Consider the following 261,556-nt stretch of genomic DNA (forward strand, 5'->3'; position numbering starts at 1 on the left):
GTCAGTGGGCGGTTTGTTCCTGCCAATGTCCGGTCTTACCGACCGGATGTGGGAGGGGTGCCAGCCGCCTATATATACGGACGCCAGCATGGCGCTGGCGTGCTTTCACCCTGATACCTCGGACAATTGATGTGGATGGATTTGAGCATGTTTATTGGGATCTTTTTTCTCTGGTATTTCCGACAATATTTTTACTTTATTATATTATCTAATTTCATTACTGATTATTTGCCATACTGAATATGAATAATGGATTTCCTAACTTATGTCACCTTCTTTGTGCACCAATCCTCACTTTTATAGCACTCCTTCTTGGGCACTCTCTTTTAGGGGCTGTTCTTCCTGATTTACACTTTTAAACCACTCGTTCACTTTGGTTTGTACTTTTGTCAGCTTTCCACACATACTTTTCATTTGGACCTTATTACTCTTATATATATATTATCACTCCTTTCTGTATATCTCACTTTTGGCGATTTATTTACACACTCTTTTGCTAGGACACTGTTTTGACTATATGCATATTTTCATATCATATATTTGTTGGTGGTTATTCCCCAACATGCACTTAAATATCTTTTGTGCACCCTTCACTGTCGGGGGTTTATTTAATTCACACATCTTCTTGGACTCTTGCTTTGATTATATGCACTTTATTATTCTGTCCAGCTGGCTACTTAACCACTTTACCACCGGAGGATTTTGCTGTCTTCCGTCCAGGCCACTTTTTGCGATTCGGCGCTGTGCGACTTCAACTGACAATTGCGCGGTCGTGCGACGCCGTACCCAAACGAAATTTACGTCCTTTTTTTCCCACAAACAGAGCTTTCTTTTGGTGGTATTTGATCACCTGTGCGATTTTTACTTTTTGCGCTATAAACAAAAAAAGTGCTTTTATTTTGAAAAAATAACAATATTTTTAACATTTTTTTTATATGAAATTCCCCCCAAAAAAGATGTAAAAACCAATTTTTTAAAAAATTTTTGGCCAATTTGTTTTCTGCTACCTATGTTTGGTAAAAAAAAATCGCAATAAGCGTATTTTGATTGGTTTGCGCAAAAGTTATTGCGTTTACTAACAAAGGGAAAGATTTCTGTCATTTTTGGTGTTTTTTTTTTAACGCGTAATGGCGGCGATCTGCGATTTTTTTGCGGGACTGCGACATTGCGGCGGACAGATCGGACCCTTGACTGACATTTTTGACACTTTTGGGGGTACCAGTGACATTACTGCAGTAATCAGTGCACTGTTACTGTAAAAATGACACTGGCAGGGAAGGGGTTAATTTTATTGGAGAGGGAGGGGTTAATGTATGCCTGGTGCTTACTGACGTGTGGGGGGGGGAGGTGACTGAGTGAGTCATGGACAGATCGGATGTCCAGCTATGCTGAACAGTCCGATCTGTCACTCCCTGTCACTATGGAGATCCGCCCGCTGTGTTTACACACAGCGGGCGGATCTCCAGACTCGATCCCCGACTGTCTGGAGATGCTCCTCCCCTGGCCCGACTCCCGCTGTGAATGAAAACAGCGGGAGCGAGCCACCGGCGGCGCGCAAGCGCCGCCCAGAAGGGGGAGTGTCTGATGACGTAGTACTACGTCGTAAGACGATAACGAGCCACTCTGCCGCAGTAATATTACTGTGAGCAGTCGTAAAGTGGTTAAAGGCACTCTTTTTGGGTTTAACTGTCTGATTTATACATCTTATTTTTTATAGAGATGTGGAGATTGATTTTCTCAGTATATACATTTTTTATACTTATTTAGTTTTATATATATATATTTTCAGACTACATTTGCTCCCAATACGTCTTTACCATCATTTTGTGGAGTGACGCTCCTCAAGCCTTTTTACTTGCTTATTTATTTTTACTTCATCTGAGATCCTCTCCTCTCTGTTGCCCGTGTTTTTTGGTGGTGATCCATGCCTCAGGTTTAGACGTTTCCTGGATCAGCTTTGGTCTTTCTGTCCCAGGCTGGATTGCTCTTGGATTTATGACACTGCTCAAGGTAGTGTTCATTCCATGATATATTTTTTACTTTAGCCTACTATCCATATTAGTACATCAACATAACCCATATTCTCATAATTTCTAGACAAACATTCAAAGCTCCTGATGAATGGACGGAGGTCCATGAAACGCGTCGAGCCTACATTTACTCATATGTTCTATCTAACTGTAATATATTGAAAGACTAAGTTAATTATTACCCATATGTTTTATTTTTCTGTAATATATTGAAAGATTATGCGCACACAGAATATGTATGCTATATTGTATCCATTTTATTCTTGAGTGACCAATTTTTGGTTCTAGAAAAATATTGTATTTATTGTGTATTCTATATGTATTGCTGTACTTACTGTGTGCGCTATCTCTGTATGTATTTATGCTACAATATTTTCTTGTTATTACTATATGATTCATGTCATCAAAAAATAATAATAAAGATAATACTTTTTGTCCAATTGACCTCAATTAAAGTCCCAAATCTTTTTTGCCTGTATACATAGGGATGGAGGCAACTGGACATCTGTGGCAAATCATTAACATTTTTTCCTAGTTTTGTTACAAGCAGTGTCAGGAGAATTATAACTCCACAGAGGGGTGGGTGCTGTGTCCGTCAACAAACATCAGAAAAATGGATTTTACAGTAATTTAAAAATCCCATTATCTCTTTCGTTGACGGACACAGCTCCTGATATTCATAACCATTGGGAAGTCTCAAAGCAATGTTAAACATAAGGGGTGGGAACAACAAAAAAATTCCCAAGGCTAAACATTAGCCATCCAGGCAACAGGGGCTCAACCAAACAACTGGAGCCCACCTGAAAAAAATAAATACACCCTTAAAGAGGATCAGGTTCTCTTAAACAGCAGCCCGTAAAACCATACGCAGATGCCAACACATCCACTTTATAAAAAGGTGCACCGATGATTAGGCGGCCGCCTTGCAAACCTGCATCACTGACAGCTGATGACGGAAGGCCCAGGAGGCACTAGGGGCTCTAGTAGAGTGCACCTTGACAGGGAAATGAAGAACCTGACCCCTGATGGAATAGGTCTGAACCACCATCTCTCGGATCCATCTAGAAATGGTCACAGAGGAAGTGAACAACCCCTTAAGAGGTCCATCCATAAGAACAGAGAGTCTGACTTCCTGAAAGACGCCGTAGCTGCCAGGTACACCCTAAATGCCCGGACCACATCCAAGGCATGCAAGACAATTTTCTTTGGATCTTTAAACCTGGGACACAGGGAAGGCAACATAATGGCTTCATTCAAATGAAAATCAGAGACCACCTTAGGAAGGAATGACGAACAGGGGCGAAGCATCACCATATCCCTGTGAATCACCGGATAAGGTGAACGACAGGATGACGCCACCAGGTCCGACACCCTGCACACAGAAGTGATAGCCACCAAAAAGGCCATCTTCTGGGACAGCGTAAGCAGGGGAAACTCCAGAAGATTCTCAAAGGGAGAGTAAAAGTACCAAATTGCGGTCCCAAGGCAACCACACTGGAGGGACCAAGTGCCGAACACCCTGAAGAGAGGTACGCACCAGAGCTGTAGCCAAGGGTAGTTGGAAGAAGGCCGACACCTGGCCCTTGATAGTACTTAAGGCTAACTTCTGCTCAAGATCTGAGCCACTGAAAAAAAGCGAGGAGGAATTCCAAGGTATTTACCCTACGCAATGTACATCTTTTCCACATACGATGGTAGATCTCCCAAGAAGTAGATTTCCTAGCTTTTAACAGCGTAGGAATCATGGATTCAGACAATTCCCTATCCTTCAGCACCTGGCTTTCAACAGCCAAGCCATCAAAACCAGCAACTGTAAAGCAGGCTGGAAGATTGACCCTTGGGACAGCAGATCCTCCCTGACGGGAAACCTCCAAGGAAACGTCAGCAACCGGACCAGTGCAATGGTGAACACTGGCCTCAATGCAGAGCCAGCCAGTGTGAACATATTGTGGGCCACAGCCTCGGCCTTTGTTGTCAGCCAGGTCCTTAAAGGCAAGAGGACTCTTCAACCAGAAACCATGGTTGCTTTGTTTAACCTGGAAGCCGGAGGGTCCACAACCGGTGAAAGAGACCACTTTTTGAAAAGGAACTTTTCATAGGGGTATTGCCTAGCAAACTGCTTAGGTACTCCAAGGAGACGCTTCGGTCTTCCTCACTCTTTTGCGACAATTCTGTCAAAATATGCGGAGAAAGGGAACACCTTTTGCTGCTCTGGGTGGTTTGTGAGTGCCAAAGGGAACCTACGCCCCTGTCGCAGCTGCACCCCCCATCTTTAGAGGCTCACGCACAAATACAATCAGTGCATCCACCGGTGCCCTTTTGTGCGCGGTTGCAGACGTGGAGGAATCATCCTCACTATCTGAGTATTCTCTATTAGCCACCAGGGGGAAACCCACAGTTAAGTGTAAAAAAACACTGCCAAGGGACATCCCCGCTGCTCTGGCAGCACCACATGGTCGCCATCTACCTCCCAATGAAGGGGCACCATAGTGACCACCGAAAATTTAGAGGAGCTGGGAGGGGGAACCCGGGGTCCCACCGTCCCCAGGGAGGGACCCACGTCCACCACAAAACCCTCCAGCGGAAGAGGGAGGACAGCTACTTACCATACCATGGAAACAGGGTGGGCACCGCTCCAGACAGACCACCTGACCATTGGAATGGGGGGCTGTCGGCCAGGAGGAACGCTGCGACTCAGGCCGAGACCAGGTTGTATGTGTCCTTGCGAGATGTTAAACTTGCAGGCCAGCCCCCGTTCAGTGGGGCTATGTCACGGCCAACCTAGCGCGGATCTGAGGCCTGCATGCGCTCGCTAGCCAGACTGAGGTGTCCACTGGATCTAGATTATCCAGCCCATTGCCAGGTCCAGCAGTTGATTGAAAATTCTCACAGGAACAAAATAACAAAGTACTGACAAAATTACATTTAAAAAGAAAAAAATTGCAAGAACCGAAGATCACAGCAAGGAACTAGGTCCTTACTCCTGACTAGGCAAAAAAAACTGAGTGGCTGTAGCAAGGAGAGGGGGTATACCCCCTGACACTGCCCATGGGTGTAGCCAGAATTTTTTTCTGCCTAGTGTCCTACTCCTGTAGGGGGCAGTATAACCCAACAGTTAAGAATACCAGAAGCTGTGTCCGTCAATGAACGAAAGAAATACAGATTTTTTTACATGTAGGAGAGAAATGTCAGAATTGGCCTGGGTGGGAAATGGTTAATATTGGAGCTTACATATTGAAGTGGGAGTCATTCCTTTACAGGAATAACACGAGACAATTCGGATTCCAACTCTCATTTTTCAAAGTGGACTGCTGTGGCTGGTTAAGCTCCCCTAACTTGCAAAGTATCCATAATAATAAAACTCCCCCTAACAATTATCTGATTCAAATAAACTGATTGGCAGCAGCTTCCAAAAAACAGCGTTGGTCGTTTATTTGTAAAACTATGTATTGCATATAAAAGCATTTGCATGGTAAAAACAAGCACATGAATTGTGTACTAAACAATTTTAAAACCATCTTGAGGGCTGTCATGTGAAATTTGTGTGACATCTACAGTACAGTGCATGCTCCCTGACCAGACATTCAGGGAAGTGGCACTCATTAACCACTTGCCGACTGCCTAACGCCGATCTACGTCGGCAGTCAGCCCCTCACAGGCAAAGTGACGTAGGGCTACGTCACTAGCTTGTGAGGGTCTAGGGAGCGAGCGCGCGCCCCCGGAGGCGCGCTCCCGCTCCCGCGTGGTCACGGATCCCCCCGCGCGTGTGACCGGCGGACCCGATGTCCGCCGGTCACTCGGCGATCGGCGGGGGAGAAGGAGAATGTCAGGCAGCTTGTGTAAACAAGCCACCTGTCATTCTCCTTGCTGTTAGGATACTGATCACTCGGATCTAGTATGTAGATCCGTTGATCAGTGTCCATACAGCTCAAGCCCCAGCCAATCACAGTAGAAAGCACGCCCCTAGGGATACACACAGCCCCTCCCTCCCAAATAAAGTTAACCCCTTCACTACCAGTGTATTTTTACAGTAACAGTGCATATATATAGCACTGATTACTGTAGAAATGTCACTGGTAACCCCAAAAGTGTCAAAAATGTCAGTCAAGGGTCCGATCTGTCCGCCCCAATGTCGCAGTACCGCAAAAAAAAATCGCAGATCGCCGCCATTACACGTTAAAAAAAAAAACAACAAAAATGACAGAAATCTTTCCCTTTGTTAGTAAACGCGATAACTTTTGCGCAAACCAATCAAAATACGCTTTTTGCGATTTTTTTTACCAAACATAGGTAGCATAAAACAAATTGGCCGAAAAAGTAAAAAAATTTTGATTTTTAAATTTTTTTTTGGGGAATTTCATGTAAAAAAATGTGAAAAATATTGCTATTTTTGCAAAATTGACGCTCTTTTTTTGTTTATAGCGCGTGATCAAAAAATCGCACAGGTGATCAAATACCACCAAAAGAAAGCTCTGTTTGTGGGAAAAAAAGGACGCCAAATTCGTTTAGGTACAGCATCGCACGACCGCGCAATTGTCCGTTAAAGTCACGCAGTGCCGAATCGCAAAATACCCCCTGGTCGGAATGGGGGTAAAATCTTCCGGGGCTTAAGTGGTTAAGGAGGCGTGGAATTTACAACATATTGAAAGTAATCAGGGCATATTTACAAAAAAAATTAAAAATACAGATAGTGCACATTTGTGTTGGATATTAAGACTTTAATGGAAAAATGTTTAGATCTAGTTATAGGGTTGAAGAAAAAAAAGAAAAAAAAAAAGTCCATCTAGGTGTATGAGATTTTTATATATGTTGAAGAGATTAGTACGATGCAAGTCCTACCAATGTGTGTTGTTTTAACATCTTGTATAGATAATTTAGTTTTGTATGTACCACTGGGAAGGTGTCAATACAAACACGGTCAGATCTGCTTCCTTCTTTGCAGTACAACATATTGGCTGTGTTTTACTGCTCTACCTAAGCACAATTTTGACATGTGTGGTTAAAACAGTACATATTATCACAACTACTTTGTGCATCCAGGTGGATTATACCTTTTTTTCCAGGACAAAGCGGGCTTTCATTTGGTAGTAAATAGTTATGGATATCTCCTATTTTTTTCTTTTTTTTTATTATCAAAGGAAAACTGGCCCAACCTAGTTGTGACGGTACTCACCGTCACTGGGAGTGAAAGACAGATACTTAATGGAATTGCTTCAAGTGGGAAAGTAATATTTGTCAGCCATGTATCTCGAGAAATATGTGAGGACTATTCCTGTTTGATTCTGAACATGTTCATTGAAAGAGTTAATCACATTGCCTTCTGTTCCATGTCCTTCAATGTCAGAGACAGGCTTTCCCTATTTTTGTGTATTAAGATAATGTGTATTCCATGTACTTCAATGTAGGAGATGGACAGACTGTCATTGGCAGTCTTATCCTATGGTCTATCTATTGAGGTGTGATGTGTATTGTGTTAAGTCTGTCTGTTTCATTGTTAAATGTTAATGACCTCACATTGTAATGTCCAGATGGCTAGATAATTAGTTCAGGTTAATTCTGTTTCTGTATACAATGTCATCTGCATATGATAATGTAATCAGAGGGGAGGGATTGTGTACACTGTATGGGAGTGACTAAGTGTAAAACTCTGTTTTTATTGGATTGTGAATTTCATGTCCTGTTCCCCACAAGGTCCACCTGGGGGAAAACTGTATAAAAGAGCAGCTGCACCATTAAACCTAGAGTTCTACTTCACCCCTACACCCTCAATCTAGAGTCCTGTCTCTTATTGGGGGAATCTGCTATAAGGGATTGCTATGCTCTTCCTTCTCCCTTGGATAATCACTAAGCTCTTGTAAGAGCTTGTTCCTGTTCCTGCTTCACTCTCTGTGGAAAGAGGGGTTCACCCACTGGAACCTGGAGCCTTGTCGTAGGTCCAGGGTGGGTAGGAGATGGCGAGACCCAACCAAGCATCTGCGGTTCGTGGGGTCTGCGGTGGTTATGGTGTCTGGTGGAGTGCTTGGAGTCCTCAGGAAGCACTAGGAGCATCCATCAACGGAGGTACCCAGTCGGGGTGCCAGTTGATCCGTTACAATAGTATTATATATATATATATATATTCTTTTTTTTAATTTAGCTGTATTTCTTGTTACTGCCATCACCTACCATCAGAGAATAACTCAAATAAATTCTGCAGTACAGAAACAATAGTGCACATTTTGCTTCTTTTTTTTTTCTTTTTGTCCTACCTAAAACAGACCGACACAGATGCTAGTTAAAAAAAAAAAATCCTGTCCAATATACACTGACCCTGACCTTTGACCCTTACTGAACCCAATCACTAACCCTGGCACTGACCTAAATCAAACCTTGATCTAGATATTTTTCTTTATTATTAAATGTTTTTTGTTTCTTTATGCAAGGAACGAAAAGATACAATGTATCCTCCCTCCTCCATTCACCGAAAAAAAAAAAAAAAAAAAACAGGGACGGGCTTTGCAGTAACTGATCACTGTGGTAGCCAATTTGAGGCTACCACAGCGATCAGGCGACCTGGAATTAGGCAATCCAGGTCCCGATCCTTACATAGTGAGGTTGAAAAAAGACACCAGTCAATCCAGTTCAGCCTATTATGTGTGTATGATTGTTTGCTGTTAACTGTAAATTGTATACCCCTGTATGTTGTGGTCTTTAAAATGCCCATCTAATCATTTTTTGAAGCTATTGATGCTCCCTGCTGATACCACTACTTGTGGAAGTGAATTCCACATCCTTACTGCTCCGACAGTAAAGAAGCCCTTACGCAGTTTAAGGTTAAACCACTTTTCTTCTAGTTTTAGGGAGTTGCCCCGTGTCTTATTGAATTCCCTTTCTCTGAAAAGTTTGTTCCCTATGCTATAGGTCAATAATACGGTATTTGTACATTGATATAATTTCCCCTCTCAAGCGTCTCTTCTCCAGAGAGAATAAGTTCCATGTTTGTAGTCTTTCCTCATTGCGGATGTCCTCCCATTTCCCGTATTATATTTGTTGCCTTTCTCTGGACTCTCTCTCTCTCTAGTTCCAGAACATCCTTTCTGAGGACCGGTGCTCAGAACTGGACGGCATATTCAAGATGTGGCTGGACCAGTCTTGAAGAGTGGTAAAATAATTGCTTTATCCCTGGAGTGAATCCCCTTTTTTATTCATACCAGTATTCTGTTGGCTTTGCTTGCAGCGGCTTGGCATTGCCAAGCCTGTTGTCCACTAGGGCCCTTAGGTCCTTTTCCATCACAGATTCACGCAGAGGATCACCGCCTAGCGAGTAATTTGCGTTCGTATTTCTGACGCCCAAGTGCATTACCTTACATTTTTTAACAATAAACCTCATCTACCATGTAGTTGCCCACCCCAATATTTTGTTCAGGTCTGCTTATAAGGTTACCACGTCCTGCATAGAAGATATTGGCCTGCTTAGCTTAGTATCGTCCGCTAATACCGAGATTGTGCTGGATATCCCATCCTCTAAGTCGTTTATTAAGAAATTAAACAGGATTGGTCACAGGACAGATCCTTAGGGGACCCCACTTTCCACACCCGACCAATCCGAGTACCCCCCATTTATCACCACCCTCTGGACTCGCCCCTGGAGCCAGTTTTCTATCCAGGTACACACCCTATGGTCCATACCTACGTACCTTAGTTTGTACAGTAAGCGTTTGTGGGGAATTGTGTCAAATACCTTTGCAAAGTCCAGATAACACAACCACAGGCCTTCCTTTATCTAGAAGTAACTCACTTAAGAAGGTTAATAGATTGGTCTGGCAAGAACGATTTTTCATGAATCTATGCTGATTACTACAAATAATACCGTTTTCATTACTTAAGTCTTGTATATAGTACCTTAACATCCCCTCCAAAATCTTGCAGACTACTGATGTTAGGCTAACCGGCCTGTAGTTCCCGGGGATATATCTCCACCCCTGTTTAATAATTGGTACCACGTTGGCTTTTTTTTCCAATCAGCTGGCACCATAGTCGTCAGTAGACTATCCAAAAAGATCAAGAACAATGGTCTGGCTATCACCTGGCTGAGTTCTTTAACCACTTCCATACCGCGCCATTGGAAAATGACGGCGGCAGGAAGTGTTTCTCGATCCGGGCGGCCGTCATATGACGTCCGCCCGCTCTTGCAGCTACTGCGCTCCCCCAGGGCTAGGTACGGCTTAAAACTTAACAAGCTATGCGAAAGTAAAACTGGGTATGTGCACACCTTTCGCGTGTACGAAGGCAGAGACTCCGAGCTCCAGCTCCCGCCCCCTGAGTGCCCAACTTACATGGGAATAAGTGGGAAGATTGTCTGGGAACTAGCCTTCCCACTGTTGCAAAAGGGGTACCACATTTATATGGACAACTACTACACCAGTTTGCCCCTTTTCCACCACCTGTACCTGAAAAAAACCTTGGCCTGTGGTACAGTAAGAAAAAACCGGAAGGGCTTCCCGCAGCATCTTGTCACCACTCCATTACAAAAAACGGGGAATCCGCAAGCCTAAGGAACGAGGAAGAAATGGCTTTGAAGTGGAGGGATAGTAAGGACGTTTACATCATGTCCACCATCCATGATGATACCTCAGTAGAAATTCGAAGACGACGCGGTCCCGTTTGAATGCCTGGTTGTATCCACAAGCACAATAAGTACATGGGGGGGTGGATTTAAATGATCAAATGCTGCAGCCCTATCCCCCGACACGAAAGTCCCTCTTTTGGTACAAAAAAGTTGCAGTTTACTTTTTCTATTTGGCCATGTACAACGCATTTGTCACCTATCAAAAATCAACAATATCATCAATCCCCTTCCTCCAGTTTATTGAAGATATTGCCACTGCCCTGATTTACCAGCAAGGATCCCCCCAGAAAGCATTCGTTCCGATTGTGTCAGCAGACTTCATGAGCGCCATTTCCCTTACCATATCCCCACCATCAGAAACCGGAAGAAGACGCCAAAAAAAGTGTCGGGTGTGTAGCAAAAGAGGAATTAGGAAAGACCAGTTTTCATTGTCCCCAATGTCCCTCCCAACCTGGCCTATGCATCGGAGATTGCTTCAAACTCTATCACACTGCCCTAAACTTTTAGCCCATATTTCAATCAGACTGCCATTTCCCCTTTTTTAATTTTTGTGCTGAATATTTTCCTGCTGCCTCAACCAACCATATCACTGCCTTCCATGTGAACCGACCCTGGCCTGTATATCGACTATGCCTCTGCCTGCCGTCTGCATTGTTTATCCGCAACGTTTCTTGCTTTCACGCAAACTGACCCTGGACTGTTTATTGATTATGCCTTAGCCTACCGTCTATTTCTGCCTTTTACCTACACTGACCTCGACCTGTTACGACCATGTTTTTTGCCTTCCACTTAGACTGATCTTTCGCCCTGCTACTGTAGTAGTGGGATTCAAAATGACACAGGGGTCTCACTTTTGTGATGGGCTTCAGAATATAGTGTTCTGATATAAGAAAAACAAGTTTTTGGTTTTCTCTGGGTTTGTAATGTCGGAACAGGTTCTGGAGTCCGGAGGCTTCAAAGCGATTTGGGTGGGAGAAGCCTCTACCCCTGTCCCCATTCTTTCCCGACCGAGGCCCCAAGCATGATGGTCCTACCTGGACTAATACTTTGGCTGTGCTGATAATATCCCTTCCTGCACTGACCCAGGACTTTTTATGGAACATGTGCCTGTTGCCTGGACCAATACATGGGCTGTACTGACCATATCTCTGCCTGCTGCCTATACTAATTATGGACAGTATTCCTGCCTGCTGCATGGACAATCCTTTTTTTGCTGCTGACCATATCCCTGCCTACTACCTGGATCAATGCTTTGGCTGTGCTGACAATATCTCTGCCTGTACTGACTATGGACAGTATTCCTGCCTGCTGCCTGGACAATCCTTTCACTGTCGCTGTCTAAGTTCCTCCCTGCTGCCTGGACCACTGCACTGCTAAAACCACAGGTAAACTTTTGTTTATCCTTTGCTCAGCAGAATGTATTTTGGTATGTGTTAGGGGCCTTCAACAATGTGATAGGTTGTCAGAAATTTATGTGTGCGATTTATGTCCCTAGGATGCATGATGGTGCTCCTTGGATGTTGGGCCCCTCTATATGGCAAGGCTGTGAAAAAGTCTCACACATGTGGTATTGCCATACTCAGGAGTGGCAGAATGTATTTTGGGGTGTAATTTTTGCTGTGTACATGCTATGTGTTAGGAATATCCTATAAATTGACAACTTTGTGTAAAAAAAAAAAAAAGTTTTCATTTTTTCCCCACATTTTCCAAAAACGTGTGGAAAAAAATGACACGTTCAAAAGAGCCATAATGCCTCATAGAATATACGTTGGAGTGTTTGCTTTCCAAAATAGGGTCATTTTGTGGGCATTTCCATTGTCTTGCTGCTCTAATGCCTTCAAAAGTGTGATAGGTAGTCCGACAACGATGTGTGTAATTTATGCTCCTAGAACACCTGAAGGCGCTACTTGGATGTGGAGTCTCTTTATGTGGCCAGGCTGTGTAAAAGTCTTACACATGTGGTATTGCCATACTCAGGAGTGGCAGAATGTATTTTGGGGCATCATTTTTGCTATTTACATGCTATGTGTTCGAAATATCCTATAAACTGACAACTTTGTGTAAAAAAAAAAAAAAAGTTTTAATTTTTTTTCCCACATTTTCCAAAAACTTGTGGAAATAAAATGACACGTTCAAAAGACCCATAATGCCTCATAGAATATACGTTGGAGTGTTTGCTTTCCAAAATGGGGTCATTTTGTGGGCGTTTCTATTGTCTTGGTGCTCTAGGGCCTTCAAAAGTGTGATAGGTAGTAAGAAAGTTTTATGTGTATTTATGCTCCTAGAACGCCAGAAGGTGCTACTTGGATGTGGAGTCTCTTTTTGTGGCCAGGGTGTGTAAAAGTCTCACACATGTGGTATCACCATACTCAAGAGGAGTAGCAGAATGTATTTTGGGGTGTCATTTTTGCTGTGTACATGCTATGTGTTAGAAATAGCTTATAAATTGACAACTTTGTGAAAAAAAAAATGTATTTCTTCATTTTCCCAAGAATTGTGGGAAAAAATAACCAAAAAACTCACCATGCCTCTTACTAAATACCTTGGACTATCTACTTTACAAAAAGGGGTCATTTGGGGGGTATTTGTATTGTCCTGACATTTCAGGGCTTCAAGAAAGGAGATAGGCCGTCAGTACATCTGGTGTGATCAATTTTCAGTAATTGGTACCATAGCTTATAGACTCAATAACTTTCACACAGACTAAATAATATACACTAATTTGGTTTAATTTTACCAGAGATATGTAGCAGTATAAATTTTGGCCCAAATGTATGAAGAAAAATTAATTTTGCGCAAAATTTTATAATAGAAACCAAAAAAAGTGTTTTTTTTTCCAAAACTTTTGCTCTTTTTTTGCTTATATCACAAAAAAAAAAAAAAAAAAAAAAACCCCAGTTGTGATCAAATACCACCAAAAGAAAGCTCTATTTGTGTGAAAAAAAATGATAAAAATTTTGTTTGGTTACAGTATAGCATTTGAGAGTGCTGAAAGCTGAAAATTGGTCTGGGCAGGAAGGGGGTCTAACTGCTCTGTATGGAATTGGTTAAGGACCCTCGGGTGCAAGCAATCTGGTTCCGGTGATTTATGTTAAATTTTTCAAGTTTAGTTCTTTCGGAGTCTGTCTTCTGTTAACCATGAGGGTGCTTCCTGAGGTGTATTATTTATTTTAACATTACAAGCTGGGTTAGTGTAGCCCCCAAATAGTTTGTGAAGACTGAAGAATTTATTTAGCACTTTCGCCTTCGCTCTGTCCTCTGTGGCCAGATTACCTTTGTCGTCTTTTATGGGGCCAATGTGTTCTAGGCTCGCTTTCTTACCATTTATAAACTTAAAGAATTTCTTGGGTTTTTTTTTCTCTTTTCCCCTATGTGCCTTTCGTTTTCTAATTTAGCCGCCTTGATTTTGCCTTTACATTTCTTATTGCACTCTTTGTAATGTTGGAATGCTACCAATGACCCCTAGTATGGGGCTCTCGGTGTGACCCCGGTTTTTGTGCTGGGGACGAAGTGCAGTGCGCTCCCAGTACAAAAGGAGAAACATATGCAGCCCCACATAAAAAAGCCCAGTGCAGTAAGGCCGCATATCTGTGTTACGTCAGCGTGATTTTAAAATATTGAAAATTACTTGAAACTACATCTTTACTCTTAACAACTCATTTAATTTGCTAAAGTACTGTGTCATAAACTGCAATAGGTTTTTTTTTTTTTTTTTACAGAATACAGTTACCGTTTTTTTCTTCCAGTCCCTTTCTGTCTACATGCACTCACTACAGTCAGTTGAGCATTGAGACTGGTTTCCCAACAGTGACCACAGTGGAAAATGCCTGCCAGTTTGTCGGCACAGCCTGTGGCCATCATCAAAGGCACATGTGATAGGCTGACAATGCAGAACCCACAGCAGAAGCAAAATGTAAAAAAGTTACTGAATGGACACAAGTGACAGGGTAATGTTCCTCCTGGAAACAGACAGTTATGCCCGGTAACAGGAAGTGTCTGCTAATCCCGCCATGAAGATCGTTGTTCAGATATTGTTTTAATGAAAGCTGCAGTTTTAAAAACTCTTAAACAGTTTTTGGAATCTCAAGAACGTATTAAAACATACAGATTTTCATGATTGGATTTACATACACTTTCAAGCGATCTACCATCTTTTTAAAGTATATTCTGTTGAAGGTGCGGATATATATATATATATATATATATATATATTTTTTTTTTTTAACTAATGTAGTATTTAGCTAATAGATGTTGCAGTGATTGGCAGAAAAGACAGAGAAGGAATACTGTGTTGCTTACACTTTTATTTCTTTAGAACAGGAAATCATAACACATCCGGTTATTTCAAGCAAGCCCTTTAATACACCCGCCAAACATCTATAAATCTGTATCAAAAGTGCAACGTTTTATAATTTATAGGTTGTTTAATACATCTAGTATGTTAACAAATAACATACATTATTTAATAAAATTCTTGTTTCCAATATACAAAATAATGAACTGCTGTTCAAATCAACAATTATAGTTACACAGCAATCAGTTCCACTATTTACAACTGACAAAGTCCCCATTTTGACTACCCCTAAAAAATATTTATATAATGCTTCATATGTTGGTCATTTTGGTTGGTTAATATAATTGATTTGTTTTTTTTAATAAATTGCTAAATTCTGACAATTCAAGAATTTTATTATTTTCAGCTGCACTAGAAGTAAAAATTAACTTATTCAGAACCATCACCTCATATTCATACAAAAAAAATACACATTTATGAAATGGATTGCAAATGTGAAGTAAAAAAAAAAAAAACCTATGGACACATAATTCACACACTTAGCAAAAATAAATGTGTACTTTCACTGTTGACTAGAACCATGTTCAATAACAAACCTTGGCTTTTTTTCCCCCTAAAAAAAAAAAAAAGTTATAAATAAAACCACAAAACAAATATTGTCAGTTAACATATATGAGCAGGGTTAGGTTGAACATTAACATTATTGGTTCAAGCGGCTATTTTGAGAAAGACAACTGCATTTCATGATGGGTATAATTATAATAATGTTCATCATAGGAGTAAAACTAGCATTCAGAAATTTAGGTTATTTGAATTAACCTTTCCAAACATGACAGTAGACATGTGCAAAAGGAAAATAATACAGAACCAATATATGAATAGAAAAAAAAATGAGTTCTTCATACTTATTCAAAGGTGCTTGGACATAAATGCATGATGATGTCCAGGGACTGGCTTCCACATATTTTGTATAAATATCCAATCAGAGAACAAGTACAATGAGCGTTGATTGCATCAGGGAAAACGCTGTCCAAAGACAACTTGGCCTTTTTAAAAGTCCAATTAGACTTTCAGTTTAAATATATTTCAGATCCATCAAAACAAAAGGAGTATAAGGCCTTACAATTTTGTTTTCGTTTAGAGAAGATCTTGTCCAATGTCAGCAGGCTGCAAAGAAGGATTCATGTCCTTCTCTGCAGCATGCTGGCACTGGACAGGCTTATCTACATAGACTGTGGATGCTTTCTGAGAAAAAGTAACTGTAAGGCCGGTGTGCTGACGAGGGAATTAAGCAATTTTCTTTCCTGCTACCGAAAACCAGTCAGTATTGATGGGGAATCGCTCCCGTGGGAGAACACAGTGAATATTGCTTGCGGCTATAACAGCACATAGCAATAATTGCATGAAAATATGGCAGGCTGGTTGTACCCATGTTGGTCGATCTTTCAACTTGAGTAAATTAAGTCTGCCCATATACAGTTCGAATGTCAGCTGGTTCCCACTAAACTGGCTGAGATTGGAATTCTCTATAGCCAGCTTTAAGCCTAGTACACATGGGCCAAATGTCGGACGGCATCGGCCGGTTCAATAAAAACCGTCGCGTGTATGGCAGCCGGTCTGACAGAAGTTTGCTGTTCGGCTGACTTCTGTCGAAGGGTTATGACTGAAAAGGTCTGCTGACCAGCTCCTAATCAGTGCTCTCAGCCAATGTCAGAACAGAATAGCACAGAAGGGAGATCGCTCTACTAACATCAGATTGTCAGTACAATAGCACAGAAGGGAGATCACTCTAATAACATCAGATTGTTAGTACAGATGCTCCGGCCTGAGCTGTCTGTTTTTACCCTGTTTAACCCTACTGGGTTAAATGAAAAAAAAAAAAAAACTAGTATGGTGTACAAGGCTTAAGACTTCGAGTACCTTTTGTTTTGATGCTCCTAGAATGTGTTTAAAGGATTTAAAAAGGAATTGAATGTTAACTAGTACTGTTCTGCTAGAAGCTGTGTCTGACTTGCAAGCGTCATAAGTTCCAAGACAATTCACTTGATTGCAGTGATGCTAAACAGGAGCTTCACCAACAAGGAATTGTTATGTAGTTTGAGAATCAGACAAAGGCAGTCTCCATCAGAAAGGTGCCCATTCTAGGCAATGTGACAGTCTCTTTAAAGCCCACCCACAGATCCACTTATACTCACATTCTACATGCCCCCTCTTGGTTGCTCCAATGAAGCCCTCACACAATGTCTGGTGCTTCTGGAAATGGGGGGGGGGGGGGGGGGATATGTGACATCTACTCAGGAGGCAGTGCTCTGGCCCGAGCAGTTAGATGACAGAGCCAAATGATCACATGAGGACGACTAAATCAGCACCTGCCCTGTGTATGTCCTGACACAGATCTTAAGCAGGGTGTACATGCAGCTTTTTCTCGTTTAACCTGTAGGTTATACAAAAACAACTGACAGATGCATGGATCAATACAAGTGATGTGGGTGGAGGATCTCCCCCGCTACGCTATTGTAGTCTGACAGTGGGGACTTCTCTGCCTTCAGAATACACTGATCAGTGAGTGCTGATCGCATGTTGGGACCGTACGACAGAGGCAGGTCGTTAGACCGGCTTCTGTTGAACAGACCGATGATGTATACAAGTAAACTAAATTTAGCTTCCTGCGGAACACGCCAAATTTTGATACATGTATACCCAGTTTTACACAAGGTGGTTTGACTCTTGGCTTTGATGAAAGAACACTGAGGTCATGGAGTATGGCAAAGGGGAGTATAGGTGGGTCAGAAGGTGGGCTTTTAACAGATTGGCACTTTGAGTAGGCGAAGTTACCTATGTTTGATGTCATATTCTCCTTAGACACAACTTTAAATATGAAAACATTGCAATTTGCTGCAGAAACCTTTAGTGTACCTGCTATGAGAATTAATTTATCCATAGTGCCTGCCGCTACAAAGTGTAGGATTTAAAGCTTATTTACTACTTTTTAAGAATATATAAATACTTGAAGGTCTCGAGTCGGCCCACAGGTTCACTTCAAACAGCAAACACCTGATTGACAGAATGGAAGTCACCCGGCTTAGAGGCCCATCTTGCATTCACTCTGTAGTGAGCTCAAAGCTGGCTACACACTAAGCAATTTGTATACAATTTTCTTGTATAAATTTTCTTTAGATTTTACCAAAGCCGTATAATATGAGGTCAAGCCTAAACACTTTCAAATTGTATGCAATAGCTGAAGGTAAATATAAAGGAAATTGAACAAAAATCGGATTTTTGTAAGATCTTACCGTAAAATCCTTTTCTCTTAGCTCATTGACAGACGTAGTCGTCTTGATTCACAAGAACTGGGTTATGTTGTCTCCGCAGGAGTAGGACTAGGCAGAAAAGAAAAAACGTTCTGGCTCCACCCTAGGGGCAGTCCCAGAGGGTATATCCTCCCTCTCTCTGCTACAAGGCATCAGTTCTGTCACAAAGCAGCAACAGAGAATTTAACCCAACCCAACTCAATGATAGAGGGGCGGGTACTACGTCTGTCAATGAGCTAATAGAAAAAGATTTTACGGTAAGATCTTACAAAAATCCGATTTTCTCTGTCGCTCATTGACAGACGTAGTCTTCTTGATTCACAAGAACTGGGACATCCAGAAGCAGTGCCACAAATGAGGGGTGGGATTGACAGAAATCAAAATCCAATCTAGAAGGCCCAACCGGTGCCAAACTAGAAGTTTTAAAGGCTCATTATAAACAAAGAATGAGACTCAAATAAAAATTCCAACGGAAAAAAACCCTTGAGATAGACCACTGGTCTCCTCAAATGGCGTCCTGCAAAACCTTGCGGCCAAACGAGGCATCAGACGATGCCATTACATCAACTTTATAATGTTTTGTAAAGGTATGCACCGACGACCAGGTAGCCGCCTTGCACACCTGGACCACTGACGCCTGATGGCGAAAGGCCCATGACGCACTAAGTGCCCGAGTGGAGTGCGCCTTAACAGGGAACGGGGGCTCCCGACCCTTAATAGAATAAGCCTGTACCACCGTCTGTCTGATCCATTTGGAAATAGTCGCGGCAGATGCAGGCAACCCCTTTTTGGGTCCATCCGGGATCACAAAAAGTGAACCCGTCTTGCGAAACGAGTCTGACGTTTTCAAGTATACCCTGATCGCCCGGACCACATCCAAGGAGTGTAAATCAAACTCCCGAGGATGACTGGGCTTAGGACACAGGGAAGGTAATACAATTTCTTCATTCAGATGAAATTCTGAAACCACTTTTGGTAGGAAGGATGGATTCGGACGAAGAACCACCTTATCTCTATGAACCACCAGATATGGGGAACGACAAGATAATGCGGCCAGTTCTGACTAGACAGAAAAAAACTGATGCCTTGTAGCAGAGAGAGGGAGGATATACCCTCTGGGACTGCCCCTAGGGTGGAGCCAGAATGTTTTTTCTTTTCTGCCTAGTCCTACTCCTGCGGAGACAACATAACCCAGTTCTTGTGAATCAAGAAGACTACGTCTGTCAATGAGCGACAGAGAAAATTGTATAATGTGTATCCAGCTTAAGGCTATATTCAGTCTGCTGAATAGCAGCAGACAGTTTGCTCCATTTAGAAGTGACTAAATGTCACCCCCGGACACAGCAGCACTCTGTCCAATGGCTGCATACAAATTGGCCAATTAGCTGTGACCAGTTTGTATGCGGCCAAAACTACAGAAATGCTGAGCCTGGACACACACTGGTTGTGCCTGGGGTTGGCTGTAGCTGTCTGTAAACACTCAAGTGAATACATGCAGGCAGCTGCAATGCTGGACAATGTACAAATCTGACATCTGTCGCTGTTCACACACAGTGTTTACAAGGCAGCGTTTACAACTGCTGGCAAGAATGTTCTGATCCTTACTGGTGGCCACCCCTGGCTGCTGCTATGCAGCCTTCTGAATGTAACCCAACTCACAAGAGGAACACATTTACAACTCCAAAAGGTAGGCTTGCAGAATCACACATTTTTGAATTGGAGGGGGGGTTCCTCCTTTAAAATAAAAATTCAGAGAAAGACAGCAGTAAAGCCAAGGTTGTACATGTTTGCACAGATTAATAGACTATATCACTATTTTATACATGACAGATTGTCTCAGTCTTAACAGGACTGCAATCAGCGAGTTGATACCCTATTAAGCATTAATGCGGCCAAATGCCACATGAAATCTATGTGAATTATTGGACCAGATATCTACAAGGCTGTGTCCTGAGCCAATAGAAGTGTTCCATGGTTATAAAGCATGAGATTAGCAGCAGTGACCTATACTTACTATCCAGTCATATCGACTAAATAACAGCAAACTGACTTGACTGTACCTTACTACAGAAAAGTTTTCTTTAGTAAATACAGTCTTTTAGTTTCCAACAGGCCAGCTAAATAAGTATTTACAAAACAATCTTTAAACGGTATGTGCTAAATAAAAACTCTAGTTAATGGCTTGAGTGGAAGGTTAAGATGTGAATCTAGCTTTGTAATATTGTTCACCTGCATGCTCCCACACAAATCAATATCTTGGACTAGCAACAATGATATTAGCCAATCAGAACAGGGGTACAGACTTAATATTTACTCCTTACAATTCACATCAACACTGAAAGCTCAGTCTTTACAGTACACTACAGCCAAACATAAAAACATGCTGTAGGGATCCGGGCTACCTGTAATTTGTCTCATTTTCATTCCAGCTTAGGTTCTATGTGCCAGGCTGGTCTGTTCTAAACATGACTCAGGTAATCCAGCCTTCAGAAATTCCATGTACCCCGTCTGAAATTTTGCAACATTCCAACACATTCTATCAAAAAAGAACTCCGTGTTGCAATTGTGGAGTGTATTAAGCAAAAATAAAAGGCGTTATCAAGTATTTCTGTATTGAATGCATGTCAATCATTCAACACTGCATAAATATGCACCATACAGTCATAATGTGTCATGTAGAGCACTCAAAATGCTGCCTGGATTCGATACTAGAGCCACAATTTTGCACTCCTAGTGGCCTTTGGTGTGCTTGAGTTCGCAAGAGAGTGATTGTAGATCTTTATTTACTGGTTGGTTCTTGACGTAGTACAATCAGTCACCAGTACAGCAAAGACTGATACAACAGAGTTTGCCGATAGGTTTCTCTATTTGTGGGGCTGAGGCTCTTCTGATCATTGTGATTTATTTCACAAAAATGCATAAAATGCTACCTGAAGTTATTTTTTATCAAGCACCTCCAGATAACAAGTGAAGCCAGTCAGTGAACTAATAATGCATTCCAGCATGCTGCAGATGTGCCTAAAAATAAATTCCCTAAAATAACTTTAATCCGTAAACCAATACAGACACAGAACACACAGATTATCTCACACGGGCTAAACCTCCTGAAGAATGTGCTGTGTAACATCCTCTCTCCCTTTCACTCACTGTGTTCAAATATCCAAGGTAGGTTTCAATCTAATAGGTGGCTGTCAGAAACATCTGTCATGTTTTTTTTTTTTTTTTCCAGACACGGTGCAGCAAGAAGGGTGTTTGAATATCACAAGATAACTAGGAACTAGGGTGTCATTACAGCAATGCCTGGATGAAAAACAAAGTTATGGAGCAAGTAGGCTGTATGCACCTTAAAACAAACTTCCTAAAATCCTTCAGCCCTGGTTCACACTTATGTGATGCAGGAAACACAGAGAATCCTGCATCATATTGCAATCGCACGGCGCCCATGCGATCTGCTGCTGCTGGTGTCAATGTTATCTTAAGGACACCACAAAACAGATTGCAAAACAGTGTGATTGCCAGAATCACATGAAATGGGTGTGTACACCCATGCTATGCAATTCAGGTGTGAGAGGGAAAGGTCCTGCATTATTTTGATGCAGATGTGATGCATTTTCAGCCAAAAAAAAGGAATGGCTGAAATCACACTGCACACGCCGCATGTGATTTTCACAGGAATGCGTTGTGATTCTTGTGCGTATCACATGCTTGTCTGCATCGCACTAGTATGAACCCAGCCTCAACAATAAGAAATACAGGTTGCCAAATAAACATTCTAAAGAGCATACTCGGACTTAAAAAATAGTAATGATCTACACCTGACTCACCTAATCCCCTTCCACTCAAACTCACCATGTAGAGTTCTCCCTTAAAGTCTTATCACACCCTGATTAAAAAAAAGGAATGGTAAGCAGTACATCAAAGCTTAATAGATACACATTCACCCACTTTTCAGGCAAGTTACATTCAGACACGGCTAGACGATACACAAGGGTCATGATTTGACAAATGGATGATCACCAAAAAAAAAAAGAAGAAAAAATGTGTTACCATTGTAAAGTGGATTCTAAATGTTGCAGCCATTCTCATTACTATAATATCTCTTATTTAAACGAAAATAAAAATCTGGAAATTCTGTTTAAGCTATTCTTCATAATCTGTAATAAGGAAACAATAGTAGGAAAATAATAACACATGCACTGCATAAAGGCGCCTGGCAGTCACAAATTGCGGATATCATTCCCAGCATGCTCCAGACTTATGTATGCTCTGGAGATGCAGAGATGACAGGTAGGAGGTTCACACGCTGCAGCAAAACCAGACCACAAAGTCCCATCTTTCACTCCCACCAGTGTCTGACATTTAGTAATTACATTAGTACATTGTTAAACTATCCACTATGCAGCACACATTTATGAACCTAATAGTGATGATCATAAGTGGCGTAACATTTTTTATCCATGTGACAGATTTACAAAAGAAGCTGAAAATCTTTGTAGAATCCCTCAGGGAACCCAGTGTGCATGCATGGCTTTTGGCCCCTTTAAGATCAATGCATTAAATAAAAATATATATCTTTTTCTATCAGTGCTGTGCTGTAGCTGCACCCCAGGCTGACATCCAATTTCTGGGCATTCCTATGTGGAGGATACAGCACAGCACACCACTAAGCCCATTACCCTACCTCTAAGCTGACTGATGGTTTACCATTATGAAAGTGTGATAGAGGCTGCCAGTAAAAATGCACGGCACTGGTTGATCTTCTGCTTGATAGTAATCACCCACTGAGCCAGCAGATCGCACACACAGCCCTAACTGGTCTTTAATTTGTGGATGAACAGAGTTTTATGAGAATGTATGTAAATAGTGAATATCCCGCCAACGCATGTACTAAATGGTGGCACTCATCTCCAGGGCCAAGTGCTGTCAATCACCCTTCATTATACAGTATATTTATCTCCTTGCTGGCAGTGTGGGGATGGAGGGGGGGGGGGGGATAAGGTGTCTGACCATGCTGCTTTGCAACCACGGTCACTTGGTCCTCTGTGGGATTTTACAAAGAGTTTAAGAATGAAGTGATACTTCAAGAGTAGCTTAGCAAATAACTGTACCAGTCTTACCAGTAAGTATTAGCACCTGAGCCATGTCACTTTTGTATCATAAGCTGTGTGTGTTTACCAGGTGTTGGAATAACAGTCAAGAAGGGAGTACCTATCACAGGTTTCATAACAGAGGCCTTTCTGTGCAATTAGAAAGACGTTTGTGGTGTGACCCAGACAGGAGAGTAACCGCTAGTGAGCAGTGGAATAATAATGTAAGCAAACACAACATGATCCAGGTACTAATAATTATAGTGAATTAGTGCCAAGGTTTTGTGGAGCTTTACTTTGAGAACCAGCTATAACTAGGCTTATATCAAAATTTGAATACTCAGCCTTCAAATATTAGAACTGTGCATGCATATTTTGAAAAAAGAATATGTAATTCCTTTACTAGTCAGGTGAAGCAAATAAAATAAAATAGAAAGAAAGCAGAAAGTAGACTGTTAGAGCTTTGAAATGTAATAAAAAACAATCCACATGAATAGGCATATTCTAATTTTCTTGATCCATGTTCTGGTTTATGATGAGGAAAACCCCAACTCTAGTTGGGAATCAGATTTCTCATAACCTATGGGCGAAATGCACAAATGCTTATTAAATTGGTGAAGCCCGATTCGTCTGCGCAGTTAGATCTGACAAATGGGAGATTGATTTGCTAACTTCTAGTAAGGAACTCAGCTTTGCTTAAACTGCCACTCAGAATTTAAGATGAAGACCACACATTGGGAAATCTGTCACATTGGTTTAAATGTTGTCTGTGTATGACCAACTGTAAGAAATGTATTTTTGTCTTTGTTACATTCTATACAATATCCACATAGAAACTTCCATATATATATATATAATTCTATATATTCTAATTTGTGTTGCACATGACAGTTTATTCTGTTTCTTTGTTGTCACAACGGCTCCCATTTTCTGACTAATAAATTAACAATATCAAAATATATTTAGTTAACAACGAATTTGTGCTAAATGTAAAAGGTATGGGATCTAATAACAGAAACACCTTAGGGTTTCCAGACTGCAACACTAAAACTACTATATATTATTATACGATCCCTGCCTTAACCTACCTGCCCTTTTTGAATCTGCAATTTAGTAGTTTTCCAAACACCAATGGAGAAATTCCTTGGGGAGCGTATATGTAGAAGTGATTTACAAAGACAGGAACAGGGTAACTTGGTACAAGATAAGCACTGTGTGATTAGTTGTAGCAAATTTAACATAAGCTTCTTTTTGGGGATCACTCCCACCCTAAAGTTTAGAAATAGCTTTGCTTCAATCTAACTCATACCGCTGACCAAGTCTAAGACATGTAGGAAGTGCAGATAATATTGCAAAACAATAGAATTTATTACAAATCATGACGAAATGCTGTGGATGGATTTCCAGGCATACAAACGCAGAAAATCAATGCAAATCCTTAAGGTAACTGTCAGATTTGCTCTGTAGAAGCCCCTGGCTAACTCCAGTTTTATAAATGCTTCCCTATGTGTATTACATTTTTACAGAAATTTTTTCATGTTACAGAATTTTCTATGTAACGGACTGAATGAAAGATTCCATACCTCATCTAATTCTGTAGCAAAAATAGGCGTGGCTACTACAAACATTTTAAAGAATTTTCCACAGTTAAGCTGCCATCTCCCCAAAATAACAGGGGGCATAACAAACTTCGTGCATTGTTCCCAATCTGGTCATCAATGACTGTAAGCTTCTCCAGGCATCCAATCGACTGAAAGCTTCAAATAGGTCTTCTTAGTCACTCCAAGAAAGGCAATTGCGGTTGCTGGGCAAAAATATATAAATATATATATACTTTTTTATTTTAGTATTTTTACAGCGACTTCGGTTTTTAGATTTTCAAACATTTTTCTTTTTAGGTCTGCTTAGCTGTGTAGGGTGGTCAGTGTGAAAAAATGACAGAAGAGGATTCTGTCATTGAATCCGATGCATTTCAAGAATGGCTGTAATAGCTAGCTAAAAGAGGATTAGAATAGCAATAACTGTAAAATGTGATCCAACAATAGGAATGACCATTTCTGTTCATGGTTAGCTGTAGTAGTAGCAGTAGTGATGGGACTGTAATGGTGAGCGTGATACCTGAGAGCAAATAAATCAATTTTCATGATATGAGTATCTGTCTGCTCGATCCGTGTTCTTTGCTTCGGCGTGTGCAAACTGCGCTAATGCCCCCCTGAGCTCTCAAGTCTTTTTTTGTTTGTTTTTTTTATCTTTTTTCCCCCCTTTCTGTAGTTTTTTTTATATTTATATCTATATATATATATATATATATATATCTATATAATTAAAATTATATATATAGACATATATCTATCAGTGCTTTCTCCTTGCTCCACTTGTCCAGAGAAGAAATGAGGCAGAATGTATGTCTTTGTGACAGTTCTCGCTCAGTCTCGAGACTGGTAGAAGAGAATATAACCAGATTCAGAGTTCTTTGAGATGTCTGATGTTAACCCGTAGAATTCTTCAATAGCTTGTGCATCAATTTTCTGCATAGAAAGGAGAAATATACAGACGTAAAAAAAAAAAATGTGGGTAACTCTTCAGACTAGCCAGCACAGACCCACACCACCTCATACTAGCTGCTACAGACCCACACCACCTCATACTAGCTGCTACAGACCCACACCACCTCATACTAGCTGCTACAGACCCACACCACCTCATACTAGCTGCTACAGACCTACCACTTCTAATAATTCTCAAAACTGACCCATCCTGCCTCATCCCCAGCCTGCACTGTTCTACCACACCTTGTATTAGCCAGCACAGACCCACCACGTCTGATACCTCCCTACACTGACCCACCAAGCCTTTTACCTGCCTGCTCCAGCCCACTGCATCTCTTAACAGCCATTGCAGACTCACAGGGCTCACATACTCACAGTTCACACACCCCTCCAAACCATGAAGAAGCTCCCTTGTAAGGGACCCAACTTAACGAGGTATTCCACCATGCATCTCTGTCATTCCAGTTTTTAACCCCCATAACGTTTCCAGCCTGTATTCACATTGTGTATTGTAATGTGTAACCACATATAGTAAATAACTTACCTCTACAATGTCATCATCAAACAACAGCCAAAAATCATGACTTTTCACTATTGCAATATAATGTCCTCTGTTGGGACCACTGTATAAAAAGGAAAACAAAAAACAGGTTACTATGACATAGAAAAGAAGAAGATTAAAATATTGTTTTTCAGGGAAATGCTTTTGTGTATTCCTCCCTCATCCTGGATCAGCCTGGAGTATAGCATGAAACCACACGTAATGACTCAGCTGTCTACTGTGGCTTGTAAGTGACAGACTGGTTTTACAGAACTTACAGAAAGGAATGCCACAGAGCAATCTGTACAGGTGCATGGCAGGGTACTTCCTAAACTTAATATATTTATAGATTGCTCTCTAAACTGTGGGACACAACCTTTTCTGGGTAACGAAACACATTTGTCAAAAGACCTTTCGTCTCTAACACAGGGGTAGGGAACCTATGGCTCGCGAGCCAGACGTGGCTCTTTTGATGGCTGCATCTGGCTCGCAGACAAATAGGGTCTCCTGCTATGAGTATATCATTATTAGCCCCGAGTCGAGTCCATGCATGCGCGCTGCGGCCACACTGGTTGCTAGTATGCCGCTTGGCGTCTAGCAACCAGTGATGTCACGTGACCTCAGCGTCGTCACGTGACAGCGGAAGAGCAAGGGCAATGGTTAAATTCCTCCTCCGCTCCTAAATTTACTCCACCCACCATCAGCCACCTCCCTCTTCTCCAGGCGGCAGCACGGGTTTAACGTAGAGCCGAGGGAGGTCCTGAGGACTCGTCAGTGTAAATATTTTGCGTTCTGTGCTTCCCCTGTCTCAAGTAATTGCAAATACTCTTTCAGAAAGAGTAATTTGCAATTACTAAGTTGAGACAGGGAAGCACAGAAAGCAAAAAATTATAGGCTAGCCTGCACCTTCTTTTTTATCTTTTATTCACAGTTTACAGAGGCTCTCAATACCCTCACTGAAGAAGTGCTGCAGGCCTGCAGCCATATATACAGTGGAATTTTTTAATAAAATTTCCCCAGACATTGACATTTTGGCACATATGGGCTACACATCCACTTTGTTTGCGCTAAGGTTATTTCTCCTTTCCATTGTCGTGCCCTGCAAATCGCACTAGTGTGAACAGGGGAAGTCAACTTTAATATTTCAGCTCCTTTAACCACTTCAGCCCTGGAAGGTTTTACCCCCATAATGACCAGGCCATTTTTTGCAATTCGTCACTGCATTACTTAAAGGTTCCCGACCCCTGAAATATAGTGTATGGCTCTCACGGAATTACATTTGAAAATATGTGGTGTTCGTGGCTCTCTCAGCCAAAAAGGTTCCTTACCCCTGCTCTAACAAAGCAGCCTACATTGGAGAATATGGACAGAGCTGTTCACATTTGAAAAACATGTAGCATTGTGTCACTTCACTGTGTGGCAAAAATAAAACGACATGTCGTGTCTAGGAGGAATTGAAGCTTGTCAACTCCTTCCATTCAAGTCTATGGTAACATGTTGTTAACAGGCATAGATTTATCAAATATCAGTAAGTTGGTTAAAAAAAAAAATCACTTGGAGCAACTCAGGTGAATTTTTAAAGAGCTGTAAAGGCGTTAAAAAGTGCGTTAATGCTATAGGCGCATTGGCTTGTGTTAGTGTCAGCGTTAGAACTTCATGCAGGTGTAAACTTAGCCTTTGAGATTTTCTGAAAAAAACTATTTAGCTATCAGGCACTGTGTACAATGTATACGGAAAGTGATATTAACCTCTTTACGACCGCCCACCGCAGATATACTGCGGCAGGCAGCCGCTCTTAGGTGAATCGCCGTACATGTACGGCGCTCGCTGTCAGGAGGCGAGAGGGCATGCTCGCGCCTACGCTCATCAGCGGGGAAGACGATGCAGCGGGCAGGCGGCTCCGATTCCCGCCTGAAACCTACGATCGTGCCCGGCTGAGAGAGAACGGTCAGCTGTTGTAAACACAGCTGACCGTTCTTCTCCCTGGAATGATCATAGAGCCCATGTGATCCTTCTATATAGGATCACATGTCTCTAAGGTAATTTCAGAAGCCACGCCCCTCCACAGTTAGAATCACTCCCCTAGGCTCACATTTAACCCCTTGATCACCCATAGTGTTACCCCTTAACCTGCCAGTGTCATTATTACAGTAACAGTGCATATTTTTAGCACAGATTACTGTCACTTATCCCCCCAAAAAGGTCAAAAATGTCAGTCAGGGGTCCGATCTGTCCGCCGCAATGTCGCAGTCCCACAAAAAAAAAAAAAAAAAAAAATCGCAGATTGCTGTCATTACTAGTGAAAAAAAAAACAATAAAAATTTCAAATCTTTCCCGTTGTTAGTAGACGCGATAATTTTTGCGCAAACCAATCAAAATACGCCTATTGCGGGTTTTTTTTACCAAAAATATGTAGCAGAAAACAAATTGGCGTAAAATGTTAAGATTTTGATTTTTACATTTTTTTTGAGAATGTCATATAGCAGAATGTGAAAAATGTTTTTTTTCAAAATTGTAGCTCTTTTTTTGTTTATTGTGCAAAAATAAAAATCGCACCGGTGATCAAATACCACCAAAAGAAAGCTCCATTTGTGGGAAAAAAGGACATCAATTTTATTTGGGTACAACTTTGCACGATTGCGCAATTGTCTGTTAAAGTAACGCAGTGCTGAATCGCAAAATAGGGTCTAGTCATTAAGGGGGCAAATCCTTCCGGTCTTAAAGTGGTTAAACCCTCACTTTTTTTTTTAAGGACTTTCAACAGCTGAATCAATCACTGAGTATGCAGCGTCAATCTTTTAAAGCGGAAGTAAACCCTCCTCTGACACTTGTACCTATAGGTAAGCCTATGATAAGGCTTACCTATAGGTACTGTAAATATCTCCTAAACATGCACCGTTTAGGAGATATTTACCTTACATGCAGCCAGTGACGTCACTGGCACATGCGCTCTGAAGGAACAGCCGCTCGTGCCGTTCCTTCAGAGCCCCGTGCCGTGACAGTCGGCTCCCGCGCGCGTGCGCGGGAGTGACGTCACCGCGGCTCCGGCCAATAAGATGGCCGGATGCAGCGATCCCGGAAGACGGGCGACTGGACATGTCGCCCGTCATAGTGGTAAGCGGATGGCACGGCGGGGGCTCGTTCTAAGGTAAGTATTTCATAATGAGCTAGTATGCGATGCATACTAGCTCATTATGTGTTTCTCTTACAGGTTCCAAAAAGAAGAGAATTTTTTTTTTCAGGTTTACAACCTCTTTAATCCTTGCCTATGTTCCAGTTTAAGTTGGTGCCGTGACCACTGCCCCAGATTTTAGTTTTTTTTGTTTTAGGATTGCTTTCTTTTGCAACACCTCTGAATGCACAAACTAGAGTTGTGTCTCCTTTTACTGTGTGCATCAACAAACACACAGCCCCATAGCTTAGGGTGGCAAGCCATTCCTTTACTCCTCCCCCCTCTAAGCTAACAGAGTGACTGGAGACTGCACTGTCCACTGTTAACGCTTTCCTGTGAAGACCAGAAGTTAAGGGAAGCAACACCGAGAGATCAGGCGCCAGCAGCATAGAAAGTTGTAAACTGCAAGTAATAGGGTAAGAATTTTAAAAAATACCGTATTTATCGGCGTATAACACGCACTTTTTCCTCCTAAAAAAGGCCAGGAAGCATTGCCGAGAGCAGAAGGGGTGGGCCGGGCCGAGGAGAAGGAAGGACGAACTGTCATAAGAGCAGAAGGGGGCGGGCCGAGGAGAAGAGAGAACGAGCGAGCGCAGTCATCGGAAGTCCCACCTATGACCGACGTCACACGTCTCGGCAGAGGAGGCGGGACTTCCGATGACTGCGCTCGCTCGTTCTTCCTTCTCCTCGGCCCGGCCCGCCCCCTTCTGCTCTTATGACAGACAGCTAGTCCTTCCTTCTCCTCGGCCCGGCCCGCCCCTTCTGCTTTCGGCACTCCTTCCCGGCCTTTTTTTAAAACAAATATGGTCAGTTTCAATGGCGCTTGCGAGGCTGCATATTTGGACATTGCGCTTGCGAGGCTACATGGACACTGCTGGTGGGCTGCATACATGGACACTGCTGGTGGGCTGCATACATGGACACTGCTGGTGGGCTGCATACATGGACACTGCTGGTGGGCTGCATACATGGACACTGCTGGTGGGCTGCATACATGGACACTGCTGGTGGGCTGCATACATGGACACTGCTGGTGGGCTGCATACATGGACACTGCTGGTGGGCTGCATACATGGACACTGCTGGTGGGCTGCATACATGGACACTGCTGATGAGGATGCATTGTTGGACTGCTGATGAGGCTGCATTCATGGGCACTGGTGAAATATCCTTTGATTTAAAAAAAAAAAAAAAAAAATGTTCTGAGTTCAAAGCTGTTTATTTTAAATTTAAGCTTTTTTCCTGAAATTTCTCTCCAAATATTGGGGTGCGTGTTATACCCCGGCGCGTGTTATACGCCGATAAATACGGTTTACTGAGAAATTATTATATTGTGCTCAATGCATTAAGCTAAAAATTGCTGGGGGTTTATTACTATAATTAAAACAGACCTAAACCCTAACTGGATAACATGTAGTTTGCTGCTAAAGCACTGTGTAAGAACAGCTGCCAGGGCATTTATTAACGTACACAATTTTTACCCTTTTCCGCTGATCTCTTTCAGCCTCTTTCATTCATTTTTTATCTACATGCATTTGCTCCAGTACCATCTGCACATAATTGTTCCTGACCATTAACCTGCTAGTGACCACACCGTAGCATGTCTGTGCAATATGTGTTGGCACGGCCGCTTGTAGTCACCCCTTTAGGAAAGAGTACAGAATGGTGGAAGTTATGGGGTGATAACTGGAATCAGTTGTCAACCCATAACAGGAAGTGCCTGAACAAGGACTTTAATCACCTTAATCAGCAGGTATTATCGTAATAAAAGCTGCAGATTTTAAATACAACATTTGAAATCACAACAGCATGTTAAAGCAATAAACGTGGGGGGGGTTGAGGGTGGTGTCAATGGACAACTTTCTCCCTGCAAGGTAAGGGCATAATGCACTAGTATGTATTGCATACTAGCACATTAAAAAAGTCTTACCTTAAATATGCGCAAGAGTCACAGCCACGGCACAGAGCTCTGAAGGAAAGGCACAGGTATGCAGTTCCTTCAGTGTGCATGCATTGGACACCGGCTGCTGCTCACTAGAATATCTCCTTAACAGTGAACACTTCGATATTTAACCACTTTACCACCGGAGGATTTTCCTGCTTTACGTCCAGGCCACTTTTGCAACTTGGCACTGCGCGACTTTAAGTGACAATTGCGCGGTCATGCAAAACCGTACCCAAACAAAATGTACGTCTTTTTTTCCCACAAACAGAGCTTCCTTTTGGTGGTATTTGATCACCTCTGCGCTTTTCATTTTTTGCAATATTAATAAAAAAAGAGTGAAAATTTTGCGAAAAAATTGGCATTTTCTACTTTGACAGTTAAAAAATATCCAATTTTTGTCATAGATTTAGGCCAAAATGTATTTAGCTACATGTCTTTGACAAAAAAAATCCTCAATGAGCGCATTTTAACCGCTTTAAGACCGGAAGATTTTACCCCATTCCTGACCAGGCTATATTTTGCGATTCGGCACTGCGTTACTTTAACGGACAATTGCGCCGTCATGCGACGCTGTACCCAAATTAAATTTATGTCCTTTTTTCCCCCACAAATAGAGCTTTCTTTTAGTGGTATTTGATCACCTGTGTGATTTTTAATTTTTGAAAAAAAAGAGCAACACTTTTAAAATAAATATATATATATATATTTTTTACATTCCGATATAGAACATTCCCAAAAAAAATTGAAAAATCAATTTTTTAACATTTTAGGCCAATTTTGTTTTCTGCTACATGTTTTTGGTAAAAAAAGAAAAAAAAAAAAAAAATCACAATAAGCGTATTTTGATTGGTTTGCGCAAAAGTTATCGCGTTTACTAACTACGGGAAATATTTGTCATTTTTATTGTTTATTTTTTTACTAGTAATTGCGGCGATCTGCGATTTCTTTTGCGGGACTGCGACATTGCGGCGGACAGATCGGACCACTAACTGACATTTTTGACACTTTTGGGGGTACCAGTGACATTACTACAGTAATCAGTGCTATAAATATGCACTGTTATTGTAATGACACTGGCAGGGAAGGGGTTAACTTTATTGGTGATCAAGGGGTTAAATGTATGCCTCATGCTTACTGCTGTGTGTGGGGGGAGGGGATTGTGTGACAGATCGCAGGTTCAGCTATGCTGAATCCTGTAATCTGTCACTGTCTGTCACATAGGAGATCCGCCCACTTTGTTTACACAAGTGGGCGGATTTCCACACTCGATCCCAGACGATCGAGGAAGAGCGGCGGTGATCACCGCCTCTCCTCCCCTGGCCCTACTCCCACTGTGTCTGGGCGTTGTCCAGCGACGTATACCTACGTCGCTGGACGATAACTAACCACTTTGCCGCAGTACCCTCAACGTGAGCGGTCGGCAAGAGGTTAACATACAGGTAAGCTTTACTATAATATGGGTAGGGCAGTGTAGGGAAATAGCTCAGATGCAATAAATATCAGCTCGTTTTAGTGCAATGGGTTTTAAAAAAAAATTATACTCCGTGCATCTTTGGTGCTTTTTCCAACACGTACATCTTGCATAGAGGAGTAAAAACGGATAAAAAATGCACTGCAGCAATTGAAAAACTGACCAAATGCTCAGACCACAGCAAGATAATGTATGACCGGTGTAGCACAATCTTAAGATGCAGCCATGCTTTGAGTGTACCTACCTTCCACAATGGACCACCACAGCTACCAAGTCGTACATTCTGTCTGGGTTTGTGGCATCTCCTGAAGTGTTAAATAGCCGAAGCTCTAATGGAAAGACTACTCTGTATGAGAGCTTTGTATATCGATGCAGCTGATCCATGTATTTAAATCTCTTTAAGTGGAGAGCTAAAATCATAGGCAGCTTTTTTACTTTCATCCTGAAATCAAAGAAAAAAGTAAATTAAATAAAGGGGAAGACCACTTAACAATAGTTACATAGTTTGTGAGGCTGAAAAAAGACATCAGTCCATCCAGTTCAACCTATGATGTGTGTGTTTGCTGTTAACCGTACATTGTATATCCCTGTATGTTGTGGTCTCTAATGCCTCGTTTCCACTGAGTGGTACGGTACGGTTCGGTATGGTACACATTGCGTTTCCACTGCCAATAGTACCCTTTCATGATAGGCGTGGTGTAGCAGGAAAGCTGTGATAGAGAATTCTCTGTCAACCAATCAAAGTTCTGCAGAGTGTAGCTCCACCCAGTTGGTACGGTACTAATGTGCTTGGTACCCCAACGAAAGGGTACCAAAAAAGTGGTACGGTACGGTTCGGAATTAGGGTACCATTCATAATGGAAACGGCATAAATAGCGTACCGTACCGAACCGTACCAGAAAGCTCAGTGGAAACGAGCCATAAGGTGCCAATCTAATAGTTTTTTGAAAATAGTTAAATAGTAAGACAGTCAGAAACCTCCTTAGGAAGGAGTGACAGGTGACAGACATACGCAAAACACCACCTTATCCTTGTGAATCACCATAAGACAGGATAATGCAGTTAGATCTGACACCCTGCATGCAGAGGTGATAGCCACCAAGGTCACCTTCTGGAGCAGGGTAAGCAGGGAAACCTGAATATTTTCAAGGAGATGCTTCAGTAGAGCTGAAAGCAACACATTAGGATTTCAGGGCAGCAAAGGAGGCCGCACTGAAGGAACCAAATGTCAGACATCCTGAAGAAAAGGTACACACCAGGGGGGAGCGTTGGAAAAAGACAGCCAAAACCCAATACCTGGCCCTTGATGGTACGTAAGGCCAATATCTGTTCAACCCCGTTGAAGGAAGGTTAAGATCCAATCCACTGAGAAGGAGCGAGGATGAACCCCCCCCCCCCCCCCCCAAGAGATTCACATCACACAATCTTTGTCTTCCATGTACGATGGTAGATCTTCCTAGAGGCAAATTTCCTAGCTTTTAACAGCGTAGGAATCACTGATTCAAACAAACCTCCATCCTTCAGCACCTGGCTTTCAACAGCCAAGCCGTTAAAGCCTTCGACTGTAGGCAGGATGGAAGATTGGTCCTTGGGACAGCAGATCTTCCCAGAAAGGAAGTCCCCAAGGAGCATCGGCGACCAGCCCTACCAGATCAGGATATCAAGATCGGCGAGGCCAGTCTGGAGCCACTAGAATAACCGCAATCCCTTCTGCCTGAATCCTGCACAGGAGTGGTGGCAGAAGTTTTAGAGGGCTGGAACAAATCAGTCAGCCCACCTTAGAATGCCGGGTACTTACCAAGCCACCAGGACACTCTTCTTGTGCCACCTTGGGGATTGACATAGACCACGGCCATGGCATTGTCCGAATTAATTTTTACCGGACACCCCTGAAGACGATTGTCCAATGAGCTAGACAAAGTCTGATCGCTCGGAGTTCCAGTGCACTAATCGACAGTCTGGGCTCTGCCAGAATCCAGACCCCCTGAGCAGGTCTGTGCTAAGGACGCCTCCCCACTCGGACAGGCTGGCTTCCGTGGAGACAACCCTCCAGTACAGGGGGAGAAGGATTTTCCCTGTTGAAGAGCCGGAGAGCGAATCCACCTCTAGAGACCGTGGACCTTTGATTAATTTCACTAGAAACTCTTTAGCAGAGATCTTGTGTGGAACTGTGCAAACAGACCGCCTCGAAGATTGACACCATCAGGCCCAGCATGCGCATGCAAGCCCGGAGGGATGACTGTTTGCTGAAAAACAGCAGCTGAATTGCCTCCTGCAATGTCTGGAGTTTTTCCAGAGGAAGAAACACTCTGGCTGAGGCCGAGTCCAGAGTCAGACCCAGATACTCCAGTTTTTGTAGACAGAACCCAAGCAGACTCCTGAACGTTCAGGATCTAACCGAACTCCCCCAGAGTTCACAGTAGTCTATCAGAGCAGTTGGAGACTCTGCTCGCAGAAGATCTTCCAGGTACCCCAGTAACGTGATCCCCCACTGACTCAAACAATGCCAGCACCGGGGTCAACACTCCTGTGAAGACCCGAGGTGTGGAGGTGAGACCAAAGCTGACAATGCTCCTCGTCCATGACAAAACGCAGGACGTGTTGGTGACCGGCACATATTAGAATGCGCAGGTAGGCATCCTTGATGTCGATAGAAGCGAGAATAAATCCCCCTAATGTAGGGACACCACTACCATGTGAATGGACTCCATGTCGAACTTCTGTACTCGCACATAGCAGCTTAGCGCCCTGAGGTTCAGAATTGGACGTATCTTGCCTTCCTTCCTGAGGACTTTAAAAAGGTTTGAGTGAAAAAAATTTAAAATGTTCTGAAGTCGGAACCGGAACAATCACCCCTTAAAGTAACAAGTCTTGCACTGCCTCAAAAAGAGCCCGTAAGCAATCTGGAGACAAGTGCAGGTTGGAAGGGAAGAAAAACTTTCCGGGGGACAATACCGAACTCAATCTCGTAGGCTGACCGGATAACTTGGTGGACCCACTTGTCTGTACCAGGGAGGTCCATGGATCTGGAAACCAGCAAAGACGTCCCCCCACCAAGATAAGGGTGAGGGCACCCCTTCATGCAGAGGCAGCCTTGTCCACAGGTCTGGAAGAGCCTGCTCGTGGCTTAACAGACCAGGTCCTCTTGGAACCTCTGGAGGCCTTGACTCGAGACCCTGAAAGACGAAGAGGCCGCTTAGGAGCCGAGGAGAATTGCCCACGTCTACAATGGGGCTCCTTGCCCTTGGTAGCCTGTGGAAGAACAGCACTCGTTCCCCCATGAACCCCTTAACTAGGTCATCCAAGGAAGCTCCAAACAGGCGATCCCCCTACAACAGGGAGCTCAGGAGGAGGCCTTCTTAGAAGTCTAGTCCGCAGACCAGCATTTCAGCCAGACAATACGCCAAAGGACCACTGCTGATACAGCCTAGAAATCAAAGGAGCCACATCCAAAGAGGCTTCACAGAAACGGTAGACCCTGGACCAACCAGTCCCGCCAGCTTCACAAAGACAGGGGGGCAGCTATTCACCCTCCAGGTCCCGGCGAAAAAGCTTAGTGCGCTCAGTCAGTTTTTGTGTTGGACAACCCCACTGTTTTGTGACAATGTTGTCAAGGTAAGTGGAAAGAGGAACACCCTCGCCGCTTTGGAGGGCGCCTGTGGGTGCCAAAAAGAACCAATGTCTCAGACGCAGCGTTAGCCGCAACCTCCATTTTTAAAGTTTCACGCACTGACACAAACCGTGCATCCAGCAGTGCCTATTTAAGCACAGCTAGAGGAGCAAAGGAATCATCTGCACTATCTGAGCACTCAAGGTGCGTGGACACAGACCCAGTAGGATGGCTATATACTGAACTCACCCTGAAAACATAATCAGGGGAGGCCGCCGGCGGCAAAGGGGATGCCTGCCATGGGTCCACAAATGGACCACCTATTAGACCCCGCAAAAAACAAGAGAGTTACCCCCTGAGTCCTCTATAGAGGACATAATAGGACAAAGCCCCCTTCAGGCAGGGTACCGTCGCTAAAACGAGGCAGGTGACCCACACAATGGGGGCAAAACTGTCATTAAAAATGAAGCGCCCCCACAGCGCCATCTGGTGCAACAGCAGTGCCCAGCAGGCCATGGCCTAAATTTTAGTTGGGGCCCAGGCGCAATTGCACGGATCCTATGCCCAGCAGATGCCCAAAGGAAGAGTGGGGGGCTTCAGCTACATGCACTGGGGCCACTCCGCAATTAAAAGCGCCCGACTTGGCTGCATGACCTAGTAGGCCACAGACCACGGCCTAAATTTTTAATGAGTGCCCAGCCATCAGGATGCCAGCCCCAGCAGAGCCGACCACCCAGGATCAGGCAATGGCTTCAGCCATGCTCACAGGGGCTGCCTGACGTAGTTTCCGCGTAGTAGGCCGCAAGGTCGCGGCCTAATCTTTCGGCCAAATCCGGCCATGTGAGGCCCACGGATGCTAAACTATCCGCTCTCCCAGCCCAAAAACCACTGCAAGGAGTCCAGAGGACATCCCTGCTCTAGTCACCAATCCCCAGGATGGAAGGGAACCCTGCTCAACCCCCCCGCACCAGGGAGACCTAGTCAGCAGCAACTCCAACCAGCCCCCCTAAGAGCATGTGGCAACAGTCAGCTCATAACCTCATCCAGGAAGGAGGGGGCGTAAGACCCAAAGTGACCGAAAGGAGGGGAACCCGGGGGTCCAATCATCACCAGGAAAAAGGATGGGCACCGCTCCGGACAGGACACCACTCCATACAAATGTGGGTGCTGTTGGCCAGGAGGAAACGCTGCGACTCAGGCCGAAGCCAGTCCGTATGCATCCTCGTGAGACGTTTAACTCGCAGGCTAGCCCCCCGTCCAGGGGGCTATGTGGCAGCTGACCTAGTGCGGAGCTGCAGTCTGCACATGCTTGCTGGCTGGACTGGGGGGACCCTAAGGATATATATTATCCAGTTCGTCACCCAGTCTGGCACTTGATGTAGTTTTTTTAAGATCTTACTGTAAAATCGTTTTAAAAAACCCTAAGCTAGAGAGAACAAGCGAGGGCGCAGCTGCAGCAATTCACACCGTGAAATGTACGATTTCCACGTACGATGATCTTTCTAGATGTCGACTTCCTGGCCTTCAAAAGGGTAGGAATCACCGAATCAGAGAGACCTCTATCCCTCGACACCTTGCTTTCAACAGCCACGCCTTTAAGGCCAGCGACCGTAAAGCAGGATGGAAGATCGGTCCTTGAGATAGAAGGTCTTCTCGCAGAGGAAGACGCCATAGAGGATTCACAATCATTTTTACCAGTTCTGTCTACCAAAACCGCCAAGGCCAGTCTGGTGCCACCAGAACGACCGGAATGCCTTCCATCGCCACCCTGCGAAGAAACCTCGGTAGGAGAACGAGCGGAGGGAAGGTATATATCAGGTCTGTGGCGTCGGCCAGAGGATCCGGAGACCTGGCCACAAACCTCTGAACTTTCCTGGTGAGGCGAGATGCGAACAGATCCACCTCCGGGGTCCCCCACTGGGCACACAGGAGATGAAACAAAGATGCAGGGACCACTTCACCCAGGATGTGGACTGCGTAAAGAGCCAGAACATTGTATTCCACCCACATTCGAATTTTGGCCACTTCTTTGGTCGCCAAGGCACTTCTGGGGCCCCCTTGATGATTGATGTAAGCCACAACCGTGGCATTGTCCGAGTGGACCCAAACCAGAGAGCCGCGTAACCGACTCGTCCAGGGAAGCAGGCAGAGCTTGATCGCTCTCAGCTCCTGAATTTTGATCGGTAAGGAAGATCTTCCATCACCCAATTCCCCTGGGCACAGAACTTCCCCAGCACTCCACTCCAGCCTGGCAGGCTAGCGTCTGTGGTGACGCCTATCCAAAACACCGGCAGGAAGGACTTGCCTTGGCACAGGACAGGTGACTAGAGCTAAGAGAGAGCTGACTTCGTGGGATGGCTCAATCGAATCTTCTGGTCCAGTGACCGTGGATCTCTGTTGCATTTTGACAGAATCTCTTTCTGCAAGTGTCTTGTATGAGCCTGAGCAAACGGGACCGCTTCGAAGGTCGAGACCATCAAACCCAGGGCCCTCATGCAAGCCCGCAAGGAGGACTGATCGGCCTCCATCAGCAACCGGACCACCCTTTACAACTTCTGAAGCTTGTCTATGGGAAGGAAGCCAGAGCAAATTCAAGGATCAGCCCCAGATAAGTGACCTGCACGGACAGAGTCAGGGAAGATTTAGTGACATTGATCGCCCACCCGAATTCTTGAAGGGTCTGAATGGTGATAGAAACATTGTCCAGCAGATACGAATGGGAGATCGCAACAGGAGATCCCACAATGGAGATACCTCGCCGACGTAACAAGGCCTAAACGGGGGTTAGGACCTTGGTAAAAACTCTGGGAGCCGAGGCGAGACCAAATGGTAATGCCACAAATTGATAGCGCTCTTCTGCCACCGCAAAGCGGAGAAATCGTTGATGTCCCTCGAATATGGGGATGTGGAGAAACGCATCTTTGAGATCAATGGAAGCAAGAATATCCCCCTGATTTAAAGATGCCACCACCGACTGAATGGACTCCATTCTAAACTTCTGCACCCACACAAAGCAGTTCAGAACCTTGAGGTCCAGGATTGGATGCACTTTGCTCTCCTTTCGGGGCACAGTGAACACAGGGGGGCGTCCGAGGCGACCCCATCAGCCTCTGAATCAGAGGACACCTCCATAGAAGGAGAAGGCAGTGGCCGTTTTCAGCTATCAACCTTTTTCTTGACTAAATCAACTTCAGTCACCAGGCTTTCCAGGGCTGCTGAAATCGCGGCCAGCGCCTGCGATCCGGACTGTATGGGAGTCGCACGGAAGTGGGTCTGAGGGCGATTTCACAGTTTGGGACTCCATAATGAAATTTTCAAAAAACGATGTACTGTCGCTTTAAGAGCGCCGATCGCGGTATTCACCACCGATCGCCGCGGTCTGCAGGGAACCCCTGTAAACCAAACTGACAGCAGAAAGTGCAAGGATATGCCCGCAGGGACCCCAAGTACAGTACCACCTCAGACAAACCGGCCTCCTGGACCTTCCACAGAATGGAGAGAAAGGCAGGAAGTGACCCCGGCTCAGCAGAAGGAAATGACTGCGCAGGAAGTGATGTCGCCTGAATAAGGTTACACTGCTGAGCATAGCACCAGGGATACACAAAGATGGATGCCCATACAAAACAATAGGAAGCTACAACGAAAAAGTCTACCCCATACAAGTCTATGGGGGGGGGGGGGGAAATCACATTGCCCACACTTAAGATGGCGGCGCCCACGGCAAACCATGCGGCCTGCATTCAACACATTAAGGTACCATGTCACCCCCCCCCCTCCCTCCCCAAAGCACCCCAGACACAGCCAGCGCAGGGACAGGGAAGGGGGGAGGGAAGGACACACAAACAGGGCACCGGGCAGGCCAGGGGAATCTTTTGGGAGGCACAAATCCCATTATCCCCCAGAGAGGGCCCACATCCCCCCAAGGCCAGCAGGGGCAAAGGTGGTACATTTAGTCACCATACCATGGACCGGGTGGACTCCGCTCCGGGCAGGCTGCCTCCTGCCCAAAGTGGAGATTCTGCCAGCAGAGGGGTACGCTGCGACTTAGGGCATTCCAGGTCGTCGTGTCCCGGCGAGGCATCCGCTTGCAGGCTCACCCCCTCCAGAAAAGGGGGACCATCTTTGCTATGCCTAGGTCAAACTATAACCTGCTCACGCTCGTAGGCCAGACTGGGGGGACCATAAGGATCTAGATTATCCAGTGCGAAGCCCCAGCCGGCATCATTGCTTGTAGATCACCAGGAAAATACTTCCCTGAACACTAGCTAACGAGTAAAGAGAAATAAAAGGAAAATATTCTCAAAAGAAATAAAAATGAGACCGGAGTCCCAGCAGGAAACCTAGGTCCTACTCCTCCTCTAGGAAAAAAAAAAGTGTGCTGGGCTGTGACAGTGGGGGTTATGCATGGAGGGACAGCCCCGTGGACGTGTATAGGTTAAAAGCTTTGTACTAACATACTGCCTAGACTACTACTGCAGGTGGCAGCATAACCCACTCAGGTCGTGAAGATGAGGCTGCATCTGTCAATGGACGATAGAAAAAATTCAATTTTAAATAAAAAAAATGCCAGAACCAGATTTCCCAGTAAGGAACTAGGTCCCTACTCCTGACTAGGCAGGAAAAAAAAAACAGAGTACCTATAGCAGGAAGTGGGAGTATACCCCCTGGGACTGCCCCATAGTCAAGTTATTTCCCTGCTTAGTGTCCTACTCCTGTAGGGGGCAGTATAATCCAATGGTTAAGAATCAAGAGCTGTGTCCGCCAATGATCAAAAGAGAATAGTATTTGATCCCCTGCTGATTTTGTACGTTTGCCCACTTATCAGTCTAATTTTAATGGTAGGTTCATTTTAACAGTGAGAGTCAGAACAACAAAAATATGCAGAAAAACGCATTTCAAAAAAGTTACGTGATTTTAATGAGTGAAATAAGTATTTGATCCTCCATCAATCCGCAAGATTTATGGCTCCCAGGTGTCTTCTATACAGGTAACAAGCAGAGGTTAGGAGCACTCTCTTAAAGGGAGTGCTCTTATTCTAAGCTTGTTACCTGTATAAAAGACGCCTGTCAAAAGAAGCAATTATTCAATCAGATCCCCATCTCTCCACCATGGCCAAGACCGAAGAGCTGTCCAAGGATGTCAGGGACAAGATTGTAGACCTACACAAGGCTGGAATGGGCTACAAGACCATTGCCAAGCAGCTTGGTGAGAGGGTGACAACAGTTGGTGCGAATTTTTGCAAATGGAAGAAACACGAAATAACTGTCAATGTCCCGTGGTTGGGGGCTCAATGCAAGATTTCACATCATGGAGTTTCAATAATCATGAGAACAGTGAGGAATCAGCCCATAACTACACGGAAGAATCTGGTTAATCAACTCAAGGCAGCTGGGACCATAGTCACCAAGAAAACAATTGGTAACACACTACACCATAAAGGACTTAAATCCTGCAGCACCCGCAAGGTCCACCTGCTCAAGAAAGCACATGTACAGGCCCGTCGGAAGTTTGCTAATGAACATCTGAATGATTCAGAGGAGAACTGGGTGAAAGTGTTTTGGTCAGATGAGACCAAAAACAAGCTCTTTGGCATCAACTCACCGTGTTTGGAGGAGGAGGAATGCTGCCTATGACCACAAGAACACCATCCCCGCTGTCAAACAAAGGTGAAAACATTATGCTTTGGGGGTGTTTTTCTGCTAAGGGGAAAGGACAACTTCACTGCATGAAAAGGGACATTGGACTGGGTCATGTACTATCAAATCTTCGGTGAGAACCTCCTAGGGCATTGAAAATGCGTCGTGGATGGGTATTCCAGCATGACAATAACCCAAAACACACGACCAAGGCAACAAAGCAGTGGCTGAAGAAGAAGAACATTAAGGTCCTGGAGTGGCCTAGCTACTCTCCAGACCTTAATCCCACAGAAAATGTGTGGAAGGAAATGAAGTTTTCAGTTACCAACATCAGCTTTGAAACCTAATGACTTGGAGGGGATCTGCAAAGAGGAGTGGGACAAAATCCCTCCTGAGATGTGTTCAAACCTGATAGCCAACTACAAGAAACATCTGACCTCTGTGATTGCCAGCAAGAGTTTTGCCACCAAGTACTAAATCAGGTTTTCCAAAGAGGTCAAATACTTATTCCACTCATTAAAATGCAAATCAATTTATTTGAAACTTTTTTGAAATGCGTTTTTCTGGATATTTATTGTTGTTATTCTGTCTCTCACTGTTAAAATAAATCTACCATTAAAATTATAGTCTAATCATTTGTCAGTCCCGGTTCAGACTTCTGCGATGCGGGAACGCTGCGAATATGCAGCGTGTTCCCGCATCGCATCCGCACTCCTGGCATTTCACACTGCCATTTGCGATTCACAAGGGGTGTCAATTAAAAGTTAACGACACCCCCAGTTGAGATCGCATATCACAGTGCGATCTGCAAGTTCGCACAGAATCGGATCGCACTAGTGTGAACCACCGTGCGGTCCGATTCTGCTGCGGATAAAAAAAGGGTCATGTGCGTGTTTAGTGCGATTGCGGTGCGAATTCAGCCATACAAACTGTATGGCTGAAATTTTCACCGCACAGAGATCGCATGTAATTTAGGAGCAGTGCGCTCCGAATTACATGCGATCTCTGTGATCGCACTAATGTGAACCGGCTCTTAGTGGGCAAACGTACAAAATCAGCAGGGGATCAATTACTTTTTTCCCTCACTGTAGTTTATATCAGCTAAATACATTCCAAGTGCATTAAAACAAAAGGTGTTCAATGTTCTTTCTAACGAGGCAAATCATGAGAAAGATTGTCTGCTACCAACATGCTGCACAGGGGGGACCCAGCTCTGTGTGGAAGCAGTTGTCTCCCTACAGAGTTTCCTCATATCCCAGACTGAGTCAGACTCATAGCTCTGCAATCACCAAAGCTTATGTTTGCTGCCAAATGCTCCTATTTTAATAAGGGGGTGTGTCAAACCTCTGCAAAGTGACCACTGTTTCACAACACAGAGCAAGAGTTCCACTCTGCAGCATTCTGGATAGGGAAATGCTTTTCTACTCAGGCCGTGGCTGGTTTTTGAGGAAAACAAAATGTAAAACTGTGCTCATCTTTTGTTTGATGCTCCTGGAATTTAAACTGAAAGTTCAGTTGGACTTTAACGAATAGCTGTCACTCTAAATACAACATATATGTAGCTGTCAATACATTACCGTTTATGTGCTTCCTGTTTACTGCGACATTCTTCACAGTAATATTTGTATTCGCTACAAAGGGTTTCCGTGTTGCTAAATCCCCTAAAATGATCAAACAGCAAATGGTGATTTATGATATACAAGCTAGGGATACCATTACATAAAGCTTAATATTTATTTTTTTCCATAGAATTACTACACAGCAAAGGATTAGCCCCCCCAAATTTCTGCAATTGAATTGCAATATTGTGAAAGAAACAAACCGACAACTTTAAATTAAAAATGTCAACTTGGTTCGAAGGTAATTTAAAATATTTGTGCAGATGAAACATTATTATAATTTAATGAAACAAATTTTTTTATTTTTAAATAAATACCTTAAACAATGTGTAATTGATGTATTTTGTTCTACATCAACAGAAAGGTCTAGAAAATCCTCATCTTTACTGCTTATCTGTAGGAGAACAGAAAGGTAGTTAAACCCTGAAATGTTAAATTTCTTACGACTTGACTGTGGATACAGAAAGATAAAATTAGTCAGCAGGCACTTGGTCCTTGGGTGCCTTACATGTGCAGTGTTATTAATATTTTATGTGACTTTCACATTTTTATATATTTGTGCATCTATAGTATCGTTTTTAAATATAAAGGTTTAAATGTTGGCCACTAGAGAGATATGTATTTCCCTGCAGTCAATGTCTTCCTGTTTACCCGCCATGGAATACGTTGTAGGGATATACACATTGTGTGAAGGAGCAGAAAAGTAAAACTACTATGTTTGTGTCTGCATATAGCCTATATCCCCCATCCCCCGCACAGGAACATATAATTACCCAGACATTATGCCTTGTTGGTTTTATGTCACAGTGCTCAGACCAAAGCACCCAATCTCCAGGCTTAAACACTGGTGGGGGGTATAGGTAAATATAATGTTAAAAAAACATCTATGCAAATCTATCTTATTAGCTTCTCATAATTAACTGCACGCAAGAAATTTGGATGTCACTAGCAATGCCAATACAGGGAGTCAACCAAACTAATTTTTATTGGACAATGCAATACTTCCAACATGTTTCACCAGGTTTTAGGCAATTAAACAAGACGAGGAGAGCACAGGAAAGAACTCTGCAATAGGGAGATGGTAATTCATAATGCAATGAGTAGAATAAAGGAACAGAGGTAAAGCAAGTAGCTGCAGGTTGTAAATTAGGTGGTGTCAAGCCCATGGCTGTACAGTATAGCAAAGATGTGCAAATTAAAAAAGGCTAAACAAAATATTTTAGCAGGTGTTGCCTATAATAAAATACTTTTATATGTAAATGACAATTGTATATATCTTTTTTTAGCGAACGTCAAGTGGTATTATTACCACTTGCCGCCCGCCTGCGGCAGGCTGGCTCGGTTGCGCGAAACGACGTAGCCCTACGTCTGTCGCACGCATGGTGCTGGGGGAAGTCTAGGAAGTGGGGATGCCGATCCACAGGACCAGCGGCCGTGATTGCTCCCTGCTGAGAGGGGAGGACGGTCAGCTGTTGTAAACACAGCAGACCGTTGTTCTCTCTGAAATTATCAGAGCGCCTGTGATCCTTGTATATAGGATCACAGGTTTCTGTGGTCATTTCACAAGCCCATCTCCCCCACAGTTAAAAAACACTCCCCTAGGCTAACGTTTAACCCTTTGATCACCACTGTGTTAACCCCCTTCCCTGCCAATGTAATTATTACAGTAACAGAGCATATTGTTAGCACTGATTACTGTAGTAATGTCACTGGTCCCCCCAAAAGAGTCAAAAATGTCAGTTAGGTGTCCGATCTGTCCGCCGCAACATCACAGTCTCGCTAAAAATCGCAGAAATTCCTTTTCCTGAGTCCTCCGACAGTCGCCGTCCCTCATATAGTCTTCACCAATGTATTGACTTCCTCTCCACAGGAGTAGCTAGGCATAAGACTTGTTAAAACAAAAGCATTTAACAGACACACCCATGGGGGCTGTCCCACTGGTCAATACCCCCCTGCAGTAGCCATCCCAACTCAGTTTGGTAGCATAGCAGTAAGTGTACAAGGAAAGAACCCCAAAAGAGGGGCGGGGCGGCGACTGTCGGGGGACTCGGAGAAAGGAATTTTACGGTAAGATTTTACAAAAATTCAGTTTTCTCTTACGTCCGACAGTCGCCGCCCCTCATATAGTCTTCACCAATGGGATGTCCCAAAGCATTGTAGACATGAGGGGTGGGAGACGCAACCGTATAAAAGGCAACGCAGTACCCACATCAGAGAAAGGAACCTTACACGCACAGTAAGAGAACCCTCTGGGCAACAGAAAGAGGCTCAACAGAAGCAACAGCCCAGGAAAGCAAATAACCCAGGGAATAAACAACCCCAGCAACCAAGGACCCACAAAAACAAGGGTCCCCTATGGCACTGCCGCACAGAGAACTTTGCGGCCAAAGGAGGCATCAGCCGATGCCAGAATATCAATTTTATAAAATTTGGAAAAGGTGTGCACCGACGACCAAGTCGCAGCCTTGCACACCTGGGCCACCGAAGCCTGATGCCGGTAGGCCCAGGACGTACTCATAGATCTGGTAGAGTGCGCCTTAACAGGGAAGGGCAGAACTTGTTCCTTCAAAGCATAGGCCTGGACAATCGTCTGTCTGATCCATTTGGCAATGGTCACTACAGACGCAGCTATGCCCTTCCGAGGTCCTTCAGGAAGGACAAAGAGGGAATCCGATTTCCAAAAGGATTCAGTGGACGACAGGTAAACCTTGATCGCCCGGACAACATCCAAGGAATGCAAGGCAACCTCCTTAGGATGCTTAGGCTTCGCACAGAGCGAAGGCAAAACAATGTCCTCATTAAGGTGAAAGTCACACACAACCTTGGGGAGAAATGACGAGTTAGGTCGCAAGACCACCTTATCTTTATGAACCACCAGGTAAAGAGAGCGGCAAGACAACGCCACCAACTCCGACACCCTGCGAGCCGAAGTGATCGCCACTAAAAAGGCAACCTTAGACAGCAGAGGCAACGAAATCTCCCGGATGTTTTCAAAGGGAGAACGCTGTAACACGGACAAAACCAAGTTCAAGTCCCACGGAGGTAAAGGCTCCCTCCGGGGAGGGGTCAAATGTCGCACACCTTGAATGAAGGTGCGAATTAAGGAATGAGACACCACAGGGCGTTGAAAAAGAACAGCTAGTGCAGATACCTGGCCCTTTATCGTGGCCAGCGCCAGGCGCTGGTCCACACCAGACTGGAGGAAAGCCAACACTCTCGTCACTGAGTATGAGCGAGGAGAAAACCCCCTGGACTCACACCAGGCAAAATAAGCTTTCCAGGTACGGTAATAAATTTTTTCTAGCCTTGATTAAGGTAGGAATGACCTCTGGGGAGAGACCCCTGTCTCTCAGGACCGAGGTCGCGGTGCGAGCAGCGCGCCGCGACCTCGGAGCGGCCGGCACGGACTTAATAACATTGAAGTCTATGCAGGTCGCTCCGGGTCGCCCCAAAGAAGCTCCGGACCCTTTTTCTAAGTCAGAGCGACTTGTGTTGCTCCTATTAGAACGGGTCCGCAGCTTCTCTATGGAAGGCGACCTACGGCGACCTGTGAGGCGACCAGGTCGCCTCACAGGTCGCCCCAGTGTGAACGGGGACTAAAACAGGCCAACGTCAACATGCAGACAACCCAAAGAAGTATCCCCAAGCGTGGTGGACTGGAGGGAGACGTAAGAGCCAATAAGCCAGCACAGAGTGTGCCCCTGTACACCAGGGACAGAGGTGTGATGATCCACCTCCTTCGTCAGGCTGGCCCGCCCCTCCACATGACAGGAGAATACAATAACGAATAATGAAATGAATGCAAGCGAAATTAACTCATTGGAGGAGGGAAATTGATTAAAGAACCACAGGCATGAAAAAAGGTCATGATAATAGACCTATAACAGTGCAAAAATTATATATAAATTAAAAAATATACATAAAAATATATTTATGTATATTTTTAAATATAAATATATATATATATATATATATATACACATTTGCACAGTTATAGGTTTATTATCATGACCTTTCTATTTTCATGCCTGTGGTTCTTTAATCAATTTTCCTCCTCCAATAAGTTGATTTTGCTTGTATTCATTTCATTATTCATTATTGTATTCTCCGGTCGTGTTCAGAATAGGACTACAAATAGTCCTTGTGGAGGGGCAGGCCAGCCTGACGAAGGAGGTGGATCCTCGGAAAGGACGTGGCGGCCAGCCCTCTCCACTGCTTGTTTTGTCCTCTGCTGGGTTCCGTGGACAAACTGGCAGTGCTGAGCGACATCATTGCTGGCTTCCAGAGTTGCGCTGCTGATGCCCTGGCGGAGGCGCGTTCGGACCCTGCCCTGCATCATCACACCTCTGTCCCTGGTCTACAGCGGCACACTCAGTGCTGGCTTATTGGCTCCCGCGTCTCCCTCCAGTCCACCACGCTTGGGGATACTTCTTTGGGTTGTCTGCATGTTGACGTTGGCCTGTTTTAATGTAAGTGTTCATGAATAAATGCTGTTTACAATTTTCAACTTCTGACCTGGCACCCTTGTTTTTTCTTATCTACAGTACATGCCTGGAGGGATCCTTCACCTCATCTAGGAGCTGCCGGTCTTCGTACCCACATGTCCCTTGGACTTCCTTCATCCTTTTTACCAAAGGCCATTATATTTTAACCCATCCTGGATGCTTCACAACGGAGTTAGACCTCCATGGACAGGTTTTTGGATTTTAGATCTATCCATTGATAATGTGTGGTAATTTTTTCATGTTGCTGCAGTGAGCGCTGACCCATCGATTTAGGTCGGTGTCGTTTTTATGTTTGAATTCAAAACAAAAAAGTTGAGTTGGGCTTTAAGCACTATATATATATATATATATATATATATATATAGTCTGCTGAGAAAAAAAAGTGACAATTATGTTGTCAGTAAGAGGTTCTTGAATGAATGCACAAAACAGAAAGGACCTCTACAACAACATGGTAATGCATATTTAAAGCCAAAACATTTGGCTGAATGTAGGTAGAAATAGGGCATGATTATTTTTTTTTTTTTTTTGGCTGTGTTATATTGGGGAGATTGCTCTACGGTGAGAGGTGCGAGTGGATTAAAAATAATACAGACATTAATGAATAATATCAATATCGTTTGTGTAATCACCCCCATTTCCTTACACCTTCATGGGACAAGAAGTGAAAGGAAACTTCTTTGAGGAAAAATAACAAAAGCAAATGTACAAAAAAAAAAAAAGGGGGCAAACCCCTTTTTAGGCAGCTGTCCTTGGAAGAGGCGTTCCCGCTAGATCCTGTTCTGAAATCTTGGATTTCCCTTACTTTCTGTCCCTCACACTCACCAGTACTAATAGAGACAACTTTAGATACTGCACTATCTGCATTATCAAAGCAGCTATTAAGGCAAAAGGTTTGCCACAAAGATCTTTACAAAAAAATCTTACCGTTTCACAAGTAAGACACCTTGTTTCGTTAGTTAACGTTCCCTGAAAGATCTCATGAACCCAGGTGGGGTCTGGTGTGCTGTTATTGTTCTCATTGTCGATGCTACCATTTGGTATTCGACCGTTTTGTTTCTCCTGCTTTCTCTCTTCCTGCAAAATGTCAGCTATTGTGTTGAGCAGGTAGTTTAGGAACTCATGGGCATCCTGCTGCATGTAGTTGTCGAAGAGTTCTGAAATGAAAGTAACAAAGTTCCATCAGTACCAAAACATACATTTCTATAGGAAGTGTTCTTATGAACACTCTTCAAAGCTTGCTATATTAGGATAAAAATGTACTGTGATGATCTATAGGTACCTCTAATAAAGACAGGCAGGTTTATACGGAGGTTCAACAACGGAGGATGGCATTTTTTGGGTGGCTCGCTTCTAAAGGGATTTCAGGTTTGGATATACAGGTATAAAGGTCATCAACACTAATGCCTCAATCAATATCAAGGTTTTCTTAAAATAAATAAATATATGAGTACGGTGTGTATCAATGGATAAATAAATAAATAAATATCAGAGTGCTACTTCTTTACCAGTGATATCAATAAATAAATTATATAAATCCAGTGTTGGTCTTCAATCTGATTCATAAACAGTAAAACACATATATATTGTGCTCAAAATAAAGTGCTACATGCAATTTTCTATTAAAACGGTGCTAGAAAAGATGTCTGTGAATAATTCAATTGTAATTCTTCAGATATAAATATTTAAATGAAATAGTCCAAAAGAAAAAAATTATATAGAGAACATCCAAAATAGCTTGTGTGAATACGTTCCTCGCTTATATCCGTGCTTCACTCATGCAATTAAGTGACTAAGATCTCCTTCACCTTGTGTGTCACCTCTGAGTGCTCTAGCCTCTCACCTTATAGGCAAGATCAATTTGCCTTTGGTATCTATCCAAGCTCAACGATAGACTCAATTTCTCTCAATCCAGGTCCTTTCTTACTTAGTGGAGCTGCTTTCTTGGATCCCTCTAAATGTTTGTCTTGATCGTTTTTTGTACTATCCTCTTTGTCCGATCTTTAGTGTGCCAGCAACTTTGTTTTTATAAGTCCTCCAGGACAGCCTGATTGCCACCCTTGTTTTATGATGTTTTGTTTAGAGTTTGTCCTTTGGTTCTTGTTTTAAAACAAGAACCAAAGGACAAACTCTAAACAAAACATCATAAAACAAGGGTGGCAATCAGGCTGTCCTGGAGGACTTATAAAAACAAAGTTGCTGGCACACTAAAGATCGGACAAAGAGGATAGTACAAAAAACGATCAAGACAAACATTTAGAGGGATCCAAGAAAGCAGCTCCACTAAGTAAGAAAGGACCTGGATTGAGAGAAATTGAGTCTATCGTTGAGCTTGGATAGATACCAAAGGCAAATTGATCTTGCCTATAAGGTGAGAGGCTAGAGCACTCAGAGGTGACACACAAGGTGAAGGAGATCTTAGTCACTTAATTGCATGAGTGAAGCACGGATATAAGCGAGGAACGTATTCACACAAGCTATTTTGGATGTTCTCTATATAATTTTTTTCTTTTGGACTATTTCATTTAAATATTTATATCTGAAGAATTACAATTGAATTATTCACAGACATCTTTTCTAGCACCGTTTTAATAGAAAATTGCATGTAGCACTTTATTTTGAGCACAATATATATGTGTTTTACTGTTTATGAATCAGATTGAAGACCAACACTGGATTTATATAATTTATTTATTGATATCACTGGTAAAGAAGTAGCACTCTGATATTTATTTATTTATTTATCCATTGATACACACCGTACTCATATATTTATTTATTTTAAGAAAACCTTGATATTGACTGATTTGATTAATACACCTGCACTTTCATCACCTAAAAACATAAATATTATATTTATCACGCGGAGCACCTTTAAAGCAAGAATTGTACACATCACTGCCACCAACCCAAATAGAGATCCATTAGAGCCAATCCCTGAAGCGCACCACTACCCTTTGAATTATATCATTTACTGCTTTAGTATCAGTCCCAGTGGCGCTGCAGCAGGGAGTCTCTGGCCACCTCAGACAGCGCAGGGATCACACACACCCCCTGTTTGATTGAACACTAATGCCTCGTTTCCACTAATGCCTCTTTACGCAATTGTCGTCGTCTCCATTGTCAAAAGTTGTGAATGGTACCCTAATCCTGATTGGAACGTACCACTTTTTTGGGACCCTTTCGTTGGGGTTCCAAGCACATTAGTACCGTACCAACAGGGTTGAGCTACACTGTTGAGATACTGTTTTTGCTGAGGTACTGTTGGCAGTGGAAACGCAAGCCTGATCAAGGTGTACCGTTCCGAACCATACTGAACTGTACCGAACCATACCGCTCAGTTGAAACGAGGCATTCGTTTTGAATAAAAACGGAAGGGTCGGGTTAAGCCAGGTTTTTTTTTTTTTTTTTTTTTTTATAGTTGTGTATGTTCTCATACAAAAAATTTCAGATGGAAAATGGGTCACTGAGACAGGAAGACAATGGCAGCAATAGAAAATATGAATGGTTCAATTCTTTCCACACCCCACTACAAAAAAAAAATTAAAAATTTAATTAAAATGAATTCCCATTTGTTTATGCCTGTCTGACATCTTGTCACTGGGACAGTAAGTATTAGGAAATCTATCTAGTGAGACATGGGAGAAAAAAAAAACTGATATGATGCTTTACTATTTCCCATACTTACTATTTCCCATTACTATTTCCCATACTTACTATTTCCCAAACTTTGATTTGAGCTTCCAGTAATGCCCTTTGCTGATCTCTATTGAGTTAAGTGGACATATTAAAGCCTTCTGAAAATTATCATTGGTCTTGGAGCAAATAGGAAAACTTTTAATTTTGTACTGACCGCAATAAAAGTATCTATATATGTTGGGAGCCAAATGGGTTTCGGCTTTGGGATTTACCAGCTCTGATGCAAGACTGATCAAAGAGCAAATTAGAAATCCGTGTATGCCCTATACCAGTGGTTGCCAACCTTTTGGACCTCACCCACCAACTAAACCCATCATTTTCAATCCCACGGACCACTAACATGAATTTTACATGGCATATACACACAATGCTCTGGCTCTCTGGTCCCCTCTGCCCCCCATGGCATTCTGCATTACACTGCTGCCTTACACAGGCTCATCGTTGGATCTCACCACCTTTCCTTATCCAGCCATGTACTCAAGCTCCTTGCTCCCTACCGCAGTCTGTAATCAGCACTGCCATTGGAAGTCCCCTCCTCCTTCACATTCTGCTCACTGCACTGCTCCCTGCACCTCCCTCTGAATTCACAGGAGCCAAAATTACAAAGGAGGCATCGGGTATCCATGAGCGCCTACAGTATTGACTATCAGCACACATTGAGAACAACATTGGGTGGTATACATTGTCACAATGTTGATTTGCAGCCGAACCCCTAAGGGCCACCAAAATTTTCTTGTGGACTATCAGTGGCCCACAGACCACCGGTTGGTGACCACTGCCCTATACCAGTGATTATCAACCTTAGGAAGACAAGGGCCCAATAAATTCTTACAAAACCTTTGATGGCCCAATATGGACATGATAGAAGGGTAGATTTTGACTGATCTGTTGCCAACCCCCATTCTAAATCTTTTCTTCTCCATCTATAACGAAAACAAATACAGGTTATAGATACACTTTGAATCCATAACTAACTGATCCATTAAAACTGAAGCGGAAGATTGGAGTTGTACCCTACGGCAATCAATATAATTTTTGCTTAAGGTTACCCTAAATATAAACGGTGAAACCGGATGGGTTCCTATTACATAACAACGGCAGCTCCTCTTTTATTGTAAGTCCCTGAAGCACAGCGACACATCACATGCTCGTCAGAATGGATACAATCTTCCAAAAAACAATTTCAAACTGAGTATTAATGAAAGAAGATTAATTACTGGGGCAGAACTGCGCCTGCCAGACAGAAGAGAAAAGTTTTCAGGTGCGCAACTAAAGACCGAAATTAAAATCCCAGGAGGAGAATGCAAAAGTGAGTGCATACCCCAAGCTAGCCACCCCTCAGAGCAGCACACACACATCATCTTAGCAGTAGATTGCACGCTTTCCCTGCCAACCTACCATATGTGCTGCAGTTTACCTGGACCCGGCAGCTGCAGGAGAATTCTTAGTATTTTTTGGCACATCTCTGTGCTGATCAAAAAGATCACAAACCTGTGATGTCACCTGCCAGCTAACATTGTCTGTGCTCCATCCCATCAGCTGCAGCAGTCACTCACTGAGTGGAGCTGAAGCTTTGCGATCTCATGAATGCACCGAAGGGAAAAAAAAAAAAAGGATCTTTACACTGAGCCATTTTACAACAGCATGCAGTGTGTGTATAAGCAGGAGGTAAACATTTAAACATGGGTTATTTTAGCCTTTAATTCGACTTTAACATATAACCTCAGCCCCAACAGTGACTGCAATACTTAGGCTGGCCATACGCAGTGAAAATGTCTTTACCGCTGGGAGAAGACGGCGATTATTGTTAGTGGCAACAGCAGCAGCTATTGATAATCGCAAGAGAATCTGGCAGTCTGGCTGTACTCAAGTTGATCAATTGATCAACTTGAGTACATTCAGCCCAGCCATTAAAGGTTCCTGCTGAACTGGCCGAGATTCGACCTGTGCATGGAAAGCCTTAACCCTAAATCTAACACTTAAAGCCTCCCAACGCTAAGGGCCTACCTCTAATCTTAACCTAACACTAAACTTTAGCTAATGGAATCTTGACACCAACATTAAACTTTTCTACTCTTAAAGCTGAATATATATGGCTTGAATTTCAGCCAATTCCTTCTGAATCAGCCGAAACTTGAGCTGTAGGAGGCTCAGCAAGCACCGCCTGGCTCATCAAAATCAGTCAGGTGGCAATCTACTGGTTGAACAGACTCTGCATCCTATTAAGCTGGGCACATATGGATCCATTTTTTATCAGCCAGTTGGCTGATCAAAAAACAAAACAAAAGGATGCCTCCACCCACACAAGCAGGGTGGATAGGGGAATCCACTCGCTATTTATTTTTATAATCTTAAAGCAGGGGCACTTCTGCTGTCAGAATACACCGATCAGCACTGCAACGGATCAGTTGCAGCACTGATCAAATAAAAATTCCCCAACAAGCCCATTCGTTTGGAGTCAATCATTAAATAGACTTCGCACAAACTGGAACGCCCATAAATGAATCAAAATACAGCTGGTCTCTGTTGAACCGGGAAAATTTTGATGCTTCCATGGCCAGCTTGAGATGCAGTCACTGCTTGGATATGCAGGTATCGAGGCTGTCTGAATAGAATAGCCAGCAGTGGAGATATCTCTATCCACAGTTAAGGTGGACAGCGGAATCAACAATTTTTTCTCCTTCATCCCTGCCCAAAATCAAGCTGCATAGGGTCAGTCTTAGGCAGGCCATGCATGGTGCAAATTTCTGTCCAGCAACCACGGAAATTTGCATGATTCCCCCATCAACATAGACAGTGGTGGCAAGGGAATCCCTTCTGTCGAGCAATTGTCTGCATCTGGCGTGGGGAGGTCGGGGAAAGCCGTCCCACTGAAAGAAGACACCGATTATCGCAAGAGAATGCAACAGGCTAGTTGTACCCAAGTTCATCGATCGATCAACTTGGTACATTCAGACTGCCCTTTAAGGGTTCGAATACTGGCCGGTTCAGCAGGATTAGAACCGTGTATGGCTGGCCTTACATGCTGTATCAAGAGCTGCAATTGTTAGCGCTGAAAGAGAAAAAAATCCAAGCCAAAGAGCAAAAGCACCAACATCCCATGCTGAGAGCTCAAGATCCACAATGAAGAAAAGGGGGCAGAATAATTTTTAGACTTTATTAAGATCCAGACCCAAATTACTTCCCATAACACATTTTCATCTGTGCTGGAGACAGCGCCATTCAAGTCCTTTATAGATGTGAACAGATGTGCGCAGAAGAGAGGCACAGCAAGCTTTGATTATTGCAGTAATAACCTTTCTGTTGCCGCTTCAGCCATAAAAATATCACAAACTTCATGTTTGCAGCTTAGATTTATAAATATGCATCAGACTGAGCCTTGGAGTTTAAGATTCTACATGAAAGCCTGCTTAAATACATTTCATATGCTAAAATAGAACACATATACAGTATTACACTTGAAGAGGAACGATAGACTTTTTTTCTACAAATGTGAAAGGAAAAAAAAAAAAGATCAAAGAAAATGTGTAATTTTAATTTTGAAAAAAAAAAAAAAAAAAAAACACTGTCCCTAACTGAAAATCTAAACACAAGTTCATTCCTCAGACAAAAAAAATAAAAAAATAAAAAGTTTCAACATGTGACCTGCAGCAATTACCTGTAGCCTTCAGAGCAATGTTTTGAATGAGCTAAACAAAAGGACAGTCTGAATTTTCAATGAAAGTTCCATGTTCTAAGGAAGGCGCTGCCAACATAAGATCACTCAACCCAGGAGGCTGAATGAAAAAAAAAACTGAAGAGTTTAGGAAGAAATCCTGTACTAACAATCCAATGTTAGTACAGCGATCTCCCCCTGCTGAGCAATTGTGTTCCGACAGGGACAGGCCCACAATGCACACTGGTTTCTTGTAAATGCTATTTATCCTGACAGCAGAATATCAGCATTATAAACTCACATAAGCTGCATTATTTCAAACCAGTTTAAGTGAGTTTGCCGTGTTTGGAGTTTGGGTGTTTAATTGGCCAAATAAGTTTAACAGTGGTTACATGTGTTTAAACAGCACTCAGCGTTTTTTTTTGTGTTCGAAATTCCCTCACCTGAATGCGATTTTAGGGCAATCAAAAAACATCCTCTAAACTCCTCTGCTATTAAACTGCTAAATAAGTCCATGTGTGCATAGGCACATAGGATAACTAGAGGGGAGTTCAAGAGCAGAAAAAAAAAATGGGATTTTTGACTTGCCATTAAAAAATCTATTTCTCTTATGTTCATTGACGGACAGAGCTCCTTATCTTCATGACTATATGCGTTATACTGCCCTCTACAGAAGTAGGACACTAAGCAGAATAAAACTTGGACTACGTCTATGGAGGCAGTCCCAAGGGGTATACTCCCACTCTCTGCTATAGGTATTCAGTTTTGTTACAAGCAGTATCAGAAGAAAAAAAAAAACAACTCCATAGAGGGGCAGGTGCTGTGTCCATCAATGAACATTAGAGAAATTGATTTTACGGTAAGTCGAAAATCCAATTTTTTCTTTCATTCATTGACGGACACAGCTCCTCATCTTCATGACTATATGGGAATTCCCAAAGCAGTGTCAAACACGAGAGGAGGGAACAGTAAAAAAAAAAAAACCTTCCTCAAGGCTAAACATAGCCAACCGGGAAAAATGGAGCTCAACTATCAACAACTGGAGCTCACCTGAAAAAATATAAAAACACCCTCAAAGAGGACAAGTCCTCTAAACAGCAGCCTGCAAAACCATGCGGCCGAAGGAAGCATCTGCAGATGCCAACACATCCACCTTCTAAAACTTTGTGAACGTGTACACGACCAGGTAGCCGCCTTGCAAACCTGTAGCACTGACGCCTGAGGATGGAAGGCCCAGGAGGCACTAAGCGCCCGAGTAGATTGCGCCCTAACAGGGAAAGGAGGAACCTGACCCTTAATGGAATAAGCCTGAACCACAGTCTGTCTAATCCATCTGGAAATGGTCACAGCAGAAGCAGCCAGCCCTTTACGAGGGACCATCCGTGAGGACAAAAAGTGAGTCTGACTTTCTAAAAGACTCCGTTGCTGCCATGTACACCGCTATTGCCTGAACCACATCCAGGGAATGCAAAGCAACTTAGGATGATCAGGTCTGAGACACAGGGAAGGCAACACAATGTCTTCATTCAAATGAAAATCAGAGACGACCTTCGGAAGGAACGATGGACATAGACAAAGAACCAGCTTATCCTTGTGAACCACCAGGTAAGGTGAACAACAAGATAGCACCGCCAGCTGCGCGCAGAAGTGATAGCCACCAAAAAGGCCATCTTCTGGGATAACATAAGCAGGGGAACCTCCCGAATATCTTCAAAGGGAGGCTTATGGAGAACGAACACCAAATTAAGGTCCCACGGCTGCACCGGAGACCACACTGGAGGAACCAAGTGTCTCATTCCCTGGAAAAAGGTACCCGCAAAGGAATGTATGGCCAACGGACGTTGAAAGAAAACCCCTCAAGGCCGAGACCTGGCCCTTGATGGTACTGAAGGCAAGGCGCTGCTTAACCGCTCGCTGGAGGAAAGCCAAGACCTGAGTCACCGAAAAAGAACGAGGGATACACACCACGCAATGTACGTCTTCCAAGTACGATAGTAAATCTTCCTAGAAGTAGATTTTCTAGCTTTTAACAGCATAGGAATCACTGACTCAGACAAACCTCAATCCTTCAGCACCTGGCTTTCCACAGCCAAGCCATCAAAGCCAGGGACTGTAAAGCAGGTTGGAAGATTGGCCCTTGGGACAGCAGATCTTCCCTGAGAGGAAGTTTCCAAGGGGCATCAGCGACTAGCCATACCAGTTCGCATACTAAGACCGGCAAGGCCAGTCTAAGGCCACTAGGCTGACCGGATACCCTTCTGCCTCGATCCTGCGCAGGAGTCTCGGCAGAAGCTTGAGAGGAGGAAAGGAGTAAATCAGACGATACTGATTCCAAGGAGCCACTAAGGTGTCTGTGGCATCAGACAGAGGATTCCGAGACTGTGCCACAAACGTCCTCACTTTCCTGTTGCGCCAAGAGGCCAACAGATCCACCTCGGGAGTACCCCAAGGGAGATGCCCCCTTGGTGATTGACATAGGCCATGGCTGTGGCATGGTCTGACTGAATCCGTACCGGACACCCCTGGAGACGACTTGTCCAATGAGCCAAACAAAGTCTGATCGCTCAGAGCTCCAGTATATTGATCAGTAAGTCTGGACTCTTCCAGAGTCCAGATCCCCAGAGCACACTCTGTGCCGAGGATCCTCCCCACTCTGACAGGCTGGCGTCTGTGGTGACGACCATCCAGTACAGGTGAAGAAATTATTTTCCCTATCAAAATGCCGGAGAACGAAGCCACCAAACCAGGGACCCCCCTTGTACTCCGGCTTAACAGGATCAGATAGTCTAGAGACTGAGGATCCTTGTTACATTTCACCAGAATCTCCTTTTGCAGAGATCTCGTGTGGAACTGTGCAAACGGAACTGCCTTGACGGTAGATACCATAAGGCTCAGCACCAACATGCAAGTCCATCTGCTGGACAGCAGGAGATGAATTGCAGTGTGCAACTTCTGGCATTTGTCCAGAGGAAGAAAGACTCTGGCTAGAGCCGAGTCCAGAGTCAGACCCAGATAATCCAAATTTCTGGAAGTAATCGGAGCAGACTTCTAGTAATACAGAAGTCAGCCAAAACTCCCTCAGGGTCTGTATAGTGATCTCCAAGTCGTCCATCAGAAGCGCAGAGGACGCGGCTCGCAAGATGAGGTCGTGCAGGTAACCCAGTATTGCAATTCCCCGCTCACACAGCAATGCTAGAAGCGGAGCCAAAACTTTTGTGAAGACCCAAGGAGCAGAGACAAGACCAAAGGGTAAAGCCACAAAACGATAATGCTCCTTTCCTACAGCAAAGCGGAGGAAGTGCTGGTGACAGGCACAGATTGGAATGTGCCAGTAAGCATCCTTGATGTCAATAGAGGCAAGAAAACCCCCCTGACGTAGGCATGCCACTACTGTGCAAATGGATTCCCATCCTCAAGTTCTGTACTACACAAACATGGCCGCCAACCACAGACTAGAACAAAAACGGCCGCCCACACAGGTACAGCCCCCCCCCCCACTTCCTGCATACAGCATTATGCCCCAGCCCTAGACACAGCCCAGACCACCACACTACCCCAGATGGTGGGGAGGATGGGTGGCTGGATGACCCACAGGGACCACAAGACAAGGGGGTCTAAGAGGAAGGGGAGGAAGGAGGGGGACCTGGGGGTCTGACCGTCCCAGGGACCCACATCCACCCCAAAACCCTCCAGGGGGAGAGAGCTACCCTACCAGGAACCAGGCAGGCACCACTCCAGACAGACATCCTCGTTATCAAAATGGGGTGCTGTAGGTCAGGAGGAGCGCTGCGACTTGCAGGCCAGCCCCGATCCAGTGGGGCTATGTCGCAACCAACCTAGTGCGGAGCTGCGCATGCTTGTTAGCAAGACTGGGGTGACCACTGGACCTAGATTATCCAGCCCGACGCCCAGTCCGGCAGTTGATTAAAGAGATCGCAGGAAAAAACCTGGAGAAAAATAAACTGGATTTTTGTCTTACCGTAAAATCCAGTGTCAGAAGAATATATAACCCAACTCCACAGAGGGGTGGGTGCTGTGTCCGTCAATGATCAGAGAAAAGGATTTTACAGTAAGACAAATATCCAGTTTTTGCTTTCATTCATTCACAGACACAGCTTCATATATTCATTGACCGTTGGGCCGTCCCAAAGCAGTATCATAAGGGGTGGGAAACACAGCAAAAATAACGGAATAGCTTCTGCAACAGCAGCCTGCAAAACTTTACGGCCAAAAGCAGCATCCGCAGATGCCAGGACATCCACCTTGTAGAATTTGGTGAATGTGTGCACAACCAGGTGGTAGCCTTGCAAACCTGGACCACTGATGCCTGATGACGGAAAGCCCAGGAGGCACTAGGCGCCCTCCTGGGCACTTGGAATGTGGCCTGCACCACGGTCCCCCTGATACATCAGGAAATGGTCCCAGCAGATGCGGGCTGCCCCTTACGGGAACCATCAGTAAGGGCAAATAAGGAATCTGATTTGCGAATCAATTCAGACGCTGCAAGATACACCCTGATGGCTCAAACCAAATCCAGGGAGTGCAAGTCAATCTCTTTTGGATGTTTGGGCTTAGGACACAGCAAAGGCAACACAATGTCCTCATTCAAGTGGAAGCCCGAGACGACCTTAAGAAGGAACATCATGGCGAACCCCCTGCACGAAGATGTGCACCAAGGAATTTGTGGCTAACGGGTGTTGGAAAAAATTGCCAAGGCTAAAATCTGGCCCTTGATGGTGCCCAGGGCCAAACGTTTATCTATACCACTTTGTAGAAACTCCAGCAGACGCTATAACGAAAAGTATTGCACTTACATTTCAATAGAAGACAAAGGCATAAAAGATTGTTTGAAAGCCGCGGCATAAAAGCGTGCTAGGAAATTTTTGTATGCCTTTGTCTTCTATTGAAATGTAAGTGCAATACTTTGATTAAATTAGTTCCTGTGCAATCTACACTATTGTCTGTCCATTTGCTCTGAGGTTAAGCTGGGGAACTGAGGAACGGAGGATGCACACATTTGGAATGATTCAGCCTTAGGAATATAGGATTGTCTCTGTGATCGGTTTTGGAGGTGGTGTTCTTATCCTTCCGGATGATCCTTGGGTCCTGATTATTCTATTTGCCTGTTTTGACCTCTCTATCATGAGGGTCAAATGCTTCTGGTAAGCATTCCTATTGGCTGTCACAATTGGGTGCATATCCATCTTACACTGATTTACCGGTGCTTGGGGACCCTGTTCTGGCTTTCTCCTTCCCTTTCCTCTCAAGGATTTTGGACTGCTTGTATATAGACTATTGGGACTTTTATCACTATATTTTTATATAGATTTCTATATCATACAGATTGGCGCTGCTTTTATTTGCCTTACAATTTTCCACCTCTGGAATGTGCACAACAGAGAGGGCTGGAACATATCGTTTTGCCCACTTTAGAATGCTGACCACTTGTTGGGCCGCTAGAGCACTCTTTGTGCCCCCTTGATGATTGACATATGCCACAGCCATGGCGTTGTCCAATTGAATCCTTACCGGACACCCCTGTAGATGATCCGTCCACTTGGCAGGCAAAGCCCGATCGCCCAAATTTCCAGGATGTTGATCGGCAGACCGCACTCCTCCCGAGTCCAAACACTCTGGGCCGATTTCGTGCCCAAGGTACCTTTCCCACCCGGACAAGCTGGCATCCGTGTAGATCACCTTCTAGTACTGGGGAAGAAAAGATTGGCCCTGTCGAAGCGCAGAGAAGCAGAACCACCACAGCAAGTCGCTCCTTGTACTCCAGTTCAATCAGATCGTCAAGGGACCGAGGATTTCTGTCCCATTTGGCCAGAATCTCCCACTGCAGAGGTCTGGTGTGAAACTGAGCAAACAGAACCGCTTCAAAAGGTGGAGACCCGTCAACCCTAGCACTTGCATGCAAGTACTGAGATATGACCGGTGGTTGGACAACAGGAGCCGAATCGCATGCTGCAATTTTTGCAGTTTCGCCTCCGGAAGAAACACTCAAGCCAAGGCTGAATCCAAAGTCAGACCCAGGTAATCCAATTTGTTGGATGGAGTCAGAGCGGATTTCTCTTGTTAACTTTGCACAGTGATGTCAAAGTTGTCCTGTAAGATGGATCGAGTCTCTGCCCACAGAAGATCATCCAGGTACCCCAGAACCGCAAACCCATCTCTGTCTGAGCAAGGCAAGCACCGGTGCAAACACAAGGAGCTGAAGCGAGACCGAAGGTTAATGCTACAAATTGTTGAAAAAATAGGTGCGTTAAACAATATAAATAAATTACCAAAGTGACACAAGTGTACACAGAGGATAGGATAGCGGAGGCTAGGATAGAGGTGTCTGTGTTTTTTACCTCATGTTTGATAGCAGTGAGAGTTAGATGTGAGGGGAAAGGCCTGACCTGTGCTCCTCCTCAGTGCTATAACACTGTGTGACACCACCTGATACCTTGGGGAGTCAATAAGAACACGGACGTACATTGGTAGCGGAAGAACGTTATCCGATCAACAGAAAGGACATCCATATAGGAGAATCTCCTGTGCTTTGATTAATATGCCATCCGGTAAAAGGCTAATTTGCATCATACCACAGGGTGGAATTGCAGTGGAAGTTTCCTCCTTTCCAACCGATTGATTTGAGTTTTACTCTGCGCCTAACCTTATCCTATCTGGTAAGGAGGAAAGCCTGTTGGTGGGAATCTTCATTTCACAGCACTGGAAATATCACTCTAAGTTCTTTCACAACCTTATGTATCACTTGGTGAAGATTTTTGGACTTTGTGGACTTTTATCAGTTGTTGCACTCATTTGAGTTTTGCAGTATCACTGGATCACCATCACCTTGATATACTACCGTATTTGCCGGCGTATAAGACAACTTTTTACCCCAGGAAAATCTTCTCAAAAGTCGGGGGTCGTCTTATACGCCGAGTATATCATTTTCAAGGTACCTTCAAGAGAGGAGATTGGAGCAATGCAGGGACTTTTTCTATTTCGGGCGCATGTACATTATCGGCGCCGCGTCGCATGTTCAGAAAGTTCTGTCTGGCGGCGGAGTGATCTGACTGTCATGCACTCGGTATACTCGGACTACGGTATGTGAGGTGACTCGCAGGGAGCGGGAGATTTAAAACTAATCCCGATGGCGGCGGGTAGCATGGCACTGGCAGCACACAGTGAGTAGGGACTAAATGGATATTGTAATGTCTAATGTCTTAAGTACCGCACTGTAGAATCCTCAAAGTGCCTTACGATGATTAGCATTAGGACACAGAGCACTAGCTGTTGCATTACTCTGTCACAGTGTGCTACACGGCTTTTGGGTGCTAACTTTGTTAATTTATAGCTGTACTGAATGATAGACTATAACACAGTTTAGCAATAACAAAATTGTTTCCCAAAAGCTATGTGGCACACTGTGACAGAGCCATGCAGCACCTAGTGTGCTGTTTGAATGGTTATCTCACTTTCTTACAGTACCTTGGAGACATACAAGAGATCTGAGAAAATGTTTTTCAATGGTGTTGCCTTGCTTCGGAAGGGGGGTAGCCTTATATGGCGAGTATATCCCAAAAGCAATATTTTAACTTGAAAAGTTGGGGGTCGTCTTATACGCCCAGTCGTCTTACACGCCGGCAAATACGGTATATATGTTTATTATTGCATATGTTCATTTATTTACATTGTGCACTTGTGTCACTTTGGTAATTTATTTATATTGTTTAGCGCACCTATTTTTTCAACATTTATTTAGTAGGTATAGTTCAGGTAGCAGCTTCACTTCTATCAGCGCACCCACATTTTACACAATGCTACAAATTGATAGTGCTTCCCGCCCACGGCGAAGCGAAGAAAACACGGATGCCCAACATAGATTGGGATATTAAGGTAAGCGTCCTTGATATCTATAGAGGCAAGAAAATCCCCTTGATGAAGGGAAGTCACTGCCATGCGAATGGACTCCATTCTGAATTTCTGAACCCGCAAAAAGCGGTTCAGGGCCTTGAGATCCAAGATTGGACAAACCTTGCCCTCCTTCCTGTGGGCAGTAAATAGGTTTGAGTAAAACCCCTGAAAACATTCCAACCCCGGAACTGGTACAATGACCCCTTGTGAGAGCAAATCTTGTACCACCCTGAAAAGGCCCTGCAGCCAATGCGGGGACAAGTGCAAGTTGGAAGGAAAGAACCTTATCAGGGGGCCAGGACCGAAACTCGATATTGTAACCGGACCAATTCCTGGACCCTTTTGCCTTGAATGAAAGAGGTCCACGGGAAGCATCACAGATATACTGCAACCCCTGTATCAACTGGTCCGCCAATTCCGCCAGCTCAGGGGGATGTTGACTCCCTTCCAAACCCTGGCGCAAAATTTTTGCCCATTCCATTAAGGTCTGAGAGACCAAGGTAATGGTGAACACCCGTCTCGAAATAGAACCTGCCACAGTGAGAAGATGGCGGACCAGAGACTCAGACTTCCTGTCTACAGGGTCTTTAAAGGACAAAGCGTCCTCCACTGGTAGTAGAGTGGCCTTATTTAGCCTGGAAAAGTGAAAATCCACCACCAGTGGGACTGCCAGTTTCTTGAAGAGGAACTCCTCAAAGGAATACCTCCTAGCAAAACGCTTGGGTATCCCAACCATGCATTTCGGGGAACCCCACTGACTAGAGACAATCTTGTCAAAATAGGCGGGAAAGGGGAACACCCTTAGTCCCCTTGTAAGGTCTGCAGGTTCCAAATTGCACCGGCACGGCCGACAAAGCATTAGCTGTGTCCTCCATTTTTAAAGTATCCTGCACAAATACAATCAGTGCCTACACAAGCGCCTTTTCTTGCACACATGTAGTGGAAGAGGACTCATCCTCGCTGTCTGAGCACTCAAAGTGCGTGGACACAGACCCTGTGGGGTGACTCGCATCTGCGGTGGCCAAATCCGCCTCAGAATCTGGAGGAGGCAGAAGAAGCAGGTGAAGGCGGAGGGCGCTTTTTACCATATCTCTTCCGAAGGGCCATATTTACAGTGACTGCAGGACCGCCGCCATGGCCGCCAGGGCAGACGGAGATTCAGAGGGTTCCGCAGACTCTTGAGAGTGGGTTAGGTGGTGACACTTGCTCTGGGGGCTTCATAGAAACCTGGGGTCCACTAGTAGCATTTGCACAAAAAAAAATAGTTAAAACACTGTAAAAATCAACCACCGATGTATGGATGGCACTACAGGTCCCAGCGCATGCTGCTAAAGCAGGAGGCGAAAAGAAATACAGCCCCAGGGAGTCACTAGCACCGCTTGTGAAGGGAGAGAAAAGCACCAAACCACTTGATCCATGGCATTCATAAATTAAGGGGAAAACGGCTGTACCGCCGCTAGAGGCCCACTGTCAAAAACCAATCCTGTGGCTACAAGAAAATGGCCGCCCATAGACTTCAATGGGAAACTACAAAAACATGGCTGTCGAGATCCCTTGCCATCAGCAAGGGGAAAATGGCGGTGCCACGCAGCGGAAACACAGCTCACTGGACCCCAGGACCTATTACAGGTACTTCAGCCAGCATGAGGGGCCTAACTAAGGACCTCCCCACCAGGACAATATGCACACAGCATCGCAAAAGGAGCCACCGCAGTGCTCTCCCAAATAGTGAGTCTGACTTCCTGAAAGACTCCGTAGCTGCCAGGTACACCCTAATTGCCCGGACCACATCTAAGGCATGCAAGGCAATAGCCATTGGATGTTTAGGCCTCGGACACAGGGAAGGCAACACAAGGTCTTCATTCAAACGAAAATCAGAGACAACCTTTGGGAGGAATGACGGACAGGGGCAAAGAACGACCCTATCTCTGAATCACCAGGTAAGGTGAACGACAGGATAACGCCGCCAGTTCCGACACCCTGCATGCAGAGGTAATAGCCACCGAAAAAACCACCTTTTTCTTAAGGAAATATGTAATCTCCACATTAATAAAGTGGCTCACTGCATTCTAAGCCTCTAAGTCCTGGTCAAGAAGCCATATAAGGTCATATGTATAGCTTATACCTTTCTGATGTAAGGCTTGAGGAATGCAGTATGACCAAGCCCACTCTTCCCCCTTAAAAGGTGAAGTCACTGTCCAAACAATGGATAAGCGAGCCCTTTTCTCCTCAGGAATGTGAGGAGAAAAGGGTGTTGACTTGTGGGATGGTATATTCCTTATACACAAGTCTAAATACCACTGCCCAAGCAGTCTCACCCAGAACATCCATGAAGCAAGTGTCTGGTCCTGATTACCTGTGCCATGTTGCATAATAGCAAACGGGACTCCATGACGAGAAACATCTTTAGTTAAGTATTCTTGTTATATTTCCTTTATCTGCCAGTCTTGTATTATGTTCCGAATCTGATTGTCCAGAGACTGTGGAGTCTTGTCCCATTTGGCCAAAATTTCCCTTTGCAGGGACCTCGTATGGAACTGTGCAAACGAAACCACCTTGAAGGTAGAACCCATCGGGACCAGCACCGGCATGCAAGTTTGGAGGGATGACGATCTGCTGGACAGCAGGAGACGAACTGTAGCCTGCAATTTCTGGAGTTTGTCCACAGGAAGGAGCACTCTGGCTAAGGCCGAGTCCAGAGTCAGACCCAGATAGTCCAGCTTCGTGGATAGATCAGAGCAGACTTCCGAAAATTCAGAAACCAGCCGAACTCCCGCAGAGTTTGTACGGTGATCTCCGGGTTTTCCACCAGAGCAGTAGGAGATTCCGCTCGTAGGAGGAGGTCATCCAAGTAGCCCAGTACCACAATCTCCCATTGGCATAACAAAGCTTGCACCGGTGCTAACACCTTTGTAAAGACCCAAAGAGCAGAGGCGAGACCAAAGGGTAATGCCACAAACTGATCATGCTCCACTCCCACAGCAAAGTGGAGGAAGCACTGGTGTCGGTACATATTGGAATGTGAAGGTAAGCATCCTTGATGTCGATAGAGGCAGGAAAATGCCTGATGCAGAGATGCCACCACTGTGAGAATAGACTCCATTCTGAGCTTCTGCCCTAGCACAAAGCAGTTCAGCGCCTTGAGGTCCAGGATTGGATGCACATTGCCTTCCTTCCTGGGAACTGTAAACAGGTTTGAGTAAAAATCCTGAAAGCGTTCCAAAGTCGGAACCGGGGCAATCACCCCTTAAAGTAACAGGTCTTGTACTTCCCCAAACAGACCCTGTAAGCGGTCTGGGGACAGTCGCAAGTTGGAAGGAAAGAACTTTGGAGGAGGACAAGAGCGAAACTCGATCTTGTAGCCGGACCAAATGGCTTTGTGGACCCACTTGTCTTGTACCAGGGAAGTCCACGGACCGGAAACCAGCGAAGACATCCCGCCACCCCCGATACAGGTGAGGGCAAACCTTCATGCTAAAGGAACCTTGTCCGCGGGTCTGGGGAAGCCCGCTCTTGGCTTGCAAGACCAGACCCCTGTAGGTGTGTCTATACAAAGTTTTTGTGAATATTCTAATAAAATCTTCTGCCTAGCTTACTCCTGTGGAGAAGGCCAATACCCAGACATGCAGATTGTATCAGTGGGCGGCGACTGTCAGAGGACGTAAGAGAAAACGGAGTACCTATAGCAGAGAGGGGGAGTATACCTCCTGGGACTGCCCATAGGTGTAGTCAAGTTATTTTTTTCTACCTAGTGTCCTGCTCCTGTATAACCCAATAGTCAAGAATCCTAGGGAGCTGTGTCCATCAATACACGAAAGAGGAAAAAAATGCCTAAACTCACAAAAACTGGATTTTCGTCTTACATTAACCACTTCCATACCGAGTCATGTAAAATGACGTCGGCAAAGTGGTTTTCTAGATCCGGGCCGCCGTCATATGACGTCGGCCCGTTCTAGCTGCTACTGCGCGCCCCCGGCGGCGCGCAGCGGCGCGGTCAGGGATGAGGCTCGTCCCTCGGACATAGCCCATCCCTGATCAAGGTAAACAGCCAATAGAAATTGGCTGTTTACCACGTGATCGGCTGTGTCAATCACAGCCGATCACATGAGCGGCTCCAGCACGAGCCGCTCGTTCTCTCTGCAATGCGCGCCCCCGGGGGCGCGCAGAGCAGCGATCGGGGACGAGGCTCGTCCCTCGGACAGAGTCGATCCCCGATCTAGGTAAAGAGCCAATGAAATTGGCTCTTTACCACGTGACCGGCTGTGTCCAATCACAGCCGGTCACAAATGTCAACAGAGAACACGGTAACTAGCTGTCACCGTGTTCTCCTCCTCACACACTGATCCTGTGTGAGGAAGAGAGAGTGTGGTAACAGCTAGTTACCAATCATAGTGCACCCAAACACACTGATTGCCCCCCCCCCCAATAAAGAGCACCTGTCACTAGCCCATCAAAGTACCCGAGTACCTGTCACCAGCCCATCAGGTACTCAGATGACAGGTACTTGGGTACTCTGATGGGCTGGTGAGAGGTATTCGGGTACTCTGATGACAGGTACTCTGATGACGGATACTCTGATGACAGGTACTCGGGTACTCTGACGGGTACTCGGGTACTCTGATGACAGGTACTCGGGTACTCTGATGACGGGTACTCGGGTACTCTGATGACAGGTACTCGGGTACTCTGATGACGGGTACTCGGGTACTCTGATGACGGGTACTCGGGTACTCTGATGACGGGTACTCGGGTACTCTGATGACGGGTACTCGGGTACTCTGATGACGGGTACTCGGGTACTCTGATGACGGGTACTCGGGTACTCTGATGACGGGTACTCGGGTACTCTGATGACGGGTACTCGGGTACTCTGATGACGGGTACTCGGGTACTCTGATGACGGGTACTCGGGTACTCTGATGACGGGTACTCGGGTACTCTGATGACGGGTACTCGAGTACTCTGATGACGGGTACTCGGGTACTCTGACAGGTACTCGGGTACTCTGATGACAGGTACTCGAGTACTCTGACGGGTACTCGGGTACTCTGATGACAGGTACTCGGGTACTCTGATGACAGGTACTCGGGTACTTTGAGTACCTGTCAACGGAGTACCCGTCATCAGAGTACCTGAGTACCTGTCACCTACCCATCAGAGTACCCGAGTACCTTCCACCTGCTCATCAGAGTACCTGACACCTGAAGTACCCGAGTACTTGCCGTCTGCTCATCAGTACCCATCACTACTCATCAGTACTCATCAGTACTCATCAGTACTCATCAGTACCTATCACGTATCAGTACTGATCATCAGTACCCATCAGTACAGTATCACCTATCACCTATCAGTCAGTGAGTACTACTCATCAGTACCTATCACCTGCCCATCAGAGTACCCGAGTACCTGTCACCTGCCTATCGGAGTACCCGAGTACCTGCCACCTGCTCATCAGTACCAGAGTACCTGTCACCTGCCCAACAAAGTACCCGAGTACCTGTCACCCTTCATACAGCCACCATGTCCAAGTCCAAAAAGGTTTATATACGTCCTCCGTTTAAACCTAAATACCGGTGTTATGGCAGCAGATAGCTGCCATAACCCTGGTATTTTTTTAAACGGTGGACGGTTGGCTTTCCGATAAGGGTGGTCCCAGCGGCGGATTCGCCGTGGGATCACCCTTCCGGGATGGCGGTAGAGTCGCCCCCCCCCCCCCTCCCGACGCGTTCCGGTCCTTTTCCCCGCTTACCGGACCCGCCGGCAGCGGGGAAAACGATCCGGTCCCGAATCCTCACAGACAGGATGTCGAGTGAGGGCAAGCTTGCCCTCACTTGACTCTATGGTCTTGGAGGACCGGAGCTACGGAAAATGTTGTTGCCTAGCAACCGGTTTAAAGGTCCTTTTTTTTTTTTTTTTTTCATTTTATATTATAATTATCTTTTTTTTTTTTTCTATCTTTTAGTGTACTTGTGAGATCTGAGGACCTTTTGACCCCAGATCTCACAAAAAAGAGGTCCTGTCGTGCCTATTTCTATTACGAGGAATATTTACATTTCTTTTAATAGAAATAAAAATGATCAATTTTTTTTTTTTTTAAACGGTGTAAAAATAAAAAATAATGAATAAAATAAATAGTAAAAAAAAAAAAAAAAAAAAAAAAATTAAAGCGCCCTGTCCCCGTTAGCTCGCGCGCAGAAGCGAATGCATACAGAAACCCTGCCCACATATGTAAACGGTGTTCAAACCACACATGTGAGGTATCGCCGCGATCGTTAGAGCAAGGGGAATAATTTGAGCCCTAGACCTCCTCTGTAACTCAAAGATGGCAACCTGTAGATATTTTTAAATTGTCGCCTATGGGGATTTTTAAGTACCAAAGTTTGTCACCATTCCGTGAGCGTGCGCAATTTTGAAACATGACATGTTGGGTATCTATTTACTCGGCGTAACATTATCTTTCACATTATGGAAAAAAATTGGGCTAACTTTACTGGTTTCTTATTTTTTAATTAAAAAAAGTGAATTTTTTCCAAAAAAATTGCGTTTGGAAGACCGCTACGCAAATACGGTGTGATAAAAAATATTGCAATAATCTCCATTTTATTCTCTAGGGTCTCTGCTAAAAAAAAATATATAATGTTTGGGGGTTCTAAGCAGTTTTCTAGCAAAACAACTGATTTTAGCTTGTAAACACCAAATGTCAAAAATAGGCCTAGGCAAGTGGCTAGGATGCATGATGGTGCGCCTTGGATGTTAGGCCCCTCTATATGGCTAGGCTGTGAAAAAGTCTCACACATGTGGTATTGCCATACTCAGGAGGAGTGGCAGAATGTATTTTGGGGTGTCATTTTTGCTGTGTACATGCTATGTGTTAGGAATATCCTATAAATTGACAACTTTGTGTAAAAAAAAAAAAGTTTTCATTTTTTTCCCACATTTTCCAAAAACCTGTGGAAAAAAATGATATGTTCAAACGACCCATAATGCCTCATAGAATATACGTTGGAGTGTTTGCTTTCCAAAATGGGGTCATTTTGTGGACTTTTCCATTGTATTGGTGCTCTAGGGCCTTGAAAAGTGTGATAGGTAGTAAGAAAGTTTTATGTGTATTTATGCTCCTAGAACGCCTGAATGTGCTTCTTGGACGTGGAGTCTCTTTTTGTGGCCAGGCTGTGTAAAAGTCTCACACATGTGGTATCGCCATACTCGGAAGGAGTAGCAGAATGTATTTTTGGGTGTAATTTTTGCTGTGTACATGCTATGTGTTAGAAATAGCTTATAAATTGACAACTTTGAGGGAAAAAAAAGAAAAAAAAATTTTTTTCTTCATTTTCCCAAGAATTGTGGGAAAAAATTACAACTTCAAAAAACTCACCATGCCTCTTACTAAATACATTGGACTGTCTACTTTACAAAAAGGGGTCATTTGGTCGGTATTTGTACTGTCCTGACATTTCAGGGCCTCAAGAAAGGAGATAGGCAGTCAGTACATCTGGTGTGATCAATTTTCAGTAATTGGTACCATAGCTTCTAGACTCAATAACTTTCACACAGACTAAATAATATACACTAATTTGGGTTAATTTTACCAGAGACATGTAGCAGTATACATTTTGGCCCAAATGTATGAAGAAAAATTTATTTTTTGCAAAATTTCATAATTGAAACTAAAAAAAAGTGTTTTTTTTTCCAAAATTTTTGCTCTTTTTTTCCATATATCACGAAAAAAAAAAACCCCAGTTGTGATCAAATACCACCAAAAGAAAGCTCTATTTGTGTGAAAAAAATGATAAAAATTTTGTTTGGTTACAGTGTAGCATGACTGAGCAATTGTCATTCAAAGTGTGAGAGTGCTGAAAGCTGAAAATTGGTCTGGGCAGGAAGGGTGTCTAACTGCTCTGTATGGAAGCGGTTAAAATACTTTTCTCTGATGTTCATTGATGGACACAGCTCCATATCTTCTGGACTGATGGGTTTATTGCTGCTCATTATAGGAGTAGGACACTACGCAGGAAAAAATTTGACCACGCCTATAGGGAAGTCCCAGGGGGTATACTCCAACTATCTGCTTTAGGACTTAAGTTTTGTAACAAGCAGTGTCAGAAGAACATAAAACTCACCTAAATAGAGAGGGGGGTGCCGTGTCTCAACGAACATCAGAGAAAAGGAATTTACAGTAAGACAAAAATCCAGTTTTCTCTTTCTTTCATTGACGAACACAGCTCCATATCTTCTTTACCGTTGGGACGTCCCAAAGCAATGTCAATATGAGGGTGGGAATAACAGAGCAAGAAAACACGCACCTCCCAAAGGCTAATCATTGCCAAACAGGCAAAACAAGAGCTCAACCAGGAACTGGAGCTCACCTGACAAAAATAACAAATACACCCTAAAAGAAGACTAAACCTCTCCAACAGCCACCTGCAAAACTTAGCGGCCAAAGGAAGCATCCGAAGATGCAACACATACACCTTATAAAATTTTGTGAAAGTGTGCACAGACGACTATTTGGCCGCATTGCATACCTGCATCACTGACGCCTGATGACGGAATGCCCAGGAGGCACTAAGCACCCTCAAAGAATGGGCCTTAATAGGGAAAGGAGGATCCTGACCCTTAATGGAATAGGCCTGCACCACCGTCTGCCTGATCCATCTGGAAAATGGTTGCAGCAGACGCAGACATCCCCTTATGGGGACCATCCATAAAGACAAACAGAGAATCAGATTTCTGGAACGACTCAGTCGCCGGCAGATACACCCTGATTGCCCGAACCACATCCAAAGAATGTAAGACAATCTCTTTAGGATGCTTAGGCTTACAACACAGAGAAGGCAACACAATGTCTTCAGTTAAATGGAAACCAGAGACGACTTTAGGAAGGAACGACTGACAGGTACGAAGCACCACCTTGTCTCTGGGAACCACCAGGTAAGGTGGACAAGACAACGCAGCCAGCTCCGACACGCTGCGCGCAGAAGTAATAGCCCCCACAAAAATCAGGCATGGGCGGCCCAGGGGGTGTGGGGGGGGGGTTGTGATATAGGTGAATGGGGGGTGGTCCACAGAGGGACCTCGATATTAAGGGGGAGCGTAAAGTGGAAAGAAAGGGCGATCGGGGTCCGAACCCAGGGTGGGGCCCACATCCACCCCAAGGGGCCATCAGTGGGGCAGGGGGACACTACATACCGCACCATAGGACCAGGTTGGCACCACTGCAGACCACCTACCAACTTGGCATGAGGGTGCTGCGGGCTAGAGGTATGCTGCGACTCAGGTCATGGCTAGGATCTTGACCAGGGCTATGCATCCTCGCGAGACGTTGAACTCGTCGGCCCCTGTCTAGTGGAGCCATGTTGCTGCCAACCCAGGCCAGAGCTAAGATCGGGACACACTCGCTGGCCAGACTAGGAAGACCGTAAGGATCTAGGATATCCAGTCCGTCTCCGAGTCCGGCAGTTGACTGTAGTTCTCACAGGAACAGAAGATTGTAAACAGAAAAAAATCAGTTTAAAAAGGAATAAATGCTAGGACCAGAGATCCCAGCAAGGATCTAGGTCCTTACTCTTGACTAGGAAGAAAAAAACTGCAGTCCTATAGCAGCAACTGGGAGCATACCCCCTGGGACTGCCCTATAGGCGTGGTCACATTTTTTTCCACCTAGTGTCCTACTTCTATGGAGAGCAGCATAAACCCATCGGTCAAGAAGATATGGAGCTGTGTCAGTTAATGAACAAAAGAGAAATCGAGAGTTTAACAGCAGCAGGGTGCATGAGGCCTTAGTGTGATAGAGTTGGTAAAAATAATTCTGCTCTCTTCCTCATCAGTCCTGCTCTTCTGGTGCTGATCATTATCTATTTGCAGGAGTCCATCCTACGTTGCTAGAAAGGTGACCAGGAACATGGGCGCCAAAAAGAGGACAAGTGCTCCCTACTGCTGCAGCTCTGAATTAAGTCTTTTCAATGAGAAAAGGAAGGTGTTAAAACTGTGCATGCACTGCTAAAGTTTCTTGGCCATACAAAAAAATCAGCAGCCGGCCTCGGTACCACAGAAGATAAGTGGGTGTATCCATGCATCACAGTTCTCAAGGACAAGCCTGCCTGTGGTTAGCCTGTCTAAAAAAAAAAAAAAAATGGATAATGTCATTTTGGTAATAACATTAATGAAAATAAAGCCCAAATGCAAAATCTGCAACAACCTCGAAAGAAAAGGGAAGACATTAGTCACAAAAAACTAAAATTACCATAAAAGCCACAAACCATAAGGCAGTTTCTACTATACACGAGATGTGATATCATCATAAACTTGCATCATCTAATGATACAGACAAGACCTTATAATGCCTACACAGCCTTGTCACAAGAGCACAAAAATGTAGGAGTTGTCATTGACAATGTCTGACAGAGGACAATACGCCAGGTGGGCGGAATGTAGATGAAACATTGAGCATAATAAACTTCCTCAACCTGCTCAGCTTATGAACATTCATGAACACAGTTTACTGCCTTTTAAGTGTATGCATTCAGTATGAATTGAAATAAACCCTGTAATATATAAAACCCCAATTCAAAGAAAGTTGGGATGCTGTGTAAAATACACATAAAAACAGAATGCAATGACTTGCAAATTTCATATACCCATACTTTATTCACAATAGAAATCATATCAAATGTTTAAACTGGGAAAATACTTACTTATTGGATACATAAAAAACATGTTAAAAAATGAAGAAGAAAAACAGAAACAGGAAGGTCATACCTTAACAAATTTCAATTTTTTTGGAATTTACTAGATCATGCATATTAGGGACCTGTAATAATTGCAATTTTCTGGTAATCTTTACCTGGCCCCAAATGTTAAAAGCAGAGTTCCACCTAAAAATGGAAAAACATCAGTTTAAAGGACTCCTTACCCCCTGACATGCTACATTTGACATGTCTTTTTTTTTTGGGGGGGGGGGGGTTATTATCTTTGCCGCTCTGGATGGCTTGTGGGTGCCAAAGGGTACCTGCGCCTCCGTCCCAGCTTCAGCTGCGTCCTCCATCTTCAGGGTCTCGCGCACAGATACAATCAGTGCATCAACCAGCGCCTTTTCATGCGCGATTGCAGATGTGGGGGAATCATACTCACTATCAGAGGATTCCAGGAGTGTAGTCGCACACCCAGCAAGTTGACCCATGTCCCCGGAGGCCAAATCAGGTTCAGGATCTGATGAGATAGATGAAGCAGGGGAAGGCAGGAGGCACTTTTTGCTAGCCCATCACCCGCAAGCTGCCGCCATCCGGGACACAAGTGACGGATGGATGGTTGGGACCCAGAGGGCTCCACAGCTTTAGAGAGGAAATCAGGTGGGGAAACGTGCTTTAAGGACTCCATGAGTCATCAGGGGGATCCCACAAAAAGGTGTAACACAATGCTAAGGGACAACCCCCACCGCGCTGGCAGCACCACCCAGTCGCCAAGCACAAGGCACAGAGTAATCCTTAGCAGAGAGGGAGAGGACCCCACCAGACTCTCACCACCCGCCTGCACAGGCACCTGCAAGCACCAGGAAAATCTGCACTACACGTGCGGCGATCAGGAAGCTAAATGATCCAGGAGTCAGCACTCAGGGATAAGGAGCTGTTCCCACCACCGAAATCGCTGCGCACAGGACTTCACTGTCAAGGCCACCACTATTTGCAAATTTGCAAATGTCGGCACCAAGAGGCATACAGGGACCCAGAATGGGGAGACACGGTCTCAGGACAAATCCAGACCCCCACCAGGTAAAAACCCCCCGCATAATCGATCATCCGGTCGCCAGCGGAACACCCCCCCATTAGCGTCCTGCCCCCACCCCAGGAAAGTGGCCAGACCCCAAAAAAATACATCCCCAGCGTATGTGGAAGGGGAGGGGGCAGGATGAGGGACTTGACAAGGGGGGAGGTGCCATGCGGGAAGGAGGGGAACCTGAGGGTCCGACTGTCCCAAAGAGGGGCCCATGTCCACCCCAAAACCCTACAGATGAGAGGGGGGACAGCTACTCACCATATCAGGAAACAGGTGGGCACCGCTCCAGACAGATCCTCCTCTCCATCCAAATGGGGGGCTGTCGACAAGAAGCAACTCTGCGATCCATAAGCGACCTCGCTAGACGTTTAACTCGCAGGCCAGCCCCCGTCCAAAGGGGCTATGTGGCTGCCAACCTAGCACGGAGCTGAGACCCGCGCGAGCTCGATGGCCAGACTGGGGTGACCACTGGAACTAGATTATCCAGCCTGTCGCCCAGTCCGGCAGTTGACAGTAGATCTACGTCCTTACTCCTGACTAGGCCGAAAAAAAAACTGAGTGGCTATAGCAGCGAGAGGGAATATACCCCCTGGGACTGCCCATGGGTGTAGCCAGAATTTTTCTGCCTAGTGTCCTACTCCTGTAGGGAGCAGTATAACCCAATGGTCAAGAATGAGAGGAGCTGTGTCCGTCAATGAACCACAGAGAATATTTTTAGTTTTGGGTTTAAGAATGCTTGAACAAAAGAAGCAAAAACCCCTTTGATTATTAGGACCATCTGCTCTGTGTAGTATGCTATGTCAGTAACAGATACAGCACAGCTAAAGTTCTATTCTCCAATCCCTCTGCCTTTCCCTGCTTAGATAAGATCAGGAGAGGGCCATCCAGGCTCAGCTTGTGCAGTGTAGTCACTGTACAAGCAGAGAAAGGTCAACAGCTCACATCCCGTATCCCATCTCCAACCTGGTGGGGATCTGCGGTAGTTTTCTATACTGAAAACTGCTGCACCCTGTTGGTCGCAGAACCCGCATCAGTTTCTATTTCACTCTGATGCACACCACTCCAGACAGTTTCTTGAAGCAGTTTTCTGGTGCAAGAAGCTTAGTTGAGACCCAGGTACATTTTTGTTTATAACTCTTTGTGAGCTATGCTAAATGTGGGATTCAAAATAAACAATTTAACATAAAAATCACAAAAATAAATTATGCAATAAACTAAACTACACTTCTGTAAGCTATATTTTATGATGTACCTGTATAATGCCTGTGCGTACACTTTATACAGCAAGAATTTATAGTTATACACACTTCTCTTTTGGTAAATAATGCAAAAAAAAAAAAAAAAAGTTATGCATCATAGGTGTGTTTTATTACAAGGTGTGCTTTTGCATGAATTTTCGTTTCCTGCGCAGTTTCTGGTCTATGGCAAAGTTTTATAGCAGACAGTGGCCTTGTAGCAGCTTCTCTGGGACTTGAGCAGTGGCTGGCCAGGCTTCAAATCTCAGGTGTGTGGGAACACTCAACTTGTGCCATAAACCAGATTAACAAGAGACTTATTACTACAACTAACACCGACCAGTTTCCTGTCTCCATTGCTGCCCCTGGTCACTATGACAACAGAGGTGCTTACTGAATGGGAAGCTTGAGAATCTCAGTCCTTTGTTTGTCCAAGGAGAGAATGAACGGGCGATGCATAAAGAAAAACATGAAGCATAGAGGCAAAAGTAGGTGGAATAATACAGAGTTGGAGAAGAAATTATGAACCATGGTAAACTTAAATACACTGGTATCCAGGAGCTTCACATAGCCTAGACAAATTAGGAACAAGGCTTACTAACCTGCACTATTAAACATTTATCCAAATGGCTAGATTGACAATTGGGAAAAAAACAAAAAAAAAAGTAATTATAAATAAAGCAATACTGTGTTCAGACCTGACGACACCCAAAAGTGCTGCACATACAAGTGTCTCCTCTCAAGATAAGAATACCCAAAAGCTGTCCACATAATTAAACAAGCGATTGGGCTTTTAAATAAAATTTGTAATCAAAAGTTGCAAAGCAAAGACAAAGAGGCGATGCAAACAGGGTGTCTTAGACACCATTTAGAATTATATTGGCTGCCGCAACAAATTTGTTGGTGCCTGTGGCAAATTCAAGTACTTTCAATAGGTAAAAACAAATTGTTACCCCAGCTCTACTGCTACTGTGGAAGTCCATGAACTGTAATCCGGTACTCTAGCCAGGGTGTTCAGGTCCCCCATAGGTAAAATTATTGAATCAGGAAGGCTGGCAACTTGGATGCTCTACACTAAAGTACTTTGTTACATGGGTACACAGGTACAGGCTATATGCTGACACGTTTCGGGTATGGAGCCTTCATCAAAAAAAAAAAAAAAAAAACTGAATTTTTGTAAAATCTTACCGTAAAATTCGTTTCTCTGAGTCCTCCGACAGTCGCCACCCACTCATACAGTCTTCACCAATGGGTATTGACCTCTTATCCATAGGAGCAAGCTAGGCATAAGACTTGTTAAAAACAAAGCATTTACATAGACAAACCTATGGGGGCTGTCCCACTGGTCCAATAGCCCCCTGCAATCAGCCATCCCAACTCAGTTTGGTAGCTAGCAGTTAAGAGTCCAAGAACCCCAGAAAGAGGGGCGGCGACTGTCGGAGGACCCAGAGAAAGGAATTTTACGCTAAGATTTTAGAAAAATTCCGTTTTCTCTTACGTCCTCCGACAGTCGCCGCCCACTCATACAGTCTTCACCAATGGGGTGTCCCAAAGCAGTGTAGACATGAGGGGTGGGAACACAACCATCAGAAAGGCAACGCAGTACCCACAACAGAGAAAGGAACCTTACATGAACAGAAAGGTAACCCTCTGGATAACAAAAAAGCTCAACAGGAGCAAACAACTCAGGAAAGCAAATAACCAAGGGGATAAACAACCCCAACAGCCAGGGACCCGCAATAAAACCAGGGTCCCCTTACGGTACTGCCGCACAGAGAACCTTGCGGCCAAAGGAGGCATCAGCTGATGCCAGGACATCAATTTTGTAGAATTTAGAAAAGGTGTGCACTGACGACCTTTTCCACCTGGGCCACCGAAGCCTGATGCCAGAAGGCCAAGGACGCACTCACCGCTCTGGTAGAGTGCGCCTTGACAGGGAAGGGCAGTACCCGTTCCTTCAACGAATAGGCCTGTACAATTGTCTGTCTGATCCATTTTGAAATGGTCGCCGCCGACGCAGCCATACCCTTCCGAGGTCCCTCAGGAAGGACAAAGAGAGAATCCGATATCCGAAAGGATTCAGTCGACGACAGGTAAACCCTGATCGCCCCGACAACATCCAAGGAATGCAAAGCAACCTCCTAAGGATGCTTAGGATTCGCACAAAGCGAAGGCAAAACAATGTCCTCATTAAGGTGAAAATCAGAAACCACCTTTGGAAGAAAGGACGGATTAGGTTGCAAGACCACCTTATCCCTATGAACCACCAGGTAAGGGGAGCGGCAAGACAAGGCCGCTAACTCCGACACTCTGCGAACAGAAGTGATCGCCACAAGAAATCTTTTTAGACAGCAGAGTTAACTAGATTTCCCTGATGTTTTCAAACGGGGAACGTTGTAACATGGACAGAACCAAGTTCAAGTCCCATGGAGGTAAGGGCACCCTTCGAAGAGGGGCCAAGTGACGCACACCTTGAATGAATGTGCGAATCAAAGAATCAGACGCCACGGGGTGCTGGAAAAGGACAGCCAGTGCAGATACCTGGCCCTTAATCGTGGCCAACGCAAGGCGCTGGTCCACACCAGACTGAAGGAAAGCCAACACTCTCGCCACCGAGTATGAACGAAGGGAGAAGCCCCTGGAATCACACCAGGCAAAATAAGCTTTCCATGTACGGTAATAAATCTTACCAGACAAGGCTTTCCTAGCCTTGAGTAAGGTAGGAATGACCTCTGAGGAGAGACCCCTGTCTCTCAGGACCTGGCTTTCAACAGCCATGCCGTTAAAGCCAGCGACTGTAAAGCAGGATGGAAGATTGGTCCCTGAGACAGTAGATCTTCTCGCATTGGAAGCCGCCATGGAGGCTCGACGGCCAGTGAACGATGTCCGCGTACCAGGACCGGCGTGGCCAGTCCGACGCCACCAGAATCACCAATGTTGGTTTCCGAGGCTACTCTCCGAAGGAACCTGGACAACTGAATCGGAGGAAAGGCATATATCAGATGATACTGATGCCAAGGCACCACCAGCGCATCCAAGGCATCTGCCAGAGGATCGCGCGTTCTTGCCACGAACCTTTCCACCTTGTGGTTTAGCCGAGACGCGAACAGATCCACATCCTGGGATCCCCATTTCGCACACAGCATTTGAAATACCTCCGGGTGCAGGGACCATTCCCCCTTGTCCAGGGTCTGACGGCTCAGATAATCGGCCTGCCAATTCTCTACACCCAGCATGTTAACTGCCAATATTGCCGGGACATGAGTCTCGGCCCAAGACAGAATACTGGTCACTTCCTGGGCCGCCCAGGCACTCCTGGTGCCCCCTTGGTGATTGATGTAAGCCACCGCAGTGGCATTGTCCGTCTGCACCCATACAGGGCGGCCTTGAAGACGATCCGACCAATGGAGCAGGCATAGCCTGATCGCTCTCAATTCCAATATGTTTATAGGAAGTGAGGATTCCTCCACCGACCAAGTGCCCTGGGCAGACAGGTTGCCCAGGACTCCACCCCAGCCCGACAGGCTGGCATCCGTGGCAAGTACTGTCCACAGTAACGGCCGGAAGGATTTTCCGTTCGCCACAGCCGGGGACTGAAGCCACCACAGAAGATCCATTCTGGTTTGGTGACTCAGAGACACTCTCAGGTCCAAGGACTGAGAGAGCCTGTCCCATCTGGCCAGGATCTCCGCTTGGAGAGACCTCGTGTGAAACTGTGCAAAACGTATCGCCTCGAAGGCTGACACCATCAACCCCAGGGACCGCATACAGGTCCTGAGTAACGAGGATTCGTTTTCCCTGAGGGCCCTGACCTCGTTCTGTAGGGTCCAGAGCTTGTCCTCTGGCAGGAACCCCTTCGCCTGAGCAGAGTCCAGAACCATTCCCAAATATGGGAGACGAACTGAAGGAGACAAGGTCGACTTCTGCACGTTGATGGTCCATCCGAACTCCTGAAGCGCCTGAACTGTAGTGGACAGATCGCGCAGCAGGCTCTGGCTGCCACTCGATCTTAACAGGAGATCGTCCAGATATCCCAAGACCGCAATGCCCTGTGCCCGTAACAGGCCCAGAAGGGGAGTCAGCACTTTGGTAAACACCCTTGGAGCCGAAGCGAGACCGAAAGGTAATGCCACAAACTGATAATGTTCCTCCGCGATAGCGAATCGGAGGTACCTTTGATGCCCCTCGAAAATGGGGATGTGTAGATACGCATCCTTCAGATCGATAGAGGCCAGGAATTCGCCTGGACTCGGAGGCTACCACCAAGCGAAGCAATTCCATGCGGAACTTCCGAACACGTACAAAGCGGTTCAGAGCTTTTAAGTCCACAATAGGACACACCTTGCCCTCCTTTCTGGGCACAGTGAACAGATTCTAGTAAAACCCCCGAAACCTGTCCTGATGAGGCACCGGGACGATCACCCCCTGGGCGAGGAGATCTTGCACCGCCTGATGCAGATCCTGTAACCGCCCTGGGGTCAAATGAAGATTTGAGGGAAAGCATCTGTCCGCTGGCCGCAAAAGGAATTCGATCTTGTAACCTGATCTAATGATTTCCTGAACCCACCTGTCCGGAATTCAGAGCAGCCAAGGTTGGAGGAAACCGCGCAAACGTCCCCCCACCCCTGAAACGGGTGAGGGCGCCCCATCAGGCAGAGGCGGACTGGGCCGCAGCACCAGTTTGGCCGGATTTAGGTTTGCCCGCCCAGGGCCTTCTCTGGCCACCCTGGCACTTGAAGGGTTTCCCCTTGTTCTGTGCCTTGAAGGCACGAAAGGACCCCTGATTTGGTTTAAAGGAGGGGCCCCGCTTACCGCGGAAAAACTTGCCCTTAGGATTCTGGGGCAGCAGAGTGCTCTTGCCCCCAGTGACCCTTTCACAAATTCATTCAGGGATTCCCCAAACAGGCGAGACCCCGCATAGGGGATGTCAGCCACCGTTTTCCTTGAAGTCTGGTCACCCGACCAGCTTTTCAGCCATATCAGGCGATGGTTAATCACCGCGACACTGGACAGGCGCACAGCTAATGGGGCCTCATTCAAGGCCGCATCGCACAAATACATGACTCCTTGATAGATCTGGTCCACCATCAACACGGTAGTAGGGGGAGCAGAATCAGCCACGAGGGTGCGTCTTAGCACCTTGGTACAATCCGCCACAGCCTGAGCCGCCATGACAGAGGCGAAAATAGGCTTTAGCAGGGAACCCGCCACCATGTAGGCATGGCGGGCAAGGGATTCCATCCTCCTATCCGTAGGATCCCTAAACACCGGAGAATCTTCGGTGGGTACCAGAGCAGCCTTGTTTAATCTGGCCACAGTGTGATCCACCTGAGGGGCCACACACCAGCGCGAATCCGTAGGAGACGCAAAGGGATAAAAGGAGTTGAAACTTCTTAGGCACCACAAAAGGTGTGTTTTAAATGACACCATTAATCATTCACAGTAGCGTGAAACTCAGCGGTGCAAGGGAACACCTGCGCCGCCTTGCGGGTCCTGTGTGTACCAAAAGAGGACACAATGCCCGGAGGATTGGGCTCATCCTCTAAATGCAGTGTTTCCATAATGGCAAGAATTAGCGCATCCATAGCTGCGCGGTCCTCGGCCGTCCCAGGGGGGGAATCATCCACCCCTGCAACCTCCGCCTCCCCCTCAGACAGAGAAGAGCGAGACCCTTCAAGGGGCACGCCACCTACGGCAACCATATCAGATTCAGAAGACAAGGAAAAACTAGGCCTTTTTCTGTCAGCACGTTCAGTCATCAAAATATCCACTTTGGACACCAAAGTCACCACTGCAGCAGACAAAGTAGACAGAGCAGAAGATTCAGAGGAACCTGAATCCCCCACTAAGGCTGTGGGAAATTTGCTGTCCTGAGATTCCATAGTAAAAAGTTTTTTTTTTTTTTTTTTTAGGGAACTGGCCCTTTAAACGCGCCGTGGACCCCCGCAGCACACCGCTACAAGACTGTGACAAACAAACCCATGAGCAGGATAAACGGATAGCCAGAAGTATTTGCACACAAAAAAAGGACAGCAGACAGACCCACACAAGTGTTACCACCGCAGCCGATCTCTTCTGAGCCGAAGGAGGAAGTGATGTCACCACAAGAGACTGAACTGAGACTGCAGGCCAAGGAAAATTCAAGTTAGACTTACCGGTAACTTTTTTTCCAATAGTCTTTCACGACAGCACCTTAGAGAGATGGCTCCTCCCTCTCCTCATCAGGAAACACCCCATCCACCAGATTTTAAAAGGAGGCTTCTCCCACCATTCGTCAGTTTGTAGAAGAGTACCTCCGGCCCATGCTGGAACACAAACCGATATGGTTAATCACAGCAATAAATGTTATACAATAGGGCAGGATCCTCCTGCTGTCCTGAAAGACTATTGGAAAACAAGTTACCGGTAAGTCTAACTTTAATTTTCCCTAAAACGTCTTTCAGGACAGCACTTTAGAGAGGATTATCGAGACTTACTCAATTTAGGGAGGGACCACAGCTTGCAGGACCTTTCTGCCAAAAGCCTGATCTTCAGCTGCCAAAAGGTCCAACCTATAGTGTCTTGCAAATGTAAAGAAGCTTGACCACGTAGCCGCTTTGCAGATTTGATCTGGAGTGGCACCAGCTTTCTCTGCCCATGTAGTGGCTAGCGCTCTAGTAGAGTGAGCTCTGATCCCCTGTGGGGGAGATCATTTCATTTGGGAGTAAGCCTCTGAAATAGCGGATCTGAGCCATCTGGCTATTGATCCTTTTGATGCCTGGCAACCTTTTTTGTTGCCAGAGAAAAGAACAAAAAGAGAGTTTGATAATCTAATCTCTTTAGTAACCTCCAAGTAGTGTATAAGAACCCTTCTTACATCTAGGTAGTGAAAGCTTTCTTCCTTATCTCCTGATGGATTAGGACAGAAGGTAGGTAACAATTTCTTGTGATCGGTTTCTCATTGAAGCTACTTTTGGGAGAAACCCAGGATCCGTCTTGAGAATTATCCTATCTGGATATATGGACAAGAAAGGTTCGATAGCTGATAAAGCATGTAATTCACTGATTCTTCTTGCTGATGTTATTGCCACCAAGAAGACCGTCTTGAGGGTAAGGTTTTTTAGTGTAACCGTTTCTAGTGGTTCAAAAGGTTCCTTTGTGAAGGCCTGAAGGACCACCGACAAGTCCCATTTGGGGAAGCTTCTGACAGGTACTGGTCTGGAGCGGGTAAGGGCCCTGAAGAATCTGATGATTAGAGATTCTGAAGAAATGGGCCTTTCCAAGAATACCCCCAGGGCTGTTACTTGTACCTTGAGGGTACTTACTGCCAAACCTTTTCCTGCACCCTCCTGTAGGAACTCCAAAATTGAAACAATACTGTCCAATTTTTGATCTTTCGATTCACACCAGGTATTATAGGTTTTCCAAACCTTCGCATATATATTCCTTGTGACTTTTTTCCTACTGGAAAGTAGAGTAGCAATTAATGCATCTGAAAATCCTTTCCTTTTCAGCAGTTGCTCCTCAGATACCAGGCGGTGAGCTTTAGCTTTTTCACTTCTGGATGATAGACTGGACCTTGAAGCAGTAGGTCTTGACGAAGAGGGAGCTGAAAGGCAGGTTTGACTGATAGTTGAAGGACAGTCGAAAACCAAACCCTTTTGGGCCAATAAGGAGTGATCAGGATCACTGAGGCTCTTTCCATTTGTATTTTTCTCAACACCAACGGAATGAGCTGGAAGGGGTGGAAGGCATACCCCAACTTGATCTTCCAGGGATGTGCCAGGGAATCTACTCCCAGAGAGTTGTCGTTTCTGTGGAGTGAGAAGTAAAGTGGAAATTTTGCGTTTTCTTTCGTTGCAAACAGATCCACCTCTGGCTTTCCCCAAGTCTTGGTTATCAACATAAAGACTTCTGGGTTCAAGCTCCATTCTGCTTCTCGGATCTTCTGCCTGCTTAAATAATCCGCCACACTGTTTAGTGTACCTTTTAGGTGGATTGCTGACAAGGAAAGTAACTGACTTTCCGCCCATTGCAGAATTTCCGTTGCCAAAAGCTGTAGGGTTTTGCTTCTTGTGCCCCCTTGCTTGTTTAGATATGCCACTGTAGTGGCGTTGTCTGAAAGGACTTGAACATGAGTCCCCTGAAGATTTTGAGAGAAGGCAGCTAGGGCTAGGCCGACTGCCTTCAACTCCTTCCAATTTGAGGATTTCCTTGTCTCGGTGTGAGACCAAACCCCCTGTGCCAGGTTTTGGTTCCAGTGGGCTCCCCACCCCCATCTGCTGGCATCCGTTGTTAACCTCTGGTCTGCTGGGAAGGACCAGGCCAATCCCTGGGACAAGGTTATCTGATTTCTCCACCACCAAAGGGACCTCTTGACCTTGGTGGGGATTTTTACCTTTAAGTCCAAAGTCTCTGGATTGTGACCCCAGATTCTGAGGAGGAAATATTGGAGTGGTCGAAAATGAAGCCTTGCCCATTGGACGGCTGGAATTGATGCAGTTAGGTTTCCAAGGACTGACATGATCTCTCTGATCAACCACCACTGATTTGTTTGTGGCCTTGCTACCAAATTCTGTATTTTGACCGGTTTGTCTTCTGGTAGGAAGATTCTTTGTTCCACAGAGCATAACTGAAACCCTAGGAACTGAACCCGTTGAGCCGGTGTGAGATTCGACTTCTTGATGTTCACTATCCATCCCAGAGACTCTAGATGACCTCTTGCCTTGTGCAGGTCCTCTTGAAGTTTTTCCTTTGACGGGGCAAAGAAAAGCAGGTCGTCCAGGTAAGGCACCACAGCGATTCCTTGAAGGCTGAGGGGAGCTAAACACTCTGCCATTACCTTCGTAAAAATACGAGGGGAGGATGATAGCCCGAAAGGGAGTGCTTTGAATTGGATATGAAGCATTTCCTTTCCCAGATTTACTGCCAACCTTAGGAATCTCTGTGAGCGTGGGGCAATAGGGATATGTAGGTAAGCATCCTTTAAGTCGATTGATGCCATGAAGCATCCTTTTGTTAACAGGGTCCTGACTGTAAGAATTGAGTCTATTCGAAACTTTTTGTACAGAACTGACCTGTTTAGTGGTTTCAGATTCAATATAAGACAAAAATCCCCCGATGGTTTCTTTATCAAAAATATGTGGGAATAAAATCCCTGATGTTGTTCCTCCACTGGTACTGGACAGACAACTCCCTGTCGCCTCAGGTCCTTTAGCAGGTCCATCATAGCCAGGGCTTTTTCTGCATCTCTTGGGAGGCTTGTGACAAAGAACCTTTCGGGTGGCGTCTCTGAAAACTATGTTGTAGCCTTGTGACAGCATATCCAGAATGTATTGATTTTCTGTTATGGCTGCCCAATAGGGGAGGAATTCCCTCAATCTTCCTCCCACCGGCAATGTTTTGTCATTGTGTTTTGTTGGTTGACACAGGAGGATGGAAGAGAACACCTCCTTTCCCTTTGGGTTTTTGTGTCGACCAGTTTCTTCTTTTCTCCTGGGGTCTGCTATTTTGCTGAGCTTTTTGAGGTCGAAAAAGCTTTTTTGCTGCCTGTTTCTTCTTCACAGGAAAAGACTTCTTTTTGTCCGCTGTTCTATCTAGAACAGAGTCTAGCCCAGGCCCGAATAGTAGATCCCCTTGAAAAGGAAGTCCACATAGCTTATTTTTAGAAGCCGTATCCCCAGGCCATGTCTTTAACCAAAGAGCCCTTCTGGCTGAGTTGGTTAATGCTGCAGATCTTGCTGTCATCTTCATTGACTCTGCTGAAGCGTCAGCAATGAAGGCTATGGCCGTGGAGAGCGTGGAGAAGGAATCCAAAATTTCCGGTTTAGGTGAATCTGCTGTGATGTGTGCTTTTAGCTGGCTAAGCCAGTATTCCAGATTCCTGGACACACAGGTTACTGCCATGGCAGGTTTCAGATTCCCCATGATGGTTTGCCAGGATCTCTTAAGTTGCTGGTCCATCTTCTTATCCATGGGATCCCTCAGGACTCCCATGTCTTCAAATGCTAGGTCTGTTGACCTAGAAACCTGGGAGAAGGCTGCATCAATCTTTGGCATCTTATTCCAGGGAGCTCCTGGGTCCTCATCAAAAGGAAATCGCCTTTTAAAGGCTTTAGGGAAGAAGGTTTTCTTTTCCGGATCAGCCCACTCATGTTTTATTGCATCTGAGATGGTCTGATGCACTGGAAAGATACGGCCCTTAGGCTCTTCCAAGCCTGCATACATTTTATCATGTAGGGACAGTTCCTTCTTATCCTCTTGTAGACCCAGGGTGATGTAAACTGCTCTCAGGAGACCATCCACTTGCTCTAAGGATAGTTTGTATTTAGCGGGCCGACTTTGTGCCCCTCCCTCCTCTTCTTCCTCTGAATCCTCTTTGGAATGTGAGGGGGAATGATCTCCTTGGGTGGAAGGAACCCCTTCTGTCCCCACCGAAGGAACCAATTGTGAACCCTGAGAGGAAAGTGAGGCTGATGGCTGACTCAGGGCAGGATCCTGCAGGGATGACCGAAAGGATTGGATGGTAGCATCCAATTCCTTCCTCACAGATGCGACTAAGTCGCCACAAACTGCAGATGCTTCTTCTTTTACTAGTGCATCAATACACCCCTGGCAAAGTGTCTTTTTCCAGCTCTCGGACAACTTTGCTTTGCATGAAGGACACTTTCTCTTGAAAACAGTTTCAGAGCCTTTAGCCTGGAAGACATGAATGGGAAAACATACACATGCTTCTTAAGCGTCAGCCCGATTCTCAGGGCCACCAAGGTGCACAGAAAGACATTTTTATGGGAAGTCCCATGTGCCCTGACAGGCCCCCAGCCACCGGGGGGAAAGATAAAAAGGGATGGAGAGAGAGCCCACAGTAAGATAGGCCATAATAAAGACACCCCTTACCTGGGCCTTACTGGTGCCTGTGTCTGTCCCACTCGCTGATGAAGCTTCCATCGCTTGGCAGCGGTATCACCCGTGGCTTCGGTACCGGTTCCGGAGACCAAAGCGCACCTGCACTGGACCGGAACCGGAATAAGGCACCAGCTTGCTCCTCCCTTCTTCCTCTGCGTCCGGCGGAAATTACGCCATACGCCCCCTGCAGAACGCTGCCCTTTCCGGAACCTCATTTCCGGCCGGACGAGCGTCATTCGATCCGGGAAAATGGCGGCAAATTTGAAAAAGGCGGCAGAGGTCTAAGAAAAATCGTTCCGCTCACCGAAATGCCTTCCCAGGGCTGTGCTCTGCGGGGTCCTGGCTCAGCCTAGAGCACTGAAGAGGAAGAAGGAGCCCATGCACTGCATTCGGTCGCGTGAATGGGAGGAAGCAATCATCTCCAAAAAGGGTAGGTGGACGTAGGAAGCCCGGTCTCTCAGGATAGCACCTTGAGAGCCCAGGTCCCCACAGAGGTGTTCCTCGGCCGGAGGAAACACAAAAAACTGACGAATGGTGGGTGAAGCCTCCTTTTATAATCTGGTGGATGGGGTGTTTCCTGATGAGGAGAGGGAGGAGCCCATCTCTCTAAGGTGCTGTTCTGAAAGACGTTTTAGGGAAAAATGGTTGCCTATAGAAAGTAATGGGAGGCTTCGGGAAAATGGCCGCCGACATGGCGCCAAAACACACCACATACAATGCTGTATATGCACCCACAGTGAAGCCAGACATGCTGCCCACACCTAAAATGGCGGACCGGCGGTGTTTAACCCCGCAGCGGTCGCCGCACGTGTCTGTACCTCCAAAAAGCACCCTAAAGTGACACAGGAGAGGGACCCCTACAAACCCACACAGCGCACAGGCTGTGAGGGAGCCCAAAAATGCACAGACATGAGGGGATAACACAGACACACAGGACTGCCAGCCCCAGACAGAGGCCCCACACAGAATGTACTTACCTGTACCCGATGGCGTGGGGTGCCTCTCATCGACGGGAAACCGCCCACCCTCAGATGGCAGGGGTGCCGTCAGCCAAAAACGCAGGACGCTAACAGTGCACGGAGAACCGTGGGGAAACGTCCAGGTGAGGTAGCCACCTCGCAGGCTTGCATCCCTGAGGAAAGGGATGGGTCATTTGCGAGGCCAGGGCGAACACATAGCCTGCTAAACGCTCGATGGCGGGCTGAGATTCCATCAGGCCCTCTGTCCTGGATAAACCCAGGACGACCAGTCCGACTCCCAGCTCCACAACGCCGTCATCATCTTGAAGAAGTGACTAACTAAAAGCTGAGAAATAAACAGCTAGTAAATGTGAAAAAAAAAAAACACATTCCCTGAAATAAAATCATAAAGAAAAAAAGAAGAAGGCTGAGACTGTAGCCCCAGCACAGGGAGAGCCTATCTCACTCCTAACTAGGCAGAAGACAAACTGAGTTGGGATGGCTGATTGCAGGGGGGTATTGGACCAGTGGGACAGCCCCCATAGGTGTGTCTATGTAAATGCTTTGTTTTTAACAAGTATTATGCCTAGCTTGCTCCTATGGATAAGAGGTCAATACCCATTGGTGAAGACTGTATGAGTGGGCGGCGACTGTCGGAGGACGTAAGAGAAAAAAAAGATTAGATAGGTACAGGAGTCTGTCAATGCTGGGCATACTGGACATTCCTTCCTCAATGCTCTCTTCCTCCTTAGTTACTGAGCTCATTACACCAAAAGGTGCATGGCTAAGGCATTTTTGTATGGATGGGCATAGCCCGATGAAAACTAGTTTGACATCAGGTCTGCCTAGCTTTTGATCAACAGCGCATAGCCTTGGGCGGCTCTATGACTGCTATTTGGTTCAAGATCAGCTTTTTAATTTGCCCACTGCAATACGCTGTCATTTAAAAGTAAGGAAGACCAGATGGCCCTCCACCCATTCACTGACAAGTCATTGCCCAAATGAAGGCAAAGCCATATTTAGATAATATCACCACTATCCCCAGCCCCTTTATTCATAAAATTTGATAATGCTTGAGGAATCTCTCAGCCAACAACTGAAGTGGAGGGCTCAAGTGGTTAGCAAAAGATTCGTAATCATTCTAGATAATGTTACTAATAGTTTGGCTTAATTGTTTGCCATCATTGTTAAATCAACTACCAGGAGATGGGAGATTTTCCACTGGGTGTGTCTCCATCACACCCAGTGGAAAAAAACAAATTCTCAACAACACTGCAAATTTTTTAGTTTTGACTGATTTTTCAGTAATCTGTATTGAGATGGTCGACTGAACAGGTGATAGATTGAAAGTGGTTGCTTGAAACTATGCAATCATATTTTTGATTACCTATTAAAGTGTATGTTAACATTAAATCGATTTCAGATATGTGCTGGGTTTACATGCTCTTTGCTGTAAATGTAGCCTATAGTATTTGTTTCTTAGGTAGTAAATATCTGGTGATCCTGGCAGTCACTATTCTTTTCTGTTTTAAACTGACAACACCAAGGATGAAAGCAGATCTGTACTAGGGTGGTCAGTTTAAGTCTGTGCTTTCTACTTGGAAGCTACATGATCCTGCCAGCCCCCCTTCTTTTCTGTTTTAAACGAAAACACCAAAGGACAGAAGCAGATCCGTCATAGTGTGATCAGTTTGCATTCATGCCTTATACTAGACAACTACAGGATGCTGTGCCTACACATGGCATGCCTATACTTACATGGTCAGACTCCTACTGACACCTGTACAGACCAAGTAACATCAGTTGGGATGTGACATTGGCAGATGATGAACAAGGAGGCACCTGTGTGAATCTCTTCTACATTGTAGACAGAAATGCATGGTCAAGCTGCTGCAAATTTTAAGTGATAGCAGTTGGGGTATGGGACATCAGCAGAAGCTGCCAATTATCATAAGTAGTCCCCTCCCCCACCCCTTAGAGACAAGAATACAGTGCTACTCACCGGTCATGTGGCCCCTTGTTATCAATTTAAATAATATATTTACAATAGTTTTTATTTTTGTTTTAATAAAACTATCCAAGTTTACAGTTACACATGAGTGCTAGCTGGAAAACAAAAAGTAACTAGATGAAAAAGACAAGTGCATTCCTAGAGCTGCTGACACTGCAGCTTAATTTTGAGTCCATCTCTCCTGAGACATAGAGGTAAGTGAAAAAACTGAATTTTTGTAAAATTTTACCTGTAAAATTCCTTTCTCTCCGACAGTCGCCGCCTCTTCATATTCGTCACAATGGGGTAATTGACCTTTCTCCGTAGGAGTAGCTAGGCAACAGAATATGTCAATATTAAATCTTTTAACATATCCCACCCCCAGGGGGTGGTCCCCTCAGTCAATACCCTCTTGCTTCCTGTTCCATACCTCAGTTTCAGTAGAATAGCAGTAGAGTACATAAACAAACCCCAAAATAGGGGCGGGGGCGGCGACTGTCGGAGGACTCAGAGAAAGGAATTTTACAGGTAAGACTTTACAAAAATTCAGTTTTCTCTTACGTCCTCCCGACAGTCGCCGCCTCTTCATATTCGTCACAATGGGGACGTCCCAGAGCAGTGCAAACATGAGGGGTGGGAAACGCAGCCGCGCCTAAGGCAACGCAGTCTCCACATCAGAGAAAGTAACCTTACCAAAGGAAGGAAACCAGCTGGGCAGCATGAGAAAAACTTTGCTCAACAGGAGCAACAACCCAGGAAGAACAAATAACCTAGGGATAAAAACATCCCAAACAGCCAAGGGCCCAAAAACAATGGGCCTTAAGGTACTGCCGCACTAAGAACCTTGCGGCCAAAGGAAGCATCTGCCGATGCCTGAACATCCACTTTGTAGATGATGACAGGCCCAAGACGTACTCAGAGATCTAGTAGAGTGCGCCTTCACAGGCATAGGAGGAACTTTCCCCTTCAAAGCATATGCCTGCTCAATGGTCTGTCTGATCCATTTGGCGATGGTAGAAGCCGACGCCGCCATGCCCTTCCGAGGTCCCTCAGGAAGGACAAAGAGAGAATCCGTCTTGCGGAAGGATTTTGTCAAATTCAGGTAAACCCTGATCGCCCTAACAACATCCAAAGAATGTAAGGCCACCTCCTTCGGATGCTTAGGCTCCGCGCAAAGCGAAGGCAAGACAATGTCCTCATTGAGGTGAAATTCCGAAATCCTTTTCGGAAGAAAAGAAGGATTAGTTCGCAAGACCACCTTATCCAAGTGGAGTACCAGATACGGAGACCTGCAGGACAAAGCCGCCAGCTCCGAAACTCTGCGAGCCGAAGTGATCACCACCAAAAAAGCGACCTTCTTGGACAACAGAGGCAACGAGATCTCCCTGATTTTTTCAAAAGGAGCATGTTGTAACACGGACAGAACAAGGTTCAAGTCCCATGGAGGCAAAGGCTCCCTCCTAGGAGGGACCAGGTGTCGTACCCCTTGAACAAAGGTGCCAACCAGAGAATTAGACGCCACAGGGCGTTGAAAAAGAACGGCCAGAGCAGAAATCTGACCCTTAATCGTGGCCAACGCCAAACGCTGGTCCACGCCCGTTTGAAGAAAAGCCAACACTCTCGAAACCGAGTATGAGCGAGGGGAATACCCCCTGGACTCACACCAGGCAAAATAGGCCTTCCAAGTACGGTAGTATATTTTCCCCGAAGAGGCCTTTCTAGCATTGATCAAAGTATGAATGACCTACGGAGAGAGACCCCTATCCTTCAGGACCTCGGTCTCAACAGCCAGGCCGTCAAAGCCAGCGACTGTAAAGCAGGATGGAATATCGGTCCTTGAGACAGAAGATCTTCCCGAAGAGGCAGACGCCATGGAGCGTCGACCGCCAGATTCACGAGGTCTGCGTACCAAGACCAGCGAGGCCAGTCTGGCGCCACCAGAATCACCGTTTTTGGTTCAGAGGACAACCTGCGAAGGAACCGGGACAGCAACTGAATTGGTGGGAATGCATACACCAGCCGATACTGATGCCACTGAGCCACTAACGCGTCTGACGCGTCTGCCCGAGGATCGCGCGTCCTTGCCACGAACCTTCCCACCTTGTTGTTCAGACAAGACGCGAACAGGTCCACATCCGAAAGACCCCACTTCGCGCACAACATCTGGAAGACCTCCGGGTGGAGCGACCATTCGCCCTGGTCCAGAGTCTGGCGGCTCAGATAATCCGCCTGCCAGTTGTCCACCCCTGGAATGTGAACTGCCGTTATCGCCGGGACGTGCGTCTCGGCCCAAGACAGAATGTCGGCCACTTCCCGAGCCGCTCGAGCACTCCTGGTGCCCCCTTGGTGGTCGATGTAGGCCACCGCTGTGGCATTGTCCGTCTGAACCCGAACCGGACAGCCCTGAAGCCTGTCCGTCCAGCGTAGAAGGCAAAGATTTATCGCCCGCAATTCCAGAATGTTGATCGGAAGGGAAGATTCCTCCTCCGACCAAGTTCCCTGGGCGGATAGAACGCCCAGAACACCACCCCAGCCCGACAGGCTGGCATCTGTGGTGATCACCGTCCACGAAAGCGGACGAAAAGACTTGCCCCCCGACACCGCCGGGGACTGCAGCCACCACAGAAGAATGCTTCTCGTGCGAGGACTCAACGATATCTGAAGATCCAGAGATTGTGGTCGCCCGTCCCACCTGGGACAGGATCTCCGCCTGGAGATCCCTCGTGTGAAACTGGGCGAATGGAATCGCCTCGAAAGCCGAGACCATCAAACCTAAACACCTCATGCCCGTCCGAAGGGATGAGCACGGAAGTTCCCGAAGGGATCTGACTTCGTCCTGAAGCGTTTTGAGCTTGTCTTCCGGTAGGAAGACTCTTGCCTGAACCGAATCCAGAATCATACCCAGATAGGGAAGACGAACCGACGGGCACAGCGTCGATTTTGGGAAGTTTATCGTCCAACCAAACTCCTGCAGAGTTTGCATCGTGACGGACAGGTCCTTCACCAGACCCTGACTGGTCGCAGACCGAACCAGAATGTCGTCCAGATACCCCAGGATTGAGATACCCTGGGCTCTCAGTAAGGCCAGAACCGGTGCAAGCACCTTAGTGAAAACCCGCGGAGCCGAAGCGAGACCGAAGGGTAACGCCACAAATTGATAATGATCCTCCGCAATGGCAAAACGAAGGTACCTTTGGTGACCCTCGAAAATGGGGATGTGTAGGTACGCATCCTTCAAGTCGATGGAGGCCATGAATTCTCCTGGAACTAGAGCAGCCACCACCGAGCGCAGGGATTCCATGCGGAACTTGCGAACCCGCACAAAGCGGTTCAGAGCTTTCAAGTCCAGAATTGGACGTACCTTGCCCTCCTTTCTGGGCACAGTGAACAGATTTGAATAAAACCCCCGAAATCTGTCCCGATGAGGCACCGGTACCACCACTCCCTGAGCCCGCAGGTCCTGCACCGCCAGGTGCAGATCCCGCAAACGCTCCGGAGACAGTTGAAAGTTTGAGGGAAAAAACCTGTTCGCCGGCCGAGACAGGAACTCGATCTTGTACCCGGATCGAACGATCTCCTGAACCCACCTGTCCCGAACGCGGGCCAGCCAGGGTTGAAGAAAACCGAGCAAACGTCCCCCCACCCCAGAACTGGGTGAGGGCGTCCCTTCAGGCCGCGTTATGGGCAGCGGAACCGGACTGGCCGGACTTCTGCTTACCTGCCCACAGTTTCTTTTGGGAGCCTTGACCCTTGAAGGGTTTGACCTTATAGTGCGACCGAAAGGCACGAAAGGACCCCTGAGGGGGCCTAAACGAAGCGTGCTTCTTACCTTGAGCGCCCTTAGCCTTGTGAGATTGGGGCAAGAGCGTGCTCTTACCCCCAGAGATCCCCTTAATCAGCGTATCCAGTGAGTCGCCAAAAAGACGAGATCCCGAATAGGGCAAATTAGCCAAAGTATTGTGAGACGATTGGTCCACAGACCAACATTTTAGCCAAATCAAACAGCGTGTCAACACCACCACGCTGTGCACACGTGCAGCCAAAGGAATTACATCCAATTCCGCATCACACAAATACATGACCCCCTGATGGATCTGATCCACCATTGCCAAAGTCGTCGGCGGGGCAGAATCAGCCACCAGGACGCGCCTGAGTACTTGCGTCCAATCCGCGACAGCCTGAGCTGCCATAAGGGAAGCAAAAATAGCTTCTAGCATGGAACCGGTAACCGAGTAAGTATGACGGGCAAGAGACTCCAGTCTCCTGTCCGTAGGTTCCCGAAACACCGGGGTATCCTCTGCCGGAATCGCAGTAGATTTATTCAAAACCGCCACCGCGTGATCCACCGGAGGCGGCACACACCAACGTTCATCAGTGGCGGGTGTGAAGGGATAACGCAGCTTGAACCTACTCGGCACAGCAAAAGGTTTCTTTAGATTGCGCCATTGTTTACTAACAGCGCGCTGAAACTCCTCAGTACAAGGAAAAACCTGCAATGTTTTGCGCCTCCGCTGTGTCCCATAAGAAGCCAGAACGGCAGGTGGACACGGTTCATCCTGTAAATGCAGCGTTTGTTTGATAGAAGCAACCAATTCATCCATGATTGCAAGCTCTTCAGACGAGCCAGGGGGAGAATCATCAACCCCCTCAACCTCTGCATCCCCCTCCGACCCTGCAAAGTCCAGGGACGAACGGGACCCCGATAAGGGGACCCCAGCCATAGCAGCCCCATCACCTTCGCCCTCTGAATCGGAGGATATTGAAACTCTGGGCCGTTTAGTGGATTGAGCAGCCACAAGCATTTGCACCTGAGCAGCCAGGTTAGCCACAACTGTGGCCAAATCGCCCCCCTCAGGGGAAACAGCAGCAGCCCCTTGACCACCCAGTAAAGGGGGAGGAAATTTGCTTTCCTGAGAATCCATGCCCCCAGAAGTGTGTAGGAGAAAAAAAGGGTAACTGCCCCTTTAAAAGCGCGGCGAGCGCAGTCCACCGCTCACACACACCTGCACAAGTCGACCCCCACAGGGAAAACTACAAACTTAGGCAAGGACACAGGACTAAGGAGGATAAAAACCTGGAGAGATCACTGCTGCTGCTGTATCGATCGGTGTGCCCAGGGAAAAGGAAGTGATGTACCAGAAGCCGCTCCTATAAAGCCTATGGAAGGCTACAAGAAAATGGCCGCCGGGGGAGGAGGTAAATACAGTGCTACATGAGGCCGGAGCGATCGCCGCCAAAATGGCGGCGTTTGGCGCCAAAATGCCGCTCCCAGCTTATAGGAGAAGCCCTCATAAGCCTGTAGTTAACATTAAAATGGCGGACCGCAGCAGCGGCCGCCGCATGTTGCACAAAACATGTACCACAGCATGCCCTACAACATATAGCATGTCACACAGAGAAATCACACAGTTAGTAACACAGAACAGTGTATCACAGCCCCCCTCCTCGCAGCCCACAGCAGCATCCAGACAGGGAGTCCCACAGTGTGAACAGACATGCAGGGTTACACAGTCCCAGACTGACACCCACTAAACAGACAGGTCCCCACACAGAGTACACTTACCTTCTGAATGGCGTGGGGAACCTGCACAAGCGATCAAGCCACTGCACATGTGACAGGGAGAGTCGCAGCCAAGACGCAGAAGAACTGCGGTGCGAAACCGCATGGCGTCCAGTGAGGTAGCCACCTCACCACAGCATCCCTGCAGCGAACAGGGATGGGTCGTTCACCAATGCCAGGAAAAAATACCTGACTGAACGCTCGATGGCAGGCTGGGAAGCCACTGGCCCACAACCTGCGACCAGGGGGGCCAGCCCGAGACCCAGCCCGCATGATCCTCTTCATCAGAAGAACTAACTAATGCTGACAAAAGTAACAGCTAAGTAAAGAGAGAGAAAAAAACTCAAATATAATCAAAAAGAAGATAAAGGCTGAGACAAAATGCCCCAGCACAGAAACAGCCAGCTAACTCCTAACAGCTAGTCAATGAAACTGAGGTATGGAACAGGAAGCAGGAGGGTATTGACTGAGGGGACCACCCCCTGGGGGTGGGATATGTTAAAAGCTTTAATATTGACATATTCTGTTGCCTAGCTACTCCTACGGAGAAAGGTCAATTACCCCATTGTGACGAATATGAAGAGGCGGCGACTGTCGGAGGACGTAAGAGAAAAATACATTCATAGGGCTATTGATACTGTAGCTAGATTGCCAATCAGTCTGAACACTCTTTTCCAAAACAAAAAAGTGAATGAAACAAATGTATCCACAGAGCTGATGATGTTGCATCTTACCTGTCATCCCATGCATGATCTCCTCCAAGATTTCCACCACTGCCTGGAAATAGCTCACCCGATGGGTAGTTCTAGAAGCAACTACTAATGTCCACAACAGTATATAGGCTCACTTGCATGTCTTGGAAGAGTTTGTGCACAGAGGGAAAGGCAATCAAGCTATATTTCTTAAGACAGTTTCTGGCAGATGGACGTTTTTATCTATTTGAAAAGCAGTTTTTTTTTTCCACTTTCCATGTAAGTGCAATTGTCCCAATAAATCTATATTTTGTCACTGGTCTCCACTATTGAGAGTATTCTTTTCGTCCCTCATTTTGTGCTGTGATGTGCAAATGGTCTCAAGGTTTACATGTAAGGGCAAGTGCATTGGCGTGACAGATTGTTTGTGATGACATCCCATTGCACTCTGATTTCCTCTAAGTGTTGCAAGCATTGTGACTATGCTGGATATTTTACAAGTTCAGGTAAGCTCCCATCTGCTTTCACTGAGGTGGTGTGATGTGCTCACTATTTGGGAACTGAATGATTTCTATCCTCCACTAATGTGAAGGGGATTCCCCTCTCCCAATTGGGAACTTGCATGTCTTTGGACTCTTGATGGGTTTTCCTAAGGATATTTTTGTATTTGCTGTATTTGAAATGACACTTTGTATTCATTTACCGCACTTATTGATTGCACACTGAAGTATACATTTTGAGCACTTAAAGTGGAGTTTCAACCTCAAAATGAAAATTTGACATCCGCTTGCTCCAAGTAACCTGAAAAAGAATTGAATCATCACGATTTTATTTTTCGCTTTACTTACCTTGTTTTTGAAGAAAATATACTTACCTTCCTTCCACTTCCTCCCTCTTCAGCCGCGGCCCGCCCCGTTTCTTCCTGCTTGCAATGTCTCCTGGGAGCCGAACGGCATCGCTCCCAGGAGTCAATGCGTCTGCACCAGCCCTGCTAGTCACTTCCGATGCAGGCACATCATTCCCTGCTAAACAGCTTCTGGGCATGCCCAGAAGCTGTGCAGGGATGACGCGCCTGCACCGGAATTGACGAGCAGGGCCGATGCAGGGCATTCTGGGACTCCGTCACCAAAGAGGACACCGAAGAGGACACTCTAGCTTCAGCTGCCCACACCTGAGATGGCAGCGCTGGACAAGACATTTTTTAAGGTAAGTATTTCTTCTAAAAAGGTAAGTGAACCCGGGGACAGTTCAGAGGCTATCATTGCTGAAATGCACTAGCCCTGACTGTCCCGGGGTATTTTTATTAAAAGAAATTTTAGGCGGCCGGAACTCCGCTTTAAATTTATTAGCACCATTTATTGTATTATGTTGCATCATTTATTATAATACAAGGTATAGCGCTGCACTTTTTGGTTTGTAAACTTTTATAGAGCGGACAAGTTACACAGCACTTTACATTGTACATTCACATGTATCGCAGTTTCAAAATGTTCACCTAAGTGATCTAATTCATAAAATAGTGAGATATACTTACCATTTTCTTTGCGTAAGCGGGTAATGAACTTCTTTGGAGGAATCACTCCAACCTTCTTTTTCTGAGTGGCAATGCTGTGGAAGAGGTCCGCTAAGCACGTGAGAAGATTTTCTTTTTTTCTCGGTTGGCTTTTGTAGGCAAGGACTTTTTCCCGGAATGGGCGGCAGAAATAAAGTGCTTGAAGAACTGAGTTACAGTAGCAGGTGTTCCCAAACTGAATGTGCAGAAAACAGAAACACAGTCAGTTATGTATGAAAAGCCAAATCAAAAGACAAAGTAAAATACTCCCCCTCTCAAAACTGTGTAGGCAGTTTAAAAAAAAAAAAAAAAAAGATTGGAAAAAGAACAGAATTTGATTTGGTTGCTGTTGGCATTTTCACTTTAGTAATCTTTCAACCTGTAGGAATCTGCTACATTCATCTTCCAATCATTGGTCACAAAACAAACAATTAGACTGAGTTCACACTGGCATTAAAAGCAGGCATTTGTGGGGCGTGAAAAATGCCCCTTAAATGCCTATGCACAAGATACAATTGACAGCACACAGTTCTGTTCACATTTTAAAAACAAGGAGTAGGCCAGAAAGCCGGCCGCCGCGTCCTTAACAACCAATTTGCAATCAGCTGTTCCCCGCTGACAGAAAAACAAAAATTGCATAGGGTCGCGCCCCCCCCCCCCAGTCCATACCAGGCCCTTTGGTGTGATATGGATTTTAGGAAGGAAAAAACGGCGTTGGGTCCCCCTTCCCCCACAAAATCCACGCAAGACCCTTATTTTATTTGAGCATGCTGCCTGGCAGGTCAGGAAGGGGGGGGGGGGGGGGGGGGGGGGGATGAGTGAGCGCCCCCCTGTCCCTCTCCTGGACCATACTAGGCCATATGCCCTCAACATGGGGGGGGGTGCTTTAGGACAGGAGGGCTCTGTGCCCCAAAGCCCTATCCATTCACTCAAAAAAAAAAAAAAAAGTGTAGCGTTACAAAAAACAAAGATGGTTTTTGACAAGTCCTTTATTAACCACTTCCATACAGAGCAGTTTGACACCCTTCCTGCCCAGACCAATTTTCAGCTTTCAGCACTCTCACACTTTGAATGACAATTGCTCAGTCATGCTACACTGTAACCAAACAAAATTTTTATCATTTTTTTCACACAAATAGAGCTTTCTTTTGGTGGTATTTGATCACAACTGGGGGTTTTTTTTTTCGTGATATATGCAAAAAAAGAGCAAAAATTTTGAAAAAAAAACACTTTTTTAGTTTCAATTATGAAATTTTGCAAAAAATAAATTTTTCTTCATACATTTGGGCCAAAATGTATACTGCTACATGTCTCTGGTAAAATTAACCCAAATTAGTGTATATTATTTAGTCTGTGTGAAAGTTATTGAGTCTAGAAGCTATGGTACCAATTACTGAAAATTGATCACACCAGATGTACTGACTGCCTATCTCCTTTCTTGAGGCCCTGAAATGTCAGGACAGTACAAATACCGACCAAATGACCCCTTTTTGTAAAGTAGACAGTCCAAGGTATTTAGTAAGAGGCATGGTGAGTTTTTTGAAGTTGTAATTTTTTCCCACAATTCTTGGGAAAATGAAGAAAAAAATTTTTTTTCTTTTTTTTCCCACAAAGTTGTCAATTTATAAGCTATTTCTAACACATAGCATGTACACAGCAAAAATTACACCCAAAAATACATTCTGCTACTCCTTCCGAGTATGGCGATACCACATGTGTGAGACTTTTACACAGCCTGGCCACAAAAAGAGACTCCACGTTCAAGAAGCACCTTCAGGCGTTCTAGGAGCATAAATACACATAAAACTTTCTTACTACCTATCACACTTTCCAAGGCCCTAGAGCACCAATACAATGGAAAAGTCCACAAAATGACCCCATTTTGGAAAGCAAACACTCCAACGTATAGTCTATGAGGCATTATGGGTCGTTTGAACATATTTTTTTCCACAGGTTTTTGGAAAATGTGGGAAAAAAATGAAAACTTTTTTTTTTTTTTACACAAAGTTGTCAATTTATAGGATATTCCTAACACATAGCATGTACACAGCAAAAATGACACCCCAAAATACATTCTGCCACTCCTCCTGAGTATGGCAATACCACATGTGTGAGACTTTTTCACAGCCTAGCCATATAGAGGGGCCTAACATCCAAGGAGCATCATCATGCATCCTAGCCACTTGCCTAGGCCTATTTTTGACATTTGGTGTTTACAAGCTAAAATCAGTTGTTTTGCTAGAAAACTGCTTAGAACCCCCAAACATTATTTATTATTTTTTTTAGCAGAGACCCTAGAGAATAAAATGGAGATTATTGCAATATTTTTTTATCACACCGTATTTGCGTAGCGGTCTTCCAAACGCAATTTTTTGGGAAAAAATTCACTTTTTTTAATTAAAAAATAAGAAACCAGTAAAGTTAGCCCAATTTTTTTCCATAATGTGAAAGATAATGTTACGCCGAGTAAATAGATACCCAACATGTCATGTTTCAAAATTGCGCACGCTCACGGAATGGTGACAAACTTTGGTACTTAAAAATCCCCATAGGCGACAATTTAAAAATTTCTACAGGTTGCCATCTTTGAGTTACAGAGGAGGTCTAGGGCTCAAATTATTCCCCTTGCTCTAACGATCGCGGCGATACCTCACATGTGTGGTTTGAACACCGTTTACATATGTGGGCGGGGTTTCTGTATGCATTCGCTTCTGCGCGCGAGCTAACGGGGACAGGGCGCTTTAATTTTTTTTTTTTTTTACTATTTATTTTATTATTTTTTATTTTTACACCGTTTAAAAAAAAAAAAAAAATTGATCATTTTTATTTCTATTAAAAGAAATGTAAATATTCTTCGTAATAGAAATAGGCACGACAGGACCTCTTTTTTGTGAGATCTGGGGTCAAAAAGTCCTCAGATCTCACAAGTACACTAAAAGATAGAAAAAAAAAAAAAATAAATAAAATAATAATATAAAATGAAAAAAAAAAAAAAAAAAGGACCTTTAAACCGGTTGCTAGGCAACAACATTTTCCGTAGCTCCGGTCCTCCAAGACCATAGAGTCAAGTGAGGGCAAGCTTGCCCTCACTCGACATCCTGTCTGAGGATTCGGGACCGGATCGTTTTCCCCGCTGCCGGCGGGTCCGGTAAGCGGGGAAAAGGACCGGAACGCGTCGGGAGGGGGGGGGCGCCTCTTCCGCCATCCCGGAAGGGTGATCCCACGGCGAATCCGCCGCTGGGACCACCCTTATCGGAAAGCCAACCGTCCACCGTTTAAAAAAATACCAGGGTTATGGCAGCTATCTGCTGCCATAACACCGGTATTTAGGTTTAAACGGAGGACGTATATAAACCTTTTTGGACTTGGACATGGTGGCTGTATGAAGGGTGACAGGTACTCGGGTACTTTGTTGGGCAGGTGACAGGTACTCTGGTACTGATGAGCAGGTGGCAGGTACTCGGGTACTCCGATAGGCAGGTGACAGGTACTCGGGTACTCTGATGGGCAGGTGATAGGTACTGATGAGTAGTACTCACTGACTGATAGGTGATAGGTGATACTGTACTGCTGGGTACTGATGATCAGTACTGATACGTGATAGGTACTGATGAGTAGTACTTGGGTACTTCAGGCGTCAGGTACTCTGATGAGCAGGTGGAAGGTACTCGGGTACTCTGATGGGTAGGTGACAGGTACTCAGGTACTCTGATGACGGGTACTCCGTTGACAGGTACTCAAAGTACCCGAGTACCTGTCATCAGAGTACCCGAGTACCCGTCATCAGAGTACCCGAGTACCCGTCATCAGAGTACCCGAGTACCCGTCATCAGAGTACCCGAGTACCTGTCATCAGAGTACCCGAGTACCCGTCATCAGAGTACTCGAGTACCCGTCATCAGAGTACTCGAGTACCCGTCATCAGAGTACCCGAGTACCCGTCATCAGAGTACCAGAGTACCTGTCATCAGAGTACCCGAGTACCTGTCATCAGAGTACCCGAGTACCCGTCATCAGAGTACCCGAGTACCCGTCATCAGAGTACCCGAGTACCTGTCATCAGAGTACCCGTCAGAGTACCCGAGTACCTGTCATCAGAGTACCCGTCAGAGTACCCGAGTACCTGTCATCAGAGTACCTGAGTACCTGTCATCAGAGTACCTGAGTACCTGTCACCAGCCCATCAGAGTACCCAAGTACCTGTCATCTGAGTACCTGATGGGCTGGTGACAGGTACTCGGGTACTTTGATGGGCTAGTGACAGGTGCTCTTTATTGGGGGGGGGGGGGCAATCAGTGTGTTTAGGGTGCACTGTAGTTGGTAACTAGCTGTTACCACAATCTCCTCCTCACACAGGATCAGTGTGTGAGGAGAACACGGTGACAGCTAGTTACCGTGTTCTCTGTTGACATTTGTGACTGGCTGTGATTGGACACAGCCGGTCACGTGGTAAAGAGCCAATTTCATTGGCTCTTTACCTAGATCGGGGATCGACTCTGTCCGAGGGACGAGCCTCGTCCCCGATCGCTGCTCTGCGCGCCCGCGGGGGCGCGCATTGCAGAGAGAACGAGCGGCTCGTGCTGGAGCCGCTCATGTGATCGGCTGTGATTGACACAGCCGATCACGTGGTAAACAGCCAATTTCTATTGGCTGTTTACCTTGATCAGGGATGGGCTATGTCCGAGGGACGAGCCTCATCCCTGATCGCGCCGCTGCGCGCCGCCGGGGGCGCGCAGTAGCAGCTAGAACGGGCCGACGTCATATGACGGCGGCCCGGATCTAGACAACCACTTTGCCGACGTCATTTTACATGACTCGGTATGGAAGTGGTTAAAGAATGTCCCCCGTCGTAGTCCCAACGAGTCTTCTTTTTATGGTCTTCTGTCTCCGGTCTTCTCCCTCCGCTGTCATCTCCTTCCGGTGAGGTCTTCTCCTTCCTTCGATGTCATAATTTACTTCTGCCGCCGCCAACCCGCTCAAAATAAAAAAAAAATCAAGTCCTGCTCCGGTTATCGCTCCCGCTGTTATGCCAGCTAAGCCGGCTGACAGCTCTTATATACCTATGTGGCGTAGCCACCCGGAGACTCCACCCCTTGTGACGTCACGCTGTATTTTTTTTTTTTTTAAATTTGACGTGGGGGTTCTCTTTGGCCCTTTGGGTCTGGTATGGACTGGGGGGAGCCCACTGACAGCTAATGACTCATCAATAGTTAAGGACGCGGCAGCCGACTTTCCGGCCCGCTCCTTAGCAACCAGCTATTGTAGGCATTTGTGGTGCTGTTTTAACAAGCCAAAGCGTTTGTAAACTGCGCCACAAATGTACATAGGGCATTTAGGGGGAGCATTATTAACCGCACCTATTAACGTGCATTAACGCTATAGGAGCATTTGTCAAGCATCAGTTTGTTGATCGAGTGTGAATGAGCCCTTACGGCAGCTAATCTAGTCAAGAAAATAGTGGCAATATTAAGCAAGCCATGGACAAGATAAGTATGTGCAAAAGAACCTGTTAAATGCCCATATACAGTTAGGATCTGGTATTGCTAACAGAGAATCTGCTGTGATCTTAAATATCCGGGCTGAACCGGGATCTCAAGCATGGTAAACCAATGGATCGCTACATGTTTCGCTTACAGCTTCCTCAGGAGATCCTATTGGTACTGGGAGATACAGTATAATTACAAAATGCATACATCCGTTTCCACATCATAATCATTAATCTATCATGTTATATTTTTACACATTAAACATATTCAGTATCTCACGAAATTGAGTACACCCCTCACATTTTTGTAAATATTTTATTATATTCTTTTCATGTGACAACGTTGAAGAAATTACACTTTGCTACAATGTAAAGTAGTGAGTGTACAGCGTGTATAACAGTGTAAATTTGCTGTCTCCTCAAAATAACTCAACACACAGCCATTATTGTCTAAACCACAGGCAACAAAAGTGAGTACACCCCTAAGTGAAAATGTCCTAATTGGGCCCAATTAGCCATTTTCCCTCCCTGGTGTCATGTGACTCAGTGTTACAAGGTCTCGGGTGTGAAAGGGGAGCAGGTAGGTGTGTTAAATTTGGTGTTATCACTCTCACTCTCTCATACTGGTCACTGGAAGTTCAACATGGCACCTCAACCTCATGGCAAAGAACTCTGAGGATCTGAAAAAAAAAAATGCTGCTCTACATAAAGATGGCCTAGGCTATAAGAATATTGCCAAGACCCTGAAACTGAGCTGCAGCACGGTGGCCAAGACCACACAGCGGTTTAACAGGACAGGTTCCACTCAGAACACGCCTCACCATAGTCGACCAAAGAAGTTGAGTGCGCGTGCTCAGCGTCATATTCAGAGGTTTTCTTTGGGAAATAGACGTATGATTGCTGCCAGCATTGCTGCAGAGTTTAAAGGAGTGGGGGGTCAGCCTGTCAGTGCTAAGACCATACGCCGCACACTGCATCAAGTTGGTCTGCATGGCTGTCGTCCCAGAAGGAAGCCTCTTCTAAAGATGATGCACAAGAAAGCCCGCAAACAGTTTGCTGAAGACAAGCAGACTAAGGATATGGATTACTGGAACAATGTCCTGTGGTTTGATGAGACCTAGATAAACCTATTTGGTTCAGATGCTGTCAAGCATGTATGGTGGCAACCAGGTAAGGAGTACAAAGACAAGTATGTCTTGCCAACAGTCAACCATGGTGGTGGGAGTGTCATGGTCTGGAGTTGCATGACACTCCCACTTTGCTACAATACTTTTGTAGCAAAGTGTCATTTCTTCAGTGTAGTCAAATGAAAAGATATAATAAAATATTTACAAAAATGTAAGGGGTGTACTCACTTTTGTGAGATACTGTATAGTGTAGTATAGGTGTGAATAAGTATATATATATTTCTTATTTTCATTCCAAATGGAGGCGTTTATATACATGATACACAAAAATTGACAAAGGTCACACTTGTCAGTCATATAGATATGTTTCAATTTAAGATATCTAAAATTTTAGACTTCAGACTCACTTTCCAAAGTGGCCACCGATAGAGGAGTAAATTCTGGTCACAAATAGAGTAGTGTAGGTGTCGTCACAGCGATCCCAGGGGTCCCCCATATCACCGCTTCTATCTAGCGTGGTGGGCGTGGGGAGGGAGTTGCATCTTCCGCAGTTATTTTCTCCTCCCATACATATATGGGGGAGACACGGAGACAATCCCGAGTGGAGGTCTCTCGAATTCCCCATTTGGAGGGGCATCTCACGCTAGGGATCGGTACGCAATGAAGCAGCGGCTCCATATTCCAAAAGGTCAGTTTCTGCACTATGCCCAGGAGGTACACCAGATATGCTATGATAATTTTACACTACAGGGATTTACTGCTAGTGTTTTTTTGTCTATTATGTCTAGATAGAAGCAGTGATACGGGGGACCCTCGGGATCGCTGTGATGACACCTACACTACTCTCTATATTCGTGACCAGAATTTACCCTTCTATCAGTGGCCACTCAGAAAGTGAGTCTAAAATTTCAAAATTTTCATATTTTAGATTGAAACATATATGACTAATAAGAGTGTGACCTTTGGCATATTTGAGTATAATGTACATAAACATGAGCAACCACATTTTCCCTGTTCACTACTACGGGGGAATGCCTCCATTTGGAAGGAAAATAAGATATATACATACATATATATATATATATATACATACACACACACACACATATATATATATATATATATATATATATATATATATATATATATATATATATTTATTTATATTGATTCACACCTACACTATATACCGTATTACCGTATTTTTTGCTCCATAAGACACACTCCCTCCCCCCCCCCCCCCAAGAAAAAAAATTGGGGGAAATATCTGTGCGTCTTCTGGAGAGAATACCAACTAAATACCTACATGTTGGGTACCGGGTGGTCCGCGTATACTGATCCCGAGTCTGCCGGCTCAGCGGTCAGTTTCTAGAACGGAGCTGCTACTTCCTGTATAGGCTCGGCTCACAGGCTGAGTGATATCAGATGCACTCCGCCTGTGATAGGAAGAGCCATACACAGGAAGCAGCGGCTTTGCTTTATACTGTAGCCGCATGCTTCCTCCCGGGCTCAGCCACAGACCTAAAAGCAAATCTACCGTATACTGTGTTTACCCACACTGAGCATTATACTCACCACTGAGACCAGTATTACCTGGCTGTCAGCAGTACCCATCAGCAGTGCCAGTCAGGATTACCCGCCAGCAGTACCCACCACCAGAGAAATACCACCACCTCATTCTACATACTGTACAAGGATGATAAAGCGGAAAAGACTAGCATAAAAATTGAATTTTTGTAAAATCTTACCGTAAAATTCCATTCTTTCTCCGAGTCCTCCGACAGTCGTCGCCCACTCATACAGTCGTCACCAATGGGTATTGACTTCCGCTGCGCAGGAGTAGCTAGGCATAAGACTTGTTAGTATTAGTAACAAAAGCTTTTAGCATAGACACACCCATGGGGGCTGTCCCACTGGTCAATACCCCCCCTGCATTAAGCCATCCCAACTCAGTTCAGTAGCATAGCAGTAAGTGTACAAGAACCCCAAAAGAGGGGCGGGGGCTGCGACTGTCGGAGGACTCAGAGGAAGGAATTTTACGGTAAGATTTTACAAAAATTCCATTTTCTCTTACGTCCTTCGACAGTCGCCGCCCACTCATACAGTCGTCACCAATGGGATGTCCCAAAGCATTGTAGACATGAGGGGTGGGAGACGCAACCGTATAAAAGGCAACGCAGTACCCACATCAGAGAAAGGAACCTTACACGCACAGTAAGAGAACCCTCTGGGCAACAGAAAGAGGCTCAACAGGAGCAACAGCCCAGGAAAGCAAATAACCCAGGGGATAAACAACCCCAACAGCCAGGGACAAAAAACAAGGAGTGCACAGACGACCAAGTCGCAGCCTTGCACACCTGGGCCACCGAGGCTTGATGCCGGTCTACTCAAAAGACCTGGTAGAGTGCGCCTTAACAGGGAAGGGTGGAACCCGTTCCTTCAAAGCATAGGCCTGTACAATGGTCTGTCTGATCCATTTGGCAATGGTCGCTGCAGATGCAGCCATGCCCTTCCGAGGTCCCTCAGGAAGAACAAAGAGGGAATAAGACTTCCGAAAGGATTCAGTGGACGACAGGTAAACCCTGATCGCCCTGACAACATCCAAGGAATGCAATGCAACCTCCTTAGGATGCTTCGGCTTCGCACAGAGCGAAGGTAAAACAATGTCCTCATTAAGGTGAAAGTCAGAGACCAGCTTAGGGAGAAAAGATGGAGGTCGCAAGACCACCTTATCCCTGTGAACCACCAAATAAGGAGAGCGGCAAGACAACGCCGCCAGCTCAGACACACTGCGAGCCGAAGTGATCGCCACCAAAAAGGCAACCTTTTTTAGACAGCAGAGGCAATGAGATCTCCCGGATATTTTCAAAGGGAGCACGCTACAACACGGACAGAACCAAGTTAAAGTCCCATGGCGGCAAAGGCTCCCTCCGAGGAGGGGCCAAATGTTGCACACCTTGAATGAAGGTGCGAATTAAGGAATGAGACGCCACAGGGCGCTGAAAAAGAACAGCCAGTGCAGATACCTGGCCCTTTATCGTGGCCAGCGCCAGGCGCTGGTCCACACCAGTCTAAAGGAAAGCCAACACTCTCGTCACCGAGTATGAGCAAGGAGAACACCCCCTGGACTCACACCAGACAAAATAGGCTTTCCAGGTACGGTAATAAATTTTACCAGACAAGGCTTTCCTAGCCTTGATCAAAGTAGGAACAACCTCTGGGGAGAGACCCCTGTCTCTCAGGACGTGGCTTTCAACAGCCATGCCGTTAAAGCCAGCGACTGTAAAGCAGGATGGAAGATCGGTCCCTGAGACAGTAGATCTTTCCGCAGCGGCAGCCGCCAAGGAGGCCCGACAGCTAGGTGAACGATGTCCGCATACCAGGACCGGCGTGGCCAGTCCGGTGCCACCAGAATCACCAAGTTCAGTTCCGAGGCCAGCCTGCGAAGGAACCTGGACAACAACTGAATCGGAGGAAAGGCATACATCAGACGATACTGATGCCAAGGGGCCACCAACGCATCCGAGGCGTCCGCCCCGAGGATCGCCCGTTCTTGCCACAAACCTTTCCACCTTGTGATTTAGCCGAGACGCGAACAGATCCACATCTGGGGATCCCCACTTCGCACACAGCATTTGGAAGACCTCTGGGTGTAGGGACCATTCTCCCTGGTCCAGGGTAGATAGTCGGCCTGCCAATTCTCCACACCCGGAATGTGAACTGCCGATATTGCCGGGACATGAGTCTCGGCCCAAGACAGAATGTCGGTCACCTCTCAGGCCGCCCGGGCACTCCTGGTGCCCCCTTGGTGGTTGATGTAAGCCACCGCGGTAGCATTGTCCGACTGTACCCGAACAGGACGGCCCCGAAGTCGATCCGACCACTGGAGGAGACAGAGTTTGATCGCTCTTAATTCTAATTTGTTGATTGGAAGGGAGGATTCCTCCGCCGACCAAATGCCCTGGGCAGACAGGTTGCCCAGGACTCCACCCCAGCCTGACAGGCTGGCATCCGTGGTAATTACTGTCCACAGTAACGGACGGAAGGATCTTCCTTCCGACACAGCCGGGGACTGAAGCCACCACAGAAGATTCCTTCTGGTCTGGTGACTCAAAGAGACCCTCAGATCCAAGGACTGAGGAAGTCTGTGCCACCTGGCCAGAATCTCCGCTTGGAGAGATCGAGTGTGAAACTGAGCCAACGGGATCGCCTCGAAGGCAGATACCATTAACCCCAGGCACCGCATACAGGTTCTGAGCGACGAGGACTGGTTGTCCCTGAGGGACCTGACCTCGTTTTGAAGGGTCCGGAGCTTGTCCTCCGGCAGAAATACCTTCGCTTGAGCAGAGTCCAGAATCATTCCCAGATAGGGAAGGTGAACCGAAGGAGACGTCGACTTCTGAACGTCGACGGTCCATCCGAATTCCTGAAGCGTCTGCACCGTAGTTGACAGATCGCACGTCAGGCTCTGACTGGCCCTCGATCTTAACAGGAGATCGTCCAGATATCCCAAGACCGCAATGCCCTGTGCCCTCTCAACAGGCCCAGAACAGGTGCCAGCACTTTGGTAAAGACCCTTGGAGCCGAAGCGAGATCGAAAGGTAACGCTACAAACTGATAGTGGTCCTCCGTTATGGCGAACCGGAGGTACCTCTGATGACCCTCGAAAATGGAGATGTGCAGGTACGCATCCTTAAGGTCGATAGAGGCCAGGAATTCCCCTGGACTCAGGGAGGCCACCACAGAGCGGAGGGATTCAATGTAGAACTTCGGAACGCGCACAAAGCGATTCAGAGCTTTTAGGTCCAGGATTGGATGTACCTTGCCCTCCTTTCTGGGCACAGTGAACAGATTGGAGTAAAACCCCCGAAACCTGTCCCAATGAGGCACCGGGACAATCACCCCCTGGGTCAGGAGATCTTGCACTGCTTGATGCAGGTCCTGTAAGCGCCCTGGGGTCAACAGAAGATTTGAGGGAAAAAATCTGTCCACCGGCCATGAAAGGAATTCGATCTTGTATCCTGATCGAATGATTTCCTGAACCCACCTGTCCGGAATATGGAGCAGCCAAGCATGGAGGAAACCGCGCAAAGGTCCCCCCACCCCTGAAACGGGTGAGGGCGTCCCTTCAGGCAGAGGCGGGCTGAGCCGTCGTGCCGGCATGCCCGGACTTTTGCTTACCCGCCCAGGGCTTCTTCTGGCCACCTTGGCCTTTGAAAGGTTTGCCCTTGAATTGTGACTTAAAGGCACAAAAGGCCAAAGTCGCACCAAAGTATCCAAAGTACTTCACCAAAGTATCCAAAGCCTCGCCAAAAAGGCGAGACCCAGCATAAGGAAAGTCAGCCACTGTTTTCCGTGACGTCTGGTCAGCCGACCATCTCTTCAGCCAGATCAGTCGACGGTTAAGCACCGCGACACTCAACAGGCTAAAGGGGCCTCATTTAAGGCCGCATCGCACAAAAACATGACCCCTTGATGAATCTGGTCCACCATTTTCAGCATAGCAGGTGGGGCAGAATCAGACACGAGAGTGCGTCTAAGCACCTTAGTCCAGTCCGCCACCGCCTGAGCCACCATGACAGAAGGGAAAATCGGTTGGAGCATAGAGCCCGCCACCGTATAGGCATGACGGGCCAGAGACTCCAACGTCCTGTCCGTAGGATCCCGGAACACCGGGGTATGCTCAGTGGGAACCAGGGTAGCCTTGTTCAACACGACCACAGCGTGATCCACCTGGGGGGCCACGCCACAGCGCGCCTCCGTAGAAGGCGCAAAGGGGTACAGCAGTTTAAGCTGACTAGGCACCGTGAAAGGGTGTTTTAAACTGCGCCATTGTTCATTCACTGTGTGATGAAACTCAGCGGGGCAGGGAAAAACCTGCGCCGACTTGCGGGCCCTAAGTGTCCCAAAAGAGGACACAATGGCCGGAGGAGTGGGCTCATCCTCCAAATGTAGTGTTTCTTTAACAGAAGAAATCAACTCATCCATGAGTGCGCGTTCTTCAGGCGACCCCGGGGGAGACACATCAACCCCCTCCACATCCGCCTCCCCCTCAGACCCCAGAGGGTCCAGGGACAAGCGAGACCCTGAAAAGGGCACACCCGCCAGAGCAGCCACATCACCATCTGAATCAGAGGAGAGAGAATCTGGGCCTTTTCCTAGCAGCACGTTCAGCCATCAGCACCTCCATTTTTGACACTAAAGACGCCACTACAGCGGCCAAATTGGGTATAACGGGGGGTTCCGCAGAACTGGGGTCCCCCACCAAGGCTGGAGGGAATTTGCTGTCCTGAGAATCCATTGCCAAAACAATGAGAAAAAAAGTACTGGCCCTTTAAAAGCGCTGCGGATAGCACAGCCCACCGCTATAATCACAGTGTACACAGACCCCCAAAAAGGGAGAAAACTGAGCCAGGAAGGATAGAACAGAGAGATATGGAAGAGACAGTCTGCAGAGCCCCACAGTGTGTTACCACACCGATCGCTGCTCCAGAGGAAAAGGAAGTGAGGTCACCAGAAGCTGAACTATATGCTGCAAGGCCCAGGGAAAATGGCTGCCCATAGAAGTGAATGGAGTGAATGGAAGGCTTCGGCAAGATGGCCGCCATGTGCTCGGAACGATCGTTCTGCCACACACAAGATGGCATCGGTTGGCGCCAAAACACTACATAGCAAGCTATTGTGAAAGCCCATAGTGAAGCCGGACATGCTGCCCACATCCAAAATGGCGGACCGCGCGGTTTTCGGCCGCCTCACACAGTCTGCATCTCCCAAAACACCAGAAAGTGACACAGGAGAGGGGCCCCCACACCACACAGCGCCAGCAGTGAATTAAAGCGGACCCCAGCAGGGATCGAATCAGGGAGCCCCACAAACGCACAGACATGAGGGGACACGCAGCAACACAGGACTGCCACCCCAGACAGAGGCCCCACACAGAAAGTACTTACCTGTACCGGATGGCGTGGGGTGCCTCAACGGAAAGCCTCTGTCCTCATATGACAGGGAATGCCGCCAGCCAAAAACGCAGGACACTGCAGCACAGGACCGCAGATACGTCCAGTGAGGTAGCCACCTCACAGGCTGCATCCCTGCTGCGAGCAGGGATGGGTCGTTCATAGCGCCAGGGCGAACCATAGCCGAACGCTCGATGGCGGGCTGGGGATCCATCTGACCCTCTGCCCTGGAGAGCCAGGGCGGCCAGTCCGATACCCAGCTCTGCATGATCCAACTTCATCCGAAAATCCACTAAAGCTGACAAAATAACCGCTTTAGTGGATCAAAAGAAAAAAGATAAGAAGGCTGAGACTGTAGCCCCAGCACAGGGAAGCCTGTCTACTCCTAACGCTAGGCAGAGACAAACTGAGTTGGGATGGCTTAATGCAGGGGGGGTATTGACCAGTGGGACAGCCCCCATGGGTGTGTCTATGCTAAAAGCTTTTGTTACTAACAAGTCTTATGCCTAGCTACTCCTGCGGAGCAGAAGTCAATACCCATTGGTGATGACTGTATGAGTGGGCGGCGACTGTCGGAGGACGTAAGAGAACTTCCTTTTAAACTGGAGGTAGTAAAATATGCTAAAGAGCATAGAAACAGAGCAGCGGAGAGACATTTTGGGCCACCTCCAACTGAAAAAATGATGAGTGTGGAGGAAACAGGAGGATCAGCTGCAAAAAGCAGATAAAAGTAGGCACGCTTTTCGTGGGCATGCTGCAAAGTGGCCACAGTTAGACGTGGACATGAAGGAATGGATCACAGGTTATCGGAAAAATGGCTTCTCAGTCTCTACAAAAATGATAATATATGAAGCCAAACGCATTGCTGTAGAGAAAGGTATTCATGATTTTACTGGATCACCATCGTGGTGCTACAGATTTATGAGGCGATGTGGCCTTGTTATGCGCACCAAAACTAGAATTGCACAAAAAATGCCAAAAGAATATGAATCTAAGATTGTCTTTTCATAAATTTGTAGTTGATGCTAGGAAGAACTGGTTTTGAAATTGGCCAGATTGGGAATATGGATGAAGTCCCGCAAACCTTTGATGTACCATCTAATAGGACTGTTGATCTGAAAGGTGCCAAAACCCTAACAGTGAAAACCTCAGGACATGAGAAAACCTATTACACAATTGTGTTGTCCACCCATGTTAATGTTCAAAAGGAAAACATTTCCAAAAGAAGTGATTCCACAAGAAGTTGTTGTACATGTTCATGAGAAAGGATGGATAGACAAAAATGGAATGAGAGTATGGGTTGAAAAAGTGTGGTCCATAAGTTCTGGAGGGCTTCTGAAAAAAACTGCCTTATTAGTTTGGAGCACATATTAGCGAACCTACAAAAAAGTGCTTTAAAGAAGTAAAGACTCATCTAGCTGTAATTCCTGGGGGTTTTACCAGCCAGTTGCAACCTCTCGGCGTTTCCATCAACAAACCATTTAAAGTCTTTATGCGAGAAGAGTGGAACAAATGGATGGCTGCTGGTAATCATGATCTGACACTTACTGGATGAATGAAGAGGCCCGCTATCACTCAAGTTTGTGAATGGGTGAAAACATGGCACTCAGTGAAGGAGAAAATCGTTGTACAGTCATTCAAATAAATGTGGCATTAGCAATGCCTTAGATGGAACTGAAGATAGTATTGTATAAGATGATAGCAAAGAAAGTGATCTCAAGTGATCGTGAGCAACTGAGCTTTGTAAATTTTGACACTTGCGATGATGAATTCTTGGGCTTCCCAGAAAACTAGAAGAGTACTCGAACCTTAAAGTCCCTCCTCATTTGTTAATGACCTGCTGTTCACTTTACATGGCTGAAATATTATTGTGTTATGTTTTAATCAATATTTTAGTACACCATTTGCTTCAGAATATTTTTTTTCTTGTTTTCCTTCTCTAAAACCTGTGTGTGTCTTATGGTCAGGTGTGTCTTATGGAGCGAAAAATATGGTATTTTTTTGGTAGGTCTGTATGGCCCGAGAATAGGGTTCTTGCTGTTTGGGCTATAACATGTTCGATGTTAACTTCTCCCTTTGGACTGATTTTGTACATGATCTTCCCTCACATCATCTTGCTGGCCTGGGTAACCCATGTTCTTTCTTCCCCCCTTGGGGTTTGGGGTAGGAACTTATGAGTACTCAAATGCATATTTTTAGTTGTACACTGTTATATGTTTAATGTGTAAAAATGTAACATGATAGATTAATGATTACGATGTGGAAACAGATGCATTTTGTAAATACACTGCATCTCCCAGTACCTAAAGGATCTCCTGAGGAAGCTGTAAGCAAAACGCATAGCGATCCATTGGCTTACCACACTTGAGATCCCTGTTCAGCCCGGATATTTAAGCTCACCGCAGATTCTGTGTTAGCAATACCAGATCCTAACTGTATATGGGCATGTAACAGGTTCTTTTGCACATACGTATCTTGTATGGAGAGATTTTGTACAGTTTCCTATATACTACCGTCCTTTTGATATGGTTTTAGTATTTTATCATGCGGTTATAATAAAAAATTGCTATTTTTACCTCTTGAGTATTCGTGTTTCCTTATGGGATTATTGGTGACTACCTTGAAAGGCCTGTTACAGCTTATAGTTTTAAGGTGATGACACTCAGACTACAAGGATCTGATGGATGGTGGAAGATCTATTTTATTTGAATATATATGGTTTTTGATTTAAGAGACACTTCACGTTTGACACACTGAACACGGTTTATTTTTTTGTACGGTTGTTATATTCACTGGCACTGCATCATTTCACGATATTGTACATTTAAAAAAGGTTTTCCATCCAAATTTTTTTGTCACTCTGGTTGAAATCAAATGACAATTTGACTCCACTAATGATTAGAAAATAGAACAAATATTCTTAAAACAAGACATTTCCAACAAGATGTTAAAAACATGGACAAATTAATGAGTTTCCTGAATGGAACAGAACAGAACAAAAAATGACATTGTTTTACTGGAATGAATATCCCTTCACACAAGAATTCATACATCTCTTGGTTGCTTGATCTCAACATTCGGTGCCTACCACCTTTCTCCTCCTCTTACCTTCCCAGCATTTTTTTTTTTTTTTGCTGGGAGCAGAGAGTGGGGTCCCTCCACCTAGCACTCCTCCTTACTGACCACCTCCCCTGTCTTTTTGCCTAACCTAGAACACAGTAACACAAGGGACACATTTCATTTAAGGCAAGTAATGTCTCTTGATATTTTTTTATCTTTAAGTAAACTTGGGCTCAAATGTATACATCTTCGCAGATCTGTTTTCTCTTGGACTTGAAATGGTGTATTTCTGCTGGTCACTGTCAAAAACAACTAAATCATATCTACTGTAATTCTTTTTTTTTTTTCACTTATAAATTTTTTATTAAGGGTTTGAGATGAGTCTGTACAAAAGTATACATTATAATCATGTAATTTAACAATGTAGGAAAAAGTAGGGTTCTTACATCATTTTTAATACAAATATATAGCAATCACAATCTCTTATCCCAATTTATCTGCAGTACCCTACTTCTATTCCTATACAGCCAACTTGTCTTCATGATAAAGCTACACATAGTACAGTCTCTTCCCACCCCAATTTTCCTTCTTTTATACCTACATAAACAACCCTCAAAACCCCCCCCCCCCCCCCCCAAAAAAAAAAAAATAACAGAGGGGAAGGAAAAGAGGGGAAAGGGAAAAAAAAAAAGAAAAAAAAAGGGGGGGGGATATTGATCCCTTCCATTTCCTGGCAGGCAAATGTTACCTCTACCCAAAGAAAAAAACTCAACGCTTACATCATACTTCCATTCAATTTTTCAATCTAGTAGTGCTATGCCTTCTCTCGATAAGATAAATAGATTCCATGCTCCCCACGTCTCTATATATTTTTCCCTCTTATGTTGAGCTGTCATTACTAAATCCTCCATTTTGTTTATTTCCTCTATTTTCCAAACCCAACCTGCTATTGTTGGAGATGTTTGTTTTTTCCAGTTAAGGGGTATACAAAGTCTGGCCGCATTTGCAAGATGACATATTACCGATTCTCTATATTTCCTCATTGATGAGTTATTTAGTTATAGAAGAAAAAAAAGCCGGATCTTCCGGAATCTCAACTTCTGTAAACTTTTGCATGATCACTCTAACCTTTTTCCAAAAGTCCGTCAATTTGGGGCAAGACCAAAAAGCTAAAAAAGCTGGCGCTGCTCGGTAGAAGAGGGCACGTTAATCCATATCTACTGTAATTCAATGCTCCATTGCAAAAAAAAATGGAAACCTCAAATAGGGGTACACATTATAGAAACTTTTTATGCTTGTTGCATGTAAAGCCTCAATGTTTTTGATTGGTAGTTTCTTACAGATTCTCTAATCTCGTTGCAAGAACACCAGATAAGGTTTGTCTGACAACAACGAATAACTAGCATGTTTAATTACATCAAACATCCACAATTATACTGGTAACCGGAGCCCATGTGATCTCTTGCCTAAGACTGAAGTAGCTAGGGAACCTTTTATTATTTGTGGGAAGTGCAAGGTCCCATTCTCTTACTCAAAAGGATGATGTGTGTGAACAATGCCAACAGGTGCTCAATTATTTCATGTAAATTTAGTATTTTAATGCAAGATCAGTTTTAGGTAATTGGTTTTCTACACACTCGTGTTTCCCACACAAGTCTTTCCCCACCAGTATATGTTTGGCTGATAATCTCACATATGAACAGGTGCAGTTAATAGCTTCTCAGCAATGCTGGTTGTAAACTAAATGAGGATAACGATTGTGAAAATGTATGTAGTGTATTGGTTTATATATTTAATAATGCTATTCAGTATACATGTTTTGTTTTCAACTTTGTTTTTCAACATTGAATTTAGTGCAGACTATTCATTTATAAAATTAATGTGAAAAAAAAAAAAATGCACAAAAAAAGTGCATGCCCCAAAAATTGTGCCAAGCCAAAACGCAATGTACTTTACCATGCATTTTGGCATGCGATCACATGCATTATCAAGATGCGCGAGGGTGCCACCCATTAAGATTTACTGGCACTGCTGATGCCTGCAAAAAGGCTGCACATTTCTGTGTATTACAGGATTGTACACGATTTTACACACATTTACGCAACGCACAAACATAAACCCATCCTAAAATTTTTTGCAACACTACACTTTGTACTGTCGCTTACAATTGAGGATGGGTTTGGAAACCTCTCTATGCATAGTCTATCAAACGAACTAAAAAATATTTATAGATGGTTCTCTTTAGGACGAAGTATGTTGTGTAAAAGTGTGTATGTACATATACATGTATATGTGCATATATATTTGCAAAATCCAGAAACTTTATGTGATAAATCCACGCAGTGTGTACAAAAGTTTTTAAAACTGAAAGTCCTGCTTCAAGTAAAGCATGTATGAAACTGAAGCCAATATTCTCATTCCTAAATTCTAATTGCAACTGGCAGCATGCAGCCCCTGTGCACACATTCTATAGGTCCTTTACACTGAAAAAAATACAGTAAACAAATATATGCGTTTTTGGTGCGTTTTCTGGTGGCCATGTACTTGTGAAACATAGATAGGTGACTCGAAGCGCACCAAAAACGCAACCATGGTGCGTTGTCCATTGACTTCAATGGGAGATGCATTCTTTTGGTGGACTTTGTGAACAGGGCACTAAAGATGAAGCATGCAGGACTTCTTAAAATGGATCCACCTGAAGCGCACCCTTTTTGAAGATTTCCACGGGATTTAAAGGGAAATATTTTTGCTAATTTTATTGTGCTTTTTAGCAAGGTAAAAGTGCAGCAAAAGCGCATCACGCGAAAGGGTCCTACTTTTTGTATAAAAAAAATACACTCTCATAGAGCAACTTGAATAAATCAAAGATATGGCATTTTATATTATTTTCAATATACTGGAAACAAATGATCTTGGTGTCTCCACACTATTCTCCATCCACAGTATGACTTGCAAAAAAAAAAAATTTAGCATAAAACAAAAAAAAAAAAAAAATACTGAAATTTCACAAAAATTTGAATAAATCCAAGTCAGCATTTAATCCTATGGGTTGTAAGTGTCCAGTTCATCTATCCATTTGACGTCCCTGCTTTGCAACTGCAGTTCCCTGTTGGATGGCACCAAGACAATTTGTTCCTAGTATATTGTAAATATTATACAAATGTCACATTGATTCATTTCATTCATCTTTTTCTGTGAGAGGGGTTTTATATATATATATATATATATATATATATATATATATATATATATATATATACACAGTACAGGGCTTGACAAATTTGCCTGAAATCTAGGAGCCAGCTAAAAAAGTTAGGAGCCAGTTTTTTTTTTTTTTTTAAACAACCAAGCTTTATTTAATAAAACGGATACTAAATTTACACATAAATACGACTAGAACCCCACTCTCCTCTATAGCGCAATTGGATGGAAATAGACAGTCTCTTTCCATCCGGTGCCATCTGATCCGATCCACGGGATGGATAGAAAATAGAACCACCATCCGTCTGTTTTTGGCGGACAGGATCAGATGGCAGCAGATTACCGCTCCATAGAGAAGAATGAAGGGTCCGATCAGGTCTGCCTGAAAAACTGACAGGCGGACCTGATCAGACAGCCCGTGTGAAAGGGGCCTTCGGCTGTGGCACAGCGATGAGGAAAAATTTAATTTTTAATAATTAAAAAGAAAAGATTTTTTTTTTTTTACATTTAAAAAATAAAATAATAACCACACTCCCTGTCCACTTACCTTTAAGCAAAGGTAACTGGACAGAGATAAAGCTTCCCCTAGCCTCTCATCTCACAGAAGAAGGCCGAAAAGCCGGGGCCTCAATTTTTGTACGGCGCGGAAGTCCGTGCACTCGAGGAGGAGGTAGGGGGCGCAAAAGGGACAGGACACCTCCTGCAGTGCACCCCAGGCGCCAGGTCGCTAATTCTAGTCGCAAATGCGACCTGGCGCCCGGGGTTTGTCGAGCCCTGATGTAGTAGGATATGTACAAAGATGTTACAGGTTGCAAAAAAAAATAAAAAATGTAAAAAAGGTTGCGATTGTTCGCTTCAGTTTCATACACGCTTTACCGGAAAAGAACCATGAGAATTTCAAAACAGATTTATCACATGTGAAGTTTTTGGATTTTGCAAACAATGAAATAAATCAATTACTCAAGGTTCTGCAGAGCTAGTATCATGGATTGTTTTCAATTTATGGGAGCAGAGGATATAAAGCTCCTGAACTGCATGCTCTCATCAGTACTGGATTGGAGGTGGGAGCTCCCTGCACAATATACTACTGTACCTATACACACACACACAAATCTATATATTTTTGTAACTCCTAAGGATCCACTTACATTTACTAAACCAAAATAGTGCTCATTCACTGGAAACTGTTCCGGACCAATCTCTTTCTCTAAAGCCGAGGCATTGGCGCCCTAGGAAAAAATAGAAAATATATACCATTATAGAAGCTGGACACTGCTTGAAGGCACACAATACAGGTAAGGAAATTTATAAAAAAAATAAACACAAAATATAAAATTATAATAGGTTGCAGAAATTAATTTTAACATTCCCCTACTGTTTCTGAACTACAAATCCCAATAGCTGGCAGGATGCTGCTAAAGAACAGCTCAAGCTCCCCAGATTTTCACAGAATTACCCCTTATCAAACGACATCGTTCATTTGTTTCTGAAGACACAGTTTTGGGATAACACACTCAGCAGCATGTACACCAGACTAATCACTCATTTACTCCTGCGCACAGGGAGAGGCCGATTGCAGCATAAGTGCTAAGGCATCATTTGATGGGTGTCCCGCTGTGACAGGAATGTGCTTCAAAGCTGAAAAAAAGCTCTTGCTTTTAAATTTTAAGAACTCTTCTCTGGCTTGGGATAAATGATTTCAGTACAGAAACAGGATGCGGCCACAAATCAGAATGCTGGTCTGAAAGATTGTTTTTGAACTGTCAATGTGTGCTGCTGAGCTGTCTAGACATAATCCACACTCGCAGAGGCCCAAAGTTGCACCAAATAATTCAGCACTTCATGCTGGGCCACGATAGATAAAAAAAATCCAGGTTGTTCAGGGAATAAATTTGTAGAACCACATCCATAATAATATGTTATGGTTATCAATGATGTCTGGCCTATGCAAACATCCGTGTCTTCTTAACTGGTATGCCATTTCCAAGGTGCCAGGCTGTAGCTGTGCACACATGGAGTTAGCGCATACCACACTGCAAAGCCCATCACTGTAAACAGAATTTACCTCTATGCTAACTGCCCATTCTTGTACAAACTAAATGATGTGCGATTCTTGTATGTATTCAAAACAAGTTAGATTCTATGTTGTGGCTAATAGACACTAAAGAGTAGGGATCGACCGATACCGATTTTCCGGCCACCCTTCAGGCCGATAGCCAATATTAGATGCCAAAATTCTGCATATTTAAAGTTTTTGTTTTTACACTGCCCTTTTAAAAATAATTTTCTTTGATCACTTTTTGCTGTCACAAGGAATGTAAACATCCCTTGTGACAGTAATAGGCAGTGACAGGTACTCTTTATGGAGGGATCTGGGGTCTAAAAGACCCCAAATCCCTCCTCTGCACTTAAAAGCATTCAAAATGCCAAGTTTGGCTGTTTTGAATGCTGTCTGTGCTGTTTTTTAAATAAGGTGCCTTTAGGGCTGACGCGCTGCGCTGGCTGGTCGTTTGGGTCTCCCGGTGGGACGGGATACCTGGGCAGGCCGCAGAAGGGAGTGGGACCAGAGACCCGGATGAGCGGCGAAAGGCGGCGAGGGGGCAACGTCCCCTTCCATTTCTTGTAATTACAATTGAGCGGCTGCTGAGCCGCATCGGTTGTCATTACAAGAACGCCGACTGTTGGCTCTAAACAACGGTACCGGGGTGATGCCTCTAGCTGCAGGCATCACTTCGGTACAACCACTTGAAGCAATATCGGCAAGTTTGTGTCCGATACTTCAAAAAAGTGAATACCGGCCTCCAATAATCAGCTCCACCGATAATCGGTCGATCCCTACTAAAGAGATATGTTATTTCTACAACACCACTGATTGAAATGCCCAAGAAGAATGGCCAGTGAGTATACAGGCATGAACCAGACAATGGAGTCACTGATCACTTCCAGTGAAAGATTAAATGATTGAACCTTCAGCCTAACATTGATGGAAATGGGTGACAAGATATGTGTATACTATATATTATTGTTAAGCCATCCGTACAAAGGTCAAATTGTCATGGCCGCCGCTATTTTCAATAGAAAACCAAAAACCGAATGGCCGCCAGACCACATAAACATGGCTGCCGTGCATAGAAACACACAGGCCCTGAGCAGAACCACGAGACTTCCAGGGACCCAGGAGGGATCCCTAGGCCTCAAGGACAGACCCAGGCAGGACGAGGGGCCCTGGCAGGAGCCCCCACCAGGTAGCACCCCCACACAGCCAATCTTCTGTTCGCTGGCAGCGCAACCCCCCCACTGGCCCTCATTGCCAGTATAGCGCCTTGCCCCCACCCCAGGAGGTGGGCCAGACCACCCAAACAGCCCCAGCATAAGTAGAGGGGGGGGGATAGGGTGGGGGGACAGGTGAAAAGGGGTGCCTGATGGGAAGGAGGGGAACCCGGGGGTCAACCCGCCCCAAGGAGAGATGGCCCACATCCACCTCAAAACCCTTCAGGGGGAGAGGGGGGGGGGGGGACAGCTACTCACCATACCAGGAACCGGGTGGGCACCGCTCCTCGACAGATTTCTTTTTCTGCCTAGTGTCCTACTCCTGTAGGGGGCAGTATAACCCAATGGTTATGAAGATCAGGACCTGTGTCCTTCAATGAATGAAAGAGAAATTAGATTTTGTTTTACATTTTTTTTTATAGCAGAAAGTAAAAAAAAAAATAAAAAAAGTATATATATATATATATATATATATATATATATATATATATATATATATATATACAGTGGGTACGGAAAGTATTCAGACCCCCTTAAATTTTTCACTCTTTGTTATATTGCAGCCATTTGCTAAAATCATTTAGGTTCATTCTTCTTCCTCATGAATGTACACATAGCACCCCATACTGACAGAAAAACACAGAAATGTTGACATTGTTGCAGATTTATTAAAAAAGAAAAACTGAAATATCACATGGTCCTAAGTATTCAGACCCTTTGCTGTGACACTCATATATTTAACTCAGGTGCTTTCCATTTCTTCTGATCATCCTTGAGATGGTTCTACACCTTCATTTGAGTCCAGCTGTGTTTGATTATACTGATTGGACTTGATTAGGAAAGCCACACACCTGTCTATATAAGACCTTCCAGATCACAATGCATGTCAGAGCAAATGAGAATCATGAGGTCAAAGGAACTGCCTGAAGAGCTCAGAGACAGAATTGTGGCAAGGCACAGATCTGGCCAAGGTTACAAAAAGATTTCTGCTGCACTTAAGGTTCCTAAGAGCACAGTGGCCTCCATAATCCTCAAATGGAAGACGTTTGGGACGACCAGAACCCTTCCTAGAGCTGGCCGTCCGGCCAAACTGAGCTATCGGGGGAGAAGAGCCTTGGTGAGAGAGGTAAAGAAGAACCCAAAGATCACTGTGGCTGAGCTCCAGAGATGCAGTCAGGAGATGGGAGAAAGTTGTAGAAAGTCAACCATCACTGCAGCCCTCCACCAGTCGGGGCTTTATGGCAGAGTGGCCCGACGGAAGCCTCTCCTCAGTGTAAGACACATGAAAGCCCGCATGGAGTTTGCTAAAAAAACACCTGACGGACTCCAAGATGGTGAGAAATAAGATTCTCTGGTCTGATGAGACCAAAATAGAACTTTTTGGCCTTAATTCTAAGCGGTATGTGTGGTGAAAACCAGGCACTGCTCATCACCTGTCCAATACAGTCCCAACAGTGAAGCATGGTGGTGGCAGCATCATGCAGTGGGGGTGTTTTTCAGCTGCAGGGACAGGACGACTGGTTGCAATCGAGGGAAAGATGAATGCGGCCAAGTACAGGGATATCCTGGACAAAAACCTTCTCCAGAGTGCTCTGGACCTCAGACTGGGCCGAAGGTTTACCTTCCACGAAGACAATGACCCTAAGCACACAGCTAAAATAACGAAGGAGTGGCTTCACAACAACTCCGTGACTGTTCTTGAATGGCCCAGCCAGAGCCCTGACTTAAACCCAATTGAGCATCTCTGGAGAGACCTAAAAATGGCTGTCCACCAACGTTTACCATCCAACCTGACAGAACTGGAGAGGATCTGCAAGGAGGAATGGCAGAGGATCCCCAAATCCAGGTGTGAAAGACTTGTTGCATCTTTCCCAAAAAGACTCCTGGCTGTATTAGATCAAAAGGGGGGTTCTACTAAATACTGAGCAAAGGGTCTGAATACTTAGGACCATGTGATATTTCAGTTTTTCTTTTTTATTAAATCTGCAACAATGTCAACAATTCTGTGTTTTTCTGTCAGTATGGGGTGCTATGTGTACATTCATGAGGAAGAAGAATGAACTTAAATGATTTTAGCAAATGGCTGCAATATAACAAAGAGTGAAAAATTTAAGGGGGTCTGAATACTTTCCGTACCCACTGTATATATATATATATATATATATATATTTTTTTTTTTTTTTTTTTTTTTATTTTTTCCTTTTTATTCTTTTAAATTGTTGCTTTTTTTGTATACAGTACAGTGTTGCGTGTGTGTGTGTCAGTGTATACAGTACAGTGTGTGTGTGTCATGTGTTGGTGTATACAGTACAATGTGTGTGTGTGTGTGTCTGTCATGTGTTGGTGTATACAGTACAGTGTGTGTGTCATGTGTTGATGTGTTGGTGTATACAGTGCAGTGTGTGCGCGTGTTGGTGTATACAGTACAGTGTGTGTGTCATGTGTTGGTGTATACAGTACAGTGTGTGTGTGTCATGTGTTGGTGTATACAGTGCAGTGTGTGTGTTGTATGTTGGTGTATACAGTGCAGTAAGAATTCCAGCCTTACAATGACTTCTCCCCCTCTCTCTCTCTCCCCCCCAAAACGAGGCTTAGAAGAGATGAGCTGCTGTACAGTCTGCAGAAGGTTGGGAGGGATGGGGGTGGGCAGGACAAGGACGGGTTTCCTGAAAGCTAGGCTGGATTTTTCACACAGAGTGACAAGCTTTCCAGTAAGTGCATGAGAGCTGCCAATTTCAGCTCAGCAAGCAAAGCGTTGTCGGTGAAGAACGGGAAGTAGGTGATTGTCTGGCTCAGATTAGACTTTTCTAAGCTACACAATCAGCAAACCTGAAAACAAATAATATCAAAGGATAAATAGGACCGTCTGGATTTTGTGGACAGGATTGGGTAGTGGAGGACGTCAGCGGACATGTCACTGATGACATCTGTTGGTCCATGAGACTGAAAGGTCCGATCAGGTTCACCTGAAAAACTGACAGGCTGCCTTAACCTTCCTAGCGGTATTCCCGAGTGTGGCTCGGGGTTAAAGTTCAGTGCCAAAAGAGGCAACGCCGAGCCACACTCTGGGTACCGCCAGAAGCACCGCTGGATCCTGGTAGAGGGGTTACTTACCTTGTCACCGGGATCCAGCGATGTATGCAGGCGGTGTGCGGCGGCAGATCTTCCTCCCGATGCTCTCTGTGCCCCGGCTTCCGTCTCCTGAGCCTTGACGCTCGCAGGGGGGTGGAACCGGCGGCAAATTCAAAAGTAAAACACACTGATACATTACAAAATAAAATAAATTCACATTAGATTGCCCCCCAGTGCCCTTTCCTGCAGTTTTACTGTAATATATATATATATATATATACACACACACACACTTTAACTTATTTATAGTCATTTATTATATTATAATTTATGATTTTGTGTTTCAAACTTTATCATACCCGAGATGTTATAAAGAACGCACACAGTAAAAAAAAAAAAAACCATATGTAAATAGTTGGTTTGGGCATGCAAAATAATAGTACCGCTTTCAGCACCTAAAATCAGAAACAATCATACCGCCAGGGAGGTTAATCGGACAGCCCGTGTTAAACTTTATCCAACCTCTCTCATATATTATATATATTTCTCTTACGTCCTCCGACAGTCGCCGCCTCTTCATATTCGTCACAATGGGGTAATTGACCTTTCTCCGTAGGAGTAGCTAGGCAACAGAATATGTCAATATTAAAGCTTTTAACATATCCCACCCCCAGGGGGTGGTCCCCTCAGTCAATACCCTCCTACTTCCTGTATCCATACCTCAGTTTCATTGACTAGCTGTTAGGAGTTAGCTGGCTGTTTCTGTGCTGGGGCTTTTTGTCTCAGCCTTTATCTTCTTTTGATTTTGAGTTTTTTTCTCTCTCTTTACTTGGCTGTTACTTTTGTCAGCATTAGTTAGTTCTTCTGATGAAGAGGATCGTGCGGGCTGGGTCTCGGGCTGGCCCCCCTGGTCGCAGGTTGTGGGCCAGTGGCTTCCCAGCCTGCCATCGAGCGTTCAGTCAGGTATTTTTCCTGGCATATGTGAACGACCCATCCCTGTTCGCTGCAGGGATGCTGTGGTGAGGTGGCTACCTCACTGGACGCCATGCGGTTTTGCACCGCAGTTCTACTGCGTCCTGGCTGCGACTCTCCCTGTCCCATGTGCAGTGGCTTGATCGCTTGTTCCCCACACCATTTAGAAGGTAAGTGTACTCTGTGTGGGGACCTGTCTGTTTAGTGGGTGTCAGTCTGGGACTGTGTAACCCTGCATGTCTGTTTCACAAAGTTGGGCTCCCTGTCTGTTTTCATGCTGCTGTGGGCTGCAAGGAGGGGGGCTGTTGTACACTGTTGAGTGTTAAAACTGTGTGATTATCTGTGTGACATGCTGTATGCTTGTAGGGCATGATTTTATACATGTTGGTGCATACATGCGGCGGCCGCTGCTGCGGTCCGCCATTTTATTAATAGCTGCAGGCATGTGCTGGCCATTTCTATGTGCTAGGAGCGGCGTTTTTGGCGCCAAGCGCCGCCATTTTGGCGGCGATCGCTCGGGCCACATGTCAGCGCTACATGCTCTGCCTTTGCTAGTCCCTCACCGGAGGCCATGTTTGTGGAGCCTTCCATAGGCTTTATAGGAGCGGTCTGTGTTACATCGCTTCCTTTACCCTGAAAACAGCGATCGGTGCAGCAGCCTGAGTGGTCTCTCCAGGTTTATCTTCCTTATCCCTGTATTCCTTGCCTATGTTTTGTGTTTCTCCCTGTGGGGGTCGGTGTGTGCTGTGTGTGCGGTGGGCTGCGCTCGCCGCGATATTAAAGGGACAGTACTCCTTTTTTTCCTACACACTTTTGGGGGCATGGATTCTCAGGAAAGCAAATTTCCTCCCACCTTAGTGGGGGGCCAGGGGACTGCTGCTGCTTCCCCCGCGGGGGGTGTTTTGGCTACTGTCGTGGCTAACCTTGCTGCTCAGGTGCAGATGCTTGTGGCTGCTCAATCCACAAAACGGCCCAGGGTTTCAATTTCCTCTGATTCAGAGGGCGATGGTGATGGGGCTGCTATGGCTGGGGTCACCTTGTCGGGGTCCCGCTCGTCCCTGGACCTTGTGGGGTCTGCAGGGGAGGCAGAAGTTGAAGGGGTTGATAATTCCCCCCTGGCTCGTCTGAAGAGCTTGCACTCATGGATGAATTGGTTGCTTCTATCAAACAAACACTGCATTTGCAGGATGAACCATGTCCTCCTGCCGTCCTGGCCTCTTATGGGACGCAGCGAAGACGCAAATCATCGCAGATTTTTCCTTGCACTGAGGATTTTCAGCGCGCTGTTAGTGAACAGTGGCTGCAATATACGGAAGCCTTCTGCTGTGCCGTTATCCTTTCACGCCCGCTACTGATGAACGTTGGTGTGTGCCACCTCCGGTGGATCACGCGGTGGCAGTTTTGAATAAGTCCACTGCGATTCCTGCTGAGGATACCCCGGTGTTCCGGGATGTCACGGACAGGAGGCTGGAGTCTCTTGCCCGCCATACTTACTCGGTTACCGGTTCCATGCTGAAAGCTATTTTTGCTTCCCTTATGGCAGCTCAAGCTGTCGCGGATTGGACGCAGGTGCTCAGGCGCGTCCTGGTGGCTGACTCTGCCCCTCCAGCGACGTTGGCTATGTTGGTTCAAATCCATCAGGGTGTCATGTATTTGTGTGATGCGGACTTGGATATAGTCCCGCCGCCTGATTTGGCTGAAGTGTTGGTCTGTGGACCAATCTTCTCGCATAACCTTGGCTAATCTACCCTATACGGGGTCTCGCCTTTTTGGCGAACCCTTGGATACGCTGATGAAAGGGATCATGGGTGGTAAGAGCACGCTCTTGCCCCAATCCCACAAGGCTGAGGTTGCTCATGGTAAGAGGCATGCTTTTCTTTTAGACCCTCTCAGGGGTCCTTTCGTGCCTTTCGGTCGCACTATGAGGGCAAACCCTTCGGAGGTCAAGGCTCCCAAAAGAAGCCGTGGACAGGTAAGCAGAAGTCCGGCCAGTCCGGGTCCGCTGCCCATAACAATGCGGCCTGAAGGGGCGCCCTCACCCAGTTCTGGGGTGGGGGGACGTTTGCTTGGTTTTCTTCAACCCTGGCTGGCCCGCGTTCGGGACAGGTGGGTTCAGGAAAATCGTTCGATCTGGCTACAAGATCGAGTTTCTCTCTCGGCCGGCTAGCAGATTTTTTCCCTTAAATCTTTAGGGGGTTCTATTCCAATCCGTTCACTGTGCCTAGGAAGGAGGGCAAGGTACCTCCAATTCTGGACTTAAGAGCTCTGAACCGCTTTGTGCGGGTTCGCAAGTTCCGCATGGAATCCCTGCTGTCGGTGGTGGCTGCCCTGGTTCCGGGGGAATTCATGGCCTCCATCGACTTTGAAGGATGCGTACCTTCACGTTCCGATGTTCGAGGGTCATCAGAGGTACCTTCGATTCGCCATTGCGGAGGTTTATTACCAATTCGAGGCGCTACCCTTTGGTCTCGCTTCGGCTCCACGGGTGTTCACCAAGGTGCTTGCACCGGTTCTAGCTTTGTTGAGAGCCCAGGGCATCTCTGTCCTGGGGTATCTGGACGACATTCTGGTTCGGTCTGGTGAAGGACCTGTCCGTCACGATGCAAACTCTACAGGAGTTTGGTTGGACGATGAACTTTCCAAAATCGACGCTGTGCCCATCGGTTCGTCTTCCCTACCTGGGAATGATCCTGGACTCGGTCCAGGCGAAGGTCTTCCTACCGGACGACAAGCTCAGGACACTTCAGGAAGAAGTCACGTCCCTCAGGGACGTTCCGTGCTCGTCACTCCGGACGTGCATGCGATGTTTGGGATTGATGGTCTCGGCTTTCGAGGCGATTCCCTTCGCCCAGTTTCACATGCGGGGTCTCCAAGCGGAGATCCTGTCCAGGTGGGACGGGCAACCGCAATCTCTGGATCTTCAGATTTCATTGAGTCTTCGTACCAGAAGGGATCTTCTGTGATGGCTACAGTCCCCGGCAGTGTCGGGGGGGCAAGTCTTTTCGTCCTTTCTCATGGACGGTGATCACCACGGATGCCAGTCTGTCGGGCTGGGGTGGTGTTCTGGGTGTTCTGTCCGCCCAGGGCACTTGGTAGGAGGAGGAATCCTCCCTTCCGATCTACATTCTGGAATTGCGAGCGATAAATCTCTGCCTTCGACGTTGGACGGACAGGCTGCAGGGCCGTCCGGTTCGGGTGCAGACGGACAATGCCACGGCGGTGGCCTACATCAACCACCAAGGGGGCACCAGGAGGGCCCGAGCGGCTCGGGAAGTGGCCGACATTCTGTCTGGGGCCGAGACACACGTCCCGGCGATAACAGCGGTTCACATTCCGGGGGTGGAGAACGAGCAGGCGGTAATCTGAGTCGCCAGACCCTGGACCAGGGAGAATGGTCCCTCCACCCGGATGTCTTCCAGATGTTGTGCGCGAAGTGGGGTCTTCCGGAGGTAGACTTGTTCGCGTCTCGTCTGAACAACAAGGTGGAAAGGTTCGTGGCAAGGACGCGCGATCCTCGGGCAGACGCGTCGGTAGCTCCGTGGCATCAGTATCGACTGATGTATGCATTTCCACCGATTCAACTGCTGTCCAGGTTCCTTCGCGGGTTGACCTCGGAACCGCACATGGTGATTCTAGTGGCACCGGACTGGCCTCGCCGGTCTTGGTACGCAGACCTCGTGAATCTGGCGGTCGACGCTCCGTGGCGTCTGCCTCTTCGAGAAGATCTTCTGTCTCAAGGACCGATGTTCCATCCTGCTTTACAGTCGCTGGCTCTGAGGCCTGGCTGTTCAAACCGAGGTCCTGAAGGATAGGGGTTTCTCCCCTGAGGTCATTCACACTTTGGTCAATGCGAGGAAGTCTTCCTCGGGGAAAGTCTACTACCGTACTTGGAAGGCCTATTTTGCCTGGTGTGAGTCCAGGGGGTATCCCCCTCGCTCATACTCGGTGTCTAGGGTGTTGTCTTTCCTTCAAACGGGTGTGGACCAGCGTTTGGCGTTGGCTACGATCAAGGGCCAGGTTTCTGCGCTGGCCGTTCTTTTTCAATGCCCTGTGGCGTCTACCCCTTGGTTAGCACTTTTGTTCAAGGGGTGCGGCATCTGGTCCCTCCTAGGAGGGTACCTTTGCCTCCATGGGTCTTGAACCTTGTTCTGTCCGTGTTGCAACACGCTCCTTTTGAACAGATCGGGAAGATCTCGTTGTCTATGTTGTCCAAGAAGGTCGCGTTTTTGGTGGCGATCACTTCGGCTCGCAGGGTGTCGGAGCTGGCAGCTTTGTCCTGCAGATCTCCGTATTTGGTCATTCACTTGGATAAGGTGGTCTTGCGACCTAACCCTTCTTTTCTTCCAAAGAGGATCTCGGAAATTTCACCTCGATGAGGACATGGTCTTGCCTTCGCTCTGCGCGAAGCCTAAACATCCGAAGGAGGTGGATTTGCACTCCCTGGATGTTGTTCGGGCGATCGGGGTTTACCTGAAATCTACGGAATCTTTTCGCAAGTCGGATTCTTTATTTGTCCTTCCAGAGGGACCTCGGAAGGGCATGGCGGCGTCGGCTTCTACCATCGCCAAATGGATCAGACAGACCATTGAACAGGCCTATGCTCTGAAGGGGATAGTTCCCCCTATGCCTGTGAAGGCGCACTCTACCAGATCTCTGAGTACGTTTTGGGCCTGTCATCATCGGGCTTCTGTGGCCCAGGTGTGTAAGGCGGAGACTTGGTCGTCCGCTCACACCTTCTCAAAATTCTACAAAGTGGATGTTCAGGCATCGGCAGATGCTTTCTTTGGCCGCACGGTTCTTAGTGCGGCAGTACCTTAGGGTCCCTTGTTTTTGGGCCCTTGGCTGTTTGGGATGTTTTTATCCCTAGGTTATTTGTTCTTCCTGGGTTGTTGCTCCTGTTGAGCAAAGTTTTTCTCATGCTGCCCAGCTGGTTTCCTTCCTTTGGTAAGGTTACTTTCTCTGATGTGGAGACTGCGTTGCCTTAGGCGTGGCTGCGTTTCCCACCCCTCATGTTTGCACTGCTTTGGGACGTCCCCATTGTGACGAATATGAAGAGGCGGCGACTGTCGGAGGACTTAAGAGAAAACTTAATTTTTGTAAAATCTTACCTGTAAAATTCCTTTCTCTGAGTCCTCCGACAGTCGCCGCCCCCGCCCCTCTTTTGGGGTTTGGTTATATACTCTACTGCTATTCTACTGAAACTGAGGTATGGATACAGGAAGTAGGAGGGTATTGACTGAGGGGACCACCCCCTGGGGGTGGGATATGTTAAAAGCTTTAATATTGACATATTCTGTTGCCTAGCTACTCCTACGGAGAAAGGTCAATTACCCCATTGTGACGAATATGAAGAGGCGGCGACTGTCGGAGGACTCAGAGAAAGGAATTTTACAGGTAAGATTTTACAAAAATTCAGTTATATATATATATATTTTTTTATCTTCTTTTATTGGACTCTCAGGTGATTGCCAACATTTTGGAATCAGATATTTTGCTGCATTTATTAACTAGTTCCCATCCGCGCTACAGCCTATATACGGCTGCAGCACGGACTCGAATTTTCGGGAGGCCGTTTTTAAACGGCCTCCCAGTGACACGCCCCCCGCGCGCTCCCGCGAGCGTGCAGCGGGGAAAATCTGTGTCGGCCGTGCCCCTTGGACACGGCCGATCACAGATCGTGGTGAATGGCCAATCACAGCGGCCATTCACCACGTGATCGGATCATCCAATGAGAGATGATCTCATATGTAAACATATGAGATAATCTCTCATCGCCGGCGCTCCTTCCTCACACGGAGCCTGCAGTGTGAGGAAGGAGGGAGAGCTGCACAGCGCCAGGGACAAAGAGACATGTAATCAGGGCACTGATCACCAGTGCCCTGATTACTAAAAGGTAAAAAACATACACAGTGCCCACAGTGCCTGCCATCAGTGTCCCCCATCAATGCCCACAATAAGTGCCCATAGTGCTGCCAGTCAGTGCCCATCAGTGCCTGCTCATCTAGGCACTGATAAGCACTGACTGGCACTATGGGCACTGAGTGTGGGCACTGATGGTGCTGCCCATCAGTGCTGCCCATCAGTGCTCATCAGTGCCACCCGCCAGTGCCCGCCAGTGCCGCCTCTCAGTGCCCAGCAGTGCCACCTCAGTGCCCAGCAGTGCCACCTCAGTGCCCAGCAGTGCCACCTCTCAGTGCCCAGCAGTGCCACCTCTCAGTGCCCAGCAGTGCCACCTCTCAGTGCCCAGCAGTGCCGCCTCTCAGTGCCCAGCAGTGCCGCCTATCAGTGCCCAGCAGTGCCGCCTATCAGTGCTCATCAGTCCCGCCTATCAGTGCTCATCAGTGCCGCCTATCAGTGCCGCCTATCAGTGCTCATCATTGCGGCATATTAGTACCTCATCAGTGCCACCTCATCAGTGCCCATAAGTGCCACCTCATCAGTGCCCATCAGTGCAGCCTATCAGTGCCCATCAGTGCCGCCTCATCAACGCCCTTCAGTGAAGGAGAAAAATTTATTTTCAAAATTTACTCACAGAAAATAAGAAAAACTTTTTTTTTTTTTTCAAAATTTTCTGTTATTCTTTTTTTTTGTAAAAAATAAAAAACCCAGAGATGATTAAATACCACCAAAAGAAAGCTCTATTTGTGTGAAAAAAATGATAAAAATTTCAAATGGGTACAGTGTAGCATGACCGCACAATTGTCAGTCAAAGTGTGACAGCGCTGAAAGCTGAAAATTGGCCTGGATGGGAAGGGTGTTTAAGTGCACAGTAGGCAAGTGGTTAAAGGAGGTATCACCAATTTCTTGTATTGATTTATTGTAAAATTAGTATTATGAAATATGTAAGTTTTTGGGTCTTTGTGCATACAAATGATGTAATAATGATTAAAGAGTTCCATTAATTGGTTTCTTTTTATATCTGTCTAGAGTTCAGTTCAAGGTAAATAAAAAAAAACTGCTTCTATGATTCCAAAAAACAGAAAATATTCTTAGGGATTCCAACATTTTTAAACTATATATGTGGTTATGCTGATAGAGCCAGTACTTTTTGAAGTGCCAACACACACACACAAAAGATCTGGCACTTTATTTTCACATAAACATAACATGTTTTTTAGCTACACGTAGTACAAGCTGGAATGGGATTTTTCCACAGTATTGCACTCTAGTTACCTCACTCCGAGAGAGCGTGCGAGAGAAGAGAATTAACGCAGCAGAGTTAAAAAGCGTGTATTAAACTGATAAAATATTTTTCAGGTTCCTAACCTTTTATGACAAAGTAATGAGATCCCTGTGGAAATAAAGTAATTACTATCTGTCTGTTTACCACGTCTCCAGCTGTACAAGATAAGTCATAGCTCAAAAGGCATTTGTAAAGATTTGTTATTAAGAGATACTTGAAAAATCAAAACTATTAAACGCTGTGACCCAGTTATGGATGAGATCATAAACAAAGAAAAACAAAAATGCACCCACTGTCACATTTTAAAAACAGGTCTGTGAATGAATGAAACCACAAGTCCCGTATTCCACCATGGCAGACAGCTTGTAGGTCTCAAATTACCAGGGCGCTCATCAGCACCTTCCTAGTTCATTAAACTCTTCCTGCAGCGTAGTATGGTAACTGTCTGCCAGTATAGAGGCAGGAGAAGACAGCTGCAAGGAGCATCTACAGGATCCTGGCATTGCGCCCACAATCTACTGATGAAGGGTGCAGTGATTTGCAGGTTTCATGGTAAAAAAAAAAAAAAAAAAAAATATGAATGCACATTTTTTTTCCTGCAAAAAATGGATTTTTGTAAAATCTTACCGTAAAATCCTTTTCTCTTAGCTCATTGACAGACGTAGTCCTCGGTGATACACCACCTTCGGGTTATGTTGCCTCCACAGGAGCAGGACTAGACAGGAAATTAAAAAGCTCTGGCCACACCCCAGGGGCAGTCCCAGAGGGTATATCCTCTCTCTCTCTGCCTCAGCAAATCAGTTATGTGAAAAAGCAGTCTTTAGAGATTTTAACCCAACTCAAAAAAACAGAGGGGCGGGGACTACGTCTGTCAATGAGCTAAGAGAAAAGGATTTTACGGTAAGATTTTACAAAAATCAATTTTTCTCTAGCGCTCATTGACAGACGTAGTCCTCGGTGATACACCACCTTCGGGACGTCCCAGAGCAGTATCACAACTGAGGGGTGGGAAAATGGAAATCAAATCCCAATCTAGAAGGCCCAACCGGTGCCAACTAGAAGTTTACAATGCTCATCCTTAATGATGAGACTCAACAAAAAAAGAGAAAACAATTTTTTTTTTTTTTTTTTTCAAACAGAAAAAAACCCTCGAGGTAGACCACCGGTCTCCTCAAATTGCGGCCTGCAAAACCTTGCGGCCAAATGAGGCATCCGCCGATGCCGTCACATCAATTTTATAGAATTTTGTAAAGGTATGTACTGACGACCAGGTGGCCGCCTTACATACCTGGACCACTGACGCCTGATGGCAAAAGGCCCAGGAAGTACTGAGCGCTCGAGTGGAGTGCGCCCTAACAGGGAACGGAGGACTCTGACCCTTAATAGAATAAGCCTGTACCACCGTTTGTCTAATCCATATGGCAATGGTCGCGGCAGATGCAGGCAAACCCTTTCTGGGGCCATCCGTGATCACAAAAAGTGAATCCGTCTTACGGAATGATTCCGTAGCTTTCAGGTATACCCTGATTGCCCGAACCACATCTAAGGAATGCAACGCATGTTCCCGATGATGCTTGGGCTGAGGACACAAGGAAGGTAGTACAATATCTTCATTCAGATGAAAATCTGAAACCACCTTAGGAAGAAAAGATGGCTTAGGATGAAGTACTACCTTATCCCTATGAATCACTAGGTATGGGGACTGGCATGATAATGCAGCCAGTTCTGACACCCTGCGAGCAGAAGTAATAGCCACCAAGAAGGCCACTTTCTGGGATAAAGTAAGCAAGGGAATCTCCCTGATGTTTTCAAAAGGAGGTTTCTGTAGAACCGACAAAACCAAATTAAGATCCCAAGGCGGTAAGGGCGCGCGGACTGGAGGAGCCAGGTGCCGCACCCCCTGGATGAAATTCCGCACCAAGGATTTGGTAGCTAAAGGCTTCTGAAAGAAGATTGCTAATGCTGAAACTTGACCCTTGATGGTGCTCAAGGCTAGCTTCTGCTCAACCCCTTGTTGCAAAAAGGCCAATATTCGAGACACCGAATAGGTACGTGGAGGAAATCCTAAAGATTCGAACCACGCAATATAAGTTTTCCATGTGTGATAATAGACTTTGCTGGAAGTCGCTTTCCTTGCTTTAATAAGGGTAGGAATGACTGAAGCTGACAAACCTCTGTCCTTCAGTACTTGGGTCTCAATGGCCAGGCCATTAAACCCAGCGACTGTAAAGCATGATGGTAAATTGGTCCTTGAGACCACAGACACTCCCTGAGACGAAGTTCCCACGGAACGTCTACGACTAACATGTCCAAGTCGGCCAGGCCGGCTTGAGGAGGCCAGCCTAGAATTTCTAGGACCACTGGCGCTGATTGGATCTGAACCAGGCGTCCCTAGAGGTATCTGGCCCCGACCATCCGAGAAAGTCTGGTCGTTTTCTGTTCCCACACATTTATCAGATACCTGATAGTTATCAGGAAAGGTGATCTTTTCTGGTTGAACCTCAGGGACCGAAGTCACCCGACTAGAGGCTACTTGGCCTATCTGGTCAACCAGATCCGATTCCTGTGAGGTATCGGGACTAATCTTAGGAAAGGTAAAGGAAAAGATCTATTCAGGGAACGGTAATTACCGCTTCCTGTAGTACTTAAATGTTGGAAGGGAAGAATCGCACCGGTAGTAGTGGTTGATGCTCGATCTAATGTCCTGAATACCGGTGAAAACGTCCCCCCACCCTGAAACCGGGTGGGGGCGCACCTTCAGGCTGTGTACTCCTTTGCTTCGGGTTTGGCTAGGTTGGTCCTTTGCTTGTCCGACCAGCCCTTCTTGAACCCTCCTGGAGGAGTCTTGCCTTTCCCGCTAGTACCAGCCGGGCGCCCTTTATGGGCGGTAAAGAAAGGTCCTCGCTTGTTGCGAGGTCCCTTAGCTTTAGCAGCCTGTGGCAAAAAAGTGCTCTTGCCCCCAGTGGCATCCTTAATGATTTCATCTAGGTTGGCCCCAAATAGACGATTCCCCTGAAAGGGGAGATTTGTCAAGGTCTTCTTGGAACCTAGGTCAGCTGACCAGCATTTTAACCACAGCACACGTCTGAGGATCACCGCTGTCTTAGATGCATGCCCTAATAAGGGAGTAGTGTCCAAGGCTGCGTCACAGATAAACTGTAGCCCTTGTATAATCTGTTCCATCAAATCAGATGTCTCCTGGGGAATATCTTTTCCCCTAAGATCTTGGCGTACCATTTTCGCCCATTCCGTAAGTGTCTGGGAAACTAGACCAATAACAATTACTGGTCTAAAAGCTGACCCTATCAGAGAGAAGATGGTGCGGGACTCTGCTTCCATCTTTCGATCCACCGGATCCTTAAAGGACGAAGTGTCCTCCACTGGAATAACCGTGGCTTTATTCAGCCTGGAAATAGGCGGATCCACGACTGGTGGTACCGTCCATTTCTTAATGATGGATTCCTCAAACGGATAGCGTCTAGCAATACGCTTGGAAATAGTAAAGGTACGTTTAGAATGCTCCCATTCTCCTTTAATCTGATTACCGAAACATTTAGGTACAGGAAAAGCCTTCATCGTCTTGATGGGCTTATTAGTACCAAAAGGAATCTCTGTTTCAGTTGCCTCTGCCGGTAAAGCCTCAAGTTTTAAGGTTTCCTGCACTGCTACAACTAGTGCGTCCACCAATGCTTCTTCCTGAATAATAGCAGGAGAAGAAGCGTCCTCCTCACTGTCTGAGGGGGCTTTACCTGGGATAACAGCCCTTGCAGAGGAACCTGCAACTGCCGTGACCACCTCTGAATCTGAGTCAGAGGTGTCAGATGGTATAGGGGTAGGCGGGGGTCGCTTCCTTGACCCCCGTCCCTGACAGGCCGCCTCCACCCGAGCCACCATAGACTCCAAAATTGCTGTAAATGACTCTATACTCTGTGCACCGGCGGGTCCCGTGGCCCCCTCGAGGGAAACAGGTGGGGGAATATGTGTGGCAGGGTCCATGATAACTCCAGTTACTTCCTGGATAATATAATTCAAAAATAAAACTTTTCTTTTTTTTTTTTTTTTTTTTCGACCCCCAGCGCCACAAAAGCCCCTTAGTGTTACCTGCTAGGGATCCCTATCGATCGAGAGAGAGAGAGAGATAGACCCCCAGGCTCACCACTTGATGCTCAGAGTTTAACTGCAACAGGTTACAGCGCTGTCTTAACAAACAGGAAGTCTTTTGGCTGGCTGCCCAGGAAGAAAGGAGGCGGCTCCGCCCCTCTGTACGCCTTCCGGCGCCTCCCCCAAGCTCCACGAGGTGTTTGGATCACCTCAAACATGGCCGCCCCCATGCTGGAGACACGAGGCTACGCCAAAATGGCGGCTCGTGCGATCCAGCAAAAAAAATGGCGGCGGCCCGTACTGAATAGCGGTGTGCTGCAGGGCACACAACACTCTCACTGCATGGGGATATGGCGTGGTTGGCGGTACCGGCCCTGGCGGACCGCATGGCCGTTCGGGAGGCCTGCTAATAGCTGGAGATCTGATTAAGAAGGCAGTCTACATGTCCGTGGCTTCTGACTGGTAGGTAGCTTATTTTTAACCCAAGAGATTCCCAGAATGCCACAGATTACATCTTTAAAACATGTATACAATTAGATAGTTAGCTCCCAAACCAAGCCTCCTGGCTTTTTGCACACATAAAATCACACTCAAAGTAGGAGGATCTGTGTCATGTTGTAGGATAGAAAGGGACTCTATCTTACCATACAGAGAGGGGCCCGCGTTCACCACAAGACCCGTCAGGGGGAAAGGGGGAACATACTACTCACCATACCGGAACCAGGCGGGCACCAACTCCTGACAGTACCCCTCTCCACCGGGGCGGGAGGGCTGTCGACCGATACGGACGCCGTGACTCATGGTCTTTGGCGTTTCAGCGAGACGTTTAACTCGCGTGGACAGTCCTTTAATGGGACTTTGTCGCGGCCGACCCAGCGCGGAGCTATGGCCTGCACGCGCTTGTAGGCTGAACTGGGGTGACCACCGGATCTCAACATCCAGCCCGTCGCCCAGTTCAGCTTTCTTGCTTGAAGATCTCACAGGAACACTGGAGAAAAAAGCTGTCTAAAAAAATCCTTTAAGAAAAAATTCTTGCCAGGACCTAAGATCCCAGCAAGGTATCTAGGTCCTTACTCCTAACTAGACAGAAAATAACTGATTTGCTGAGGCAGAGAGAGAGAGGATATACCCTCTGGGACTGCCCCTGGGGTGTGGCCAGAGCTTTTTAATTTCCTGTCTAGTCCTGCTCCTGTGGAGGCAACATAACCCGAAGGTGGTGTATCACCGAGGACTACGTCTGTCAATGAGCGCTAGAGAAATATATATTTTTTTTAACTAAAAAGTGAACTTAGCACCAACACTTTTGACCCCCTTCGAAACCAAATGCAAAAATGACCTGCGGTCTGATCGCTCTTCTATTCACAGCACTAATATCCCCTACCCAAAACTCTGGCATGATATATCCTTAAATGAGAACAAGATTTGGAAGAATACTTGACATTCTTGACTGAAAAAAGATTAGGCTCCACCTATATCTTAGCCCCAGAGAATGCTCACAAATTACTGTTCCAATGGTACATAACCTCAGAGCAGAAAAGTTAACCATCACATGACATCACTTCTGCAGTCGGCTGTTGCGGGCCGACAAAATTCGTGTGCAGTCTTTAGCACTTTTCAGCCGACAGGACAGCACCGGACAAAAGACGGCCGATCGTTCGGCTGACATTCGGTACGTGTGTACGGGGCTTGACAATTCTTTTTTTCAGATCCTCAGAGTACTTTGCCATGAGATGCCATGTTGAACTTCCAGTGACCAGTATGAGGGAGCAATAACACCAAATTTAACACACCTGCTCCCCTGTCACACCTGAGACCTTGTAACACTAAGGAGTTACATGACACCGGGGAGGGAAAATAGCTAATTTGGTCCAATTTGGACATTTTCACTTAGGGGTGTACTCACTATTGTTGCCAGCGGTTTAGACATTAATGGCTGTGTGTTGAGTTTTTTGAGGGGACAGCAAATTGACACTGTTATACAAGCTATACATTCACTACTTTACATTGTAGCAATGTGTCATTTCTTTAGTGTTGTCACATGAAAATATATAATAAAATATTTACAAAAATGTGAGGGATGTACTCACTTTTGTGAGATACTGTATGTGACAAAACGAATGAAAAATTAATTCCATTATGTCCTTTAAATGACTTATCAAAATTTGGTCATTACATAATGGCAAAATCGTTGGCTCTTACAACTGATTGTTCGTTATTCGAAAATGGGTTCAAATGATTTTTCGTATAGTGTATGGCCAGCATAAGGGACGTTAGTCCACAGGTACAGGTAGCCAAGCACTAAACATTTCATGGCCAGGAACCAAGTAAAAACCTGTGTGGGCTTTGTTCTCCCGGGTGATTACTTGTTTTGTTGTGACCGTTTTTTCTACTTGAGTTGCTATGCTCTGTACATCCTTGTTTTCTATCCTAGATGGTATGTGGCTGGGATTTCTCACTGTATGATGACTTATATTTCTTTCCCTTCATGGATGTTGCACCTTCTTACCCCGCTCATGTTAATTTTTTTTTGCATGATGCTTATGCTCTACTTTTTCATGTTGTTTTTTATACTGCTGCTATTCGCCGTATTGGCTGTTTGTGATAATTTTTTGTTTGTGAACCCAAAAAACGTTTTAAAAAAAAAAAAAAACTGTGTGGGCTAAAGGGCTTCAAAAAAATTTGTAAACTTGTTCTTTAAAGAACGTATGTAGTTTTCCATGTATTAGGATTATTTTACATGCATTTAAAACATTTTCATGTGTGCTTCTTTAACCACTTGCCGACCGCCGCAAGTACAATTACTGCCCCTCCTGGGCAAAGTGACGTAGTACTACGTCGTTAGCCCAGGAGCCTGTAGGGGGCGAGCGTGCGCCACCGGAGGCTCGCTCCCGCCCCCGCTCGTTCCCCTGCATCCCCGCGCGTGTGACCGGCAGGTCCGATGTCCGCCGGTCACTCGCGATCTCCCGGTGGAGAGGGAGAAAGGCAGGCGGCTAATGAAAACAAAGCCGCCTGTCATTCTCCCTGGTGTAACAGCAGAGATCATACGATCCTGCTATGTAGGATAGTATGTGTCTGTGGTTACATGAAAAGCCCCACCCCTTTACAGTTAGAAGCACGCCCCTACGGACACATTTAACCCCTGCATCTCTAATAAAGTTAACCCTTTCCCTGCCAGTGTCATTTTTACATTAACAGTGCATATGTACAGCACTGATTACTGTAGTAATGTCACTGGGACCCCCAAAAGTGTCAAAAATGTCAGTCAAGGGTCCGATCTGCCCGCCGCAATGTCGCAGTAAGAAAAGAAAAAAAAAAAAAAAAAAAAAAAATCGCAGATCGCTGCCATTACTCGTTAAAAAAAAAAATATATAAAAATTACAAATCTTTCCCTTAGTTAGTAAACGCAATAACTTTTGCGCAAACCAATCAAAATTTGCTTATTGCGATTTTTACCAAAAATATGTAGCAGAAAACAAATTGGCCTAAAATGCTAAAAATATTTAAATTTTTAAATTTTTTGGGGGGATTTCATATAAAAAAAATAGTTATTTTTTCAAAATTTTCGCTCTTTTTTTGTTTATAGTGCAAAAAGTAAAAAATCGCACAGGTGATCAAATAGCACCAAAAGAAAGTTCTGTTTGTGGGAAAAAAAGGAAGTCAATTTAATTTGGGTACAGCGTCGTACGACCGCGCAATTGTCCGTTAAAGTCACACAGTGCCAAATCGCAAAATAGGGCCTGGTCAGGAAGGGGGTAAAATCTTCCCGGAGCTTAAGTGGTTAAGCCCATGTTTACATTGGTCCGATTTGGTATGCAATTTGACATGTCAAATCAAATGCAAAATCAGAGGCAATTGCCAGTAATGGCATTGTCTGAATCGATGTGAAGCCGACTTTGTGGCGCCGCAAAAATTCCCAAAAGTAGTTTCTGTAATACTGTTGGGGATTTGAGGGGGGCGGGGGCGATTTCCATAGACATCTGTGCAGGAACCCGCACAGATATCTGTGAAATCACCCCCGAAGTCAGACAAATTATGGCTTGAAATTGTGCAAGTTCAGTTGAACTCGCATGTTTTCAAAATGGCCCCAGTGTGAACCTGGGACATAGAATAAGTTCGTCTTTGTAAAAAAAAAAAAATAATAAATGCACATCTTCTTGCAAGTAATAAAATGTGCATTTATGTATTTTTTTTTCTTTTTTTTACTAGGAGCCTGCAAAGCATTGTACCCATGATCAGCGGTTCATGGATGCAATCTCAGGCTCCTGCAGACTGTCAGTGTATAAGCTGTCTGCTCATACAGGCAGGCAGTTACACAATGACCGGAAGACTCAATGAACTACCTAGAGCGCTCAACAGCACCCTGGTAGTTCATTGAGAACTACAAGTCCACAGCTGCAAAGGATGTCGGTACTCGTAGTTTTCCCATTCACAGGACTCTATATATGAATGAGGTTTTTTAAATTGTGACAGCGAGTGAGGGGAGAGGATCCCCGGCCCGTTGTCATAATGGGGGATGGGGGCTGCTGCAACAGTAACATGTTACATCCTGAATACGGTGTAAAAATGTAACACGTTATAAATAATTTAAAGGATAAGTTCACCTGTTGTAACACAGTCTATGGTTAACAGCATGGAAATTGCTCTGAATTTTTAGGAGAGCAGTGTGCATATAAAACAGTGCACATAAAACAAATGAAAATGTGTTTGCTTAAATCAGAGAAGCGTACATGGAAACCAAAAATAAAGGCAGGTAAACAATCCTAATGAAAAGGAACCTTCAAGCCAAAGCCGTCCCATTTTACATTGTAAATTATTCCTCTCATTCCCAGCTTTAGAAATCTTGTCCGTTCTGGATTTATCTTGCTGGGCTCAGCATAAATCATGGAAAAAGTCATTTTCTGAAAGCTGAACCTGAATGACAGCATTACTTGCACGACCTGCACTGGTAGACATTCAACAACCTAGCAATTCAAAGAGTTTCTACGGTGCAGAATGGAGAAAAACTGAGTGGACCTTACAAGCGCCTCTGCAGGGCCCCACCACCTCTATTTAGCACACTTCAAACCTAGTTGTCGCTGTGAACAGGATTCATTTAATCATCCTCAAAGCTTTCTTGATGGCCACACAGGAATTGCTTAGTGTAGAATGATGGAAACATAAATATACACTTTGATAAAAAAATGTCCTGATTAAATCCAATATAGATTGCATGCTAAATGAATACTTGAAGAAAACCTATAGCACCATACAGCATCACCAGAGCTTTAATATCTGGGATGAGGGTAAGGGTAGTGGGTTATTCACCCAGTGCAAAAGAGTTTTGCTTTGGCCAAATTCATGTGATAGCAATTAAAAAAAAAAGTTAAAACTTTTTTTTATTGGTGAAGTGCATGCTTGTGAAGTAATGTGTAGGTGTAACATTTACAGGTATTTATTATTTCCCATATAGATGGCAAAAGCACTCCTGACAAAGCCTTTATCTGCTTTTTTCTGCCTTCATCTTTTATCAGATAACATACTATATGCAGCATGAATTTCCAGTAGAGATGCAAAGAAATTTTGGTTGCTGAAACCTAACAGCCGAATATGGTGTTATTGGCGTTTTGGAGACGGTGCCGATAATGGCATCGAAAATACATGCGACTTTACCGCAATTTTACTATGCTATGTGTATTTCATAGGTCATGTGACTCAAAAACGTTAACACGGGTGAGTTATTGAGGCGTTCTTACTGCATTTTACGGGGAGGTGTTTTTTTTTTTTTTTTAACTGACCAAAAATGCAGCAAGCAGGATTTTTAACACAACGGAAGAGCAGCTGACCAGCGTGAAGACATACATAGAATTTAAAGGGATACATTTTTCTTGAATTTTTCTTGAGTTAAGGTGCCAATAATAGCCGACAATAAACTCATTATTCATGTAAATTCATATTACCGTATATACTCGAGTATAAGCCGACTCGAATATAAGCCGAGGCACCTAAATTTACCACAAAAAACTGGGAAAACTTATTGGACTCAAGTATAAGCCTAGGGTGGGAAATGCAGCAGCTACTGGACCAAACTGGAACACCACGAGACCCAAAACAGGGGCTGTGGGCATGGTGCAGGGGCTGCAGGGCTGTGGGCATGGCACAGGAGATTCAGGGGCTGTGGAGGAGTCTCACTTACCTTTCCATGAGCCGCCTTACATTTAAAAATTGCGCCGCCCGGCGCCAACACGTCACCGCGCATGCGCCATCTGCCCGGGAATAGCCAAACGTGTAGGGCTTTCCCGAGCGGCGGCGCATGTGTATTGCATCGGAGAACAGGTGAGATGTGACTCGAGTATCAGTCGAGGGGGGCTTTTTCAGCATTAAAAAACGTGCTGAAAAAGTCAGCTTATAATCGAGTATATACGGTATTTAAAAAGTTGAATAAAATACAATTCTATGTAATATATATATATATATATTTTTTTTTTTTTTTTTTAAACGGTCATTTTCAGTTTTCGGCCAAGTGTGTCCTGCATTTTCGGTTCGGCACCAAAATTTCCATTCGGTGCATCTCTACTTTCCAATACTGAGACAGTGGCTCAGGGATGGCACAATCATGCAAATCCTGGCGCCTTTAAAGTTCTTTGCTGTCTTCACAAATGCCAGACACAGACCAACCCTCACTGCAGCTTCTTACCTATGTGACTTGCTACAAATAAATTTTTTTCCTGACCCTTTCCAAAAAACGCACCAGTGGGAAACGCAGAGATGTGAACGTGACCCATAGAAAATCCTGTTAAATGGACTGTAGTGTGTTTCTGCAAAACTGAAAATGCACTGAAAAGGTCTTAGAAGTATGGCTTTGGGATTTTTTAGAGAATTATACTTACCTAGGTGGATGCAGCATCTGTCTGATGCTGCATCTGTCGCCCGGCACCACTACACTGAGACCTGAGCGATCCGCAGTGTTCCGACAGCTCTCCGAGCAGAAAGCTGCTAACGGTCAGCAGCTCTCTGCTCGGTCCCCTTCTAGCTCATTGGAGCACTAAGCTGTGGAGGTGCAGGGAGCAGCCAGCTCAGGCTCTTAGTGGCTCGCCCAGAGGCTGATCCGGGTGTCAGTCCAGGCACATGACGGATCCCGACTTCCATGGTCGTGATGACGCAGTGCCTGGACTGACATCTGTGACGTCAGCAGAGAGCGGACTTCAGACCTATTTTGCTAAAAACGGGTCACAGAAGTGCAGAGCAATCTACACTCCTGTGATCCATAGAAGTAGAGTCAAACGAGCTTTGGCTGTACGTCTCCTTTAGGCCTAGTACACCGAGACCGTGTGTACTGCAGTCGGTCCAACAGAAGCCAGCCGTTTCGAAAGGGCATGACCGGAAAAGATCTGCCCTTTGGCTCCCAATCAGCACTCTCAGCCAATGGCTGAGAGCAGTAACTGGAGTGTTCTGGCGGGTGCCATCCCCCTATCAGAACAGCAGGGGAGATCACTGTACTGTCAGATTGTTAGTACAGTGGCTCCAACTGAGCTGTCAGTTTATTTAAAGAAAAAAAAACTACTAGTGAGTGCTAGGCTATAGGCGTCAATCAAGCCTTAAGAAAAACGGTTTCTCCTCCTCCCCTAGACAAAACTAAGTATTATTTGTTTAAAAGAATGGGTAGTGTCGCGCTCAAACATAAAGTGCTTGTGCAGATATTTAAACCTTAATTCAGGGGATCATGTGACCGTATGTTTACTTCTCATATTTATTGAGAATACACCGCTTGGCATCCAATCAGAAACTCCTTAATTTGTAACCCCGCCCGCATGACTCGGATCAGAATCATTAAGGGAGCCTGCTTAGAACAAAAAGGATAATATCATAGTATTGCAGCAATGACGCCGCAATTTATTTCTTTTTAATATATACCCAAAGCAAAATTGCTTAGTTTAAAACCTTGGACCGCAACTGTGCTTACTGGGTTTGTGGTGGAATGCCTCACGTTACATTATTGAAATTCCATCAATAGCGGTATTGATACAAATGCATAACCTAGTGAATATTACCGGAAAAACCATTTTTCATTTATCGAAAAGCCCCTAATCTTAGACACAGCATTGCTCCAAATATACCAGACCCGCCCACCAATAAACCAACTTTCTTAGATGTAAATGGTTTTTTTCGTTGTGGGAGGTGCAATGCGTGCAAGAAAACAAAGAAAAATCCAAGGAAAACCTGTTCTAAGCAGGCTCCCTTAATGATTCTGATCCGAGTCATGCGGGCGGGGTTACAAATTAAGGAGTTTCTGATTGGATGCCAAGCGGTGTATTCTCAATAAATATGAGAAGTAAACATACGGTCACATGATCCCCTGATGACGTCAGGTCGTACTGACGAAACGTACGTCGGGAAGGGAAACGTGAGACCGTAGCCATTTCCGGGTTAGAGGAGCGCTGTGCGATCGGCAGTGCTCACAACCCTCGCTGGATGTTTTTATGAGAAAGGCGATTGTTTTATGGTGATTCGAGTAAGTGCAATACTTTTTAAATAAAGCGATATGTTTAGATGTACTGCACCATGAGAGTCTCCTTTTTGTCCCACCCATGTTTGCCACCTGATCCGAGCTACACTATAAGGGCTTGATGCTGGATTACCCACTGTGTAACAGAGGAGCTGAGGATCGTGTGTACTGAGTGGAGATATTGCCTATGTGACCCCCTATAATTAAGGGGTCATATATTTCCGGTAAGGAGTACCTTACTAGATCACTGGGTGAAGTGTGGAGGTGAAGGATAATCTGCACTAACATCAAGTCTCTGCTAATTTGTGTGACACCAAAGAGATGTGGACTGTTTGATGCTGCATATGGACTGTTTGCACTTTACAATATTGAGCACAGATTGATTGATTTTTTAGATTGTCACCTATCATGTATTTTTAATTTTTGAATTAAGGTTTAAATATCTGCACAAGCACTTTATGTTTGAGCGCGACACTACCCATTCTTTTAAACAATTGTTCAGCACCTTGCTTTTTTTGTTGCCGCTCACTACAAGGAAGCAATTCCTGTAAATAATTAATATTTATTAATTATTAATATTTATATTCACATATAATTTGTATTTATTGATAATATATTTACATATTTATACATATATACACGGTTGAACCACTTGCGCGGTTTTTGGTTTACACCAAACCCCCCTTTTTTCTGATTTCTTACACACCCACTTGTGTTTAAAACTGCAGCAATGGAAATATTTGAGTTTATGAACAACCGCAATACAGCAGATATATTCACAGCCAAAAGTGCTGTCTCTAAGGATATGGAACAAAATGTTAAATCCCTAAAAAATGTGCTCGAGAAAAAGATTCGAGTATGGTGGGATATAGCAACCTTAGAGCAGTACTCCAAAATGAAAATGACACCAAGAAGGTTACGTTGGGATCTGGGTCCAAACGATGGATTGGTTGACCCAGACCTCAACAAAGATTGGTTCGATTTCTTCAATCAGTGTGAGGCCAGACTTATTAGCCTTATTCTACTACGTAGAAAAACTAAAATGAATAAATTAGAAGAAAAGATAAGCGAACTAAAAACCACCTTGGAACCATTTAAAGATAATGCTGAATTTAAGGATAAGATCACCCAGACACAGAAATTTCTAGATAAGGTAGATAAGGACACCAGAAATAAGAAAATTACCAAATACCAAAGAGATCAAATAGACTACAAAGAGTCTAAGGTATACAAATGGCAGGATCAACCTGAAGGCCAGAATGGCAGTAGCAATTCTGGCCAGGTCCAATCACCGGCAGTAGGTGAAACAGGGATTGAAAGATTCATTAACCCTAATTTTACACCCATTGGGGGAGCACCTAATTTTGACAATGAAAGAACCCAAGGAAGCTCAAACAGGAAAACGAGATACCAACATCCAAACTATAACTCTCCGAGATTCAATGTACCTACATATAATAGCTATTCTCCATTAGCTTATGCCCCAAACTACCAACAGAATGAGGTTTTTCCGAGAAGGGGGCGAGGTGGCGCCCCAGGACAAAGGGGGAGAGGAAAAGGCCCCAACCACCAAAATGGAGCCCCGCGCGGCCAGAGGGGTGGGAGAAGAGGCCGTCCTTGGCAGAGGGGAGGAGGACCCCCACAATGGTGGAGACCCCAACAACCATGGCCTCAGGAGAATTACTGGGAACAAGAGAACCCAGGACAGAATTGGGTAAGGGATACCTATCCCCAATATCAACAGGAACAGACCCCCATAAGAAATGGCCCCCCACCTGGAAGACAAGAAAACAGAGGAGAGGATGCAGGGGTGGAAGAAAGAAACAAAAGAAAAAGAGAATCCTAGGGGCAGGAATCTTCAACCTTAGTGACGCCCAATTTTCCACTGATGAATTAAAATTATTGGAATTGGGCCTCAAATTCGCCCCTGATAGAGGTGTTGACAAGTTCAACACATACATTGATATTGAAAAATACATAAGAAAACTCAAAATTAAAAAACACTTTCTAGAGAAACCTTTGAGCCAGAATCCTATGAGTTCTGAATTTCAAAATAGTGGACTTAGAAATAAATCCACTTTCAATCCACCCAAAGCCTCCAATCACTGGAGGTCTTCAAAAATATGGTGGAAGATGATGTTAAAAAGATCAAAACCAATTCAAGCAATCGAAATGACATACAAAAAGGACTGGAAGAATTAGAAAAAAGGAAGAATATAGTAATCAGAGGAGCTGATAAAGGAGGTGGAATCGTAGTTCTAAACAAAAATGATTATAAAGAAGAACTCGATAGACTAGTAGGTGACATCGTCACCTACAAGAAGCTGAAAAACAACCCCACCAAAGCCTTGAAAGATAAATTAAACAAATTGGTAAAAAAAGCCAAAGAAAACGGGATCCTTACAAAGAAAGAAGCACAGTACCTTGTACCAAAAGCACCCAGACTACCAACCATATACCAGCTGCCGAAAATCCACAAACATAAAACTAAGCCGCCCGGCAGGCCAATTATAAGTGGAATTGGATCTATTTTCTCCAGGATTGGAGAATACATTGATCATTTTTTGCAGCCTATAATACCTACCTATCCGTCCCATCTACAAGACAGTAAACATCTAATTAACATCTTAGAAGAATTAGAAGTACAATCGAACACTATCCTAGTGACCATAGATGTGGAATCGTTGTACACGAGTTTAAAACAATCAGACGTGATAGACACCACCATTGCTGCCTTAAACTCTAAAACCAATCTCCAACCAATACAAAAAAAGTTTATATGCGATGCCCTTGGCCTGGCAATGGGCAACAACTACTTTTGGCACGATGGTAGTCACTATAACCAAATTAAGGGCGTGGCAATGGGTGCTAAATATGCACCAAGTGTCGCTAACATCCTTCTGGGCCAATGGGAAAAGGAGGTAATTTTCAAGAACCCCAACCCACCGTTAACCTTATACAAAAGGTTCATTGATGATCTGCTAGTCCTATGGAGTGGTTCGGAGGAGGACCTAAAGAAATTCCTGGCAGAAATCAATGATAATCAGTATGGGCTGGTATTCACAGCCACTTGGGAGACTGAATCCGTGAATTTCCTTGATTTGACCCTGGTAAAAGAGGGCAATCAGATCTGTACCAAGAGTTTCTTCAAGGACACGGATAGGAATAGTTATATTCCCACAAGAAGTTGCCATCATCCCAAGTGGCTGGGAGCTATACCGAAGGGACAGTACATGCGCATAAGACGCAACTGTAAGAAAGAAGAAGACTACTTGACCCAATCAAATCTGTTAACATCTAGGTTTGTTGAAAAAGGGTACAAATTGGAAGAAGTTTTGAAAACAAGAGAACTTGTGCGACAAATGCCGAGGAAAGATCTGCTGAAAACGAAAAAGAAGAATAAGAACAGCAATGGAGAAACAGCGTTCCTAACCAACTTTAACCACTTGCCGACCGCCGCACGACTATCTACGTGGGCGGTCAGCCCCTCACAGGCAAAGTGACGTAGGTCTACGTCGCTCGCCTGTGAGGGTTTAGGGAGCGAGCGCGCGCCGCCGGAGGCGCGCTCCCGCTCCCGCGTGGTCACGGACCCCCCCGCGCGCGTGACCGGCGGACCCGATCGCCGCCGGCCACTCTGCGATCGGCGGGGGAGAGGGAGATAGTCAGGCAGCTTGTGTAAACAAGCTGCCTGTCATTCTCCTCTCTGTATGAGAGCTGATCACATGGATCTACTATGTAGATCCATTGATCACTCTGCATACAGTTGAAGCCACAGCCAATCACAGTTAGAATCACGCCCCTAGGGACACACACAGCCCCTCCCTCTCAAATAAAGTTAACCCCTTCACTACCAGTGCATTTTTACAGTAACAGTGCATATGTATAGCACTGATTACTGTAGAAATGTCACTGGTAACCCCAAAAGTGTCAAAAATGTCAGTCAAGGGTCCGATCTGTCCGCCGCAATGTCGCAGTACCGCAAAAAAAATCGCAGATCGCCGCCATTACGCGTTAAAAAAAAAAACAACAAAAATGACAAAAATCTTTCCCTTTGTTAGTAAACGCAATAACTTTTGCGCAAACCAATCAAAATACGCTTTTTGCGATTTTTTTTACCAAACATAGGTAGCATAAAACAAATTGGCCGAAAATATTAAAAAATTTTGATTTTTACATTTTTTTTTGGGGGAATTTCATATAAAAAAAAGGGAAAAATATTGCTATTTTTGCAAAATTTACGCTCTTTTTTTGTTTATAGCGCGTGATCAAAAAATCGCACAGGTGATCAAATACCACCAAAAGAAAGCTCTGTTTGTGGGAAAAAAAGGACGCCAAATTCGTTTCGGTACAGCGTCGCACGACCGCGCAATTGTCCGTTAAAGTCACGCAGTGCCGAATCGCAAAATGCCCTCTGGTCGTTTAGCAGCCAAATCCTCCGGGGCTTAAGTGGTTAATAGGGATTATAAAAAAGTTGAAGCCATTATGAGAAAACATTGGCCAATTTTGAAAAAAGATAAGACCCTGAACAAAATATTACCGGAAAAACCAATTTTCATTTATCGAAAAGCCCCTAATCTTAGACACAGCATTGCTCCAAATATACCAGACCCGCCCACCAATAAACCAACTTTCTTAGATGTAAATGGTTTTTTTCGTTGTGGGAGGTGCAATGCGTGCAAGAAAACAAAGAAAAATCCAAGGAAAACCACCACCTTCCAATCTAATGTTACCGGTCAGCAATTCAATATCAAAAAATTCATTTCATGTAGGTCCACCCACGTTACCTACCTGATAACTTGTCCTTGTGGCCTCCAGTATATTGGAAGGACCACAAGACAATTATCGGTGCGTATTAACGAACACGTTAAAAACGTGAGGAAGGGATTTCCAAAACATAGCCTCTCCAATCATTTCCGCTTGTACCACAATAAGGATCCTTCAAAAATGACTTTTTGTGGTATTGATAGAGTAATAAACCATTGGAGAGGAGGAAACATGACTCAAAAAATATCCATTAATGAAACCCAATGGATATATAAAATGAACACATTGCAACCTTTAGGTATGAATATTGAGATAGATTTGAATTGCTTTATATCCAACTTTTAATAATAATTTTAATCTTTAATTTTTTAAAATTTTAATCTTTTTAACCAAAAATAAAATTAATTTTAACTTGTCTCTAATAATAACAAAATTGAGGTAGTATATGAAAATTTATGATATAAACTCAATTAATTTGCAAAATGTTGTTTAATTTATTTAGTACTGAAATGGTTAATGAATTCACTAGGTTATGCATTTGTATCAATACCGCTATTGATGGAATTTCAATAATGTAACGTGAGGCATTCCACCACAAACCCAGTAAGCACAGTTGCGGTCCAAGGTTTTAAACTAAGCAATTTTGCTTTGGGTATATATTAAAAAGAAATAAATTGCGGCGTCATTGCTGCAATACTATATTATCCTTTTTGTTCTAAGCAGGCTCCCTTAATGATTCTGATCCGAGTCATGCGGGCGGGGTTACAAATTAAGGAGTTTCTGATTGGATGCCAAGCGGTGTATTCTCAATAAATATGAGAAGTAAACATACGGTCACATGATCCCCTGATGACGTCAGGTCGTACTGACGAAACGTACGTCGGGAAGGGAAACGTGAGACCGTAGCCATTTCCGGGTTAGAGGAGCGCTGTGCGATCGGCAGTGCTCACAACCCTCGCTGGATGTTTTTATGAGAAAGGCGATTGTTTTATGGTGATTCGAGTAAGTGCAATACTTTTTAAATAAAGCGATATGTTTAGATGTACTGCACCATGAGAGTCTCCTTTTTGTCCCACCCATGTTTGCCACCTGATCCGAGCTACACTATAAGGGCTTGATGCTGGATTACCCACTGTGTAACAGAGGAGCTGAGGATCGTGTGTACTGAGTGGAGATATTGCCTATGTGACCCCCTATAATTAAGGGGTCATATATTTCCGGTAAGGAGTACCTTACTAGATCACTGGGTGAAGTGTGGAGGTGAAGGATAATCTGCACTAACATCAAGTCTCTGCTAATTTGTGTGACACCAAAGAGATGTGGACTGTTTGATGCTGCATATGGACTGTTTGCACTTTACAATATTGAGCACAGATTGATTGATTTTTTAGATTGTCACCTATCATGTATTTTTAATTTTTGAATTAAGGTTTAAATATCTGCACAAGCACTTTATGTTTGAGCGCGACACTACCCATTCTTTTAAACAATTGTTCAGCACCTTGCTTTTTTTGTTGCCGCTCACTACAAGGAAGCAATTCCTGTAAATAATTAATATTTATTAATTATTAATATTTATATTCACATATAATTTGTATTTATTGATAATATATTTACATATTTATACATATATACACGGTTGAACCACTTGCGCGGTTTTTGGTTTACACCAAACCCCCCTTTTTTCTGAAAACTAAGTATTAACCCTTTGCAGTGCAGGTACATTGCAAGGAATATTTTTTTTTTTAGCTGCCTGGAGTTGGGCATTAAGCATAAGACTACAACGTACAGAATGTGATCAACCCAAAAGTATTAACTACTGTACAGTCTATATTTAAAGTGGTTGTAAAGGCAGAAGGTTTTTTTTTTTATTTTAATGCATTCTATGGATTAGGATGGAAAAAAAAAAACTGTGTGCAGCAGCCCCCTCATACTTACCCGAGGTCCATCTAGATCCAGTGATGTTGCACGAGAGACTCGGCTGTCCGGGACTCCCCTCATTGGCTGAGATGGCAGCGCAGCACCATTGGCTCCTGCTGCTGTCAAAGTCAGTGAGCCAATGAGGAGAGAAAGGGGGTGGAGCCAGGCCACGGCTCTGTGTCTGAATGAATACAGGGAGCTGCGGCTTAGTTCAGGTGCCCACATAGCAAGCTGCTTGCTGTGGGGGCACTCAACAGAAGGGAGGGGCCAGAAGCTCCGAAGAGGGACCCGAGAAGAGGAGGATCGGGGCTGCTCTGTGCAAAACCACTTCACAGAGCAGGCAAGTATAACATATTTTTAACGTAAAAAAAAAAAAAAAAAAGACGTGACTTTAGTATCACTTTAATACAAAACAAACATTCATAAATGCTTTAACCTGAAAGAAATCTGCTTGTATTTTACATTAGCCAATTTTGTATTGTTAGTTTAATGTGCAATGATAAGCTTTAAGATGTGCCTTGATGGTAAAGACACTCACACTGTGAAAGAAATTTAAGATAATGTGTTGTTACAGTGCAATACACTAAGAAGAAACCCCTAAAAAGTGGCTTAAAGCTTAACACCAGGCAGACAGCTAAATACACAAATAAAAGGGAATGGTTTTACCTGTCAGAGGATCTATTCTTTGCTTCTATTTATACAGTCATTAGATTGATGGCAGGTTCATACTATAGCAGAGCGCAGATTTATTCTCTCCGTAAGGGCACAAAGAAAAAAAAAATGGATTTTTGTCTTACTGTAAAATCCTTTTCTCCGATTTCCACTGACGGACCCTTGAGTTATGCTGCCCCCTACAGGAGTGGGACACTAGGCAGAAAAATAATTTGACTATGCCTATAGGACAGTCCCAGGGGGTATATACTCCCACTTCCTGCTATAGGTCTTCAGTTTTATAACAAGCAGTGTCAGAAGAAAACCCAACTCAATAAGGGGCAGGTGCTGTGTCCGTCAATGAACATCAGAGAAAAGGATTTTACGTTAAAACAAAAATCCAGCTTTCCCTTTCAGTCATTTACGGACACAGCTCCAAATCTTCTTGACCCTTGGGACGTCCCAAAGCAGTGTCAACATGAGGGGTGGGAAGAACACAGCAAGAAAAAAAAAAAAAAAAAAAAAGAAACACTTCCCAAAGGCTAAACATAGCCAACCAGGTAAAACAGGCGCTCAACCAGGAACAACTGGAGCCCATCCAACAAAAAACACCCTCAAAGAGGAATAAACCTCTCCAACAGCAGCCTGCAAAACCTTGCGGTCAAAAGAAGCATCCGCAGATGCCAACACATCCACCTTATAAAATCTTGTGAAAGTGTGCACAGACGACCAGGTGGCCACCTTGCAAACCTGTACAACCAACGCCTGATTACGGAAGGCCTAAGAGGCATTTAGCGCCCTCGTAGAAGGCGCCTTAACAGGGAAAGGAGGATTATGATCCTCAATGGAATAGGCCTGCACCACTGCATTCATGATCATCTACAAATGTTCGCAGCAGACTTGGCCAGCCCCTTTTGGGGTCCATCCGTAAGGACAAATAGAGAATCCGATTTTCGGGAACAACTCAGTCGCCGCCAGGTACACGCAATTGTCCGAACCACATCCAAAGAATGTAAGACAATCTCTTTAGGATGCTTAGGCTTAGGACACAAGGAAGGCAACACAATGTTTTAAATTTAAATGGAAACCAGGAATGACTTTAGAAAGGAACGACTGGCAGGGAGACTTTGTCTCTGAACCACCAGATAGGGTGATCCTAAATATATGCGTAACATATATCTAATCCTTTAACAGGCTGACACTAAAGCTGGCCATACATGGATAGAATACCGAAAGAACTTTCTTTCAAAAATAGTACCTAGAATTTTTGTTCAAATTTCGCACCATTAGTGGGACACAGCAATGGGCAATTTCCTTGCGCCAATCAAATTTGAGTAATCAGGCATGTTGGAAATTTTTTAAAAAACAAACCCATTTCTAATCAATGGGAAAAAATCAAGTGAGAAATATAATCGAGAAAGAAAAAGATTTCCAGCCATGAAAATTCTTTTCTGTAGCAAATTGAAGGCTTGGTTGGTCAAATTTTGAAAACAATGGTGGCACATTCGGATCATAAAACGCAGAGTGTCTGATTCTCGAAAGAAAATCATTTTAGAATTCGACCCATGTATGGCCTTCATTAATCACATTTAGGTGCTCATAATAGTTGCATTCAAAAGAGAAAAAAATAAAATAAAAATAAAAAAAACCTACATACTCGGTTGATGTTGCATTTGTGCCCACCGGTTCAAAGACTGCTGATCGCTCAAGTTCAGTCTTTGGTGAGCGATGACAGTCAGTCCCCGACTCTCTGCTCCTCGAGCATTCACTGGAGCGCCGGTGTTCCGTGAAAAAACCATACCCGTGAGAAAACCATACCCTCGTCACTTCCGGTTCCGCTACGGAGGGTATGGATTTCTCACGGTAGTTAAACTTGCGGCGGGTACATTAAAACACTTCGGGTGCAACATAAATCATGTCCTCTCCTATCGCTGTAACATCCCTCATCTCCGGTAATAAATATAAAAGCGGATCACGGAGCCGCGATCGCCGTTACATTTACGTCTCATACACCCGCCGCCGCTTTTATATTTATTACCGGAGATGAGGGAAGTAACAGCGATAGGAGAGGACATGATTTATGTTGCACCCGTGTTTTAATGTACCCGCCGCAAGTATAACATTAGAGACAGTGCCGTGAGAATTTCATGCCCACCGAGCATGCGCACTTCTCAAATTTTTTCATCTTCAATCACGTATCCGGGGCTCTGAGCATGCGCACTACTGCGCTGCTCAGCTGTTTCAGACCGGAAGTGACGAGGGTATGGTTTCTTCACGGGGTATGGTTTCTTAACGTTACACCGGCCTGTGGAGGGGGCAGAAATGGTTGGCTCAGGCTCTCAAGAGAAAGACTGAGCCAGCTGCAGGTCCAGACATCAGGATGGATCCCGACATTAAAGTCAGGATCTCTACAGAGCTTGGGCCAGCTGAATGACGTCAGCCGACGGGGGTCTTTAGCACACAGTTGGCTAAGTACAGGTTTACAGGAGTCCAGAACGAATGGCACTCCTTTGACCCACAGAAGTATGGCCAAAAGAGCTTTGGTACTATTTCTCCTTTAACCACTTCCCCTGGTTGGACATCATATGACGTCGTGGGGTTTAAGTGGGGAGCAGCTGCAGTCATCATTCAGATATTTTTTCCTCAGGCGATTCCCTACACCATAAGAACAATCATAGCGGCTGATCGTTCTTACAGGCGGCAGGAGAGGGCATCCCCCCTCCTCCCGCCGCCCTCCGGTGCTTCTACCGGCTCATCCGTACGATCGGCGAGCCAGAAAAGGAATCGGCCCGCCGGGAGGAAGTGTACCATAGAGACTGTGAGGACCAGATGGTCCCTGGCAGTCTCTAGGACTCACAGAGGCCCGGGCGCGATGTGATGATGTCACACCTGGCTTGGCAGTTTCAATACTGCCGAGATCTCTGCATTCAGATCATTTTTTTTTTTTTGTTTTTTCGTTTTTTTTTTCAGGCTTTCTAGCCTGTAGGCGAGATCTGAGGTCTTATTGACCTCAGATCTCCCTATAAAGAGGACCTGTCATTCACTGATCCTATTACAAGGAATTTACATTCTTTGTAATAGGAAAAAAAGTGATAAAAAAAATAAAAATTAAATGCAAAGTGTAAAAAAATAAATAAATAAATAAAAAAAAAAATTTAAAGTGCCGCCGTCCCCATTAGCAGAAGCGAACGCATGCGTACATCGCAGCCACAAAAATGTTTTAAAGCATCGTCTATAGAGATTTTTAAGTACCGAAGTTTGCCGTCATTCCACGAGTGTGTGCAATTTTAAAGCATGACATATTAGGTATCATTTTAATCGGCGTAACATCTTTCACATTAAACAAAAAAATTGGGCTAACTTTTTTTTTTTTTTTAATTAACAAAACAAAAATTTTCCCCAAAAAAAAACCACGTTTGAAAAATTTCTGCTCAAATACCGTGTGACATAAAAAGTTGCAATTACCGCTATTTTATTCCCTAGGGTCTCTGCTAAAAAAATATATATATAACGTTTGGGGGTTCCGAGTAATTTTCTAGCAAACAAATTATGATTTTTACAAGTAGGAGCGGAGTGCCAGAAATCGCCCGGTATTGAAGTGGTTAAAAAATACTTTTAGTGAATACATATCTGCATTCATTTTTTTTTTTTTTTTTTATAATACTGTATCTACCCAAAGCTCAGATTTAACAAAAAGTGTAAAGGAAGAGGGTAGTGAATATTAACCCTACTTTAGCTTTTGAGAGTTATGGAGGGATCACATTTTATGCTTACAATAGTCCTGGTTTACTCCATACATAATGGCCAGCACCAAGTTCCAAGTTTATAGCCACCGCACAAATCCAGGGATGCTTTGTACTGAAAATACGCAGCTAAGTTTCCTGGTCGATGAAGAAGGCCCCAGCCATTCCTGCCAGGATGCAAGCTTGCCTTTTAATAGTAAGGGCACCCCATTACAATGATAAAAGTTCACTGGGAGTTTGACAGCCACTGAAGGTCCAGCATGGCATTTGTCCATTCTTGGAGGAGGTGTTTAACCACTTTTCTAACAAGGGGGATTTTTTTTTTTTTTTTTTTTTTTTTTTTTTTTTAGCACGTTAAAAGCTGCATTTTTTTTGCTAGAAAATCACTTTGAACCCCCCCCATACATGATATATTTTCTGAAAACAGAGGCCCTGTAAAACAAAATAGTGCCAGGTGCAATTTTTTATGTTGCACAATTTTCACATAACTGCTTATATCAAAAGCATATTTTTTTTTAGGAAGAAATATGATAACATGCAAACAAGCGCAAACACAATAATATACCCATTTTGACAATCTCAAAAATGACCACTCTGTGTATATCTAATGTTTTGTAAACATTGTGCAAACAAGGAAGTGTACAAGAAGTGTCCAGGTGCCAGGGAGAGCGGCGCTGTATGCAATCCTTTTCTTAAAGAGGAAGTAAACCCTCCTCTGACACTTTTACCTATAGGTAAGCCTATAATAAGGCTTACCTATAGGTACTGTAAATATCTCCTAAACCTGCATGGTTTAAGAGATATTTACCTTACATGCAGCCAGTGACGTCACTGGCCCATGCGCTCTGAAGGAACGGCCGCTGGTGCCGTTTCTTCAGAGCCCCGTGCCGTGACTGTCGGCTCCCGCGCGCGGGAGTGACGTCACCGCGATTTCGGCCAATCAGATGGCCGGATGCCGCGATCCCGAAAGAGGTGGTCAGAGGTGAGCGGACGGCACGGCGGGGGCTCGTTCCAAGGTAAGTATTTTATAATGAGCTAGTATGCGATGCATACTAGCTCATTATGTGTTTCTCTTACAGGCTGCAAGAAAAGAAAAAAAAAGGTTGTTTGGGTTTACAACCTCTTTAAGGGGATATTGCCTTTGCTTTTTAAAGTGTACACAAAATAATGTGAGTGTTTGAATTTTTTTAATAAAGAGAAGGGTTTCCCAGAAAGCACGATAGCCATCTGTTTACTCTGAGCTAATATAAGCAGCAAACAGAGAAAGAGGCATCAAGAGGAATTCTAAATAAAAGACCTGAAGGAGAATAGTACATCCCTGGGAGCGTAAGAGGAAGAGCTCTGAGTCATTTCACTTGATCTATGGGTCAGAATTCAAGGTGAGAGCATACAGTGCACGGTGCGATTGGCACAAGGGGAATACAGAAAAGGCATTTGGAATATAAGCAAGTTAACATTAGAACACCATTATGAGACTTGTTTTGCACTTTCTATGATTAAATTTTATACCTTCCCCTTGAAAAAGTGTACACAAGAGGGTTCATTTTAGTTAGCTCCACGCTATTGTATATGGTGGATTTTTTAACACGACAGTGTTGGCAAGCTACTATTTTTATACATAATAAGGTGGATAACTGCGCAAGAGTATGTATTAAAGATCGACCCATTATCGTCAAAGCTGATATATCGAGGGCCGAAATGCACTCTCCCCGACATATCGGAATCGGCCCCTGAGGTTACCGATATTGCGGGAAAGTGCTGTACCGGAGTGATGCCTGCAGCTAGAGGCATCACCCCGGTACAGACGTCCATAGCCGACGGTCGGCTGTCTTGTAATGACAACCAATGCGGCTGAGAAGCCGCTCAGCTTTCATTACAAGGAGCGGGACGGGACGCCCCCTCCCGCGGCTCCCCCAAGTCTCCCGTCCTACCGGGAGACCCGGGTAACCAGCCTGCATGGCCGCTGAGAAGACACGATCAAAGCCGCATTCCACTCTGATCGGGTCTCCATGTAAAAACCCAGCAGGGATGTCATGACATCACTTCCGGGTACTCGGCGCCAAATTCAAAAAAATTACAGCATTCAAAACAGCCAACAGCCGAAAATATAGGCCAAATATCAGCCGATACCGATATGCAATGACCAAAATATCGGTATCGGCAATAAAAAAAAAAAAAAATTAAATATATATATCTATATCGATCACTAGTATGTATCACAAACTACGGTGCATTAACCATTTTTGGCAGAAAAAAAAAAAAGGTGGGGCTGCATCAAGTAGAAAGATACCAAACATGTGGAGCCTTAAAATTGCGCACACAATAGTTAAAAGACCTACAATACCGCAAACTATTCATAGGTAATATATTCATAAACAAATTGTGACTTATGGCCCTAGTTGTTCCTTGATTTCCTCCTTCAAAACATGTTGGGGCATTTTACTGAATTCCAAGACTCCCTAGATCATAGGTCTGCAACCCGCGGCTCCGGAGCCGCATGCGGCTCTTTTTAACCTTTGCCGCGGCTCCGGGGCGGATGATAGCGAGGGGAGGAGGCGCACTGTGCGCCCCGACACTCCCCCAACACTCTTCACTGTGGCTTCTGTCCTGGCTGTGACGTCGCGTGGGGGGCGGTGCGTGCGTTAATCACGCACTGTCCCGACATCACCTTCCCGCTTGCTGTCGGAGAGGAGGGCAGTGGCGCGCATGCAGGACGAAGAAGACGTCAGCAGCAGCACCCCAGGCACCAGTGTGAGGCAAGTGAAGTGATGCCTTGGGGGGGGGGGGGCCCACACACACACACACACTGCTTTGAAGGGGGCACGCTGGTCTCTGCATTGAAAGGGGCATGTATGCTGGTCACTACATTGAAAGGGGCATGTATGCTGGTCACTACATTGTAAGGGGGCATGTATGCTGGTCACTACATTGAAAGGGGCATGTACGCTGGTCTCTGCATTGGGGTATGACCATTGGGCATAGCAAATTTTGCTATGGGGCCTGTGATTTCTAATTACGTCCCTGTTTTCGTCCCCCCATTGGTTTTTGTAGGTTTTGCGGCTCCCAGTTTTTTTTTTTTTCCTTCGGAAACGGGTCCAAGTGGCTCTTTATGTCTTAAAGGTTGCAGACCCCTGCCCTAGATGAATGGGAGAGCATGGGAACCACTGTGGCTGGCACCGGAGAGGAGTGCAAGCACTATCTTGGTACTGTAAAAGTGATTGAGGTTCTCTACAGTCGTCTGGATCAATTTTTACATGAAAGCCGATTGCTTGCTTAAAAAACAAAGACAATGCTACAACAGCAGCAGTAGCCGTGAGCATGTTTTAACCCCCTTAATACCATGATGTTTTTTTAAATGAACCTTAGAAGACATTAGGTATACACATCAGCCTTTATTAACTCACAGGAACCCTTGAAATAACTTTCTGGTCCCAGGGAACCCCAGCTAGAAATGACAATATCTACGACTCATAATACATTAGGCCCCTTTCACACGTGCACAGTCCACTAGCGGATCCACACGCTTAGCAGGGGATCTCTCCGCTGATCCTCACTGAGCAGGCGAATGAAAGGTCCGTGCCCATTCCGCTGATGCAGAGTGGACAGTTTGCTATTCTCTATGGGGCTTCCAGATGCAAATGGACTGCCTGTCTGTTTCCATCTGACCCACCAGACAGATGAGAAAAGGATCCCCATCCATCTGTTTTTAGCGGCCTGGGTCGGATCTGATGTCAGCAGGGTGTCCACGGACATCTGTTGCTCCATAGAGAGCAATGAATAGTCTGATACGGTCCGCCTGAAAAATTGACAGGGGCCTTAGCGTGAGGGTTAGTGGGAAGAATGCTCCCTGCACTTGTGGTAATTGGGAAGAATTACCCCTTTATAGATAGCGATAAAGACCAATGGCGTCAGTGGGAACTTATCTGAAAGGCAGAAATTACTCATTGCTCAAGGAACCCCTAGCAACCTCTGGAGGAAACCCGATTGAGAAACTCTAATATACCTATTCTAAATAAAAACAGTAAATAAGCTTTAAAAGGACAAGTTTATTTTTAAAAGGAGAAAATAGAAAATGCACATATTCTGCAGAAAAAAAAAAGTGAAGTTATTATGTTTTCCTACAGGAGCCTGCAAAGCATTGCATCCACGAATACGGGTTTTAATGCTCTAAAAGGTAAACCTTTAACCACTTTAGCCCCAGCCCTATTTCGGACACTTTTTGTTCACAAGTTAAAACCAGTATTTTTTCCTAGAAAACTACTTAGAACCCCCAAACATTATATATATTTTTTTTAGCAAAGACTCTGGAGAATAAAATGTCGGTCATTGCAAAATTTTTTGTCACGCGGTATTTGCGCAGCGGTCTTTAAAACGCCATTTTTTTGGAAAAAATTTGAAAAATCACATTTCACTGCATTTAAAAAATACTAAACAGTAAAGTTAGCCCATTTTTTTTGTATATTGTGAAAGATGATGTCACGCCGAGTAAATAGATACCAAACATGTTACGGTTTAAAATTGCGCCCCCCCGTGGGATGGCGACAAACTACGGTCAATAGAGATCTCAATCTGCGACGCTTTAAATTTATTTAACGGTTACCAGTTTAGAGTTAGAGTGTAGCTCTTTTTTTTTAATTATTGCCCACGCTCTGGCGATCGCGGCGATACCTCACATGTGTGGTTTGAACAGCGATTTCATTTGCGGCTCGACTTGCGTATACGTTTTTTTTTGTGCGCGAGCTAACGGTGACGGGGACGGCTAAATTTTTTTTTTTTTTTTTTTCCTATTTATTTTTTCTTTTTTTTTAAACTTTATTACAGGTTTTTAAAAAAAAAAAAATCTGATCACTTTTATTGCTGTCACAAGCAATGTAAACATCCCTGGTGACAGCAATATGTCGTGACAGGTACTCTTTATGGAGGGATCGAGGGTCTAAAAGACCCTAGACCCCTCCACTACACTTCCCTGTATGCAAAACGCCGAAAACGGCATTTTTGCATACAGCCGTTTTTCAAATCTGCCGCCTTTTGCAGCACAGTAACCCGGACGTGACGTCATGGACGCCGCCTCCGGGTTACGTCATCGGAGACCCGATCGATGCCGTTTCCGGCATTCATCGGGACTCCATCCAGCCGGCGGACGTGCCGGCTGGGTGCTCGGGGCTCCCGGTGGGACGGTAGCCCCGAGCAAAGCCGCGGAAGGCGGCGGGAGGGGGGGGACGTCCCCTCCCGCCCCCCCGGGTAACGATCGAGCGGCTCCCGAGCCGCATCGATCGTTACCGACGGAAAGCCGACCGTCGGCTTCAAACAACGGTACCGGGATGATGCCTCTAGCTAGAGGCATCATCCCGGTATAACCCCGCAAAGTCTGATGACGTAGAGGTTACGTGACTGGTAGTAAAGTGGTTAAAACAAGCCTTCAATAACCTTTGACTGCACGCACTGTGAAGTAATTCATTCTCAAATTTTACCAGCAGAGTTAAGTCCAGTCCAAGTTTCTAAAAACCTTATAGCGACCTGATGTTTACATTAGAAGGCTTGAAGATTGTTGTGCTTGCTACAAGAGGAAGTGGAGATAAACTGCAATTTTAAGTGCCGGTTCACACTGTTCCGACTTGTCAGGCGACTTGGTCACCTGACAAGTCGTGCTCCATTCTGTGCAATTGGAACCGTTCTAATAAGAACGACTCAAGTCACTCCGACTTAGAAAAAGGTTCCTGCACTACTTTTGGGCGAAGTCGGAGCGACTTGCATTGACTTCCATTATGTGAAGTCGGTGCAAGCCGCGCTGAAGTCGCGGTTCCACGGCGACTTCATTAAGTCGCCCCGAAGTCGTGTCATCATAGTGTGAACCGACACTTAAGCCTCTGCTGTGAATTTGAGGATACATTTCTCGACCATGTCTACAGCTACAAAAGGTCAGTCAAGGATTGTTTTGAAGACCATTTACTACATGTGATAAGTCAGTGCAATAAAAGGCAAGGTAAGGGTACCTCAGCTTCTCTCCTATCAGCAGCGATTTGTTTTCTTAAAGAGTCAGTCTCATGAAAGTAAAAAATTGGATTTTGTCTTACCATAAAATCCTTTTCTCTGATGTAGATTGACTGACACAGCTCCAGAATTTTCTCGACCATTGGGTTATGTTGCTCCCCTACAGGAGTAGAACAATAGACAGGGGGGGGGGGGACTTTACCACGCCTATGGGGCAGTCCCAGGGGATATAATCCCACACTCTGCTATAGGCTTTCAGTTTTTTTGCAAGCAGTGTCAGAAGATAATCTAATAAATATAACCCAACTCAATAGAGGGGCGGGTGCTGTGTCCATCAATAAACATCAGAGAAAAGGATTTTTTTTAAGGTAAGCCAAAAATCCAGTTTTCTGTTTCATTCATTGACAGACACAGCTCCAAAATCTTCTTGGCCATTGGGACAACCCAAAGCAGTGTCAAACATGAGGGGGTGGGAAAAACACGGCAGAAAAAAAAATTCCCAAAGGCTAAACCTAGCCAACATGGAGCTCATCCAGGAACTGGAGCTCATATGAAAACAACATACACCCTCAAGGAGGACTAGTCCTCTCAAACAGCAGCCTGCAAAACCTTGCTGTCAAAAGCAGCATCCGCAGATACCTCCAGTTTTAAAGTTTCCCGCACTGATACAATCAGTGCATCCACTAGCGACTTTTAATGCGCGGCCGTAGTGGAGGAGGAATCATTCTCACCATCAGAGCACTCAGGATGCGTGGACACAGACCCAGTAGGGAGACTTGCGTCCGTGGTGGCCAGATCCACCTCAGAATCTGAGGAGACAGAGGATGTAGGTGAAGGCGGGGGACGCTTTTTGCCCATCCTGTTTTGCAGGACCAGATCTACCTTGGACACTAGCGACTCCAGGACCACTGTCATTGCAGACAAAGCAGACTGGGACCCAGAGGGTCCCGCAGCCTCTGAGGGGGGGATCAGGTGGTGAAACATGCTCCAGGGACTCCATGGGTTAACCTGGGGACCACACCAGTAGAATGAGAACACTGCTAAAAGACCCCCCACCGCTGCACAAATGGCACCACAGGTCCCAGCAAACCCAGCCACTGCTATAGCAGAGAGGGGAGAGACGATTTGCACTCACAGGGACTCGCCACCACCGAGCCGGATTTAAAGTGCTATTGAATCCAAAAACTAAATATATTGCAGCTAACCTTTCCTTACAAGTGGTGGCTGCATTCATTTCCAGTTTTTAGTCTTTTTTCCCCCCTGTATTTTCACATGGTGATCCAGACAGTAACATATTACCTGTCTTACAGTGCTTCCAGTCTGAATGGAGGAGCAACAAAGACACCTTTGGATAGCAGGATTATCAGTCTAGGGAGAGGGTAATGTTAGTCAAGGCTATGTAAATCTGCTACTAGTGGATCTAATAAAAGCCCAAATCCAGCTAACATTTTGATGCTCTATTCAAATCAACGTGTTTTTTCATGCATTTTTTTTTTTTTTTTTTTTTTTTTTTTAACATGGGCTCCTATGGAACACGTTGACATCAATGTATTTTTGTGCCTCTGCGTTTTTGGAAAGGGTCAGGGACTTTTTTTAAATGCAAAACTGCGTTTTTTTTTTTTTTATTTCTTGGTTCAATAGACTTTAATGGGGAAGCTGCAGAAAAAGCATGTAGTGCATTTTTTATTGCGATTTCCATTTTCAAATTTACCCAACAAATTTAAAAAAAAAATGCAAACTGCAAATCGCAGCAAATAAAAACGTGTAAAGCACAGCAAAAAGCACTACAGAAATACTCAAAAGCAACATGCATGGGCCAGGGCTTGACAAATTTGCTTGAAATCTGGGAGCCAGCTAAAAAATATTGGAGCTAGTTTTTTGGGGGTTTTTTCCGCATGCCAAATGGCTTCTGTCGGACCGGCTACCATACACACGGCCGTATGGCAGCCAGTTTTTAATGAACCGGCTGATGTTGCCCAGCATTCGGCCAGTGTGTACTTGGCGTGATGGCCAGTGGCTCACTAGGGAGGGACAGTGCAGCAAGTCGGAGGCGATAGGAGATCCAATAACTCATGCCACCTTAGGCCCCTTTCGCAAGAACACCTTCGCTAAGCGGAATCCGCTTGCCCAGCATGGATTTCTCTGCTAATCCCCACTGAGCAGGCAGATGACAGGTCTTGTCCGCTCCGCTTTGCAGAGCAAACACTGACACAGCCCCGCTCTTCTCTATGGGACAGTCAGATAGAAATTTCAATCCGATTTGTCAGCCAGATGGAAAGTAGGACCATCATCCGTCTGTTTTTGGCCAACAGGATCGGATAGCGGCGGTTGTCATCCGCCACTCTATACAGGAGAGTCAAATCAGGTCTGCCTGAAAAACTGACAGGTGGACCTAATCAGACAGCCCCTGTGAAATGGGCCTTTGGCTGTGTGGCATGAAAGGACGAGAATAAAAAATAAAAAATGAATTTGAATGGAAAAAAAAAAAAAAACAACTGTTTCCAACTCAGCGCCGCCATTTACTGCTAGTTGCAGCCCAGGCCACCACAATAGGGCACCAGTTCCCCAATGGAAGCATCTCCCTACAGCAGGCTGCAAAGCCACGTCCTCAATTATCGGCCGTCGTGGCATCAATTCTAGTCGCCAATGCGACCTGGCACCTGGGGTTTGTCGAGCCCTGGCATAGGCGACATGCATGCATGCCCAAAAATTCATGCCAATGCCAGGGGAAAAAAAAAAGAATAATCTGGCCAGAAGAATAGGTTTAGATATGTTTCTAAACACCATGCACATAAAGCATGTGAAATTCCTGGCAGAAAGATCCAACGTAGACAGGAGTATTGTGTGCATGTAAAGTAGTTGTGGTTGAAATTAAATTTGAAAATTAACAGAAATCCAAAGCACCTATTGTGTTTTTTCTGTCCTGTGTCATTCCTCTGCTATCTGCCTAAGTCACCTCTAACAGATTATACCAATCCCAAGACATGTACACCCCCCCCCCTCTTTTCCGGCACACAGGTAGTTATCGACAGCTACAGCTGTGCATTTTTCCCTATAAGACTGTGTAGAGGGGGTGGGTGTCCATTCCATCTGTTCAGGTCTCAAATTAGATTCAGCTCCCCTCCCATGCAGTAAAGTGTGGGAGGACAGATACCTGCCCCCTGCCTGCTGAAGCTGAGAAATAGCCTTTGACCTGTGTGTTTTAGAATGCTGTAGAGAAGAAAGAGCAACAGATAAACCGGTACAACTCATATAGAAGGATTTTTTTAATCTCTGTGTATCACCTGAGACCACTCCCTTCAGTGGAAATATTCAGTGGTTTACAACCACTTTAAAACAGGCTGAAGTGAACAAATCTTCCTCTACATTCATAGGAAGATGGTAGGATTCCTTCACCAAAAATATTGGTACACCAATTGGTTTGGTACACCAAAATATTTTCTCTACAATAAACCAGTTTGTGATCGCATACGAAAAAAAAAAGGAAGACAATTACTTCAAAGGAAAAAGCCTACAGCTCAGGGAGTGTCGCTACAAAGAATTAACTGCTTTGAACTAATTAGGTGAAAGTCCCAAGCCACTAATTGGGCACTGCTAAGGCAACCGTCAATAATAATGTCATCTCAGGAGTGAATCCAGCTAACATGATTTGCCAGGTAAACCAGAAGACTAAGGAGGGCAAACACATTCCCAGTATATAAACTCTTTCATGGATCATTTTATTCCCTGGGTAGGATCAAAGTAAAAATGTTATACGAGAACACCTGCAGTCTAGCACACATATGAGCAGCAAGATACAAATGGAAATCCCAACTAAAAAAAAAGCCTCATGCATAGGGCTGGGCGATAAAACGATACCAATAGGTATCGCGATAGTTCCGTGCTCGATAGCAATAGGAAAATTTGAACGATAAATCGAGAAGTCCGCTCCGACGGGTTTAAACTTTTAAAAATGGCGCCGCCCGGCGCCAACACGTCATTGCGCACGCGCCGCCGCCGCTCGGGAGAGGCCTGGAATAGCCGAAATTACACGAGCGGAGGTGGCGCGTGCGCAATGACGTATCGGCGCCGGGCGGCGCCATTTTTAAAACGAAGGCGCCTCTGGAACAGGTAAGTGAAACAGCTTCACTACCTGCCGTTATGCAGGGCTGCGGGCACACTACAAGGGATGCAGTGCTGCGGGCATGTTCTACCTGTACCATGCCCACAGCACTGCATCTCCTGTAGTATGCCCACAACCCCGGATCCTCCTGCACCATGCCAGCCACCCTGCATCCTCCTGCACCATGCCAGCCACCCTGCATCCTCCTGCACCATGCCAGCCACCCTGCATTCTCCTGCACCATGCCAGTCACCCTGCATTCTCCTGGACCATGCCAGCCACCCTGCATTCTCCTGCACCATGCCAGCCACCCTGCATTCTCCTGCACCATGCCAGTCACCCTGCATTCTCCTGCACCATGCCAGCCACCCTGCATTCTCCTGCACCATGCCAGCCACCCTGCATTCTCCTGCACCATGCCAGTCACCCTGCATTCTCCTGCACCATGCCAGTCACCCTGCATTCTCCTGCACCATGCCAGTCACCCTGCATTCTCCTGCACCATGCCAGTCACCCTGCATTCTCCTGCACCATGCCAGTGCCCTGCATTCTCCTGCACCATGCCAGTGCCCTGCATTCTCCTGCACCATGCCAGTACCCTGCATTCTCCTGCACCATGCCAGCCACCCTGCATTCTTACCCTAGGGTCCTTATTTTAAATGGGTAATAAAAAATATCAATATATATCGATATCGACCGATATGAAACACTGATATCGTGATACAGTTTTCAGCCATATCGCCCAGCCCTACTCATGCATACTGGACGTTTTTACAGCTGCTGTTTTTTGCTTCAGGCATTTTTTTCTGGAGCCAATAAACTTCCCAACATGTTATCCTAGGTGTCCATGCACACACAGGCTGTTATCAGGGTTTGACAGGGGCATTTTCTGGCACGAAAAAAACCCAGACCTAGTGGGTTTGTAAAGGAGTTTTTCAGCTGTAAAAACACTCCAATTCTGATAAAAGCTGTGAAAAATGTTGAAAAAATCAAAAATATTCACAGCCTTTGCTCAATACTTTGTTGAAGCACCTTTGGCACCAATTGCAGCCTCAAGTCTTTTTGGGTACAATGCTGTAAGCTTGGCACACCTATTTTTGGGCAGTTTCTCCCATTCTTATTTGCAGGACCTCTCAAGCTCCATCAGGTTAAATGGGGAGCGTCGGTTCACAGCCATTTTCAGATCTTCCAGAGATGTTCAATCGGGTTCAAATCTGGGCTCTGGCTGGGCCAAGGACCTTCACAGAGTTGTCCCATAGCCACTCCTTTGTTATTTTGGCTGTGTGCTTAGGGTCATTGTCCTGTTGGAAGATTAACTTTTGCCCCAGTCTGATGTCCGGAGTGCTCTAGAGCAGGTTTTTATCAAGGATATGTCTGTACATTGCTGCATTCTTCTTTCCCTCGATCCTGACTAGTCTCCAAGTTTCTGCCACTGAAAAACATCCCCACAGCATGATGCTGCCACCACCATGCTTCACTGTAGGGATGGAACTGGCCAGGTGATGAGTGAGGTCTGGTTTCCTCCAGACATGACGCTTGCCATTCAGGCTAAAGAGTTCAATCTCTGTTTCATCAGACCAGAAATTTTTGTTTCTCGTGGTCAGAGTCCTTTAGGTGCCTTTAAGCAAACTCCAGGCGGGCGGCTGTCATGTGTCTTTTACTAAAAAGTGGTTTCCATCTGGTACTCTACCATACAGGCCTGATTGTTGGGAGTGCTGCAGAGATGATTGTTCTGGAAGGTTCTCCTCTCCCCAGAGAAACACTGGAGCTCTATCACAGTGACCATTGGGTTCTTGGTCATCTCCCTGACTTAAGCCCTGTACACACGCAGCGATTGTTGGCCGTAAATATTCGGCCAACGTCCGATCGGCCGATTGTCGGCTTGTTAGTATGATGCTTCCGACAACCGACTGCGACTTTTCGGCCAAACAAAATCTGGTGTGCATTCTATAAAATTTTTGTTGGCCGTCAACAGAATGGCCGATTGTTCGTCAGTCAGTACAGATTTCGGCAGACAAAAATCAGATGAGCAAGACTGGGCATGCTCAGAGAAGAAAAAACACACGGAAAGTAAACCAGCACATGACATCACTTCTGAAGTTGGTTGTTGTTGGCCGAAAAAATTAGTGTGCAGTCTAGAGCACATTTCAACCAACACAACAACACTGGACAAAAGTCAGCCGATCGGTCGGCCAACAATCGGTGCGTGTGTACGAGGCTTAAGGCTCTTCTCCACCGATCACTCAGTTTGGCCAGGTGGCCTACTCTAGGAAGAGTCCTAGTGGTTCCAAATTTCTTCCATTTACGGATGAAGGAGGCCACTGTGCTCATTGGAACCTTCAATGCTGCAGAAAATTTTCTGTACCCTTCCCCAGATCTGTGCCTCGATACAATCCTATATTGGAGGTCTACAGACAATTCCTTCTATTTCATGGCTTGGTTTGTGCTCTGACATGCACTGTTAACTGTGGGGCCTTATATAGACAGGTGTGTGCCTTTCTAAGATATGTCAAATCAACTGAATTTACCACAGGTGGACTCCAATCAAGTTGTAGAAACATCTCAAAGATGATCAGTGGAAACCGGATGCACCTGAGCCCAATTTTGAGTGTCATGGCAAAGGCTGTGAATACTTATGTACATGCGATTTCTTTGTTTTTTTAATAATACATTTCCAAAGATTTCAAACAAACGTCATTATGGGGCATTGTTTGTAGAAGTTTGAGAAAAATAATTAATTTAATCCATTTTGGAATAAGGCTGTAACATAATAATATGTGGAGAAAGTGAAGTGCAGTGAATACTTTTCAGATGCACTGTATATTCTAACGTTAAGCATTTCTTATAAAGCAAGCTTTATGTTTGTTTGTTAACCACTTTACCACTGAGTACTGGAATAGTACTGCGGCAAAGTGGCACGATCCCGTCTGACGACGTAGACCTACGTCGCCAGACTCCTCCCCTGTAGGCGGCGCTCGCGCGCCGCCGGAGGCGCGCTCCCGCTGTTTTCATTCACAGCGGGAGTCGGGCCAGGGGAGGAGCAGCGGCGATCGCCGCTGCTCTGCCCCGATCGTCGGGGAATCCAGTTTGGAGATCCGCCCACCTGTGTAAACAGAGCGGGCGGATCTCCTCAGTGACAGGGAGTGACAGATCGGAGTGTTCAGCATAGCTGGACATCCGATCTGTCCCTGTCTCACACAGTCACCTCCTCCCCCCCCCCCACACGTCAGTAAGCACCAGGCATACATTAACCCCTCCCTCTCCAATAAAATTAACCCCTTCCCTGCCAGTGTCATTTTTACAGTAACAGTGCATATTTATAGCACTGATTACTGCAGTAATGTCACTGGTACCCCCAAAAGTGTCAAAAATGTCAGTCAAGGGTCCGATCTGTCCGCCGCAATGTCACAGTCCCGCAAAAAAAAAAAAAAAAAAAAAAATCGCAGATCACCGCCATTACTCGTTAAAAAAAAAAAAAAAAAAACACCAAAAATGACAGAAATCTTTCCCTTTGTTAGTAAACGCAATAACTTTTGCGCAAACCAATCAAAATACGCTTATTGCGATTTTTTTTTTACCAAACATGGGTAGCAGAAAACAAATTGGCCAAAATTTTTTAAAAAATTGGTTTTTACATCTTTTTTGGGGGGAATTTCATATAAAAAAAAATGTTAAAAATAGTTATTTTTTCAAAATAAACGCTATTTTTTTGTTTATAGCGCAAAAAGTAAAAATCGCACAGGTGATCAAATACCACCAAAAGAAAGCTCTGTTTGTGGGAAAAAAAGGACGTAAATTTCGTTTGGGTACAGCGTCGCATGACCGCGCAATTGTCAGTTAAAGTCGCACAGCGCCGAATCGCAAAAAGTGGCCCAGACGTAAGACAGCAAAATGCTCTAGTGGTAAAGTGGTTAAAAATAATATGGAAAAATATTTTTCAACAAAAAAGATCTGATTATAATAATAATAAAAAGTCTAAACACCCCTAATAAGGCGGGCTCATATATAAAATACAACAGAGAAAAAAAAAAAAAGAAAGAAAAAGAAAACATTCATATCAGAGATTCTACTCATAGACAAGGGAAGAATTGAAGGGTTATGATATCGCTTATCCTTACAAGCAGAAATAAGTTATAGATACAGAAGTGTTGACGGGTCTGAGTTACATACAAGCTGACAGCTTTGATGTTTATGATTCAACTCAAACTCATGGGATTAACAAGCAAAAAGGGGTTTGTTTTCTTTTTTAATCTTGGAAGAGATTTAATCTTTCTGAGACCCAGAAATGCCTATTAAGAGATTGAAAAGAAAAAAAGGTCATGTTTGTTACCGCAAAAGAAATGAAAATATGCAAGACAATGATATATCTGATAGCAGTATAATGATACCATGCCAGATGGATGTGCCATCTATACTTTTCTTTGTAGCTTAGAATACAATCTGCCATAATACTGTTACAGTTCTGAGTCGAAGATTGAATATTGCCAGTGTTGGCATCAAAGCTCATGTGAACAAAAAAAAAAACCTAGCCACAAAAGGAAGTGAGGGGAAATCCTTGGTAGTTACCAGAACTAGTGTTTTCACTGGAAGATTTTCCCTCTATTTCGGTTTTAGTGTAGCGTTTTGCATGCAGCATAGGTACCCGAGTCCCATCTTGATCCAGGGATGTGCACAAGGGCTGTGGCTCTCTCCCTCCTCATTAGCTCAGAGACAGTAGTGGGAGTTATTGGCTTTGAGCCAAGCTCCATGTGTCATTGCAGGGCTTAGAAGTGAGCATGCACGAGTGCCCCTATAGCTAGGCTTGCTATGGGGGGGGGCACTCAGCGGAGGAGAGGAGCGCTGGCTAGGGAGTCAACAAGAAGAGGATTGGAGCTTCTCTATGCAAAACCATTGCACAGAGCAGGAAGGTTAACATGTTTATTTTAATAAAAAAAATCATTTGAGCAGTTACAATCAAACTTTGTTAAGGATCTATTTGACACTGCTGTAAAACAAAGTCAGAAGCAGACAGTCTCCTCTCCTAATAAAATTACAATGTATTCAAAGCTGGCCATATACTAGAAGATTTTCAAACAAACATTCTTCCAAAAATTCTCATCAGTATATTTGAGGAGTTGATGAATGTTGTTCAAAAGTAATTCAAAGTTTTTTCCTTTTTTTTTTTTTTAATCAGAAAAGTTTTATTGAGAAACGGAATACAGTACAGAATACATTAGGGATGCACCGAATAATCGGCGGCCGAACATTATTCGGCCGAAAATAGAAAAAATAGCACTTTCGGTGTTCGGCCGAATAAGTCAAAAGGCCGAATAATTTTGTGCCGAATAATAGGGCTGAACGATAGTCGATATGATATTGACTATCGTTCTGTGGCCGTAGGCGATATTCATATCGCCGAGGTCACGATATTTACAGGGGGAAGGGACTCGGAGGAGGACAGGAGGACTCACAGACTTCCGTGTTAGGCAGGGGAAGCCGGGACACTTCAGCGGTGAGCATACATACATTACTCACTCGTGCACTGCAACCAGCCCCACACATTCAGTGAGTCTTACTCTCCTCCCTAGTTTTTTCAATGGCACATTCAGGAAGCCAATCACGCCGTGATTAGCTGCACAGCGAACCAATCACGCGTGCCTGCACACCTGATTGGTTCCGCTGTGCCGCTACTCACGGCGTGATTGGCTTCCTGAATGTGCCATTGAAAAAACTAGGGAGGAGAGTAAGACTCACTGAATGTGTGGGGCGGGCTGCAGTGCACGAGTGAGTAATGTATGTATGCGGCTGTGCTCCTTTCCAGGCTCCTACTAGTCCACCTCCAGCCTCCTACTACCACCACTATGAAAGACTGCCTATCACTGTATAATCTGATCGAGTCCACACTGACACTGACTGACTGTCACTGAGTAATTGATGTTACCACATTAACCCTGACCTGCCCAGTGCCCTGTATCTGCAATTAAAATTTACAAGGCTGCCTGCATGCTTCCTGATTTCCATTCCCAGCATCCTTCCCAATCCCTACAGTGTCACTAACATTAACCTTATGGTACAAGGCTGCAGTGTGCACTGAATCCCATTCCCTACAGTAACATTTAGGGAGAGAGAGAGACATGAGAGGACGAGAGAGAGAGAGAGAGACATGAGGACAAGAGAGTGAGAGGACAAGAGAGAGTGAGAGAGAGACACGAGAGGACAAGAGAGAGGACAAAAAATTGGCAAAATAAATGGAAAAAATGCAAAACACCGCGTTCGGTATTCGGCCTTCGGCCAAACATTTTATTATTATTCGGCTTCGGCCAAGAATTTCATTTCGGTGCATCCCTAGAATACATGGAACTGTGGCATATAAACAGGACAATACAAGCAGGATGTCAATGAGCAATTCTGTACAAAGAGTAAGAAAAAGAAACAGAAAACAAGGAGAACAGTGGAAAACAGGCCAACATTCTCAAAATCGTAAGCAGGTCTTCCCGAAACAGTAACATTCGTCTCCGGCTGTCACCACCCCCTTCACCATGACAGGTACAGGAATAACCAACTGTAAACATAGGTAGTAAATAAAAGGAACCACCACCCGGCAAAGAAACGAAGGGTACCATGTATTTGCGGGCGGGTACAAACAGCACCCCAACCATCAAGCACACCGTATGATGCATCACTGTAAAAGCCGCTGCATAACAAGCTCCCCGGAGACATCCCAGGGGTATCCAGACAAGGAGACCATCGTTTTTCAAATTTTTGGGGCCTACCCCTATGTTGATAAACATACAGTTGTGTTCAAAATTATTCAACCCCCACTGAAATTGATTGTTTTGGCCAGTTTGACATTGATTTTGATCATTCAGTCATCCTGCTTACAATTAAATCAAAGAGGCACGTGTAGGTCAGACAAATATAACATAACATTTATAATGAAATAACCACAAATGTCTTTTCTGTGCTCACATCATTATCAGTTTTATTCAACCCCCAAGTGACATTCAATCCTAGTACTTAGTACAACATCCTTTTACAGTTATAACAGCTTTTAAACGTGAAGCATAGCTTGACACAAGTGTCTTGCAGCGATCTACGGGTATCTTCGCCCATTCGTCATGGACAAAAGCCTCCAGTTCAGTCACATTCTTAGGCTTGTGCACTGCAACTGCTTTCTTTAAGTCCCACCAGAGGTTCTCAATCGGATTTAAGTCTGGTGACTGTGATGGCCACTCCAAAATGTTGCAGCCTTTAATCTGCAACCATGCTCTAGTGGACTTGGAGGTATGCTTGGGATCATTGTCCTGTTGAAAGGTCCAACATCTCCCAAGCCTCAGGTTTGTGACGGACTGCATCACATTGTCATCCAATATCTCCTGGTACTGAAGAGAATTCATGGTACCTTGCACATGCTGAAGCTTCCCTATACCTGCAGAAGCAAAACAGCCCCAAAGCATGATTGACCCCCCCCCCCGCCATGCTTCACAGTAGGCAAGGTGTTCTTTTCTTCATAGGCCTTGTTCTTCCTCCTCCAAACATAGCGTTGATCCATGGGCCCAAACAGTTCTAATTTTGTTTCATCAGTCCACAGAACACTATCCCAAAACTTCTGTGGTTTGTCCACATGACATTTGGCATACTGCAGTCGACTCTTTTTATTCTTTGGAGACAGCAAGGGGGTGCGCCTGGGAGTTCTGGCATGGAGGCCTTCATTACGCAGTGTGCGCCGTATTGTCTGAGCAGAAACTTCAGTACCCACATCTGACAAATCTTTTCTCAGTTCCTCAGCAGTCACACAGGGACTTTTCTCCACTCTACGCTTCAGGTAGCGCACAGCAGTCTAAGTCAGCATCTTCTTTCTGCCACGACCAGGTAGCGTTTCAACAGTGCCCTTTGCCTTGAATTTGCGAATGATGCTTCCTATGGTGTCTCTTGGTATGTTTAACATCTTTGCAATCTTCTTATAGGCATTGCCCTTCCTGTGAAGAGTAATCACCTCTTCTCTTGTCTTCCTGGACCATTCTCTTGACTTCACCATGTTTGTAACCACACCAGTAAATGTCTAGAAGGAGCTGAGTATCACAGTCATTTTAAAGCTGCCTAATTGGTGCTTATTAGGCTTTATTGCTGCTCCCTGACATCCACAGGTGTTTTCAATACCTGATTGAAAACACTTCAATGAACCTCTGTTCTTCAGATTGGTAGTCTTTAAGGGATTGAATAATTGTGTCAATGAAGAATTCACAAAAGAAACATTTACTACTGTATTACAAAACCAATTGATGTAATTTTAGTTGCATATGGTTCTTTAAGAAGTCCTTGTAGGATTTCATTCTGAATACAATTACAAATGTACACTAAATTCCCTAAAACCCTTTACAGCATTGGGGGTTGAATAATTTTGAACACAACTGTACTTCCCCAGGATGAGCATATCTCCCATCGAGGCCACCCACCGTTTAACCGAAGGAGAATTTTCAGATTGCCAGCACTGAAGTAGTACCTTCCGGGCCTGAAAGAGGGCTGTAGAGAAAGCGAGCTTAGTCGCCTCCTCCGGAATGACCTCCTCCAGGACCCCCAAGAGGCAGTGGGCCGGTTGCAATGGGACAGATACCTGAAAGATTTGATTAAGCGTGCATACAACTTCAGTCCAATAACGATGTCGCTTCGGGCAGCGCCACAGGGGGTGAACAAGATCCCCCAGTGCGCGCCTGCACTTGGCACAGAGTGGGTCGGCGAGCCCACCGATTCTGTGAAGCCGGACCAGTGTGTAATGAGCAGTAGTAAGTACAACTGAGAAGTTTTTTGAGACGTGTTAAGTGTACATGTGTTAACCACCTGAAATGCCTCCTCCCACTGCTCACCTGTCAAGTTGCCAATGTCTTCCTCCCATTTAGCCATAGCTTTGGAGGGGTGCACCTCCAAATACTTCGACAGAAGCATATGCTATCCCTGAGAGATAAACCCCTTCATGGTAGCTGTGTTCTGGACAACATGGAAGATCAGTGTGGGGGAGAGTTCCCAACAGGTTGATTCGCCCTGGGCCCGCACCGCGTGTGCAGTTTTTTCCTTTTTAATTAAAAATTTTATTTGCTTTTAACATTCAATTTTGCAATAAATGTAATTTCCTGAACAAAAACCACTTACACTAAAGCTGGATACATACACATTATACAATTTCCTTTAGATTTACCTTCAACTATGTAGTACAAGGGCCTACCTGATTGCACACAAATGGAAAGTGTTTCGGTTTGACCCCATATTATATGGTTTTGGTTAGGGATGCACCGAAATGAAAATTTTGGGCCGAAACCGAAACCGAAAATGCAGGATGCCCTTGGCCGAAAACCGAAACCGAAACCGAAAATGACTTTTTCCCCCAAAAAAATTTGAAATGGATAGAACAGGGACATAAACCAAAAACAGGCAGCGACGTACACCTACACCTGTCGCTGCCACCCTGTCACAGTATATGTACTGTGATGGGTTGGCAAGAGGTTAATTTAATTACCAATGGTATTTGTATTATGAGGCATGAGGGGTTAATGTATTGTCACTGCTGGTCACTCATCTATTAGTGACTGACCAGTGGCAGGTAATTAACCCCTTTGTGCTGCATTAGTGCAACCAGTGTTAATTAACACTGACACTGGTTGCACTAATGCAGCACAAAAGGGGTTAATTAACTGCCACTGGTCAGTCACTAATAGATGAGTGACCAGCAGTGACAATACATTAACCCCTCATGCCTCATAATACTAATAGCATTGGTAAGCTGCCTCAGCTCCCCTCCCCCCTCCCCCACTGCCTCAGCGTCCTCCTCCTCGGGTGTCCTCTCCTGCATTCAAAAGTCCCGCCTCTGGCCGGCGGCACCGCCTCTCAATGATGTCCCTACTACTCTGTGCATTATGAATGGACATACTAGGCGGGGGGCGGGGCGAGCGGCCGCTATAGAGAGAACTATTGTGATCCTTCACTGTCAGCTCCTCACGTCTATGTATGAATGAGAACTGAACTGAGCTGACACCGGGCGGGGGGGCGGGCGGAGCGGCCGCTATTAGCTGTGACTATGTGAGAGCTTCTCTTCCTTGTCAGCGGAGATACATGCCTGTCAGGGAAGTGAAACTCTCACATAGTCACAGCTAATAGCGGCCGCTCCGCCCGCCCCCCCGCCCGGTGTCAGCTCAGTTCAGTTCTCATTCATACATAGACGTGAGGAGCTGACAGTGAAGGATCTCAATAGTTCTCTCTATAGCGGCCGCTCGCCCCGCCCCCCGCCTAGTATGTCCATTCATAATGCACAGAGTAGTAGGGACATTATTAAGAGGCGGACGGCCGGCCAGAGGCGGGACTTTTGAAACCTGCCCTGCGCTGCGCTGCGCCCTCCTCCTTCCCCACGGCGGCCATTTTTATTTTCGGCACTGTTAACCCATTATCGGCCGAAATGAGAGAGGCTCATTTTCGGCCGATAATTTCGGTGGCCGAAATTTCGGTGCATCCCTAGTTTTGGTAAATCTAAAGGAAAAATCGTACAAAAAAAATTGTATAGTGCGTATAGCTTATTCATTTGAGAAAAAATTTCCATCAAGCTCCTTCAATTTTTCTTGTCACTGTGGCTAAAAACGAACATTGATTTCAGCCCACTATTAGAAAATCAAACAAATGTTTTCAAATTAAATTCTTCTAGTGTATGACCAGCTTAATGTATTCAAACATTCAAGTGCTTTGCTTTCCCAGCTCAGAGTCTGTCATTCAGGATCATCAGCTGTGTCCTACTTCAGTCATGTCTGTGATTGCTGATCCCTTTTACAGCTATCTATTGTCTATGACAAGACAGCATGTCCCGCACAAGGTTTACTAAGGTTTGTTCTGAGCTATAAACTTGCAAAGCAATACAAAGCCATTCCCCATGTGGATAAACAGACAAGACATATAGATAAGATTGAATTAAAGTAGAATTCCAGCTTTCATTTGACGTGACCAAAATAAACTATTTCCATTACACTATAATGCTGCCAGTGTGTGCACTGCATCATACTGTAGGATCATTATTAGCTACATGCGGTAAGCAGCAATCTGTTCTGTAGTAACACAGGTGACACAGGAGCAATACAGGCAGCCTGACTGCTTCTCTACAAGGCTTTTTCTGATTGGCCAAAGTGGGGAGGCAGGTGGATAGTGTCACGATTTCAAGGTGGCATGCAGGCATATGTGAACAAACCCTTACTATACAAATATAAAATATGCAAATATATATGCAAATATTTGTATGTAAAATTTGCTATCAGTATAAAAGAGTGTGCAGTGGGTTTATTAAAAACATAGATGGTTATTAACCAGAAGGAAAAACAAAAAAAAATTAACTGGTTACAGAACTAGGCAATTGAAAATAAGCACGATAAGGAAAAAAAAAAAAAAAAACAGTTAGCCTTTAAGTGATAACTGCACATGAAAGCAATTCGTAACTGAATAAAGGCCCGTACACACGTAGCGATTGTCGGCCGTAAATATTCGGCCACCGTCCGATCGGCCGATTGTCGGCTTGTTGGTATGATGCTTCCGACAACCGACTGCGACTTTTCGGCAAAACAGAATCTGGTGTGCAGGCTTTAAAATTTTAGTTGGCCGTCACCAGAACGGCCGATTGTTCCTCAGTCAGTACAGAATTCGGCCGACAAACAGCAGATGAGCAAGACTGGGCATGCTCAGAAAAGAAAAAACACACGGAAAGTTAACCATCACATGACATCACTTCTGCAGTCGGCTGTTGTTGGCCGACAAAATTCGTGTGTAGTCTTTAGCACTTTTCAACCGACAGGACAGCACCGGACAAAAGACGGCCGATCGTTCAGCCGACAATCGCTACGTGTGTACGGGGCTTAACTCAACTGTGCTTGCCCCATTTTGAGCTCTTCTATTGGTCAACAAACTCACCCATTCCAATAAAGGACAAACAGGGAGGCTTTGGAGGAGCAGTGTCAAGTTGGATTAATGTATGAAAAGCAGAGATTTGTACACGTCAGCAGCCTATTTCACCGATCTACTCATCAGTTTGGGCATGGAATTTTCAGTGAAATCAACCTCTTCTTACTTATTTCTCCATCTTGCTCAGAGTGTAAGATTTATTTTAAATTAAACCTATAATCAATGAGCAGTCATGATGAGATAAATAATACAAAAGTTTCAGAAGGGCCGACAATGTCATCTTTCCTGCAGAGTTTAGGCTTACTTTAAGGGCCCATTCCCACATGTCCACTATAGTATGTTACGTAAAAGAACAGAAAGAAAAACAAACAAGCACCATTTTTTTCTTGCATCACTACAGTAGTGCTTTACCGTGCATTGCAGTGCGCTATAATTGCTTGTGTGTAGGAGGTGAATTGTCTTTGTGCACTGGGATGCCATTGAAAATTACTGAATCACAATTTACTGCAATGGACAGTTATAAATGGGCCCTAAAGGACAATTGTACTTTTATTGAAAGCCCCAAGTTGCATTAAAAAGCACCCCAAACCCAGATTAACCCACAGGAGGTAAATCTTGAGATCGATACTGTGTAACTCTACTCAGCTGCGCAAGCCATTGCTTGAAAATAGTTCTAGCTGGGCTCTACACCTATGGAACGTGTCACAGCCTCATTCATTCCTACAGCTGGTCTACACCCCTCTGGATACCTTTTCCTCAAGGAGTACATACCAGCCCAATAAATGAACAAACTGTTGCACCAGAAAGAGCGTCAAACCAACAATCTCAGAGTCCAGCAATAATTTATCAGTCAGTAAATGACCACAGGTTTGGTTTCTTGTCTACCAAGGTAAACATTTACCAAGAAGGTAAATGAAAATTTAAAAAACTAAAATAAATTGTAAGAAAATAAAATACAAAAAATGTTTTTATGTACCCCATCCCCCCCAAGCCAGGCCCGCACATGTATGTAAACCGCAATTGCACCATACGCGCGTGGCATCATTATTGCGAATGTCATAATAAAAGCATTCATTGATATCCTGCAAAAGATTTTAAAATGTCACCTATGGAAAATAATTTAGGTATCATACTTTTTTGCCATTTCACAGGTGCAAGCAATTTTCAGGGTTGAAATACAGTGGGTACGGAAAGTATTCAGACCCCCTTAAATTTTTCACTCTTTGTTATATTGCAGCCATTTGCTTAAATCATTTAGGTTCATTCTTCTTCCTCATGAATGTACACATAGCACCCCATACTGACAGAAAAACACAGAATTGTTGACATTGTTGCAGATTTATTAAAAAAGAAAAACTGAAATATCACATGGTCCTAAGTATTCAGACCCTTTGCTGTGACACTCATATATTTAACTCAGGTGCTTTCCATTTCTTCTGATCATCCTTGAGATGGTTCTACACCTTCATTTGAGTGCAGCTGTGTTTGATTATACTGATTGGACTTGGTTAGGAAAGCCACACACCTGTCTATATAAGACCTTCCAGATCACAATGCATGTCAGAGCAAATGAGAATCATGAGGTCAAAAGGAACTGCCTGAAGAGCTCAGAGACAGAATTGTGGCAAGGCACAGATCTGGCCAAGGTGACAAAAAGATTTCTGCTGCACTTAAGGTTCCTAAGAGCACAGTGGCCTCCATAATCCTCAAATGGAAGACGTTTGGGACGACCAGAACCCTTCCTAGAGCTGGCCGTCCGGCCAAACTGAGCTATCGGGGGAGAAGAGTCTTGGTGAGAGAGGTAAAGAAGAACCCAAAGATCACTGTGGCTGAGCTCCAGAGATGCAGTCAAGAGATGGGAGAAAGTTGTAGAAAGTCAACCATCACTGCAGCCCTCCACCAGTCGGGGCTTTATGGCAGAGTGGCCCGATGGAAGCCTCTCCTCAGTGTAAGACACATGAAAGCCTGCATGGAGTTTGCTAAAAAAACACCCGAAGGACTCCAAGATGGTGAGAAATAAGATTCTCTGGTCTGATGAGACCAAAATAGAACTTTTTGGCCTTAATTCTAAGCGGTATGTGTGGAGAAAACCAGGCACTGCTCATCACCTGTCCAATACAGTCCCAACAGTGAAGCATGGTGGTGGCAGCATCATGCTGTGGGGGTGTTTTTCAGCTGCAGGGACAGGACAACTGGTTGCAATCGAGGGAAAGATGAATGCGGCCAAGTACAGGGATATCCTGGATAAAAACCTTCTCCAAAATGCTCTGGACCTCAGACTGGGCCGAAGGTTTACCTTCCAACAAGACAATGACCCTAAGCACACAGCTAAAATAACGAAGGAGTGGCTTCACAACAACTCCGTGACTGTTCTTGAATGGCCCAGCCAGAGCCCTGACTTAAACCCAATTGAGCATCTCTGGAGAGACCTAAAAATGGCTGTCCACCAACGTTTACCATCCAACCTGACAGAACTGGAGAGGATCTGCAAGGAGGAATGGCAGAGGATCCCCAAATCCAGGTATTGAAAGACTTGTTGCATCTTTCCCAAAAAGACTCCTGGCTGTATTAGATCAAAAGGGGGCTTCTACTAAATACTGAGCAAAGGGTCTGAATACTTAGGACCATGTGATATTTCAGTTTTTCTTTTTTAATAAATCTGCAACAATGTCAACAATTCTGTGTTTTTCTGTCAGTATGGGGTGCTATGTGTACATTCATGAGGAAGAAGAATGAACCTAAATGATTTTAGCAAATGGCTGCAATATAACAAAGAGTGAAAAATTTAAGGGGGTCTGAATACTTTCCGTACCCACTGTATATTGTAATCATTTACTCAATGCAACCCCCTCTTTTTGTTTTACCAAAAATAAAATAATTTTAGTGTATTTTGCCAAAAACAAAACAAAAAATTGCTACATTTGTGCAAACGTGACGTAAAAAAATTGCAACTGCCACCATTTTTTTCCCCACAGTGTTTCTGCTTTTAGGAAATAATTGTTTAGGGGTTTAAGTATATTTTTTAGCAAACAAATTGAGATTTTAACATGTGTGAAAAATAAAAAAATTGCCCTAATAAGAAAAGTAGTCTAATCCTGGAATAACAAAGCTTTGTGAAGTCTGATGTGGTTGCAGTTCAGCCGATTTGTTTGTTCATTCCCTGTGGGGAGCATTGATAAGCTCCATTGGTCGGCACCTGAAACAACAGAGATGGGCAGATTGTGGGCTTTGAGGGACAAGTCACTTTGTACTGTAAACAATCAGGATCTGGCCAGATTTCAGCCAAGTCAATTCTTCTTGGTTACTGCAATTAAAGTTTTGCTCCTTCATTTACTGAATTTGGATCATCAAAGCTCCATAAAAGTGAGTAAATCTGGCCATACACTGATTGAAATTCTGGAATTGGAGGAACCTTGATCAGTGTGTAGCCATGCTCCCTTGGCAGAAGTCAACGTTTGATGTCAGCAGAAAGGAACAAAGAAAACCTTTCTTGATCAGCAGCTGCATCCACGGACCCAAGTATTCTGATAGCTGCAGGAGCTGCTGTCAGAATACAATGTCCAGGCAGAGGGGATTCCAACATCCACCTCATTCGGGTGGATGAAGGAATCTGTTGAGTTTTGGTTTTTTTTCAGCCAGAAAAACAAAAGTGCAGCTTAATGCCCCCAGTGTTAAGCTTGGGTTTATCCAGTTGTTTCTGAACTACATTACTGAGTTCCTCAGGTAATCAGAAATGCTTGTTACTGCACAGGAAGAGTACAACTTGTTGAGCAGAAGCATTGTGTGAGCTCTTTTCCGACATGGACATGACGGTTCTTGGGAAGATTTCTTCCTGTCTTCGGTCAGTCCAAGGTAACATAAGCATGTCAGGTGTTTAAAATTGAAAACGGCCAGTGATTTCCCAGTGACTGGCCACATAATGTGTGTGCGTATTTAAGTACTGCTTGTACACAATCTTCATACATTTTCATTGGCACACTCCAGTCTGTTTTGCATTGTAAATACCAATTTACAAAACCACAAAACCTGACCTACGCAGCTATTTTTACTGCATGTATAGATGAAAGCATCATGCTAAGGGTCTGTCACCAGAAGCATTGGAACACACTTATAATATTTAATGTTTGGTTTGTTCAAAGTCATGGAGGTGGAATACCTCAAATGCATCATCTGTGGGGTGGCTTTCTAAGCTAATGTGAAGGGAATGTAAAGCAGCATTTTACATGATTTAGCTTCTAGGCATAAAAGGGCATAAGAGCCCAGAGACTGCAATGCTTCAGCGCAGGCCCAGTATTTATTTTTTTTTTGTTTTACATGGTATTTGTATTTTAGGGTGTTATTTATAAGTGAAGGTAATAATGGACCTCAAGAGTTTATCTGCACAAAAAAATCACATACAGTGCCATCCAAAACAAGAAACATGAGAACAAATAATTGTTCTGTTAGTCACTGAAAAATAGTAACATGTTAGGCTTTTTTTTCCCCCCATTGAGTTAAATGAGCCTAAAAACACTGAACACCACAGTCAGCTGGATTTTTCTTTGGATGCATTGAACAGAGCATTAAAAACCATTATATTTTCAGCGATCCTGCAAGCTGCTGTAGTGGAAAAACAAAACCGAATACACAGTAGTTGTGTTACGGAGGACAAAGCCTAGAAGACATTTTGCTTGACCCTGCTTTAGGTCTCTTGCGCACAAATGTTTACATAAAATATGACTGGTGTAAAATTCCCGGCGGTTTTCCCGTTCTAAGGTGCCTGGATGGGGTGTACAACCGGTCCTCCAAGTGAATGGCTGTACTCCCTTGTACTTGTGTAAATGCTGATGCTCCGTGCAATGGAGTTTACTAGTATACTTCCCAAACCCAGAAGTTTAGATGTAAAGATCACACATGCGCACAGTGTGTTTTAGTGCGCTGCAGCAGTCAGTCACCACCTGGTGTGTCATTCAGATTGAGAAAACTGCAGTACACCTTCAGCTTATGGTGAAGGGACAAGCTGGAAAACGGATCAGCACTTGCAGCCAATGGCTTTACAGTGATTATGAACTAATCTCTATATTTAATTAACCACTTAAGCCCCGGAGGATTTGGCTGCTAAAGGACCGGGGTTTTTTTTGCGATTTTTTACTGCGTGACTTTAACGGACAATTGCGCGGTCGTGCGACGCTGTACCTAAACGAATTTGACGTCCTTTTTTTCCCACAAACAGAGCTTTCTTTTGGTGGTATTTGATCACCTGTGCGATTTTTTGATCACGCGCTATAAACAAAAAAAGAGCGTAAATTTTGCAAAAATAACAATATTTTTCACATTTTTTTATATGAAATTCCCCAAAAAAAAAGTAAAAATCAAAATTTTTTAACATTTTTCGGCCAATTTGTTTTATGCTACCTATGTTTGGTAAAAAAAAAAAAAATCGCAAAAAGCGTATTTTGATTGGTTTGCGCAAAAGTTATCGCGTTTACTAACAAAGGGAAAGATTTTTGTCATTTTTGGTGTTTTTTTTTTTAACGCGTAATGGCGGCGATCTGCGATTTTTTTTTCGGTACTGCGACATTGCGGCGGACAGATCGGACCCTTGACTGACATTTGACACTTTTGGGGGTACCAGTGACATTACTGCAGTAATCAGTGCTATACATATGCACTGTTACTGCAAAAATGACACTGGCAGGGAAGGGGTTAACTTTATTGGACAGGGAGGGGTTAAGTGTGTCCTAGGGGCGTGATTCTAACTGTGTAGGGACATTCCTATTGGTGTAAAAGCAAAGATCAACCGTTCTACATAGTAGAACAGACAGATCTTCACTTTTACACAGGGAGAACTGACAGGCAGCTTGTTTACACAAGCCGCTGTGTCTTTCTCCCTTCACAGGAGCGATCGCAGTGTGAATGGCGGACATCGAGTCCGCCGGTCACACGCACTGACTTGTCTGTGAACGAGCCGCGGCGGGCGCGCGCCCGCCCGCGATAGGCTCGCAAGTCAGTGACAGGCGAGTGACGTACCGATACGTCACTCTGCCTGGCCGGGGCTGACCGCCGCAGTATATAGTCGTGCGGCGGTCGGCAACCGGTTAAAAATATACATGAGCAATCTTTTAAAATTATGAAAGTCGCATAAAACTTACTTAAAGCTGAAAGGAGTTGTAAAGGCAGAAGGTATTTATCTTAATGCATTCTATGCATTACTATAAAAAGCCTCGTGTGTGCAGCAGTCCCCCCAGCCCCACTAATACTTACCTGAGCACCATCTCTATCCAGCAAGGTCCATGAGTCTCTTTGACTGTCCGAGACTCTCCCTCCTGATTGGCTGATACACAGAGCGCCGCCATTGGCTCCTGCTTCTGTTAAAGTCAGTTAGCCAATCAGGAGAGAGGGGGCGGGCTGTCTGAATGGACACAGGGAGCTGCAGCTCGGCTCTGGTGCCCCCATAGCAAGCTGATTGCTGTAGGGGTACTTGACAGGAGGGATGGGCCAGAGAAGAGGAGGATCTGAGCTGCACTGTGCAAAACTATTACACAAAGCAGGTAAGTATGACATGTTTGTGATTTAGAAAAAAAACAAACACAAGACTTTACAATCACTTGAACCTCCAGGAATAACAAAACAACCTTTGGCGTGAGGCCCCCCCACCACGCTGCAAGGGACTTATGTTGCCATTTGCTCCAATGCTCCAGGCAAGACCACAGCATCCTCATTTACAATGCAGGACTGTTTGGCTAGCATTGTATGTATTAATATCAAAGCTGCGACCTCCAGCCACAATGCAGATGAGAAAAGGTTCGGGGGGAATGGTCACATGGAAGGAGGAACCTGCAGAACTGAAGGGTAAGGCGGGTAAAAAGTGTTTTTTACTGCTAACCCAGGAAAATGTTTCTGTAAGTTCCCCGGAGTTTAGCTTTAAAGAGGAAGTAAACCCTCCTCTACAACTTGTACCTATAGGTAAGTCTATGATGAGGCTTACCTATAGGTACTGTAAATATCTCCTAAACATGTACCGATTAGGAGATATTTACCTTACATGCAGCCAGTGACGTCACTGGCGCATGCGCTCTGAAGGAACGGCCGATCGTGCCGTTCCTTCAGAGTCCCCTGCCGTGACTGTCGGCTCCCGCGCGCGTGCGCGGGAGTGACGTCACCGCGGCTCTGGCCAATCGGATGGCCGGATGCCGCGATCCCGGGAGACGGGCGACCGGACATGTCGCCCGTCATAGAGGTGAGTGAGCGGCACGGCGGGGGCTCGTTCTAAGGTAAGTATTGCATAATGAGCTAGTATGCGATGCATACTAGCTCATTATGTCTTTCTCTTGCAAGGTGTAAAAAAAATAAAAAAAAAAAAAAAAAAACAAACGAGTTTACAACCACTTTAAGGCAAATGCTATAACAAATCAAAATACTAGCTTACTTCAAATACACTGTACATTAAAAAACAGAGAAATTCCTTGACTGCCATTTCTGACCTTTGGTTGTGAAAAGGTTAGCTTTCCTGATTCCTAAGCATATGGGATTCTAGAATAACTGAGTTTCTGACCAGGAGCAAGGTGCAGATCAGGTGTCCTGAATTTAGCCCAATTTTACTTGCTGCATGATTGTTTTAGATAAGTAAAACAAAGTGTTAAAAGAGAAGTATGGGTTAAATAATATAAAAAAAAACACCTTATATTCACCTAGGTGGAGGCAGCATTGATCCCCTGCTGCCTCTACACTGAGAGCTGAGCAATCGAAGACTGCTGATCATTTACATTCTCCCCTCTGCTCTGAGCAGAGAGCTGTGACTGTCAGTCACGGCTCTCTGCTCTGCCCCTCCAGCCTGGGGAAGGAGCAGCTGGCTCAGTCTGCCAGCCACACAGCTAAGACACTGAATCAGATGCCGGTCCGGGCATCTGGGTGGATCCCGACTATACAGTCAGGATCTTTCCCCAGGCTGGACTGGCTGAGTGACATCAGCCAGCTGCGGGCTTTAGCCCACTGTAGGCTAAAAACGTCTCACAGGAGTGCAGTACAAACTCTGCACTTCTGTTATTCATAGAAGTAGGGCCAAAAAGCTGTGGTCATACTTTTTTAGGCTGGAGACACAACCAGGCAACTAGAATATTCATTTAAAATAATCCACAAAGGCTGCCTATTTATCTATCTCTGTACAAGTTTATTTTAAATCATAGATTAGCTGTTGCTGTGATAACAATTTGACATTTTGATTTACATTAAATCTTATTGTTAATGAATATGTTACTGTCTTAACAGTATGGAGGATAGCATCAGAGAAAGAGAAAGCAGCTGGGGTCAATATCAGGGAGAATGACCTTAACAAAATAACGGAGTGGGCAACTACGTGGCCAATGAGATTTAATGAAGAGAAGTGTAAGGTATTACAATTGGGGGCAAAAAAAAAAAAACTTGAATTATGCTCTAGGGGGGGGGGGGGGGCCTCTGGGGGAATCCAGAATGAAGAAGGATTTGGGGTATAGTGAACGATAGACTAAGCAATAGCATGCAATGTCAAGCTGCAGCTGTCAAAGCCGGCAGAATATTAGCATGCATAAGGAAGGGGATATACTTCAGAGATAAAGCTATAATCCTACCACTTTATAAAACTCTGGTCCGACCACATCTGGAGTATGCTGTCCCGTTCTGGTTGCCAATCCTCAGAAGGGACGTGCTGGAAAGAGTTCAAAGAAGGGCAACTAAACTAATTAGGGAATTGGAGGACCTTAACCATTAACTACCCGCCCACCATCAAATGACGGCGGAGGGGTGTAGCTATTATCCTGGGACACCATCATATGACAGCGCACCAGAACAGCCCCTCTCCTGCCCTGATTACATAAAATGTAAAAAAAGTGCCATTAATGCCTACCATCAGTGCCCATAGTACTAGGCACTGATGGGCACTGACTGGCAGAACTATGGCCACTGATGGTGCTGCCCATTAGTGCCGCCCGCCAGTGCAGCTTCTCAGTGCCCATTAGTGCCACCTCTCAGTGCCCATCAGTGCAGCATATTAGTACCTCATCAGTGCCCAAGAGTGCCACCTCATCAGTGCCCATCAGTAAAAGGAGAAAAATGTATTTATTTTCAAAATTTACTCAAAGAAAATAAGAAAAACCTTTTTTTTTTTCAAAATTTTCTGTCCGTTTTCTTTTTTTTTAAGAAATAAAAAACTAAGAGGCGATAAAATACCACCAAAAGAAAGCTCTATTTGTGTGAAAAAATGATAAAAATGTCATATGGGTGCAGTGTTGTATGACCGCGAAATTGTCATTCAAAGTATGAAAGCGCAGAAAGCTGAAAATTGGCCTGGGCAGGAAGGGGGTGAAAGTGCACTGTAGGTAAGTGGTTAATTATGATGAGCGATTATAAGCGCTTAATTTATTCTCCTTGGATAGGAGACACATGAGAGCGGACATGATAGCGATTTACAAATACATCAATGGCGATCATAGCATAGGTAGAAAACTATTTAGTCCCAAGGAGTGCAAGAAGACACGTGGCCGCACAATGAGATTAGAGGAGAGGCGGTTTAACCTTAGGCTGCGTAAAGGGTTCTTAACTGTAAGGGCGATAAGATTGTGGAACCCTCTTCTACAATTGGTGGTAGCTGCGGGGAGTATGGCTACTTTTAAAGCCTCTTGGACATGCATCTCACAGATCACAATATTCAGGCTGCATTCACATGTCAGCGTATGATCGCGGGCAGAACCGCCGCAGTTCCGCCCGCGATTCGGAGATTTATTGCAAATCGCGGGACGCCTAGCATTGCCCGTTGATTTGCAATAGCCCCCCAAACGCCGAGCGATGTTGCCGCGATTTATGCCCGCCGAATCGCGGCAACATCGCGCAAACAAAATCGCGGGACGCAATACGCTCCAAAAAAGTACAAGAGCTTCTTTGGAGCGTATTGCGTCCCACGATTTTGTTTGCGCGATGTTGCCGCGATTCGGCGGGCGTAAATCGCAGCAACATCGCTCGGCGTTTGGGGGGCTATTGCAAATCAACGGGCAATGCTAGGCGTCCCGCGATTTGCAATAAATCTCCGAATCGCGGCGGTTCTGCCCGCGATCATACGCTGACATGTGAATGCAGCCTTAGGGTTATGGGAAATGATCAGGCCACTGACACACACACACACACACCTGTACAGGTTGAACTGGATGGGCTGATGTCTTTATTCAACCTCAACCTCACTACTATGTAACTATGTAGGGATAGAAGAGTCAGGGGTTCAGGAAAAAAAACGAAGACCTGTACACTTGGCTGAAATCTCTAATTCAGATTCTTAAGATTACTGTATATACACCATTGTTGGCAATATTACATATTATAAACATTGACTTTTTAACATTATTTCTAAAACCCTCTCACTGTCCTAGTTAAGAAAAGTATTTATTTCTAGTACACAGAGGACTGAAATGCTCTAGTAGCTGTTGCTGTCAATGACCACTTTTTATAACAGAAGCCAGGTGATAACCCCAGCACAGCTGGCATGGTGATCATATGATCAGGAACAATGCTGATTGGTTTTCATTTACCAGTTAGCTGTCAGTGACAAAAGAATTGCTGACCCCTCATGTTGAAAATGGCAGTTTCTGGGCTGTCAATATGAGTTACTGATTTAAATGCCAATCCTGGGTCACTAACCCAATATGCAGATCAGGCACTCCGATCGCTATCTGACTTCAGTGACTGTATGCACGTTACAGGTTAAGGACTTAACCAACTAAACCCACAGCAGTAAAATCAGTCTGTATATGCAGTAAAGTATGCTGGTTATACTCACTGTGGAACCTAAGGGGTTAATCCTCTGCATTGTGTAAAAAAGGCTGTTTGATCCTTTCTTCTCTGATTCTCCCCTTCTTTCACTGTCCCCAATCCATCTGATAGAACAGAGGTTAGGGGACAAGCTGCACTTGCTCAGTTTGGTGTGTATTGCTAAAGTTTTTTTTCTTGGGAGAGTGCATGTGCTCAGCACAGGGCCAATAATTGCTGTCCAGACAGAGGGTTAGGGGTCATGCAGCATCATAGGACAGTCAAGTGCAGAAGGAAAACTCCTCCTACAAGCTTTAACCAGACACTGATAGAAGTCACAAGACTGCTCTAACTGCTAATGAGAAAAGGTATTTATCAGTTTATATTTACAAAAATAATTGCATTTCCATGTACTGTGGGAGACCAGACATAGTGAATGCAGGGTCCTGAGGCCAAAAGATCAGAATGACAGCCAGGTCATCAGCAATGGCAATCTAAAGATTTTTCTTTTTTTTTTTGAAACACATTCATCCTTGAATTGGCACCTGGCTCTTCTTTGTGCTTGCTTCAATGTGGTGAGGAAATTAGGGCTGAACTCCAGGAAACCCAATTTAAGATTCTTACTTAAAGCAGAGCTCCACCCAAAAGTGGAACTTCCGCTCATCTGTTTCCTCCCCCACTCCATTTGGCACCTTTCAGGGGGGAGGGGGGGCGGGTACCTGTTTTTGACAGATACCCTTCCCCACTTCCAGTAGACAGCGCTGTGGCGCCGTCCCTCGGAAGTTCGGCCCCCCTTCTTTCCCTGCTGCTGGGCCAATTAGAAGGCACAGCGTGCTTCGCACATGCACAGTAGGGCACCAGCTGTAAAGCTGAAAGGCTTCACTGCTGGGTTCCCTTACTCTGAATGGCAGCAGCAGCACCTGAAAACCGATATGAATATCGGCTTCGGGTGCCGACATCGCGGGTACCCTGGACAGATAAGTTCTAATATTTTAAAGTCAGCAGCTACAATATTTGTAACTGCTGACTTATTTTTTTTCCCTGGAGGCAGAACTCTTCTTTAAGAATAGGTTACGGTCGTAATTCTCTCCTGTGACAAAATATTAAATAAAGAGAATAGATGTGCCTGCCTTTTTTAAAGTTTTTGCTGTACATCTGGTTTGGTTGACACCAGTGATCTGACTTTTTTGGTCCCGATCCCGATCTTTTGCTTTGTGAAATCGCCGATCCTGAGTCCGATCCGGAAGTACTGTTTTGTGAGTTTAGAACAAAATAATACTTCCGGATCGGTATCGGCAGATACCTTATAACAATTTTGCATTCAAAATTTAAAATGTCATGGGTTTAGTCTTTAAGAGGTTAAACTTCCCTCCCCTGACAGACGGAATGAAAAGATACATTGTAATCATTGTGCTTGCTTTAGGCTCCGTTTCCACTATTGCGACTTGTGCGATTTGACACGTCAAGTCGCACACCAAGTCAAAAGCCATTCATTTCAATTTGGCCCGTTCTAACTGCTGCGACTTGAAAAATAGTTTTTGCACTACTTTTGGGCCGACTTCAGTGCGACTTGTCCCTCATAGAAGGAAGGTCGCACTGAAGTCCCCAGAAGTATCAGCAAACAAGTCACACTACAAGTAGCGCGACTTTGTAGCCGCAATAGTGGAAACATAGCCTAACTGGGAGAGTTGAAAGGCATTTGCAGGAGGCTCTTTTTTTTTTTTTTTCTTTGACAGCTGTTCTCTGCTCCCTCACAGCAATGTAAAGAGCGAAACCGGATCGGCCCGTGGATCTCATTTTCCGATCCCCCGATCCAGCCATTTTGCCCGTATCGGGCCGATATCCGATCCAAATATCGCATCGGTGCATCCCTACATAAAATAACTAGATATTAATGTTCATAAGTACATTTGACCCAGGGAATATCTGATTGCCTGTTGGGGGATCAAGAAGAATTTTTTTCCCCAGCTGGAGCAAATTGGATCAGGATTTATTTAGGAGTTTTTTTCCCCCCTTCCTCTGGACCACCTGTGGGTATAGGATTGCGCATATGGAGGGGTGGAGTGTGTGTGTGTTTTCTGTGTTGGTTGAACTGGATGGACTCGTGTGTTTTTTCAACCAGATTAACTATGTCTGAAACAGAACTGCTGCAATGTTTTGGGCCTACTTAAGCCCCATACACACGATCAGATTATCGAACGATCTGTCCTCCGTTTTTTGTGGCATGCTAGTCTGATGTGGAAAGTGAAGAGGTTATTTTCATACAAATTTTCCCGTACCACAGAAATCTACTTCAGAAGTGATGTCATGTGTTGGATTGCTTTGTATGCGTTCTTTCATCTCTGAGCATGCCTAGTCTTGCTCTTAAGATTTTTTTTCCATCTAAATCTGTACTAATGAGACAAAAATCGGACGTTGTTTTGACGGACGACAAAAATTTTATAGCCTGCACATCAGGATTTTGTTGGCTGTCGAAAGCACCATACTAACAATCCGAAAATTGACAGATCGGTCATCGGACGAATTTTCCCTACAGATTTTCTTATCGTGTGTACGGGGGGCCTTTACACTTTGACATCCTGGAGGGTGATCTCACATGTTAACATGCATTGCATTAAGGCAGGGTTTACATATAAATGGGTTGGCAACTCACCAAAGCACTTCAGTGGTGCTCATTTGACTTCTTTGCATGGGCATTTGGGTGGGCTGCACTCCTGCTGTTTGGATGGATGCCACTGCTGGTTTTGAATTCCATTTTGGCTGATGTACAAGTTTTTTCTCCTTGAATAGCATTTAAGTGCAATAAATAAAATGATTGTCCGTAATAATTTTGTATGCTTTATTTTTTTAGAAGTGATTATGTTCTACCACCATGCACCCCTGAAGAGAACTCTTTTCTGCAACGGGTGGGATGATTTGGTATGCATCTGCCACGGTACCATCCGGCACTTTTTTTTGATGCTCTAACCATTACACCAGCCAATAAATGGTCTTCCTTTTAGAGCCAGTTCACATACAGGCGACCCGACTTGCCGGGGCGACCTGTGAAGTCGCAGTGCACAGCGCGCACCGCGACCTCAGAGAGACATGCACGGACTTCATATAATTGAAGTCAATGCAGGTCGCTCCAGGTCGCCCCAAAGTAGTACAGGACCCTTTTTCTAAGTCGGAGCAACTTGTGTCGCTCCTATTAGAACGGGTCCTGTGCTAATCTATGGCAGACGACAAGTCGCCCCAGCGTGAACCGGCTCTTAATGTATTTCGGAAATAAAAGTTTAATTGTGCTTTTACTCTCTAGTACCTTTTATTGGTTTACAAGTATAATTCTGGGCCTTGAAAATCCCACCTAGGGGGGTCTAGCCTTCTCTTTCCCAACTATATTCCTTTTTTCTCAGTTACATCAAAGTGGCAGAAAATGCTCCAATTTTTCCCAACACACAATATTATGTTACTTTATGCTGCAGTGCACTGCAACACAAATGCCTTTTCCTAGTACACCAAGGAGGACACTGGATGCCACCTCAAAGCAGTGACAAGTAACGTAAGTTGTGGTAACATTACTAATATGCAACAATAGGAGTGGGACCTTCAATCCAACATGGACCATGTTAACTGTGCAGAAAGAAACATGCATTAAAAATTGTTCTATATAGAAAAGAGAAGAACACTTCAACCACTGTAGTTTTCCCAACTGCTAATTAACCTGAGTGACAACGAACACTTCCAGCGCTACGGCCGCTAAAACACCAAATTATCACATGAGGTCAGGCCTTTTGCCTTTGGGTTTTCCAGATGAAATAATATGGTTTGTGCACAGTAAATAAAAATGTATTACATCTTATATCTCTTGATCTGTTCTAGGAGAGTGTAAACAGGATAAATACAGAACACGGGCAACAAAGTATGGCTGAATGGAGCATTATGGCTGCAGAGAATGCACACAAGGTCACCACCCTGGCCTGTTTACTCTGCCTGCCTTCTAATGTCCTTCAAATAGGAATTCTTAAAGGTTCAACTTCAATCGTGTGTAAAAGAAAAAGTGGACTTCTGACTTTCAAAGTGAAAATTTTCTGACCGACAGCACAACTACTCATAAACTCAATAAAAAAAAAAAAATTTGTTCAGTTTAAAATGGCCACGTGATAAGCAAAGAAACTCACGTTAACCAATGAAATCTCTACCTACTTAAAGTGGTTGTAAACCTCAGACATGAAATATGAACAAAGCATATTCCCCTTTAGCAGGGATCCCCAAACTACGGCCCTCCAGCTGTTGCAGAACTACATATCCCATGAGGCATTGTAAAATTCTGACATTCACAGACATGACTAGGCATGATGGGAATTGTAGTTCCTGAAAAACTGGAGGGTCACAGTTTGAAGACCCCTGCTCTACAGTGAGAAAAATGGTGATGGGGAGGGACCCCCAGCTGATTGACAGCCTCAACTCTATTCCTGTGAGTTGTGTGAAGGGGGTGTGTCCTTTCCTCTAATCAGCTCTCAGACCTCTCCTCACTGAGCTCTGCAGAGTGTAACTTCAGCTCTCCGTCCCCATTTTTTCCTGAATGCCCAGACAAGCTTTATAAATTCTGGACTTTGAATGGATGCAGAGAAGAGAAGACTGCAGATAAACAGTTACAACTTATGTAGGTGGATTTGTTTTGTCTCTTTTGATCACCGGAGGCCAGTCACATATTTGTTAGGCATTTACAACCACTTTAGGGGGGGGGGATCAGTAAAGAGATTAATTCTGGTTGATTATTGCACTTTCCACAGCTTCACTCTATAAGATTTCCATCCTGACGAGTTGACACTGTTTCAGGCTGACCACGTATAAAAATATTTATCAGGATTAAAAAAAAATCCACTTGTAATTCCTGAGCCATTTTCCTTCGTGCGATAAAAAGCACACCATACTCCTCCTTCCTTGTGTTCCCAATCCTTGGCACTGAATTCACATCACATGTGTTGCATGCAGTGTGTGTTGACGCACGTTAAACGCAGTTGAGTTGAAGTGTGATGAAATCAATTTTTTTTAGTGGTGTGCAACACCAGAAGCCAAAATGCTTCTCAGCTTTTAATATTAAGTTTATCATAATGCACACTCTAGTGTAGTGACAGATTCTGTCACGTGACTATATATATATATATATATATATATATATATATATATATATATATATATATATATATGTATATTAGAGCTGCACGATTCTGGCCAAAATGAGAATCACGATTTTTTAGCTTGGAATAAAGATCACGATTCTCTCACGATTCTCTGTGTAACAAAAAAAAAAAAAATTGGGATAACTTTACTGTTACGTTTTTTTTTTTTTATTATTCATTAAAGTCTATTAATTGCGTTTGAAAGACTGCTTCGCAAATACAGTGTGACATAAAATATTACAACAATCGCCATTTTTTTTCTGTAGGGTCTCTGCTAAAAAAATATATAAAATGTTTGGGGGTTCTAAGTACTTTTCTAGCAAAAAAAAACTGATTTTAACTTGCAAGCAACAAGTGTCAGAGAAAGATCCAGTCTTTAAGAGGTTAAACTTCCTTTCTCCCTGGCAGAGGGAAGGAAAAGATACAATGTAAACATTTTTGTTTATAGTTACTGGGAGAGCTGTGTGAGTGAATGAGTCATCCAGCTCACTGAAATGTATCCATTCTAAAGTCAGGCAGACTTGACAGAGAAACTCGGTATTTTAAAAATGCCACAATAACAATACCGTGGCTATGCAATACCGCGATATATCGAATTACCGAAAACCGGCATATGTCTACACGTGAGCCTAATGATTTGAACGTGGATTCGTTTGACATATCGCTGCATTAAGGATTAACACCTGTCTCACCACGTTTTGATGAAAGGGCATAAAAAAGGCAGCAAGCAGGAATTAATGCATAGACCTAAGGCCCTGTTCACACCTGAGCGTATTTCAGCTCGTAAATGCTCATCTCTGAAGTCGCAAAACGCCCAACAAACAAAATCCCATTCATTTCAATGGCCCCTGTTCACATATGAGCGTTTAGTCTCCAGAAGAAAAACACCTGAAGCTCAAAAAAGTACATGAGCTTCTTTTTTGGCAGATTACAGGCGTTTTTGTTAGATGTCAATGCCTGCCTCCAAATACCTGCAAAAAACGCCTATAAAAAGCCCCAAAAAAAAAATGCCTGAAAACGATACGCTCAGGTGTGAATGGAGCCTAAAACATGCAGGTGTGAACAGGGACTGAGGCTGGATTCACACCACCTTCCATTGTATTTAGCTCGCTATAGGCCCCTTTCACACCTTCACCTGTTCATGTCATCAGTTTAGTCTCGTCAAAATGGACTCCACTACCAATGCAAAAATGGATGAAAAACTGACCATTTGTCAGTTTATATCAGTTTTTCGCCCGATCCATTTTTTAATAGAGCTTTGATCAGTTAGAAAAAAAAAACGGATGAGGATGTAAACTGATGTAAATGGATGATCACCCATTTACATAATTTTTTTCCATAGAGATGCATTAATGTCCGTTTTTCATCCATCAACAGATGGATGAAAAACGGACTAACAGACAGCACGTGTGAAAGGGACCTAAGGCCCCTTTCACATAGGCGGACCGTTCACATCCGCATGTCTGTTTTTCAGGCAATCTGAACGTATGCCCCATTCATCTCTATGGGGCATCGGATGTCAGCTGAGACATGTCCGCTAACATCCGATCCGATAAATCTGGACGGATGGAAACCCTATTTTCCATCTGTCCAGCGGATTGGATTAGATGTGATCAGATGAGAATGGACAGGCAGTCCGTTCTCATCCGATTCCCCCATAGAGAACAGCGGGGACCTGACATCTCTGTCTCTGCACACAGCTGCCATCCGCCTGCTCAGCGGGAGATCGGTGAATCGATCCCCCGCTGAGAAAAACGGAGTCCGCCGATGGACTCCCCTGTGTGAAAGGGGCCTTAATGTGGATTTATTGCACTTGAGTTAACATACATTTTTTTTAACACAATATGGGGTTTATTTACTAAAGGCAAATCCACTGTGCACTAGGAAGTGCAGTCGCTGAAGATCGCAGGGGGACATGCAAGGAAAAAAAAAAGCATTTTTTGCTTGCACATGATTGGATGATAGAAATCAACAGCTTCCCCTTAGATCTACAGTGACTGCACTTCCAAGTGCACAGTAGATTTGCCTTCAGTAAATCATCCCTTATGTGTTTTTAAGGTGCTGCAATAATTAAGGGCAATAGTAAATGTGACCGCTAGTAAACATTCCCAGCATTTACAGAAATCAGCCCATCCCAATAAAACATTTACAAAGTGAAATTCTGAAGGAGGGGATGGTGGCTTCAGTTCTGTGCTGCAACTCCCACAAAGGAATGCTCATAAAATGGGCTTCAGGTCCAAACCACAGCATGGATCAGAACCGTGCCAAGTGCTACACATACTTGGTCCCCTGGGGAGTCCAGAGATTTAAAAAGCAGAACTACACTGCATCACAGCACCACAGACCAAAAACACTATTTAATTCATGTTTAATATTCAAAGCAAACGTCTCCATCCATCCATGCTTTCATTTGCTGAGAAATCATTTCTGGCAGTGGCCATTTTCAGTAAGGGCAGATGATTCATGTAGCATTTACTTCCTGGAATCTATCTGCGCTTAGCTCAGGCGTACATAAAAGGAGGACGTGCTTAGCTGAGAAAACCCCTCCTCACCTTCTGAAGACTCCTGGGATGTATGACATTTGTCTAGGCCTGGAAACCATAAAATAATTGAATAAATTAAAAAAACAAGTAAACATATTTCCTATTAGCCCCCGTTCACACTGGGGCGACCTGTCAGGCGACCTGGTCACCTGACAGGTCGCCTTCAACAGAGAAGCTGTGGACCCGTTCTAATAGGAGCGACAAGTCGCTCCGTCTTAGAAAAAGGGTACGGAGCTTCTTTGGGGCGACCCGGAGCGACCTGCATTGACTTCAATGTTATGAAGTCCATGCCGGCCGCTCCGAGGTCGCGGTGTGAGCAGTGTGCCGCGACCTGTGAGGTCGCCCGGCGAAGTAGCGTCGCCCCAGTGTGAACGGGGCCTTAATGCTAGATGCATAAGGATTAAAAGGTCAGTGTTGATTGAAAGAGTGACTGTGGCTATACATCTTTAAACGTCTTTTACTGCCTTAGTTAGCATAGAATGGACACAGGTTTATTCTAACTTATATGAAATCCTCTGCAGCCAACCAAAACCCTTTGTAATGTTACTTTCTGTTTCTTACAAAGCCAACCACATTTACACTTCCAAACCATGGCCTAGGCTTTCTGAATTTGAAAAAAAAAAAGCCACAGTTGGTGAAGTTTTCCTGCACTATAAGCAATGGCCTTCAGGCCCCCAACAAAAGTGGCATACTCCTACATTACAGCACTGTCTGGACTAATTAGTGAGCAGGTAGGCTACTCTTTATTAATAAGTTTGATGTTTGATATATATATTCTCTCCAATGCCTATAAACAAAAAAGCTTATAAACATTTCTAGCGAGTTTAGATGCGTTTGCAAGTTGTTAGAAGCATTTGGTGTTTCAAATGCCTAAAAACTTCCGTCCTGAACGCATTTTTTGCTTAAAAAAAAAAAAATGTCTAAACGCAACTGCCTCTAAATAACTATTAAAAAAAAAAAACTCAGTGTACATGAACAGATAAGATAACAGAGTTCAGAGGCTGCTGAAAAAAAAAATGCCCAAATGCCCCATAAACGTGCGTTTATCAGCAGCAGTGTACATGAGGCCTAAGAATCTGCACTCAGTGAGGTCCCAGGCTGTTCTATGGTTTAAAGTGGAAGTTCAGCCTCTACCTAACTAAGCTGAAACCTACTCCCACCCCCTTATAAACCCCATTCTATCTACCATGTGAAAGGAAGATGTGTATACTTACCTATCCTGAGAACAACCTGGTCCGGTCACATGATCTCTGCAGTCACCTTCAGTGAAAAAGAGGGATCGCTGACGTCACCCATAGACTTACTATGAGGAATCATTTGTCAGCTGTCTCTACATTGAAATCGCCACTGACAGCTGATCATGTGACTGAACCGCTCCATGCAGCTGTTGACAGCAATCTCTCCTTTTTGAAGCTGGTCATTGGAGAGATCATGAGACCAGACTGGATTAGTCTCAGCATAGGTAAGTATACTCATCTTCCTTTCACAGGGTAGATAGAATAGGGTTTAGAAGGAGGGGTGGGAGCAGATTTAAGCTTAGTTCGGAATAGGCTGGACTTCCACTTTAACGTGCAATGTTGCAGTGGAATACTTCAGAGGATGTTTTCTGGTCCTTTATCACGGATAGATTATAAGTAGTATTTATTAAAGCTGAACTCCAGGTACGGATATTACTGCATAGTTACAGTGGTACAGAATGGACCAATGTGTATGTATGAGCCATACCTGAGAGACTGATGGAAGCAATGAGCCACTGTATAAGGATCTGCTTCTTCTGCAAGCCTGGCATGGGCACCATTCACAGAACGCCCTGTATTTTTTCCCAAATGCAAAGCATTCTCCAACTGGAAGAGGTGGAGAGGCGTGGAGGTGACCTCACAATCTCCACCCAATCCAATCAGAGAACACTTTGCATGGTGTCCTGTGACTGGCATTTGTATGAGGGACTCCTTGTGGTTACTATACAGCTGGGCAGTCACTCTGCATGGGACCCAGAAGACAGCAGTAATGTACTACAGTGATTATCAACTTCCACAGCCCACTGACAGGTAAGTCACATGTATGCTTACAAGCTAGATCAATTTAACTATGCATTATAATTCATATCTGGTTCAGCTTTAAGTACCAAAATGCTGACAGTTACATTAAGGCTGAGTTCACACTTATATGATGCCAGACATTGCATGTAATTTGCACCGCACTACTGTGCACATCACAAGTGATGTCTGTGCGATGTGAATTCAGCCATACAGTTTGTATGGCTGAAATCGCATCGCATTCACATCAAAAGGGTGGAGAACCATTTTGTTTGTGCGCTGGAATCGGATCACATACATGTGTGTTCAGACCCAATTTTGGGGTGTCATTAACTTTATATTGACACCCGCAGCAGTTTGCAGAGAGCAGTGTGAACTGCCTGCGGGTGAGATATGATGCAGTTCCCGCATTGAAATTTTGAAATTCAAAACAGCGATTTCAGAATCAAAACAAGAAACTGCATCTAAATTCAAAATACAGCTCAACTGGGGCAGCTCTGGTTGCCATTGTGCACTTACTGCACAAGTAAAGATTATTAACCACCTCTGGCCCGCGCTATAGCCGAAAGACGGCTACAGCGCGGGCTCTAATTTCCGGGAGGCCGTCTTTAAACGACCTCCCAGTGACAGGCTCCCCGCGCGCTCCCGCGAGCGCGCATCGGGGAAAATCTGTGTCGGCTGTGTCCCTTGGACACAGCTAATCACAGATCGTGGTGAATGGCCAATCACAGCGGCCATTTGCCACGTGATCAGAACGTCCAATGAGAGATGATCTCATATGTAAACATATGAGATCATCTCTCATCGCCAGCGCTCCTTCCTCACACAGAGACTGCGTGTGAGGAAGAGGTGAGCTGATCAGAGGTTAGGGGACACAGAGAAATGTAATCAGGGCACTGATCACCAGTGCCCTGATTACACAAGAGGAAAAAAATACCATCAGTGCCCACAGTGCCCGCCATCAGTGCCCATAGTGCTGCCAGTCAGTGCCCATCAGTGACTGATTATCTAGGCACTGATGGGCACTGACTAGCAGCGCTATGGGCACTGAGTGTGGGCACTGATGGTGCTACCCATCAGTGCTTATCAGTGCCGCCCATCAGTGTCCAGCAGTGCCACCCATCAGTGTCCAGCAGTGCCGCCTCTCAGTGCCACCTATCAGTGCGGCATATTAGTACCACCTCATCAGTGCCACCTCATCAGCGCACATCAGTGAAGGAGAAAATGTATTTATTTTCAAAATTTACTCACAGAAAATAAGAAAAACTTTTTTTTTTTTAAATCTTCTGTCTTTTTTCTTTTTTTTTTTTGTAGGAAATAAAAAAACCCAGTGGTGATTAAATACCACCAAAAGAAAGCTCTATTTGTGTAAAATAAAATGATAAAAATTTCATATGGGTGCAGTGTAGCATGACCGCGCAATTGTCATTCAAAGCGTGAGAGCGCTGAAAGCTGAAATTTGGCCTGGATAGGAAGGGGGTGAAAGTGCCCGGTAGGAAAGTGGTTAAAAATGATTTAACTGATCACTCAAATTATTCCTGCCAAGCCTTCAGCTTCCTTCCTCTGTGCAGCTTTCCTGAACTGCTGGTTGGAGAGCCGGTGTTCCGTGAAAAAACCATACCCGTGAGAAAACCATACCCTCGTCACTTCCGGAGGGTATGGATTTCTCACGGCAGTGTGTTTAACGTTATACTTGCCGCCGTTACATTAAAACAGCTCCTCTGCACTATGAGTGATCTCCGCTCCTCTCCCTGTCACTTCCCTGATCTGGGGTAATAAATATAAAAGCGGATCACGGAGCCGACATTTACATCTCATACACCCGCCGCCGCTTTCATATTTATTAGCCCACATCAGGAAAGTTACAAGGATAGGAGCGGAGGTGTCTCATAGTGCAGCCGCGCTGTTTTATGTAACCGACGCAAGTTTAACATTACATTCACTACCGTAATTATTTCATACCTTCTGAGCATGCGCACTTGCCATCTTCTCTGCCCTTCCATGATGTTTCCGGCTCTCTGAGCATGCGCACTCCTTCGCTGCTCAGCTGTTTCTCACAGGAAGTGACGAGGGTATGGTTTCTCCACGGGGTATGGTTTTCTAACGTTACACCGGCACAAAATGTAAACAAGTGTCATCTGATTGATCTCTTCAAGACTACATGCCCCATCATAGTGCCTTGCACATGCGTGCCCGTAGTGACAGCCTGGTCATTCTGACTTCTTGTCAGTCTCCAGTGCAGGCAACGGGTACATGTACATAAAGGAGTTTCCATACTAAGCTAAGAAATTGGGGCCAGCAGTCAGAGAAAGTGAAAAGGGAAAAGGGAGGATAGAAGAAGCAGAAGACAATGCAATGTCTACCCTCAGCATCCTAAACGTGTTTGATACCACATTAGCTCCCATTCACACCTGAACTCAGCAATTTCAAGTGTGTCCCCAGGCACAATTCAGGATTTTAGACCCCAATAGACTTCAATGGGATTTTTTTTTTAACACATTTTCTTATGTAACAACTGTCTCTTCCTGCGAGTAAATAGCTTTTCTTTTTGGCTAAAACAAAAATGCTCAATTCTGAGCAATGCACAATAACAGCTTCAAAGTGACAAGAAACATGTGAACCCTGGCTGAAGCACAAATGAAATGTTAGGCGACAAGACAGGTGGTACAAGATGCTAATCTCCCTGCGCCATGGTCCTGCTGGTGCACAGAACTGCACTACTGCTACACAAGGGAGGAATGACCGCTCATAAATAAAGCAGATTATAATCTATAGGAAGGAATCCCCTACTTACTAAAGTAAAGAGAGAATTTCTGTGCCAAAAGATGGACTGTATGTTATTCCAATGCACAAAAAAAAAGAAATCTAGGGGCTAAGAGTGAAGGAAGTACGTCTGAGCTTCTTATGACACCTGTGCCTGGGGCCTGAAAACAAAACACGCACACAGTAGGAGACAGTAATTGTTCTAATTGTAACCTGCAGGTTCCAGCTGCTGTGGTTTGTGTAGAACAGTCTCATCATGCACCCTGTGAGACAACCCAGCCTAGACCTCATACTCAATCCTAGAAGAGAGGACTTGACACACCAAGGAGGAAGGATAAAATGTACCCGTTGCTTTTAACAACTAGGACAGGAGTGATCCAATCGGGTCTGCCTGTCCGTTTTTCAGGCAGACCTGATTGGACCCCCCCATTCTCCTCTATGGACACGTGAATATAAACAAATTTGTGTCAGTTTATACCTGCCTACCTCTAATCCAATAAATAACAAACAGAAGGGGACCCATTTCCCTCCGACAGGCCAGATCAGAGGGCAGTCAGGTGTAAAATGACAGCCAGTATGTTTATATCTGACTGCCCATAGGCCAGAGCGGGCTTCCTCCTTGGTCACTCTGCATAAGTGGAGTAGACAAGGACCTATCATCCTCCACCTTGCTCAGTTCAGCAGGGTATCCCCATAGGTGTGCGCACAGGGTGTGCCAGGTGTGCCCAGGCACACCCTAATCACCCTGTGCAGCACAGATTACCCCTACTGCCCTGGCTCTCCTCCCCCTTACCCCCACAACTCTTCTGGCTTCCCTCCTCTCCTCTCCAGCCGGCTGTTGCTGTGGGGATGGTTTAGGATGAGTGGGGAAAGGGGCCGGTAAATATATAATTTGCCGGCCCCCTCCCTTTCTGAATAAACATTGGGAGTGATCAGTAGTGTGTGTTTGAGCTTTGGTGTGCAGTGCACACCTACTGCATTAGGCTGCGCACACCTATGAGGGTATAATCAGACAGATACCTTGCTGATCTGGCCTGCGTGAAAGGGACCTAAGATCACAGCAGTCAAAATGGGGAATATAACGAATTGCTGGGTTGTCAAAATTTCATTACATACAATATTACAAAATACACCGATCAGCCATAACTTTATGACTAACCACCTAGTATTGAGCAGTAGGGATCGACCGATTATTGGCAAAGCCGATATGCACTTTTCCCGATATATCAGAGTCAGCTCCGGAGGTTACCGATATTGCCGATATTTCGGGAAAGTGCTGTACCGGGGTGATGCCTGCAGCTAGAGGCAACACCCTGGTACCGGCGTCCATAGCCCAGGGTCGGCTGTCTTGTAATGACAACCAATGCAGCTGAGAAGGGGGGGGGGGGGAAGACCCTGGCAACCAACCTACATGGCCGCCGAAGACCCAATCAAAGCCGCATTCAGTTCTGATAGGGTCTCCATGCAAAAACCCGGAAGTGATGTCATGACATCACTTCCAGGTACTGGCACCAGATTCTAAAAAATTACAGCATTCAAAACAGCCAAACTTGGCATTTTGAATGCTTTTAAGTGCAGAGGAGGGGTTTGGGGTCTTTTAGACCCACAGATCCCTCCACAAGAGTACCTGTCAAGAAAAAATAGAATTTTTTTAAATGTATGAAAATATTGGCACATCGGCCGATACCAATATGCATTGGCCAAGATATCGGTATCGGCAACGAAAAACCGATATTGGTCGATCACTATTGAGAAGGTCCCTCTTTTGCAGACAAAACAGCCCTGACCCATTGAGGCACGGACACCACTAGACCTCTGAAGGTATGCTGTGCTATCTGGCACCAAGCTGACACAGCAAATTCTTTAATTCCTTAAAGTTGTGAGGTGGGCTCTCCATAGGTCGGACTTGTTTTTCCAGCACATCCCACAGACATGGGGAATTTAAAGACCAAGTCAACACCTCAAACTTGTTGTTGTGTTCCTGAAACCATTTTCACAGTGTGGCAGGGCGTATTATCCTGCTCAAACCAGCCACTGCCATCAGGGAATACAGTTTCCATGAAGGGGTGTACTTGGTCACCAGCAATGTTTAGGTAGGCGGTACTTGTCAAAGTAACATCCACATGAATGGCAGGATCCAAGGTTTTGCAGAAGAATAGTGCCCAAAGCGTCGCACTGCCTCTGTAGACTCGCCTTATTCCCATACTGTATCCTGGTGCCATCTCTTCCCCAGGTAAGTGACACACACACCCAGCCAACCACAAGATGTAAAAGAAAACATCAGCTCTGTGGTCCAGTTCTGATGCTCACGTGCCCATTGTAAGTGCTTTTGGCTGTAGATATGGGTCACCATGGCCACCCTCATCAGTCTGTGGCTACACAGCAAACTGCAAATCCATTTTTCTGCTTCAGGGACAACATTGTTCACTTGCTGCCTAATGTATCTCACCCACTTTCAGATGTCATTGTAACAAACAATCAACCTTATTCACTTAAACCTGTCAGTGGCCACATAATTATGGCTGATTGGTGTAGCTATGGCACATGTGGACAAACCAATGCAAAACCAAGATCAGCATCCTCTAACCTCATTTAAATGCCAAAACTCAGCAGTTTCTTATGCAACATGGCCTTTGGGATTTGCTCAGCCCACAGCTAGTGATCTTCGTGCTGATGAGGAACCATGTGAATATACACTATAGTTCCCAGGCTATCTTCATAGACTGCTAATGTTATTCATAAGAAAAATGACAAATTACACCGAACATAATCGGCTTCTTGCTCTATCTCCATCCCAGAGAACCATGTGGTCTTTGGCTGTACATAACAGACTGTAAACATTGAGCAGTCATCCAATGTGACCAGATTCCATCCAGACACAATTCCTGTCTGTGAAGATTATAAAATGAAAGAAGTCGCCTTCTGCTTGCTACAGGTGAGGACTCTTGCTGTTCTTTCTGACATCCAGGTTTTTCTTCAGCAACGAAACAGCAAGAGTTTTGAAATAATACACCCAAAGCCAATGTTTGATAAAGTATTGACATAGATGATATAACAGACAAATGTTACCTGAACTGAAAAACACAGCACTGTAATTTATAACATTTAACATTATAAACCATGTGTACATTAGACAGCAAGCAACACAACCATACCTGTACAGATATGTAACCACTTAGAGGACCAGGCCTATTTCTGACACTTGTTGTTTACAAGTTAAAATCAGTTTTTTTGCTAGAAAATTACTTAGAACCCCCGAACATTTATATATTTTTTTTTAGCAGAGACCATAGAGAATAAAATGGCGATTGTTGCAATATTTTTTTATCACACCATATTTGCGCAGCAGTCTTACAAACACAATTTGGAAAAAAATACACTTTTTTTAATTAAAAAAATAGGAAAACAGTAGTTAGCCTCAATTATTTTCTATAATGTGAAAGATAATGTTACGCCGAGTAAATAGATACCCAACATGTCATGCTTCAAAATTGTGCACACTGGTGGAATGGCGACAAACATTGGTACTTAAAAATCTCCATAGGCAAGACTTTAAAAATTTCTACAGGTTACCAGCTTAGAGTTACAGAATTACTGCTCTTGTTCTAATGATCGTGGCAATACCTCACATGTGTTGTTTGAATACCGTTTACATAAGTGGGATCGACTTGCATATGCGTTCTCTTCTGCGCGCGAGCTACTGGGGGCTTTAATTAATTTTTTTCTTTCCTATTTATTTTATCTTTTATTTTTACACTGTCCTTTTAAAAAAAAAAAAAAAAAAAATTATCACTTATATTTCTATTACAAAGATTGTAACCATCCCTTGTAATAGAAATAAGCAGGTCAGGACCTCTTAAATGTGAGATCTGGGGTCTCACAACTACACTAAAAAAAAGAAAAAAAAAAAAAGTAATTTTTTTCATGAAGAAAATGGGCTCTTTAAAGCCATTGCTAGGTCCTCTGGTCCTCCAAGGCCATAGAGTCGAGTGGGGGCCATCTTGCCCTCACTCGACTTCCTGCCTGAGAGGAGAGCAAACCGGATCGTTTTCCCCTCTACCGACGGCTTTGGTAAGCGGGGAAAACAGCCGGGATGCCCGCCGCCCATAAAGGTGACCCTGCGGCGAATCCGCTGCTGGGACCACCCTTATGTTAAAGCGGACCTCCTACCATTTAAAAAAAAAATACCAGGGCTATGGCAGCTAACTGCTGCCATAACCCCGGTATCTAACATCAAAGTGCCGACGTAAATACACAGTGGGCGGTCCGTAAGTGGTTAAAGGAGTCGTAAAGTCAGAAGGTTTTTCATCTTAATGCATTCTATGCATTGAGATAAAAAGCCTTCAGCTTCCCCGCCACCCCCTCCCCAGCACCCCCTAATAATTACCTGAGCCCCATCTCTGTCCACGAGTCCCTTGGCCATCTAGGACTCTCCCCCCTGATTGGCTGAGACACACCTGCGGCGCTATTTCATCCCGCGGCTGTCAAAGTCAGTTAGCAAATCAAGAGAGGGGGCGTGGCCGAATGGTAGCTCCATGTCTGAATAGACACACTATTGGCTCAGGTGCCCCATAGCAAGCTGATTGCTGTGGGGGCACTTGACAGGAAGGAGGCGCCAGAAGCAGAAACAAGGGACCCGAGAAGAGGAGGATCTGGGCTGCTCTGTGCAAATCCACTGCACAGAGGAGGTAAGTATGACATGTTTGTTATTTAAATAGAAAAAAAACAAGACTTTACAATCACTATAACTTGGTTTAGTAGTGTTATTAAAGCATATAAACTACGCCAACATTAGAAGGGAAGACAGCCCATCATACATGCAGCATGACTGTGGGCTGTGTACCTGCATGTTTGCAGTGTTGTACACGGCTGTATCTGGGGGGTGCGGGGCACACTACATGTATGATGGGGCCCCAGAGCCATCCAGCCAGGGAGAATCTCCTACTTTCATTATTCTTCTTCATTCCAAGGAAAATAAAAATCCTTCTAAATAAATACAGCTGATCCACTTTATAGGTATGGCGGGCGGTGAGAAAACCCAATTCTGAGGGATACTGGGAGCTTATCAGGACACACGGGTATAAACATTCCCATAGGTTGTATGTATTTCTGCCAGGGACAGTGTTACTCTGTGCCAATGTACACAGCCCACACAGGTAAAGCACCTTCACAGCTGACTGCATGCAGCTCTATTCCTCTTATACCCACCTACAGATTAACCCCCCCTCACACTGGCAGTTAAGCAACCTGGAATTTCATTCCCTCTCACCTCTGCCCACCTGTACCTCTGCTCCTCACACCGCTCTCCACCTGTACCTCTGCCCCTGACACCGCTCTCCACCTGTACCTCTGCCCCTGACACCGCTCTCCACCTGTACCTCTGCCCCTGACACCGCTCTCCACCTGTACCTCTGCCCCTGACACCGCTCTCCACCTGTACCTCTGCCCCTGACATCGCTGCCCACCTGTATCTCTGCCCCTCACACCGCTCTCCACCTGTACCTCTGCCCCTGACATCGCTGCCCACCTGTATCTCTGCCCCTCACACCGCTCTCCACCTGTACCCTCTGCCCCTGACATCGCTGCCCACCTGTACCTCTGCCCCTCACACCGCTCTCCACCTGTACCTCATCTGCAACTTCATTCCCTCTCACCTCTGCCCACCTGCAGCTCTATCCCTCCCACCCCACCCACCTGCAGCTCTATCCTTCACCCCCCCTGCTCACCTGCAGCTCTATCCCCCCCCCCTCCCCTGCCCACCTGCAGCTCTAGCCTCCCCCCCACCTTCTGCCCACCAGCAGCTTTATCCCCCCCCCACCTTCTGCCCACCAGCAGCTTTATCCCCCCCCCCCACTGCCCACCTGCAGCTCTATCCTCCCCTCTCTGCCCACTTGCAGCTCTAGCCCCACCCCCCCCTTCTGCCCACCTGCAGCAGCTCTATCCTTTCCCCCCCCCCTCCCCACCTGCAGCTCTACCCCCCCCACCTTCTGCCCACCTGCAGCTCTAGCCCCACCCCCCCATTCTGCCCACCTGCAGCTCTAGCCCCACCCCCCATTCTGCCCACCTGCAGCTCTATCCTCCCCCCCTTCTGCCCACCTGCAGCTCTATCCCCCCTCCCCCTTCTGCAGCTCTATCCCCCCCTTCTGCCTACCTGCAGCTCTATCCTCCTCCCCCCTCTGTCCACCTGCAGCTCTATCCCCCCCCCACACTCTGCCCACCTGCAGCTCTATCCCCCCCACACCCCTACCCACCTGCAGCTCTATCCCCCCCCCACACTCTGCCCACCTGCAGCTCTATCCCCCCCACACCCCTACCCACCTGCAGCTCTATCCCTCCCACCCCACCCACCTGCAGCTCTATCCTCCCCCCTCTGCTCACCTGCAGCTCTATCACCCCCCCTCTGCCCACCTGCAGCTCTATCCCACCCTCCTTTGCCCACCTGCAGCTCTACACCCCCCCTCTGCCAACCTGCAGCACTATCATCCCCCCTTTGCCCACCTGCAGCTCTATCCCCCCCCCCCCAACACACACACCCTGCCCACCTGCAGCTCTATCCCTCCCACCCACTTGCAGCTCTATACTCACACCCCCCCTCTACCTACCTGCAGCTCTATTCTCCCCCCCCCTGCCCACCTGCAACTCTATCCTCCCCCCCCCCCACACTCTGCCCACCTGCAGATCTATACCTCCCACCCCACCACCTGCAGCTCTATCCTCTCCGCCCCCCCATGCCCACCTGCAGCTCTATCCTCTCCCTCCCCTCTGCCCACCTACAGCTCTATCCCCCCCCTCTGCCCACCTGCAGCTCTATCCCCCCCCTCTGCCCACCTGCAGCTCTATCTCCCCCCCCCCCCAACACACCTCCACCTCTATTTCAGCCCCCAACACACCTGTGCCCACCTGCATCTCTATCCCCCCTAACACACCTGTGTGCACCTGCACCTCTACCCCCCCAACACACCTCCACCTCTATTCCAGCCCCCAACACACCTGTGCCCACCTGCACCCAATCTACCCCCCTCTACATATTTGTCCCCCTCACACCTGAAGCTCTATCCCCTTCTATCTGTGAAACCTGGAACTTCCTCCCCGATTACCTACATCGCCCGCGCACACACCTGTGCCCACTTCTATCTCTATCCCACCTGCAGCTTCCACCCTGTGCAACCTGCATTTTCCTCCTGTCACACCTCTGCCCATGTGCAGCTCTATTCACCCGCCACACACATTTGTGCAACCTGGACCTTAATCCCCTAACACCTCTGCCCACCTCTACCCCTCACCCTGTTGCCCACCTACAAACTTATCCCCCTCACACCTGTGCCCACCTGCACCCACTTGTATCTATTCCCACCTACATATTTGTCCCCTCACACCTGCAGCTCTATCCCCCTTCTACCTGTGCAACCTGGAACTTCATCCCCTCTCACCTCCATCGCCCACTTCTATCTCTACCCCCTCACCCCTGCATTTTCCTCCCGTCACACCTGTACACACCTGCAGCTTTATCCCCCTCAGCCCTGACCCCGGTGCCCCGGGTGGGGTGTGCTGGCACCCTCTTCCCCGGCGCACGGACCCTATAGGTCCAGGCCCTTCTCTCCCCCGTGACTACCCATTCCACCTGCCCTGCCATCCAGCATTAGGCCTCAGTTCATCCCCGGCCTCTCGTAGCTCCGCACACCGCAGAGCGGACTCCTTCTCCCCCCACCCCGTCCCCTGCCCCCGGCTATCCGTCCCCTGCAGCACTCCCCTCAGATCCGGCTCCCAGGCCTCCCACACCTACCATGGTACAGATAGAAGCGATCCTGGAGACTGTCATTAGGATTTCCATCCGCCCGGCGCCATCTTCACCCGATCACCGCCAACAGACAGGCCGGAGCCGCGCGCTCCCGCCCATCGGACACTCCGTACTGAGTCAGTGCGCGCCCCCGTATCCCGAGACCCCCCTGTGCGCGCCCCCGCCGGTGCTGGAGGAGGAGGAGTTGAGGAGGGAGTGATGGAAGTTCAATGAGAGAGAGGAGGCGTGTGACTGTCACATGGGAGAGAGAGTGACAACAACTCCTCCTGTCATCCCAGCTTGTGTCCCCTCTCCTCCCATTACAAACATGGCATCCTCCTGAATGGAAACGCCTCAAACTGGCTGCTTAATGCTGCCCAGGGGCACGTCTATATGGAGTTTGTATGTTCCTCCATGTGATCATAGGTCTCTTCAAAATACACACAGATAAATCACAAAAATACAATAGGCACCATTCACAAAGCGATATTTTACCACAGTAAAATAATGCACAACGTTCCAAGTGAAATTCACAAAGAAACTCTCCTTAAAATCTCGCACTGGAATCAGATTGCACGAGTGTTCACACTTATACGATCCGATTCCTGCACCATATCCGTTCACACTGCCATCTGCAAGCCAATCCGGGAGTCATTAACATTACATTAACACCTGCAGCGGTCACTGTGAACTGCCGGAAATTCAGGTGCGATGCAGGAACCGCACGAGTGTGTTAAGGCTGGGTTCACACTACTGCGATGCGGGAACCAGCGCAATTCCTGTGTGGGTTCCCGCATCGCATGGCTCTGGCCGGCAGTTCACACTGCCTTCTGCAAACCGCTGCAGCTCTCAACATAAAGTTAAAGAAGTTGTAAACCTCAGAAATTTTTTTCTGAAAGACAAACACATAATGAGCTAGTATGCATCGCATACTAGCTCATTATGAAATACTTACCTTAGAGCGAAACCCCGCATTGCCGCCCGCTCACCTCTCTCATGGGTGACATGTTCGATCGCTCTTCTTCTGGGTTTGCGACATCCGGCCATCTGATTGGCTGAAGCCGCGATGACATCACTCCCGCGCATGCGCGGTAGCCGATGTTCACGGCACAGGGCTCTGGCCTTCAGAGCGCATGCGTAGCCTAAAAGGACCACTAAAGATCTCCTGCTCCTCCTCTGCATTACTTTAAATTCCAGAAGACTGGATTCAAAAGGCTCCATTCTCTTTGCTATGCCGTCTGCCAGCCTCTAGAGCAGGGTTTCCCAATTCATTTTTCCCTTGGAACCCTTTGACATGGTATAGCAAAACTTTGGAACCCCCAAAAAAAAAATGTGTGCCGTAGAGTAGCGCAGCGCAAACCTTTCAATGAGCAGAGCGTAATGTTCTCTTTTGATGGCAAATTCTTTTTATATCTGGTTTAATTGTTGACAGAGTCCTGACAGAGGAGTCTTTCAATGTCGTTCAAAGAGTCTTTCAATGCCCCTGACAGAGCCTTTTAATGTCCCTTACAGAGCATTTTAATGTCCCTAGCAGAGAATTTCAATGCCCCTGACAAAGTCTTTCAATGCCCCTCAAAGAGTCTTTTACGTCCCTTACTGAGCCTTTCAATGTCTCTTAAAGGAGAACTTCAATGTCCCTAACAGAGCCTTTCAATGTCCCTGACGGAGCCTTTCAATGTCTCTGACAGAGCCTTTCAATGTCCCTAACCGAGAATTTCAATGTCCCTGAAAGAGCCTTTTTTCAATGTCCCTGACAGAGAATTTCAATGTCTCTGACAGAGCCTTTCAATGTCCCTAACAGAGAATTTCAATGTCCCTAACAGAGCATTTCAATGTCCCTGACAGAGCCTTTCAATGTCCCTAACAGAGAATTTCAATGTCCCTGACAGAGAATTTTAATGTCCCTGACAGAGCCTTTCAATGTCCCTGGCAGGGAATTTCAATGTCCCTGACAGAGCCTACCTAACAGAGATTTTTATCTGACAATAAAGGAGCTTTAGCAATGAACTCCACTCTCTATCACTCCTCTGACAGAAAATGGCTGACAGCTGGGCGGGCTGGCTGACGGCTGGGTGGGCTGGCTGGCGTCTGGGTGGGCTGGCTGACGTCTGGGCGGGCTGGCTGGCATCTGGGCGGGCTAGCTGGCTGGTGTCTGGGTGGGCTGGCTGATGGCTGGGCAAGCTGGCTGGGCAGGCTGGCTGACGTCTGGGCGGGCTGGCTGGCGTCTGTGGGTGCTGGCTGATGTCTGGGCGGGATGGCTGATGTCTGGGCGGGCTGGCTGGCGTCTGGGTGGGCTGGCTGATGTCTGGGCGGGCTGGCTGGCTGATGGCTGGGTGGGCTGACTGACATCTGGGCGGGCGGGCTGGCTGGCGTCTGGGCGGGCTGGCTGATGGCTGGGTGGGCTGGCTGGCATCTGGACGGGCTGGCTGGCGCCTGGGCAGACTGGCTGATGGCTGGGTGGGCTGGCTGGCATCTGGGCGGGCTGGCTGGCGACTGGGCAGACTGGCTGATGGCTGGGTGGGCTGGCTGGCATCTGGGCGGGCTGGCTGGCGTCTGGGCGTGCTAGCTGGCTGGTGTCTGGGCGGGCTGGCTGATGGCTGGGCAAGCTGGCTGACGGCTGGGCAGGCTGGCTGACGTCTGGGCGGGCTGGCTGGCGTCTGTGGGTGCTGGCTGACGTCTGGGCGGGATGGCTAATGTCTGGGCGGGATGGCTGATGTCTGGGCAGGCTGGCTGCCGTCTGGGTGGGCTGGCTGATGTCTGGGCGGGCTGGCTGGCTGATGGCTGGGTGGGCTGGCTGACATCTAAGCGGGCGGGCTGGCTGGCGTCTGGGCAGGCTGGCTAATGGCTGGGTGGGCTGGCTGGCATCTGGACGGGCTGGCTGATGTCTGGGCAGACTGCCTGATGGCTGGGTGGGCTGGCTGGCGGCTGGGCGGGCTGGCTGGCTGACACCTGGGTGGGCTGGCTGACATCTGGGCGGGCTGGCTGGCGTCTGGGCGGGCTGGCTGATGGCTGGGTGGGCTGGCTGGCGTCTGGACGGGCTGGCTGCCATCTGGGTAGGCTGGCTGATGGCTGGGTGGGCTGGCTGGCGTCTGGATGGGCTGGCTCGCATCTGGGCAGGCTGGCTGATGGCTGGGTGGGCTGGCTGGCATCTGGACGGGCTGGCTGATGGCTGGGCGGGCTCTATCATGGACAAGCTTTGTAAGTGGCTGGCTAATGGCAGGGCTGGCGTTAGGACAGGCTGGCTGATGGCAGATGGAAAATTCAAAAGAACCGATCAATCGATCTTTTAAAACCGCGCTTATTAATATCAAAATTAATAATCCACAGTTAATACATATAAAATCAAACAATAAAGTGCATTCTGTGCATATGTGCCAATTAATTATGATTAACCCTTACATAGATTAATGAATGTGCTGTAAATACAATATATAATGACAATATAAATTAAATGCGTGAGTGTAAAGTGCATTCTGTGCAAAGAAATTATGACTTATAATAATGAAATATGGACATTTTCAATACAATAAATAAAGTGCTGTGAGTGAAAAGATCTTTATCTCATACATAATGCCCTTGATAACCAACGTGATACATGCAATTGTGGTCTTAAAACATTTTTCCAAACTTCTTCAAAGAGTGTGCTGTGGTAACTTCGTGTCCACCACCAGTGGCCAAGATTGCCTATTTACCAGAGGTAAGTATTAATATCGCCTGATTTGGGTGAGGGGATCCCTGGTAAGATGTACAGTTAGGTCCATATATATTTGGACACAGGCACAATTTTCATACATTTGGCTCTGTATAGCACCAGAAGAAAATTAAAACTAAAAAAATCTGAATGAATTTGAAGTGCAGGCTTTCAGGTTTAATTCAAGGGGTTGAACATAAATATCAAGTATAACATTTAGGAACTGAAAGCATTTTAAACACAGCCCCCCCCCCCTCCCCCATTTTTCAGGGGCTCAAATGTAATTGGACAAATTAATATAATCATACATAAAATGTTTATTTTTAATATTTTGTTGGGAATCCTTTACTGACAATGACTGCCTGAAATCTGGAACCTATGGGCATTACCAAAGACTGGGTTTCTTCCTTTATAATGCTTTGCCAGGCTCTAACTGCAGCTGTCTTCAGTTGTTCTTTGTTTGTGGGTCTTTCTGCTTTTAGTTTTGCCTTCAGCTAATGAAATGCATGCTCAATTGGGTTGAGGTCAGGTGACTGACTCCGCCATTGCAGAATATTCCACCTCTTCTCCTTTAAAAGCTCCTGGGTTGTTTTTGCAGTGTATTTTGGATCATTGTCCATCTGTACTGCACAACTTTGCTGCTTTTGGCTGAACCAGGGCTGACAGTCATCTCTAAACATTGCAGAATTCATCAGGCTGCTTCTGTCTTCTGTCACATCATCAATAAACACCAATGACCCAGTGCCACTGGAATGCATGCATGCCCATGCTATCACACTACCTCCACCATGTTTTACAGATGACGTTGTGTGCTTTGGATCATGAGCCTTTCCCACACTATTTTCTTCTCATCGTTCTGGTACAGATTAATCTTAATTTCATGTGTTCAAGGAATGCTTTTCCAGAACTGGTCTGGCTTTTTTGCAAAGTCTAATCTGGCTTTTCTATTCTTCAGGCTTATGAATGGTTTGCACCTTGTGGTGAACCCTCTGTATTTGCTCTCGTGAAGTCTTCTCTTGATTGTAAACTTTGACAATGATACGCCCACCTCCCAGAGAGTGTCCTTCACTTGTCTGTATGTTGTGAATGGGTTTTTCTTTACCATACAGATGATCCTGCGATCATCCACCACTGTTGTCTTCCATGGCTGCCCAGGCCTTTTTATGTTGCTGAGCTCACCAGTGCGTTCTTCTTTTCCTCAGAAGGTACCAAACTGTTGATTTGGCTACTACTAATGTTGCTGCTATCTCTCTAATGGATTTGTTTAGTTTTTGAAGCCTTACAATGGCCTGTTTCACTTGAATTGGCAGTTCCTTTGAACGGATGATGTAGGTTCACAGCAATAGATTCCAAATTCAAGTACCACACTTATGGCACTTTTCCACTGCAAGTACCGGCTCGGCTCTACTCGGCCCTGCTTGGCCCGGTTTGCTTTTCCACTGCTGGTACCGCCTGGTACGATGTTGGAACGGTTAGTTACGGTTTGGTATGGTTTGCTTTTCCACTAAAGTAGTACTAAAGTTAAGTGGGTGGGATAACAACGATTCTCTGACCGATGAGTGGCTAGTAGTGACTGCATGCAAAGGATTGTGGGATATGGTACCGGTATGGTACCTCTTGGAACCACAATCAAGGTCGTACTGTTTTAGAGAGCCGTACCGTTCGGTTCATGCAGTGGAAAAGCACCGCCGTACCGTACCGAACCGTTCCCACACCGTACCATGCGGTAAAAGCAGTGGAAAAGCACAAGAGCGAGCCGAACCGTTCGGTTCCATGCAGTGGAAAAGCGCCATTAGAATCAACTCCAGACCTTTTACCTGCCTAATTGATGAAGACATAACAAGGGAGTAGCCAACACCTGGCCATGAAAGAGCTTTTGATTCAATTGTCCAATTACTTTTGGTCCCTTGAAAAAGGGGGATGGCTATTCTTAAGAGCTGTAACTCCTAAACCCTTCCTCCAATTTGGATGTACATACCCTCAAATTAAGCCTGAGAGTGTGCACTTTCAGCCCATATCCATTATCTAACTATAGCTTGAATATGTTTTGGTAAATACCTGAAAATATTTAAAATTGTGCCTGTGTCCCAATAATTATGGACCTAACTGTATCTCCATCGGGGCATCAGCAATATTACAGGGAGCAAGACAAAGCGGCTTCCATGGTGAAGTATGTAGCATTTGTTTAAAAAAATTAGCAATTAAAAAGACTTACAGTACTTACAAGTAGGTTAGAGCTCTATTTAGGAAGCAGGGACGCCGATGTCAGATGGCAGGGCTCAGGGGCGTAACTACAGGGGTTGCAGGGGTTGCAATTGCAACCAGGCCCCATGCTCCAGGGGGCCTGTGTGGCTCCCCTGTACACCTGGATAGGAGGGGCGGCGGGCGGAGCATGTAGAGAAATCACTGTTCTCCTTTTTCCTTCTGTAGCTGCAGGAGGAAAATGGAGGAGATTGGTTCCTCTGTATGGTGCCCCCGCCACTCTTCCTATCCAGTTCACTTGTGTTCTGCTGTCTCTGGGCCCCTGCTGCAGGGAATGTGTCACAATAGAGAACCAGGAAGTGGTCGGTAAATATGTAAAGGGCCCCTGGATCAGTGGGAGGAGCCCCAGGCTTGAAGGGAAGGGCCCGGGCCAGGGTACGGGGGGCCCTTCATGGTTTTTTGCATCAGGGCCCTGAAGGTTCTAGTTACGCCTCTGGCAGGGCTAATGTCAGGGAGGGATTAAGATCACGCTCCCACGATTTCTTATGAGATTGCGGTTGCGTGATCTCTGCTGTTTCCAACCTTCCAAGAACAGCAGGTGGCAGCCATCTAAGATGTGCCAAACTGCAGCGGAACCCCAATTTTGTTTTCGCGGAACACCAATAGGGAAATGCTGCCCTAGAGACAACTACTGACTAAAATCTAGCTGACACTTGCTCCAGCTTGCACTTTCCTGGGGATCTGACCATTGCCAAAGTTATCGCATAGTTATTGCAAGTTTGGACCAGTACTTTTTTAGCGCATGCATTTTTTTATTTCCTTCTGTGAATTTACTTAAAAGCCTTTTTAATGCGGTATTTAACGAGGGTGTTTGGTGTTTGCTCTAAATACCACATACAATCAATAGGGAATTTACATTTTCATCATCGCATGTGTTAAAGCGAAGTTCCACCCACATTTAAAACTTTGCAACATCCAGTTCTTTGTTGCAGGTTAAAAACCCATTGGCATTTTCTTTTTTTCTTTTTTCGATTTACCTTTCGATTTACCTTGATTTCAATGGCATATTTGGTCTCTTCCTGTGTACCTCGCTGCGGCGATGCACATCATTTCCGGCCGTGCATTGCCTCCTGGGAGATTAGTGTCATCAATCCCAGGAGTCAATGGGCATCCGCCGCCTATAGAATCACAATGAGTGCGCCGCTGAAAGTCTGCAGTTAAAGCAAATCTTATTTGTTTCATTTCAAATCCATTGTGGTGGTGTATAGAGCCAAAAATATTAAAATTGAGTCGATGTCCCAATATTTATGAACCTGACTGTATATACAGTATATATACGAATTTTCAGGAAAAGCTTTTGAGGTATGTCCCCTTCTTCAAGGTCCAAGCAGTACTAAGTTACAAAAGTTTTAGCAGATTGACAATCCCTGAGGAAAAAACAAAACAAACACAAACAAATGTACACAGCAATAGTAATAAAACTAGCATAAGTAAGTGATATAAGACAGAAAGAAAGCTATAGACTTTGAGGGATTACAGTCACAGAGGGGGTCGTAAAACTGTTGGATAATGAGTAAGGCTAGGTTCCCACCTGTGCGGATAGTGCTGCTGCGGGGCCCACACAAATTCCTGCAGCTACAACCACCCGCACAATAAGGCGCGGGACCCGCGGACGGGTGCCATTAATCCTGGACTGGAAACCTCCAGCCTACCCCCCTCAAGTGCTCCTCCTCCAGCCCCCTGTGTGCTCCTCCTCCACCCCACCCTCGACCCCTCCTCTCCCGCCGGCTGCTGTGGGGGATCTGTCAGCAGGGAGTGCGGAGAAAGGGGCCAGTATATATGTCATTTACCGGCCCCTTCTTTTTCTAAAATGGACACAGTGAGCGATCGCTACGGATTCTATAACTGAGCATAGTAAACTGTGTTTTCTCTGTTTTAGTTTATAAATAAACAGGAGCCTCTGTCTCTGTTGATTCATCTTTAGTGCAGCTGAGGCTACAGAGAAAGGGACTGGGGAATCTGTGTCCTCAGTCCATTTCTTTGTCTCAAAGGGGAGATGTCAGGGGCCTGTTTAGACTCCTGATATCTCACCAAAGCCCACCAACAGGGCTAAAATAAAAAATGCAATAAATATTAAAAAATGTAATTGTAAACAAATGATAAAATTGTAAAAAAAAAAAATACCATCCACTGCTCTACTGACACTGTCCACTCCCCTCCTTCTCTTCCCTGCATGTTTTTTTTTCTCCACAACTTATTGGTGCGTAAAATCATATATAAACCAATGTGATATACAACAATATATTCCAATAATGAAATAAAGGAAGAGTGTATGAAATCAAAGTCAATATAAAGTCCATATATATATAATGCCATAATACCATATATATGACAAAACAAGATGAATATATTTTCAAAGGTGCAGGAATCAAACAGGTGCTATTCCAAATAATAGGTGCAGACTCCCACCACCTTGTGGATTTCCCCCTTACCCGGCGGATGAAGGTAAGTGCAAAATAATATCCAAATATCCAAATAGACTCTTCCAGTGAAACAAAACTGCAAAACCTGTGCTCTCAACTTCCAGTGAAAAAAGCAAAATCAGCCTCTTACCAGAAAAAAGGTCTATGAACGCTTGTGACTTTCCTTGGTTGGGGGAGGTTCTCTTTCCTCTTAACAGCAGATATGTAGACTATTTTATTTATACATACAGTAGCATTTATTTTCGAATGCGCTGATTTACACATGACATTATACACATTTTTTTGAACTTCATGAAACCTGCCATCTACTGTTCTGGCAGTGGTAATTTTTATGATTGTAACGAGTAACTATGCAGCACAAAAAAAAATATCGGAGTAGAAGTATTGAAATCATCGAAAAAATGTAGTGAAGTAAAAGTGGAAGTAGGAGAAAAAAATTCTACTCCAGGAAAGTACAGATACCGCCTTTCAGTACTTACAGTGCCTTGCGAAAGTATTCGGCCCCCTTGAACTTTGCGACCTTTTGCCACATTTCAGGCTTCAAACATAAAGATATAAAACTGTATTTTTTTTTGAAGAATCAACAACAAGTGGGACACAATCATGAAGTGGAATGAAATTTATTGGATATTTCAAACTTTGTTAACAAATAAAAAACTGAAAAATTGGGCGTGCAAAATTATTCAGCCCCTTTACTTTCAGTGCAGCAAACTCTCTCCAGAAGTTCAGTGAGGATCTCTGAATGATCCAATGTTGACCTATATGACTAATGATGATAAATAGAGTCTACCTGTGTGTAATCAAGTCTCTGTATAAATGTACTGTGATAGTCTCAGAGGTCCGTTTGAAGCACAGAGAGCATCATGAAGAACAAGGAACACACCAGGCAGGTCCGAGATACTGTTGTGGAGAAGATTAAAGGCGGATTTGGATACAAAAAGATTTCCCAAGCTTTAAACATCCCAAGGAGCACTGTGCAAGCGATAATATTGAAATGGAAGGAGTATCAGACCACTGCAAATCTACGAAGACCTGGCCGTCCCTCTAAACTTTCAGCTCATACAAGGAGAATACTGATCAGAGATGCAGCCAAGAGGCCCATGATCACTCTGGATGAACTGCAGAGATCTACAGCTAAGGTGGGAGACTCTGTCCATAGGACAACAATCAGTCGTATACTGCACAAATCTGGTCTTTATGGAAGAGTGGCAAGAAGAAAGCCATCTCTTAAAGATATCCATAAAAAGTGTTGTTTAAAGTTTGCCACAAGCCACCTGGGAGACACACCAAACATGTGGAAGAAGGTGCTCTGGTCAGATGAAACCAAGATTTAACTTTTTGGCAACAATGCAAAAACGTTATGTTTGGCGTAAAAGCAACACAGCTCATCACCCTGAACACACCATCCCCACTGTCAAACATGGTGGTTGCAGCATCATGGTTTGGGCCTGCTTTTCTTCAGCAGGGACAGGGAAGAATGGTTAAAATCGATGGGAAGATGGATGGAGCCAAATACAGGACCATTCTGGAAGAAAACCTGATGGAGTCTGCAAAAGACCTGAGACTGGGATGGAGATTTGTTTTCCAACAAGACAATGATCCAAAACATAAAGCAAAATCTACAATGGAATGGTTCACAAATAAACATATCCAGGTGTTAGAATGGCCAAGTCAAAGTCCAGACCTGAATCCAATCGAGAATCTGTGGAAAGAACTGAAAACTGCTGTTCACAAACGCTCTCCATCCAACCTCACTGGGCTCGAGCTGTTTTGCAAGGAGGAATGGGCAAAAATTTCAGTCTTTCGATGTGCAAAACTGATAGAGACATACCCCAAGCGACTTACAGCTGTAATCGCAGCAAAAGTTGGCGCTACAAAGTATTAACTAAAGGGGTCTGAATAATTTTGCACGCCCAATTTTTCAGTTTTTTATTTGTTAAAAAAGTTTGAAATATCCAATAAATTTCGTTCCACTTCATGATTGTGTCCCACTTGTTGTTGATTCTTCACAAAAAATTACAGTTTTATATCTTTATGTTTGAAGCCTGAAATGTGGCAAAAGGTCGAAAAGTTCAAGGGGGCCGAATACTTTCGCAAGGCACTGTAAGTACAGTAGTGAAGTAGTTCTACTTAGTTACTATACATCTCTGCCCACCACCATGCACTCCAAACTCCTCTGCTGCACATATTACCCACCTCCATACACTCCACACTCCTCTCCTGCACATACTACCCACCTCCATACACTCTGCACTCCTCTCCTGCACAAAATACCCACCGCCATACACTCCGCACTCCTCTTCTGCCCTTAATACCCATCACCATACACTCCGCACTCCTCTCCTGGAAATACTACTCACCGCCATACACCCCACACTACTCTCCTGTGCTTAAGACTCATCACCATACACTCCATACTCCTCTTCTATACATACTACCCACCTCCATACACTTCGCACTCCTCTTCTGCACATATTACCCACCCCATACACTCCACACTGTACATTCCCTATTTAACATTACTGCATGTAAGTCATCTCAAACTCTATTAAATCACACCCCTTTAGCCACGTCCAATATTTAGAGCAATTTAAGCCACACCCACATTTTGCATCGCATTTTATTATTTTTTTCAATGCCTAGGGCCCATTTTTATCTTGCACATGGGCCCACTGATTTAATGATACGCCCCTGCACCCCCTACAAAATGACTTGTTAAACTCAATCAGGTGTAGCTAATCACCTTCTCAACAGCACACAAAACCATTTGACTTTTTACTGTAATCAGCCGTGGTCAATTTGATTAGCTCGGCATAAAAAGCTTTCCTGGAGCTTTTCAGTCCCTGGTAGTGTAACTGAAGCAAACAATAAACTAAGTACTAAGGGGTGGCAAGGCACAGTCAAAAGATCAGTGGAATAAACTTGTGGACAGGCACAATTCAGGAGATGGATACCAAAAAATTCTAATGTTTTATCAATGCTTAAAAGCACAGTGAAGTTTATTATTAGGAAGTGGAAGGTATTTTGGTACAACACAGACCCTCCCTGGATCAGGAAGTCGCTCCAAACTGAATGAAAGAGCCAGGAGGAAACTGGTCACAGAGGCTACAAAGAGGTCGACAGCAACTCTGAAGCAGTTGCAGGAATTTATGACAAAGAGTGGTCATTGTGTGCATGTGACAACAATATCAAAAATTCTCCACAAATGTGGCTTGTATGGGAGGGTTGCAAGAAAAAAGCCACTCCTCAAGAAAGGCCACATACAGTCATGACTGAGCTTTGCCAAAATGCACCTTGAAGATTCTGAGGCCACATGGAAAAAGGTGTTATGGTCAGATTAGACTAAAATTGAATAATTTGGCCTCAACACCAAACAATATGTCTGACAGAAATCCAATACAACTCAACATCCAAATAACACCATTCCTACACTAAAGCATGTAGGTGGTAATATCCTGGTACTGGGGTGCTTCTCTGCGGCAGGGACTGGAGCACTTGTCAGGATAGGAGAAAAATGGATGGGGAAAAATATCAACAAATTCTTCAAGGAAAATTTGCTGCCACTTTCAGGAAAGTTGTCAATGGGAAGAAGCTTTACCTTCCGTCATGACACTGACCCAAAGCACACAGCAAAAATAACCACACAGTGGTTGAAGGAGAAAAAGGTGAATTTCCTTGCATGGCCTAGTCAGAGTCCAGACTTAAACCCCATTGGAAATCTGTGGAATGACTTGAAGACTGCAGTCCACAAACGGTCACCATCAAATTTACCAGAACCTAAGCAGTTCTGCAAAGAAGAGTGGGCAAACATTGCAAAGTCTAAATGTGTAAAGTTAGTAGAGACATCTCCCAACAGACTAAAGGCTGTAATTAAAGCAAAAGGTGGTTCAACAAAATACTGACACAAGAAGGTGATCCTTTTACCAGCTCATTGATTCAGTTTTTGCATTTTTTTTTCTGACATGTTGGTGTTCTATCTTTCGCTTGTATGTTATAAGCTGCACTAAGTAAATACACTTGGCTAAAACAAAAACCGTATCTGTCTGCATTTCAGGCTGCAAAGCAACAAACTGTGATCCTTTTCTATACCCACTTTATATCTAGAAAGACACATGTGATGTGCAGTATATAATACAATTACAAATGAATATATATATATACAATAAATATTTTAATATCAAAAACAAAATGTAACAGTAATGCCCTAATAATGTTAAAAAAAAACACTGCAAAACCAAACAGCTGAAATAGGACTAACAAGCTGCTATCTAGCTGATCAGGAGTTTGGTTTTGCATTAATATTATATATATTGTGTTGTTGATTTATACAGTACATTTTATTATTTGCAGTTTGTTTACATCAGGCTTTTTCAACCATGGTGCCCAGGCACACTGGGGTGCCTTGGGGCTTCTCCAGGGGTGCCTTAGCAAAATACCTTAACATTTTTCAAAAATTGTATACAAGCCAGCAGGTGGATGAAGCCTGTCTTAAAGTTACATAAAACCACAGGTTTTCATTATGCACCATTACAACTTTCTAGACACTGACATCCTAACAACCAAAGATGTCATCAGTAATAGGGAGAATGTCTGTTGCCTCCAAGGCATCCTTGTTTTACCCTCCTGTGCCCCTCTCTCTCCGCACCATGGTAACATTAGCTGACTGATGGAGAGAAATTGAGGGAGAAGAGAAACATTGGAATACTAGTCAGTACCAGTGTGCAAAAGTGTATTTGCTTTGGAAGAACAAAATCACCTCTAACGTTGGGTGTCCTGCGTGTGGATGTTGCTGCATTATGTAAAACTATTAGAATCGTTTTTTATATATTAGAATGGGGTGCCTTGAGATTGTCTATAATTGTAAAGGATGCCTTGACTGAGAAGAGGTTGAGAAACACTGGTTTATATACATAATTTTAGTCCTTCTATACATATACATCTACTTTTATAAGTTCATTGAATTTCATGTGATCATTTTAAAGTCATTATACTATGTTTTTTAATTTGTGATGTATACTTATGCATGAATAAAATAAACAAATATTCAGCGCTGAACCTTTAAATTAATAAATATTGGACTAGCAGCTGGACACTCAAGGGCAACCTAGAAAAACCTCCTGTAAGCATACAAAAAATAGTGCAGCGCAATCCTAGAAATGATAAATAACAACCACCAATATGATGATCATAAATAGGAATAAATATGAATAAATAAATTCCAAATCAAAATAGAAAAGTGCCAAAAGAGATGAAGAAGATAGGTAAATGCCTCAGAAATGCCTCCTGCAATTTGTAAAAAAATTAAAACAGGATCTAGTGCTCTCTGTTTATAAATTGCTTTATTAAGTAATGGATGGATAAAGAATGCATTCACATTATTGCCAAGGTAAACAGCCAAATGCAGAGCGTGCAGCGTGCTGTGTTGCTTCCTGGTGTTCGCATCAAGATGGCCGGGGGGGGGGGGTAAGTCGTGTGACTTCCAGCGATTTATAAACAGAGAGCACTAGATCCTGTTTTCATTTTTTTACAAATTGCGGGAGGCATTCCGGAGGCGATTACCTGGCAGTGGAGGTATCATGCTGAGTGACCCCACAGGGTCTGCCTACTGGTTATCTCGGAAGCTGTGTCCCCTGATAGTGGATGGTTAAGCTGTTTGACCCTGTAGGGTCTATGCCATAAGGTGAGAGGCAGAGAATGCTTGGCGGTGGGAACTTGTGAGCACAGAGGAAGGCACATTAATATTGGATCTGTTCACCAGTCTCCATTGGGCCCCTTTTTCATCACCTTAACAAAAGGACTATCTCCGTCACCACTTTTATTATTATACAGGATTTATATAGCGCCGACAATTTGCGCAGCACTTTACAATATGAGGGAAGACAATACAGTTACAATACAATTTAATACAGGAGGATTTAGAGGGCCCTGCTCATTAGAGCTTACAATCTAGAAGGGGGGGGGGGGGGGTCAAGTGAAACAAAAGGCAATAGCTGTGGGGGATGAGCTGATGGAGAAAATGGAGGTATAGTTGTCAGGTGTGGGTAGGATAGGCTTCTCTGAAGAGGAGGGTTTTCAGAGATCGTCTAAAAGCTAATAGAGTAGGAGATAATCGGACAGATAAGGGTAAGGAGTTCCATAGGATTGGTGAGGCTCTGGTAAAGTCCTGGAGGCGAGCATGGGAGGAGGTGATGAGGGAGCTAGAGAGCAGGAGATTTTGAGAGGAGCGAAGAGAGCAATTCGGTTGGTGTTTTGAGACTAGGTTAGTGATGTAGCTGGGGGCTAAGTTGTGGATGGCTTTGTAAGATGTTGTTAGTATTTTGAATTTAATTTGTTGGCTGAGCCGAAGCCAGTGGAGGGCTTGACAGAGAGGAGCAGCGGACACTGAGCGATTGGTAAGGTGGATGAGTCTGGCGGCAGCATTCATGATGGATTGAAGGGGGGATAGCCTGTGTAGGGGTAAGCCAATGAGAAGGGAATTGCAGTAGTCGAGGCACGAGATGACCAGGGAGTGAACTAGGAGCTTTGTTGTGTCTTTGGTTAGAAAGGGGCGTATTTTTGAGATGTTGCGGAGGTTGAGGTGGCAAGATTTGGACAGTGATTGGATGTGGGGCTTAAAAGAGAGTTCAGAGTCCAGAACAACACCTAGGACCTTGGCGTGCGGGGATGGGCTTATAGTAATGCCATCGATATTGACAGAGAGATCAGGGGAAGGGGAAGGTGGTGGAGGAAAGATTATAAGCTCGGTTTTGGACGAATTGAGTTTGAGGTAATGGTGTGACATAGACTGATATATCAGATAGTAGATTAGTAATACATGAGAAAGACTGAGGGAGAGAGCTGAGGGGTGGATAAATAGATTTGAGTATCGTCAGCATAGAGATGGTATTGGAAGCCGTGGGAGGCTATCAGCTGACCTAGAGAGGACGTGTAGATTGAAAATAGGAGGGGTCTGAGAACAGAGCCTTGGGGGACCCCAACAGAAAAAGGAAGAGGAGAGGAGGAAATAGAATTGTAACGCTAATAGAGTAGGAAGATAACCAGTAAAGAGTACAGTCATGGAGACCAAAGGCGTGGAGTTTTTTTTTGAGGAGGGGATGGTCAACCGTATCAAAGGCAGCAGAAAGGTCCAGGAGGAAGAGTACAGAGTAGTGTCCATTGGTTTTGGCAGTTAGTAGATCGTTTGTCAGTTTTAGGAGAGCAGTTTCAGTGGAGTGTTGAGGCTGAAATCCAGACTGAAGGGGATCAAGGAGGCTATTCTCGGCAAGGTGGTCGATTGTAGACCAGACGTTCAAGGAGTTTGGATAAAAAGGGAAGCAGGGAAATAGGGCGTAGGTTTTTTAGATCGGTTGGGTCCAGTGAGGGCTTTTTAAGTATGGGGCTGACTAGTGCATGTTTTAGAGAGTTGGGGAAGATGCCAGAAGAGAGGGAGAGATTGAAGATGTGGGTTAGAGAGTGTAGAATAGGGCCAGAGGGTGAACGTAGCATTTGCGAGGGAACAGGATCCAGAGGGCAGGTGGTTAAGTGGACGTTAGCAAGTAGTTTAGCAACCTCATCTATAGTAGTGGGGTTAATTGAGGGAAGTAGTGATTGCCCCTGTGGGCATGAAGCGTGAAGCATGGAAGGTATCTGAACAGCAATGATTTCCTCACGATTGTATCAATCTTCTGTTTAAAGTGGTTGGCAATCTCCTGGGCAGTGAGTGAGTCAGTGGGAGGAGGTAGTGGAGGACGGAGTAGAGAATTAAAGGTAGCAAAGAGTTGCCGGGGGCGGGATGACAAGTTGTAAATGAGAGTGATAAAATGGGTCTGCTTGGCGTTGTGGAGACTGGAATTGTATTTTTGGAGGGCAGATTTATATTGGTGGAAATCTATCTGAGACCAAGTCTTTTGCCACAGGCGCTCAAGAGCATGGCTATACTTTTTAAGACTTCTAGTGTTATCTGTTTGCCAAGGTTGAAGGGGTCGGGGCCTGATTCGATGTGTAGTGAGGGGGGCCAGTGTGTCAAGGGAGGCTAAAAGTGAAGTGTTGTAGACAGAAGTGGCTAGGTTGGTGCAGGAAAGGGGTGCAATTTTGTCATAGAGGTGGTCGTTGGCAGAGTAAAGAAGAGAAGGATTGAGATGGCATAGGTTTCTGCGGGTAACTGTAAGGTAGCTAGAGGGAGAGGAGGTGGAGGAGAGGGAGAAAGTGAATCTAATAAGATAGTGATCAGAGAGAGGGAAAGGGTTGTTTGAAAGGTTGTGCAGGGTGCATAGGTGGGAGAAAACCAGGTCAAGGGTATTGCCTTCAGAGTGAGTAGAAGCATGTATCCATTGCTTCAGGTCAAAGGAGGAGGTTAGACTGAGAAGTTTGGAAGTGGCAGGATTATTAGTATTAATAGAGATGTTGAAGTCACCGAGAATGATTGTGGAGATTTCGGAAGAGAGAAAGTAGGGTAGCCGGGCATGAGAAGTCGTCAAGAAAGGTTGATACTGGTCCAGGGGGGCGGTAGATCACAGCTATCCTTAGAGAAACAGGGGAGAAAAGACGAATGCAGTGTACCTCCAATAAGGAGAGTGACAGAGAGGGAGGTGGGTGAAGTACCTGAAAGGTGCTATGTGGGGCTAGAAGGATCCCAACACCCCCTCCGTTGCGTCCACTGGGTCTGGGGGAGTGAGTCAAGAGAAGACCACCTTGCGATAGGGCAGCAGAAGACGTGGTGTTGGATTAGTGAAGCCAGGTTTTCGGTGATGGCGAGTAGATTAAATGAGTTAGCAATAAAAAGGTCATGGAGAGAGGGGAGTTTATTACAGACAGAGCGGGCATTCCAAAGGGCGCAAGAGAAAGGGAGTCTGGTCATGGGAAGAAGAGAGATGGGAACTAAATTGTGCTGATTGCGGCTGTGGCCAGAGGGTGCAGGGTGTAACGCTCCGGCGTTTGTTTAGTGAAATGGATATGCAGCTGCAGAATTTCCACTCAGTAGTCGTGCAGAGATGTGTTGAATCACCATATCCAACTCTCCAGACTCATCATTGTGGCCCAGCCTGCCTCAGCATGCAAATATACAGGCACTCAGTTAAGATGTTCCTGGAGTGATAGGTTGTATACGATAGTATAGAGGTGATGTGCTGAAAGGACAGGCGTGAGTAGTGATAGCAATGATAGGCACTCAATAGTAATGTTAAGGAGTGTTAGCAGATGGTGATAGATAGTATGCAGATAGGTTAGCAATCATGTACAATTAACAGGTGATAGGGGACAGCAGATGAAGTGTACAGGAATTGCTAACTCAGTGCAAGGATATAGATGGTAGTAGACTCAAGAGCTAGCAATCTATGTAACAGTGCAGATGATAGAAATAGTAATGCATAGATAGCAACAGTCTTTAGTATACAAGAGTAGATAGTGCAAGTTGATAGGAAGGAATCCCCTGCGGGGAACTTATCACTAGTTGGTTTTAGAGAGATGAGGGGTCCGGTAATGAGGAAAAGGATCGGTAGCGAGATACAGGATCCGTAGCGAGATACAGGAAATAGCTGGAGGTTTCGGCAGCGTCAGACAAGGCTGTGTAACAAGCGGTTTGTACGAACACCTTGTGAGTGAAAACCGGCGATTGAAATAGCCGCTCAGAGCGGCGCCTAGTGATGACGTCACGAGATTTAAAGGGACAGGTAGCTATATGCGGAAGAATTGGGCTGGAAGGGTACCGAAGGTACCAGAATCTTACAGTACCCCCCCCCCCCTTAAGGCCGGCTCCGGAAGGCCTATAGCACTGGTCTCTCCGGGTATTTGGAGCGGAACCTTCGTATAAGCCTGGGAGCGTGAACGTCAGAAGTATCCAACCAGGTGTCGTCTTGGGGTCCATAGTTTTTCCATCTTATGAGATATTGGAGTTTCCCTCTGTGGATACGAGAATCCAAAATCTCCTTAATCTCAAATTCTTCTCCGCCTTCAACTTGTACTGGAGGTGGAGGCGAGATGGTAGGTCTTATTCCTTGGTTGGGAACATGTGGTTTCAGTAGCGACACGTGAAAGATGGGGTGTATTTTAAGATCTGCAGGTAAGGTGAGTTGAACTGCAGCTCTTCCAATGAGCTTCTCAATTGGGAAAGGTCCTAGAAACAAAGGCCCAAGCTTTTTACTGGGGATCTTTAACCTTAAGTTTTTCCTAGATAGCCAAACGAGATCCCCAATAGCATATTGAGGAGAAGGTCTTCTACGGAGGTCGTAGTACCTTTTTTGTTGGCTATGGGCATGTGAGATGGTGGTGTTAAGTAAACCCAGAGAGTCTTTTATTTGGGTAAGATAGTCAGAGGCTACTGGGTTACTTGATGGCAGGATGCGTGGTGGAAGAAGTGTGGGATGAAACCCATAGTTTAGGTAGAATGGACTTTGCTTAGTAGTGCTGTGGGTTGCGTTATTGTAAGCAAATTCTGCCAGAGGGAGGAGGTCCACCCAATCATCCTGTAGGTATGAGGTGTAGCAACGCAAATATTGTTCAATGCACTGGTTGACTCTTTCAGTATGTCCATTGGTCTGAGGGTGGTAGGGAGAAGTAAGTTTTCGCTCAATTCGTAGTATATGACATAGAGCTTGCCAAAACTTGGAGATGAAATGTGAACCTCGGTCAGATAAAAGAGTCTTTGGAATTCCATGTAGCTTGAACACATGTTTTACTAGTAATTCCGCTGTTTCCTTAGATGAAGGTAGTCTGCGAATAGAAATGAAATGTGCCATCTTTGTCAGATGGTCCACTGACACTAGAATGGTAGTAAATCCTTTGGAAGGTGGTAATTCTACTATAAAGTCTAAGGACACAACTTCCCATGGAACTTTGGGTATTGGTAGACTGCAAAGTAGACCAGATGGTTTTGTAGTGTCAATTTTTGACCTTGCACAGATGTCACATGAGGAAACAAATTTTTGTAAAGACGTCTTCATATCAGGCCACCAAAATTGCCTGGTGAGCAAATTGAATGTCTTAGTCATACCCATATGTCCTGCTATAGGTACGTCATGTGATAATTCCAAGATCTTGGTACGCATACCAGGAGGTATGTAGAGTTTGTCGTTAAAGTAGAGGAAGCCTTCTGCATCAGCACTTAGTTGTGGTGGTGGTGAATCCAGTCCTATACTGTGCAGAATCTCTTCCTTCAAGGAACGGACAACACCAATAATACGGTCATGGGGTATTATAGGAAGTGAAGGGATTTCGGCGCAGTTATCTTCGGTTAGCCGTGATAGCGCATCCGCTTTTTTGTTTTTGTCTGCAGGCGTGTAGGTCACTAGAAAGTTGAATCTTAGGAAGAATAATGACCAACGTACCTGCCGGTGGGAAAGAGTCTTGTTGGTTTGAAGGTATTGGAGATTCTTATGATCTGTATATATGAGTATTGGCAATCGAGTACCTTCAAGTAAATGTCGCCAATTTTCTAGTGCCAATTTTATGGCAAGCAACTCTTTTTCACCCACTGGGTAATTCACCTCTGGGCTACTTAGTGATTTAGAGAAAAAAGCAACTGGGTGGAGTGGTGAAGTATTCGTTGGTCGTTGGGAAAGAACTGCTCCTACAGCCATATTTGACGCATTTACCTCCAGGATGTATTGAAGGGATGGGTCTGGATGGCGTAGTATGGGAGCAGAAGTGAAGCTTGATTTTAACAAGCGGAAAGCTTTATTTGCTTCTTCAGACCATTTGAATGGTTTCTTTACACTTGTAAGTTGTGTGAGTGGTCTCACAATAGAAGAGAAGTTCTTGATAAACTTCCTATAGAAGTTTGAAAATCCAAGGAATCGTTGTAATGCCTTACGAGTTGTTGGTACAGGCCAATCCAGTATACATGATATCTTGCTCATATCCATCTTGATACCGTTCTTAGATATGATGTATCCTAGGAATAGTACTTCTTCCTTGTGAAATAGGCATTTTTTTAATTTTACGTATAAGTTGTGTGCGAGTAATCTGGATAACACAAGTCTTACATGTCTTACATGTTCGGACAAGGACTGAGAATAAATGAGTATATCATCCAGATATACCACAACACAAACATCAAGTAAGTCTCTGAAGATGTCATTTATGAATCGTTGAAATGCTGCGGGAGCATTACACAACCCAAAAGGCATCACTAGATATTCGAATAATCCGTATCTGGTTCTGAATGCCGTCTTTCACTCATCCCCATTACAGATTCGGATAAGGTTGTATGCCCCTTTTAGGTCCAATTTTGAAAAGTAGGTAGCTCCACGCACTTGTTCAATAAGTTCGGGAATGAGAGGTAAAGGATAGCGATCCTTTATCGTAATGGTATTTAATTGCCTATAGTCAATAATAGGCCTGAGACTTAAATCCTTATTGCGGACAAAGAAAAGTCCTGCAGCTGTGTAAGAAGTAGAGGGTCTAATAAACCCTTTCGCTAAATTCTCATCCAAGTATTCCTTGAGATGAGAAAGTTCATCCTGAGAAAGAGGATAAACATGACCGAAAGGTAGTTTACTATTAGGGAGTAGATCAATAGAACAATCGTAGTCCCTATGGGGAGGCAATACATGAGCATTTTTCTCAAGGAAGACTTCTGATAGAGGTGTACGTTTAGTAAACTGAGAAGTTTTCTCTCAGTTCACTTCTCGGCAGATCTCAGAGAAAAAATATCTCCTCTGGAACCCAGTTTAGAAGGCGGAGAACTTCACTTCTCACAGGGTGATCAGAGGAGAAGTTTTTTCTCTGAGAACTGCTGAGATCTGTGTATAACTGGGTGGACTGCCTGTAATCTCACGAGATATTGTGAGATTACAGGCACTGCTAAGTTTAAAAAGTGAAACCAAAGTTTAAAAGAACTCGTAATGACATGTTCTGACACATGAAAACATATCTATACACACACACACACATGCACGGTATATATACATACAGTATATATATATATATATATATATAATATATATATACACACACATACACACACACACACACACATACATACCAGTACATACATACATACATACATGCCAATCTGTATGCAATTGCACTGTGTGTTGGCAGATTGCATGCAGATTGTACACCAGACGGAGATCTGCGTGTGTGTGGTGTCCCAGCAGACCAGTCTGCGGACAAACTGTTGGGTGGTGGCAGGCTCTCGTTTGTGGTGTGTGGGTGTGGGGACAGTGGGAAGAGTGATCAACACAGGGGTTCTGGCTTGTAGGATAGCTGGAGGAATCCTAGTAGTGTGTGGTAATTGCTAGACTGCTCTCCAACCCTTAGAGTGCATCAGATTGTATGTAAGATTTGTATCTGCCTGTGTGTGGTCAGCCAGCTGGATTGGACTGGAGTCTCCCTCTAGTGGTGACCGAAGGCAGTGCAGGCTGTGAAAGTATTGCAGCCAATCTAATTACTTAAGCCCCGTACACACGTACCGATCGTCGGCCGAACGATTGGCCGTCTTTTGTCCCCGGGCTGTCGTGTCCGCTTAAAAGTGCAAAAGACTGCACACGAATTTTGTCCGCCGACTGCAGAAGTGATGTCATGTGATGGTTAACTTTCCCTGTGTTTTTTCTTTTCTGAGCATGCCCAGTCTTGCAAATCTGCTGTCTGTCGGCTGAATTCTGTACTGACTGGCGAACAATCGGCCGTTCTGGTGTCGGCATACAAAAATTTTAATGCTTGCACGATAGATTCTGTTCGGCCGAAAGTGCGCTGTCGGCTGTCGGAAGCATCATACTAACAAGCCTACATTCGGCCGATCGGTCGTCGGCCGAATCTTTTCGGCCAACAATCGGTACGTGTGTACGGGCCTTTAGTAGGAATATTCTTTATTTCCGTTATCCCCTTATACTGCCCAGTCACGATTCATCACGTCTCGGTTAGCTAGTCACCGTGGGCGTGGTTGAATCGTGACAGATTGGTTTCCTCCCACACTCCAAAGACATGCTGGTAGGTTAATTGGATCCTGTATAAAAAATTGGCCCTGCTGTGTATGTATGTGAGTGATGCCTCGTACACACGTACCGATCGTCGGCCGTAAATATTCGGCCGACGACTGATCGGCCGATTGTATGCTTGTTAGTATGATGCTTCCGACAGCCGACAGCGCATTTTCGGCCGAACAGAATCTGTCCTGCAGGCATTAAAATTTTTGTTGGCCAACACCAGAACGGCCGATTGTTCGCCAGTCAGTACAGAATTCGGCCGACAAACAGCAGATTTGCAAGACTGGGCATGCTCAGAAAAGAAAAAACACACGGAAAGTTAACCATCTGCAGTCGGCTGTTGTTGGCCGACAAAATTCGTGTGCAGTCTTTTGCACTTTTCAGCGGATAGAACAGCCCTGGACAAAAGACGGCCGATCGGTCGGCCGACGATCGGTACGTGTGTACGAGGCATTAGGGACCTTAGATTGTAAGCTCCTTGAGGGCAGGGACTGATGTGAATGTGCAATGTATATGTAAAGCACTGCGTAAATTGACAGCACTAAGTACCTGAAATAAAAAAAAAATATATATATATATATATATATATATAATATATACATATATATATATATACATACATACACACCAGTACATACAGTATATATACATATATATATATATACACACACACACACCAGTGCATACAGTATGTATGTGTATATATATATATATATATATATATATATATACACACCAGTACATATAGTGTATATATATATATATATATATATATATATATATATACACACACCATTACATACAGTATATATATATATATATATATATATATATATATATACACTCACAGATATATATGTGATTGTATAGTTAATGTGTTTCTAACCTGCTGTTGATGTATATTTCACTGCAGTAGGGAGAGTTTTTACTTTCACTTTTGGGCACAGGGACATTCACAGCAGAGATCTCCTATTTCTTCCTGCTATCTCCACCTCTGAGCTGGAGAAGCTGGAAGAGAAGATCTTCAAAGAGAAGTACAGTGATAAGGTAACATCATGTGTTACTAAACTGGCCGTTTCTATTGCAGTGAATGCAAGCCGTTTGTGTACTGAGATGAGAAGAGAAGACTATGTTCTCCACTACTCTTCTCAGTAATTTAAACCGGCAATGCTCTGAGACAAGCCGTGATCATCCAGATCTCGGCTTATCTCAGTTTACTAAACGTACACCAGATCCTGATAACATGGTGGTGGTGAAATTTCATCTGACACCATGGACAGGATTTTTTTATATGATTGAAGGTTACAAGTGGTCTCGCAGTAGTGAAAGGGGAAGGTTAAAGTCCGTGTTTTCCAATCAATGATTGGTTGATATATGTGTAACCAGGGAAGTCCCAAAATAATGGGAAAATGGGGTGAAGGTAATACATCAAAAGTGGTGGTCTCAGCGTGAGACTCATTAGCAGTAGCAAGGAGTGCTTGTGTCTGATTGGTAATTGGACCAGAAGATAATGGAATACCGTTAATAAAACTAACAGAGACAGGTTTAGATTTTGAAATAATAGGTATTTTATTTAAAGCAACAAAACTAGTGTCAATGTAGTTCCCACAAGATGCTGTGTCGATCATAGCCTTGGTGGTGATCCTATTATGGTCCCACTGTAAGGTCAAATGAATAAAAAGATAGGGATTAGAAAAAGAAGTCGTTAATACCCCCAGCAAGACATGTGAACACTCACCCTCTTTTTTGCGGACAAGGGGACAGACGCTTATCAAATGATCCGGAGAGGCGCAGTACATGCAGAGATTTTCAGATCTTCTCCTGGCTCGTTCAGTAGACGATAATGGTGGGCGTATGGTTCCTACCTCCATAGGAGTAGGGTCAACGGGCGAAACCCGAGAAGGATTGGATAATGGTATTCCCATTTTCTCAGCCTTTCTTTCTCGCAGTCGCCTGTCAATATTGATGCTGAGTTGTATTAAGGCGTCCAAAGTGCCAGGTAAATCCGCTCGGGCGAGCTCGTCTTTAACGGCTTCTGATAACCCGAGTCTGAACTGGGTTCGCAAAGATGCATCATTCCACCCTGAATCAAGGGTCCATCTTTTGAACTCTGCTACGAAGTCTTCAACAGGTCTCCTTCCTTGTTTTAAAGCCCTCAATTGGCTGTCAGCAGTACTCTGCCTATTTGGGTCTTCATATAGGCTAGCGAGTTCTGCTAAAAATAAAGGATAGGAGTTAAGAAGAGGGTCATTTTTCTCAAAGAGAGAGTCTGCCCAAGCCCGTGGATCACCCGACAAATATGAGATAGTGGTGCAGACTTTAATTTGGTCTGTAGTGTAAGTACGAGGTTTTAGATTAAAAAGCAATTGACATGCGTTTTTAAATTCACTAAATTTTTTTCGATCACCTGTAAACACTAGAGGAGGGTTTATTTTGGGCTCACGAGGTTGAGCAGCAGTAAGCCGTGAAATACGAGCTACCTGCTGTCTCAAAGTCTGATTTTCATTTTTCACTTCGGTAAGGGAAAGGATTAGTGCATCTACCTTTTGTGTTAGTTGTAACACATGAGTGGCTAATTCTGCTGAATCCATTTTTTTTTTCTGGTTCGTACAATCTGTAACGCTCCGGCGTTTGTTTAGTGAAATGGATATGCAGCTGCAGAATTTCCACTCAGTAGTCGTGCAGAGATGTGTTGAATCAGCATATCCAACTCTCCAGACTCATCATTGTGGCCCAGCCTGCCTCAGCATGCAAATATACAGGCACTCAGTTAAGATGTTCCTGGAGTGATAGGTTGTATACAATAGTATAGAGGTGATGTGCTGAAAGGACAGGCGTGAGTAGTGATAGCAATGATAGGCACTCAATAGTAATGTTCAGGAGTGTTAGCAGATGGTGATAAATAGTATGCAGATAGGTTAGCAATCATGTACAATTAACAGGTGGTAGGGGACAGCAGATGAAGTGTACAGGAATTGCTAACTCAGTGCAAGGATATAGATGGTAGTAGACTCAAGAGCTAGCAATCTATGTAACAGTGCATATTATAGAAATAGTAATGCATAGATAGCAACAGTCTTTAGTATACAAGAGTAGATAGTGCAAGTTGATAGGAACGCATTGGCTGTTTATATATAATCTATTTACCTACAAATAAAATTACCTTATACTATTCTATCTAGTTTTTGGTCTGGGGCTCCTTTCTGTATGTCTGTGGTTTAAGCTACTGTTAGTTTTCCACTGGGGGAAGCCTTGCAGAGCCGCCTCACCGTAGTTATTGAGCTTTTTTGAAGTTTTCCTTCAACTGACTGCTTGTACAAGTTTATAAATTCCCCATGACCTCTTTAATCATGTTTTTCCGGGGTTTTCATTGTTGCCTGCGTTTCTGATGAAGTATTTTCACCATCCTTCCCATTGGGCATTCAAAGGAACAGAAAGTGAGGGGAATCAATTTTCTATAACTGGAACACGATAATAACATCTGCCACAGGTCTAAACCTTCCCCACTGTATGCAAAAATAAAGGTTTGCACTGAAGTTTCAGTTTAACTAAAAACAGTACTGTCTGTTTCCTGGACCGTGGTTAAAAATCCAACTTCATAAGGGCACATGTCAGCCACCAGCTCATATTCATACCAGAACAAATACAGACATTCCAACCAGCAAAAACTAATTATAGGAAGGTGGCACTCCCTGCCCCCCCTCCCCCCACCAATTTAACACAACTAGAGGATGGTCAAATGAAATGGAATCAGTATACAGAGGGTTACTTCTTCTGAGAGATATTAAAGGAACACTCTAATCACCACGACCACTTCAGTGATTTGAAGTGGTCATGGTTGTAGGAGTCAGAAACACTGCACATGCTGGGATACTCACAATTATGCTTTACTGCAGGCTGGTACTGCTGGTGGGTACTGCTGGTGGGTACTGTTGGCGGGTACTGCTGGCTGGTACTTCTGGTGGGTACTGCTGGTGAGTACTGCTGGCTGGTACTGCTGGTGGGTACTGCTGGTGGTTACTGCTGGCTGCTACTGCTGGTGGGTACTGCTGGCTGGTACTGCTGGTGGGTACTGCTAGCTGGTACTGCTCATGAGTACTGCTGGCGGGTACTGCTGGTAGGTACTACTGGTGGGAAATACTGGCTCTTCTGAGACACATGATCAACGGAGTGTGAGGAGCGGCGCTGGAGGAAGCATGCGGCTGCAGTAGAGAACAGAACCGATGCTTCCTGTATCTCTCCTTTCACAGGTGGGGTGCATTTGATATCTCTCCGCCTGTGACAGAACGGAGCCGGAACTATACAGGAAGCATCTGCTCCATTCTGACAGTTGGGATATCGCAGGTACTTGCGGTTGTCAGGGAGCCGCAGCTCAAATGCGGGAGACTCCCGCACCTCTCGGGAGACTTGGGATGTCTACAAATATGATTACAAAAGAAACCTGTACTAAGCTGTGGTCAGATTTTTCAGCTCGGCCTAGAAAAAAAGGCTTAAAGCAGTATTAAACCCACAAACAAAAAAGTGTTACTGTATATTGCAGCTTACCAATTATCATATGTGGTGGCTGCATTCGTTTTTTTTTTTTTTTTATTTAGGCTTTTTTTCCTATATTTACTCCTGGTACACTGGCCACCAGGCTTTTTCTGGCACTTTTTTGTTTACAAGTTTGTTTACAAGTTTAAATCAGTATTTTTTGCTAGAAAATTACTTTAATTTATTTTTAAAAAATATACTTAAATGAATCAAAAAAAAAAAACCACACACACAATATATACCCTAACTTTTTTGTAAAATGTGAAAGATGATGTTACGCTGAGTAAATAGATACCCAAATGTCACGCTTTAAAATTACGCACACTTGTGGAATGGCAACAAACTATAGTACTTACAAATCTCCATAGGAGACGCGTTAAACATTTTTACAGGTTGCCTGTTTGGAGGTACAGAGAAGGACTAGCACTAGAATTATTGTGAATACTGTTTACATATTTACACGCAATTTACATTTTTTTTATCACTTTTTTTCCTATTACAAGAAATGTAGACATCCTTTGTAATATAAATAAGCATGACAGTCCCTCTTTATGGAGAGATATGGGGTCAAAAAGACCCCAAATCTCTCCTTTATTTTAAATCCAAAAAATACATAATTTGATATTTTGCTTTTAAAAAAAATAAAAAATACTTTCCCTGCACCGGAAGTGACGTCATGACTTCGCTCCGGTTCTCCCAGGTCATAGAGGCTATTAAAGAGGATCTACTCTTTGATCTCCTCTGGGACTAGCCAGCCACACCATCAAATCGTTCCTCTGGCTCGCCAGTTTGAACAGTAAGCCCAAGAAACACCGGCGAGTGCTGGGAAGGGAGGGGACCTCCCTTCCTGCTGCTTCTGAAAGCATTCCAGTGTCTCATGAACCACTCAGAAAGCTTTTATGGGAAAGCTAGCCGTCAGCTAAAGAAAAATATACCGGGATTATGGCTGATCGCTTCAGCCATATTCCTGGTAAACCACTTCAAAGCCACAACATTTATATACATATTGCAGTCTTGAAAAGGTTAAGTCGTTTTTTTCTCTACTTCCTTAAACAGTCTAACCTGCCCAGCAAAAGGGTTGGAGGGTTGAGACAAACCATTCAACACTGACATGGATGCTTACAATGTTCAGCTTTTATTTATTTATGTAAAACTTTTGGCCCAAAAGTAAAAAAAAAAAAACTGTGACTGCTGTATATCAAGTGTACAGCGTTTAAAGGACGCCGACACTTGCTTTTCTTCCTTTTAAGACCCCATTCAGACTAGCGCGACTTGTCAGACGACTTGTCAGCCTGACAAGTCGCGCTTGATCGCTCGCCATTGATTAGCACAGGACCCGTTCTAATAAGAGCGACACAAGTCGCTCCGACTTAGAAAAAGGGTCCTGTACTAGTTTGGGGCGACCTGGGAGCGACTTGCATAGACTTCCATTATGTGAAGTCCCTGCAAGTCGCGCCGAAGTCTGAATGGGCTGTAAGGTCTCTGTGCACCGCGACTTCACAGGTCGCCCCCTCGAAGTCGGATCGCGCCAGTCTGAATGGGCTGTAAGGGCTCTTCTCGCCCATGTTTATTAAAAGAGAGTTCATCAAGCAGAAAAAATAACATGGTTTCCCTCACTGGGGTTTCAGCATTTCAGTCCTAAAACAAAATAAACGATCATTCAGCCCCTCTGGCTTGAACTTGCAGCACTGCTGCTCTGGCCCTCTGAATGTTATTACAGCAATCTCCCTGCTGAGCTATTGTGTTTGAATAGGCTGAGAGCGCCGATCAGTTGCTGATCAGCAGCTGTTTTCCAGGTATGCTCCTTTGAAAGAAGCCGGATGCTCAGCTGGCTTCTGTCAGAAAGGCTGCCTTACACAGCTAAATGTCAGCCGGTTTCTATTGAACTGGTCGATACCGGCCAATATTTTGCCCTTGTGTACCAGGCTTCACATTTACACACAACTTTTTAAGTCCCAGGAGCTAGCAATCTATTCCTGTATTCCTGTAAGCAAAGTAGTTGTAAACCCTCAGCAGAGATGTATAGTAACGAAGTAGAACTACTTAAGTACGGTACTTAAGTACCGAAATGCGGTATCTGTACTTTCCTAGAGTAGAATTTTTTTCTCCTACTTCTACTTTTACTTCACTACATTTTTTCGATGATTTCGATACTTCTACTCAAGTATTTTCTTTTTGTGCTGCATAGTTACTCGTTACTTTTAAAAAAATTACCACTGCCAGAACAGGAGATGGCAGGTTGCATAAAGCTCAAAAAAATGTCATTTGTAAATCAGCACATACGAAAATAAAGGCTGTGTATAATAAAAGCTGCTATACCAAATCTTTCCAATAAAAAGAAAATATGAAACAAACAAATAAATGGTGCTACAGCGCTTAAAGTGCATCAAGAAACTACTAACAAACACAACTTGGCTGTGCGAATAAAGTGCCTGTGCAATCGATATATAATATCATCAGTGCCCCCAGTGCCCTGCCCACACTCCACACAGTATCAAAAATAAAGTGACATGAATGTGCTAAAGCCTAAATGCAGTGAAAATAATTATTCCCACAATGGAACAGTAAATTCCATTCATATAAAATATGACAATAAATCACAATAAAATAAGTTATGAAATAAGTTAGGTCAGGTGCGTGCAACAAGTTGAAGTGTGTAAACCTATCTATAACGAAAAGTCCATAAATGAATTCCAGTGTGCAAATCTAAAGTGTCACTTCACTTGTCAGATGCTTCCACCTCCTTCAGTGCTCGAGTGACCGACCAACACACTTAATGGTGGTGGCACTGGTGGATAGCGTCTGGGTGGCACTGTGGCACTGGCACTGACTGCACTGGTTCAAAAAGCCATATATATTTAATTATTTCAATTCTCAACCTCTGCTCATGAGATATTAATAACTTAGGTGATGAACTTCTTGGCGGCCCTGGCAGGATGACGGGGACACCCGCCACTTCTGGAGCCGAGCCACTGTGATTCCCCAACATGTGACAAAGTGACAGCCAGGAGATCTAGTGGCTAGTAGTGCTCAACAATACCGCTTTTATATATAAAAATGAAATAAAATATACTGACTCACAATTTAGTAGTAGTAGTAGGTAGCGTGTAGCAGTAGGCAGCACAACTCAATTCAATCAATCCCACGGCCTCGCTCGCGCCGCGGCCCACGGAATCACTGTCATGATCATCAAGTTAAGACCGCACTGGAGGAGCCATGCTGCCGTCTTCCCGCTCGAGTTCTCTGCCTCTAAACGTGTTGTGTGTCACTCCGACTCCACCCCTTAGGGCACTTACTGAGAGGAGTTGTGACACGGGCGGCGGGACGCAGGAGCAGGACTCGGAGCATTTTCTTCGTTATCTCATCTTCTTCTCTATGAGGTGAGTGAGGTGGACCGTGGAGAGGGCCTAATCCTTGCCATGGCAAATGTGCCATTTGAGAATCAAATAATCAATATAAAATATTAATATATTATATACACACGGGTCATGGGTGGCTTTTTTGAACCAAGAAGAGTGAGACTGACGGCTATGATGATTATCCGACCATCCATGGTCCATGGACCATAAGTGTTGTGTTGTGGTGGTGCCTGTGCTTCCTGCGGCCTGCCTCTGCCTGTGCGGCTGTGCCCGCACTGCAGTGGCCACTGGCAGTGGCACTTGACTTGAGCAAAGCAAATGAGCACTACTAGTGTGAAGGACAGGTGGTGGAAGCATGTTCTGACAAGTTCTTATAATGAAAATAATATAGACAGCTTTTTGAACCAGTGCAGTGCCAGTGCTACTAAGGCAGAGATGTATAGTAACTAAGTAGAACTACTTCACTACTGTACTTAAGTACCGAAAGGCGGTATCTGTACTTTCCTAGAGTAGAATTTTTTTCTCCTACTTCCACTTTTACTTCACTACATTTTTTCAATGATTTCAATACTTCTACTCCGATATTTTTTTTTTGTGCTGCATAGTTACTCGTTACAATTATAAAAATTACCACTGCCAGAACAGTAGATGGCAGGTTTCATGAAGCTCAAAACACGTGTATTATCAGCGCATACGAAAATAAATGCTACTGTATGTATAAATAAAAGCTGCATTTGAAATAATAAAAAACAATATGATCAAACGTTTGACTTCTTTCTTTAATAACTACATAACACAGTACTTGTACTTTTACTTTCAGTACTTGAGTAGCAATTTTTTTTTTCAAAACTACTGGTACTTTTACTTTCAGTACTTGAGTAGCAAAATTTTTAAAAAAACTACTTGCAAAACTTAAGTACAAAAAATGTTGAATACTTTAGTACTTCTACTCAAGTCACTTTTTGATCGAGAACTTCCACTTCTACTCAAGTCACTTTTTGATCGAGCACTTGTACTTTTACTCAAGTATGGGTTTTGAGTACTTTATACAACTCTGGAAATATGGAGTCAGGTCAAAAGCTGGGTTCAGCAGCAGCCAGGCAGATAGATACAGGATCACAATCAGGTTTTAGGTCAGGGACAGGCAAGGATCAGCAATGTACTGGCAGCAAGGTACAAAGTCAGGAGACAGAATTGTGGTCAAAAGTCCAGGCCAGGGTCGGTTGTACAGATGAGCATTAGGCATAACATGCAAAAGAAATCCGAAGAAAAGCATCAGACGTAACCCGGTCAGTAGCAAGATCAGTGGATTTTTAGGAATACAGGACACAGGAATCAGAGCTGAAGACAATTCAGCAATGATGCTGGTCAGACCTCAAATTTAAATAGATCACCAGGCGCCAGGATCTCTGGGAGTGCCTGTGTGCGCCTTGGCACAAGCACAGTTGGCAAGAGGTTCCTGAAAATTTATCACATGTAGTTTACAGCTTTTAATGCTGCTGCCTCCTGCTATTGTCAGTTCTGCTTCCTTAAACTTCCCATCTTCACAGGTAAGAGTTAAAAATGGACAGTGCAGTCTCCAGTTAGTCTGTTGGCTTGAACAGGAAAGGTGGGAGGAGCAGAAAAGTGCCTTGCCATCCTGGGACTTGAGGCTGTGTGTTTCTATTGATACACATAGCATAGGAAGACACAACTTTGGTCCAAACATGCAAAGGTGGCTCCATAAGATGCGCAAGAGAAAGGAGTAATTTTGAAACTGGAAAGCAGAAAACCTGGGTAAGCAGTCATGGCACTAGCTTAAAGATTTAGTTCACCTTTATAGAAAAGAAGTAAAGATGAACCAATGCTGGACACCATGTCCACCCAACCAGTCCCCGCTGTATTTACAACTGCTGTTGCCGAGCTGTCAGCACATCCACAGCCACTCATGTGGTCCAGGTATTTAAAATCCCACTCTTCTAACTCTTCTCCATCAACACTTCCAGGACAGACCAGATGGATGGCTTCTCAGTGGTCAGCGTCGTCACAGTGGGGTTGGGGAGGGTGTCTGGTGTTAGTTCACCTTTACATTTTTTCTGTAAAGGTGAACTAACACTTTAAACCAAAACATACTGTAGGCAAGGATTAAGGCCCCTTTCACACTTGCCGCTCCGTCCACGGACTCTGTTTTTCTCAGCGGGGGATCGATCCACCGATCCCCCGCTGAGCAGGCGGATGACAGCTCCATCTCCAGGCTGTGTGCAGAGACAGAGCTTTCAGGTCCCCGCTCTTCTCTATGGGGGAAACGGATGAGAACGGATCGCCTGTCCGTTCTCATCTGATCCCATCCGATCCGCCAGATGGATGGAAAATAGGGTTTCCATCCATCTGGATTTGACGGATCGGATGTCAGCGGACATGTCTCCGCTGATATCCGATGCCCCATAGAGATGCATGGAGCCTCTGTTCAGATCCGCCTGAAAAACTGACAGGCGGATCTGAATGGTCCGCAAGTGTGAAAGGGGCCTAAAAGATGAAGAAGCTGTATTCTCAGAAGGGACCTGTTCACACCAGAACTCTGTGCAGGAAAGATGCATTCCATGAGCCTCTCCTGCGCCATGTTCAAAACGCACTGCCTTTGCAATCTGCCGTGGGTGCAAATACAATGTTAATGGCACCCAAAACGCAGTTTGCAAATGTAGTATGTTTACCTGCACCAGATCGCATGGTATTACACGTTGCATTTTTGAAAGGTTGTGCATACACTACTTTTTGTGAGATGTAGTGCAATTTACTGCCCATTCAAAGAAAAAAAAAAAAAAACACACTGCACTGAATTGCACAGGAACACAGACCGCAATCGTGTGTGATTCAGGTGTGAACGAAGCCCTTAGTTATCAAATTAACTGCTGAAAGTGCTTCAAAACTAAAGCCTCGTACACACGCAACCAGGGCCGGTGCTACCACTAGGCAAACTAGGCAGCCGCCTAGGGTGCACTGCTGCCTAGGGCGCAGCCACAGCCAGGTGGATTCTGGGGACCCTGGTATAAGTGGGGGCTATGGGGACCCTGATGTAATAGGGCACTTTGGGATGCTAATGTAAGGAAAGACCTAATGGATCCTAATAAAGGGGTGTCTCTGTTGTATGGGGTGTCTGTTGGGTGAACTCTGGGGACCCTGATTAAAGGAGAGGGGACTTTGGGGACTCTAATGAAAGTGGTAAACTATGATATAAGGGGGTCAGGCCCGGGGGGCCCAGGCCTAAAGCTGCGTAAGTGGCCCCGAAATTTCAGATGGCTGCTCAGTTCCCCACACACTGACGTTCTGCATACTGCTGCAGGATTGAATGAAGTTTGCAGGAGACAAAGCTGTCTCCTGCAAACTTCAGCTAATTAATGAAGAAGAGGTATCCAGCCAATGAGGTGGTGGTGGGGGAGGGTGCAAGTAGCTGGTCTTGCCTAGGGCGCAAAATAGTCTAGCACCGGCCCTGCACGCAACGATTGTTGGCCGTGAATTTTCGGCCAACGTCCGATCGGCTGATTGTCGGCTTGTTAGTATGATGCTTCCGACAACCGACTGCGACTTTTCGGCCGAATAAAATCTGGTGTGCATGCTATAAAATTTTTGTTGGCCGTCACCACAACGGCCGATTTTTCGTCAGTCAGTACAGATTTCGGCAGACAAAAATCTGATGAGCAAGACTGGGCATGCTCAGAGAAGAAAAAACAGAGGGAAAGTAAACCATCACATGACATCACTTCTGAAGTTGGTTTTTGTTGGCCAACAAAAGTCCAGTGCAAGTCTAGAGCACATTTCAACCAACACAACAACACTGGACAAAAGACGGCCGATCGGTCGGCCGATAATCGTTGCTTGTGTACGAGGCTTTAGGGTTTAAAATCACTTTGGAGCCGCATAGTTGGGGCCAAGATTAGATTTGTTTTGACAAAAATACATTTTTGTTGTAGTCCCGGGAGCTGACTATTTCTAAACTCAGATTTATATATAAAATTTATATATTCAGGAAGTATAGTACAATCTGTATATTTCTGTTTGTAAAAAAAAAAAAAAAAGAAAGAAAAAAAAGCAGGCCTATTGTTGCCTCGTCAAGTAAGGAACAATTAATTTTGGAAATACATTTTGCACTTGCAGTATTTAGGAATAAGGTATATACACTAAAATACATGGCTGTTTTAGGCCTGTTTTTAGAGCTGGCTAAATATATCCCCAATCAGCATACTAAAAAGAGGTAAAAGAGGTTTTGTGAAAAAAATGTTCTGCTATTTTCGGTAGACAATTTATTTCCCTAATATAGTAAAAGCTGCAGCTATTTAGAAAATGACAAAGGCTCGTGTTTAGGAAATAGGTTGCTATTTTTGGCCGACAATTGTTTTCAATAGACAGTTTACTAAAAGCTGCAATGAAATAAGAAAAGTAGATGTTTTTTTGTACACCAAAACTTCTTTACTAATCAGAAAAAGTAGCAGCTTGGTTTTACATAATACATTGAGGGGAGTTCATCAAAACTGAAGCCAGCTGTGTATGGCTTTCATTTTCTAAGCTCTGGCATGCTTTCACACTGGGCTACTTTTACTGTGCTTTTCCAGGACAACAAAAGCACATAAAAACTATTCCCTATTAAATCCTATGTAACTGTTCACACTGCAGGTGTGCTGTGCTTTGAAAAGTCCTGCATGCTGTATTTTTCTGCAGTTTTTAAAAAGCGCACCAAAAACACACCTTCCATTGTAAGTCAATGGGAACACATTAAAAGCGCAGCAGTGTGAAAAGGCCCTTGAAGTAGAACTAAGGGCTAAATTTTTTTTTTTTTTTCAGGTAGGGTTATAACCCCTGTCGTTTTTCCTTTGCCATTTGTGTCCCATTGTGAAGATTTCCCTTCACTTCCTGTCTCTTAAGGCCCGTACACACGTACTGATCGTCGGCATACAAACGTCGGCGGACGAAAGATCTGCCGATTGTACGCTTGTTAGTATGGTGCCTCCGACAGCTGTCTGCGCACATTCTGTGGACAAGAGTCTTTCTTGCAAACATTAAAATTTTTGTATGCCGACACCAGAACGGACGATTGTTCGCCAGTCAGTACAGAATTCTGCCGACAGACCGCAGATTTGCAAGACTGGGCATGCTCAGAAAAGAAAAAACACAGGGAAAGTTAACCATTACATGACATCACTTCTGCAGTCGGCTGTAGTCGTCGGACAAAATTCTTGGGCAGTCTTTTCAACAGACACCGACATCCCGGGGAGAAAAGAGGAATGTTTGTATGCCGACGATCGGTACGTGTGTACGGGGCTTCAGTCCAAAGCAGTGTTTCTCAACCTTTGTTCAGTCAAGGCACCCTTTAAAAACTATAGACAATCTCGGGGGAACCCTTTAAAAATTATAAACCGTCTCGAGGCACCTCATTATAAAATGTAAAAAATATTCTAATAGTTTTACATAATGTAGAAACATCCACAAGTCCAAGTCGAACACTCAACGTTAAAGGTGATTTATTCTTTCAAAGCAAATACACTTTCCTGACAGACTCCATGGCAGCATACGTTTGGGTAGGCCCCGCCTCCTCTCCTACCTCATAGGACCCCACTCCCATAAATCTTTGCTCCCTTTCAGCATCAGTGTTCTTTTTTCGTCCTCCTCATACATACGGTGTTATGTTCCTACTATTTCAATCCTATACTTTGAAGCAGAAGGGGTCGTGGAGCCTCCGCTAAGCCCTGGCTATTAGCAGGGTATGGAGGGGGCAATGGAAGAGACCCCTTGCAGGAGCTTGGGGGTCTGGCCGAGAGAGCCCTGCTGCCGCGGGTGGCCTATATTTGCCCGAAGATATGGACCGGTGGTGCGCCTCTGGGACCCTTCTCTGCTCTGGGCAGGGTGGTAAGCCCTGTTATGGGACATCTTTTTTACTTCATTTTTACTTCAGTGCTTATTCCTATGTGTGCGTCAGTGTCTTTAGGATGTTTTACTCACTGTGTCTTGGTTGAGTGCGGGCTGGGTTTCACATTTTTCACAGTCCGCTTTATTCCCTGCTATCTGTGTCTGGCGGCTCCCGGTCTCGCCGTGGCCGCGTCTGCGGCCGCCGCTTCTGGGTTGCGCGGCGCTTCTGCGCATGCGCGGTAGCCGCCGGGCACAGGATTCGGTGCGCATGCGCGGGGATGACGCGCGACGTCACTTGCGCATGCGCGGCAGCGTTCGGCGGCCGCGAGGCGGCATATTTAAGTCCTGTTGTTTGTCAGAGCTGGTGGGAAGGTCGGCACGTTGGTACAGCCTCCCCCAGACTCTGACTGGCGTTATACAGGTAAGAATCATAATTTTAAAAGGATTTTTTTGGCAGTTTTGCTTCACTTTGAAAATCTTGGTACAAAGTGTGTCCTTTTATATCTGGCTGTAGGAAGAGTTTTGTTTCGCCTTCTGTTGTTGTGATCATGGACGCTTCTCCGCCCCCTAGTGGCCAGCCCGCTCATACCAGGTATGTGCTGGGCATTTAAGGGGGGGGGGAGGTCTCTGTGCTTGCTCTTATGTATTGCTACATATCTCTCTCTCCAGCTCTTCTAGGTCTGATCAGCAGCCTAACGCACGCAGCGATGACAGACGTTCACCGGCACTCCTCATCTAGGTCCAGACGCAACTCCCCCCATAATAGGGGACGTGATGGCAAAACTTCTGGTTCAACACGTCATGGCCATTCTGAGCGCCCGCACGGGAAGAAATGCTGGGTATGTGGTACCATAGTAACGGATGGTTCCTCTCTGTGTAAACCCTGTTATACCCAAGCTACGGGTGAAAGGGAGAAGTCGGACCATCATATTGAGGAAGTGGTGCGCAGAGTCCTCAAAGACTCTCTAGCTGAGTTACAGAAGCCGAGTACTTCTGCAGGGCCATCCCGCTCTCCGGAAAGAGATCTTCTGGTTCAGGATCCTTTTGAGTCCTCCCAACCTAGCCATCCTTCTATCCTTCCGTCAGAGTCCGATTCTGATTCAGATGACTCCGGTTCAGGATTTGAGTTCAGCCTTGTCTCCCCTCTAGTGAAAGTGGTGAGAGAAGCCCTTGATTGGGAAGAACCAGCTGTCTCCTCCCCGAAACAACAAAAATATTTCAAACAGCTATGCAAAGAGCGCTTGGACTTTCCATTCCTAGGGGAGCTGGGAGATATAATTACAGAAGAGTGGAGCAAAGTGGAAAGGAAAAATTCCCTGACCACAAAAATGGCGAAGTTGTATCCATTTAAACAAGAAAAGGTGAAGTACCTGGAATCTTCCCCAAGTGTGGATGCAGCTGTGATGCGTTTGGTCAAGCATGTCACCCTTCCAATGGAGAATACAGCCTCTTTTAGGGATCCGTTGGATAGGAGGATCGACGCTGACCTTAAACAAGCATATCTTTCTGCCGGCATGGCCTGTAAGCCAGCTTTGGCTTTGGCTACAATTTCAAAGGCCATGGAAGTCTGGATTAATGCCCTTGAGGGCACTCTTGGAGGAGTTTCGGAAGAAGTGCTCCAGAGCTCCCCAATCCAGGAGCTGAAGATGGCTGCGGGTTTCCTGGGGGAGGCATCTCTAGACACCATTCGCCTTTTGGCTCGAGTTATGCTGGCTTCTGTTACGGCTAAACGCGCCCTTTGGCTTAGGCCTTGGGTTGCTGATGCTGCTTCCAAACAGGCATGGTGCCGGATTCCCTTTGAGGGTTCTTCCCTCTTTGGGAACAAATTGGATGCAGCCATAGCTCGGGCCACGGGTGGAAAATCTGGGTTCCTCCCTCAGGATAAACGCCCAGGCGCTCAGAAGCGCTCTTTCCCGAGAAGACAAACTACCAATCGTTCCAGGGAAGCACGCAGCTACAGACCAGGCAAGTCCTACGGAAGAGGTTGGAAGTCAAGGCAATCCACCTTCCAGAAAGGCTCAAAAGGCTCTTCGTCTGGTGACCGGGAGGCCACCAAATCCTTTTGAGGTTGGGCCCGTCCAGGCCTTCCCGGTAGGGGCCAGGTTGCTCCAATTTCGGGATGTCTGGGCGGCCTCGATCCAGGATCCCTGGGTGTTAAACATCGTGTCCCAGGGACATTCGTGGGCGTTCGACAACGTTCCCAAACCCAGGTTTGTCGCAACATCACTTCCTCCTTTGGCAGAAAAAAAGAAGGTTCTTCTCGCTTACGTGGACTCCTTACTGGTTCAGCGAGCTGTTGTGCCAGTTCCCGATGCAGAACGAGGTTCGGGAGTCTATTCACCTCTGTTCCTCGTCCAGGAGAAGAACGGCACCTGGCGCCCGGTAATAGACCTCACATATCTCAACAGGTCTATCCATCAAGAAAGGTTCAAAATGGAGTCCCTAGTCACAATACAACATTCGATTCTCCCAGGAGATTGGTTGGCATCGATCGACCTAAAAGACGCGTACTTCCACGTTCCTGTGGCAAGAGAGTACCATCAGTTCCTCCGGTTTGCTGTAGGTCATGCTCACATGCAATTTACGTGTCTTCCCTTCAGGCTCTCAACTTCGCCTCGCACGTTCTCGAAGACCTTGCTGGCAGTTGTGGCTCTCATCAGGACCAGAGGCATCAGATTGCATCATTATCTGGACGATCTCCTCCTTCTGTCCCAGGACAGACGTCAGTTACTCTTACATCTGGAGCAAGTGATCTCTACGCTTCAGGAATTCGGTTGGATTCTGAATCTAGAAAAGAGCCATCTGGTGCCTACGCAGTCGCTGGTGTTTCTTGGGGCACTGTTCAACACGGTGAAATGCACCATTTCCCTGCCAGAAGAGAAAATTCCTGTAGTCCAGAGCAGGGTGGCTCACGCTCTCGCTGCCTCTCGTCTCACTGCTCGTCAGTGTCTAAAGGTAGTAGGGACGCTCGTAGCCACCTCACCCATGGTGAAGTGGGCTATGTGGAAGCTGAGACCCTTCCAGAAGGGGTTTCTCCAACAGTGGACGACGGAGAACTTGTCACAAGTTATTCACCTGACCCCATTCATGAAGGGATGCCTTCCCTGGTGGTTACGCCGTACAAATCTGACCAACTGCCACTCAATCGCTCCAATTTCCTGGATTACGATAACCTCCGATGCCAGCAGTACCAGTTGGGGAGCCCACTGTCTGTCCGAAGTGGCACAAGGCAGATAGAACATTCCCGGTCACGGAGTGGTGTCCAACATTCTAGAACTACGAGCTGCCCTCAAAGCCCTTCAGGCTTTTCACCATCTAACGCAGGGGGCCTCAGTGCTGCTAAGGATGGACAACACCACGGCAGTGGCTTATGTCAAGAGGCAGGGAGGAACGCGCAGTATGTCTCTCCTCCAAGAAACAGAGCCGATCATGACATGGGCTCAGCATCATCTGGCCAATCTTTCAGCGGGAGTGTTGAATGTGGAGGCAGACTTCCTATCCCGTTTCCAACTAGACAACAACGAGTGGTCCCTCCATCAGGAGGTGTTCAACTGGGTGCTGTCCCTGGGGATTTCGCCAGAAGTGGATCTGTTTGCGAGTCCACGCAACAAGAAGCTTCGGAAGTACTACACGAGGTTCAGAGATCCTCGAGCCTTCGGAGAGGATGCCCTCACGGACAGGTGGAACTTCCAGTCTGCTTATGCTTTTCCACCAGTGCCAATAGTACTCCAATTCCTGCGGAGACTGAAGATGGAGGAAGTAGAGATCGTGGCAATAATCCCCTTCTGGCCCAACAGGCCATGGTTTCCCCTGCTGTCCCTTCTCAGCTTCAGGGATCCAATCCCTCTACCTCTCAGGTCGGACCTTCTATCTCAGGGTCCTACTCTGCACCCATGCCCTGCACGGCTGCACCTCAGGGCTTGGTTCTTGAGAGGGGGAGGTTGGAAGCTCTCGGATGTCCAGAAGAGGTGATCCCGACTCTCATGAGTTCAAGAAGACCTAGCACCAACAGGGTATATGAAAGGATATGGGCCAGGTTCATGAGTCATCAGACCCAGAGGTCAGGTCCAGTAGGTACACCTACTATTCAGCAGATTCTAAGTTTCTTGCAATCTGGTCTGGATCTGTCCCTCTTGGTTAGTTCTCTCCGGGTGCAAGTCTCCGCCATTTCAGCCTTCACCGGAATTCAGTGGGCAAGTCATCATCTGATTCAGCAATTTTTTAAGGGCGCAGTCAGGCTTAGGCCTCAGAGAAGGCCGAGATTTCCAAAATGGGATCTCCCATTAGTTTTGGACTTTTTTTCTTCAAAGGATGTTGCCTCCATGTCTATCAAGGAACTTACGTTGAAGACAGCATTTTTGGTGGCCATTACCTCCGCTAAGAGGGTTTCTGAGATACACAATTTGGGTCACAAAGAGCCTTTTCTGACCTTTTTTCAAGACAGGGGGGCCCTAATCCCTATGCTAGGGTCAAATCCAAAAGTGACCTCTGTCTTCCACGAAAATGCTGAGATAGTTCTTCCCACCTTCAGAACTGATGAGGAATCTTCAGTCCATCCCCTAGACGTGGGCAACACTCTAAGTCAATATTTGGAGGCCACATCCTCCTTCCGCCAATCGGATTTCCTTTTTGTTCTGCTCCATGGCAAAAAGAAAGGAATGCGTGCATCTTCTAGAGCAGTGGCTGCGTGGATCGTTCAGGCTATCCAATGGGCGTATAGAGCAAAGGGCTTGGCTCCTCCAGGGGCGATTACAGCTCACTCTACAAGAAGCGTCGCTACGTCTTGGGCAGCTTCTAAACACGTCGCCCCTGACGTGATCTGCAAAGCAGCATCCTGGTCATCTGTTAATACTTTCCTTTCCCATTATTGTATTGAACCTGCTGCTTTATCTTCCGTTAATTTTGGCGTACAAGTCTTGTCAGTTGACAGTGCCAATTAAAGTTTTCTTTGTTCAGCATCTTCCCACCCGGGAGTGTATAGCGAATTATTTCCCAAACGTATGCTGCCATGGAGTCTGTCAGGAAAACGGAAAATTGATATCAAATACTTACCGTAATTTTCCTTTCCTGATGGACTCCATGGCAGCAGGAGTCCCCTCCCAATTCCTGAGTAGGCTAGTTACAGAACACTGATGCTGAAAGGGAGCAAAGATTTATGGGAGTGGGGTCCTATGAGGTAGGAGAGGAGGCGGGGCCTACCCAAATGTATGCTGCCATGGAGTCCATCAGGAAAGGAAAATTACGGTAAGTATTTGATATCAATTTTCCGTTTTTGCAAACTGGTACTGACTAGTATTCCAATGTTTCTCTGCTCCCTCTCTTTTTCCATCATTTAGCTAATGTGACCCCATCGCTTGAGAGGGGCAGGAGGGGGGGGGTCAAACAAGGATGATATGCAGGCGACTGACATCCTCCTTATCAACTGATAAGGCAATTGGTTGTTAGAACTCCGGCAGTTAGAAGGTTGTAATGGTGCACAATGAAAACCTGTGGCTTAGTGTAAGTAAAAGGCAACCTTCAGCCACACGCTGGCTTGTATACAATTTTTGGGCAATTTTTAGGCAGCCCTGAAGAAACCTCAAGGCACCCCAGGGTGCCTGGGCACACTTGTTGAAAAAGGCTGGTCTAAAGAAGAGAGAGGATATCCTTCTACAGTGAGAGAATCAAGAGGTGTCACCAGTGTCCCCATTGAAACATTTCTACTCTATTCCTGTTCTGGTGACAGTCCACAAAATTTAATTTTCTTTCATTTTAAGTCAATAAAAACCTGACAGACGTTCTATTGCCTCTCCACTCTATCCAAAACTTAAAAAAAAAAAAAAAAAACCTTTGCCTTTAGTCATACGTTAACTGAACAGGTTTTTATTGCTGTCTGTACCCCTGTTCGGGAGATTTACCCTCTCTATTTTTCTTGTGTACCGTTATCACTAAGGCTGAAAGTAAAGGAAGATCCCAAATTTGGGTTTTCACCAGAACAGAAATAGAGAGGTATTCCATATGGTGATACTAGCTTTGGTAACCCTGGTGAAGGGAAATCTCACAGGTGGCAAAAAAACCTGGCAGGGGTTATAATCCTGTCTTACTCTATCCAAAAAGAGAAAAGGTTTTGCCTATTGTTCTACTTTAAAGCAGTATTATCCCAAAACCAAAAATGTAAAGCACAGGTGCATCTCAAAAGATTACAATATCATCAAAAAGTGATTTATTTCAGTAATTCAATTCAAAAAGTGAAACTCCTATATTATATAGATTCAATTCACACAGGGTGATATACAGTGCCCTTACCCCTTGCATTTTTCCACAGGTTCACCTTCCAGCAGGACAATGACCCTAAACATACAGCCAGAGCTACAATGGAATGTTTAAGATCAAAGAATATTCATGTGTTAGAATGGCTGAGTCAAAGTCCAGACCTAAATCCAATTGAGAATCTGTGGCAAGACCTGAAAATTGCTACTTACAGACGCTGTCCATCCAATTTGACAGAGCTTAAGCTATTTTGCACAGACAAATGGGCAAACATTTCACTGTCTAGATGTGCAAAGCTGGTAGAGACATCCCCAAAAAACTTGCAGCTGTAATTTCAGCGAAAGGTGGTTCTAAAAAGTTTTGTATAAGGTGGCTGAATACATATGCACACCAAACATTTCAGATATTTCTTTGTAAAAAATTTTGAAAAACATTTATCATTTTCCTTCCACTTCACAATTATGTGCCACTTTGTGTTGGTCTATCACATAAAATTCCAATAAAATACATTTATGTTTTTGGTTGTAACATGACACAATGTGGAAAATTTCAAGGGGTATGAATACTTTTTCAAGGCACTGTATTTCATTCTTCTAATTTGATGATTATTGCTTACAGCTAGTGAAAACCCAAAATGCAGTATGTCTGAAAATAAGAATATTGTGAAAAAAGCTCAATATTGTAGACTCGTGGGGGTTGACTTACTAAAGGCAAATAGACTGTGCTCTTTGCAAAGTGCAGTTGCATTCTGCAAGAGCAGTTGCTCCAAATCGTAGTAAATGAGATAAAGCTTCCCTTTGGAAAGAATACCCAATCGGGTACAAAAAAAAAAGAAAAATTTTGCTACACATGATTGGATGATGGGAGTCAGCAAAACTATTGCTCATTTTAAATGGACCTTTAAATGGTCTCTAAAGGCCCGTACACACGTACCGATTGTCGGCCGTAAATATTCGGCCAACGTCCGATTGTCGGCTTGTTAGTATGATGCTTCAAACAACCTATTGCGACTTTTCGGCCGAACAAAATCTGGTCTGCATGCTATAAAATTTTTGTTGGCCAACACCAGAACGGCCAATTGTTCGTCAGTCAGTACAGATTTCGGCCGACAAAAGCCAGATGAGCAAGACTGGGCATACTCAGAGAAGAAAAAACACACGGAAAGTTAACCATCACATGACATCACTTCTGAAGTTGGTTGTTGTTGGCCGACAAAATTCGTGTGCAGTCTTGAGCACTTTTCAACCAACACGACAGCACTGGACAAAAGACGGCCGATCATTCGGCCGACAATCGGTGCGTGTGTACGGGGCTTTAGTCTGGTTCAGTATGTTACACAGTCATGGGAAAGACTGCTGACTTGACAGTTGTCCAGAAGACAGTCACTGACACCCTCCACAAGGAGGGTAAGTCACAAAAGGTCATTGCTAAAGAAGCTGGCTGTTCACATAATTCTGTATCCAAGCATATTAATGGAAAGTTGAGTGGAAAGAAAACGTGTGGTAGAAAAGGGTACACAAACAACAGGGATCACTGCAGCCTTGAGAGGATTGTGAAGCAAAGGCCATTCAAGAATTTGGGGGAGATTCACAATCAGCAGACTATGGCTCTTGTCAGTGATTCAAGAGCAACGACACACAGAGCTATCCAGGACATGGGTGACAACTGTCTCATTCCTTGTGTCAAGCCACTCTTGAACCAAAGACAATGTCAGAAGCGTCTTACCTGAGCTAAGGAGAAAAAGGACTGCACTGTTGCTTGGTGGTCCAAAGTTAGATTTAAAAATTTAGATGAAAGTAATTTTTTCATTTCATTCAGAAATCAAAGTCCCAGAGTCTGGAGAGAGTGGAGAGGCACACAATCCAAGTTGCATTAAGTCCAGTGTGAAGTTTCCACAGTCAGTGATGATTTGGGGAGCCATGTCATCTGCTGGTGTTGGTTCACTGTGTTTTGTCAAGTTTACAGTCAGTGCAGCCCTCTAGCAGGAAATTCTAGAGAAACTCACGCTTTCCCCTGCTGACCAGCTTTATGGAGATGCTGATTTCATTTTTTAGCAGAACGTGGCACCTGCCCACACTGCGACAAGTACCAATACCTGGTTTAATGATCATGGTATCACTGTGCTTGATTGGCCAGCAAACTCGCCTGCCCTAAACCCCATAGAGAATCTGTGGGGTATTATCAAAAGGACAATGAGAGACACCTGACCAACAATGCAGATGAGCTGAAGGCCACTATCAAAGCAACCTGGGCTTCCAAAACACCTCAGCAGTGCCACAGACTGATCGCCTCCATGCTACTCCGCATCGATGCAGTAATTTATGCAAAAGGAGCCTCAACCAAGTTTTAGTTCATACAACACTGAACATGGCCATACTTTTCAGTAAGCCAACATTTCTGTATTAAAAATCCTGTTTTTTATTGGTCTTATGTAATTTTCCTTATTTTATTTTTTCCAAAAAGAGTTTATTTGAAATAAATTTCAAATTCTCTGAGATACTGAATTTGGGGTTTTCACTAGCTGTAAGCCATAATCATTAAAATTATGTAACACCTCTCCTGTATTAAGAGTGCCTACACTCTGGATGAAGGAGCAACATGTGGGTGAGTGCAATGCCAATAATTCACACACAATCCCAGTGCAGTTTGGAAGAACTTGTATTGTAGTAAAGAGAAAAACCCTTCACAACAAACCCGGTAGTACAGTCTGTGGTACTGGGTGTTGTCCGGCCTCTTATGCCTCTGACATCAGAGCCATCAGTCCCTGAGTTAGTGGAGGCTGGAGACTCAAGCACAAGGGGCTGCAGGAAACAGTCAGCGGGGGCTTCGTGCAATGGGGGAAGATCTGCGGAGTCAAACGGCAATTTCAAAGGTTCAGTGATGGTGGTTGTCATGGAAGTTGTCTTCTCAGTGCAACTTTGGCACTCTTGGCAAGCTTTGTGCACCCAGTCTGACAAGTAGGGGCAAAAGAAGTATCTCTGGACCAGTGACTCAGTCCAATTATTCCCAAAATGCCCGCCTGCTGAGTGGAGCACCTGACAGATTTGCAGGATATGCAAGTGGGGGACTACAACTTGGAGGATATTCTGTTGCTTGGCGGGGATGCGTGCCTGACGGTAAAGTATCTCATCCCACAATTCCAGCTGGTCCTATCATCTTAGGGTGGCACGAGCAACATGGGACAACTTCTAGCACTCTCGGGAGGTCAATTTGTGCTTTCGGGAGAGGTAGCGGTGTACCTGCATCAGGTCCTCCCTTGGGCATTCCACCAAAAATCGGGATAGAGCGTCAGCATGTCTGTTAAGCGCCCCTGGCCGATAGTGGATTTTGAGCTTGAACTGTAGCAAGCAAGCAGTCTACCTCTGTTCCAGTGCCAGAGGGTTGTTTTCTGCGAAAACTTTGATGTCATCGCTATGAGATATTGTGCAAATTTCTTGGTGACAGCCCAAACCAGGGAGGGTAATTCAAGCTTAAAAGAGCTGTAGTTGTTAGGGTTATTTTTAATGGGCCATAGGCTCAGACTGGCGTAAGCCATCACCCTTTCTTGACCATCCTGCACTTTGACCAGGATGCCCCCTAGACCCTGGAGGCTCCCATCTGCTCACACCCAGAAGGCCTGGTCGTAGTTCGCATGGGCGTGCAACAGGGCAGAGGTAGGGTTGTCACCTCATCCCTTTCAACCAGGACACACATTAATTACACAGGTTCTATGACTGATTAAGGTGGTAATTAAACTCACTTGGTGACTTATGTGCATTATATCAGCCTCAGAACCTGCATAATTAATATGTGTCCTGGATTAAAGGGATGAGGTGGCAACCCTAGGCGGAGGTCAGTCTCTGTTTTAGTGTTTCAAAGGCCTGCTATTGGGGGCCATGCCCTTGGGCCTGGATAGAAGGTGAAGGTCGGCTCTGTTTTTGGGTGCTGTGCCCACTCAGCAACTGGGTAAGTGGGGCAGCTATCTGGGCAAACTTCAGAATGAACCGCCGGTAGTGCCCCACTATTCCTAAGAAGTAGCGTAGCTCAGTGGTATTTTTTAGAGGGTGCCAGTTCTGGACAGCTTGTGCCTTGGCTTGGTCGGAAGACACACCTCCAGCCTTAACAACATGCCCCAAGTATTGTATCCTCTGCTTCATCATGTGGCACTTGCTGGGTTTAAGCTTTAATCCATATTGTGCTAAACAGAAAACACCCGGTCCAGATGTTTTACATGCTCTTCGAAAGTGTTGGAAAAGATGATGACATCATCAAGGTAAACATAAAACAGTCTAGAAATTTAAGTCTCCAAGACATCTTTCCATTAGGTGTTGAAAGGAGCTGGGTGCATTGCTGAGGCTGAAGGGCATAAGTTTAAACTCCAACAGTCCCCAGGTGTGTGATGAAGGCGGTCTCTTCCCGGTCCTGGTCCCCTGCCAGGACTTGCCAGTGGCTACTGGCCAGACCCAGGGTGTAGAAGAACATGGTTTTCCCAAGGGCCATTAGGGATACCTCAACCCAAGGCAGTGGGTAGGCATCCCTGTGAGTCTATGCATTGAGTTTATGATTGTCCACACAGGACCATAAACTGCCATCCTTCTTTCGCACCAGGATGACAGGGGTGGTCTAAGTACTGCGGCTTTCCTGGATCACTCCACTCTGTAGCATATAGTGGAGAAAATCCTTGGCCTCCTGGCAAAGTGCTGGGGGGTGTGATGGTATCGTTCCTGGATGGGCGGTGTGTCCCTGTATAGATTGGGTGGTCCCATAATTTTTTGGACTGGTGGTAAACACTAGCAGGTGTTTTTCCAGCAGCTGATGAAGTAGTCTCTGTAGGGGTAGAGAAAAGTCTTTGAAGGGGGTTGTCCAGCTGTTTCAGTAGTGACTTATATTGGGTCTCGTCCCAGGATGCCATAGATGCCTGTAGAGGGGTGCACACTGCTTCAACCCCCCGTTGGGCCCCAGAGATGTAGTGATGGAGGTAAAGAAAGGAGATTGACCAAGATAGCATGCCTGGGCAGTGAGACTGGTGTTGTTCCTAGGTTGATTAGTTGCACTAAGACTCTAGTTGCACTTGGACAAGGTACGGCCTGCCAACCACTCCCCTGGTGTCACAGGATCCTTGTGGGGCTCCACCATAACAGTGGCCCCCTTTTATCTTCTTGTGAGCCCCAACAGGGAGTGACCAGATCACCTCTTGCAGGATTCCCAAGAATAATTTATGTTTGGGGGGTGTAAAGACCACCCCTAATTGCTCCGGTTGTTTCTTAGTTTTACACTGGGCCACATAGGCCTGGAGCAGCCAGGTCACCACTACTCTTACCTGCTCTATCACCTGGTCCTCAATTTTAATCCTCACCCAGGTGATGGCTTCGACCATGATAGGTAGATTATTGGCCGCTCTGAGGGGCAGCCAGCAGGGGTCCAATTGTTCCCTTGCTCCAAATCTCTGCACATAAAAACCAAAGTCCATGGACAGTGACCTCAGATACCACAGGGCTGCGTGTGACCATGTTGTTTGACTTGCTGGGAGTTTTGAATTGTCCCTCTGCCCCTGGAGACACGAGTTTAACCACAGCCTGGAAGGGTTTTTTAAACCAGAACGCCCACAGTTCTTGGATATGTGTCCATAATGGCCACACTGCCAGCATTTCTGGTCCTCCGCAGGGTCCCTCTTCTATGAGGTTGGGGTGAGTCCCTTTTAGAGGAGGACAACTCCTGTTTTGAGGTAGCCACATCCTGAGCAAGCTCTGTCAGTGCGGTTTGCATGGCTGACAGAGGTGACCAGTTGGGCCGAACCTAGTACAGGGGCACAGCACTTTCCAGTCTCTCCTCCCACTCTGCCAAGGGAATATTTGAGCCATTAAACTTCAGTATTAGGGCTAAGGCTGATCTTAATGGAGCCATGCTGGTGTCCAATCCTCCTTCCTCAACCCCTGCAAGGGACATATCCTGCCAACTGCCGCCAAGTGTGGGTCGGTGCAGTGTGGTGCAGCAGCAACAACTCACACAGTCCAAGTGCATTTGGAAGAACTTGTATTTTAGTGCAAAACAGTTCACAACAAACCCAGTGGTAGAAGGTCCAACAGGAAACACTCATAAATGCCAACAGCATGTAGCTGGGCAGGTATTAGCCAAACTGACAGTGTCTGCCTGGAGGGGCAGAATGCGGCCTGGCCATCTCATACCCAAATGGGAAGATGTCCAAGGAGATTGTGAGCCCTAAGCTTTCCCTTCTTGTCTGGATCCTTTCCTTGCCACTAATTATGTCCCTGACAGACAGGTGATCTGTCCCTACACTGCCCACATGCAAATGCACACCAAACCTGGGAGCCGGAGCCTTAGGCCCCTTTCACACAGGCGGACCGTTCAGATCCGCCTGTCCGTTTTTTTGGCGGATCTGAACGGTCCCCCCCATGCATCTCTATGGGGCATCGGATGGCAGCGGAGACATGTCCGCTGACACCCGATCAGATCCGTCAAATCTGGATGGATGGAAACCCTATTTTCCATCCGTCCAGCGGATCGGATCGGATGAGAATGGACCGTTCTCATCCGATTCCCCCATAGAGATCTATGGGGCTGACAGCTGTTCTCCGCACAGTGCGGAGAACAGCTGTCATTCTCCTGCTCAGCGGGGGATCGATCCCCCACTGAGAAAATCGGAGTCCGTTTGACGGACTTACTGTGTGAAAGGAGCCTGAAACAGGCTCTGCCTGACCCAAGAGGGCTGCTAGAGTCACATGGGTATCAGCATCCAATCAGATAGCTTCCCCAGTGACCCTGTAAACCATTAAGGAACCATGTTCCTATCAACTTCCTCTACTCTTGCTGTGCTGCAGCGGCTTTACATGAGTAAATAAAAGCTGATGCATTGTAAGCTCCATTAACATGTGCTTATTGGTTGGTCTGAACCCTCCAACTGCTACTTCTGCAGAACAGCTTGTTCTGTTGAAAAAAAAAAACAGACTTACTGGCAGCATCACCAGGTAAACCTAAATGAAAGAAAGCCTAAAAAAGAAAACAAATGCAGCCATTGCATCTAAGTAATGGTAATCTGCAATAGACAAAATTATAGCTTTTGGGTTTAATACTACTTTAAGCTTTGAAAATTAAAGATAGAAGCAGATTGGTTACCATACATAGCTGCCCCAGTTTTTTTTAAACCCTGCCCATTTTTTCTTCTTCTTTTCTCAAGTTGCAGCAAGGTAGAGAAATTTCCCATGACTCATCTCTACCTCAGAAGCCCTTGTTCACCTTCAGACTGTCATGTGTCATTCACACATTTTTCATAAGATAAATGGTTTAATAATTGAATCAATCAGATACCCAAACCAGCTAAACAGAACCCATAGAAATACTTGCATCAATCTGTGTGGTTTTAGTGACCTAAATCAATCAGGATTAGGTTTATTAATATGACACCAATATCTCTTCCTTTCAGTGTAAATTAATCAAAAAGATGCTGGGACAAAAGATTTTTTTGACTAACTGTTCAATGAAACAATGGCTAGCCCACTATGATTATATGAAATGTGTCAGCAGAAAACAAGAGTTTTCTTGTTAAGGACAGATAACGACATGCAGTGGAAAGGAACAGAGAGAGGAGAGATAGGAGTCTAGTAGTCCAGCATGGGGAAATCAGGAAGGGCAGATAACACTGATTGGGACTTCATTACAAACCGGCATTTCTATCAACCAACACAAAGAAATTAGGTGTTAGTGGATTTCTGTCAGGATCACCAAGTATTTTTCTGTACTTACAGATTTTTAAAGAGGAAAAAACGTATATATATTGCAAACATGCCCCAAACCAATGTTTTTGCCTTTAAGCTGCGGACGCGCAGTCTAATTGACGGTCCCGCGCAGCACATATTCAGACCGCACAGCCGCAGACGACGTGAAGGTAACCGGGCCGCGGTTTTACTGTGGCGGTCAGGGAGCAGAGCAGTGCGCCCCGAGCCCGTCCATTGTGTGACAATAGCGAATGAAAATTCGCTATTGTCACACGGATCCTCCTCCTGGCCAATTAGGGAGCGGGTCCTCCCGCTTCCTGATTGGCCGAAAAGGCAAACCCCATGCCACCCCATGCCATTGGCCGAGGAGGAGGCGGGAGGACTGAGGAGAAGCTGCCGTGACTGTGAGGTAAGTGCAAGGGTCTCGCGGGGGGGGGGTCTCGCAGGGGGAACGCTGGCATCTCTGCATTGATTGGGGGCAATGCTGTGGGCACTCTGCATTGATTGGGGGCAATGCTGTGGGCACTCTGCATTGATTGGGGGCAATGCTGTGGGTCTAAAAGTCTGCAAGTTGATTGGGGGCAATGCTGTGAGTCTAAAGGTTTGCGCTCAGAAATTTTTTTATTTGCTCAGCACAGTAAAAAATTAGAGGGAACATTGCCCCAAACACTGCGTTTTCTACAGGCACGACATATTCTTTGGGGTGCTCTTTGGGTAGAGGTACCAGGGAGGACATACAGAAAATGCTTCTCATGCAGTCGGCTCACTGCATCTGGATTGTGAATTTGGGCCACAGCACCTTCTGGATACAGAAGGGCCGTGATGATCTCTTCCTGGAATTTTAGGAAGGATCCACTTCTTCCTGATGCTTTGTTTAGCACATAAGCGTTCAGCAGAACCAATTGGAATAAGTATACAGACACTTTCTTGTACCAGTGTCTGGCCTTACGGGCAATTAGGTACGGCGCCATCATCTGGTTGTTGAAGTCCACCCCTCCCATGTTAAGGTTGTATTCGTGGACACAGAGGGGCCTCTCAACAACACCAGTCGCCCTTGCAATTTGGACGTATCTGCATGAATGTAGGACAGAACGAAAACATTCCGTGTGTCCCTCCACTTCACTGCAAGCAATTTATTACACTTCAAGCAGGCTCTCTCCCCCTGTCTAAGTCAGAAACTTACAAGCCGCTGGGGGAAGCCCCGGCGCTTAGGTTGCATGGTGCCACATGCACCAATTCCAGAATCAAAAAGGTGACTAAAAAGTGGTAATAATTGTCCACGTATATGGTACCCCTTTCCGAATAAGGTTGACACCAATTCCCAAACAATCTTGCCACTGCTCCCTAGGTAGTCTGGGCAGTCGGGGGGCTCCACACTGATATCTTTTCCCTCGTAAATATGCCTCTGCAATCAACATGAATCACTTCTGACAAGTTTTCCTGACACCAAGAGAAAAATGCTGACAGGGAGGGACCTCCATCTGATTGACAGCCTCAGCTCTGTTTCTGAATGAAGGGAGGGGGCGGGGTGTCCCTTCCATCCAATCAGATCTCAGAGCTCTCCTCACTGAGCTCAGAAGAGAGTGTGACTTCAGCTCTCCGTCCCTTTTTTCTGACATCTCATGTGATCTTCATTAGGGTCAAAAAAATCCTTCTGTGTACAGCTCCCTACCTTTATACTTACCCAAGTCTGATCTCAATCCAGTACTCTGCCTTGAGAGCAGTGTCTCTCTCCACTCTCTCCTCAATGGACATGGAGGCAGCATGTGGAGCTATTGGCTTCTGCTGGCAACCACAGCTTGTGAGATGAGAGCAGGGGGCTCTATGAGTCAATAGACAGAGTGTGGATCAGGATCAAGCCCACGAGTGCCCCCAAAGCAGTTGGCTTGCTTAGGGGACCCAGTAGCACCGGCGGGGGACCCCAGAAGAGGAGGATTAGGGCTGCTCTGTGCAAAACAATTGCACCACTTTAGCATTACATTGTTGCGCAACCTGATCAAGAACAGCCCCATCGGGTGACTCTCTCTTATATCTGGTGCCACCCACAGGCCCTGTATTAGCCAGCCATACACAGCCTCTGTGCCAGCCAGCCCCCCACCCACCACAGGGTGCCAGCCAGCCACCCACAGGCCCTGTACCAGCCAGCCACCCACCACAACAGGGTGTCAGACAGCCACCCACCCACCACCACAGGGTGCCAGACAGCCAGCCACCCACCACAGGGTTCCAGACAGCCAGCCACCACAGG

General features: G+C 45.2%; 1 protein-coding gene across 1 annotated transcript; it reads right to left on the reverse strand.

Annotated features, from left to right (window-relative positions):
- Positions 1 to 24,246: 24,246 nt before the first annotated feature.
- USP12 (ubiquitin specific peptidase 12) lies at positions 24,247 to 209,456 on the reverse strand. The gene is made up of 9 exons (XM_082245502.1): positions 209,308 to 209,456; positions 119,262 to 119,342; positions 98,267 to 98,480; positions 49,306 to 49,535; positions 44,191 to 44,267; positions 43,832 to 43,915; positions 33,253 to 33,450; positions 26,424 to 26,502; positions 24,247 to 25,858 (listed from the first exon to the last, which is right to left on the reverse strand). The coding sequence occupies exons 1-9, from the start codon at positions 209,353 to 209,355 to the stop codon at positions 25,757 to 25,759; spliced, it is 1,113 nt and encodes a 370-aa protein (XP_082101628.1). The 5' UTR covers positions 209,356 to 209,456; the 3' UTR covers positions 24,247 to 25,756.
- Between the last annotated feature and the right edge of the window lie 52,100 nt (positions 209,457 to 261,556).

This window comes from Pelophylax lessonae, assembly GCF_965119305.1.
Source record: "Pelophylax lessonae genome assembly, chromosome: 2".
In the NCBI taxonomy this organism is placed as follows: domain Eukaryota; kingdom Metazoa; phylum Chordata; class Amphibia; order Anura; family Ranidae; genus Pelophylax; species Pelophylax lessonae.

What these genes read in the sequence shown, in the direction of transcription:
- USP12 (XM_082245502.1), bottom strand. Translation starts at nt 209,355, where the DNA reads ATGGAAATCCTAATGACAGTCTCCAGGATCGCTTCTATCTGTACCATG. An exon ending in CCGCTTACGCAAAGAAAATG is followed by an intron (nt 49,536 to 98,266) that starts GTAAGTATATCT and finishes CTTTCATTTCAG; the next exon opens with AACTCTTCGACAACTACATG. An exon ending in GTGGTGGTCCATTGTGGAAG is followed by an intron (nt 26,503 to 33,252) that starts GTAGGTACACTC and finishes CTTTTTATACAG; the next exon opens with TGGTCCCAACAGAGGACATT.